This window comes from Drosophila eugracilis, unplaced genomic scaffold (genome assembly GCF_018153835.1).
Source record: "Drosophila eugracilis isolate 14026-0451.02 unplaced genomic scaffold, ASM1815383v1 contig_367, whole genome shotgun sequence".
Lineage (NCBI taxonomy): Eukaryota > Metazoa > Arthropoda > Insecta > Diptera > Drosophilidae > Drosophila > Drosophila eugracilis.
In genome coordinates this window covers 4,816,013-5,099,353 of record NW_024573224.1, presented here as the reverse complement: position 1 = coordinate 5,099,353, position 283,341 = coordinate 4,816,013, and the positions used below count along the sequence as shown (strand labels likewise).

General features: G+C 41.8%; 27 protein-coding genes across 65 annotated transcripts; 9 read left to right on the top strand and 18 right to left on the bottom strand.

Moving 5' to 3' along the window:
* The first annotated feature begins 12,438 nt into the window (after positions 1-12,438).
* Positions 12,439-49,843, top strand: LOC108113622. The gene is made up of 9 exons (XM_017224284.2): positions 12,439-13,027; positions 27,624-27,733; positions 31,028-31,126; positions 31,389-31,524; positions 31,601-31,737; positions 32,442-32,667; positions 33,053-33,248; positions 43,623-44,017; positions 45,481-49,843. Exons 1-9 carry the CDS (start codon positions 12,970-12,972, stop codon positions 45,669-45,671), a joined length of 1,548 nt encoding a protein of 515 aa, XP_017079773.2. The 5' UTR covers positions 12,439-12,969; the 3' UTR covers positions 45,672-49,843.
* Positions 37,485-38,553, bottom strand: LOC108113623 (keratin, type II cytoskeletal 1). The gene is made up of 2 exons (XM_017224285.2): positions 38,451-38,553; positions 37,485-38,389 (listed from the first exon to the last, which is right to left on the bottom strand). The coding sequence occupies exons 1-2, from the start codon at positions 38,463-38,465 to the stop codon at positions 37,577-37,579; spliced, it is 828 nt and encodes a 275-aa protein (XP_017079774.1). The 5' UTR covers positions 38,466-38,553; the 3' UTR covers positions 37,485-37,576.
* Positions 49,844-53,945: 4,102 nt separating the features above from the next.
* On the bottom strand, positions 53,946-55,021 carry LOC108113532. The gene is made up of 2 exons (XM_017224125.2): positions 54,931-55,021; positions 53,946-54,866 (listed from the first exon to the last, which is right to left on the bottom strand). Exons 1-2 carry the CDS (start codon positions 54,943-54,945, stop codon positions 54,072-54,074), a joined length of 810 nt encoding a protein of 269 aa, XP_017079614.2. The 5' UTR covers positions 54,946-55,021; the 3' UTR covers positions 53,946-54,071.
* A 3,044-nt stretch (positions 55,022-58,065) lies between these two features.
* Positions 58,066-58,817, bottom strand: LOC108113570. Its single transcript, XM_017224162.1, has 2 exons — positions 58,758-58,817; positions 58,066-58,698 (listed from the first exon to the last, which is right to left on the bottom strand). Exons 1-2 carry the CDS (start codon positions 58,806-58,808, stop codon positions 58,066-58,068), a joined length of 684 nt encoding a protein of 227 aa, XP_017079651.1. The 5' UTR covers positions 58,809-58,817.
* Positions 58,818-59,528: 711 nt separating this feature from the next.
* On the bottom strand, positions 59,529-60,662 carry LOC108113561. The gene is made up of 2 exons (XM_017224154.2): positions 60,618-60,662; positions 59,529-60,560 (listed from the first exon to the last, which is right to left on the bottom strand). The coding sequence occupies exons 1-2, from the start codon at positions 60,660-60,662 to the stop codon at positions 59,631-59,633; spliced, it is 975 nt and encodes a 324-aa protein (XP_017079643.2). The 3' UTR covers positions 59,529-59,630.
* Positions 60,663-60,846: 184 nt separating this feature from the next.
* On the bottom strand, positions 60,847-61,999 carry LOC108113647. Its single transcript, XM_017224318.2, has 2 exons — positions 61,747-61,999; positions 60,847-61,675 (listed from the first exon to the last, which is right to left on the bottom strand). Exons 1-2 carry the CDS (start codon positions 61,759-61,761, stop codon positions 60,965-60,967), a joined length of 726 nt encoding a protein of 241 aa, XP_017079807.1. The 5' UTR covers positions 61,762-61,999; the 3' UTR covers positions 60,847-60,964.
* A 608-nt stretch (positions 62,000-62,607) lies between these two features.
* On the bottom strand, positions 62,608-63,684 carry LOC108113646 (jacalin-related lectin 34). Its single transcript, XM_017224317.2, has one exon. It carries the CDS (start codon positions 63,626-63,628, stop codon positions 62,705-62,707), a length of 924 nt encoding a protein of 307 aa, XP_017079806.1. The 5' UTR covers positions 63,629-63,684; the 3' UTR covers positions 62,608-62,704.
* Positions 63,685-65,212: 1,528 nt separating this feature from the next.
* LOC108113544 lies at positions 65,213-66,063 on the bottom strand. Its single transcript, XM_017224138.2, has one exon. It carries the CDS (start codon positions 66,035-66,037, stop codon positions 65,213-65,215), a length of 825 nt encoding a protein of 274 aa, XP_017079627.1. The 5' UTR covers positions 66,038-66,063.
* A 1,291-nt stretch (positions 66,064-67,354) lies between these two features.
* Positions 67,355-68,128, top strand: LOC108113548. The gene has a single exon (XM_017224142.1). The coding sequence runs from the start codon at positions 67,368-67,370 to the stop codon at positions 68,109-68,111; it is 744 nt and encodes a 247-aa protein (XP_017079631.1). The 5' UTR covers positions 67,355-67,367; the 3' UTR covers positions 68,112-68,128.
* Positions 68,129-69,690: 1,562 nt separating this feature from the next.
* On the top strand, positions 69,691-70,499 carry LOC108113520. The gene has a single exon (XM_017224112.1). The coding sequence runs from the start codon at positions 69,733-69,735 to the stop codon at positions 70,417-70,419; it is 687 nt and encodes a 228-aa protein (XP_017079601.1). The 5' UTR covers positions 69,691-69,732; the 3' UTR covers positions 70,420-70,499.
* Positions 70,500-70,745: 246 nt separating this feature from the next.
* On the top strand, positions 70,746-71,869 carry LOC108113519 (glycine, alanine and asparagine-rich protein). The gene is made up of 2 exons (XM_017224111.1): positions 70,746-70,850; positions 70,918-71,869. The coding sequence occupies exons 1-2, from the start codon at positions 70,836-70,838 to the stop codon at positions 71,746-71,748; spliced, it is 846 nt and encodes a 281-aa protein (XP_017079600.1). The 5' UTR covers positions 70,746-70,835; the 3' UTR covers positions 71,749-71,869.
* A 907-nt stretch (positions 71,870-72,776) lies between these two features.
* Positions 72,777-73,723, top strand: LOC108113536. Its single transcript, XM_017224131.2, has one exon. The coding sequence runs from the start codon at positions 73,005-73,007 to the stop codon at positions 73,662-73,664; it is 660 nt and encodes a 219-aa protein (XP_017079620.1). The 5' UTR covers positions 72,777-73,004; the 3' UTR covers positions 73,665-73,723.
* A 546-nt stretch (positions 73,724-74,269) lies between these two features.
* On the bottom strand, positions 74,270-75,421 carry LOC108113524 (glycine, alanine and asparagine-rich protein). Of its 2 annotated transcripts, XM_017224116.2 has the most exons (3): positions 75,313-75,421; positions 75,035-75,242; positions 74,270-75,004 (listed from the first exon to the last, which is right to left on the bottom strand). In XM_017224116.2, the coding sequence occupies exons 1-3, from the start codon at positions 75,325-75,327 to the stop codon at positions 74,385-74,387; spliced, it is 843 nt and encodes a 280-aa protein (XP_017079605.1). In that variant the 5' UTR covers positions 75,328-75,421; the 3' UTR covers positions 74,270-74,384. The 2 variants fall into 2 exon arrangements, with proteins under 2 accessions (XP_017079605.1, XP_017079604.1); XM_017224115.1 differs by having other exon boundaries at positions 74,270-75,242; positions 75,313-75,420.
* A 16,057-nt stretch (positions 75,422-91,478) lies between these two features.
* Positions 91,479-153,623, bottom strand: LOC108113576 (protein lap4). Of its 34 annotated transcripts, XR_001772712.2 has the most exons (31): positions 153,367-153,623; positions 152,202-152,630; positions 144,619-144,736; positions 134,377-134,959; positions 133,611-134,029; positions 132,916-132,990; positions 129,670-129,884; positions 128,857-129,150; positions 128,714-128,793; positions 128,367-128,623; positions 121,508-122,130; positions 121,192-121,392; positions 120,935-121,121; positions 120,512-120,795; positions 119,307-119,591; positions 117,103-117,213; positions 116,654-116,833; positions 116,466-116,495; positions 116,135-116,293; positions 115,814-116,027; positions 115,654-115,742; positions 115,292-115,585; positions 114,893-115,222; positions 109,730-111,604; positions 105,737-105,878; positions 105,029-105,296; positions 97,436-97,903; positions 96,823-96,958; positions 96,259-96,444; positions 92,598-94,284; positions 91,479-91,948 (listed from the first exon to the last, which is right to left on the bottom strand). XR_001772712.2 is itself a non-coding variant. In XM_017224167.2 (30 exons), the coding sequence occupies exons 2-30, from the start codon at positions 152,361-152,363 to the stop codon at positions 92,662-92,664; spliced, it is 9,888 nt and encodes a 3,295-aa protein (XP_017079656.2). In that variant the 5' UTR covers positions 152,364-152,630; positions 153,367-153,623; the 3' UTR covers positions 91,479-92,661. The 34 variants fall into 34 exon arrangements, 33 of the variants coding, with proteins under 33 accessions (XP_017079656.2, XP_017079657.2, XP_017079658.2 ...); XM_017224167.2 differs by having other exon boundaries at positions 91,479-94,284; XM_017224168.2 differs by having other exon boundaries at positions 91,479-94,284; positions 153,388-153,623.
* Positions 153,624-154,600: 977 nt separating this feature from the next.
* Positions 154,601-216,522, top strand: LOC108113583. Of its 3 annotated transcripts, none has more exons than XM_017224225.2 (12): positions 154,601-155,212; positions 157,785-158,085; positions 208,358-208,513; positions 208,583-208,783; positions 208,948-209,098; positions 209,261-209,329; positions 209,924-210,909; positions 210,979-211,415; positions 211,513-211,813; positions 211,872-212,041; positions 212,107-213,402; positions 213,459-216,522. In XM_017224225.2, the coding sequence occupies exons 2-12, from the start codon at positions 157,974-157,976 to the stop codon at positions 213,474-213,476; spliced, it is 3,897 nt and encodes a 1,298-aa protein (XP_017079714.1). In that variant the 5' UTR covers positions 154,601-155,212; positions 157,785-157,973; the 3' UTR covers positions 213,477-216,522. The 3 variants fall into 3 exon arrangements, with proteins under 3 accessions (XP_017079714.1, XP_017079715.1, XP_017079716.1); XM_017224226.2 differs by having other exon boundaries at positions 154,680-154,723; XM_017224227.2 differs by having other exon boundaries at positions 154,686-154,713.
* Positions 216,523-216,607: 85 nt separating this feature from the next.
* Positions 216,608-225,457, bottom strand: LOC108113585. 3 transcript variants are annotated; one of them, XM_017224228.2, is made up of 7 exons: positions 225,325-225,457; positions 219,611-220,092; positions 219,338-219,552; positions 218,525-219,068; positions 217,814-218,466; positions 217,609-217,755; positions 216,608-217,357 (listed from the first exon to the last, which is right to left on the bottom strand). In XM_017224228.2, exons 2-7 carry the CDS (start codon positions 219,994-219,996, stop codon positions 217,239-217,241), a joined length of 2,064 nt encoding a protein of 687 aa, XP_017079717.2. In that variant the 5' UTR covers positions 219,997-220,092; positions 225,325-225,457; the 3' UTR covers positions 216,608-217,238. The 3 variants fall into 3 exon arrangements, with proteins under 3 accessions (XP_017079717.2, XP_017079718.2, XP_041674700.1); XM_017224229.2 differs by lacking the exon at positions 225,325-225,457 and adding an exon at positions 221,044-221,251; XM_041818766.1 differs by lacking the exon at positions 225,325-225,457 and having other exon boundaries at positions 219,611-220,418.
* Positions 225,458-226,059: 602 nt separating this feature from the next.
* On the bottom strand, positions 226,060-228,593 carry LOC108113558 (transmembrane protein 26). Its single transcript, XM_041818740.1, has 7 exons — positions 228,317-228,593; positions 227,241-227,786; positions 226,989-227,140; positions 226,734-226,932; positions 226,590-226,662; positions 226,330-226,535; positions 226,060-226,267 (listed from the first exon to the last, which is right to left on the bottom strand). Exons 1-7 carry the CDS (start codon positions 228,508-228,510, stop codon positions 226,060-226,062), a joined length of 1,578 nt encoding a protein of 525 aa, XP_041674674.1. The 5' UTR covers positions 228,511-228,593.
* A 1,222-nt stretch (positions 228,594-229,815) lies between these two features.
* On the bottom strand, positions 229,816-230,264 carry LOC108113573 (protein new-glue 3). Its single transcript, XM_017224165.2, has one exon. The coding sequence runs from the start codon at positions 230,173-230,175 to the stop codon at positions 229,816-229,818; it is 360 nt and encodes a 119-aa protein (XP_017079654.1). The 5' UTR covers positions 230,176-230,264.
* Positions 230,265-230,991: 727 nt separating this feature from the next.
* On the top strand, positions 230,992-231,850 carry LOC108113539 (protein PDF). The gene has a single exon (XM_017224134.2). The coding sequence runs from the start codon at positions 231,058-231,060 to the stop codon at positions 231,358-231,360; it is 303 nt and encodes a 100-aa protein (XP_017079623.1). The 5' UTR covers positions 230,992-231,057; the 3' UTR covers positions 231,361-231,850.
* A 246-nt stretch (positions 231,851-232,096) lies between these two features.
* LOC108113658 lies at positions 232,097-232,438 on the bottom strand. The gene has a single exon (XM_017224330.2). It carries the CDS (start codon positions 232,403-232,405, stop codon positions 232,154-232,156), a length of 252 nt encoding a protein of 83 aa, XP_017079819.1. The 5' UTR covers positions 232,406-232,438; the 3' UTR covers positions 232,097-232,153.
* Positions 232,439-232,619: 181 nt separating this feature from the next.
* LOC108113657 (golgin subfamily A member 7) lies at positions 232,620-234,579 on the bottom strand. The gene is made up of 5 exons (XM_017224329.2): positions 234,440-234,579; positions 234,077-234,245; positions 233,871-234,023; positions 233,286-233,631; positions 232,620-233,223 (listed from the first exon to the last, which is right to left on the bottom strand). Exons 2-4 carry the CDS (start codon positions 234,236-234,238, stop codon positions 233,491-233,493), a joined length of 456 nt encoding a protein of 151 aa, XP_017079818.1. The 5' UTR covers positions 234,239-234,245; positions 234,440-234,579; the 3' UTR covers positions 232,620-233,223; positions 233,286-233,490.
* Positions 234,580-234,948: 369 nt separating this feature from the next.
* On the bottom strand, positions 234,949-236,556 carry LOC108113535 (hexokinase type 2). Its single transcript, XM_017224130.2, has 2 exons — positions 235,953-236,556; positions 234,949-235,886 (listed from the first exon to the last, which is right to left on the bottom strand). Exons 1-2 carry the CDS (start codon positions 236,460-236,462, stop codon positions 235,038-235,040), a joined length of 1,359 nt encoding a protein of 452 aa, XP_017079619.1. The 5' UTR covers positions 236,463-236,556; the 3' UTR covers positions 234,949-235,037.
* Positions 236,557-236,698: 142 nt separating this feature from the next.
* LOC108113619 (hexokinase type 1) lies at positions 236,699-238,210 on the bottom strand. Its single transcript, XM_017224281.2, has one exon. It carries the CDS (start codon positions 238,144-238,146, stop codon positions 236,743-236,745), a length of 1,404 nt encoding a protein of 467 aa, XP_017079770.1. The 5' UTR covers positions 238,147-238,210; the 3' UTR covers positions 236,699-236,742.
* A 62-nt stretch (positions 238,211-238,272) lies between these two features.
* LOC108113620 (helix-loop-helix protein delilah) lies at positions 238,273-247,749 on the bottom strand. The gene is made up of 2 exons (XM_017224282.2): positions 245,995-247,749; positions 238,273-239,800 (listed from the first exon to the last, which is right to left on the bottom strand). Exon 2 carries the CDS (start codon positions 239,798-239,800, stop codon positions 238,631-238,633), a length of 1,170 nt encoding a protein of 389 aa, XP_017079771.1. The 5' UTR covers positions 245,995-247,749; the 3' UTR covers positions 238,273-238,630.
* A 14,755-nt stretch (positions 247,750-262,504) lies between these two features.
* On the top strand, positions 262,505-263,222 carry LOC108113530. Its single transcript, XM_017224124.2, has 2 exons — positions 262,505-262,555; positions 263,004-263,222. The coding sequence occupies exon 2, from the start codon at positions 263,016-263,018 to the stop codon at positions 263,199-263,201; it is 186 nt and encodes a 61-aa protein (XP_017079613.1). The 5' UTR covers positions 262,505-262,555; positions 263,004-263,015; the 3' UTR covers positions 263,202-263,222.
* A 148-nt stretch (positions 263,223-263,370) lies between these two features.
* On the top strand, positions 263,371-263,794 carry LOC108113529. The gene is made up of 2 exons (XM_017224123.2): positions 263,371-263,449; positions 263,508-263,794. The coding sequence occupies exon 2, from the start codon at positions 263,535-263,537 to the stop codon at positions 263,721-263,723; it is 189 nt and encodes a 62-aa protein (XP_017079612.2). The 5' UTR covers positions 263,371-263,449; positions 263,508-263,534; the 3' UTR covers positions 263,724-263,794.
* A 12,318-nt stretch (positions 263,795-276,112) lies between these two features.
* LOC108113538 (fructose-bisphosphate aldolase) lies at positions 276,113-277,509 on the bottom strand. The gene is made up of 3 exons (XM_017224133.2): positions 276,665-277,509; positions 276,405-276,604; positions 276,113-276,351 (listed from the first exon to the last, which is right to left on the bottom strand). Exons 1-3 carry the CDS (start codon positions 277,461-277,463, stop codon positions 276,256-276,258), a joined length of 1,095 nt encoding a protein of 364 aa, XP_017079622.1. The 5' UTR covers positions 277,464-277,509; the 3' UTR covers positions 276,113-276,255.
* Positions 277,510-283,341: the final 5,832 nt, after the last annotated feature.

Genomic DNA, 283,341 nt, shown 5'->3' with positions numbered 1-283,341 from the left:
TCGCGTTGATAAATTGAGAAAGAAAAAGAAACTGAAATGTCATTGGCAGAAACTTTAAAGGCGATTATCGTGCAAATACAATATGCAGCAAGGGGCAGAAACCAGCTGTTTCCCCCGAAGCCACTTCCTGGCCACTCAAGAGCACCATCCACCCCGCACCGAGCATTATGGCCTGAGGCCAGAGGGATCCTGTCATGTGCCTTACTTTTCCATGCCCTCCTTTCCTTTGGCGAGGACGACAACGAGACTCTGATTTCTATCTCGCATGTTTCTGTCATATTTCATATTTTAAGTGCCCTCGGGCAGATGGCAACCAGGCCCCACACTCATGAATAATTTAATAATATAATAATCATTTTGAGTATTGAAAACAATTTACAGTTTCCCATGTTAATGGGCCCCAGGGTCAAGGATTGATAAAAAAAAATATAAAATATGTGTTGTCGTTAAGGCTAATTAGGGGGAAGTCTAGCGAAAACTGGCAGGTGAAATAGGTAGAATATTTAAGGAAAATACAGAGGGATAAACTTGAATTTTAAATGCTCGTCTATTTATAGCCAAGAAATTTTCCTATTCCCTGGGCTTCCTTTTAAGCCACACAACACGGAGGCAGGGCTCTCATCCTTACACATTCTCGGGTTTCCTCCTCCGTTTATTTAGACGGATTCAATAACAATTGCCGTGGGTCTGGCATTAGCTATGTATGCGGTGGCGTAATTTCCAAGAAACGCGATATAAAAGCACACAAAAAGGAGCGGAGTGCTCGTAGAAATAAAATGTACGGGATATAAAATGAAGTGCCGACAAAATGTCTGCCATTTGGCCTGGTGGAGTGCTGGCCACTGACTATATTGTCTATATCAGATTAAAGCGTAATTCTTATTCAATTAATACAAATGACTGGAGCAGGAGGATGGTCAGCAGCTCAACGGCCATAACTTGCTACAAAAAAAGCAAGGGAATGGGAAAATTGAGAAGACCATTTTTGTTTCAGCTTGCTTTTGCAATTTAATTAAACAAACAGTTGGCGCTGCGGTTTAGACCAGCAATATTGGCCATGGGGAAATGTAATTTGCAGGGGACGACAGCAACTACAATCGAATGCTGCAAAAATTGCCAAGTGCCGACGTGTTGCCGACAGCTCTCTAATCCTTTGTGAAAAATTGTTATCGTTTTGGGGCGGCGCTCTAAATTTAATTGTTCTTCAGGGTTGAGGTTGCCTTTGCGCCTGGCGGTGTTGCATATCGATTATTTTTAATTGCTCTTTGACATATCCCTAGTCCGCCCTTGGGGACATCTACACAAGTAATTAGTTTGCCATGTGGTTATGGGGCTTTAAATACCTCCCCCATGGGTGGAAAAATCAATTCGAAAAGTGGCATTTAAGCCGAATTAAAGCCAACAAAGGACGCCAACTGGCAACGGGCAACCGTGCGTGCCGAGCAGTTGGCGTGTCCTTACTCCTTCGACTGTCAGTCGCTGCTTATGTCGTTAATGTGGCAAAAGCCGAAAGCCCTGGCAATGCAAAAGCGAAAAAAAGTGCGAAATGGAAACCGAATTGAAACGAAAGGGAAAAGCGACAGAAAACCAGAAATCGGCAGGTCGCCACATCATTCATTTCGGCCAGCGGAAAAGTAATGAAAAACTCCCATAAAACTTCAAGTGCTCGTAAAGCGCCAATAAGTTGCGGGTAAGGTAAAAATAGTGTTGCCTACTTTCTGGCCGCGTGAATGATTTGATGACGCGGCATACGTGAAGTCTTCCAGATGGCACAGTGTGTTTGTCTGTATTGGCCCTTGTGTGTGCCACATCGCAGCCAATTAATCCGGCTGAAAGGAAAGACATGACGAAGGCGTTCAAAAGAAGCGTGGCCAAAAGCCACAGCTGAGCTCCAATGCCAGTATTTGGAAAGGACAAGACGAGGAATCGAAAACATTGAACACTGAAAGAAAACATGAAGTAACTATTAATTATCAAAAAGAAAATTCGAATGAAATATCATAGTTATTTAGTTTTAAAAAGATGTTATTAAAATGATTTACTTATTTGTACATATTAAGAATTCATTTTTGTGACTGCCAACTTCCGTATTTTCCTGTTTCGTGTGTAAACATTGTGCGACGAGGCAATGGCCTAGAAAGGTTGCCTTTCTGTTGGTCAGGTATCCTGGCAGGAACAGGAGCATGCTGTGCCTATCATTATCCCTTTTGTTTTTGGGCGAGCAAATTGCTAGTGAAGGGGAAAGCTTTCCATTTCTATGTCCGGACATTTGCTACCTGATTGCCTACATGACAGTCAGCCTGGAGACAATTAGCTTTTCCCGGGAATCGGTTCGTTAATGCCTTAATTCGAAAACACAGGAATACCTCATGAAACATTTAGCAGTGAGCTGGCAATCGGGGATCACAATCGCCATTGAATTATCGACAACAATAGACACAGATTGACCGGCAAGTCAATCATAAATCGCGCCTCACTGTGGTGTGGATTTTCGTGAGCGAGGAAGTGTATGTATGGGTGTGCAGCATGGCCTAATTTGCTTGCCAACCAACCACTTGACTGCCGGCAATCGACAAGTCCCGAATCTCAATTGAACCGCAATTTCCAAATCGCACCCTTATACGTTCGTAATATACGTAATAAAAGGAGGGGACTGAGCTGGAATGAGTCTTGGCTTGGGTTTCTTAGACAGTTCCTAGCCCACAAGCCACAATGCAAATGGGTGTGTCTGGTAAGGGGGGTTGTGGGTGCTTAAAAGGGGAGTGACTCTGCCCGCCTCCCCGAAGGCCGTACTCAGCCGCAGACAGCGCCCAACCGAAAGGCAGCACAAAACGGAAATGAAACTTATTAAAAGATTTGGATCTAATCGATTTTCGTCCTTTCACGCCGAAATGAACTTTGCCGTCGCTCGGCTCGCTTTTCGCTTTTAGTTCTTAGCTTTCAGCCATTAAAGTGGGGCGGCTGCCTTTCACCCCTTAAAACTATTCTACAATTCTACATCGCCATCCCCTGCAGCGTTGACCAGCCATAAATTTAATTGAAAACCAAACTGTTCGGACTGTCCTGTCTGTGACACACTATATATACTCCTACATATACACACATATATGTGCAACTGCTGGCGCACATGTGCATCTGTGTTTATTCAGGCACTCGTGTGCTAGTGACTTTTACTAAATTTGATTTGGCAGTCCTGCTCAAATTTAACTGCAGCTCTGTGGAAAGGACGTGCCAGTAGCAGAGCGGAGCAGAGCTAGCACCTCGGCACACGCGAGACAAATGCGATTTAAAGTAATTTGAATACCGAATGGATTGTGTGCACTTATCGACACACATTCACATTCGCATTCGTTTTGCGAGGCACTTCTAATATCGACATTTGCACACACAGGGGAAAAATATGACTTATTCATAGGTGGTGTATAAATGATGTTGAATATTAATAAAAAAGCATACTTTGATTAACGAAAACCAAAAATGGGCAACGGGCAATGGGGATTAGATTGGTGATCAAATTTATACAATATTGAAAAAATAAAAAGTTTCCCAATTGTCATCGTATAACCTAAGACGTATTTTTTCGGTGTATTATTCTATGATTTATAGAACATTTTTTAAGTTTTTTTAAGTTTTTTAAGTTTAGTACTTAACTTTTTTGCTCTCTGCACAGCCGCCACCTCTAGGAAATGCAAGTTTGGCCAACTGGCAGGGTTAAACATCCATGGCAAGCCAAGCGGAGAGCATCAATTGTCTATCTGACCATGGCGAACTGTGGGCCAAATGGTTGGGGCATTTAAGGCCAAACTCGACAGGATCCCCTCCCCTCCATTCCAATTCCATTCTGCCAAGCTGCAGCATCGATGTAACGCTGCGTTATTGAAATCGCCCAAGCAGCAAAAGTGTTTGAGTGCACTCAAGCGAGCACCTGCCCTCACATTCACATTCACATTCGCATCGCATTCACATTCGCATTTACACCCACACAAGCGAAAAGCACGTGCGAGCGTAACTCAACCGTTAGGCAGTTATAACCGTGGCAGTTAGCGGCAATTGCATTTTTATTTGCATTAGCATACCTATCCGGGCAGTTAATTAACACGCGCACAGCCGCAAAAAAGTCAACGCATTTGCATTTAACAAAACAACGGATAAAAGCTTGGTAAAAATCAAGAGCCGGCCATTGAATGCTAAATTAAGTGCCAATCAGGCTGGAAACATTTCGTGCTCTCCCCTCGTGTTGTATTAATTTTTAACAGATTTTTATTGACTTGTTGCTGCAATCAGTCTGAGAACAATTGTATTTCCAAAAAGGCGTTGAATTGTAAATCGATCAGAGTCTGATCGAAGCGAATGAAAGGTATTGTCACAACATTGTATTTGCATTTTAAAGACTACAAGTAAAATTTTACCTTAATAAAATCAGTCGCTTGAATAATCCACTTAGCAACTCCTTTCACACTGCCGCAAGCATCGCAATTAAGAAGCATTACGTATACGCCCCCTGTGACAGTAGTGTGATTGAATCGATTCATGCATTCAATGTCTAACCATCCGGCTGCCTATTATAGATAGTGTGAGGCGTTGGAGCTGACAATTTGCATATATATGTATATATATATATGTGGGTAAATGTCATTGGTGTGTCGCGTTAAGATTCCCGCTTAGTCGCATTAACGTCGTTCAAGATGCGCTTCTAAGCCGCCATCGCCATGCACGATTGCATACGTTGCTCACACTTGAGCGGCGAATTGTTGCTGATTTTGGATCATGCCCCTGCCACCTTGTTTCCTTGCTACTGCTCCTTGGTTCTTGCTCAAATGGCATACAATACTGGAGCGATGGCTTTGCCGATGTCGCCGTCATTTGGCCGTGTTGAACACGTTTTCAACACATGTTCCGCACATGAAGGTGGTGGCATATTCGAATGGCACTATGACGGGGGGCTGCATCCTGAAGCGGAAGTCAGTTTGTAAAGCTCGAGCTGGAAAACTATTGGGGCGCGCTGCAAGCCCAGACAAAACCAGAAGCCAACCTTGCCTTTCAATCCACTCCCTCTAGTGGTGTACATTTATTTTGTGTTCCGAGCCCCAGTGGAAGGTTTTTTTTTGCCGTATCCTTTTGCTCCTTTTGCTGTGCAACTTGTGCTTTGTTCGATTTCAATTACTACAAATGATTTCTCCATGTGTTCGTTCGTTCTTTCGGTTTCTCTGGTTCGCTGCTTGGGGCTTCGAATCCTTCATAGTTCCAAAGCCAAAGCCTTCGGGTTGGCCATATCCTGCAGCCCCATCCCCAGCACTTGATTTTCATTGACTTTGCACCTCTGCGTTTTTCCGTTGCCTTTTTCAATTGCTCCATCTGGCCTGACTGACTGGCTACCAATTTGGATTGCACGGCCAGCAGAAGCTTAATAAATTACCTGGAAGCAACTTGTTTACTTTTATGTTGAAAATCAGAAACTTTGTCCCTTTGGCCATTAAGTTAAATTGTGTGGGTAGGGTGTGTGTGTGTGTTTTTGGTATATCCGAGCGTGGCATCAAAAGTTGCCCTAGCCCTTTGTCGCCCGCTGGCCTCGGCTTTTTAATTATGTATCACTGTACCATACACACAACGAGTCCTCGTCGATGTCCTTTCCCAGAACCCACACGATGTCAAAGTGGCCTGTCAACAGCCGTTGACCACTCGCCCGAGCAATCGAGCGGCCATCGGTACAAAGTTTTGATGAGGGTTGTCATCATCAGCGTCAAACAAATGAAAACATATGTAGCGGCAACGGCAGAGCAGCATCATCATCATCATCAACAACATCAGTGACCAGTGGCCAGCGTCTATATTAATATCAAATGAACTGTGAGCACAACGAATGTGGGTCGCTTTTGGCAGCAAAACGTGCGATACAAAACTTCATTGTGACAGTTGATATACACACATACACAGTAACAACAATAAAAGTTAATAAGATTTTACAAGACTGAACCCATCATTGGAACGGTCACAAAATCAACAAGCTAATGCCGAAGCAAGAATCAGAAGCAGGGCTTAATAACGACGAACGACTTTATTTATACCTTTAGCTTGGGTTACGGCTTATAAATAATACTCAAAGATTTGATTTAGATTGATTTCCCATTACCAAGTCCAGTTTCCCGGTTCTCCTACTAATCAATAAATTGATTCAAAAACTAATGTGGACAAATAATTTTTGCTGTTCCAATCTTACCATTCCCTAGCGATCCATTGCTACGCACAGGTAAATAATAACACGCTAAACAATAAAGCTCCCCAGCAAACAAAGAGTTCCTATCGGGTTGTATTTGAATGTCCGAATCAAGTCCCAATCGAGTTCAATTGCAGAATGTGTTAAACGACTCCCTCTTGCCCCTTCTCGCTGTGTAAAAATAATTGCGGCTGGCTGCTCAATTTGCAGCAGCTGGGTGGAGGCACCATGGTTGGCACAACCATCGCTACCACCACCTGCACCATTTTTCCTCGGGGGAGTAATGTCTGTGCCAGGCTGTTTGTTTAGTGCACATAAATAAAGCAAACACTCGGACACTCGCATCGAGTTCACGCACACTCGCAGTAAGGATCTGGTCCTTCTGGTGTGATATAATCAAAGACTATCGCAATGCGCACTCGACATTTGTAGAGCCAGCCATCGCAGGCGACCATCAATCAGGGGCGAAGGCAAAGGGGATACTGGGGTTACAAGTACCTCTCGGTACCTCTCGGTACCGCTCGGCTTTCTATGCCAAATTTTTTTTCCATAACAAAGCCAATAATGGTCCGAATATGGAATGGCATACCTCGTAGGGCTTGTGATTTGATTGCTATGATTCCCAATCGATTTGCACTCGAATCGGGAAAACTTTATTTTCGGCCATTTTTTGACAATTTTGATGATGGTACCCTTATAAAAAATGCGAAATTGAGCGGAAAATTGATTTTCTCAAAATCGAAACACGAGTGATAGGGGTGGTTAGTTTTGGTCGTTAGCAGCACAAAACTGTTGTTCTTTTGGCTGTGCGTCTTGTTTTGACCGAGCAAGAACTAAAAACCCGAACATAGTATTGCAAATTTCTATTAAAAATGTGTTTCCAGCTTTCTTAGCCATTAAGTCGGCACTCGCAGCATCGAATCAGAAGAATAACACAGAAATGCAAGTATAAGGGCCTAAAGTTTTGATTGTTAGCTGCATAAAACTGTCACTATCTAAGCCGCGCGTCTTGTTTTGACAAAGTGAGAGTTAAGAAACGGCAACAAAGCCGGTCTCTCTGCTCTCAAAAGACGTATACTTGGCTTTGGGAGCGAAAAAATCAGTTTTTTAGTCATAGCACAGCCAAAAATGGTCCAAATGAGGAATGTAATACCTCGTAGGGCTCGTAATTTGATTGTTTTGATTCCCAATCGATTTGCGGTAAAATCTGGAAAACTTAATTTTTGGCCATTTTTTGAACATTTTGATGATGGTACCCCTTATCAAAAATGCGAAATTTGGGCCAAAATTGATTTTCCCAAAATCGAAAAATTAATGATAGGGGTGGTTAGTATTGGTCGTTAGCAGCACAAAACAGTCTTTCTTTTGGCTGTACGACTTGTTTTGACCGATCTAGAGCTAAAAATCTTAAAATAATATTGCACATTTCTGTTAAAAATCGGATTCCTGATTGTTTAGCCCTTAAAACAGAGCTCGCACCAAAAAATCAGAACAATAATGATAAAAGAATATAAAGGGGTGTTAAGTTTCGGTAGTTAGCTGCGTAAAACAGTCATTGATTTAGCGATGCGGCTTGTTTTGACAAAGTTAGAGCTAAGAAACTGCAAAAAAGCCGGGCCCTCTGCTGTCAACCGACGTATACGTGATTTTGGACACAAAAAATCAGTTTTTTAGCCATAGCATAGCCAAAAATGACCCAAATGAGGAATGTAATACCTCGTAGGGCTCGTAATTTGATTGCTTTGATTCCCAATCGATTTGCGGTAAAATCTGGAAAACTTAATTTTTGGCCATTTTTTGAACATTTTGATGATGGTACCTTATCAAAAATGCGAAATTTGGGCCAAAATTAATTTTCCCAAAATCGAAAATCGAGTGATAGGGGTGGTAAGTGGTGGTCGTTTGCGGCACAAAACAGTTGTTTTTTTTGGCTGTGCGACTTGTTTTGACCGAGCTAGAGCTAAAAACCCGAAAATACTATTGCGAATATCTGTTAAAAATAGGTTTCCTGATTTTTCAGCCCTTAAACCGGAGCTAGCAAGAAAATATCAAAACACTAATGATAAAAGCAAGTATAGGGCCTTAAAGTTTTGGTTGTTAGCTGCATAAAACAGTCACTGTTTCAGCCGTGCGTCGTGTTTTGACAAAGTTAGAGCTAAGAAAGGGCAAGAATCTGGGCTCTAAACGACGTATTCTTGACTTTGGGCTCAAAAAAATCCGTTTTTTAGCCATAGCACAGCCAAAAATGGCCCAAATGAGGAATGTAATACCTCGTAGGGCTTGTAATTTGATTGCCATGATTCCCAATCGATTTGCGGTAAAATCTGGAAAACTAAATTTTTGGCCATTTTTTGAAAATTTTGATGTACCCCTTATAAAAATGCGAAATTTAGCGGAAAATTTAATTTCTCAAAATCGAAAAACGAGTGATAGGGGTGATTAGTGTTGGTCGTTGGCAGCACAAAACAGTTGTTCTTTTTGCTGTGAGTCTTGTTTTGACCGAGTTAGAGCTACAAGACCGTACACCGAATTACAAATTTCTGTTAATCAGAGCTCGCACCAAAAACTCAGAATAGTAATCACAAAAGCAAGTATAGGGGCTTAAATTTTGTTGTTAGCTGCATAAAACAGTCACTGGTTCACCCCTAATCGAAAATGCGAAAATTTTTTTCTTAGATTTTATTCTCAAAATGACAGAGTTATGTACGTAACGAAGCCAATAATGTTACGAATATGGAATGGCACATCTTGTTGAGCTTGTTCTCTAATTCCTAGTCGAACTGCACTCACAGTTTGAAATGTCAAATTTTAGCCCTTTTGTTTTCGAAGAAATAGATGATGTTACCCCTATCAAAAAGAGAAAGATTTTTTTCTAAAATTTGTCAGAATATTATTAGGATTGTTTAATGTGGATACCCGAAACACTGAGTATGATAGCTTGCAACTCTGACAAATTCATGAAGGACACCGGTTTATGTAATCAGACGGAAAGGTTACTTAAGTTGGCAAGCTTGAAAGCTTAGGGTTTCATTTTAACTTTAAACTTAAACCCCCACTAAATATTTTCTGCCCTCGCTACTGTCAGCTAGGAATCCACACCGACAAGGAGGCCTGGAGTTGTGTCCACTGGCATTGCATGTCCATCCAACCAAGCTCATTCAACTGGTGTGCAATCGCCGGCACCCATTGCTCGATGTAATGCACCTTGGCCATAAAACCGTCCCCTGCAGCAGGCTCTGTGTGTGTAGCTTCATTAGCCCGTGGCTGATACGCAGCGGGTAAATTGCTCGTGAAGTTGCCGGACAACGGCCATCGACCATCGACCATCAGGTTATATCTTGGGACCTGAATCTTTGACTCAATTACCGGGCATAGAGCATGTTGTTGATTTTGCCAGCTGCAGTTGACTTCCCTGGCCCATTTATGCATATGAATTTATTCAAATCAGAGCTCGAGTAGAAGGACAGCTGGTCGACTCCTCGACCAGAGGTATTTGTTGTGGCGCTGGCGGCGCTAAACTATTTTACATTTAGAGCAGAGCAGGCCAAAGTTGTTGGGCATTCCTACGAAACCGGAGCCGATGTGTAAGCCACGTTAGGAGCCAAAACCAGGAGCCTGGCCCAAATACGTGGCATCCACTTGGTTGGTTGCCCGGGGTGCGCGCGTGTGTGTGTCAGCCGCTTTGTTCACATGTTTTCACTTTGTGCTTAATTTGCATTTAAATGGTTTTTGCACTTAGGCTATTTCCCGTGTAAATGAGCTTTGTTGGCTGTTGTTCAGCTGGCGAAAAGGCAACGCAAAAAACATACTAAAGGCCGAGCTTTTGTTTTGGCGCCGGTTTTACTTGCATTTTGGCCAGGACGCGTGTCTTGCCATCCTAAAACCTAATGGAAAGGCATTCGACGGTCTAAAGTTCTTGTGGCTGAGTGCTGGAAATTGCCTGGGGGCATGCCCAGTGTGATGTTGTTTTTTTACAGCAGCAAATTTCTTATGACCTCAGGTAATCTAAAGTTTCTAGTTTCGCGTTTAAACTTCCATTTTTCCAACAATCAGAGTTTCCCTGAATGAGAACATGGCCTTTTGTGTTTTCTATCATTCTTCACTTGGTTGCACTTGCAATTCATAATTTTTTTGTTATTGCAATTTATTTGTAGTTCTGTTTTAATTGCAGTAGCAACAAAAATTACGTTTCCGTCAAAAACCTGACCTGCATTTACATAAACAAATACGTCCTGGAAATAGAAACAAATATTTGGCTTCTAGCATTTATTCCATTTTCCATGCAAACTGAAAACCCATATTTGTTTAGTTTGTTCATGGCGCAGGTCGAGTTCTGTCTGCCCGATATCATCTTTTTTTGGTTGCCCATAGGGGGGAAGTATTTTTCCAAGTGGGTTTGGGTATTGGTAAATGGCCAGAAGTTACCGTAAGTGAAGGCCAGCCAAATAATTTCACAAATTAGCGGCTCCCACACTTTTTATGACTTAATGCCATAGACTAGATACGAGTATATATAGTATGCCAGTCGCTCACAAGCAAACAAGTCGGTCAACCATGGCCATGTTCCCATTTAGCGCAGTGTCAACTTTTGTGTTGTGGTCACTAATGATGACAGGCTGGCAGTCAAAGCCCAAGTCCAAACACACATAGAAAACAAAATGGTGGCTCAGTGCAGGTCTGCAGTCCTTGCTGTGACAATGATGTGGCCCTGTCCCGACAATTTCCAGGATGGGGAGGAGGACGACAAAAAAAACAAACACAAACTGATTTGATTGTTTGTAATTAAAAGTGGACGGACGTGGGGAAAATTAAACGGCCATGCGCAGGAAACGCGGACAGGATACGCCTTCAGGCTCTGATCCTCGCTGGCGGACATAAAACTTTATGACCATGTGCCATGACGGTGCTCCTCACACCGTCGTTAATTTAAAAAGTAGGAACCACATAAAACTTCACCACGTGCCGTAGATGAAGATACTGTCTGTGTGTGTGTGTGTCTGTGAATGGACGTCTTAAATGGTTAATTAGCTTAAATAATTCCGTGTTCATTTATTCCATCAAAACTTAAATGCCACTCGGAACGTCTGGAGGCAATGACAGGTCTACAGCCTAAGGGCTTTGTCGGCTCTTGAAGTCGGAATAGGAACGGCACAGGATACCTGTCAACATGGATATTAGTGGGAATGAGTAATGCGCTGTCAGGGCCAAAAGAGCGGAAGGAGTTGCATGAATTAGAGCGGATTGGCCAAGAAGGCAGTGCTAACTAGGGGTGGAACCGGTCTAGGGAATTTGCTTGGTATACGTTAACCATAAATTACAATATCGTAGCTGGACACATACATGTATATCGACAGGGTGAGAAAATGTAAATTGTCATCAGTTTGATTACCTTCATACAAAATCGAACAGAAAATATTTTCATTTCATTACCTAATTGTGACAAATACACTTTAAATATATTTTCTAAACTTAATTTCATTTAAATATAACTAAAAAAAACATTTTCTTTGGCTCACTTTTCTCTGACTAACCTAACCCCTACGAAGAAGAAAAGAACAAATATTTGTCAAGACGAAATTATAAATAAAATGATTTTTTCATAAGCCAATTAAAGACAATTTGTTAATTTGTTAATTGAGTGTACAGGTCGTAATAATGTTCTAAATGTCACCGAACGACAAACTATCATTAGGTCTTAAATTGACTGTTTATGATATAACTCGATAATGGAAACTATAACACAAATTGTTTTTTTCAGAAACCAATTACAGACAATTGCTTGGGTAATTAAAAAAAACAAGACCATCGGACATCGGACGTCTGACGATGAACGACGGACGTGCCGTTGGCATAATGGCTGAATGTCCTGCGGCCTAGCCACATTTAATGCATTTAAAGTGACTGCTTTGGCCGCCCGCAAGCAAAGTGGAAGGAATGGTTCCGAATGGCAGCCTGTTGATTCAGGCGCTTGTCAGGATTCCGCACTTGGCAGGGAACTGTTGCCGTAGCGCAACAACTGGCCGGATAAGTGAGCGAACCGAAAGCTCTAACGAGCTTTGGTTCTCTCTCTCTCGCTTTTGGTTCGGAAAATTGACTGGAAAGGCTCGACTCCCACTAAAAAAGAGGGGGCCGCAGGTGTGGGAGTTGCCCGAGTCGCCGACTTTCCAGGCTGGCGGTGCGTGTGTCGCCTGCCACTTCAGTCTAGGATAAACGCTTGCGACGAGCACAACAAGTGCGCGCATGCAAAAATCAACGGAGAAAGTGGTTTAATAGCCCAAGTCAGAGTCAGAGCAACTGCCTCAGCCCCAAGAGTCCACTGTGTGTAGTGTAGTGCAATCGAATGAAAGTGAATCCCTGACGAGAGTGCCAGTGACAGTGAGAGTGAAAGGCTGGGCAGGACACCTGCCGGCGAGGTCCTTGCTCTGCGAGTGCGCGCGATCCGCAGCACTTTTTAAATAATTAGCTGCGCGCGTTCAATTAAATATGTAACAACTCCCTTTCCCCAGTTCGTAACTGCGATCGATAATTGCTTAGGTTTAGGGTTTGGTGGTGGTGCCAAAAGTAGAACCCCCAATTTCCAGGACGAGCCACCGACAAATTATTGCTATTTATTTTTGTGAAGATAATCAGATCGCTCAAGTGCTAGAGTTTTCATATTTCAAGCGCGTCGAGTGCGTATTTTGGATTTCAATCTAAGGCTAAATCAGGCTAAAACCCCATCTGCCACTGCAGCTGGAAACAACCAATTCGGAAATATGAATAGCTTTTGGATAATCGCTTTACTCTTAGGATTACAGCAAACAAAGCCAATAAGTAAGTGTACTTTTCCTGGGAATTTCATGTTTATTTTTTCCATTTCTGGTGGCATTTTCGAATGCTTTTCTGATTATTAGTTTGGGGTACACTTAAAAAACTCACTTGTGGTGGACTTTCTTAATCTATATCATAAGAACAATATTGATTGTGAAAAAAAGTAAGAATATTTCTTCATGTGAATTAAAAAGTGGACATTGAAAGTTGATTATTTTATAGATAATAATAATATCAGCAAATCTATGGATAATGAAATATTCCCAAGTTGTATTATTATGGAACATATTTTCCAAGTTCCACTCTAACTTCTGGCTAACTTACCAAATAATTTTTTTTTTATGTGAGCAGTTCAGAGAAGCCCTTCTTGTTGATAATCCCAATACACCAAGGGAACTTTATTTTTAGAAAGTAATATAGGCAGATCAATAATGTAGTTAAGGGTTAGTTTGAGTTGTTTAAGTTTGCCGAACAAAATTATTTATAAATTTTGGCATTTAACTATTTTATGCATATGCAAAAGTGCTGAAAGGAAACCTCTGGTTGGCTAATTTCAAAAAAAAAGGGCAGCCGGACACCGGATGGCACTTCTTGGCCCTCCGAAAAAGCCGAAAGTCACGCACTGGACGCGTTCTCAGCACCTGCCACCTTTCGCTGCTGGCTTTTCCATAAGGCTCATGAATAATTCATTGGGCACGCTTCGATTATTTACTTCATAAACATTCCGCCACGGTCCAGTCTGCTCCTTTAAAGGGGGGGTTGGAGTGGGCAATGTCCTGAAAGTTTACAGGCTGTGCATGCTCTTAATTTTAATAAATTGCAAATTGCAAAGTAAATGGTAAACTGTAAATTGCTGGCTTATCAGCAGCGAAGAGCACTTGCACTTGCAACATGCAATCCCTGTTGACGTGTTCAATGAATTGCAAATGTCACTGCTAATGGGAACTGCCTTTAGCAGTTTGATTTGATTAACGAACCAATAAGCGGGCGAAGTATGCCACAAAATTCAATTTCATTACAGCTTCATTTCGGGCGAAAGTTAATCAAAAACCCCAATGAGCAGCTCGTAAAACACGGAGGAGCGGTTCAAGGCTCCTCGGCTGGATCTATTACACGTTGTCGCTGGCAACGTAATTGCTGAAAAATTAATACGCCGAGGAGCTGCTGAAGTGGGAGCTGGTATAAAAAAGGGAGCAGAAGGAGCCTCCATCCAGCTCTTCGGTGATCATCCCGTCGTAAAGCACGTTTTTGCAATTTACCCCGCCTGTTGTGAGGAGTCCTCCAAGGCAGCGTCATATAAAATGCGCCGATGGCACAGTGAAATCAATTTCAAGTCATTAAATGAAATGAATCTTTATGGAGCGACTTTCTCCGCCCGCACAGATTAGCAGCTGTATGGAGTGTGTAGGGAGTGTGTGTGGGTGTGTGTATTGGACTCTTAACAATTTAAACACGTTGCCTGGTCGGAAAAGTGTAATCGAAACTGCCCTCAGATACTTGATGCGATTATTATTGATTTTCTGAGCTGAAATTGTTGTGATTGAATTATTTATGTGGGCGTTGGTGGTTAGATTTAATGGCGGAGCGAAGTGGAGTTCATTAGGAAGACCCTCGCTTGATGGCCTAATTGAGTTGCCGACTGGCTGTCGAGCACTTATTTACAGAAGCAACAAAAGGCGCACGTGACGGGCATACTTGCGCACAAAGGATTAATCCAGCCAAAGGATGCCAGCCCACAGTGTTTGCCCAGCTCTTCAAGGTGGATTTAATTTTGAAATTAAAGCAAAACATAAATCAATTTGACTAACTAAACAGCTAGGCACCCAACCCCACAGCCACCACGACACTAACATTTGAATAAATATTGTGCCAGGCCACTTGGGCGACAGGGCCATGACGACAAGAGAAGGAGCAACAGCCGCAGGTCCTGGCTGGCCTTCGCGTCGTATACTTAATGTGGCCACATGTCCATACAAATGTAATAATTGCGAGCGCCGCCAGCGTCTGTGGCTTGCTCCAACGGAGGCGAGCATGTGCACTCAGTGCAACCTCAATGGCAGGGCTCGTCCTGCCCCCAGGACAACTGAAGATGTAAATGTATGGGGACAGGCGGAGAAGGACGATTCCGAGGACGAGGATGTGTTCAGTGTACACACATCACGCCGACGACAGGCGACGACAGACGGGGAGATGGACGCCCGTAGCCTGTAGCAGACAAACTGACTGCGTGGCTGTTCCTGGCTGGTTCCGAGCTGCCTGCTGCCAGGATGCCAGAATGCCAGGATGCCAGGCTGCCAGGCTGTCTGCCATATGACATGTGAGGACTTTGACAAAGCAAGCTGCTGCTTCCGCCCCCGAAGCTACAAGTACTGACTTGTGCAAAGACGCTTTTGGCATTTCTAATGAAAGTTTTCTCGGCACTGGCATTGCACTTTAATGGACTCTCTCACCGCACACACGAAAATATAGTCATAAAAATAAAAATAAGAGACCAGGAAAGAAGGAAGGAAAAAGTTGGCCTACCAATCGAAATAAATATTGTAAACGGTCTATAAATTGTTGCTCTGCCATCGGGCAAAGTTTTGACCCGCCTGCTGCTACTGCTTCTCATCCTGCTGCTGCTGTCGAAGTTAACTTGAGTGGCAGAAATCAGATTAAGCCAAATATTATACATGGCAGCCGTAATGTATGCCGCACACAATTTGCAGGTGCGAGCAACATACAGCAACTCGGCCCACAGACTTGAGCAATTTTGCACAAATTTGGCGCAAAGACAATCAAAAAGTTATAAAACAAGCTTCGGCGAAACAAAAGCAAGGCTCGAGAGTTCCTCAAGAGTCGAATGGCCGCAGGCGGAATGTTGGATGTTCGCTGTTGGATGCTGGATCCTGGATAGGTGTCTCTGAAGGCGTGTGTGTATCGGGCTGTAAAAACTTTGGCCAACTTTCGTTTATTCCATTGTTTTTTGCCTCTGCTCCTGCCTGCCTGCCTACCAGTCAGCCTAACATTGCGCATACGCCGCGTGGTCTTATTATCAGCCGCATCAGCGGCGCCGTAAAGTAAATGCAAAGTGTGCAAAGTCTATAAACGAGCGTCAAACTTAAAAGCCCCAAGGTGGCGTCGCCTCGCCAAGGACGACAAGGACTTAAGCTTGTTTTTGGCCCGCCCGAAGGAGCAGGCGGCAGACAAACAGAGAAGAAAGAGAATATGGGAAGAATGAACAGGATAGGTAATCGGGATGGGAAGCCAGCCAGGTTTATCGGCGGGCAATACACTCCTCTGGCCTATCAAAAAGTTGCTCACACGACAAATTGTCACAAAGACAAAGAGGAAAGTAGGCACCAGCAGCCCGAACAAGGAAAAGGAATTTTATATTTCAGCGTTTTCTATTATTTGTATTATTTATGGTGCTCCTGGCAATGTCGTTAAACGGGGGCCCATTAAGAGGCCTCCAATAAATAGGTGGAGTGTGTGTGCGGTTGACAGATGCCAGCTGCTCCAAAGGGGGGAAAAGAAAATAAAAAAGCAGAACGGATCACAGCAAGCAAATAAAAAAGAAAGCTTTCGCAAAACAATTATGCCTAAGTGTAGGATCTAAAATATTTATGAAGCCAGATTTTGCACTTCCTTAAAAAGCAAAGCGAGGCGAAGCAAAGTCGATTGTCAGCTATTTTTGGCTGTTCAAATTTTGTCACAAATAAACGTCAAAGGCACTAAAGAGACTTGGAAAAACTATTAAGATGTCAGCAAATAATTATGCATGAAAGCAGTTGCATAAATCTGGTCGCCTCTTATTGCCAAATCCGCCACTAAAACGAACTGAGCTGGAAACTGCGAAGCCATCGAGGCGTTGCCTTTCGAGAATGGCCATAATGCGGCACTCGCAGCCAAGAGCTCGGAGGAGTATGTCTGACTGCCAGGACGGAAGGCACTTTATCAAAAGGGATTTGCCAACTGGCCTGGGCAAAGTTGGCAGGCGTCGGAGATATAGCTTTTGCATTTGCCTTCCACTTGGTCCGGTGCCCCTGACAGTTTTTGTAATAACAATGACCGCAAAAAAATCGGAATCGATTTGCCATTTTTCACCAAATTTATGAGTTTATGAGCTACCGGCTTCACTTTTCTCACTGACAGTACAGCGCGACCGCTCTTTTTCATTAAAGTCGAAACTGATGACATTTATATTTTATTGCCCCAACCATCTCTCCCTCGACCTTAATCCTTGATGAGTCTTAATAGGAACGCTCACAGCAGGAAACAACTGCAGCATAAATCTCGGGCTAGGCAAACCCTAATCAGAGAGACTCGACCCGAAATAAATTTCAGGAAAATCCATAAATTGGACTGGCACACGCAAGAAAAAATAGGCCACTGAAATCGAAATGTAAATTGACCAAGTTTGCCCACTCAGTGACAAGAGTCAAGACTCGAATTTGAGACCCAGCGATGCGTTAATTATTCAGGCCCACATGCCAAGAGCCACAAAGTGCTGGTCGCCACATTCATCATTATCCACAGTTTGATTTTTGCCACAAAGTTTTTGGCCGCAAAACTTTTGACAAAGGTCGAGAGCAGTTTAAAGCAGGACCAAAGTCGTCAAACGCTGCCGGCGATTCCTGCAAAATAAATGAAATGAATGATCCTGGCTGGTTGGCTCCCTTCTTCCTGGGGTTTTAAGGGATTTGAGCGGAAGGCAACCGGATTCAAAGACCAAAGTGATGGCGCATAAATTTCTGGACCCGGATTCCGAAAGAGCTTAGGCCATGAGCGGTTGGCCGTGTGGTCAAGCAAAACAAATGACAGCAAAACGCATAAATTGAACCTGTCCCAAGCCATTGAAATCACAGAAGTACAGCCACGCCAGAGTTCAATCCATAGTCATTAGGCATTGGGTTATGGCCTAAGCTTCTTTTGTTGGTTTCTGGGAAATCAGTGACTGGAGGCCACACGGAAAACAGATTCAAGACTCCTTTGTTGCTGTTGCTCAGCCATAACAATTTAATCACTGCCGAAACAGTCAGGACAATTTTAAGTCAGCCTTGTATTTTATTTTATTGCCGCTACAGACAGGCGTTAGCAAGCCGCATGGTGCACATCAAAACGATTCGCCGCCAGTAGGCAAAATTAATTAAAAAAGCCAGTCTCTCTTCTATCTGGTATCCCTCTTCAACTAAATAAAAACATGTCTAGGCACTAAAAAGTTTATTATTGTAAGCCCGAGTGAAAAAGAACTCGCATTTAATGCCCGAAAACAAAAAAAAAATGGGAATAACTCGGCGGAAGAGTGGAGCAGGCTGAATGGAAAATTAAACAGAGCCGGAAATGTCACACATACTCGTACAAGCCGCACCCACGGAGACACTGGGAAAATCATAGTGAAGAGGGTGGTCGGAAAAGCGGGGAACAAGAACAAACAAACAATAACGACGGCAAATGCCTGGAAAAAGGGCTAGCAAAGTTGGGCGACTGGCGTGGAAGAGTGGGCGTAAGGGAGTGGCAAATGTGTGAGCAAGGGACGGGAAAAAAGGAAGTAAACTACACATTTTTATTATGCAAAGGGGGCGCAAATGAAAGGCAAATGTTTTGTTTTTCATCCCCAACCAGTGGGTGTAATTTTATTTTAGTGCAGTTGTGTGAGTGTCTGTGTGTGTGTTCACTTGAAAGTATTGTTAACGGGACGCATAAAGCGGGCCAACATGCAAGGAGTATTTGTATCTGTGTGTGGGTTTGGAGGGCAACGGGATCCTTGTACGAGTGGGACGACCCAAAGTAGGCAATAAAACACTAGCTAAAATCTAGGCACGCGCTCAAACGCATGACAAACAATACGGGACAAGCGAGAAAAATGTGAAATAATACGAGTGGGGTCGAACTTTAGCTTCGGTTTTTTATGAACACCAGAAATGAGACAAATAAAGTGTGATTACTGCAAATTGAGTGAGAGCGGCCAAGCAAAATGTGATGAAGTGCAAAGAGGCTCACAGCCAAGAGGGAAAGCAAGCCCTTAATTGACTTAAGCTTCTATCTAAATAGCTGCCGAGGCTTTTAAGAGATTTTCAAATTATCTCCGCTTAAAACTAAAGTAGCTCATATGTCTCCATCTGCTTTCAATATCCACAGCTTTCGAGTAAAGGAAATGGAGCCCGAAGCAAGCCAGTCCATGTAGATTGTTTTCTCTGCTCCGACAGCAGCTGCTTAATTAATTTCACCTCCTCTTCATATACTGGCAATGTTTTCATGCCAATGATGTTTTGCCTTAGTTTATGTGTAGATGAGCAATGGCACTGGACCACAGAATCGGAACTAGGATGATGTTCTTTGGTTTTAGAGATTAAAACAGAAATAATTTTACTCATTTTTAATTTCCCTAAGCTTATATGTAGTTTTGAAGTAGAACCTGTTCATATTTTCTTATTATCAAGTTTAAGAAAAGGAGTTATCGCTCAGTGTAATTTAACCAGCCTTTATAGCTCGAGCTTACTGTAATAATATTGCTTAGTCCGACAGTATTTATGCCTGCAGTTAATATGCGGCAGGTGACTCAGCGCTCTAGCTGCTAATGAGCGCCTATGTTGATGAAGCCACGGATGAATAAAGCATTCCAAGCGTTAAATTGAATTAATAATGTTAATGGTAGGTGCTTATGAATGTGCGCTCTTGTGCCTCCTTGACTTGTGACCGGGCTCACGTGTCGTATGCTTAATGAGTGGGCGTCTTACGCACCTTATTAATTGCCACATTCGCGATATTTAAGCATATGATACAAATTAAAGCCAAGCATTTTTCGCTCCGTAAACCATTTAAAATTCCACACAAAGCTGCCAGCTAGCGAAATCCCGTATAAACGTTCCCGGCTAAGGATAAGCTGCTTATTATTCAACAAGCTGCAAGGCTCGCCGCTTGCTAAAAATGGCAATCACGGCCACGCTCAATAATTGTGTATTATATAAGAGTGAGAGCAAAGCTCAGAGCACAAAGCCAAATACGCGTCAATTGGCAGCCACATGCGCACTCAAGTAAACACAATCCTTAAGGAATTACCAGCTGAATAATGGACCAGCCGACAATGGAATGGTTTCGTAATAATGGGACAGGATCCGGAGATCCCCCAGAGCGAATAATGAAAGTGCAGGCAAGCAGCGGCCAAAAATTAAATATAAATAAATAACTTTGAAATGCGTGCAAATTAACAGAGGGACTGCAAATGATGTTGGAAACCGAAACAATTTTCCTTTCCACTTTTCCATTTGAAAACAAAGTCTGAGAACACTCAAATATATGCAGCGTTGCCTCGAGAAAAGGCGTTTGGGGATAACTTGGCCAACGGAAAAAAAGGAAAATAAAGGTCAGGAAAAAGGAAAAAAGAACGAGCACACATAAGTACACGCCTGAATGGCTGGCACTTCTGTCTTTGTAATTGCGGGCCCAACACTAATGCCTCCTTAGGGCTGCCCAAAATGAAAATGCGTAAATTATTGATTACAATCGCCAGAAATCATGCAGTCCAAACAAAGGGTCCTCTACATATAGATTTTATGATGCCCAGAGCTGATTGTTACGCCTTTTGTGCGTATAGAAATTTGCTTTCTACACTGGCTAAGCGTTTACGTTTGGACTGGAGAAACTCGGAAAATGTGCCAGACCACCGATTTTCAGGCCAAGAAAGGAGAAGGAAAGGCATGAAAATGAAAGCCGGACGGGAAGGCATCGCATTCGCATTCGGATTCGGATTCGCATAATGAAGGCACTTTGTGAGCCCGGCTTGGGCGTTGATTTTTTAATGGTGCCCGGGGCCAAGAGAAGGAATTGGAATTCGGATTGGGATCGGGAGTGGAAGTGGAATGCAAACAAAGCCCGGCTGGCATTGATTGTGCAAGGAAAGACTTTTGTGCGACGCGCATTGTTTCAACAAGTCCTGGCCAAGGTTGTTGACGAGGGTTTTGCTGTCGCCGCCGGCTCAGCTCCTTATTAGCAGCCCGCAAATATGCTGCGCCATATAGGGGATCGGACCCTCGACTAATGCGCATTTCAGTGAGGCCATGCCAACGATATCACATGTTCGACGAACGTATCCCTGTGTTCTGCGTCCTGCGTCCTGCTTCCTCCATTTCATGCCCTGGCCACAGACATTAGCCAAACAAATAGACAGGCAGACAGCAGGTGCGGCCAAGTGTCAACAAAAAAATTGGGCCCAACGTTCTGGCCAAAAAGAAACTAACAAAAAAAAGAGAGACAAGAAAAAATGTCAAACTGTGGGTCAAGCATAAATGTCAATATCATCAGCAGGCTCGAAAAGCGCTGCAGGCTCAATGCCGTCATCCCATCTGCCCATCTATACATCTGCCCCTCATCTCGGATCCCAGGCTCGTGTCACTGGGCTAATGCCTGTGTAGATTAGAGATTAGCTAACTTCAAAAGGCCGCCCGACATTGGATTGCTAGGATATTCTTTGGCCGAATTACGAATACCAAACATACATAATTGTGACGCTGACTCAACGTGATGGCGGTCAGGACCGCTTGGACGTTTGCACGTGGCTCCGACGCCCATTAATTGTCCAGTTGGGCGTGGGCTTCCCTGCCCACATCTTTTTCACGTCCACCTGCGGTTTCCAAAAACATTCGTTGCCGTTCCAGAAAAAATACTTTTTGGGTGGTGGAAATGTTTTCAATTTTCTGAAAACCGTACAACAGCTGCGCATGTCACTTCTCCCACGTCGTCACAACGAAAAAATAAATAAATAATTCTACTCATTTAATTGTTTTTGGCGACTAGAATGGTTACTGGACACCCGAAATTGAATCGAACTTGGTCATAAACAAATCGGGATATTCCACCAAAATGCGTGACCAGCCAAATGTCAAGTGCAGTCGGAAATTTCACTGGACGCTGCTGCAACTGTCATGAATGATTTAAATGTGTTTGCCAAACCGATTGTGGAATGTTTTTGTGGAATATGAATAAATGTAGCTGCCGGAAATGAGCAATGCACTCGTGTTTTTGTCATACCATCGATTAAAATTGCATTTCCTACCCCCTGCCATACATGAATTGGGAATAGCAATTTTCATTACGCATTAGCCAAATACAAAATGATTGAAACCCAAATGGTTGGCTCTTCTAATTTGGCTTAGTATCGTTTTTCCTGTTTGGCGTGGAGTTGTTGTGGTTTTCCTTGATGCTGCTTCTGTTGTTGTTTTTGTTACTGGGCAGCACATTAATAATAAATAATTCCCCTTAAAAGTAATTTAAGCATTTTTATGTGTTTACCAACGTCGCCGTCGCAGTCGCAGTCTCGGTCGTCGGCGTTTGCTTTTCATTTCTTTAATGGTCTGCATCTTTACGAGGCAGGTCCAGGTCGCGCTTACTGGAGCGGCAACTGTTGGCCATCCTCACACACTTACTGGGCTCAAAGCCCGCCCACACCAAGACAGTCGACTGTGGGTCAGAAAGGTACTAATTCGGGGAAAATCTGTTAGATATATTTCATATTTTCTGTGGTTAGATACAGTTTCTTACAGTTTCGATACAATATTATGTTCGATAATACCCATAATTAGATATGTTGAAGCTCCTTCTAACTACTTGAGAAAACTTCATTAGAAGGTATAGGAAAAAGAAGAAGCATAGTATTACTTTTTGAAAAAGTCCACGTCCTCAGACCCACAGTGCATGGCTCGGGGCGCATGTCTAACACTCGTTATGAGATTCATGGCCTACATGTGTTTGCTCCACGGCCTTGTAAATGGGCGCGGGGCGTGCTGTACAGTGTGGTATGGCCTGGTATGTACTTTACGTGCTGGGCAGCCCTGTGGGCGTGCCTGGGCAAGACCTTAGATGTTGATGTAGTTGTAGTTGGGGCTGTAGTTGTGCAGCCGCCAGCAACAGCAACGGCGTGAGGTGTCCTTGAAGCCATTTTCTTATACATATAAACGGATTCTGGTCTTTCAGTTTTTTTCTCCTTTTTTTGTTGCTTTCTTGCTGGCTGGGCTCTTTCATTTTTGTAGTCGCTGCCAGGGCCACCCAGATAAAATTTTCAACCAGGAAGTTGGCTTCCTGTGGCGCTCTGGTTGTGATTCTGGTTCTGGTTGTGCTTCTGGTTCTGACTCTGGCCATGGCCGGTCCGCAATTTCTTTCATATTTTGTTTTGGCCATTACATTGGCTACTTTTGTCGGTCATGGTGCACGGGGGCTTGTATAAGCCATGGCCGCTGTTTGTATGGTGGTTGGTGAGCGACAACATCGCGTTGGCTATTTTCATTTTCATTTTCATTTTATTTTTCTTTTGATTTTGATTCCATTCATGGCGGCATTCGGCTGTGATTTAATTTCAGAAATGTGACTAAAATGTGGGAGTGAAAATTACGGAATAAAATACAGAATGCCTTGTGTGTATGTGGGGGGCAATTCAATTTGAAATCACTCGCTTAAAGCTATTAAAGTTTGACTAGGAATAAAGAGCTCGCTCAGCTGGGGCCGCCTTTGATGCCTATATCCTTGTGACCAAGGCCAAGCAATTTGTCTCCCAGAGGAGGTTCAAGCCATTTGAAAGTCTCTTCTTTCCACGGTGGATAAGTTCTTACATGCATGCAGCTTGTGTTCAGAGGGATATGGAATTACAAGCCCAGAAACGGCTCAAGGACCCAAAAGAGGCCACAATCGACCATTTTTCTTGCTCCCTCCAATGTTGCGTGCCCTTCCGAGTTATTTGAATTTCACGCGCGCATTCACTGGCAGGGATAAACTGGATTTATATCCGCTAATGCCTGTGATTTGTTCTATAAAATTACTTTATGCCCCAAACATGCCGGCGGACCTTGTCTGCCTTTTATTTCGGCCTTTGTTTTCGCTCCCGGATCGAGGGCAGGGCGACGGACGAAGGACAGCCCAGGAACAGGTCCCGAATAAAGCCAGTGCTTACAGTTTCTGAACGAACGCCTCGGCAGCATAACGACTTATGGCCTTATCCTTTTCGTAGTCCTAGTCCGGAGTGGGTAAATGCCGGGTGTTTGCCGTTTTATTGTTTGGCTTATGTTGCTGATAGTGTTCCATGGTTACGTTGTATGTGTGGGGTTGTATGTGCTTTGGCTAGGAAAATGTTTGCTTTGTGCGGTCAACTTTAAAAACATTGTGGACTTTTCCTGCCAGTCACGACCGGTTGGCTGGCTGGCTGACTTCGTTTGTGTTACCAATCAAGCATGCATTTAAATTGGAAAGCCACGTGGCCACAAATCAATTAGAAAATGGCAAGTCCACTGCGATAAGTCATGGGACGTTGAAAATTATTGACAGTCACGCCCAGCCTTCAAATCCTCATCAGACCGGGGCAGACAAACAGTCGTAATGAGGACAGGAAATCATTTTGGAAAAGTATTGGTTGGGGGGAGATAGATGACAGGCGGCCAGGATGGAATGCCCATACCAATGGCGTCTTGGCAGCTGCCCGTGTCTAATGAACCCCATGGAATGTGAATGCCCCGAGCATTGTCTGCCACTCTGCCATAATGACTCCTAGCAATCGGGACACCGGGGAGCATTCAGCAGGCCAACTGACAGCTGAACAGGCCAAGACAGCTGACCCCTACTCGATATTATTGGATGTCTTTGGATCAGGCTACACTAGGATTAATATTTGCTACATCAGCAATGTCCATTTGAAAGAAAAGTCTTAAATAAACGAACAAGAAAATTCACAAATGTTTGCGAGTCATAAATATTCCTTTTTGAAGAATTTCAAAATGAAACATGAACAATTTTTACATTATCTAATATCCAGTCTTCATAATTTATTTAGAAATTTATTTAGAATATTAATTCAAAACACATCAAGATAAATAGCCCTTTAAAGAGAATTCATGAATTTAATTTATATTAGCATCATTTCTGAACATTTCTATCTTTAGACATACAAATATTCCACTTAATAGCACCCTATCAAATATTAATATGAAAGGCTGCGGAATCGAGATATTTATGGCCATTATTATTTTATCGTTTCATTGTTTGACTTTATTTTAATTAGCGTAAAAAATTGACCACGAACAAAGGAGACTCTTTAATTATAGTGGCGTGTCCATGTGAACCATGGTCAATCAATCATCTGTCCAGTTGAAGCTCTTAAATTATCCAGCGGCAAACAATTATTGACTTTAATAGTTCGGCCATTAATCATGGCCTTGGCAACACTATACAAATCGAATGGAGAACTACTCAAACTTCTAGCCAGTGGTCAGTGGTCCTGTGGTCAGCAGTTTAAGTTGAAGTTCTGTGGATGGGGATAAACATTTATTATGCTATCGGTTTGTGGTCAGCTGTGTGTATTTTTGAACACCTGTGTGCAAGTTTGTCTAATGACGGTGCGGTGGGCGGAGGCAAAACATTCGAATATCGAAAATGAATATGGAAGCCAATAAAGTGGCAAACCATGAATCTCTCCGCAGCACTTGAATTTTATCCACTGCCTGAATTGGGTTTGTGGCGATAAATATCAATTTCCTACGAGGCCTAATCTAGTTGTTAAAGTCAAATTGAAGGCATTGCAGAGCACCCGCACCATTCGAAAAAGTTGCCCACTTTGGCTTGTCTTGGCGCACAGAGCGTTGATTAATGTTGATTGATTGATTATTTGCGTTTTTCTGACATGATGCACGCTTTATTGTCGCTCAGCTCGTGGAAAATCATCAATTTCCGCTTGTAAAAAAGCGAACCAACACGGCGGGAACAAAGAAACGCTGTTCGTTTTTTCTCCTACCAACCGAACAACCAACCAACATCCATCCAGCCAGTGAGCGGTGGAAATGTTAAGCCTCCTGCCAACTCGTCTCGCAGCTTGTTGCTGCACACAGCCCAAAGGATCTGTGGCTCCCCTCTGCCCTTTTTTTTGTTACCAGAGTTAGTAATGAATTTTTTCTGCGCCCATCTGCCAGACAGTCAAAGTCAGCGGAGCATAATTGCGGTTGCTGAACATCTTGTCAGCGGTCGTGCAGTTCAAATTCGTTATTCCCGCGCAGATATTGGCCAGCTGCCAGGGCTGAAAAATGACGAGAAGTATTGGGACATAAATGTCGAAAAAAAGAAAGCCGACATGATTATGGAGCCAACAGCTCCTGGAAAGTCAGACAAACCATCGGTGTCTGATGACTGACAGTGGCTCATTTTGGGGCGCCTCCAGCTTTGGGCTGGCATCATCATCTCCTCCTGTTGCGGCTGTGGTTTGGCTTTCGGTTTGGTAGGACGAGCCCTGCCTTTGGTCCTGGACAGCCGACCGGGTCATGATTGAATTTTCGCAAATTTCGGCTCGTTAGCGTGCGGCACGAACACGTACGTCATGCGGGGGGCTACGATACCAGGCCGCTGAATGCTCGCCATGTTTATGCCATGTACTGCAACAAGTTGCCAACGGTTTCGGGCCTCCATTCGTCGATCCATACATATATACATTCGTATTCCCTATATACATACATATATATGTACACTTGACACGCTTCATTTCATTGGGTTTTGTCCTACTCGTTTTTCGTTATCCGATTATTTCCATATTTTTCGCGCTGTCAGACACGTTTTTTACTTACTCAGTCGTTGACATTTTGCGTGACTGACGATGGACGCGTGGTGTGAATAAATGAAAATGGAAGCGAAATAGCCGCCATTGGATAGGGCCTCCAAATGGGGGCAATGTGTTTGCCCTGGGCCACTTGGTGTCTTAATTATGATTGCGAATGGCGGAAGCGCTGCCACATTCAAAATTAATTTATCGATTTTCAAGGAGTAATATCCAAAGTGAATTGAGAAAATTGGCATACTAAAAAAAATTCCTAATTTTCAATGGTTTTTCTTCTGCCTTTGCCAAATTGTCATTTTCCTGGCACATCCTTAACATATGCAACGTTTTTATATACCCACAAAATCACCAAAAAGGACTTCATTTAAACGCCTGTTATTTGGCCTGAACACATACTGAATGTCATCAACTGCAGGGCAGTCCAGACACCGAAATTACGTATACGCAGCGTGAGCCGGGAGCGGTGGTCAGCCATGTGTGTAAACTGCGGACAAATATAAATTTTCAATTTTTTTTAAAGCTCAATTCAGTGCCAGCACCTTGGTCGTTCGTGCTGGTTGGGAAAATGTCGTTTAAATGCCACCCGGATAGCCCCCACCAGCCACATCCTTGGTGTGAAAAATGGATGGTGGGTGACTCGACCAGGGGGGAGGGCTGCAAATATTTGACACCCTGGCTGCAGGGACGAGGCACTCACACCGGTATGCAGGCGCAAAAATTTCTCATGTGCACTTTGGCAAACAAATTAAGATTTATTGAGCCAGGTCGAAGGACGATGCTTGGTAATCTGCCAGTTGAGTGGAGTATCTTTCATCCGGAGGGCAGCCGCAATTTGGAAATTCCGTAAAGGTTGCCGTTTTAAATTGCCAGCATATTTTGGAGCCGATCTGGGTTTTTACCAATGTCTCTTCATTCAACCAAGACTTTTAATGGTTTTTCAATTAAACCACAATTGGGAAAACATTGCATTGTGATTGCCCTTTTGCTTTAAGCCCTTTCTTATATTATATTTATATGTGTACCTCTCTTCCATTCCAGATGGACAATCGGATATGAAAGTGAAATTAATGGTGCCCCGGTATGTGGAACGTGGATCCAGTGCCACCTTCAAGTGCAGCCACAATGTCCAGCCGGAAAGACTTTTCAAGGTAAGTGACTGCGGATTGGATTAAGTTCATGTCATGCATGCGAATATAAATTATGGAAAGCGCATTAAAAACTTTAAATTGAAAAATAAAAATTGCCGTCCATGGCGGCCGAGCAAGGCGGGCACACAAAGAAACTTTGTTCGCCTTGTACTATTTTGTGGGCAAAAAGTTTCCGGCACTGTGACAAACACAACCACGACGACGAGCCGTATCCTCCAGGCAAGAAGAGCACGAGCTGGAGCTGGAATTTGCGCAAGTTTTCGTGCCGCAACTTTGTGGCAGTCAAAGGCATCCCGTCTCGCGGACTCAGTCTGCAAAAAGTTGCACTCAAAGTGCCATTCCGCTCCATCGAATCCGATTCCCGTAGTGCGGGGCCGTAAACCTTTTACCGCTTCCGCTTCTCAATATCGACTCAGTCTCAGACGCGGCAATTAATTTCACTTCAGTTTACTTAATTCCATCACGAAACATCAACAGACACGCACTTGCGTACACCAAAATCATTGCCAAGCCTTCGAGCCATTGAGTTTATGGCCAACATACGCGAACCGTCGAAAACTCGATCGAGGAAAGGGAATTTCACTGCTCCTATCCCCCGGAATACACTTTCAATTTAGTTGTGAACTTTTGTGGTTGGAAGCATTTTGAAGTACTATTCACACCGATGCCGATTCAAGGTCGGTCAGCTCGACGTTTTGCTCGCTCTAAGTACCATAAAAAAGCGTACAAATTTTATGGCTCACGGAGGAGGAAGGAGGCATCGTTGGCCAGCATTGGCCGCATATTGATTATTTTTTCCCTGGAACCAAGATGGATTTAGAACACAACCGAATTGACGTTGACGATGCGGAGGTCTTGAGGTGGAAGTGGGCATGTACTTATAAGCGAATGAAATCCATTGTTATGCCAAGCCGAACCCCTCTTGGAAACAGTGAGTACACGGAATAGCATGTCGTGTTTCCGGATCGTCACCCGGGGCAACTTTAAGCCGCCATTCGGTGGTGTCTCATTTGCATGGAAATTTCGGGTATATTTCTCTGCTTCCGCCGTCCGCCGTCTGCCAAAAGTGTCAACTAACAAATTTAATGCGCCGCTGAGCCGCGCCAATTTGAAGAGCTGCTCCGTAGCGGGAAACATGCACAATTAGCAGACCCACCAAATAGCCAAACAACCAAACTGGCCAACAAACATACATACCACTCAAATGTAGACATTTATTTATTTGTCCAGTCGGTTGAGCTGTGGGCAGACCAGGGCAATAGCTAATTAGTATAATTAACTATATAAGCGAGTGCGCTCGGCTCGCCGCCATTCGAATTGTTGCACGAAGCGTGGCAAATTGTGTGGAAGTGGCACTAAAAAGGCAATTAAAACGCAAATGCTAACAGTGACGGGGGCTCCGTTACACATGTAGGACATAATTTTTTTCGCTTTCCCCAAAAAAATGTGGTTATACCTACTCGTATACATTCAAATTAAATAAACTAATTACGGAGTGAGTCCGATGCCTGGCAATCGGACCCGCAATCGGTGCGACACAGGACCCAGTGCTCATTAATGAGCTTTTGATTTACCACTTTTCAGCCTTTGTGTATAGAGAAGAGAGAGAGAGAGGCAGGAGATCTCGTTCTATATGCGGGTTGTAATAAGCCCAAATATAAACAAAAACCCGAAAGTCAAAAGAAATAAAGTCAAGCCCAGGCAGACACGCCAAAGCAAACATATGCCGCTCTGACTAAGCGAACAGGCATCAGCCATCCGCCATCAGCGGGAAAGGTAAATATTGGGAGGCCCTTTGTTTTTTCATTACTTTCAGATCCATTGGCAATATTGTGGCGATAGGGAGTTGCATGTCAAGTCGAGAGAATATGTTGAAACGACCACAAGTGGTTGATAAAACTCGATGCGTGTCTGGCGGTCCTAGAGTGCGCTAATGGCCGGTCATTCGAGATCCCACAGGCCACCGCAGAGTTTGTGTTTGTGTTTGCGTTTGTGTATGTGTTTGCCCTCTCATTATGACCCCGTGTGGGTGAGTTGTTGTGTGGCCTTTATTGATTGACCCGCACAGCGCTAAACACACACGGACCACGACGAAGCTGGCTTGAGTAATGGCAACATTTGCGGCACAAATTACGCATACGCCTTGCCTGCCGCGGACACATTCAATAAGCACATTAATATTATTAAGTTGCGTGCAATCAATGCAATTTGTCCAGAGTGTGTCAATCGACCTTTCAGCAGACAGATGGGACGGGACACACGTGGAGTCTCCTTATTTGACCTGATTCAGTTTAGCAAGGAGCAATGGCCTATAATTTCAGTTTTTCATCAAGAAAAATATTAAAAATCCTTTGAACCCATTCGAAATCATAAAAGACAGCTTTTTATCATGCTCTTACAAAATTTCTAAATATATTTACCCGATTGCTGGGTACTGTCTTGTTTTTTCCACAAATGTTTAAGACCGAAGTCCTGTCGCCGCAAGAAAAATAAATTACTTTTCAACTTTAATCCGGAGCTCAAATAAAGCGCTGAAATATGATTAAAGTAAGCACACACATAAATGCGGGCGTTAAAAAATATGCATAATAAATAAATGCTGGGCGTAATTAAAAAATGGTCGACAAGAGCCGCACATCCGGCCAGAAAAGCGTTGTCAGCCGCCCTTTTTGCCTTCCGCCCAGCTAGTTTTAACTTGAATGTGGAAAACTTGCGAATGAAAATTAATTTCCATTTTCATTATTCATATTTGTCGTTGTCGTAAGCCCCTCCGTCGCCCTACATCAACCCACGAAAAAAAAACACAGTAACAACTTTTTGTGTCCCAGTGCAAGTTGCGTTTGTAGATTTTGCTTTTAATTGCAGGGGTGACATGCGCCAACACCCCGCTTGTTCTGGCACTCCCTTCGTAATTCTGGCACTGCCATTCCAATAAAAACGTTTTATTATTTACAGTTTACAGTTTAACGCGCTAACAACAACTCAGCGCAACATCATTCAGTTAGTGCAACTTGTTGCCAAGTTAAATTGCTCTGCAGTTGGCAGGGGGAATTGAGGCGTTTTTGGCTGGATTGCGCAATGCACGAAATTGCGCAATACCATTTAAGCCATTTAATAATATTCCGCTACAGCATTAAGTGATCCTGAGGCCAAGGACTGCCTGCCATCGAGGCTGACACATTCAATCAATGTCAGAAACAGCAATCCGTTGAATGAATCGCAATCTGAATTTGATTGGGGGGCCAGGCTATCATGGCTTTCTTTTAATATTGGTAAATGTTCTTTGTTTTGCAGGTGACATGGCTGAAGGTTGACAAGGGCAAGTTCTTTGAGTTCATAAATGGACGGAATCCGCCATTCTGGAACTCTACTATCGAGGGAGCTGAAATCGACGTAAGTAACCCTTTCGGGCCAACTGATGCGAATTCTGGCCACTTATTTACTCAATCATCATTATCGTTGTCAGTCTACGACCCGGTAATCATCCTTGAATTTAGCATGGGCAAATAGTTCAGTAAATTGCAGCTAATTGGTAGACACTTGCCATACATCTTGCATGTCCTCCCGATCAATTGATTTGCTAATGAGCTTTCTGTGTCCGCCGTTACTAATTCCCTGAATTTTTTCTCTACTCCACTTCCCCTGTAATTAACAGTGGGACAATTCCAACGAGCAGCAGGTGACACTGAAGGATGTCCAGTTCGATTTATCCGGCCAGTTCTACTGTGAGGTCTCCACGGATGCCCCCATATTCACCAAGGCTAGTCTCGATGAGCTTATGAGCGTTTTCTGTGCGTAACAACTATCATTATCGGCTAAAATGGGTCTCGTTTTAATTATGGTATCCCATCCCGCCTATGTTTCCAGTGCCCCAGACGGGTCCGCCCACCATTAAGTTTCGCAAAAGGACGCCCTTTGCCGTGGGCGAGAAACTTTTCGCTCTGTGCAACACCACCCGCGGACGCCCAGCTCCGCACATTACGTGGCTAATCAATGGGAAAAAGGTGCGTATGCGTGATATTTGAAGCATCGAGTTCGCAATTCGATTGTTGGCCGTAATCGGAGCCAAATTGCAATGGATTATTTACGGAGTGGAATGTCTATGTGTGAAAACAGCCGCCAGGCAGAAGGTTAATCAGTAGGATAATGCACTTGAAACGACTGCCTAGGGATGTGGATGTGGATGTGGATGCACATACTGCATACTGCAGTGCATTACGATTAACATCAGTTTAAGCCATTTTATAATTATGGCCTATACGGGCGGTCAGAAGAGCTTTCATTTTAATTGCACAAGCCCAACGGCCAGCTGCTGTCGGCGGCGAGGGGAAATGAAATTTAAATAAATTCATTATGGCTGCCTGGGCAACTCTAAAATGAAATTTATTCATAAACGCGCCGGTGGCAATGGCAATGGCAAGAACTGCAACAGCGTGTGGCCAGCAGATGAGCAGATATGGGACTGACCCGTTGGGTCCTGATCCATATTTAATTTAAGCCGGACGCTCGGGTCCAGATGTGTAGCTGGAATGGGATTTGACATTGAAGTGACTTTTGTGCCCAGCTCATTGTAATTGCTGTTATGCTGGCCTCGTCATGTGCTGTCCTGCCATCCAGCTATCCTGCTATTCTGCTTGCCCACCCACCGACCACGACCCTACTGACCCACTGACTCATCGTCCTTTCGGGCTCCTTTGTGTATTGACAGGTGGAGGACAAGTACGTGCGCACCCACCACGTATTCTCGTTCAACGGGAAACACCAGCGCCGCACGCAGCAGCAGCAGCAGACGCAGCTGAGTCAGCAGCAGCTGCAGCAGCAGTACTTCCAGCAGCAGTACTTCAACCAGTACCATCAGCAGTATCACATCCCCGTCGGCCAATTCATGGACCGTTACGACAAAAGCCTACGCTGGCCAGCTGGAGCACGAGCGGGTAAGTACCCATTGTCCACAGACGAGAAGAACCGAAAGAAAATGTTTAGGTCCTTAGGAAAGAAAATTGAAATAAAGATTAAATAAATTAAAGGATATTATTATAAGATGGATATATATTACAAGCGAGCTTCTTGATAATTTTACAAGTTTTTCTAAAACTGCATATTACCATACACAAATATATATTTTTCTCCGTGTATCTGCCATTGACAAGACAACAAGCAGTGAAGCACCAATGGCTAATGCGACATTTCTGTGCTGTTTGAGTTCCAAACGAGGAACCGTCACTGCGGCGTTTACCGTAATTAGTTTGATTGCTGACCTATGCTCCTTGTTCTCTTTTCTGCTTCTCGATTCCCAATCTTAACAACCCGGCATTGCAGATGAGTTCCCGCACTTTTTGTCGCACCACCATGAAGGGCACGGCCACCATGGAAGTCTGTACAACAATCCGTTTGGATCGCTGGCCAACTATCATGACGTGGGTGAGTTCCATGAGGTGCATCAGCGCAACTACGACAGCAACAAGAAGAAGATGGAAATGAAGAAGCAACAGCAGATGGAGATGAAGAAGCACAGGTGAGTGGAAAGCGAAAAGCATGGACATTAATCACGACTAGGTCATCTGACCTGGGTCATTACCTACGTTGCCCCAAAGAACTGTACTTATGGGCTATACAAATTAAAAAGCTGCAACTTTCCGCCACCGGCTTAGATATAAGGTAGCCAAAGGTATACACCTTGGGCATGAAAAGTTTTCCCACCGCCACAAACTTTTCATATTCTTATCAATTTCCCAGGTTGCGTGTGTGGCGTGTTTATTAAAGTTTCCTTATCTATGGTCTAAAAGGATTTTTCCCAGCTAAAGCCAACGGCTGTTGGCACATTGTTAGAGTTTGTTGCCTTGGCCGGCGTTTTTGCCTTTTGTTGTATAACGCATAAATAAATTTTTTTTGGCCCAACTCAGGAACTGGCTCCTTGTGGCTGAGACCCCTCACTTGGCTGGGTTTTCGAAATCTTTACGTAGCGCGATTGGATGTGAAACGTAAATGAATGCAATAAATTATTTACGTTCACCTGTGATATTAAAAATCAAGCAGAGAAACTTTTCCAATATAACAACTTTTGGCCCCTAACTTTGTAAGGAGTGTAAGGACGTGGTAGTGTGTACTGTATATGATCTTGATGGAGGGGTAAAAGGGGGTGTGGCTTGGAATTGGATTGGGGTGGGCGTGGGCGAGGTGTCAGCTTAATGAAAGCCACGAGTCGCTTGGCGCTTCCACGAAGTGCCTGCTCTTTGAAGTTGGCATTGCACATACGCCACGTGGCACGTCTTGGGGGGTCGGTAGAAGAAGGCCGGTAGTTAGGAGTCCATCGTTTGGGGTCGGGGGCAACTTGAAATAGAAATGGTACTGCGAACACGTTGAATGCATAGCACTGGAGTACCATGTTCATGGCCTGACAGCCGGACAGCTATTGTACCAGCAACCCATTGCGCACCTGAGCTCAACCCTTTCAATTCAACTGGCCAGATGGTTGACAGATTACGTAGTAGGGCTAAAAAAGAAAATTTATATACAGGGCCAGCTTAAATGTCACGCCCTCTGGTAATTGGCAAATGAATTTGCCATTTAAAGACGCCGGGCTTTCACATTTGCATAAGCCGAAAAGTTTCGAATTCAGCCTCCGTAGAATCCAGAGTTTATGGCCGTTAAAACTTTGCGGCGCGCATGTGTGTGCGAAATAAACCCACTTGGTTAATTTGCCATAAAGTAAAAACCATAATTTACACTCGTGCCATTTCCTCGCCGGGTAATCAGCGAATGCTAATTGCATTTGCCGCGGGTAAGAAACCAGCGCCGAATGCAAGAGCAGTCCGGAAAACTATTTTATAAATAATTTCCCACAATTCAGAGTGCTTGCTGTAAGTGGAAGTACCAGGTAGTCCTGCTGCTCATAGAGAGTGGGTGTGGATTCTGTGATGAAGGGGCTGCGACGAGGGAACTAATTTCGCTGAGAGCCCAATGGCAATATGAAATAATTTATATTCAAAGCGCACGAGGCGTTAACGCTTAACATAAGCTTCAGTCCTTCTGGCAGGCAAAAAAGAGATTGGAATAGTTCTTAAGCAAAAGGAATATGCTATCCTTTCTTAACCCATTACTTGAAGTCCCGCTGTAAAAGTTAGTGTATAACCATTTGTTTTACTAGGAAATCACCATTTATGGCGTCAAAAAGAAGGCAGTAAAAATTTTCGTTAGAAAATGGGTTAAGAGTAGTTTTGTACCTTTGAGTTAAAGTCAAGCAGCTAAAACTGAAGTTTGAACTATGCAGCGTGTCATAATAAAAAAAAGTAAACTTCTATCTTCTAAGTGAAAAAATAAAATCTGAATGTTATAAAAGTGCTAATCATTCAGATATGTAATATACCTTTTAGAGGTCGATGTTCAAATAACATCCTTGTAGACGCCGCCCACCCTATGATTACCGGATAAAACCATAAATTACATGAAATTGTAAACTTTTTTTCCACCTACAATACTTGGCTTAACCATCCCTAAACTAGCACCTGCAGACACCTGTGGATGGCTTTAGTTATGGGTTTATGTGGGCGTGATTTTAGCCCACGACCATTACTAAAACTGTGAAGCCCTTCTGCCATAAAACCATGTGATAACCGTTGCATATTCATGCACCCGCCTGGCGTAAACTAGTGGAAAGTGGAAGGTAGGAGAAGGGGGGGACTAAAAAGTGCACATGCAACAGCAGCGAAAACAAAGGCAGGACAAGGCCGAACGTTGCAACAATAACCAGTAACTGGCAGCGTTTATGTGCATGCCAATGTGCATAAATTCCTTGGGTTCGGGCTTGGGTTTGGGTTCCCAGCGTTTATGTTTATGTTTGTGTGTGCCTGCTTGGCTGGCCAGGCGTGGAATAAACTGCGCTGTTTATTAAGTTTGTACATCATGTGGCACTCACACACATGCGCGGGGGTGCTGCGAAAATATTCATGTTATTTTATGCAAATGCAATGCTAATGTCACCGCTCTGTGAACTTAGCGACCTTGCAAGATTTATGGGTCGTATAAAATATTGAGTATGGGTCACCAGAATGTATGCTAGTAGGAGTAGTAGTAGTAGTAGTCAGTTGACTGTGACATCAGCTTGGCAAAGTAATTAACCGCTTAACGTGATTAGTGACTAGTCTGCTGACAGATGGACGGACAGATAGACAGCCAGAAAAGCGGCACTCGAAAGCCGGAACATCAGAAAGCTTTCATTTAACAGTAGTCTATCATGTTTTGTTTACCTTTCACGGCTCTGTTCCTTTGTTTTCTCTGGAGCACAGCTTGAAGACTCTTTAAGATTGCAACATGAAAAGAACAAAACCGAATGGCAGCCAACGAGCTACAACGGCAGACGTTGCACGGCTGAAAAGGCCATAACACGTAGCTCTGAATGAACACTTGTCGAGGGAATGGCCAACAAAGCCAAGAATCCTGCTTTTGGAATCCGAAGTGAGCTTACCCTTTTTTGTATTTCCTTACAAAATAAGACATAGGGAAGATATTATATCAAACACTATCTTTGTGCAATAATCTCCCTTAAAATACACAAATTATAATAATTAAATTAAAAATCCGAAAGAGTAATAGTTTTGCTTCGTTATAAGCAGTTGGTTATAGTGATATTACCCTTGTCAAGGATACAAAAGGTTGTAGTGCGGTGTTCATGAGTAAGATGGCTCAGAATGGGCCAGCAAGGACATGGAAACAGGAGAGGGAATGGTGGGTTTTATGCAGTCAAAAAGTAGTTTACACGTTGTTGCACAATTTATGTTTGTGCAACACGTAAGGCCTTTTGTGGCAGGCCCATGCCAGAACAGAACCGAACAGAACTAAATGTTGGGCAGGTCTGAAGGTCCTTGTCTGCGTCTAGCTTCAACCTGGCTTTTATTCCGGCAGGTTTACTTGCCCTTTGCACACTTCCTTTGTGCCGAAATCCCCCAGAATACATAGCACACACGATATATCCGAAAAGCAATCCAAAACGCCAACGAGCGGCAACTTAAAGCGGCCACGGGATACACCTCTTTAATAGGAGCTTCTGTTTTGGGGTTCTCACCGGAATCTTGCCACTTGGCTGCAAATGGAATTGCTATTAAAACTAAATTTTTGAATTATTTGAAATAAAAAAAACTCTTTGCTTACCGCAAAGGACTTGTGTAAAACACAAAACGAAGCACTTTCTGGTTTTCTAGTTCTCTGGTTTTGCTTGGTTGCTGGAATTTCATGACGGTCAACAAAGGAGCGCGCCCCTCTAAATGCAGCTAGTAATTTTCATTTAATTCTCAGTGTGGGTTTCTTGTGCAGAAGCAGAAGCAGGACCAGGACCCAAATTGCCACCGACTTGACCCTCAAAAGAGCGGCCATTAAATGTCGCGACTGGCGGACTTGAAGCGCCAGAAATTGGCTCTGTGTGTCGGTAATTAGCTCTGCCCCGTTGGCCCAGATCGCGTGTATGGCGGTAATCCTTTAGGGCGGGTCAACGGTGGTCGTTGCTGACGTGCCATAAACCGCGGTCCTTCTGATGGCAGACGAACGAATCCAGGGTCAGAGGGCATGGGCATGGACATGGACACAGGCACGGGCAACCGATCACTTAAATTTACGGCTACTTTTAAGCCCGTCCAATGCCAATGCGCTTTTAGTTTTAATTGCAAGCCAGGTTCTGGCTAAGTGCTGACCGATAGTGGCTACAAGCCGCTGAAATGACGTCCTCCATTAATCTCGGCAGCAACAACAGTATAGAGTATACATTAAGTTAAGTTTTTATTTTATAACGTAGCACTTAAAGGTGAATGTGTGAGGCTAATTTGTAAATAAGTGAGTGGTATTGCAGGCATCCTACTTGACCTTGTTCACTGGTAGGTAGGTGGAACTGGGAGATGCGGCTGGTGGTGGGATATATCCGGCAGAAGGAGCCTCCAATTCGGCGGTTACACTTCCGGTGGATGGCCGACGCTCATCAATCAGTTGCACTTGCTGGTGTTGCTGCACTTTAGTGGCAAAGTCCAGGACGGGAGCAACGCCTCCATTGTGGGAGGTGGAGGAACCACCCAGACGCTCGTACTCCTGCTGAATGGTCCTCTGTGCATTGAGGGCATCCTCCTGAGTGCGGTACTTGACGAAGTGCACCTCTGGTTTGCTGGCGCTTACATGGTTCAGATTCTGGAGCTGGTTGGCCAGGCTGGACAGGTCTCCCTGCTTGGTCAGGACATAGATAGCAGTCTGCTGTTCGGCCGCTTGTTTGGCCAAAGCCAAAGCAGCGTTCTCCAGACCCTTGTTCTCGGGCGCCCTGATGAACACTACACGCAGGTTCTTTTTCAAAGTAGCAGCCAAATCACTGACACTCTTGTTATCCTCGAAATCAGCCTCTGGTGCGGAGTAGGTGAAGAACTCCTTGTTGAACTCGGTGTGCACAGGGGCATAGTTGCTGGAGTAAGTCTGAGAGGAGCCAAAAGATCCTCCAGAAAGAGAGCCACTAGCAATTGAGCCACCAGAGATTGAGCCACCAGAAATGGAGCCACCGGAGATTGAACCCCCGGAGATAGAGCTCCCAGAAATGGAACCACCAGAGATGGAGCCTCCTGCTCCAATGCCTGCTCCATAATTGTAACCACCCACATCGGCACGAGCCACAGCCAAAACAGCCAAAATCTGACAAATATAATCCAGCTTAATGAAAATATTTCAAATATATAATTCCAATTTAACTTACGATAAATCCACGCATATTGATTGCTCTACTCCAAGCCAATTTTCGATGAAATCTGTTAACGTGTTGGGCACGCTGGGAGGTGTAAACTGTTAATGATGCAGCCCATCTGGCAGAGGGGCGTTTTATAGCCAAGCCCCAAAAGCCAACTTTAATATAAGATGCAGATTTCCAAGATGAGACAGCGGGTGTAGCCTATGCCATTGATTCAAAAACAATAACAAAATCAATACCAATACCCGTTGCAGGTGACGCAAAAGCCTGGAACTGTATCCGCCAGCATTAGTTTGCATAAATTCGAAACGGTTTGCCAATTTTGTTGCCAACGAAATGCAAAAACAAACCACTACGGAACTGGACGTTGGTAGGCCAGACCAAAAATGATGGCCACTTAAGTGGAGCAATGCCAAGCGATTTGCATAGCTGGTTGGATTTAATTAATTGCAATAAAGCCAAAGAAAAAAGGAGCAGGCAAAACCAATCAATTACGATATCCACAGAATTCTGGAAATGATTGGCATAAATTCAAAATTAATTAATACTGTCAATATATCATACCAACAATTGCCAGCCCCGGGGCAGTGAAGTCTGGCTATGAAAGATCACAAATTAAGCGCTAATCGAACGGCTTCTCCGCCGACTGTCCACAGTATCTGGTTTATGGTCATAATTATGATTTCGTAAATACGCTGGCCAACAAAAACAGTGAACAAAAAACCTATTTATGCAAATTAACCCCATGTCGCTTGTGGCATTTTTGTGGTTTAGGGTTCCATTTTATTGTTTTTTTCTGTGTTTCCATTTGCATATTATTAGGCATTTATGATAGCATTCATTGTGGAAATTTGATATGCTTGATTCATTCATTCATTGATTGCCCAATTGAACTTCAATCTCGAGTCAATCGTTGCATACTTTTCGGCGCATTGGCAATGGCTGTCAAACTGTGTTGGCCGGTAATGAACTTAGCCCCGATACCTGATGGCCCTGTGGCGCTTTCCATCGAAATGCAATCAAGTTAATTACGGAAATATGCATTTTTCAAGCCAAACATGAACATGCAATTCCGTGATTGACGATAAATGCCCAATTAAGCCAATTACGAGCGGTTGGCCCATGGCAACTTCTACCGCCAGTCGCGTGCAACATGTGTGGCAGAGCCACCGACTACCAACTACTTTTGTAATAATTTGATTTAAACTAAATTTATCAAATTGTTTTTCCTAATTGAGTGGGTTAAATGATGAACGATGGACTCTTTTGCTCCCATAATGAACAATTTTCCGTTTGATTTGACCTCTAATTAGATGGCCAACCCAGGTGGAAATGTTTATTTGGCAGGAGAGCACGCATGCAATTAATACAAATAGTTCCAGGGGCACTTAATGAAGTTTTCCCATTTGCATAGCAATGCCAAACTTGTTCGCTGTCTATCTGTACCTCTGTGTCTCTGGCATTTTGGCCCTGTTTTTGCTGCCATGCAAGGAAACAAGGATCCCGTAGAATGGGCAGGGGTGGTGTCACTTTATAGTGCATAAATTATTCAATGAACCGCATGCCAGGACGAGTCAGCGACGACAAAAGAAGCTCTGCTGTCAGTTATAATTTCACACGCGTAACAGTTGCCGTTGTCAGTTGTGTTGGTGTTGCTTCAAAGGTTTCTAACGGTGCCAGTGGAGTTTCCTGTCTGCCTACACTGAGATATTGTAACTATACTATTTATTTTTTAAGTTCTCTATTATTAACTCAATTTATTCAAAAATCATACAATCATTAATATTTTAATTTATTAGAACTGTTTTCATTTGACTAAAGTTCTAACCGTATTATTTTCTTTATTGTGGCTGTTATGAAAGGAGCTTACCGTTCTCTCAGTGTTACGTTGTTGGCTAACCCAGTTTTAAACTTTTTTTCCTAACGCTCTTTTGTGCGCGCGCGCATTTGAGCCGTAAGTTAGACACTTGTTAGGTCGACATCGACTTGGCATCGCTACCGATGACGAAACACTTTACACCCCTGAATAGTTAATACAAATTAGCTGGCCCTGAGCAATTACGTGGCAACAAAATTTGCATGCGTTGCGCCATGTAATTTTCGGGGAACAAGCGGGAGGAGTTTCGGTCTTCGGCTGGCCGGGTTTTTTGCCTCCCGGGCCCAGGATTTGATTTCGGCCAAGAGCTCCGGCATTGCAAAGTTAACCTAGCCAAAAGTTTTGCTGGTAATCTGTATGGTTTCTTTGCCATTGCCTTTGTAGTTGTTGTTGTTTGGCTGTTGTTGCCAAGTTGCGGTTCACCCAAGTTCCGGTTTCCGATCTCAAGACCTCTTTTTGTGCATGGCGGCATAAGAAATTCATGGTTTTGCACGTAGCCCTGGCGCCCACTTAAGTTACTTTGCTTGTTCCAGCTAAGTGGGTAGATGGTGAGCCGAATGCTCTCGCTTGGATTGGAAATCTAGATGCTTTGGCCCCTTCAGTGTTGCCAGCTCAGTCGATGGGATGAATTTGAGTATAAGCTAGCCGAAAATGTTAAGTAGTTTAATCTTGTTAGTTAAATTTGTTGTAAATCCTTCTTAAGATCTTTACCACATCAAAATTCGGCTGCATCATGGAATCATAAGAGTTAAAGCTAATCTCTTTTATTATAAACTTTTCATTAAATATACAAATTTAAAATGTGATACTCCGCAACATTTTCTATACACTTTCCTTAAGTTCCCATATTTAAGTTCGGAACTTTATTTGTCGGGAACTTAGTAACTTGGCAGCACTATTATCGACACTTTTCTGGACTGTTCTATCTATCATAAATTGCTAATAGATTTTGTTGCGTTGGCGTCGACGCCTTTAGATAGTTTGCCTGCGTTGGTAAACGAAATTAAGCTGCGGTTTTTGTGGCCCAGAGACACATAAATATTCGAGAGCCAAAGAACAGAACGAAACTACATGACTTATCAATTAATTAGGCGCATTTCTCAAATTATCGCCTTGGGCCGGGCCAAAAGAAAAGCGAAGGCTGTTTAGCATGTCAGCTGCGAGTCAAGATATTTCGAATCCTTGGTTCCTTTCAAGGGTAAAGCGGAATTTAAAGTGTCATGCCAGACAGCAGTTTCATAACGTGCTCACACTATTTCAGAGTAGGATGAGAACGAAGCCAAGGAACACCGGGGTCCGCATTTCCGTCTGATTTGAATTGCTCGGCAAGTTTGTTATGTTTTGAACTTGAGCTTCCTGCCACGGGTGCTGATGCTGTTGTCCTGGCTGTTTTCCCCTGCAATTCCTTGCTCCTCGCCTTGTTTTCACTACCGGTGGCAGCGTTTCCTGCGAAAAGTGCGCTGCATAAGGAATTTTATTAAGACAACTGCAACAGCAGCAGGAGCAGCACTAGAAGTACATAGTAGTAGCTTCGCAGTAACAACAGCTTCGTTGATGATGCCCTGGCTTCAGCTACCAGCTGTCATCAGCCCGTTGGGCCAGGGCAGAAGATCTGGAGCTGTCGAAGGCTTATACGGATGTTGTGCATTTGCTCAGAGTTTTGCCCCGCATTTGTTTGTTCTGCTAGCTTAACTGGCTTACTACGAATGCTCTTGGCTGTCTGTTGCTGCCTTACTGCCACTCGATATTGGTTAAGTTCTCTATGAGCGTTTCTCTTGGCCAATTGTTTGTCCTTTCTGTGCGTGCCTAGGTTTGAAAAACATACCCTAAACATGGGTAAATTCGTATATATAGTACCAATACTCAGTATTCAAGGGTGGACAATTTTGACCTTTTCAATGGTTTCCAAGACTTTACATATTTAACCCAGATGCAAATGAAATCAGTTTTCATTCTAAAGAAGTAATGAAAATGACTTTTCAGATTTTTGTTCCCATTATGATGAGTTCCTAGCGTATTTAGATGTCGTCTTCTGTCCTTACAATTTGCATGACACTTGCCCATTTTCCCCACAGTTGCCAAGTGCTCTAGTTGCACAGAGGAAGTCTGGGTTTTCTGAAACATATATACTCGTACATATACATAAAGTCGTACACATCGGAGAAGATTGAAAGAGATGCAAACACTCCCATAGAAAATCAACTTTTTGCTGACACCTTGCTTTATCTATATACGAGTGCCTGTGGCATCCGTATCCTTAGTCCCCGACTGGGAAGACTTCTGCAGCCAGTGCACTTTAAGCAAAATAATATTTAAATAAAATTCTGCTAAAATTCTATGGCATTTACTTTCCAATTTGCATAATCAGGCATTTTGACATCAAGGACGAGAGCTATGCAAATGGAATAATTGCTTAAATGAGACGGAAGTGAGCGCTTTCAACTCGAATTTGAAGACGATGTTGCCATTCTGATTTCAATATAACATATATAATCGTATACCTATATGAGGGCCATAAACTAACACAGCTGACAATTGGTTTGCCAGCATTAAACTTTATGGCCTCGACATTATTTGCTCAAGAGTCTGCGGGATGTGTCTGTATGTGTGTGTACATGTGTTGGTATGGTAGGTAATACCAAAGGTAATTTCACTGTCATTTTGAATTTGTAATAAAGCAACATGTCGCCGTACACGAACAGAGGGAACGAACCCAGAGTAATTACAGGGGACGGGATCTGGAAGCCCCAAAAGCCACACAACCGCTTATCCGCAGAGCCGGGTTCATTTGTATGCCGTTCAGGCTTCTTATCAAATATGAAGCAAAGTCGTAAAAGCTAATTAGACTCACAATGTGCGATACGACTGAATAATGCAAACTAATCAGGCCATAATGCAGGCGAACCATTAGAAAGCCTTGCCAATCAGCAGAAAGGCAAGAAAAGTCTTGCTGAGATGCTCAATAATCTTTAGATTTTTGTTTCGAATGAGCTCTTTTCCAATCCTGAGACCTTTCAGACTTGTGAAGTTTGTTGGTCGGTTATCAATTACTCAGGGGTTTTGGTGCAAATGAAGACATTTTCCCATCGATGTATCCAGGCGGCATTGTATGGGAATCAGATGTGCGTGCCCGGCATGTTGAAGGCCCTGCTTCTCGTCCACGACACTCTCACTTTCCAGGGCTTTTATTTTGCTTTTCACGTTTACACACATCAATCATAAAATGCAAATATTTACGATTTTATTTGTGTGCAAATTGCCAGGCGCAGGCACATTAAACCCAGACTCCCCATTTTATATTGCAGGAACAGCAACCGCAAGTACCGACGCCACATAAACGAGAACGCCCTGGGCATCATCCGTAGCACCCTTAATAGCGGTGGCTTCGGTCCGCAGGCCCCCAATATGAACAAGGAGCTGGGCATTCCGTCAAACGCAGGACCCATGAATCAACTGGCAGCAGGCTACCAGCGACCACTCTCGCATCCTGGCGGAGGAAGTGGAGTGGCTGCAGCGGCGGCAGCCGTAACTGCTGCTCAGCAGGAGAAGGGCATGTTCAGCATTAGCCAGCTGAACATCGAGCTCACCGAGGAGCACGTGGGCAGCAACAGTCGCATGGAGATCACCTGCCTGTCCACGATCCCGGCGACTGTGGGTCAGGGAGAGCAGTATGCCGACTACAAGACTTACTCCGTGAAAGGTGAGTTAAATATGGGTTTTGAAGTAACCTGAGGAAAGTAGAATTATAAAACTAATATTAAAAATCATGAAATAGTTCTTTGCTTATATATTTTACTTTATTGTTTCTATAATTTTTGAAATGTATTTTTTGATCCCCTGAACACGTTTTGATTTCGTGATTTGCATATTTGTGTGGATTTTATACGTTATATGTTTTATATCGTGTAATGCTATGCAAGGCAAATATGTGTACACACACCCGCCTGAAATTACAACCAGTGAACACATCGAAAGTGTCCTTCGCGCCACGAAATTATGAAATGGAAGATGGAATCACGGATGAGTTTTCACAAAATAAATTAGTATGATAATGTGCGCATGCATTGTTACTTGCCCGACTGTCGGAAAGCGAAAACCGACGAGGAATTTTAAACAAAAGCCTTTGTCTCAACTGGCAGATTAGGTATTTCGTCCTTGGATTTGTTTGCCTAACTGGTGTTGGTACATGGGTGTGGGTACGTCATATGTTTGCCGTTTTGTCTACGTTTAATTTTCATTTACTCCACCTCTTGGCAACTGAAGAGCAGGCCAAACAAAGGTTAATTTATATATTTGTCGGCTTTGTTTGCCTACGAGCCGGCTGTTAACACTAACGTCCCAGCCAAGTCTTTGAGCCCCTGTTGTAAATTGTCCTGAATTGTACGAAATAATTTACACATTACCAGGCCCATGACTCACGATGGTCGTTGGTTGTTCGTTGTCCTCTTCACTGCTTACCACCTCCAAATCCCCTGAACCATCGCCCATGGCCGGCGGCAGCTCCGTTGTCTTTCGACCTCTTTGCTGGCCGAGTGGCTGCCAACTGTCACTTGAACCAAGGGGCGTATGCGTGTTATTTATGTTGCGTGAAGTGCGTCATTTGTTTGGGCCAATGCCACTTCGCCGGCGAGAATGCTCCACTCTGTAATTGTTTCTTATGCCGCCCTAAGGGGCTGCCATCAGTTTGCTTATGCGAAAACTTTTTAGCACTGAGGACTTCTTCCACTTTTGGCCCGATCATCGTGGCGACCATTTTTGCGGTTTCGTACCACATTCTCGGCGGTAAACCATTTTGCCTAGACAACTTGCGCGACTTATCACTGCTTTGAATTATTCATTTTATGAGCCGAACTTTGTTTTGGAAATTGATTGTTTGGCCTTGGCCTTGACCTCTCATATTTAGTTTGTATTTTAATGGCAGGCTCTCACAAGACCTGTAATTAGCTATTAAATATATATCTTATTGAATTACTTTTTAATTAAGAAGGACTTTAAATACATTTCCAATTAGCAATATTTATTTTATTAAGTCCCGGGTAATGGAAATTCCATGCTTTTGTAAAATTCCTTTGTTTCTGCTTTCCAAAATGGGCATGATTTTAACTTTTCAATGAATCTCAGCGTAGTTAATCAGTGTTTTTGTACATTTTCGTCTACTTTCAGTTGAGGTTGAGCGACAATTGGCCTCCTCCACGTCGACAGCTCCGCCGAGCATTGGAATGGCGGCACTGGGCAATGGAAATGGACATGGCAACGAGACCTCCGCTGGCCGGAGGGCACATGGCACAATGGTGACACATTTGTGGTCGCTGGCGCAGCTCCTGCTGCTTGTCCTGCTGCCCCTCAGCTACTAGATGATGTAGGAGGCTGAAAAACGGGACACGCTGGAGAGGAGAAGACCACCGACATACTCGCACAGAAGGTATAGTTAAAGCAAAACCAAGGGCAACCATATCATCACCATCCCATCAAGGACAAAAGCAGCAGAAGCAGCTGCAACATCGGAAAACACAAGTTGGAATTTTTGTATAAATTGTACACCGCATTTTTAATCTGTTTCCCAAGCCAGAGCTCGATCGAGCAGCTAAATTAGTGCGGCTCAAAGACAGCAAAATCGAGAAAAAATAACAATGGACTAAGAGAACATTTTTAGCATTTGTGCTCGCCTTGGTCGGCCAATTTAAATAGTTTACTTGTAAATAACTGCAGATGACCGAGGGAATCGGGCGTGGATTTTTCCCTTTTTATTTTTTGTGTGGCCGCAAAGCCAAAGAGAAATGTTTGTAATTAAGTTGCAGTCGGACGGGAAATTGGGAGAATGCTTTCAGTCCGGCCAGCGGCCATTTTTTGTAGTGCAAGGAGAATTTTGTATAGCTAATTGAACATAAGTTTCGGGACAGGCGACTGCAACTCAGAACAAAGAAAAACCAAAACCAAAACCAAAGTTTTTGCGCTCTGTCAAGGTCAGTGCGCCAAGGGCGTGGTGGTGGTCCGCCCACTGATTGCCTTTCGTTTCTGGCCTTGTCAGAAGTTTGGGATAAGGATATTACCCTGCCCCACCCACAAAAAAACCAGCACTCACACAGAAATTCAAATCCCAAGAAGCCAGAATTGATTGGGGCTAACGTTTTTTTAGGCGTTTCAAAGCAGTCGCTACGAAGCTTGTACCTAAAATGCATGAACTTAGTGCAGTAGCAAAACAAGAAACAAACAAAAATACGAATAACAAACACTCAAAGGAAACATATTTTTTACGGTATTGTAGCGCTTGGGCTAGTCAAGGATAGGGATAGGGATATTTGGATGTGGCTAACTGAGGGTAGGCTAAGATTAGGGCAATTGAATTTAAGAGCCAGCAGCAGCAGCAAGCTAAAAACGAGTACCGTACCCCCAAGAACCCGTACCAACGTACCCCCGGAAATAAAACGTTTAAATGTAAAATAATTAGACAGTTAAAACCAAGAAGCTTACAGAAACAATCAGTGTTGAAAACATTTTGAGAAGACAACCAAACAAAACAAAAACAAAAAGAAGGCGGAGCGAAAAATAGCACGGAGAACCCCAAAAAGAAAAGGCGCCGAAAAGGGCGCAATCTGCGGCGCGTGGTGACCCCGAAATTAGGGGTAAGGGTCATCCCCAGAGGGTTGGGCTCCTCTCCTCATGGGTCACCCCGAAACTCACTCCGCTCTACATTACGACGCTTATTTATTTATTTTCATTTTGGAACCTTAATTTTCGGTTCGTTGTGTGTAAATGGTTATCGTTGCAATGGTTCGTTTAGTGTGTAGTTAGGAAAATATTTGCCGTTGCGATTAATTGTTTTCATTACCAGTTTTTGTGTTTTTTTAGCGGCCGTTTAAGGAGCGGCCTAGTCGCAGTGCTTAACACTAAGTACGGATGCATTTCGTGTGTATTTAGGAGGATTATTTTCAAGCGCGCTTTAAGTGTCTATGGCTAAAGAACCATTTTAAACACGTAGCATAACAATGTAACTATGTAAAGCAAAATGATAGCAACCACGGACAACCCGGCAAAGTAAATATATGTAAAGCAATTAGTGGACTAGTCTATACTCTCTAAAAAATTAAAAAAAAAAAATAAATAAATATATTTAAAAATGAGCGTCTGTATTGTGTGTGTAATTAGGCTTCTATTTTTGACTTCTACTCGACGGCGAAATGCAAAACCAAACATAAATTTAGTAATAAAACTAAGCCTGCTATGTTCTCAAAAGAGTTTAAACAAGCGTTATCAGTAAAAGCAAAGAATTAACATATTACAAATAACAAAATATCATTTACAACTGCAAATTGAAAAATCTTGCCACAGTTGAAACATTTTCCAAGGGTTGTCCTCATTGTGAGTACATGTAGTTTCTTGGCCAGTGAAAGCTAATGAGTACACCAACCGGATAATGCTTGAACGAACTACGACAATTTTTTATAAAAGAAATATACTTAATTACGATAACGGTGACATCACGTATAAATAATTGAAAACAAAGTTCATATTATGTATGAAAAATATGGCTAAAATGTCTTATGCAGGTATTGACGTCTTCCTATGCTACGCTGTCTATTATTAACAGAAAAAACAAATTGATTACATTTATAAATTATACATTACGAATAGGTGTGCATGCAAATTTACTGATTGCATACACTAAGAACTAAATAAATATGAAATGAAAAACAAAAATGAACAAAATATTAACACTTATACACAAACAAATGAGGATGCTTTAAACTTAATCCATAATTTATACCAGTTTTAATTCAAATATATAGACTATCTATTTTTAGTACTGATTATGGTATGCTAATTTCAGCCATTATTCAATTTCAGATAATTTGATTTATGTGAACTTTTTTGGGAGCTATTTCCCACTTAGTTATGGGTTTGTAAATCACTCGTACTAGTAAATGTTTCCCACCAATCTATGAACAAGTGCAAACACAAACTTTTCAACACATCACACTCGCCTACATATCCGCAGCTTAGTCCCCCCGTGAATGTCATACACCCTCTCAACTTCTCTATTTGTCTGTATAAATATGCAAACTGCGTGTTGTCTACAACTCAGTCGTCTGTTGTCTCAGCATATATCAGCATGAATATGCATAATTGGCCAAAGATTTGGAGGTACTTTATCCCAGTCGTATAGCTAATTATGTGACATGCACCATGCACCCCTCTATCGAGCATATTTATGTGTATCTATGTAAAAACTCTATATAGGTGTCCAGTGCAAAAGTGAAACGCAAGAGGATGATATTTATATAGATCAAATAAGAGTACATTAAGTGTCGCAGCAATTCGCAAAACATATCATAAATGTTGTAACATTTTCGGATTCCAAAACAATGGGAGCTTCAGCCTCTCAAGTCGGAAGCCAATTAACATTTTTCATGCCTACCATATGATGGTATTTATGGGGTTTAATTATGATTGTTTGTTGAGGCCTCTCCAAAACCAACATAAATGGATATTGACTCGAATGTTTGACAATCAGGCATTCATATTCATGTTGGAGGAAAAATCACATCATAATGACAGCATAAATGAGAGCGCATGATATACAAATATGCACACAAAACACGAACATTATATTTAAATGTTGTATTTTGATAAGTCGAAAGTATTACGACAATGTCAGATTGCCAGACAAAGATATTTTGTCCGGGAATCTGCTGCGCGGCTACCTTTATCATTTCTATCACATCAAAATCTTCCAGTCACACATATCATTGCGTATTGAACAAAAAACATAAAATTATACAAAATATATATTAAAATTATGTATACAAAAAAAAAAAAAAAAAAAAATAAGAAAAACCCCGTAAAGGTGTATAAAAGATATATTTATAGAGAAAAGGCATGTTTATTAATTTTAAACACTTACACCACAAAAAGCTTTAACTTTTTGTTCCCATTGTTTGTCGAACATTATTATAATCGCATGCACATACACATGGATTTGTGTGTACAAATATTTGATATTGAATTCAACCTAATTTGAATTTCCCTGATTTGTATTGTATAAAATGTTTTAAGGTCTAAGAAAATGTCTAGATTATTAGCATTATTGAGGCTACTATTGATAACTGAATATATTGAAGAAACCCAGACAAATTGAACTCGAAAAACGTAAAATAAACATTTATTTATAGATACAGACATACCAAGAGCGAGCGATACAATTGTAAAAATTGCAACCTATGCAAATTAAATGCAAAAAAATAAGAAAATGAATGTGTGGAATATGTGTATTATTATTATATACTAAGCCACGAATATTTATATGTACACTGAGCAGAAGCAGAGAGAATTAAGTGTAAAATTTAAAGTGTAAATTACCAAACGAAGAACAACAATTACGATTACAACTCAACCCAAATTATGGCGCCTAATGCTTGGCCAATCTACTACACGGAAAGGGATATACAGCATATTAAATATACATACAGAAATACGAATATTTGTGGTAAAAAGAGAACGAACTAAAAAATAAATGTTGAAAACAAAAGGCCAAAAGCGTTTCATTCAAGGACCAGTTAAGGAGCACACGCCCCTCAAAACAGGCCGAGCAAACAAGGGACCCAAAACCGAAACAAAAAAAAGGCAAATGTAGAAAAACATAACAAAAGTGGGAGCCACATAAAAGGGGCGGAAACTGGGACAAAGATGGGGTTTTTTTGGGAAGGCGGATGAGGGACAGAGACAGGATTTTGCGGCGCCCACAAGTGCGTTAAACAAACTTGCGAAACTTTTCGTTTGACGAATATCCTTTTAATCCTTTTAAATGTGCAGGGAAATTGAAGGGGCACAAGCAAAGGACACATAAGGTCAGAAGTCTCAACCAAATTACAGAGGGGACGGGCACAAATGGCCTGCAATAATCAACGAAAGGATAAACTCCGGAGTAAATGGCGAGTCAAGGGTATCAAGGCCATAAAACTCATCCCACGAACAAAGCCCAAGACACAATGGCTGACTATTTTCTTTTTCCAGCCTGTCTTTCAACGTCCCAGGACACCATCCACCACAAAGGTGCAACGAGCCAGGTTGCCTCATTACGAAATCAAAGCCCTGTTGTACACATCACAATGGTGATAGAGGGGGGTTTACGTGGGTGTGTGTCTGGTGACAGATGCGAGCTATCGATTCCGAATTTGTGTGACAGACAGGACATCGAGATATGGAATGGCCTCGGGGCTTTTAGGGGGGAAACGACAACATTGCATGGAAATGAGCAATTAACGCCTGGGCCATCGTTAGGCCGGACCAATCTGGCTATCGACGAATCAACAGATTTTCTCCGTAACCATCAAAAGGGTTTTCCGACTCTGTCTTGATTAAGGTATAAATATTAAATTAGCAAGAGGGGGCTGTCTCCTACTCCAGCTCTACCAACTGCTCCTCCATCTGCTCCATGTCCTGTCTTTACTTTTGGCTTTGGCTGGTGTTGCCTGCCTTTGCCGTTAATGAGGCATGGCCATGGCAAGTGAAGGAGTCAGACAGGATGTGGTTTGTTAAGAGGCTGGTTCGCTGCTTAATTATACATGGCAGCGCCCAAAAGTCGACTAATTAATGTGCAGCAGTCGAGCAGCGGAGAGTGGCCCGGTTAATGAGCCAAAACTCGCAGCATGTGTGCCAAGTTTCGACAGCCAGTGAAGCGTTCCTTCGGTGTGTTTGTGTATAAACAGTCAAGGGAACTGACGCCGATGCCGCTGCCGATGTCGATGCCCACCAAATAACTCAATTTTCATAGAGTGGCCTGGCTCCAGAGCTCGCGGGAAACACCAATAAACACTTTTTGCAAACAAATCCCGAACTATTTCGCAGCAAACCACAGTAGCAGCAACTGCAACAGCAACTGCAGCAGTAACAGCAGCAGCGACAGGCGCAGTAAAAGTTTCTGACAGCGACAACATGGCGTACAACTGCCAACTGCAAGTGCACTTGGGTGTGGACCCTCCTCCCAATTTTCAGCTGGCTTTTAGTTCCGCTTCTGGCTCCCTGGCTCATTGCCACCTGCATGGACGAGTGGTGGCGGTTGCCAAATTAACAAAAGCAAACAACTTTGTTGCTCTCGCTTTGGGCCAAAAAACAATGGAGTCGGCTGAACTGTCTCAAGCACATTTCAATTTGCGCTTACCGAACAAAGTTGCTGCCTTTGCCTGCATGCGGACAAATGTCAAAATATTTAGTTGTACAACGAAACTTTCCCTCCAGAAATTGAAAAGAAATATTGGTTAACCCGTGGGACCGAAAGCAAATGCCCCGATTCTGCCAGCATTGCCAAAACTTTTCGCGCTGCGAATTATATCGGTATAAAAGTGTGTGTGTGAGTCTGTGGGTAGCTGTTGCATTGTTTGCCAGCGAATTTTCCGAGTGTTTGATGTGTTGCTGGGCCACCGCAGCTGTCAGCTGGTGAGATTGAAAGCGGACGAGGTATTTGCAAATGTTACCATAAAAACAGTGATTTATATTTTCCACTCCCAGCCCTTACTACAAATGGTTTCCCAATGTAATAGCCCTTTGAAATACTTGAATAAATACCGCCAAGCCTAAAAGCACGCTACACGTTTTCGTAACCTCGCTGATTAAAAGTCAACGGAGCGTATGAGTAAAATACAATTTGCTTTTTAAGTAGAAATAATAAGTGAATTTAATAATTATTTATTTTCATAAAACCGATATTTATTATAAAATGTTGCTACCCTCTTATAAAAACTCCATCCTGGAAGTGTGCTCCGTTTTTTCTCACAGCTCAACAAGCTAACAACGGGGTGTATTCGAAAGTTGCTAACTACTTTCGAAGCCTTGAACTTGTGACATGGAACTGCCATTAATGAATTAATATACTCTATGCAAACATTACAACTATTTTTGTCAGTTATTTAGGAGACTCGAAAGTAAAAGTGAAAAACATAAAGAGTGGTAGGGATAAATGTCCCACCTTAAGCCAACACAAATGTAATAAATATGCTTGCATTTTATAATTCCTCCTTTGTGGATCTTTTGAAGGGTGTCTTTCCTTCGTCCTGCTAAAGCCTTTTAGCTTGTGGAAAAAAATGCTGATATCTCTGGGCGTCAAAAAGGAGCTTTGCACGGGCGACACTTGAGAGTGCCGTGAATGTCGTTTTAATAATTTATTTTGTGCGCACAGCGGGCCGCTCATTAACACAGAAACACCAACACGCATACACACTAGCAAATATGTTGGCTCACACGCACAGGACACGCACTTGGCATCCTCGTCGTCGATTCGGTCGGCTGACTGCTGCATATCACCTTAATTACAGGCAGCAGTCTGGGCGCAGTCAGACGGCAAATGGCAGACAAGCTAACAGCGTTTATGGTGGCCCAAATTGCCAGGACCCCGGATCCTTGCTCCCTTCTACCCCAACACCGATTCACTGGCATATTGTCGCTGTCGTTACGCTTTAGCGATTTGCCACTGTACCACACAAGCACTCGCACACAGACGCAGAAAAGAAAAAGAGCAACGGATTCAGTTTGCACTCGACTGCTGATAAGCGTGCAATTCCTGCAGGGGCAAAGGACAGACACAGACACACATACACATCCTGATGGCCATGAATACATGCACCGTTGGTTTGCGTTTATATCGGGCTTATGTTACGTCTAAGTGAAATTTAAGGACTCCACTCAACAGCGTACCAAATCCTCAGCATAGTTCAGTTTCGGGCCATGTGTGCTTTCATTTCGCATGATGAGTTTGCCTTCCACGGAAGCAGGAAGCCATCATGACATACAGACACCCATCTGCTCACACCCCGCAACAAGGTTACACAATCATACTCAATGAGTGTCGTCAGCTGGCAGGACACAGATCAGGAATAAAGGCAGCTTCCACCTGCAAAAGGACGTTGCCACTTATACAAACCACAACTGGCAAAAGGGCCCGCAACAATAACCACCAGTGACGGGAAGTGTTAGGGACGCTGTACCTTGATATTGACTTCGACGAACCAAACTATATTTTGGTACCTTAAAGCATTTTATTGGTTTTTGTACCATTTTTTAGATCACTGGAAAAAACTAAAAACTGGAAATTTCCTTCGATTTTTTTTTTTTGTAAATGTAATGGTAATATTACCAAAAATATTTTGGGAAGTACCTCTTCTACATTTTCCATCACTGAGAAAACCCATTCTAGCATGGTCTGCAAAGAGTGGCCGGAAACTGGAGCCGGGCCCAGACCGGGCCATTGTCCAACCACTTCATTTCGATTCTAATAACTCCAATTACAAATGGCGGATGGGATAAAACCATTGTGCATATGCTGGGGATTCTATGAGTGTGCGGGTGTGGTTTCGTTTCACTTCCCATGCGGCAATGTGAGTGGGCGGCATATGTGGGTGGCTCAACTTGTTGCTGGACTTTATGACATGCCAGCCGCTTTATCCAGGCTATTATTTCAGGGATTTTATGTGAAAGGACAACGCACGAATGCGCAGGCAGACGCAGGCAAAGCCAATGCCGGGATTTGAATGGCAAAAACGAGAAACTCGCACAACGGAAAGGTTCCGTTCCGCAGTGTGCAAATGGCCGAATCCTGCAATTAGGCTGCAAATGAGTTTTCCAGTTCACATCGGGAATTTGTCAGCAAAACAAATTTTATTCCTCTACATGGATACTTAAGAGCTAGTTAACTTGGACGTGATGGGAGTGGGCAGGTGATTGTTTAGGAAACGTTACCGTTGGACTTTCACTTGAGTACACATTTACTTGACGCGGAAGCGACGCAGAGTGGGAGGCAGGTAATCCTGGCCAGCGATCACATTGGCGGGCAGATACTCCGAGCTGGGAGCAGGTGCAGCAACTGGAGCAGCACTGGCGGGGGCTGCAACGGGCTGAGCTGGGGCCGAGGAAAAGTTAAGGACAGGAGCACTACCCTCGTTGGAAATGCGGGACACTCCGGGCAACTGGTTGTACTGGTTTTGGATGGCCAACTGGGCATTGGCAGCATCCTCAGGTGTGCGGTACTTGACAAAGTGCACCTCCGGCTTGTTGGTGGAGCTGGTCTTCAGAGCGTTCAATTGCTTAGCCAGGTTGGACACATCAGATTGCTTGGTCAGCACATAGATGGCGGTTTCCTGCTGGGCAGACTGCTTGGCCAACTGGAGGGCGGCGCGTTCGAAGCCTTGGTTTTCCGGAGTGCGGATGAAGACTACGCGGAGGTTCTTCTTTAGGGAGTTGGCGATCTGCTGGTTGCTGGTACCCTCATCGAACTGCTCCTCAGGGGCGGCATAGCTGTAGAATTCCTTCTGGAACTCCTCCACCAAAGGAGCTACCTGTGGAGCAACAGGAGCCTGGATCGGCGACAAAACGGGAGCTTCAATGGGCTGGGAAAGCACAGCCTCTCCACTCAGCACGGGCTGCAACAACTGCTGGGGGAGTTCTCCAATCACTTGTCCACTTCCTGGCAAGAAGGACAAACCCTCATCGGCATGGGCCACAGGTTGGTAGTTGTAACCCAGTTTATCAGCACTGCAGCTAGCAGCAAGCAAGCAGAGGACCTACATGATTTGAAGATATAGTATATAAATGTGTTTTTCCTGGCCAAAACCACAAGAGACTTACGATAAAAGCACGCATGATGACTGGAAGGTGCGGTCAATTGAAGATGACAGAAGGAACTAATACTGAAAGCTCAGCCCAATCCGGCTTTTATAGTTGGAGACACAGCTCACAGCCTGCATCTACCCCTCCCACGAAATAAACCCAGTTTTTGGCTAAGAGAGAAAGATCCACTGTTTAGGAACGACCTTGCCTTCGTAGCGTTGTTGATTTGATTTCGATGCCATTCGATCGTCATTAAAATGCCCCATCGTTTAAATATGCAAGCATATGCCCCGACCTAGGCCTATCGCTAGTCCACGATCGTTTGTCTTGGTTTTGATTAAAATGCACTCTGCGACGGTTATAAAGTTTATAAATATGCATGGCCTATCAGGGACTGCGATTGCGAATGCTTCTGCGGCCGATGCTGCCACATTATCTAATTGATTTGTGTTGGCTGCGACAGGCCATAAAAAACAACCATCTGGATGCCGCGGAGAGAGGCCAAAAACGGCAGCCACTGTGTTGAAATGCTTGGAAAATAAACAGCTACTGGCTTTGGCGATAATATCTGGCGGTCGACGGTTGCCAGTTGGTAGTTGCCAGTTGGTACTCCGGGTTGGCCCAGCTTAATCCGGTAATTATAATTTTCATAATTTTCCACAAGCTCGCGTTTTTCTCTGGGCACGGGTCGAAAACGTCAATCTTTTTCGACGGTTCACTTAATGAAGTTCTTTAACTAATTTAAACTTTTTCGGCGTTGTTTGATGGCCAAGGCAAAATAAGAATTTAAAATGTGCAATAGCAGCTGTGTGGGTCGAGAGGTCGTCAGTAAATATGAGAAAGAAATTTATAATTATAATTTTCTTTGGAATTCCTTAGGCAGGTATTAAGATAATTTCCTTACAACGTTGTCTAAGAGATCCTCTTTAAAGTGATGAATTCTTTAATACTATTTTTTTCTATTTTTAAACCATTATTTACAAAGTTATAAAACAAACAATGTCATATTATATTAAGGGGAAAATCGGCCCAACGAGGTATAACATTCTATATTCGGACCATTATTAACTTGGTTTGAGAAAAATAGTGTCATTTTTAGGGGAAAATCGGAGATAACGGATTTTTTTAGTTTCGATAAGGGGTAACAACATCCTTTTTTTTGCAAAAAAATTAATCCAGCTCGACTAGGAATTAGAAAGCAGCCTCAACGAGGTATGCCATTCCGTATTCGGACCATTATTGTCTTAGTTATGGGCAAAATACTGATACTTAGAGGAGGAAAATGGTTGAACATTTTCTTCTCCAAACATGATTTATTGGAAATTAGAAAACAAACTTAACGAGGTATAGTATTTTTTTTGAAATATTTCCCAAAATCTATTTAATCACATATTAATTAAATTGCAATAAAGCAATTAATCAACACCTTTAAGGAAATGTTTTTTTTTTATTTGCATGCCTACACAAAGTAGGGGATTCCCATTGGCCGTATTTCCTAGGATTAGCCATGACTCCACCCAGCATTTGGCCACTCATGCTGGCTATTAGCTGGGTCCGCTGCACAACGAAACTCTTACCAAAGTTGGTGGGCCAACAAAAGCAAAGGCAGCGCCAAAAGTGCGCCTAATTTGGAAATGGCAAGCCAAACAAGCCAACAACCCACGAAAACGAAGAAAAGATTGGAAAACACGCAAACTTGGCAGCTGCTGCTGCTGCTGCTGGATGGAATCCGAGAGTTGGACCTTGGACACACCTGTCCCGAAATTGCAGCAAGTCATGAGTTGCCTCCGGCCAGGACTCAGGATTAAGGCGCTTGGCTCAGTGTTTGGAGATACCGCGAAATAAAAAAAAGGAGACCTGGTGGGTTTAGGGGCGGAATGTTGGAGCGGCAGCTTTGACGTGACTGGCAAAGTTTTTGGCAGGCACCGCTAACGAGCGAAGCTCGTCCTCCACAGCCCAGGATCTCATGTTGCTCAAAAATGCTTAAACTAAAACTTGCTCAACAGATTTGCACTGGCGGGAGCCTTTTTACGGCTGCACTTCGGCGTGTCATATGGCACTGGCATACTGGCACACAGGCACACTGGTGTAAGTGTGTGTTTGACCTTTGACACTAAAACAATTTGCAAAGCGAAATGATGTCAGCCCCAGTGTCCTGTCTATTCCGTTTCTCCTTCTTCTCCTTGTTGTCCGCGTAGTAGTGGCGTAATTTAGTTGAAACATTCTTAAAGTACCGCCTGTCGTAAAATCTAGGGTCCTGGAAGGGATAGCGCTATGCCTTGTCATGTGGGAAGGGATGAACGGCGGGGAAAACGCCCAGCGTAGCTCATTAAAAAGTTTTCCAGCGACAACGGCGACATTTGCTTAAGAAAACATTTGCTCGGCTCTGGCGGCGGGAGTCGGTTACCAACACCTTAATGATTATCTAAGAGATACTTTGAAGATAATCCATAAAGTGTGGGGCGAAAACTCAGAAGTAAAATGTAACGCTGTTATGCTGAGTAATTAATTATTCATAATAGAAAGCTATAGATAAACAGCCACCTTCGACCAGCTCTACAATCCTCGCCATAACAACTGAATGTTTTTTGATTGAAATTTAAATTAAATTTCTTTACAAGAGCTCAGCATTCCAAGTACATTGAGTAATTTATGGACATCCCACTCTTCAAATTAATAGGAAGCAAAAATATCAAAACAAAAAATTGTATCATTAAGTTCGGTTTAATGATTTTTCTTTTAACGACTTTAATCAGAGCAATTATTTTTAAATAACTTCACTGGCCATGAATAATTATGATTTAACGGCTGCTATCGATTGACTTTCTCAATTTCCAATTATGAATTTGACTTTCAATTAAATTCAGAAGTCAACTATCAAAACACAACCTCAACAACCATTTTCATAAAGGTTTTTCAACTTCTAAACTTTGAACTTAGCCCTTCAGATATCTTTGATACTTAATTATTGAAATAAGTCGTTGACGTAAAGTATCGGAATGTGTAATGAAGTAACCGAAAACTTTCCACAAACGCGTGGATATATTTATCGATTTAATCTTTAGGAACACATCAAATGGTTTTAACTAATTAACAATTAATTTAATTAACCTTTAAGCAATCTTTGGCACTAGCCTATAAGTTATTACTAAATTAACGTCTTTTTCCCGGTGGCAGATATTCCCGGAATAGCGCCTGCAATTTGGCAGTTTCCAATTCACTGGCCTGCTCATGTGTCTCGTATTCGTCGCTATCTTTTGGCCGGATCTTAAAGATCACAGGAGTTTCTGTTGGCTGTGGCTTAAGTTGGATAACATTGGCCTTTTCAATAGCATGGTTAATACTATTTCCCGGTATTCGATCATAGTCACTCCTCAACGCACTCAGAGCTCTTGTAACATCCGCAGAAGTTTTGTATTTTACAAAGTGGACAGAAGGTTTATCAGTTGCCTGCTGCTGAATAGCAGCCTGTTGTTGGGCCAGAGCATCTGCATCCGCCTGCCGGTGAAGCACAAAGATGTCCAACGGATTATTGACTGCCAGTTGCTTGGCAGTCAGTGAAAAGAGATTCGTCTCCGGAGTTCGGATAAACACCACCTGTTGCGGCGGGGAGAGCACCTGAGCCAATTGTCTGGCTGATTGCCATGGAGCCATTAGATCCTCCTCCGGTGGAGCTGCGTAGGTAAAGTATTCCGTGGCCAATTTTCCTCCAGTTGATACCTCATTTCCAGCCGGCAGGTAGACATCTCCCAAGCCATGGCTAATACCAAGAAACAGCGAAAGTACCTACAAGAAATTCAGTTGTTAATCTTGAGTTAAGGCCGGCTTTCCTGCTCTCAACTTACCAACAAGGAGTACATGGCTGTGATATTCCGCGCCGGCTGAGTTTTGGCCATTTTTACCGCTCGAAGCGCTGTTTGGTTATAATCCAGTCCCAGCAACAAAACCATCCTTATATACGACACAAACAAATAGCAGTTCGAAAGTAAGCTGACTTCTCGGCCACGGCGTCTCTCGTTATGATTTTATTTTATTTCGCTATTTTTGCATTTTTTGTTTCTATAAAAGATTTCTGCAAACGTTTGCTCTGGTTTTGTGTGTTTGTTTGCCTTTGCCTGCTCCGATTATCCATGTTAATGTCGTTCAATTTTGAAATGCAAATTTCCAGGGGGTTTGCAAGACCCGAAACAAAAGCCAACTCCATAATATTAACAGAAGTGTGGTTGTGCGTCTGACCCGTTGCCCGGCATGAACTTGAATTTAATTCGCATAAAATTTACAAATGAGCTCCCAATTTGAATTAGTTATAAAATATTTTCATATGCTATTGGGTCCCCATTGTTGTCGCCTGTCATAGACGAAGCCATTTGTTTTGTCTATCAGCATTTGCCCCTGCGGCTTACACCTCCGCAGCTCTACTTTCACTCCCCAGGTATTTTTACGGCCGACGTTTTATGGCTACTGATTTGTTAATTTACACGTCATTTTTGATGTTTTAGCAGGTCTCTTCTCTTTTTTTTAAGTCTAGGCCTAAATCTCTGATAAGCTGCTTACCGAAATTAACAACCCCAGCTCAGATCTGGCTGAGAAGAAGAAACAGAAACACAGGTGGCACATTCATTGATATATCTTCGGCTTTATTTGCTGCTATAACTAGTTACCCGTTGGGGTAGTCTTATGGCACTAATTTTATGTCTTAATTTAACAGGTGGGCCTACTTAGAGCCGCAGGCGTTTACCTGGGGTTGGAGATGGGAAGACCATGCGACTTCCCGACCTATGACGCTCATTAGCCCGGAAATCAAAGCGTCTTGATCTGGCCGAGCGGTAGTCCGCATTGGCATCATTGTAGTTAGCTGATAGATCCTGTTGAGCTTCCAGAACGGGTGGCAGATCTATCTGTCCAATGGATGAAGCTCCGGCTGAAGAACCAGCCGCTTTGTAGCCCTGCGAAATGGAGGAGTAACTGGGCAAGGGTGGCAGATAGCCCGACTGTGGTTGATATGCCGATTGTTGAGCTGAGTTAAGATAAGCAGCTTGGGAACCTGGATAGTCTCCAGGACGAGGTTCCTCGTATTGCGGCTGCTGTTCAGGATAATAGCCCAAGGATGATGCCTGCGCCTGCTGTGGAATCGAAGCTCCTCCGCCGTACTGTGCCTGAATATATTGCTGGGCCTGAGCAGCCTCTGCCTCTGTCCTGTACTTTACAAAATGAACCTGGGGCTTGTGTTTGTGCTGTGCCTTCAATGCGCTTATTTCAGTGGCCAATTCATTAGCATCCGTCTGCTTGTTGAGCACATAGATGGCAGTCTTATCCTCGGTGGTTTGTTTGGCCAAGGCGTTGAGAGCACCCACCACAGCCTTGTTTTCCGGAGCCTTGATAAACACCACCTGGAGATTCTTTTCGGACAGAGATGCCAGCTTGGTTTGTACTAAGTCTGCCTCCTCTGCGGAATCATAGGGAGCCTCGAAGGCATAGAAATGCTTATGAAAGTCCGCATTCTGCTGGTAGTGATTTCCAGGCTGAGCTGGATACCTCTCTTCAGCCAAAGTAGCTTCGTTGCCATAGCTATTGACAGCTCCTTCATAACTATTTTGCTGGTACTGGTAACCCAATTCCGCAGAACTGCCAGCCAATAACATGAGAAACTAGGACAGAGATTAGATTAAGCTTTTGTCAATTTGTTAAATTCCAGTTAAACTTACCACTATTCCAAGCATGATATAACCACGATGAAGAGCAAAAAACATTTGTCAGACAATCGCAAGCGTCCAAAGCATTTTATAATTTTTGTGCCCTCAAAAGTGGTCGAAAAAAGCTATCCAAATCGGGACAAACACCCACCATATAGGGTAAATAGTTCAATGTCGCACGAAATTTGTTACAAAATTCGCGATTCCCCCATCGATTACAACACACTTTTATATTAACAATATTTTATTGTGGAGACATCTCGAAATTCGAAAGATTTACTAACTAGGCAACATGGTTCGCAGCGAGTGCGTAGGAATCGTTGATGGGTCATGGGTCAGACTGAGGTCAGTTCAATGGCCTACTGGCGGAAACGAAGGACCGAAGCGGGGAGGTAAGAGCTACCAGGAGCAGAGGGAGCAGCCACGTGCTGGGCAGCGGGTTGAGATGCAAAGTTCAGGACGGGAGCGACGCCTCCGTTCTGGATGGTGGAGGATCCACCCAACTGATCATACTGAGATTGGATGGCCTGCTGGGCGTTGATCGCATCCTGGTTGGTGCGGTACTTCACGAAGTGAACCTCGGGCTTGTTGTTGTTGTTGTTGCGGATGGCGTTCAACTTGTTGCTGAGATCTCCAATATCGGCCTGCTTGTTCAGGACATAGATGGCGGTTTCCTGCTGTCCAGCCTGCTTGGCCAGAGCCACGGCGGCGTTCTCCAGACCAGTGTTCTCGGGTCCCTTAATGAAGATCACACGGAGAGCCTTGTTCAAGGAGCCGGAAACCTGCTCAGAGGCAGCTGGTTCATTAAAGTCCTGCTCATCAGCGGTGTAGGTGAAGAACTCCTTCTGGAGCTCGGCCTGAGGAGCCACATAGTTGCTAGCGACAGCGGAAGGAGCAGGTTCGGGAGCGGCAGCAGGAGCATAGGTCTCGGCGGGAGCATCCTGGATAGCAGCCACCGAAGGAGAGTAGCTGGAGCCGGAAGGAGCGAAGGATGTGGCAATTGGAGCAGAAGCTGCAGGCTGGTAATTGTAGCCACTCCTGGCACTGACGGCAGCTACAAGGCATAGAGCCTGAAAATTGAACAAAGGATCAGTTAGAGCTCCTTAACATAGTTCCTTGATCCTAACAATAGAATACTTACAATAAGGACGCGCATCTTGGTTTTTGGTTTGTAGGTGGATAACTCCGCTCGGATTGCTGGATCGAAGGCAAGTATGTCCAACTCCACGACGCCCACGACTTTTATGCGAAATCAATGCACTTTGGAAATCGTTGATTTTCTTTTTGCCATCATTTGGGTTTTTAATTGGTTGTCTTTAATTTTGCACCTCATTCCGAGCATCGCTCCCTCATCAGCCGATCTCCAGTTTGGCTAATTCCCATTCGTTTTTGTCAACGTGTTTTTTTTCTGCTGTTATCTATTAACTTTGGCTATATCTTTTAGCTGTAGTTTCTTTGGTGTTTTTTTCTTCTTAATCATTGGGTTGGCAAGCATAATTTTTTATGATTTTTCTAAACAAACTTCGCCGAGTTTTCTGCTTTATGCTAATAAGCCGTAGTGGGTGCTCTTGAAAAGAGCTGTCGATGACCACTTTGGCTCTTTGTTATTGGCCATTCATCCGGCCACTCTGTTATCACTCATACATTATGTATGCCGTCTTGGTTCCGTCTTGCAGTTGCCATAAATTTGAGCGCTAATAGTTTGTCTAACCTTTTACTTCACGCAGATTAACATTTTAATTATGATAAAAAATTTTAGTCGATTGTTTGGCCAGCATCCCAAAACATGTAAATTTTTATTGATTTCCACTTGTATTCCATTTGGCGCCATCGCATTGGAATTTTTATGGGCACTCCGGGCATGTAATAAACGCCGAGGTATGCAATTTCTCACTCGGTCCGAAGTGAATGGCTCAACTATCAAAAATTTCCGACATTAAATTGACAACTTTATGGTCCGTTAGCCCAGTTCCCACAGCCAGGACAGAAATAGCCAAAAAGCTAAAGTAAAAGAAGAATTGTATTTGAGGGGTTCGTTCGACAAATCAATAGATAACACAAAAGTCAACAAATGGTTCAGCTAAAAGCTATGGCACTTCTTAGTGGCGATAACGCAGGCGACGGAGCACCGACGAGGGCAGGTACGAGTTCTCGGGGATCTGGGCGGTAGCCTGACGCACTGGTCCGGCGGAGGCGAAGTTCAGGGCGTTGGCAACACCACCGTTAATGGCCTGGCTGGATCCTCCCAACTGGTCGTACTGCGACTGGATGGCACGCTGGGCATTGGCAGCATCCTCAGGAGTCCTGTACTTGACGAAGTGCACCTCAGGCTTGTTGTTCGAGTTGCTGCGGATGGCGTTCAACTTCTGGGCAAGGTCTCCGATGTCGGCCTGCTTGTTCAGGACATAGATGGCGGTCTCCTGCTGGGCAGCCTGCTTGGCCAGAGCCAGAGCAGCGTTCTCCAGACCACGGTTCTCGGGTCCCTTGATGAAGACCACACGCAGACCCTTGTTCACGGAGCTGGCAACGCGTTCCAAAGCCTGGGGCTCATCGAAGTCCTCCTCGTTGGCGGTGAAGGTGAAGAACTCCTTCTCAAGTTCAGCAGAGGGGGCGGGGGCGTTGTAGGAGACTGGGGCGCTCAGTCCAGCGGATCCCAAGCTGGATCCAAAACCAGAGGAACCAAGTCCAGAGGAGCCAAGTCCAGAGGAGCCGAGACCAGATGATCCCAGATCGATAGAGCCACCGCCAAGTCCGCTGTCCAAGCTTCCGAAGTTGCTGCCGCCTCCCAGGCCCAAGGATCCGCTGCCGCCACCCAGGCCCAAAGATCCGCTGCCGCCTCCCAGGCCCAAGGATCCGCTACCTCCGCCGAGGCCCAAGGATCCACCGCCGCCTCCCAGGCTCAGGGAACCGCTGCCAGGAGCGAAGGACAGTCCGGAGCTGGAGTGGCCGACGGGCTTGTAGTTGTAGCCGAGCTTGTCGGCGGAGGCGATGGCCACGAGGCACAGGACGATGAAGGCGCGCATCTTGCTGATTGCTATTCTAGTTGGAGCTCTGAAGTCGGAAGTCAGAATGATGTCGACCTGAGCCGCCGAGCCATTTATATTGCCTGGTCGACACGGGCGTCAATCAGAACAGGCGTATGACAGCGTGCTGGAGATCGCGATAAGGTTCGCATTGTCTGCGGGCCTAACCTGTTTTTCTGTTTTTCTTTTTCCACTTGGCGGCTTTGGTTTGAGTTTGGATTTTGGTCTAAAACCGATGGTGATGCTGACGCTGAAGCAGAAGCCGCGGCGTTGGCGGCGGCGTTGATTAAAATTTGATGAACTTGCAGCTTACGGACAAACAAAATTTTTATGCAAATCAGGCCACAAAGGGCTGGGCGGCGGCAGCTCCAAATTGTCCGACTATGCAGTAGCCGCGTTCTATTGTTCGCCCATTTTGATATGCAAATCGAGCTGGGGATGATTGAAAGTAAAGACTCTGGCCCTCTGGTTTTTGGGCTAATTTCCCAGCTTAATAATTTTAAATTGCTTGCCCCAATGGTTTTTTGACTGTTTGCCCATTGTCGTCTGCCGTCCGATGTCTCGTGCAATTTGTCAAACGTATTGCCATCTCAATTTCGAACCGCGAAGTGCGTGGGCATGGGCAGCCAAGTAGCCGATAAGCCATATGTTATACACCAGATTATACAGATTATCACGCACCGGATTATACAAAACGCTGGCAGAGAAAACATCTTAGGTTTCCGCTCATTTGCAATTTTCACAAACAGCTTAAACGGACGGACTCATAATTCAACGCTGACCGAACTCGTTTGCCAGCCGCCGAATGCGAAAATTCCAAAGCTCAAAGATCCAATTTAATCCGTTAATATGCCTACACTCAAAACAAGTATTCCCTAATTTATAGAGCTTACATTACCTAAAAAAAGTGTTTAAGAATATTCTAAACATGTTTTATGTTTTAAAATTAAATTTAAAGAATCTGCGTTCTGAAAAGTTGTCCCGTGAACTACAAAGTCAAAAATTCGAACATAAATTTAAAGTCAATGTAGGAATTAAATCTTTTTAAAAAATGTTTAATATATGCAAAGTTTATGTCAGCCCCAAATTCAATGAAGATAGGCTTGTATACTCCTAGGAAAAGTGTAGATTTAAGTGAATGAAAACAAAAATAAATAAACTAAAATATTATAGCGTTGTGTTTTCCTTTTCAGCTAACTCATAAGGAAAAGAAAATATATTAGATATGTTAATTCATGTGACGACAAATATGTTATTCACCAAATTAAGCAGATTATCACGCACCAGTTAAAAAAAGAAAAAAAAACAACAAAGAAAAACATCCTAGGTTTCCTCTAATTTGCAATTTTCACAAACAGCTTAGATGAACGGACTCATAACTCATGAGAGGCCGAACCCGTTTGCCAGCAGCAGCATGCGAAAATTCCGAAGCTCAGAAACCTAATTCAAGCCGTTAATATGTCTAGGAATGCTGGCCAAGAAGATCCGCAAGTCAATTTTTAAATTTACATTAACAAACAAATTTATTTCGTCTTAAAATCTCAACAATAACAGAGGAATTTCAAAGGGTACAATGCCTTTGACTTAGAACCGCAGGCGGCGCAGAATGTTGGCGGGCAGGTAAGAGCTTCCTGGAGTGGCAGGGGGTACATAAGAGGAGATGGGGGCAGTGGCCTCGGGCAGGGCGGCGGGCAGGAACTGGGCGGGCGCCTGACTGCTGGCAGCCTGGGCAGGAGCAGGCTGGGAGGCAAAGTTTAGGGTGGATGCAACACCACCGTTTTGGGATTGGCTGGATCCTCCGAGCTGGTCGTACTGTCCCTGGATGGCGCGCTGGGCGTTTGCAGCATCCTCCTGAGTCCTGTACTTGACGAAGTGCACCTCGGGCTTGTTGTTGTTGTTGTTGCGGATGGCGTTCAGCTTGTTGGCCAGATCTCCAATGTCGGCCTGCTTGTTCAGGACATAGATGGCGGTTTCCTGCTGGGCAGCCTGCTTGGCCAGAGCCAGAGCGGCATCCTCCAGTCCACGGTTCTCGGGTCCCTTAATGAAGACCACGCGGAGAGCCTTGTTCACAGCGTTGGCAACCTGGTCAGAGGCAGCTGGATCGTTGAAGTCACCCTCATCGGCGGTGTAGGTGAAGAATTCCTTCTCCAGTTGGGCTTGAGGAGCAGCGTAGTTGGGAGCAGCAGCAGACTGGGATCCTTCCAGAGAGTCGGCAATAGATGATGGACCGGCGGCAAAAGACCCACTGGGTCCAGCAGAGAAGGCTGGGGCATCACTGCTGGCAGATCCAGATGGCTGGAAGCTCAATCCCGAAGCGGAATGAGCCACGGGCTGGTAGTTGTAGCCTAGTTTGTCGGCTCTGGCCAAAACGGCGAGGCACAGGCAAAGGACAACGGAGAACTGACGCATGTTGAGTGGGTGAGCTGGCTGTGGGATTTGATGTCGGTGTGAGATGGTTCTTTGGCTTTTATGCAGATGGAATCCACAGCTATGCAAAGCGCTCTGCATAAAGCGGTTTAATTATGGTCTAAAACCACCTAGATCAGGCAGTACCAGTACCAGTACCACCCTGCTAAAATATGCAAGCGAAGCGGGTGGCTGCACCGTGAGGTCAACTCCGTGGGTCGGAAGGAAGGAGTTGCCATATTTGAGCTACGGCTACGGAGCCGACGCTATAAAACTCATATTAAATTCAATATGCTGCCTTAATCAATAATTCGCGTATTCTTCTACGCCGCTTTTGGCCAGTGTTGTGGGCCAACCTTGCCAATTTGGTATTTTCATGTAGCTTTATCGTTGAAATCAATAAAAATCTGGCAATAAAAAGCCGAGCGGACTGGCCCAAGCATCGTAAACCCCATTTGTGGCAATTTAGATGGATGCGTTATGTTACCGATGGATACGGATCGGAATCTGAATCTGAATCGGAATCTAAATCGGAAACCCAATCCAAATCCGGCCGGGATGAGATGTGTCGCCCAAATCGGTCGGAGAGCAAACAAAACGTTTGACAGGCCGTTTCATATGCAAATGAGGCGCGCCTAGTCGCGTTACTGCTGCCAAAAATAAATATTTTAACGATTCGCCAAATTATTATTGCCTTATTCAGCGGCTTTGTCTCGGCATCTTGGCCGTTGTGTTAGCTGCTTTATGCAAATGTAGCGGGTGGAGGCGACCTTCCATCCGCCGGAAGTGAAGAAGCGGATTCATCGCTAAATATAGCCGCCATCTTATATTTTTTGTTTTTTTTTTTTTTTTGCTATATTGATCGGCTAGGCCGGTCGCTAATTAACAACTGCACTGCTGCGCCTTGTCAGCGCCGAATCAGATAATTCGATAATTGGTCTCTTAATAAATTACTTGGCGCCATCTGATTTGGCAATCCGAAGCGCGGACTGCGAACCCCCTAAAACAAAACAAACACAATTCCAAAACTGTCCAATTCTGGCTAGCTCCTAATTTGCATGTCGCTCTTCGTCGAACCAAAAATATCACGGTTTTATGTGCAAAGCCATGCAAATATTTGCAACCGCAGCGACAGTGTGACGAATCATAAAAATATATTATAAAGAAACCGCATTTTAATCTCTTATTTATGCATTTTTAAGGCAAATTTGAACTCTTCATAATTCATATCGCTTCATAATGCAGCCGAAGAACTGAATCTTGCACCTATAAAAGCAAAGATATCGGCGAGATAAGTCAGTAACCAATCATCTTTGCAAACCAAACAATCAACATGCGTTCCTTCCTCGTCCTTTGCTTAATTGCCTTGGCCACGGCCGACAAACTGGGATACAACTACCAACCGGTGGCCCACTCTTCTTCGGGATTGAGCTTCCAGCCATCTGGATCTGCCAGCAGTGATGCTCCCGCCTTCTCTCCTGGACCCAGTGGATCTTTTGCCGCCGGTCCATCATCTATTGCTGACGCCCTTGAAGGATCCCAGTCTGCTGCTGCTCCCAACTACGCTGCTCCTCAAGCCCAACTGGAGAAGGAATTCTTCACCTACACCGCCGATGAGGGTGACTTCTACGATCCAGCTGCCTCCGACCAGGTTGCCAACGCTGTGAACAAGGCTCTCCGCGTGGTTTTCATCAAGGGACCCGAGAACCGTGGACTGGAGGATGCTGCTCTGGCTCTGGCCAAGCAGGCTGCCCAGCAGGAGACCGCCATCTATGTCCTGAACAAGCAGGCCGACATTGGAGATCTGGCCAACAAGCTGAACGCCATCCGCAACAACAACAACAACAAGCCCGAGGTGCACTTCGTCAAGTACAGGACTCAGGAGGATGCTGCCAATGCCCAGCGCGCCATCCAGGGACAGTACGATCAGCTCGGAGGATCCAGCCAGTCCCAAAACGGTGGTGTTGCATCAACCCTGAACTTCGCATCCCAGCCCGCTCCTCGCGAAAGTGCCTCTGCCAGTGCTCCAGGACCAAGCTACTTGCCCGCCAACATCTTCCGTCGCTTCCGTTTGTAAGCGCTAACTGCCAGTTGTTGATTTGTTGCCTAGTTATCATGTTGCTTTATTCTATAAATAAAACGAAAATTTATAAATAACCCTGTCTGACTCTTATTGATAATTCTGGTCTTAGCATTGCACGCTTCACTTACTGTGAACGGTGTGAGATGGCCAAATGTACTTATACCTTTGAATTTTCTAAAGGCACACATTTAAAAAAGTGAAAATCACAAAAAAAAAATAAAACAATAGGGTTACGAATTTTTATTTTATTAATTGATACGAACCATTTCCAAAAATAGTTCGGATGTCATATATTTATTTTTTGTTAAAAACAATAAAATCTATGGGCCACCACAAAATATTATAATGTAGGTATTAGGGTGGACATCTTTTAACCAGAAGGCAGACAATAATAAACAACCTTATCCTTGAAAAACTATTTCACAACATCCGATAATCGAATTGGTAATCATTTTTATACGTCTTAGGTTTCATTAAAATTTTCTTTTTAGGAAAAAAACAATTTCGTGAAAGGGATTAATTACGTTCAGGAAATAAAAATATTTAAAGGAATAATTATTTTATGGTAAAAAATAACACTTTTTGAATACTAACTTTAAAATATAAATAAATCTTGAAAACAACAAAATATTTATTTCATATTTTTCTATAGTATTTCTGAATTGCGTTAAGAAGAGGTCTCAAAATAAGCTCCACTATTCATAAAAACATGGAATATGAAAAACCTTCAGATTCATTCGCTAAGCTTCGGTGACACAGCTTATGGTTAAGTTTTTTAAAAATGAGAAATATATCATAATTTTCTATAAAACATCCTTATTTTTTAAGAGACAAAGTTTTTTGCTATTAGGGACTCATTAGTATAGTTTCGGCGCATCCATTAATGTACCATTTTATACTGACGCAATCCGAAGTGTCTGGCTCTTATATAGGGGATTCGCTTGGAATTCCCAGGCTATTTTAAACAGGTTTCTGCAGAGTTCAAAGTAAGCTTCCGACATTCTTTTTGACTTTGAACCCCAAACTAAAAAGTTGCTTGAAATTCTAGACCCACTTTCGATAGTGAAAAAGCGACAAACAGAAAACGACAAGAAATCATAAACTATCAATGGATCGGCATAATAGTATGCATAGATTAAGTTTTTATCGATTCGTAGGCGGAACTCGAAAGAATGCATCACATTGTGTTCGGCTTTAACGACCGTCAGAACATTTATAGACGGCTCTTACTTTTTGTGAAAACGGGTTTGATAGTTTTGCAGCATTTTCCCCAAAAATCGAATTCCGGGCAGTTTTGGCCCGGTCAAGAATAGATCGCGGCGCCATGAACCGGTCGAGAATTTAGCTTTTGCAATTGGTCAGAAAGTCTGGGGTCGCCGACTGGATGGATCTGGTAGAATGTTAGGATAGTTTTGCATAATCATTTCATAAGCGCACCGCTTTGCATAAAAAACTAGTTGAATTATGGAGCAACCAGACGGGAATGGTGTCGGTTATTGTTCTAAGGCGGTTCTAACTACTCCAGAATGGGTATAAAAGCTGCTTCCCTCGATCTCAGGATTCAGTCTTGGCCTTTGCCTGTTCAGCACACCTAGCACTAAAACAAATACTAAACATGCGTTTCCTTATCGCCTTCTGCCTGATTGGTGCCGCCTGTGCCCAGTACAACTATGGAGCGGGATTTTCTGGAGCCGCCTCCGATAATGTTCCCAGCTTCGCCGGAAACGGTGTGGGTGACTACAGTGGTGCCGCCAGCAGCCCGGACTACTCGGTATCCAGTGAACTGAACAAGGAGTACTACACCTTCGAAGCCGATGAGAGCCAGTTCGAGGATCCCTTGGCTGCCCAGAAGATCGCCGGTTCTGTGAACAAGGGACTGCGGGTGGTGTTCATCAAGGGACCCGAGAACCGTGGTCTGGAGAACGCTGCTCTGGCTCTGGCCAAGCAGGCTGCCGAGCAGAAGACTGCCATCTATGTCCTGAACAAACAGACCGACATTGGAGATCTGGCTCAGAAGTTCAATGCCGCCCGCCAGAATGCCAACCAGCGTCCTGAGGTGCACTTCGTCAAGTACAGGACTCCTGAGGATGCTGCCAATGCCCAGCGTGCCATCCAGTCGCAGTACGACAACCTGGGAGGATCCAGCCAGTCCATCAACGGAGGAGTGGCCAACGCCATCAACTTCGCTTCCGCTGCTCCCGCCGCCCCTGCCCGTCATGGAGCCAACTACTCTCCTCCTGCCGCCGCCACCAGCAACTCCTACCTGCCAGCCAACATCCTGCGTCGCCTGCGCATCCGTTAAGAACCAATAAACTGACAGTTGTTAAATGTGTTGTAGAAATGTAATTGACTAAAAATAAAACGAAAATCTATATAAACCAATACCTTGTACTTTGTATACCTAAGATCTAGATTTTCTAAATTTCTGGCTTTGTCAGCAGTTATTGCATTTTTATGCTCAAGTTGTTTGTGTGTTTTTTATCGATTTTCCTTATAATAACATTTATGCAAAGCTGAATTGCTCTGCGAGACCGAACAAAAGCCGAGCGCTGCCTACTTTGTAGGCGGAAAAAACATTTAGCAGCATCAGCGCTTTGTCTTCGAGAAGCTGCGCCGCCAGCTTCGAAGTTGGGTTAGTATAAATAATAAACGCCGTCGTGGTCATAGGCAGAAGCAATTTGTGCTCCGAACTAAGAGAACCTCAACAACAAACTAAAGATGCGCGCCTTCATCGTAAGTTGTTTAGCGGTCAGGACTTTCTTTCAAATAAGAACTAATGGATTACTCTTGATTCCTCTAGGTAATGTGCCTCGTGGCAGTCGCCTGCGCCGATAAGCTCGGCTACAACTACCAGCCCGTGGGCCACTCCAGCTCCGGTCTGTCCTTCGCTCCTGGAAGCGGAAGCATTGGAGGTGGTTCCATCGGCGGCGGTTCCATTGGAGGAGGAAGCATTGGAGGTGGCTCTATCGGAGGTGGCCTTATTGGAGGTGGTTCCATTGGCGGCGGTTCAATCGGCGGTGGCTCTATTGGTGGTGGCATCGATTCCGGTCTTGGCGGTCTTGGTGGACTCAGCGGTCTGGGAGGTGGCGATGCTCTGAGCGCCCCTGTCTCCTACAACGCCCCCGCTCCCTCTGCCGAACTTGAGAAAGAGTTCTTCACCTTTTCCGCCAACGAACAGGACTTCGATGAGCCACAGGAACTGGAGCGTGTTGCTGGATCCGTCAACAAGGGACTGCGTGTGGTCTTCATTAAGGGACCCGAGAACCGTGGACTGGAGAACGCTGCTCTGGCTCTGGCTAAGCAGGCTGCCCAGCAGGAGACTGCCATCTATGTCCTCAACAAGCAGGCTGACATTGGAGATCTTGCCCAGAAACTGAACGCCATTCGCAACAACAACAACAACAAGCCCGAGGTGCACTTCGTCAAGTACAGGACTCCTGAGGATGCTGCCAATGCCCAGCGCGCCATCCAGTCGCAGTACGACCAGTTGGGAGGATCCTCCCAGGCTCATGATGGTGGTGTGGCCCCCGCTCTGAACTTTGCCTCCGCCGGTCCAGTCCAGAAGGCCAACGCCCAGATCCCCGACAACGCCTACCTGCCCACTTCGGTCTTCCGTCGCCTGCGTTTCTAAGAAGGCTGCCCTTTGGACTTTAATAACTTAAGCAAATATCTACTGAAGATTTCATTCTTCCTGTTACACGTTGTTGACTAATGCATAATTACACAAATAAATTTGAAATTTAAAAACAAAATTCGAACAAAGGTCTTCTTTATGTGTTTTATAGAGTGGCATTTTTATTGCGGTTTTGTCATAGAAGCTAATGGTGCATTAAATCCGCCTTGTTCGGCAAGCTTGTTTGCGGATGGCTTAAATATAAACAGTGCCCTTCAGACTATAAATATCTCAAATAGACGACATCAAGATAAGGAAGGTAGATCGGAGCATGTGTTTCTTCATGAGTTTTATCCGGCGATTCAGATTCCGTCACTCTCCATACAAAACGCTGGACTAATTATCTGACATAGCGAGCTCGCATGCCGCCAAATTAATTGTCTACAAGATTAAAGCCACCCACTTTAACCTGGAGGGAAGACATTAATATCGATCTCCCGGCTCTACGGGGGAACTGGTTCTTCTTCCGATGACAGCTCAAGGTCGCGAAGATGCCAACAACTGTTAGATGACCTGGTTTCCGAGGCCCGTCGTGTGTCACGTACAATTAGAAAGGAATCTCAAGTGCAACCCACATACGAAGACAATGAAGATTTATGCCCAATCGAAACCTGATTAGCCATAAAAACAAAATCTAATCATTAATTTTATTAAGCTGACGATCACTTTTTTGTTGAAATCATTAACAAATAAGCGGTTCTGTATACATATTCAAGCAAATATAACAAAACAATCGGACTAGCCAGCCATCCGAAGATTGCAAGAGCCGAGAGGTTGGTTTTTTTTTGTTTTTGTGCATAAATTATAAGCCAATTATGGGTGAATCACGATAGTTCGGAAAACGACTGGACTCGCACTCGGGTTTTAAGCTCGGAATCGGAATCGAAATCGCATCTCAAAGTCGGCGGCGCTATTGAAGCTGCCTTTGCTCAAAACAATGTGTTAAATGTGTTAAGAGCGAAATTATGTTAGCAGATTAACAGCATTCCGAAAACCCGATGGCCAATAGCCACTGGCCATTCACGAATCACGATTCGAGAGCGGAGATCGATGATCGCCGTGTTCCGCCAGAGGGACCCCGATGCGACTAGACGGCTCAATTGACTAGATTTTCTAGTCTAATTTTAAACGTCCCTGCGTTGGCGGTATAAAAGGTAGATAATGAATACTATATTATTCATTCCTCTAGAACACTTCGTAGGCAACAGGTCGAAATGCGTGCCCTTATTATTCTAAGCATTGTGGCGGTGGCAAGTGCCGGAAGTTTATCCGGCTATAATTACGGCCAAGGTTCCTCCCCTAGTATTGGAGGTGGTGTATCCCAGTCCGCTGCACTGGCTGGACCAGTGAGTTACAGTGCCGCTCCCCAATCCTCGGTTCACAAGGAGTTCTACAGCTTCTATGCCAATGATGCCGACTTTGAAGATCATGGTGCTCTGCAGAAGGCTTTGTCGACCATTAAGAAGAATGTCCGTGTCATCTTTATCAAATCGCCGGAGAACCGTGGTTACGAGAACGCCGTTTTAGCTCTGGCCAAACAGGCTGCCCAACAACAGACCGCCATCTACGTGCTCCACAAACAGACTGACATCAACGAGCTGGCCCAGAAGTTCAATGCCGTGCGCCAGAATGCCAACAAGAAGCCGGAGGTACACTTCGTCAAGTATCGCACTCCCGAGGATGCTGCCAATGCCCAGCGTGCCATCCAATCCCAATACGATCAGCTCGGCGGAACCAGCCAGTCTGTCAACGGTGGCGTGGCAAATGCCATCAACTTTGCCTCCCAAGGAGCTGCTCCAGTTCGTGCAGCTCCACAGCAGGCTCCCCAGAGCAACTACTTGCCAGCCTCCATCCTAAGCCGCCTGCGTCACTAGGGAATCTCTTTGTTAAACTTTGTTTTCGAATAAAAATTATTTAATTTGGTTATCTAAAATATTGCGTGGTTTTCATTGCTGCTTATGACTACTTCTATAAGTTGTGGTTCTCTAGCTCCACAATAAACCGTAACTATTGCATTTTTGAAAATTTTTTGTAATATATGAGCGAAATGAGCTGAAAAAATATAACTAAAATAAATATTTGATATATGAATTTTATACTTGTCGGTTTTCAATGCCATATAGCTAATGCCATGTCATAGCTAGTCATATTTATAATGTAGTTAAGAGACCCCAAAAGGTATGCAACGTAATTTAATAATTTTTCTTACATATAAATTGAAGCAAAAAAGCGTAATCAAGAGCAAATACCAAATAAAGACACATATATCCATCAGCGGCCTTTAGTTTAAAGTGTAATATAGTTGAAATATTATTAAATAATGGAAGGACGAATGTACTTTTGCGCCCAACTTGATTTAACTTTCAAAGTTTGAAAGAAAAATAATTCGCGAAAATAAATCTGAACTGCAAAGTTTCTTTTCCATCGAACTAAAGGAGCAAAGTTTTTGGTTTAAAAAAAAGCAATACAAACTATTAAATTGGTTTAAAATTTAAGGATTGAATTTATTTAAGCATTAGTCAACAATAACTAGGTTTTAAAATCAGTCAAAGATCGCTGGCGTTTGCGATTCAGTGAGGAGTGAAACGAGCGACTTAGACGCGACGGAAGACCGAAGAGGGCAGGTAGGAGTTGTCGGGGCTCTGGGCGGTAGCCTGACGCACTGGTCCGGCGGAGGCGAAGTTCAGGACGGGGGCAACACCGCCGTTGTGGGCCTGGCTGGAGCCTCCCAGCTGGTCGTACTGACCCTGGATGGCGCGCTGAGCGTTGGCAGCATCCTCCTGAGTGCGGTACTTGACGAAGTGCACCTCGGGCTTGTTGTTGTTGTTGCTGCGGATGGCGTTCAGCTTGTTGGCCAGATCTCCAATATCGGCCTGCTTGTTCAGGACATAGATGGCGGTCTCCTGCTGGGCAGCCTGCTTGGCCAGAGCCAGGGCGGCGTTCTCCAGTCCACGGTTCTCGGGTCCCTTGATGAAGACAACGCGCAGGGCCTTGTTCAGAGCGGAGGAGACGCGCTCCAGCTGCTGGGGCTCATCGAAGTCCTGTTCGTTGGCGGTGAAGGTGAAGAACTCCTTCTCCAGCTCGGCAGCTGGGGCAGGGGCGCTGTAAGAGACGGGGGCACTCAGAGCCTCACCACCGCCGATGCTGCCACCACCAATGCTACCAAGACCACCCAGACCAGCACCGCTGCCAATGCTGGCTCCGATGGAACCACCTCCGATGGATCCACCTCCGATGGAGCCACCTCCGATGGAGCCACCTCCAATGCTTCCTCCGATGGAGCCACCTCCAATGCTGCCTCCGATGGAGCCACCTCCAATGCTGCCTCCGATGGAGCCACCACCAATGGATCCACTGCCAGGAGCGAAGGACAGGCCAGAGCTGGAGTGAGCCACGGGCTGATAGTTGTAGCCGAGCTTATCGGCGCAGGCGACTGCCACCAAGCACATAACCTGAAGAACAAAACGGCATTGTAATCCTTTGTATCCTCTAAACGTACTCGTCCATCGACTTAATACTTACAATGAAGGCACGCATTTTGAATTTAGTTCTTTGACTTTGACCACTTGGTTGTGTCTGACGTTTGCATCACCGAAAGGTCCAATATTTATACGAAAACCAACGATCGGTGTCACTAGACTGCGCTCAAGTTCATGCAGACTTACCACCGTTGTTTTTGTTGGCTTGAAGCATTTTTTGAGTAACTTCTTCGGCAGCTTTTGTCTCTTGAAATGCTATCCACCTTCGAAAGACGACGTTGGTGCGATAAAACAATGGCCAAGCCGTCGTGAACAAAGCGCATCGATATCTTGCCGCCCTATTCTTGCACATGCTGGCGTCGACATTATGCAAATTTCTCGATCTCTCAGTCGAAGGCGCAGTACCATCTTCAAAATTATTTAGGCAGAAGACCTAGCCGTCACTTTGTAATCCAATAGGGCAGGCTCTTAGGCAGAGGAAACGGCCAGAAAGCTGAAAACTCGTTTAGCAAAAGCCACAATAAATGGTCATGCTTTCAGTAAATGAAATGATTTTCTTCATATTTTATATGCTAAAACATTTGGCGGAGCACCATCGAAACGAGTTCGGAAACGACTTGGTTTTTCTACACTTTTTAGTTGGTCCAGCCACATATTTCTAGCTGGGAATTCCCAGCGATTATTGCGTCCCCCTTTGGTATTTGGAATATGGTATATGGTGTATGGTATTTGGGACTGATTGCTGCTCTAGGGTTTGGCCATTTGATATCTAAACAAAAATCATTGGTTTACATTGGACGCCGCTGGAGGAAACAATGGCTCTAAAAATTGATAGAAATCAATTTTCGCCAGCCTTTTTTGCGCATCCATTCATTCATCTATCCATCCATCTATCCATATATTGGTCTGTCCATCTGTCCGGAGCTCATCGCTCGGCCATTTAACCTGTGGCAAAAAAAAATGAGAAACACGGCTTTGCAAAATAGAAGCCATAAAGTTAACAACCGTTGCGACCTTGATGTTTTTTACTGTTTACCAGCACCCGAAGCTACTCGGAATTCGGCGGTAATCAGCTGGCGCCAGGCGACCATTTAATCTGATCAGCGATTATCACGTTTTTCATCATGGTTTATTGATATCATAAAAATTATTGTTTTTTATTTTGGCAAATTTCAGGCGAGAAGAGGAGCAGGGGCAGCAACAAAATCGCTGAAAACTGATTTGATTTGCATAATTAAAGAGCCCCATCTGAGAAATACCCAAGATCCATATTTAAGATAGCCGAACCGATTTGCAAATCAATATGACTAAGATATTGATTGATATCACGGATAACTATAGCGATGAGTAACCCCAAGATCTGGTCACTGAGGAAATCCGTTAAGATTCCAAGACCATTTCCATGATATCACTATGTTTCTTTCTGCCAAACACACGACTCTTTCGTTCTATATCTGATGATGGTATATGGTAAATGACTGACCCTCCCCTCTTCCCTTGGCCAGAATCTAATCAAGATTCACACTCGAGGCAATAACCTAAAGTCAAAAACAATTTGTCTTGTCTTTTTGTGTGGTGGCCCCACCTTTTGCCCACCGCCAACAGTTGCGGATCGCACCGACCAATGGCCATCTCCGCTGCCAGCAGCTCAGCCAAGTTAGTCGCTGATGGCAATGTCATATGCAAACTAAACAAATGTAAACACAATAAAACAAACCAGCTACAATTTCAAGGTCTCGGGCGCCACACGCACATAAAAGATGCACGCAGCAGCGACATAAAAAGTGGTCGAAAAGCGGGGAAGAGTTTCCAGCTCCGCTCCGAATTGAAGATAATAGCTCTCGGACGACGTTGGCGTATCAATAAATAAATAAAAAGGCGGCCCCGCCGGACCACAAAAAGATAAAAAAAAAAGAAACTCCGGGAGGGAATTTCTGGCAACGCTTTATGCAAATGGCTTTGGGGTTCAATCGATCTATTTACAAAATCTGTCACTGTTTATTATTTCTTACATTATTTTTGTCTTTCTCTGAGCTAGACAACACAAGCCTATATTATTTTATTGCCTTTGTTCTGGCACACAAAAGTCAAAACGAATAAAATTGTGCACTTAATTTATTCGACTATCACCTGGCGGCGGGTGTTAAAACCGGGCGGTGCCTTTCAGGTGCAAAAACCCAATCGAATCTGTCGCCTCACCATAAATTGGAGCATTAGTAATTTTCTTAAATCATAAGCTTTATCTTCACAATAGAATCATTTGCAAGTTAAAGCCCAGTTAAACCAGTTTGTTTGCTTCTTGCCTTTCTTTTGCAGAAATGTTTGGGGCTGTCGGCTTTTAGAACTCTTTTACGAGCAGACATCTTGTTCTATTCTATTCCTTTTCTTGATTTGTTTGTTTTTTCCAAATTCAAAATTGTTTCCGCATACCGGGCGGCAAATAAAAATATGTTTTACCAAAAAAAGCTGACTGACTAGCCGCAAAACCGTTTGGCTGTGCAAAAAAAAAAGAGGAAAAACATATGCAAATATATTAAATTTGATATGCAAATAGGCGATATCAATTATTGCAAGCTCAAAAGCCCGACCCAAAGCGAACCGAACTGAAACTAAACTAAAGCTTATGCTAAAAAAAAGCGATATTTCAAAAAAACCTGGCCGAGAGTGCTGAAAGGAATAAATCAAATCAAATTTCGCCGAGCTGGCCAATTTGTTTAGCAAATTGTGTTAGCGATAAAAACATTTTGTATTGACAATCAAACGGCAACGACGACAGATGCTGATTATTATTATTTTGCGTGTTTATATATATTTTTTGCAACCAGCTAAGTGGCCGAGATTATTTATTAAAAAGATGAGCATAAAAGAGATTTCTGTTTATGCGCGTTAATCAGCCGAAAAAGCCCCGCGAAATTGACACCACAATCAAACATCGGAAAAGCAAGTAGACAAAGCTGGCTTACTACTAGGAAAAAATATAGAGAAAAGAAAAAACCGTGGGCACAAAAAACAGGCAAATAAATTCCCAGCTTATTGTGCAATCCCTGGCGCCCCCAAGAAGGCAATAAATTATTCTCGAGCCTCCCTAGTACGCATCGTAAGCCAAAAACACAAATATTTATCTGCTTTATAGTGCATATTGTCGTCGGCTCTTGAGCTCTCCATTTTATTTTAATTGCAGGCCTGCCTTTGCGTAATGCCAGCTTAATGTCCCAGTTTTCAGGATACTAGCTCTTTACGAGCAACAGCACGGTCCCAGTGCAAATTGTCGTTTAATTTATTAAGCAGCGACTATGCCGGCTTTTAATATGAATATGTGTGCAAAACACTAATTACAGATACACCACGCCCATCCCCCAGCCCTCCTAACATGTATATATAGTAATTAGAAAATAAGAACACATAGGCGTAAATATTGCGCCAGTTCGCGTCTCGCTGGTTGACATAAATTTTGAGCAACGCTGCGTATACGTAATGAAAGCAGACTCACAATCAAGCCAACGGAATAAATCTGTTGTAGAATGAATACCGGGGGAAAATCAACTATGGAGAGCAAGGCCAGCCACGACTTTTAGTTGTCCAAAAACTGGTTGACCCAACTATCACCTGGCTGACCTGGTCTTTCCCAGTCCATTTCGTTACTCCCTCTACCTCGTCTCGAAATTTATCGGCAACTTGAACTTGAAGATGTCGCCATTCCCATTTGCATTTCTAATGAAAACGTCACCAGAACTCGAAGCTGGTGTAGCGTAGAGCTTTGTTTTTAGGTCGACAGCGAGAATTAACATATTTACATAATACCGACTAGGTGCACCCCGTAGAGTGGTTGTTGTGTGAAATATGCTGAGCCGAGAGCCCAACTCTTGCTTAATTGAGGCAAATATTTTCACAATTCATTTGGGAGAAGTGATGGTGATGGTCAGGGTGGCTTAATGTGTTCTTGTTACACTCCAAGTACATTTCGGAAAAGTGTCTAATGTTTCCACAGGACGACAGAGAATGAGTGTTTGCCTGTTGACAATAATTTGGATTTTTAGCATGCTCGCTCTCGTGTTGTTAAATATTTTTGCAAGTAATTCCATCAGCTCGTTTGGAATTTGATTTTATGACATGCTTGACTTCAACGAAGGGCTGAGTGCGTATACTTGATATGCTTTAAGAATAGCTTTAGCTTTTGCTTAGCCGGGGGCTGTTATATTGGGTATTCCTTGGCGCCAACTTGGCATCCTGCTGGTCCCGCCCCATTATGCGCCGCACATGACAATGAGAACGAATCGTGGGCCCATCCCGGGATATCGCCCATTGCCCGCACTTGTCACGTCCGAGTCAATGGGCATGGCCATCGGGATTGGGAAAGGGTCGGGGTTAGAAGTCAGCAGTCAGGAGTCATAGTTACGAGACCGGGGAGCGCGTTAAGTGATGCCGTGTTGTTCCGTTAAAAGTGACTTTAGCACGTGTGCCGTCCACGTCAGATCAGCATCAACATCAGAATCAGCATCACCATCACCATCGTCCGCATTGGCATCGGCTTCGGCTTCGGCATCAAACCAACTTGGCGAAAGTACGCCAACGGGGGAACTAGCAAACGGTCTAATAACAATTCCTGGAACGTTTTTGGACGTTTCTATGTATGTAGTCGTAGTTTCAAGACGATGTTGCGTGGTTTAATCAATCAGCAAACTAGTTGCACGTGCTCGTTGGATTTGAGTTTGACTTAAAGGAGCTGCCGGAGGGAATGGACACTTTCGGCTTAGCCGGCGTAATTTATGAACTTGGTCTGGCTTATTATTGGAAATTTCATAAATTATTAGCCGGGGTTATCATGTTTGACAAACATTGGATGGCCTTCGTTGTTCGTCGCGTACGTGAGCAGGTGACAGATCTATCAGACCCGCTGACATGCATACTATGGGTATTCGAAATAGGAATGGGAATTGGAATACATTCATATCCTGCCACACGCAGATACTTTTTGCCCTATCAATAAGCCTCGAAACAGGTCGCAGTTGTTTTGGCTTTTACCGCGCGTCACGTTTCAAATTTATTACACACAGAAATTCTTCAATTTGGGCAACGCCTGTCAACTCCCCTCAATTTCGCGCTGGGCGTTGGGTTGTTCTTTTCCTGAATGGTTTCCAGCAGGACGTAGCGGAACTATTTAATTATCCGTCCTATATTGACTGCCAGGGGATTTTTGTGAAAATTAACTTTGTTTTCGTTCCATTCGAGGGATCCCAAACTGATTCCTTCCAGCAAGTGCCTAGGCCTAATCTGGGCAGCATTAAGCCGCGTTGAACAAACAACCGCTGAATGTCACTTGGCAGTCTGATTGCGAAACAAATAAAAGTGCCAGGATGCCAGTGGCAGGGATGATGGGAAGGTGTCGGATTTTGGATACTGGATTTTGGATTTGGCCAACAGCAGGCCGTGACTGACGCTTATCAATATTTGCACAGTAACGAGGCGAGAATTTTTTTCGGTCGGCTTACTGAAAGGCAAATAAGAAATTTCAAAGTAATCAAAAACTCATTGTGCAGCCATCTCGCTCTAGGTCCACTCCAGCTGTCCCCCCACCTCTCTCTTTTTCACTCTCCCACCCTCTTTCTCTGTGTCGATTTTCGGGATGGCAACTATATTTTTATGGCCATGCTTTGGTTATTGCAAATTGCAAAAGCAAAACGCCTTCGCACACATTGCCACTTAGCCCGGCATTCAATTGCCGTTAAGCGACCCAGCAGCACTACACTGCGAAAAAATACATTAACTGAGGCAAAAATTAAAACAATCATATATTCTTATTGACATTTTGAAGCCACTTTAAAGAAAACATTATCAGTTAACCAGTTAAAGTTACTTTGAAAGTCCAAGTCGTGGATATTTTAATAACAAAAGTTGAATTTGAGCTTCTTGATAATGTTATTTTTTATAGCATACTTTTTGACCGCCAATCAATTGATTTCAAGCCTCTGGCTTATATTTTTTGTATAGTTTAATTTCCAAAGTCGAGTTTTATTAGAATTTCGCTTGAATTTTAAAACAATTTTTTTTTTTTGATTTTAGGTTGGTTTTTTTGTGTATAACCACAGTTACAACGGCGGTGGAAACAACAATAATAACAACAATGAGCAGGCTTCTAAACACGCCCCACAATTTTGCCACGGCTCGCAAAGTTTTTAAAGAAATTTTTGTGCGGCAAGACGTTTTTATGTTTATAGTGTCCGCCCCACCATTGACACTTGTTATGAGAGTGTGGCCTGGATGGCATTCTGTACTTTGTATTCGCTGTTCGCGTACTGTGTTCGCTTTGTTCGCCTTTATATTTATTTATATGAAAAGTTTGGCTAGCAATTTGCGAGTACATAAAAGAAATTTGTTTTACGCTCTGCTATTTTGTAAAATTGCCACTTAAGCTTAAAGCGCTTGGGCTCGACCTCTTCACATTCTACGTGACACAAAACGCTAGCGAGTTTAATAAGCAGTTAAAAATACAAAAAAAAAAGTGTTGCCTGCTTGTAGTCGTTTCCGCTTGTCAGCCGCCAGATAAACGCACCGAAATTTATTACCAACTGCCGCCGAATTGCAGCTGTGATTGTACCGAAATGGATGTCATTTGGATTTGATGGGCCTCTTCTGGCGGTTGCTCCGATAAGCAAAGTCTCCCAGAGATTGGCACATGGTAATGACTTTATTAATGCGCAGACAGCCGACGACCATCTAGACATGATTAATGTCGCAGTAGCTGTAGTACCTTGGGGAGATATAATGACACATTGCTGGCCGGGATTCAGACAACAATTCACTTCACTTTAACAGTCTATGTGTGGTTTTGCGCTCCTTCGTGGCGCGTTCGGCAAATATAAATTTATTGATCCAAGCAATTATCGTTAATTGGGTAAATAAACAATATTTCAACGTTCGCCTGGACACACGTAGTACTATATATGAAAGGGCGCTCAAGTGAGTGGATGTCATTGTCCTGGCCATTCAACCTAAAAGGCAAAAAGGGCGGAAACGAAAAACAAAAACACGGAAGCTATCATTAAGTTCAGCCTGACGTGAAATTCAAGTCCGTTGTGGATTAAAGTTGAGCAGCAAAAGTGAAAAAGCCAACTACGAGTACATGGTGTAAGAGGCACTAAATCAAAACTGCAAGTGGAGACTTGGTAACTGTGGAAACTGCACAGTGGGCCAGCTAAAGGACGAAGGACAGTGGAAGGACTCGAAATGTCCCGACTCCACTCGAGTTACACAGACACATTGATGTATTTTATGTGCGTGCCGGGCCGAACAAGACAAACTGAGACGTGAAGAGAAATTACAACTACAAGCCGGCGTAATTTATATGCAGACATGGCCAGCACATTGTGAGACACAGCAGCAGCAAGACTTGCTTTGCAGGACTATACTACGGACACCGCTGCTCCGGAGCAGCAGGAAAATCGAATCAAAGTGCTCTCAAAAATATTGTAGCGAAAATGAAACACAGGGAGAAAAAACCAAGACCCACAGAGCTTAAGACAACATAAAAAATTAGCATTTGACTTTTCGATTTCGTGAATATTCACGAAATGCCTCTTCTTTGGCAGTGCATAAATGTCATATTGATATTTGATCGATACACAATGGTCGTAAAAATAAAAGTAGCATTGTGATGTTAATAAAAATTTGTCATTCCAAACTTGTTTAAATTTATACCTGCAAAATTGTGCGGGTATTAAAAACGGATTTTATTTCTTAATGAAAAAATATGTGGCAAGCCAAATTTATGATTTATGATCATTTTGAAAATCATCTTCATCAGGAACTTTAAATATTTGAATTTAATTTTGTACTTTTGGTAAGAGAATACTCCATCTGCATAATATTAATATAAAATATTTTTTTATTTTACAAAATGTTTCCTCTTGAAACTTATGGCTTATTATATTCATTCCCAGATAACACAAACAAACTATGTTCTCTGTGCACAGCCATGGCGAATCTGAGTCCGAATGCGAATCCCTGGGCGAGTTCAGGCTGGGATACGTGAATGTGGCATGGGATGTGGAGTCGGATAGAGAGTATGAATGCCACTTGCTGCTCTTAATGCAATGCAAAACTTTGCGGTTGCTCAATTTAAAAAGTAAACAAAAAAGCTACGGCATGAATTTTTATGATATGCAAATGTTTTGACCCGCCCATGACCACACCCACTGTCCGCTGGCCCAGATTGAAAATGCCCCCCAGCACCGCTCCTCACCACCAATATTTACTCCCGAATATACATATGTATATATTGGTATGTGCGAGAGCATAAAAGTCGGAATTGCCGGCGAACAACAACAATTAAATGTTGATTAGACACCGAGTGAGTGACCGCAATGGAACTCGACTGGCCACGCCCCGAATGTCACATCGTGCAGTACGCCCAATATTTCATTTGCCCGCTGCGCATCATCAATTTGCGATGACAGCTACCCCGCCCCAAGGACCTGAGCTTGGTGTATATCCATCTGTGGGCCCCAGTGCAAATAAATGAAATCAGGAGTCGCAGCTCAAAAGAGGTCCTTCGGCTGACAACGTTCACATGTGGGCGGCACCCGCACAATCGCACTCCTTACTTGCGGTGCATAAAATAAAGACGCTGCGCGGCACATAAAGATTTTTACTCACCCGCCACCACCACCTTCCCTTAGTGAATTGTTTTACAACCCACATCTCCACCTCCCTTAGCAATCCGCTCGATAAAATTTACAATGTGCGTATTTACGGTGCGAAAATGCTGGCACATTCAGATATTGTATGGATTGAATTTACAATTCAGAGTGGGTCATTTAAGCATGAGATGCCTGCAGCATGCGCCTCCATTGGCCAGGATCGAGTGTCCTTGCGGAACACCAACGTAATACCCTGCTTTTGGACAGCTCCTAATTGCCAGAATTTATGAAATGCAATTTTTAGCCCCCAACCCAAAAGTGCTAAGTCAGCTCGTGTGCTGTTGCGAATATTTTGTGGTGTTTTCCAGCTCACATACCTGTGTCTGTGTGGTTATGTAGCTGGCATCCTCCCGCAGGACACGTCAGCAGCAGCTGCAGCAGCCCTGCAATTTCAAATAATTAAAAGCCAAGCTGACTCTCGTGCGAAACCCCTAGAAATATCTGGAAAGGCCTTGTGTGTAATCTGCTACCGGGTAACTGGCTATGGCCACGCAACAATCACTTCGCCTCAAACAATCTCGACAAGGAAAACAAATGAATCTCATTTCCGACAAATTTGAGCTAAAAGATTTACCAAGCACAACTACGACGACGACGAGAACTATGAAAATTGCTTAACTTAAGTCCGCTGACAACTTATTTGTTGCCGTCGCATTTGCTGGTTTACGGCAAAGCCGCAACTAATTACAACAAAATTGTCATTAGTTTCAACTTGTCGGCCGCACAACGGACAAAGTTTTTGTTCATGTTTTGCCACTTAGTCGTTCTTGGTTTTGCCGCCTTCATTTCAGTTTCAGTAAAGACCGTCGTTTCCCCTTCCCTTTCCCAACGCCCATTTTGCAGTAGTAATTTTTTTTCTGCGCGCTTCCGTTTCCGTTCGCCATTGCCATATTCCCGTTACCATTCCCATTCCATCGACGCCAACGCCATCGTTTTGGAACGTTGCCAGCGAAGCATGCACTTGACTTTTATTGGGCAGAGGGGCAGAGATGCGGAGATGCATTTATAGAGTCATTCCGGCTGCATCCTGGCCCCGTTTTTGGCCAACTGGCAAGTGGCAACTGGCAACTTGCAACGGCCACGGCAACAGTTGGCATTGACCACATTAGCGTGTCTGCGGAGAGACACAGTTGACAAACGAGCTGTATTTCAAGTGGCGAAATGCAACAAGTTGTCCATTCACCTGCCATAACGATGAAATTAATTAACAAATTTGAATGTCTTGTTTCTGAGACAGCTATCTCCAGGCGGCAATATATTTATATTTGACAACTTCAATTACCACAATTCCACTGCTCCCCGGGTAAATAAAATATCTATATAAAGTGCTTTCAAGCTGGGTGCCATTGCCAAAGGGTTTTTCTGGTAAAAATATTGAACGATTTTTCACTTCGACTCTTTTATCTGTCTGCAACAGCTGCTGCTAGTGCTCTTGCTGCTGCTACTGGTGATGGTGGTGGTGCAACGGAAATTCATCGCTTAAATTCGATTTTAAAACACTCGCTTTAATATTCGAGCGGGCACACTTGCTCGCTCGATCAAGATGATTTATTTCGTAACGCAAAATTCCCCAACTAAAGTGCACTTGAAGGCAGATTCGGATGCTCTTTATCAGCCAACAGCCCGCACAGCCCAGCTTGGCACAACCCAAATAGTTTTAGAGCGACATGCAAAATCAAAAGCAAAGTTTTTATGGCCAAAATGGAGCAAGGCCGGCGGTGCTTGGATCTTTGGGTTTTTCGGGTTAGAGAATCTCGTCTTGCGCCTGCATTGGCGACATTTGGAAACTTTTATTTGAAGAGTGAGCGCGTGTGAGCTTAAGACACTTTCAGCGCAATCCATCATTAGGATGGAGGAGCCACAGGAGGCGCAGATGAAACAACAGCTGCTCTACCCTAGATCCTGCATCCTCCATCCACCAACCCGCATCCTTCGCTTCGCAGCGACAATATTTTTCAATTTTCCGCAGCAATCGAGCGTTGATAACAAACTAATGTTGAGTGCAGTTAAAATGTTGCTGCTGTGGCTGAGACAGACAGCAAACACTGCTGAAAGCTGCTGAGTTCCTCAGCTGACTGCGATGATGAGAAATGAAAAAACAGCGGGCTATCGGACCTTTATCGCGGGTTCATTTCTCTAGCTCTGTATGCCTTCGCTCAGCAAGGACTTGCGGATGGCTTTACCGACGTAATAGCAATCAGCGAATTTCCATTTCCAGTGCACGTTGGTCCACAAAAAGACGATAACTACGTTTTTTGAGTTTAATAGGTCAACAAAATCAAGCAGGTAGAACTAATTTCATGTTAACTGGAAATTAAATTTAAGAGTCGGTATTATAAAACAAGAATTGCTGATCTTAACGGCTGGTCTTTAAACGAATTTATTAAATACGTGCTCTTAAGACTGAGATCTATTTATTAAAAAACTTATACTATTTATAGGAATTTTATGGTACTTTCATGATTAAGCAGAACGTTTAAATTAACTTAAAAATTCAGCTCTAATTTATCCCTTTGCAGGACATTAATTTTTAAAGCGGTAATGAATTATTCGATGAAACTCCATTGCAAAATAGTCCGCATAACTTAATGTTTGAAAGCGGACAATAATTGCATTGGCCCATCAGCGAAGTAAGTGCATTTCACATGCAGTACATGTGTTCGATTCACACTCGGTTAATGTTATTTTAATTAAAAAGGAATTTAAAAATATGTATGTATGTTTGTGTATATTACATATAGCCTTCATTCGGGCGATTTAAAAACAGGCTGGCCATTAACCAATGGAAAACAATGAGCCAGAAATGGTCCATCTGACCACAGACTCATCATCATCGTCGTCGACGGCGCAGGAAAGGCAGTGGACAAGCCGCGGGATTGCGTTTGACGGCGTAGTTGTTACTGTTGCCGTGGACACCGTGTTTATTAATGAGCTTGTGCAGCGGTCCATCTGCCACATGCAGCCAGTCGAGGAGGCATTGTCCTCTTTGTCCGCTTCATCGCCTGCATCCCGGCCACATCCTTATCCGTCCGTATTTAAATCAGTGGCCCGGGATAATCACAATCAAAATGTATGCAAATTGAGATGGGAGTGGCCGTAAAGCTGGAAACCATCCAATTTAACAGATTTTTCCACCAGCTCCGTTGATGAAGTGCCTGGGCCATGGCAGTCAACTTGCAAGGATGTACATCCGGCGACTATCTTATCCATATGCAGCATATGTGGAAATTAATTAACGGCAGTTGAGCGTTGGATGGAAAATTAATTGCGGAGACTTAATGTATAGTATTCCCCATTAAAACACCTTTTGTCGGATCGACTGGGTGCAATTGAAATCGATGGCGACGGCAGGACTCCTGGAGAATGAATTATGCTAAACCATGGTCACTGGCAATGCCACCGCCTTTCACCTGGCATTCTCTTCTTGGAACAGGACCTTATTACCAGGGGGTTTATACTAGGATCCCTTGCCAACTGCACAAACACGGATAAACTTTTATGGCGTGAAGAGCTCTGGGTTCGGTTGTTTTTGCAGTTGTTGCTGGCGGTGCTTTTGTTTGCCTTTCGACTGCACTTTAAGCACCGAAGTTCGTTAATGCGCGTACGTGAGCTCTGTTCAGATTCCCCGGAAAAGCGGCCCATCAACTGCCATCTCCAGTCCGGATTAGGAGCCAAAGTTTGCGGGCCAAGAATGGCAAACAAACACGTTGGTCTATGGTGTCTGTTTCCATTTGCGTTTTGGGGCCAAATGTCGGAAATCTAGTAATAGAAAATGCAGCACAAACACACGATTCAAATTTTACCTGAACACAAAAACTCGCACAGCTCATTATTAATGTGCGAGCTTCGATGTGCCGTTCAGTCACCTTGCGTAACATTCGGTAGGTAAGAATGGGAGGTGGTTGGTGCTGAAGATGGCATCATTGTTGCTTCAGCTAATGATGGGAGAAAAAAAAAAAAAAAAATTGAAACGGGGTAGCTCCTCCAGGGCAGCATTAATAAATTCCGCACGTACTGAGCCCTCCATATAAATCTGTTTCAAGCATATCCTTGAAAATTGCAATTGCAAAGCAGCCGTTGCCGCAGTGGTGCGAAAAAGAGGAACAGCACCAGGACAGGCAGAAAAAAAGAGGGAAAATGGTAAAGCCTGGGGGCGGTGGGTTTTGGTGGTTACTTTTTTTGTGTGTTAGGGGTGGCGGAGTTAGCTGGGCCAGAAGCTCCAAAGCCAGCACAAATACCTACATTCCAGTCAGCGAAGAAACAAAAAGCGAACTTTGCATAGGCTTCCAGGCGACGAAGGCGACGAGGATTCGAGCTGCCGAGCGAATGTCCCTTTGGGGACCTGCCCCACGCAAACAACTATTAAAGCCTTAGACTTCTTCTGGATAAGGCAGCGGATAAAATGGCCCTCGAAGGGGCAATGTTTTGTACTCGCAACTGCAACAGTTTGTGTCCTCTTTCCAGCGCATGCGCATTTTCTATACATTTCCCGCTTTTCCGAACAGCAACAGGCTGAAGGAGCACCACGAAAACAGCAACAACAATGTTTCCATTGCCGAGGGGCAGCGCAATCAAAATTGCAATGCGGGCTATGCATTTTTATGGGGCAGACAAAGCCTATCAACCCATCAGCTCATCAACCCATCTGCTAGCTATCCACTCATTGTCTCTGCTCCAATGGCCCTTTCATGAGATTTCTGCCCGGAGAGTAACTGACTGCTGGATTAACTTTGAACACGGACAAAAAATCATCAAAGTGTTAGTTTTACATAATCACCTTAGACTTTCTCATGTATATCCTCGGGTTAATTTAAAATATTAATATCTCCTAATATGTAAGCTCTTATTATATTTGTAACCAAATTTCAACGGATCTCATAAGAACTCCGCCTTACCATTGACTAATTCCCTCTTTGAAATGCATATTTCATATTAACTTCACCATAAAAAACTTCAAACTTGTTATTTTGTGACTAAAGTACTTCATAATATTGACTAAATTTATCTGCTTTTCTTTTTCTTCTTGCAAAATTGTTTGTATTTCTTGTGTTAACAATATAAAATGTCATTTTGTGATTTCAAGCTGAAATTCAATTGAGATTTAGTTATATTGAAAATCACTCTCCCCAGAATTCCCAAGGATTTAAGCTTAAATTTAAATTTTAAGCCTCAAATTGTATTTATGATTGTAGGAGTAAAAAGCTTCCATGATTGGAAAACTATTTAATTGATGGACCCATTGAAAATGAAGTTCGTTCTCTGTGCAATTCAAGAGGGGTAAGTGCATTATCGCCCTCTGTAGATATTTTATTGTCCGTGGGAGCCTGCATTCTTACCGATTGCTGCTGATAAAGTGCTTGATAAATGAATCAGCCAACTTAGTAGCTGGGCGTTAAGCAAACGCAACTAAACTTTCAAATAAAATGGGATATTATGCACCAGCACAGAATGTCCTCCGTCTTCGTGGCCCTGTCGTCTGCCAGTTGCTTCTCCGGATTGGCTGCTGCCCTGGGATTCCCGTGCCAGCTGCTGTGCTTATTTAAAATTTATGAAAACGCATCATCTGCACAGCACGTTCCATTATTTGCCAGATAACTCAGCTACGGGCGGCGGCAAATAGCTCGCCGAGCACGCGCCCAAGGACCAAGGAGCAAGAGCCAAGCACCAAGGACCTCTTCTCACCTGCCCACATAAGCTTACCTGCCGGCATGGCACATATGTATGTATGTTTGTAAGTATGGATGAATATATGTATGTAGGTGTAGCGTATGTGCCGGGCTGTATAAACAAACAGTGGACATTTTTCAAGAGGTTTCGACGACCATCTTTGCAGGATTTATGTGTGTAATGTGAAAAATTTCAAACAGCAAACGCTGTAAATTTATGTGGCACCCAGTTAGTGTGCGACTGTGTGTGTGCGTTTATGTGTGTGTCCAAGGATATTTGTGTTTAACCAAGCATAATCCTATTAAATGTGACAGGGGACGACAATTGGCTGGATTTTTGGCCACGACAGCGGAGCTTGTATGCTGCATTGCCGGACCACTGGAGTGTATTAAAATATGACAAACTGTTTTTGTTTTCCGTGCCTCGACGGACACGTAAACAACAACGTGAACTGGGTGGGTGTTTGTATGTGGCTGCCACCCACGAAGATGAGATTTTGATTAATGCGCATTGCTGGTGTTCCTGCTGCTGGCGGGGATGCTGCTGTTGCATCTGCATTAGCGTCGTCGACACTGCAGCAGTGGATCCTGTACTTGAAGGCTGGAGAAGCTGGCCACTGAAATGCAAATGCAAATGTGCATCCTGGCCAGGAGAGCGTGAAAAAGGCGGCGGGCGGTCAAGGGCGCCGACATGGGACCACCATTTCGCCGCATTCATTTGTCTTCTTCAGGCACAACAGCAACAGAAGCAACAGCAACATTCGAATTGCACTTTCAGTTGCAACATGCAGCATCTACGTCAGCAGGAGCATTCAGCAGCAGGGCTTAATTCAATTGGTGGGCATGAAATATTTAAGATGCTGACGCAAGTGCATACCGATGTAAGTATCCCTCTCATATGCTGCGCACTCTAAATCGTATTATGCACACTGCAGCAAACAGGGAACGTGAGAGCCTGGCGATTCCGGTGGAAAGTTCCTCTTACTGAGCGAATTCTAACGATTTTCACATTAGCAACTGCCCCTGCCTACCTACCCCTGGCCACGCCCATCGGACCTGGCAGCTGTCTATCTATTTGACTGCCTCAACAGGCGTTGTCGGAAGACGTTTGTTGTTGTGCCAACCTAGTTGTTGCAGTACCAGAACTGGAACTCTCGTCCCGTATCTCTGTCGTATCTTCCATCACGGCATGGCAGCTCCTTCCGCTCCACCACAGGAACATGTAGGCGTACTCCGTGTTCAATGAGGAGTTGTGTGCCGCATAAATAAATATAAAGCCTTTCCCTAAAAGCATCGGCTTTAACATAATTTTATAAAATGTTTTCCCCAACGCAGTCTAAATGTCAATTACTTACTATACACACTCGGAAAAAGATTTAAAAAATTTTAAAAATTTAAACTTAGTCCTTTTTAAGAAAAAGTCCTCATACAACCAAAACATAAGGTGATATTTTGATATACTTGGCCCATCGTCATAAAAATGGGGTAGAAAACTTAAGCCGAAACAATATTTATCACATTTTTAAATTTTTTTCCGACTGTCCTCGCAATAAAAGTCACTTACCTGATGTGCATATTTATAGACTAAGCATTCCAGCAGTATTTTTCCTCGATTTTAAGCCGCATAAAAATAGCATCGCCTGGGTCTGTTTATAGATATGGATTATTTGCAGCAAAGCCAGTTGACGTAATTACACGCCCTTGGCGAAAATGATGACAGAAAAATCCCCATTCAGATGCCATTCAGCCAAATCCCTCGCCCACAATGGGACTGAAATAAAAAAGCCACTCGGCGAATTAAATTAACACAAATGTTGTTGTTTTTTTTTAAATAAAAATGCATACAATTTGTTTATTTTCATTCATTTTGCGGCGTTTCTTTCGCTTTCGTTTTTCATAAAAAGACGAATTTACATACTAAATATCATATAGGTATTACATAAAATTGCTTGTAAATATTTTTACATTTGTATAAAAGTGGAAACTGAAATCGCCATAGGACATTTGTCATAGTTGTGCTTATGCCTTGTATTACATATACTACGGATTACAACTGGACGCACTTAAACACTGCTTCTAACTACATTATTTACGATTATTTGATTTATGTTCTCTGCTCTCGTTTTTTTTTCGTATCGAAATAGTTGTTTAGTTGTTTGTAGATTTTGCTTAATGGCTAAAAAACTAAGAAGAGTAAGCCCAAAAAACAAGGGCAGTCGGAATGCTTAAAGTTTATAGATGGTTCTCGTGAAGGATCATCCTGAATACTTCGTCCGGCTGCTGTGCCCGGACTTTGCGATAGCTCCTACTTTTTGTGCTAGAACATAAAACGTAAATTTAATTTGCGGAAAATAAGAAAAGCCCATTTGGTAAAAAAATGAGAGGGAGAAAAACCAGATGCTGTATGCAAATGATAGTTAAATGCAAACAAAGTGAAATTATTTAATTCAATTAAATAAGATTTTTGTTTCTTTTTTTTTTTTGTGTGTTGTTTTTGTTTTTTTGCCTGATGTTTTCGTATTAATTCAATTCGGATGGGCCCAGTGTGGCGATTTGTGTTGTTGTCGTTTCTTTGTGGTTGCTGCACAACATTAAATTTGCAGTTAAATTCTTGCAATATCTCATTCATCGATTCGATTTGATTTTAATTTGCAATGAAAATATTTTGTTTTAATGCGTACACACTTTCATGATTAGTAACAAATGGGTTTGTTTTTTGTAAATGCAAGGGACACGTTATTTGCACAATTAATTAAAATTATCAATACATATGCGAATATATCGTACATCCATAATATACATATGTATACAATTAGTGGGTATCTATAATGATGACAGCGAGTCCTTCTCCAACACGCTGATATGTCTATGTGTGAGTAGTGGGATTTTGTCTGTGTGTGTGTGTGAGTGCGGGAGGTTGTGCGTGTAAGGATTCGCTCGGATCACATACTCATACCCATACCCACCACACGGCGTATACGCAACTTCAACACTTTATCCCATTTCCTTACAGCTGCTACCGGATATCCTCTACTTCTTTTTGCCCTTTCGCTTGTTCTTGTTGCGGTTATTGTTGTTGCTACTATTGCTGCTGCGGTTGTTCTGCTTGCTGGTTTCTGGCCTTGGAATGCCGCTGGTCACAATGTTGGACACGGTCCGCGTTGTGGTCACCACACTGGTGCTTGGCTCGTTGTCCTCTGAACTCAGAGCCTCTGTGGTGGTGGTGGTGGTCGTTATGGTCTCCCCCTGCTGTCGGTCGAAAATCTGACGCTCCGACTCGCCGGCGCTTAGAAGGCGGTTGAACAGATCCTCTCCAGACTCACCCTTCTTTTTCTTTTGCTTCTTGACAACCTCGGTGACTGTGACGACGGATGAACTATCGCTGGCAACGGGCAAAGTGTAGGTCCTTTGGGTTTCCACCACAGTACCGCCATCGGCGCTAAGCAAATCCTCTACAGACTTGCGCAGCTGCTTTGAGATCTCGGCCAGAGCGCGTTGCTCAGCCTGCAATTGGGCCAGGGTGTCAGCTCCGCAGGGCTTCTCCGTAGATAGTTTCTCCTCCAGTTTCGTATCTTCCTCCTTTGGCTCCTCAGCCTCCTTGATGGTCGTGTACGTCTGTGACTTTTGCAGCTTGCTGCCTGTGGCCAATGTATTGAGATTCTCGATCACCTGGGCACCCTGCACGTAGGTGACATTCAGCTGCTCCTGAGCATTGTCCTCCTCGTCGGAGTCATCGCTATCCTCGTCCGAGGAGTCACTGCTCTCTTCTTCCTCTTCTTCGTCGTCATCCTCTTCATCATCGTCCGACAATTGGCCCGCCAATTTAGCAATGATTGTGTTGCGGTTGCTGTCCTTAATCAGCTCCTCGAGCAGCTGCTGATTACCGTTCTTGGCATCATCCTGGTCATTAGCAACGCGACTCGTGACCGTGGCGCCGCCAAAGTCAACCACATCGTCGATGGCATCGCCGTAGGCGCTCTCCTCATCGTCCCGCGCGTCGCCATAGGCACTGCCATCCTCGTCGTCCTCCTCTTCGCCTTCGAGGCTCTTTTGCAAATTCAATTTGACGCGCTCGTTCTCCAGCAGCTCCTCGAGCACGGTTTTCATTTTAGCATTTAATGACAGCTCAGACCTACCGCCGCAGGCGGCTCCTGGCAAGACGAAAGTTTCACTGCGAAGTACGGCCACGGCACCCTGCTCGAAATCGTCCTCGTCGAAGGGCAAGCTACCGCTCACGTGAATGGTGCGGGCACTGCCATCGCCTCCAATAACCGGATTCAGGACCTCCACAATGGTCGTCTCCTTGGCCATAGTTTGGTGAAGCGACAGAGGAGTGGGCTTGATTCGCACCTTTCCGGATGCAACACTTTCAATGGATGAAGGACCATAGGTATCTGAGTCGTGGCGCAGGAACAGCTTTTCATTGTTCGCCTGTACGGTCACAATGGAGGCGGTATCCTCCTCCTCATCCTCATCCTCGTAGTCATCGTCATCGTCATCTTCATCATCATCCTCTTCATCTTCATCTTCATCTTCTTGGAAGTCATCTGCCTCGAGTTCCAGCGGCGGTTGCGTATCATCTAGCCTGCCTTCGTCCTCAGGTTCAGGCACTTGCAGCTCCAAGGATATGATGCGCTCCTTGCAAGTCTCCACCTAAGTGTAGATGAGGCGGATACGTTGTGCATTCGGTTTGCCAGCACACTAACTACTAATGGAAGCAAGGCCAAAGAAAGCAGAAGGCGCAGGCACCGCAACCAGAGATGTGGGTCCCACTCAAAGCGCTTACAGCTAATTTATACAGCGAGGTGGAAAACGAACAGCTTGATGGGTGAATTGAGGTGTGTGAGGGCCAGGCCAAAAGAAGTGATGCAATGAGTACAGATGGTGAAGGCTACACAAATACATCCCTATGTACATACAGATGTTAGTTAACGTTAGTAATTATGGATGGGTGGGTGGGTGATAGTAGTAGTAGACGTGCAAAACTTTTAAAGTTCTAGTTGATCTGATCACGACCTGGGCGAATTTCGAGAAGCTAGCACGCACAGGGGCAGCCTAGTCGTATACGTGATATGAGGCAAATTGACAAACGACTAAAAAAGAAAATTGCCTGCATTTTCATCTAGTCCCCAGAGGGGCCGCCTAACACACAAGCTAGTCCCGACCAGGATGATAAGCCGAAACTAAACTGCAGCTGACAGGCAATCCGAAAATAGAGCCTGCTCCGGCGACATCCTGCGGCGAATTCAATGCAACGGGGTCAGCCTCCGGACAGAAGGCAAAGTCTCTTTCTCTCTCGGTTGGCCCTGTAGCAAAGTTTTTTGCACTCGAATTACCAGAATGAAACCACAGCCAGATTCGGATTCAGAATCAGATACTGCAAGGCATTGCTTGCAGTCCCAGAAAGATGAGATGAAACTGCAGTTCCCTGGCCAGAAGGCCTTCTTTTCTTGCTGTTGACATTCTTTCGGCTTGTTTCTGATGGCACTTCCTTCCATCCGTTGGCAAATTGAAAACCGAAAACCGGGTCTAAACACGTGCCCGCAGAATAACAATAGAGCATAAAATGCTTTGCGTGTTTGCCTGGTTTGTTTGTTTGTTTTTATTTGCATTCTTTTTATAAGTATATATTTTGAAACTCATTAAAACACTGCTGTTGTTGTTGCTGTTGCTGCTTTTGCCCCTTCTGCCTATTCAAACAAACAACCGAAAAACAAAAAACTTTTGCTTTAATTTTAATGGACTCGGCCATAAAAAGCCGCGCGTCATTATAATGCGTTTGCATACTAAAAATTGTATCCAGAATCAAGCCCCAAATGACGGTCGACTGAGTCGTTATAGCTTTATAGACACGTGACAACAACAAGCCCCTAAAAACAGACAATGAAACTCTTTCAAGGGTTCGACCTTAAAAAAAAACCGCGACAGTCAAATGGCAAACAATAACTGGAAATCATTTTTCGGATACGAAAAACGGAAGAGAAAACCTTTTCGCGTAGGTGGCTCGCAAAAGTGGCTTATTGTCCTTTTTATGCGCTGCACTTCAGCCTGCGTTGAGAGTCCGCGTGGGCGTGAAGCACCTGGTCGCGTAAGCCCTGGAAATGTCAACAAAATCCCCTTGGCAACTGAGTGCTTCGAGGATATTAAAATTTGTTTTACTTAACGGCGGCAGTCGGACAAACTTTCCACGAGACCAGGAAAGGCGACGACTAACCAAGTCCAACCAAGAAACGGACAGACATCCTTGACAGACCATAAAAATGATGAGCTCTATAAAATAATTAAGACGATGCCAGGGAGATGATTGCTTTGTACAATGGGAGACGTTCTGCAAGTGCTTAATGGGTGTGGTGCATTAAATGTTCATAATGTGCAACCGGAAATACGGACTACAAAAGGGGGGCGCAACAACTTATACAACTGATACAATATACTGGGATACAAAACACACAATACTCAAACGGCAACAGAAACCTATTTAGGTATATTTATATATGTATATATGTGTAAAGAATGTATCTAGGACGCTGTATAGACCAATAATAATGCTCAAACGAAACTCAAATTGGTGCCAATTGATATATAATACAGTAATTGCTGGTTTGAATTTGATTTGCTGGCTCTAACCTCCGTCTCGATGATTTTCTCAATGTACTCGACGGTGCGCAGTTGAGGTCGCCCCGTAATGGGGCAGGGCACCTCCTCAGTGCGGCGCACAATCTTCTCATCGAGTATTTTCTCGCGTTCGCGCACAATGACTGGACCGTCGCTCGATTTTATGGCAATTTTGGGAAAGACTATTTTCGGCTGAGCCTGATTAGTGGGTAGACAATAAATAAGAGATAGAAGTAGGTGAGAAATTTAGATAGGGTATAGGTTTTAAATTTAAGGGAAATTTCCAATTGGGGGATACACTTCTCCCGGTCCCGGTCCCGATCTCGATATCGATTTTTGATCCTTCATTAGTTACAATCGAGAGTCTGAAGGGTATATTAGTATATCTTGCGGTTAGTTAGTGAAGCAAACCATGTAGCTATGTGGGTTCTTTTGCTCATATATTTGATTATGTTCGCAGGCAAGTTGCAGGCCATTCCTCCGCATCATCGGGCGCAAGTTAATGGATATGGTTTTTGGGTTTTGGCTATGGGTTCAGTTAGTTTTCGAGGATTTAACCCCGTGTTCAAAACTTACCTCGCTGGCTCTGGACTCGTGGGTAATCAGATCGTCGGTCATCTTGCGCATATTCTTGATCACATCCTGGGCCTCTACGGCACCCTGTTCCAGTGAACGAAGACGAGCTGCCCGCCATGAGGCGCGCTTCTCAGCACTAAGAATGATAATCAAAGAGTTAGCATATACATCTTTAAAATATATTATTTTGGGCAACTGATACTCAATCTGAACTCCAGCTTAAGCAAAACTAATTACAAAATATGACTATTATATTGTATTTACAAAGAGAGAGAGAGAGAAAGAAAGTGGGTGTGACTAAGACAGACACCGCTAACTAAAAAACAAAGATGTAGGTGTTCCAATTCGACATAGAGATATACATAGATATACATATACGGAAACATTGAGAGTTGTTTGTATTGCCTCGCGTGAGTGGGTGCATTCATTGGGTGTATCGCATATATTTGGTGTGGGTGTTCTATATAGTCCAACCTAAACAAGGGGCTAGTCTCTGGCATTTCGCACGCCCACAATTGGGCGACACTTGACCTGTAACCTTTTCTGGGGGTCTGGGCCTGGACCTGGACCCTGCACGCATGTCAACTCGTTGACCGTCACGCATTCAACTTACTTAATCATGGAACGGCTTTTGCCAGTGGGCGTAGTGGGCGAAACCGGGGACTCTTTATCGTCCTGCGCCTCCAGTTGCTTCAGATACTCCTCCACACTAAGTCCGGATTGGCGGGCAGCCGAGGCCAAGGCGCGCCGTTCGGCCTTTAGGGTTCTTATTGGTATACGACTGCCTCCTGGGGCGGTGGGCGAATCTGGATCCGGCTGATGATGAAGTTCCTCCTCCGGAATTGAGGGCTCTTCAGGCTGGGATTGCTGTTGCTGCTGCTGTTGCTTAAGACGCTGTTGCAATGCTGGCGGAATGACAACCTTGACCTTTGGCTTGGGCAGCAATGAGGGCTTGGGCGGATCAACTGGCGTGGGAGTTGCCTCGATGGGTTTAACTTTCGAATCCGACTTCTGCTGATGCTTCTGTTTGGGTATTTTGCTGGGGGCATGTGGCAATGTCGGCGCCAGACTTTGTGCGGTTCTGTCATAATTTTTGAGAAATGGTTTTCGTGTTCGAATTGTGCAAAGTAAAACAATAACAACACACATATATTTATTTAATCAAATAATTTGCTTGTCAAAACCAAAAGGGAGTTTCGGTGAGATGCGGTTAGCACGTGATATGAGCAGTTACAAAACATAATGACGTTAATTTCTTTTAGTCACACTTGTGGGTACGTGCCCTGGATTCCCTGAAAACTTTTGGCATAACAAGTCGAATTTGTTGTAATTAAAAACCAAGAAACATACTGTAAAGTTAGCTGCCAGAAAGGAGCAAAGGGAAAGGACTCCCTACCGCCAAACCCTGACAAAATCACTTTTTGAAAAACTTTGCCAACAAGTGCAATAACATGGCAGCTGGAGATTAGCGTGCCGAGGAGCCCAGGACCTTGTCTGCGGAGTCGTAAAACTTGCCAAGACCCGTCTCGCACTATATAACCATGGTCGTACATGTTCATGGAGCATAGCAGCAGGAGCAGCAGCATAGTTGTATGCAAAATTAATTTTAAAATAAAGCGCCTTAGAACTATTTGCAATGGGATTTTGGCAGGGTCTCGGGATCCTTCCTCCTGTCTGAACTTTGTGGCCTATCCGTTCGTTTGACTTTTTTATATGCCCCTTGCAGCCAAACTGACTTTTGTCTTTAACAAATTGCTACACACTTTCAATTTAACTTTAATACGAAAATATTCACACAAAGCCGGTGCTACGGCTACTATTACTACTACACCTACTACATACTACTACTACTACTAAGTCGCAAGGTAGCAACTTCTGCTTGAGTGATTTATGTTTTTCAATTTGAACGCCGCCGGGCTTCCTTAGTCCTTGGTCCTTGGAGCAGCACCAGCAGCAGCGAAAAAGGAGAGAGAAACTTTTCGTTGAAACACTCTCGCTACCTACGCAAATGTCATGCCTGAGGAATCTGGAGGAGCAAACCGGAATGAAGGAGCCAACTAAGGGTACGTGGAGTACATAGTTGGTAGCTGGGGATGGGCAACTCCTGACCCAGGGAATTGCACTTATAATATTCTCCAGGATTCCTTTCTTGCTCATTTCTTTGGCTCCTTTTATTCATTCATTTGTCCTCTCGACTTTTAAATGAACTTTGCCCCGGCACTCGTCCGCGCGCCTCCTAACAATAATCCCCAGTTGGTCTCTGGGATTGGACCACCAGCACCACAGTATTCCGGCGCGTTCAACTTTTGCAATTGACAGATTTATGCAATGCCCAATGAAACTTTCTCTTTTTTTTCTACTCGAAGTTCAGCTCTAAATGATTGTTTTTCATCTTTGCATTGCTAATTGCTCGACTCGCCCGCTCATTATGATATGAAAAAGCCAGAATAATTAAAACACCCCCAATAAAGTCAAGTGGCAATGGTAGGTAGTAAAGAGGTGGGTAGGTAGGTGGATAGGTAAATGATGAAAAAACCACAACCGAAGAGTGCTCGAATGTTGGTTAAAGTTAAACAATTATGCAAACGTGATGATTGGTACGATAAATAAATGGCCATAAAGCTAATTTGAATCATTCGCCTTTATTTCTAGTATAATAAATTGTACTTCTTTTGTATGCAAAATAACAAAGTTACATAAATATGTATGGCACAAATCGATGACAAATACGTACATATGTGGATGATTAATAATAATAATAATAATAATGGTAATGATAATGCCGTGTTTCCATAACCGTAGTCAGTAATATTAATACATTGTTAAGCAGTTCTTATTTATGTGGTTCACAGACTTTTAACATATAAATATTTATAAAATATATCGAAAGTTTCAACACCGTTTTGACTACCATAAAAACTTAACTAGCTGGAGACTTTAGGAATACATTTTGCTTGATTTCGGAATACGGATATACGAATTATTGGTCAGGAACATTAAACGCTAAACCTTTTTCAATGGTTACATAAAAATAAAACACCTGGACTCCCTGTAAATTATCTCAGTTATTTGTTTTTTTTTTTTCTTTCAATTAAATTCAAGATTTTGGTATGTTTAACGAATAACAATCGCGGTAAATGCAGTGTAATCCATGGATATACAGTCGTTAAGGCGATAAGTCGACATTAACCCGACAATACCTGCGTGTCTGACTACGAAATCGTGACTTTATCTACACACATTAATCTATGGCAATTTAAAAAGTGGCAAGGGGCCAAAGGTGACAAAGGTACGAAAAGAACACAGCGAACTAATGAGACTTCTTGTCCTGCTCTAAAAATCATTATTTTTAATAACAAACATTTTCAAAAATGCAAAATGCACATAAATTATGCAAGCAACACACAAGGCACTGGAGTTCATCTGGTCTGTGTGGGTGTTTAGTATTTTTGTGTGTGTGTGTGTGTGGGTTTGGAAGGAGGTCCTAGAAGTGCTGCAGGTGTGTGAGTGTGCAGGTTGTGAACTGAAAAATTTCAAGTGTAGCCAACTCAGACAGACTAGTTGTTGTTCGGAAAGTTGGGCAATTTGAAAAGAGAGAAATAATTAGGCTAATAAAATGCAAAGGGGAGAGACAGCATGTGGCATTAACACCATGCTCTTATCCATATCAGGTGTAAGGTGTGGGCGTGCCAGTGGGCGGGGAATCGTGGTAGTTGTCACTCTATAAAGTTCACATTTCAGCGTTAACATGTTACGGGTACGTATATATATATAGTATATATGGGTATAAAAAGTTTTCGTGTCGCAGTATATAAAAATGACTTTATATTGCAGATTAGTTGGTTTACTGCTCGCTTCATTAGGTCTAGCTTAAGTTCGCAAAAAAAGTCTCGTTCGAAATTCACACTTTACATACATAGTAAGATATATGGTATATATATAGGTTACACTTAAGGCTATGGTTAATAAACGTGTCACATTCGCACAAGTCGTAGTGAGGGTGTCAGAGCTTAGTTTAGTTTAACTTCTAAATACTGCTTCGATTTCTTCGAGTGGATTCCTGCAAAAGTGGTTTGGAAAAGCAGAAACAGAAAGTTTTTGTGGTGTACAATTAAAAAGGTGCAGAGAAAGAGAGAGAGAGTGTCGAGCTAATTGTAAAATAATAAACACACAATGCTTCTTGGTTTGCCAAGGAATTTCGCGATTCTTCTTTTGGTTTGGTTCTCTTTTTTAAGGTTTTTGGTCCACAGGGATTTCACTTTGTCTTTGGCGAAATGTAGCCGGGTTTTCCACGACTTGTAATTAATATTTATGTGACCAAAAAAGCAACAATCTAAACAAAACAATCAACCAAAACGCATACAACGACCAACGAAAAAAAAATTAATAAAATAGACTGAGAAAAGGAAAACAAAAAACATCATTAACGCCCTCATTTTTAGCTTAAGGTCAAATTATGCTTTTATATCAGACACACAGACAACGGCATGCCGATTTGCATACGCCGCGGACCGATCCATTTGAGGAACGAACGAAGCGCCAACGCCATAAAATATAAATTAATTTATGCGCAATCAACAAAACATAAATATTTTCATCTGCATAAAATCACAAAAACGTCCAAGAAGCAAACGGCCGCAAACATACACATTTAAATGTAAAAAAAATTTAATATCAAAATCCGAAAGAAGAGACACAAAAATACAAAATACACAAAAAACAATTCTGCGGTCGCCGCCACCGCGCCGCCATCTCAGTTGACCACTAAAAAATCAAAAATCAAATTGGGGAAAAAAAAACTCAAAAATCCACCAATTGTCTTGTCGCTGCCAATATTTCAGGGTCAACAGCAACCGCAACCGCAAACCAATTGAAAGCGAGAGCGAGGGTGTATATTCCGGCCATCAGAGAATAGTGGAATAATCGGAATAGCCGGCAAACCGATGGACCAACTAATAATAGTTCATAAATTATCAAACAATAAATTAGACGATTAATGCACGACTAAGAATTTGATTGCGTTTTGCCGACATCGAGACAACGTCTTTTGTCGTCACGGAAGCCAATTTGATGTCGCCAAGAAAAAAAATTCATAAACACGGATCTGGCGAGCCTTTTGTGTTCCACAACTTTTATAGATTTAGACGAGTTTAATTTGAATATAAATACAAATAGTTTGGAGCACACTACTGCCTTGCCGGCTAATTTGATATGGGTTTTTCAGCAAATATATATATAAACTAATATTCCACTTCTCATTGCCTTTTTTTTACACATTTTATGCATGGAAAAAATATATAAACAAGAACAGGAAAAAGAAGAACGAAACTAGTAGAAATTCTTGCTAGAAATTTATTACAAGGTTATTAACATGTTTATCTTCTTTTCCTCGTTATGAATTCCAAGGCTAGAGCCCAAGCAACATAATAACACACATTTCAATTTATTATATTATGCATGTAAAGTTGTAAAGCCAGCTGGCAGGCGGGTTTTTTGGTTTTGGTTGTGGGGATTGGGCGGAGGTTGGGGCATGGAACGGGTCGCCATTCGTTCCCGAAGTTTTGGCAGCTGGGCCCCAGCCAATTCCACTTCAAGGTCTTCTTGGCCAAGTTGACAAACAGGCGTCTAGTGGTGAAATTGCGCCGAATTCTCAGCTCTGGGGGGACTATGAAGTCATGAGATATTTATACTCAAAATTTGTATCAAATTAATGATTAGTTCTTGCGGCTTGATTTATGCGCAAGGTTAGAAAAACAAATGCCTCCGGTGATCGGTGGAGAGATGAAGGAAGTCTTGGAATATCAAAACATATAGAAGGGTTTAGGGCCAGTCCTTTGAAATTCCATCAGAACGCCTTTGTAATGAAATGTACATAAACGCTAAAGTGAAATTAGCCATTTCTTTTGTGTACACATTTCGCGTTATTTTCATAGCTCTATTCTTGGAGTAAATTTTATTCGCCAACACAAAGGACAACGGAGTCCTTAAATGTCGGCAACTTGTCAAGCTATATGATATCTGCTGTTGTCATACGTGTCTGCTTGTTTTTCTTTCTTTTCTCTCCGTTCTCAACTATTTGGATTCAGTGAATACCCTTATGACCGGAAATGTGGTAGCAGTTTCTGATCAGTCAATGAGTTTCATTGAATATCTTCTATCATTTCAAAACTTGTTAGAAACTTTCAACTTCAGGTTGAGCTTGCTGTTGTTCATGGCAAAGGTCAAGCAACTGATTTGCGGTGTATTGACCTGAGAAGGGTATTCCGACGGCGACTTCTGCTGACGTCTAATGGTTGCGCTCTTTTTAATGTTTTCCTGCAACAGCTTTGGGGCGAAATTGTATTAAATTACTTTGTTGTTGCTCATTATATAATGTTGTTAGAGTCAGCCACTGGAACATCGCGTGGGGACGCCGAGTCCTTCAACCAAGCGGAGCACATATGTGTGAAAGTTGGCTGATAAGCGCCAGCTCTGTGTACAAAATGGCTGCCATGGTGGTCGGGTAGGTGTATTGGTGGCTGGGTGGCTTTGGATGGCTGCTGCGGTGGTTGTGCGGAGACCACCTGGCATAAGCTTTTAGTTTCTTTCATTGTTCAGTTTTTGTTTGTTCACCGACGGTGGTTGGCACCTCCTCCTACGCACACCGGAAAACTAGTTGCCTTTTGACACAATGGCCTGCTGTGGTTGCTACGTGTTGCATGCCACCGACAGCGGTTTGAGGAGCCATCAAGTGGGCATCACCCACCACCACCTACTCCCAAAGGCGCTAATTATAATTGCCTGTTTCGAGCTGGGGGTTTCAGGACATTAAAATATCATTTGAGCCAGCGAAAGCCGGCGAGTGTCTTTTTATTCGTGTTTCAGACAGACACGACTCTGATTCATTCGTGGCGCTTAATTCACTGCAACATACTTAGCATAAAATCATCGATTCCCAGCGGATACTGAATTATGCGTACGTGTTGCGTGATGTTCTCTTGGTGGCTCGTTTGCCGATCCATTGCCGGGGACCCAAAGCGAATCCGAATCCGAATCTGAATCCAAATCTGAGCTGGCCCCGCCCAGTTGAGTGAGCAAACGCACAAAACGCAATTTGCGGAATACCCAAATGAAGTTATTCAATTGTAAAAACAGCTGGCATTGTGCCGCGGGGAATTCAAGTGGAGTGGATTGGAGTGGAGTAGGACGCCCACACGGAAGGAGCAGGAACAGAAACAGAGAGCGAAGGATGAAGGGCAAGGGTGAAGGCCTGGGGGGCCAACATTGCGTATACGCAATGCTTGGCAAAAATTAAGTAAAGCTGCAGCGGAAATACTTACACTTTTAAGTTCAGCAGCTCCGACTAGATTATCATATACACGACGGGATGAGATTTGAAGCCCACAGGGCGAGGTCTATATACTAAAAAGATTTCATCGCCAGAACCATAACATGTTTTTCCGTCATTTTTACTTCACCTCCGTCTCGAGATCCTTACATTCTGTTTACTTTTTTATTTTCCTTACTTTTTTAAGTAGACTAACGGCTGAGAGTCTGGCTGCGATTTACGAGTCCATACAACGCTTAAGTGCTACATAAAACTTAAACTGCTTAGGGCTTACTCGCTTATAATCGTATGCATGTGAGTGTACGAGTGTGTATGGCGTTGGGGGGAAGTGTACTTACTATTAAAGACCTCTCAGCCATAGATCGCTATCCCTATTTAATAACATACTAAGTCTCAATGATGATTAGCAGCTCCGTCAGTTGACTGCATGGATAGTAAATAAAGTGTGTATGGTATTTTGTGGGTTTTTTGTGTTTGAGTTTGTATGAGCGATTGAAGGCGTCTAAACTTAAGAGCAACCCATATTTTAAAGCAGCTGTAAGAGAACCGGCACCAGAACCAAACCAAAAGCCAGCGAAAAAACCAATTGACCAATAAAAACTTAAGAATTTAACTTCGTTTAAAAGTATTATACTAAGCAAATGCACAAACACCGTGAAAGTAGTGTGAGTATCGTATATATGTGTGTGTGAGAGAGAGTGTATGGTTATCATAATCGCATAGGGTAAAGGGTGATTGATTGATTGATTGATTGGTTGGGCGGGTCGTGGGTGTGAATGTGTGTATGTGGGGCGTGTCTGTGCATTCAGATGTAACATAAAAAGCGCATAATGCAAGCACCAATAATCCGAAATGAGAGCTTCGCACATCCGCACTTACCTCATGTCCTCCGCATCATCCAAGTGCCCCAGAGCGGCGTTGTCAACGGAATCTCCGCGAGCTATGGCCTCCTGGTCGCTGTCATCATTATCCTCGCCACTGCTCTTGCTGTTGCCATGGCCCTTTACTCCAGCATCCTTGTCAATGTTGTCGTTGGCGGCATCCAGTAATCTGGAATTTTTATCACGGCGCAATGTTGCAATTTTCCTCTCCTCCTCCTGCCTAAGTTTTTCCACTTCATCCTTTGACAGGAATGAGAAAACTTTGTCTGCAAGCAAAAACAGAGTATATAAAATCAGTGTGAGCTAAGGACATCGCCCCGCTATTAAGTTAGGAAATTAAATAAATAGCGATCCGATGCAGCTTAGCCAGTTAGCTGCCTAAGTGGATTCCTCTTCCCTCTCCTCTCTTCACCGCTGTAGCTGCTCCAGACTTTGTCATGCAAATGGCGTTGGAAACCGTGTTTTACCCCCTTTCTAATTAAGCCAACCGCCGAACGAAAGGTGACGACCAACGTTGAGGTGGCTTGGCAACCACAGATAAGTGGTTTGATTGACAACTTGGGCCAAGAAGTGGGATTTAAGTGGCAAGACCACTAGCTGCTTGGGCAAAGTGCAAAAAGACATTCCCAAGCCAGGACAAGCCAAGCCGAGCTACCCCTTGGCACTCATTCAATCATGGAACTTTTCTGGCTAACCATTGACTCACCTGTCTTTTGTGTGGGCTTGTGTTGATCCTCCATGGCTGACTCAAAGAAGCGTTTTTTATCGGAAACCGATTTAGGCACTTTAGTCGGTGTTGGCTTAGTTGTGAACTCCTGCTCGACTCCGTCCCTGCTGGCAGGTGTTGACTGGAAAATGGCAAAACGTTTTTGTTAGCAACTCAACGAGCACAGAGAAAAGAGAGCAAGGATTTATTAAACGAAAGAAGAAAAAAATCAATAAACAGATAAAGCAGAGACGCTGGCAGCCCCAGCCATATTTTCAATTAAATGACTGGGAAAAACTGCAAATTTCAAAGCGCGCGCTGTGAAAAATCCAAAATGGCCATAAAGAAAATTGATGGCACTACACAAGTTTATTAAAAAGGCAGGCAGACAGGCAGAGAAACAGTCAGGCCTTCGGTCTGTCCCAAAAAGGGGCGTTCCGGTTTGGGTTTAGCAGGATCAGCCATATAGGCTGGCTCAATCATAAAGTGACCAAGCCGACATTTTTGGGTCTGTGCCTCTGTGTTCCGCACTCGGGGCATATAATTTACAGTGGGGTGGTGGCTGGCATCGGATTGAATTGGAGAGGGCGCAAATTACAGCTGCGTGGGTTAGAACGGAACGAACCAAACCGGAGCTGGCCATTTATCACCCAAAGTCGTGTGTACTGTCGGTTTTATGCTTTCATGCAATTCCTCGTGCTGGGCAACATGAGACACAGTAGCCAGATAAAGCCAAGCCGGGACGGTGGTGGATAGTTAGTGTGCCTGCAGAGCAACGATGACTGCGACTACGACGACAAAGTCATTAAATGGCAGCAGTCGAGAAATGGGCAAAAGGGGCAACCAGGGGACTCAGACGAAACAAAGGCAAACAGGGCAAAGGCCAGCGTTAAACTGCACAAATTGCAACCTTATACGAAGCTAGTAGGGTTCGACCCTCCAGCAAGGACCAGTCGAGAGCCAGACCAGTCCGACCATCACCCAGACCACACCAGTCCAGAGAGCTCATAAATAAACCAAGACGTAGAACCAAGGGAGCACGGGTGGAGGGCACGACAAGTGCATGGGGAAAAGTGAAAGCAGCAGGAGTGCCAGCTTAACTGAGCTGTATTTTTAGAAGAGAAATTAATTTCGTATCGGATTTTTCGATTTTCAATTAAAGTCAATGCGCAGAGGCAACAACATGGAGGAGTAGAGTAGCCGGACTGAACTGGAGCTTGGTTTATCAGCATCAGTCTGCAGCCGGAGGAGCTGGACGAGCTGGAGGAGCTAGAGGAGCTGGAGAGCTGCCTTTTGCTCTGCTCAGCAGTCCAGCTAATAGGAATTTATTGAGCCATGAAAGTGTTGAGAATGTGTGTGTTAACCGATACCAGTGTCTATGTATATATACGTGTGTGTGTGTGTGCATTTCAGCCCTGGCCAGCGCATTAAAAGCCAATAAGCCATTGAATTATTCAGACCATGCGAGCAGTGTTAGTGGGTGAAAGATTTTCGTCGTATGTGTACCGGGGTGACATCAACGATAAGGCGATGATAACTCTTATTATCGCGGGGCAATTACGAGTACTTTGTGATAAGATAAAAACAAAGAGAACAACGAGATATGGGACATTAAAAAGGGGTAACCAGTCGAGAGCGAAATCAGTGCAGGGCCAGGTGTCAAAGCGTAAGCTTGCTAACCAGTATGGTTCCACTTGTCCAATGGGGGTCACGGTCCAATTAGATAAAAGGCTAAGTAAGTCAAGGTCACTGGCCTCCCATTGGACACAGCGGGTGGGCTATCGTTCTCATTTAAGCAATCGTTTTTTCGAGTGCTCAACATTGTTTACACAATACAATAAACAAGGCCAAGAGGGGCGGTTGTGGACAACAAGACAAAATGAAAAGAGCCCACGAAACGCAAATAAGAATAATACGCAATGTTTATTTGCCTTAAGGTATGCAATTAAAAATGTTCAGCTTGCTTCTTTGTCTTGATAAAATAAATTAGCATTAAAATCAACTTAGCAGCGCTACGGCAAAATTAACTTTATAAATTGTAAAATTGTGTTTTCTGTCTGTTTTTCTGTTATTTCGTTTATACTCAGGTATTTTTCTTCGTTATACTACTTATTTATTCGTCGGTTTTTCGTGATGGTCTCTTTTTTTTTTATTATTTTCATTTTCGTTTTTTACTTTTGCAAAACAAAAGGCAATAATAAAAACGGGCGGCAGCGGCGGCATCAGCGGCAGCAGTAGCAGAAATTAATGGCCCGGTGGGCGTGGTAACTGCAGGTGGGCGACCATAAGCAGCCAACTGTTTCAATCAACGTCAAATTAAACTTGGCCCGAGACTGAGGGAGTCGGCAGGTGAGCAAGTGACAGCCAGCAGTAGGAGCAGGATCAAAGGGGCAGGAGCAGTAGCAGGAGCAGGGAGGTGGTGCCCATTAAACTTCAACCGCTTGCTGCTCAATTTCAACTGCAATTTTGTGGGCAACTAGAAGGGTAGGGTGTGGGTGCCTTGAGCTTAATGGGGGTCGAGGGCGTCTCGAAAGTCAACAAAAAGTTGCATCTAATTAGCAGGAAAGGTGTGCCACCCGGTCTGCTGCAAGTTCAGCAGTTCGGCACAGACACGACCCTCAAATCAATCAATTTAAATTGCGAGCGAGTGAAATGAAAATATTGAAAATTGCAGTCGATGCCAGGGACAGACAGAGAGAATAAGGCAAGGGGTTGGGCCATTTAATTGATGGCAAAAAGGTGTTAGAATTTAATTAAAATGTATGAGCAGTGACATGAGGCAGAGGCGAAAAAAAAGAATAACGAGGGCGGCAACAAGAAGGTTCTGCGGTCACCTTAGCAGCAATTAAAAGCATAGTCATTGTCGCACACCAACCGAAGGCAAGTGGTTTGCGGTTGGGTGTGGCGGTCTACGATTTTTAAACAAGAATAAATCTAAAATCATACGTTGCGGTATATAATGACTGGATATTTTTAGGCCATTAATTAAAATTGGGAAAACAGCACGAAGCAGAAATAATCTTTTAATACTTGTATATGCAATTTGTTTTGTCTCTTAAACAGAATTTGTACTGATTTTGCTGGATAAACTATTATTTTGGAATTTTTATATTGAAGACTCGATAAAGAATGAAATGTATAAACATTATTTAGTATTATTCATTAAAATAATGAATATTCTTAAACAAATATATTCTTTTTTAAAAAAGTGTGTTATGTTTTTATTTACTAAACTGAAAATGGGCGACGTGTCTTTGGAAGTACTTTGGCTAACTGTTTAGATTTATTCTTAGATTTAATTCCAACCCAAAGTTTACTGGTTAACAAAAATCAAAGAGCCTGAGACTACACAGTTGTCTCCTTGCCAGTGGGCGTGGTGGGTGTTCTTGGCGTAGGGGGTTGCTGCCACGCCCCCGCCAATTGCGGTTGGGACTGAGAGCGCAGTTTAAAACTGGCCATGCCTCTTAGACCATGGGGCTTTTGGGCCACCGGCGGTGGGGCGGGAGCGGTACGCAATTTGGTCGGTTTCAGCGGACGCTTGGGAGGTAAAGGTGGGGGAGTGGGCGACTTGGAGGCTCGGCAGGAAACCGAAGTGTCACTGCTACGTCGCGAATCAAAGAACGAGGTGTTGCTGTAAATGGCCTCCTCCTCGATGGTCGAGTAGATCTCCTCGGCCGTCTCGTAATAACTGGGGTGGAGACCACCTCCAACTCCACGTCCTCCTCCACCTGCCGAGGACGAACTGTTGTTCAGCAAAAGCGAAGAGCTGGAGGAGCCAATGGAAAAGGAACTAGTGCTGTGGGCCAGCGAGGAATTCGAGATGCCAACACGCGCCGTGGTCATGTTTTGGTAATTGCTATTTGCGTCGGGGCTGACCACAATTTCCGAGAAGGTCGGGAACTTCATGCCGGCATACGAAGGCGTGGGTGAGGTCACGGTAACGGGCGGAGGAGGTGGTGGTCCCCGTTTGGGTCTGCCACTCGATTCACTCACCGATAACTGCGGCGATTGCAGGTAGAGCATCGCCGGCGAAGACTTGTTGGCCACTTGGTCGCCGGGCACAAGTACCAGGTTAAAAAGGGGCTGTCTAGGGTCAGGGGTCGAAGAGGGGGAAGCGGGCTTTAGGGTGAGCGTGTTGGGCTGCTGCGGTTGCGGCAGACTTGCATACTGCACGGGCAGTATCTGGGCCGTGGGAAAGATCTGGGTGGGCGACCCGGCGACCAGCAGCTGTCGTTGCGGCGAATCCATCAAGCGGTTAGTGGCGCCACCAGCAGCAGCATTGGAAGAACAAGATGGAGACGTGGATGCGTTAGCGGTTAGTGGTGGCGGAAACTGCGGCGGCTCATGCAAATGACGTGTGTGTTGGTGGGCAGGCGGTGTGGGCGGTGGTGGCAATGGCAGGCTGTCAATGTCGGTGTCGAAAGTATCTAGGAAGGGATTCGTTACCGAATATCCGCCGCCAGCAATTGGAACAGGTGGTGCGGGTTCATAGGGTGCCCGCAACTGATTCCTCAGCTCATTTTCCCGCAACAAATACTCGCGGTGCTCCTGCGGCGAAACGAGAATATTGTCCGGTGAGTTCTCGTGCACGAACTCATGGGGGCGGAGCTGCGATGGTGTGGGTGGCAGAGCCTCCATGTAGATTGACTCCTCCGCCTCCCGCAAAGTGGGCGTACTCGGTAACTTGGGCAGGGTGGCAAAGTTCACAGGCGGCGGTGGTGGTGATTCCCTCGGGCGACTCGGTTTCGTCTTGCCCACCACCCTCACGGGAACTTTGGCCTCCACGGGATGGATCGTATTCGTGCTGGCGTCGTGCTCAAAGACCGTAAAGTCACCTTGGCCCACATCGCTGTTCTGGAAGGTTTCCAGCGCCACATTCCGCACCAGATCCGCCTTCTTTAACTGCGGCTTTGGAGCCACGGGTGGAGGTATTTTTGGTCGAGTGCCTGTTAAGTTCTCCGTGGATTTGGAGATCACGGTATTGGGTGTGCTGCGCCCACTGGACTGCGACTGGGATTGCTCGAGTAGATCCTCACTGGACCTCGAGGAGCCAAAGAAGAAGTGTTCGCGTGTTGAACGCGGAGAACGAGGTGATCTGCTAACTTCCTTGGCTATCCTCGTGTACTCATCATCCTCGGATGTTTGATACCGGAAGGGATTTTCGCGGTCTAGTTCACCAGGACGATCTGGCGAGGTGGCCCGTGAAACACGCTGCAATTGGGGGGACTCTACATCACGGATGCGAGCCACTGCGGGCACAATGGGAACTGTTTTTTCCAAAGTGGAGCACGGACTAGTGGCTCGCAGGATGCCCTTCCGCGGTAGACGACTGCGTCCCGATCGAGTATCTTGCTCCGAATCATAGGCCCTAGTATAACCATCTGGTGTGCGAGAGCGGGATCGCTCGTAATCCGATTTGGAGCGCTCATCGCCGCTGAGGTCAAAACTAACAGACTTTCGATGTCCTCCATATTCAGGGGTACTGCGTCCCGATCTTGATGGCTTATATGGTCTACAATCACTTTCTGAGTCGCTGGTATAACGACCACGTCGGCGGTCGAAGGTATCAGAATCGGTGTCGGCATAGGATGGCGGTGACTGCACCAGCGGTGGAGAGCTCTCGATGTCCTCTTCGTCCTCCTCCAGGATGGCATCTATGTCGTCAAACTTTTGGGAACCTGAAATATCTTCATCCTCCTCTTCATCGTCATCGTCCTCGTCATCTATTATATACACGGGCTCTGCCTTCTTGGGCACCGTTTGGGTGGCCTTGCCAGAAGTTCGGTTCTCCTCCTGGGACTCCAGCATCTGCTGATAGGAGTTACGTGCTCCGGGGGCCAGGCGTTCAGGGGTCTGGGTGCCACGTTGCTATTGGAGTTTGAATTGTTGGTGGATTGCTCATTTAGTTCGATATAGATTCGTTTTAGTTGGGTTGTGGTTTGGTTTTTTTTTTTCGGGTGCAACGTCACCACACACAAGCTAGGAACACAAATTGCAGTGTGCAGCGTTAATGGTGAGTGGGTGTGATGGTGTGGTGAGGGATTCTTGGTAAGACAGTGAGGATGAATCGTGGGTGTTTTTATTGTTGTTTGTTTTTGATGATGCAGTGCGAACGACACACACAAAAGTTGTACGATTCTGTTTGGTTTTGTTTTTGGGTGCTCCTTTGAAACCTGCGTCCATTAGCCAATTACCAGTGATTTTCTGCTTGATGATGAGGTGGGTGACTGCGACTGCGACTGCGACTCTTCTGGCCAATTTGCTGGATGATGATTTTGGGTTGATGAACTCGGCACACGATGGCGATAGCGAACAGCAGCAGCGATACGAAACATACAGAAATATAGCAGATACGGAGACAAAGACGATTCACACGAGGCAAAAAGGAAAATAACGAAATCAAACGAAACGAAAACTTTCTTGAATAAAACTTCTTGGCCAAAAACTAAGGAACTTCAGAAATCCAATCTTTGCTTCTCCACGAACCGAAATGCAATTAAAAGTTTGACCCATTTTTTGCGGTTTTTTACGACAAATACATTAAGATTTATTGACATCAAAAATGCACACTTCGAATTCCAATTAGCTAGCATTAAATTTAACTATCATTAGGTAACAACGAAAATGGGAAATGGAAAACGCAAACCTAACCATTCTGCCAAGAATAATCAATTATATAATAGGTGTGAATTCGGTTTCAACTATGTGGTAACAGTTTCGTAGATACTTTAACAAAATATCCCTAGTGTAGGTATAGCTTGGCTCTTTCAAAAGGTTTTAACAAGATGCCCTTTATCATCGGCTTTAGTTTTAGTTGTTGTCAGAAATTGTCTCCTCTCTTTTTTTCTTGAGTATTATTCAGTTGCATAATTGGACCTTTTGTGTGTGCTTGCCACACATTGTTACACATTTAGTAATGTATATGTATATATATTGTGGGTGTCATCTGTTTGTGTGTGTGTTATATGTAGTAAGCAGTTTTGGTTTCACATAGTATAAACATCGAAAGACTATATGTATAAGTGGAATACTTTCTGCCGCAAAATGGCGACAACTTTAGAGCTCTCCGCGTTGATAAATACATTTACACATTTTTGGTAGTGAGTTCCTTTTATCTCAACAATTGTCAGGGATGTGTGTATTTGTGAGTGTGTGTGGAGATTGGGGTGTGACTTTGTTGCTGTTAGTGTTGATAGGGCACACATTAACAATTGGAAGGGAACTGGAGACAGAGATCTAGTGAGAAGACATTGAAACCATTTGCTGAGCTGAGAGCATTAAGATTTTGATTGAATTTCGAGTGGGGGAAGTTCGGGAGGAAAGCGCTGCTATAAGTAGTAACTCTTGGCCCTTTGAACACGCTTCCTCAAATCCTAGTTTTTTTCTGTTTCCTTTTTCTCTTGTATAAATTGCAACTCTTTTAGTACAAATACAGTAGTGCCTGCTGTTGGTGCACACTCAAGCTGTTGCCTCCTGTCCTTTTACTTTGGTTGCTAGCATTTGTATTCTGTCAGTTTAAACTAAATATTCAGTCTTATGGTGATAAACATCCGCTTGTTAAGCAATGCGCTGCTCAGCAGTAAGCTGCAACGAAATCGAAGGCGGGCGAAAAAACAACAGGACATAACCAAAGGAACAGATTGCAAAATGATTGTCAAAAAAACAATAAGAAAAGTTATAAATAAAAAAGGAAAATAAACAACAATTCGTTGAAAAGCAGCGTATAGCGCACACATTATTGAAGGATATTCAGGAGAATGAGAGAAGAACAAGGACGAGAAGAAGATAAGAGAGACGTTTTAATGGAAATTTCTTTCTGCAGTTTTTGAATTATTTACATTTACATTTATTATACGTGCCATCTATATAGTAAGTATATGTTTGTATATATATAGGTGTGTAATGTATGCCTGATTTCATTCCCTTTTTTTTTTTTTTTGCTTGTTCCCTTCTGCTTTCAAATTCAAATGGGGCATGCTTTAAAGAGCCAACAACAAACAGAACAACATCAACGTTAACAATAATAACAATGCCGCCTACGCAAAGGTAACAACAACAGTAACGGCAACAGTAAAGACGCAAACTGAAATGAATATAATATGAAAGTAGCATAAATAACAACAAAAACAACAACAACAACCATAACAAGAACAATGATCTGAGTGAACCCGGCTAAAAAAGGACCTTCTCAGAAAGCCAGGAGCAACAGCAGCCAATATGCTAATAAATAATAAATTGTCTGCTGCCATATCAATAAATGTGGGGCCATTCTACTCCTCCGCCAAAGGAGCAATGGAACAGAGCTCAGAGGAGCTGAGAGCAGCTAAGCGCAAGACCGATACATGCAGAACACATAACTCATACGCCCCCTGGTACACGCGGCCCACAAAGATAGGCTATGATTTTTTATTCATTTTTAATTCAAATGCAACTGAAAAAAACACTTTAAAGCAGCAACAAAAGAACACACGAAGTGGTTATGGAAATCGATGCTGCCTGTGTTTGCTTACATGAGAGAATGAAAGTGGTGCTATACTCGTATGCAATGATTATTTTGGTTTTAGTTACAGTCAGTAGGTTTAATGGTCAGATGCTATCATGCTGTTACCTGTGAATTCAGTTGAAAATACAGATTTTGCTTTCTCTTCGTTGTTTTTTTTCTTTTTTCAACTGGCATCACATGCCAAATTTATCACAACAGTTTTGTGACCTCTGTGGTTTGTGGATATGGCTGGTGAGGTGTTTTTGATTTATCATGTTTTTTTTTTTTGTATATATTTTAAAATTTTTGACACATACACACAGTCACAGACACTCCAGGACACGCAATGTCAGTGACAGGACAACAGCATTAGTGAAGTTACACAAACACATAACAAGCTGAATACGAAACAAAAATCAAGTTAAGAGATTGGTGGGGTTTAGAGTTGGGTTTTGAGTTGAGGTTTTTTTTTTACTGGGATGGCGACTGTCGGTTCGTGTTAGCTGTTACATGGGTGTATCTGTATTAGGATGTGGATCCTGTGTACCCGAACACGCACACGGTCGGGCATTTTACACAAACGAAAAGTACACGCACAGATATTGAAAGACGTACACACACAGACAATAAAGCCAAGACAAGAGACGTGCATCCACCGCCAGGTGGCTACATACCTGTAGTTGCGACTGCTCCTCTTCATCTTTCTCCTCAGAGCTCGTTGGCGTCTGTGTCTGCACGGCCACGGCAGGAGGAACTGGCACTGAACCTGCCGAGGATGCAGGAATCGCTGGAGAAGGAGCACTGCTACCAGAGTTCGGTGACTCGGCTCCCGCAATGGGAAGAGGTGCCGCCGGCGTTGTTGGGGTGGTTGGATTCGTGTCGAGCGTGTGCTTCGATATGACAACCGTCGTCGTCTTCTGTATCTTATCCTGCTCGTGATGCTCCGATGGTGACTTGGGTGGCACGGTGGTGAAGGCGTCAGCCGCGCGTACAATTTCCAGCACCTAATTTGCAAACGAAACAACGCGGCATAAGTTTTCTCCAACTGTCCCAAGGCCAGTCGAGTCACTTACCTTCTCCTGGGTGCTCTTCTCCTGACCCAACGGAGCCAGCTGCGTCTGCTGCTGCTGTTGTTGATGGGCCTGTTGTTCTGCGTGAATGAGCGCCACGGTCTGGGTGGCTGGCGTGTCCGCCGTTGTTAAATCAGCGGTTGCCACTGGTGTGGGCGTAGGTATGGGAGTCGTGGAGGTGGCAGCAGGTGGTGTAGGCGATGAGGCGCCATGCACCATGGCAGCAGCTGCTGCCAGGACCGATTGTCCAGTTGGCTGCTGTCCATCTGGTTTCTGCGAGGCGAAAACGTCAAAGTCCTTTTGGGGAAAAAGGAAAGGAGCATTTTAAAGTCATTCCCTTGGTGCTCCTTAATTTCTTTACCCACCTGTCGCAAACGGTCATCTTCTTCGTGGTCCAGACTGGATACACTCTGACTCTGGCTCAATTCCGAGCCCGTTTCCGAGGCACGAGAGCCTGGGGAATGGAGCAAGAATAAAGTAATTTAAGCAAGACTCAACTGGGGCGTTAAGCTCACGATTACGTACCTTGGCGACTGCCACCGCTGCAGGATGCAGACGAGTTGAAGCCAGTGCTCATGCCGCCGGCCTGGCCAATGGAATGAATTAAATTGGACTTGTCGTAGCCTTTGCAGACGACCAATTGAATCTCGTTGCCAGCGTTGCGCAGCACATTGACCGCATCCTGGTGCGAGGCACCCAGCAGCGAGTGTCCATTAACCTCCAGCAAACGCATGCCCACCTGAAGGAGAAATTGAGGAGGAGGTGGAGAAAAAGTTTCAATCGAGTTTTCCCCAGACAACAAAGGTGGGTGAGGCGTCATCGCCCAAGACAGTAGCACTACGTTACCTTAAGCCTTCCGTCCCGTCTGGCAGCTCCGACCGAGTTAATTTTGGACACGAAGACACCCTCGTCGGAGGGATCGGCGGGATTACCACGCTGTCCATTCAGACCTCCCTTGATGTGCATCCCCAAACGTTCACCCTCCGCCTTGCTGAGTAGCACTTCCTGTGATTCGCAATTAACAAAGAGAAAGATGAAAATTAGCGAGGACTCGGCTTAAATGCTAACAAATAACAATCGGGAATCTCTTTTGGGTCTAAAACAAAGCAACAAGAGTAGGAAAAAGCATTTGACTAATTGCAAAAATATCCCCTCTCCAAAGTCAAGAGGAGCTTACCTCTGTTTTTACATAAACTACTTCTATGCTCTGTGCGTATTGAATTTGATTGTGAGCAGTGGCAGAGTATACAAAAATCGATTATAGAGGAGTAAGAAGTAGATTCAAAGCGTATATATATACATATTTACAATACAAAAGCAGTCTAATGTGGGTTAGTAAGGAGCTTGCTGGCCCATTAAACTTACCTGGAATCCTGGTGGCAGTGGATCGTGTTGAATGGTCAATTTGATATCATCACCTGGCTTTAGGAGCTCGAGAACAGCATCCTGATGTGTGGCCTTGGAAACATCCGCATCGTTGACTTTCAATATGCGATCGCCCATGCGCAGCTTGCCGCACTTGGAGGCAATCCCGCCGGGCACAATCTGTCGGATTCAAGAAGGGAGACCCCAAGGGCAATTGTTATACTCATAAATGGCCGAAAAAACTTGAAACTTTTGAACTGGCAGCTGGCTTAGTTGGCTGCTTATAATGAAGCCAACGTCCGAGCCACTGCATTCTGAACAATTGCGCTCGAGCAGCAGCAGCTCATTTGCATTCGCAAGTTGCGGCCACTCGAGTGTTTTAATTCGAAAACTTTTTCCAGCTGCTGCAGCAGGTAATTGTTAGTTAATACACCCTCTCTTATACTTACGTGCGATATGAAAATGCCGGGCTCTCGAGTGCCAAAGGGCACACAGGAATGATCCGTGCCGCCAATGATGCTGAATCCCAAGGAGCCCTGATTCTTGGGCAGCACAACCTCCTACAGAAACAATGGAGAAAAGTGTTAGCACATCACAAAATTAACACAAATCAATGGGCCTATCGCTAAGAATCCTATTGAGTCTGCCGTGTATTATGGTGATCCATGGATGAAGGGTGCTTATGTGCTGGCATTTAATGGTGGTGCAAAATTGTTGGTGATATTTACATTTAAATTTACACAAAAATATATTAAACATTCGGCGTAGGGAAAACCCTTTTATGGGACATAAAACCAAAGACAAGCCAAACACCAAATAACAAAGTCATGCAATTAAGTCAAGGCATTCATTAAACATCAAAACCCGAGTACCGAATACCGACAGTGTTTCAAATTCAATAAATAATGAATAACTTTTGTGCTTTTCTTATGAATAACTTAATTTTAGATTAAACAACATGCAGGTTTGGAATGAGCGCATGGAACACCCACTTTGCACTTTCACACAGATTTAAACAAAGCTTCTGTGGCTCCTGTGGTTGAGCTGCTCAAGCTAAAGTGCTGGCATATTGAGACATCAAAGCATAATATTTCTGTTTCATATTCATTGTCGGGAAACCCGAAAAACTATCTCCTGAGAGAGACCTGACAGTTGCACAGACACATCCACAGATGTTCATTCGTGTCAAGATGCTAAATAAACACATGTACCTGGCTAACTTCTACTAACTTTTGCCAATTACCTCGGAGAAATTGAATTCTTTCGAGTTCGAAGCCATCGGATAACTGTCTCTGCAGCAAATGGGAAACTCAAAGGGAGGAAAATAAATTAAAAACAATTAAATATTTTATTTAGCATTGCCCCTGGTGAGTGTTTACCCTCACAATCACACACACGGATGGAGATTGCCAAGGCAAACAGAAATATTTAAAGTTTACTTATGGCTTCAACTCGGCTGCTCACTGCTTACTGCTCACAAAAATAAACGCAGTGGCAAACTGTGAGGCATTTAGAGTATCTAAATCTTTTTTCGGCATGCGCTCACTTTATTATTTAAGGATGTTTGCATGTTGCATAGTTTGTTGGTTTACTTATTTATGCTGCAGCCAGTGGCAAGTGACAAAGCTTGCCACATGCACAGAGTTCTTAGGATTTCTTGCCGGGATTTGTATCACGTCGGCAATGACACTCGAGTGGCTCTATGGGAACTGAGTGAGTAAACCGTTCTGTCGTTCAAAATGAAGGCGCTTTGCTCGTCACTTCAATAGATTCAGTTACTGCCAAAGGACCCAAAATATTCAAGTGTTGGCCTGGCCCTCTTAAATCATACAAGTACTTACTAACCAACAAAAAAAAAAAAAAAAAAACGTTTAAAAACCCCTTGAAAACATTAAGGCCAATACCCAGTTAAGAAAGGATTATTTCAAGTTATTTGCAGAAAAAACATAAACCAGGGTTTTTGTGAGAAAGATAGAAGATATATTTAGTGTTAGGAGAAAGAAGTTAGCTTAGTATAGAGGGAAAAACCATGCAATCTTCTTTCACAACTAATTGATTAATCGTTAGCAGTTTCCAGCTCCTTGCCATAACCAACTTAATCCAATTCCATATCAACTGCTACTCAATTAGTCGGAGCAATCACAACTCTTGTAAATGTGCATGTTTTGCATAATGCTTGGCATGAAAACATATGTGAACTCGACGCCTCCAAGGCAGACCCACATCAGACTGAGGGGCCTCTGACCAATAGTTAAATCAAATCGTTTGCAAAACGCACAAATATTTATTAAGCAAATTCAATTGAATATAGGACGCGCGCGGCCAATAAGTCAAAAGTGTGCCAATTGTGGAATATCAAATTATAAATTAATTTAAATTATAAACAATTTTGGTGTATGGTGTGCATCGAGTGTGTAGGGGTGGATTGTGCGTGCTTGTGCGGTGACGAGAAAAGCTCGAATTCCGTGGTAGATACTCTACATAGAAATATATATATATATTATTTATACATATTTTCAATTCCTCTAAATATAGGGATAAAGTGTGTCCGTGTCCGGATAGCTTTGCTTGTGATTTTTACACAACGATTCTTTAACTCTTGGACTCTGGCAGCGACTGGCTTTTAGTGTATGCGGGATGTGGAGATAGTCACCTCACTGATCAGGGGTTCCGCCAACTGATTGTCGGTGATGCGCGTCATCACCGTCTCCGTGAACGTGGACTTGGTGATGGTCTCGGTGACGCGGCCAAGTTCGGTGGGTGCAGCCGGGAACATGGGCAGATCTGGCTGTGGCTTATTCACATTCACAGTGACGGCGCTCACGCCCACCTCGTTCGGCCGGGCCACATGCACCTGATGCTGACTGCCGCCGCTGAGGAAGTGTGCCGGGATCATCGCCTGAAAATCATCGCTGGTCAGCGGTCGCAACGAGGAGGGCTGCTCAAGGTCGTTGGTTCGGGTATATACGTTGGTGGTTACGTGGTTTTTGGATTTAGCAAAGTATTCGGAAACAATCGGTTTTAAGCAAGATTTTGTTTTTTTGTATTTTTTGGAGGGGGTGGTGGTTGATCAGAGAAAAAGAAACAAAAATATGTTGGTTTTTGTAAATTTTGGTATCACTTTTGATGGGCTATGATGCTATCGTTAGATCTATAACTAAGCTAACGTGCCTAACTATGATTATCATTAAATTATATACAATCCTGCCAATGCTCCCTACCATTTTGATTTTTCTTTTTAGATGGGTGCTCAGAAGCTGGGACACAAATCGGTGCAATCTTAGTGTCTAGTATCGGTCGATTTAAATATATATTTCAACTATGTATGCAGAATGAGCATATAGCATATAGAATATTGGAAGGACAAAACAAGGCGCACAGGGCACATGCAAAACAAACACAAACAATTTCGTTAAACATACGAGTAAGATGAGCAAATATATAGTTCTAGCAGCTAGTGTTATGAGTAATTGATAATCTGGCGGAGAAATGGATTAGCACATATTAGGAATCTTAAGACTATTTAGTGTGTTCATGTTTATGTTTTTGGAATTTCTTTCATTGGGAGCCAAATATCAACAACAATTTGCGTGGACGACTTGCGCTGCAGTTTATTAATAAAGAAGTTTAAATTTTGTTACTTACCTTCTTAGCTGATTAAAGAAAAGGGTAAGACACTGCAGCGCAAGCTTATAGATATTCAAATTTTATCTTATTCCTACAGTCTGATCATGAAAAACAAAAAACGCAACGTAACGAGCTTATGGGCAACATTAAAATGACGTGCAACTGGCTAAACAGAAAACTAGTCTAGAATCTATGAAACTACTGAAGGAGAAAGTTCCGACTTGGCCTTACCTGAGCCTCGCCAGAATCACCACTGGTGGTGGAGGCCGCTCCAGTGTCTCCATCTCCCAACGGAACAGAGTTGGTGCGTCGAGGAGCGGGGACTGGCTGCCCCGCAGAACTTTCTATCGTGGCAGCAGCAGCAGTTGCAAATCCATTGGTTTTGCTGCTGGGCATCGTGTTATTATTGTTGCTTATACTAGCTGGCACTGTGGACGTGGGTGTGGGCATGGTCGTAGCCAGGGTGTTGTACTTGTAGGGCTGCTCAACTTCCCCCACCGATCGACTGAAGTTAGCTGTTGGAAAACGAGGTGAGAAAACCCTAAGTTATTCAGGGAAATATCTAAAAGAGTTGACAGGTCAACCTCTTCCAGTCATTCTAATTTAAATTGAAGATCTAGTTACATTACTATTAATTCTAGAGTATATACCAACCTGGTCGGTTGGCCAGATATCCGGAGGGGCTCAAAGAGTTGAGCACGGCCGGACTGCGCGGACTCGTCGGCGGTTCCAGAGGACCTCTGTACTCGCGCTGCAATACCAAACGCACAAATCGCTGCGGTTCAGTCAAACAGGCGACGGCTGCATCATGATGGGCCTCGGTCATATCGTTGCCGTTAATCTGTACAGGGAAATGCCATTAGCTTGGGTCAGAGATTGAAACCTCCGGCTATGTAACGCCTCCCACTCACCGCCATCACTCTGTCGCCAACCATAATTTTGCCATCACGGTGCGCTAAACCGCCCTCTGTGAGGCGCGATATGAAAATGCCATCGCAGTCGTCCTTAAACGGCGGCGAACCTTTTCCGCCCGCAATGCTAAAGCCCAGTCCTTGGCCAATCTGATCGCGGATGAGCGTCGTGTGCAGCTGGATGAAGCTCAGTGGCGCCTCCTGGAAAAACCGCAAATCGAAAACCAGAAATCAATCAGAAATAGCGAAGGACGGGGTATGCGAATGAATTGTCAGAGAGGTGGATTTTGGTTAGGGGATTTCATGAATTACACACCCTGCCATTCAGCAGCAATCCATTCGGGGCAGCAACAGAAGCTGGAGCAGCAGGCTGCACTACTTGTGCGGCGGTGGGTGTGGCAAACACATTGCCCGAATAGCTATGCGTGGGGGCCACCTGCTGAATCGGCTGTTGTCGCTGAAGCTGCTGCTGCTGCTGCTGTTGGTGCACAATTTCAATGGGTGCCGGTATGTAACGCTCGTGGCTAATAGATGCAGCCGGAGGGGCAACCTCCGCCATCAGTGGTCGAGTTTCCACCGAGATTTGGGACACACTGCCATCCTCGCTGAACACGGGATGTCCAATTAATCGGGTCACCTCACGCTGCACCACCAAAACAAGCACTGCACCGCAGGCCTTCAGCACCTGGACCGCCTGATAGTGATCCGCGTCCACGACGACTATGCCATTGACCTTGATCACCTTGTCGCCTACTTTAAGGCCAGCCAGGTCAGCGGGTCCGGCTTCCGTGACTCTTGATATGAAGATGCCATCGTCATCGCCCTTGAAGGGCGTGGAACCTTTGCCACCGGCAATACTTAGGCCCAAACCGGCTGCAGTGCGTTCGATGTGGATTTCGTACTGTTCCAAACGCAGCTCCGTAACGCCATCCAAGTTGTCTGCAAGATAATGAAAATAAACTGATTAATATCTTATTTTTAAATGACATATATTATTCTTTATTCCTGAATTTTTACCATATTGCTGTCTTTGCCTTTCGTAATCCCGATCTACTGGATCATAACTGGTCACTATCCGAACCCTTTTGCCCTTTCGCTGCAGTGATCCACTGGGACTCCGATTCGAGGAGGCCAGTGAGCTGCGCAGGCTGCTCATCGCCGGACTATTTCGACCACTTCCGGCTCCGGAATAAGCAAAGTTTCCATTGGTGCGCTGACCATTTCGGGGCAGCGTATTGTTACCCTCCTTAACTTTGATTTTGACATTGAACATGGCTTGATTTGCTTTTTATCTGAGTGCACTTTTTAATATAAACAGCAGGCAGGCATCTTGTCCAGACACTCCGTGTTGTATGTTGAGAGGCAACCTATTTTTTTATTTGACTGCACTTTTTAATATGGGAAGCTAACTTTTCATGCTACTCTGAGCTGCAGAAGCGCTATCGATCTGTGTCTGCTACGGGGGGAATAGATAAAATCAGACTAAGTGGGCACCCTATATGCATCCATTCAAGTGCATTGGAATGGAAAACCTCACCAATGCGGGAGCATCAGTGAAATTACACATTTATTGCGTTGATTTAATCAAATTTTAAACACAACACCTCTCCTGCTTAACAAATATATATCTAAAAGGATTTGTATTCAGCATAAATTTTGCCTTAATGACATTCAAATTGAATGACCCAAAGTTGTCCAAAAGCATCTGGTACTTGGCCATAAACAGCAGTCAATGAACCGCTACTAAAGCAATATTTCCCTCCCCTAGATACAGACATTGAAGCAACGACCTTGGAAAAGACACCTCAAATCCCCCCAGATGAGAATACGACTTTGTATAATTATTAAATAAATAAACAGACAGTCTGCCAGAAAACTCTCAGGCAGACGTCCCTCAGGTGGAGCAAAAAAGAGGCTGAGAGGCAGATGGTGTAAAGAAGATGAGTACCAGTAACTTTTCCCTTCTCAGAAAAACACATTTATTGCTTTCATTTTCGCTATTGCTGATTTGCACTCAATAAATCCGTCGGCACTTTGGCCAAGAAAATCATTTTATTTTCCCTCTCTTACCCGCCGATGGCGGGTGGATAAAAAGAAGGCCTGGTTCTTGAGACAATTTCACTGTGTAATTGTATGCGAGTTTTCATGTTAATCAAGGCATAAATGAAAAGACAGAGGCACTCAGCTTTAGCCTCACCTCTATCGACTCCTGTCAGCCTGTCAAGTCAACATTAATATTGCTGGATTTCAGTCTCAGTCTCAGTCGCAGTCTCTGTCTCAACATTGCCATTCACTCGATGTGCCATTATTGAGTTTGGTAAGTTGAGTGGGGTATTCAGAAAATTTATACTTCTTTGCTTACAGAACCAAGTTTGTTTTTCTGTGCTTGCTTCATAATTCAACAACATTTCAATGGGGACCCAAAGAACTTTAAGTAAAGGTGTTTTGGCAGCAAATTCATTCTGTTTAAATGTTTTTAAATGCCAACAACTCATCTCGTTCATTCCCAATTTGACTCTCTCTGAATTGTCGGACAAATGTGTAACCGAAAGACATTTTTATGGTTATATTTCGCCCACACATGCATACGTTCTGTTCTTTCGGAATAAAGCCATCTTTTCATGCTTTTCACCCAGATCCAGATGAGTGGGAGAAAAACGGTCAGAGGCAACAATAACCAAAGAAAAAGCCATAAAACAAAATAAGATTTTTCCCAGGGAGGAGAACAAATGACACGTGCTGTGTGTTTTTATTCCGGTTCCTGAGGACGCCGGAATGTAGGCAATCTTTTGTGGTGCAAAGGGGGGCAAAAGGCAAGGCAAAGGAAAGTGAAGTTTTAATACGAACTGAAACCAGGAACTGCACAAGAAGGATCGCATAAAGTCATTTGTTTTCCTCATATTTCTTATCAGACTTATTTTTACTGATTGCCAGAGTGCCTGCGAACTTTTTGCGGCACCCACTTAAGCGGGCATTTAAGCATTTTACGATGACATCACGCATGCAGCTCAATGAAGTAAGTCCCCAACCATAGGACCATCTTTTTTTTTGTCCTCCCACCACGTAAAATAAATGGCATAAACATAAACATATAAAATTTAAATACAGCAAAAGACGAGAGCAACTCGTAAAATGAGAAGGTGGCAATAAGAAATGATGATTCCCGGAATGCATTAGCATTTGCACGCTGGTTGTGAATCGGAATTGGAATCGGAATCTCCTACTGGTTGACAAATGCCAAATTCCAAATCAATGGCATGGTGGATTTCTGGAGATTCTCCTGTCCGCTGCTCTCTTTTTGTTTTGTCATTTATATGTAAATGACCTGGTTGGAAGGAGATTCCTCTGTCCCTGGGAAATTAGCCAACAGCATGGACATATGCCAAAAGGCAGAAATCATATTTCATTCCCCTGCCCTTTTCCTTATGGCAATCTGTGGCCAAAATGTGGACAGCACTCCTGCAGCTTCAACTTGTCATATTCGTCATGACAAGTGAAAACAAAACCAAAAAAGAAAACTTTTTGGTCGCAACTTTTCCTCATTCATGCAAATTCCGCTTTCCACTCTGATGGAATTTGAGCCAATGACCGCATCGTATCAATCGATTTTAATTACCCCGACATTATCAATGGCAAGAGATCAAGTATTCGAATGCGCTTAAAGCGACTTAAAGCCCTCTGTCACGTGATATGCACTCTGCATTTTTCCCCTATTTTTTTGTCTGTCCAACGCTTATGAAAAATGCTAGAGTTATGGAGAACTGGCAGGCTCCATGATTAATTGCCGTCCAGGTTAAACGGCGGGTAGCTACGATGCTGCCGCTTCTGACAAATTGCGAGTGTTAAGCTTTAGAAATCAACAAAACCGACCGTGCGACGTCCGCTTAAATGTGGCGACAAAAATTAATGAACAAAGTTTTTATGGGAGCATAAAAACACCCTGAAATATCCCGACAACAATCCCGCACTAAGCTTCCTCCATCAAAACTGACGGTTCTCTTTCGATTTCTACTGCAATTTTCGGTGGAACAGAGAGGGAGAGAGAGAGACAAGTAAAGGGGTGTGCGTTCAAAACACTGCTATCTAATCAAACTTTGGAATGCCTAAGCCAATGTGATAAAGCAAAACAAGAAGGCCCAAAATAGGAGGGGAAAAAGCTACAAAACGAAACCGTAGTAGTAAAACACACACAAATGCCGATAAGGCAGCTCTGAATCATTACGAAATATTTGGACGCATACGTAGGTTACATTACAACCAGCGAATCCCCAGTACAGTAAAGTCAAGTGGTAGTTAATGACCTTGGTCCACCTGTCGTATGCGTTATTTCCTGATATCAATGGGCCACAGCTAGCCAACATGGGTTTGGGTACTGATTAATGTACTTATAACGAAACGGATGATATCATGGACGCGAAAAACGGTTTTTGGTAATGAAAACGACGCCGTGTGTTCATTTTGATTGCAATGTGTGCGAGGGGAGAGGTGGGAGAGAAGGAGGTTGAGGGCAACAATTCAGGTCGTCACATTCCCGCATCAATGTTTGTTGACAAACCAATGTTCGCTCGGTTTGGTTGCGCTGGGACAGACAGGCAGAAACCAAGCCACCTCAGCGCCTCCTCTTTTGCGACAATTACTCGAATTTTCCACATTTCCATGCTATCAACATGGCGGCGAAAATATTGGAAAATACGCAGTGAAATTCTTTGACCCGTACATGCTTCTCTTCTCCGCTGCAGCTGGCGTTTATTGCATTTTTGTTTGTTTTCTAGCGCGAAAATGGGAAGACGGGTTTCTCTTTTTTTTAAGAAGGGGGGAGACAGAGGGAGATGGGGGAAAACTGTCACAAGTGATGAGGGCAGAGGGACGGGGGCTCTGGGAAAATTCTGCCACTGGGGAGTGGCGGTTTAAGCGTTAAACTTAGCATGCAACTGTGAAATGCACAAGGCCCGAGAACGATGAGTTCAGGGCTATTCTTCGTTCTTTGCAAAACTTAAACATTTGGCAAGCCGGAATCGAAATCGTGTTTGTTTGAAAGGCCATGATAGAAAGAATGCCAACTGCAAATAGTTTAAATTGCTGTTTGCACAAGAGCTGCAAGAGAACAGCAAATAATAATGCATACTTTGTTACATCAGTGATGAAAAGGGCGCACTGAACAAACAAACCGGCAAACCGACAAACATACAAACCGACAAACAATCATATATAAATATACGAACACGCAACATACTGAGGGAAAAATTCAATAAGAATCCCGTGCAATCAACGATACAATACATAAATAATGAATGCCATTGCCTTGAGCTTATCAACGGTTTATTTATTGGTCGACTCGGACGGTGCTTTTCTGTTCAAGAAATATAAGTTTTTGGAGCTTTAAGAACCCTGCAGGAAATGTGCAGCAAATGCAGCTTATTGTTTGCCAGGATCTAACATAAAAAAAGAATGGAAAAAATTGAGGACAAGAACGCAGGAATGTCAAAGGAATTGTGCAAATGTTGATTGTATTGCCGAAGCGTTTGCAATATCTAACCAGAAAAATCTGTGCAAAGGCGAAGGAAATGCCGGGAAACCGGATATGCACACAACCGAACCGAACCGAACCGAACTGAGCACACTTCTCATGTTTGCCATCTGCAAATATCCAAGAAGAAAACCCGGCAATGCTTGCTATATAAACAAGACTAAATTTACTTTCAAGTAGCTCATTTTCGGGGATATGCACTGCAGCCGAAATGCAAATAGGGAAGGAAGGCAACTTGGCCTAGGGGGTTCCGTTTCCGCTTCAACCTTGAGTACATGGATTGACAGAGAACTGCAGCTGAAATTCAATTATGGCCTCGGGCCATCATGCGTTGCGTATGCGCAATGTGAGAAACTTTCCAGACGAATGACCCGCTGCTGCCTCCTCTACACCTCCATATAGGAATTATGACAGACAGCAGACAAAAATCGATAACAATATGCGCTCGAGACAACAAAACACGTAAGCAGAAACGAAGAAAAAACATTTCACACTCTCCTCTTGAGAAGTATTTAACAATGAAATATTTTTTTTTTCCTTTATCGTTTTATGACTAAGTCAAGGTACGGATAACTGCTTGAGAAGCTTCTCCTATTGTTATTGACCAAGATCTCACTGGGTCTTGGCTATAACTTGCTCTCTGTTTTGAATGTTAATAAAAAAAAAAGCCAAATACAAATCAGCGTATAATAAGAAGTGCAAATATACGGTGAGCTGCTGACGAATGTAGCGCGTCTCTCGCGACGTTGACAAAACGCAAGCGTAACTGAAGAATGACTAAAGCAGGCGGCGAGTGGGCCAAGCGACAAGACCCGGTCGCAAAGTCTGGCAATTGCACTCGATTTAGTCTCTCCGTAGCTCTCTTCTCACTCTCAGTTTTCCCAGGTAGTCACAGCCATAGCCATAGCCCTAGACATATATATGTACATATAATGAGGCAGGGCAACTCATTTCAGTTTCATTTGCACCATTTTTTATATCGCCTCATTCGGCGCTCTCTGCTTGTTTACCCCTTTTTGAGTGAGGTTTGCACAGTTTTTCCACTATCTGCGCTCGTTTTTTATCAGCTTTTGCAAGCTGATATCGCTTTTGCCTGATAAGCGAATGAGCATTACCTACGTGCCTTGCCTATTTATAGGCCAACTCAACTGTTGCGTGTATTTCATAAGCTCAACTCGGTTTCTACACCTGTATAACGCGCTTTTAATCGATCTTACTCTCTCGCTCTCTTTACCCTAACTTTTTTCTGTGTTTTTGTTGATATAATTATGTCGGAAGTACATACTACCTCATGGATGAGGCCTAGACCCCAAAAACACTCGAATGTATTTATGCCTAGATGGCGTGTGGAGAGTTGCAACAATTAAAAGGGGTCATGGGTGGTCTCTTTGTGGTTTTACTTTACATCCAACGGGGACTGAGAGGATGCCAATTAAGTTTCCACTTCAATGTCCGCCCTTACAGGTCAGCCAGTTGGCAAATGAGTGAAAATTACCAGTAACCCCCCCACAGTCCACTTTCATATCGATTTCCCATCAATGCATGGCATCCCAATCTGCACCCAAAGCACTTTGGCCATTTTGGAGACGCAGAGTCACAGAGATGGAGCAATATAAATGTAATTAATTGAAACAATTTTGGTATTTACCTGCTTCAGTACTGGCCTCTCCTGTTTTGCCAGCTGGAATGGGCGAGAGCGAGGAGTCGAAAGGATGTTGCTGTTGGTCCTGCTCCACTTCCAACTGCTCCTCCTCCTCAATGGGCGATGTCACTTTGCCGGAAAGCGAGTGCTGTGGTGTAGTATCATTCCGCTCCTGTGAGGCCAATGCATTGGCCAAGATCTCGCTGGCCTGCTTGTCGGTTAAATGCTGAACACGCTTGTTCTTCAGATGATGCGGGGTGTCCCTGGATAGGAAATATAAAAAGTATTCGGTTATCATATTATTTTAATTATATTGCATCTGTTGTTTTTATTAAGTTTTTGATTACCCTTACCTTCTGTGCAATTTGGGTGGCCGCTTATAAAAGTCATCATCCTCGCCCTCCACCTGAAAGCCTACACGGCGATCGGATTCCTAAGAAGAATAAAAAACAAAGTTAGTAAAAATGATTTAAAATTTAAATTTGCTTAAACTTACAAACTCATCTTCCTGCTCGTCATCCTCCTGGATATCATCGCCTCCACCAACAGTAGCTGCTAGTTCAGCGACCACAGCTGCTGTTGCCACTTTCACATTGTTGGCAGTAGAGCTAGGTCCCTCTGAGGCACCCTGTACTGATGGGTGTGCGACTGTCGTTGCGGTTGGAGTGACTACACCCACAACCACTGGATGCTGGGAATTTACACCAACGATTGGTTGCTGCACTGGCTGCTGGTGATTGTTTGCAATGCTTCGGATCTCGGTTGGTGTCTCAGCTATTTTGGTGCCGTTCTGTGTTAAAAAAAAAAAGAGGGAAATTTTTAGTTACTTTACATCTACATGCAAGTTTTACAGTTCCCAAAAGGAATTGAGTTACAACTCTACATTATCTGTAATTTACATTTAATGCGCCGCCAGAGGCGCTATTTAATTACACTTCTTATGTAAAATTTAATTTATATATTAATTTAATTTAAAAATGGATAAAAATAATAAGAGGCATGCAAAAATTGAAGATTTAACTCTACAAAGAATAATAAAATAAATTTGAAAATATAAATATAGGTAAATAAGCTCGCTTGGAACCCATAACTTTTATAACTAAGTATTTAATCTACCATTCCCTGTTAGATATTTCCAAGGCCACATAGACCTCTTTTTGGCTTAACTCTAGTGTTAGTATTGAGCCAAAGAAGCATAACAACATTTAAAGCAATCGTATATTTGCAATGGAAAGTATTTAAGCATCTCCTATCTATGGAAGCATAGCATAAGCTTAGCATTCGGATCGAATCCGGCACCAGCACTCACCTCCTCCGGCAGCGTGACCAGATTGGCATGCTCCTCATTCCGGCTGCGCTCCACCTTCAGCTTCTGCGCCTTGGCCTTGAGATCCTTGGGATGCGGCGTATTTTGGCGCACGAAGGGCGTGTCCTTCTCCTGGGTGGCCTCCTCCGAGAACTTGACCACGGTGCGAGACGGTTCTCGCTCCTCGAACGGCTCTGAATCGGATTCCAGGTCACGGGCTATTTCAGGGGCAAATCAAACGAATTCCATTAGCATATAAATCAACGGAGCAATGAGGTGTATTTGCGGGGTTCAAAATGGTCTTAGATTAGTGAACTGCATGCCCATGCACACACTTTTACTACGTATTTGGGATATATACATACATACAAATACATATATATAGAATATATATGAAATATATGTAAACAACGATATTTATTATATACAAAGAGATTTATATTCAAAACGCTTAATTGTCTACGCTCTTGGCTTTGCACAAATCAATAAATAAACTGCCCATTAAAACTACGAGGAGGCAAACCACTATTTTTGGACGCTGCGGCGTAAACATTTTGGCCAGGTCTGCCTGGTCTGAGTCCACTCACTGGCTAATCCATCAAGCGCTTATGAGAAGTGTGTTGTGTGCCGTAAATTTTTCACACCACGAACATGGGTAAACAACATAAAAGTTGCAACATGTGGGGGCAGTCAGGGGGCCCCAGAATCTCAGATTTTGTACCCCCATACCTCATAGCCCACACCTCACACCCCATCTCCCATAATCCCGCTGACCAACACCAATCAATCTATCTACGCAGCAAGTGCAGGGGATGGATGACTGTTGCGGCAATAAACAAATGCAAATCACTGTTTTTCGACGCAGGAAGTGCCTTTGGATGAGCCCAAGTAGCTGCATCCACAATTGCGGAATGTCCGGCGCAGTCGTAACTTACAATCGTTACCGTTTTTAGCATAGACAAACAAATTCAGAGTCGCCCCCAGTGGGGAGTCCGAGTTAAGTAAGCGCCAAGATGAAGATTTATGCAAATGGAAGACGACTTTTGTAATGGCAATGACAATAATAAGAGGCCATTTGGTGTGGGGTGCGTCGCTTTTCAAAATTATTTCCTCTTGTTTTTGTTTTTTTTTCTGGGTAGCCAAAGTCCCATGACTTTAATTGGATAATTTGAACATAGCTTACATGGCTCTAAGATATGCGGGCTAGAAGAAAAAATAGAAAAAAACAATAAAGCCAACGTGATCTTGAAACTATTCACACATTCGTCTAAATTGGCTGAGCTATGTGCGTTATTTGTGCTCACTTTGTGCACTTAATCCGTCATTGACCATTTGATCGGTTGCAAAGTTACCAGACAAGTTGGTTCTCCAAATATGCTGATGATATAAGCTATTTATAGGCAGCAGTCGTCGAATAGGCCAAAACTCGTTTGGAAGCCAAATAACAGTTACAATATCTACTTATACATTCATTTCGATTGGGAAGCAACTACGCCACAGAACCGAAACCACAATAGCAACATCGGTAACAACAAATACAGGTTGAATCATGGGGCACTCAATCAGTGAATGTCACAGTAAAGACTGCCGATAAACGAATTAGCCTTCGAGGCTAGCTCGTTAGCATATTTACAGATGATATTCTTTACAAAGCAAATCTACTGACATCGTAAAAAGTGTTTCAATATCTTACAAGGTAAATGCTTTTCTAGGTTTTTAACTTTAAGTTAATCTTAAAAATTGTCAGTTCAAGCAAGAAACTAGTAATAAGAAGAAACATGGAATATGGCTGATAGTTCTCAACATTAAAAATAGTTTACACATTAAAACGGGATTAATCTCTCATATGCAATATTTCATAAGGTTCAACGACATTTTTTGGGAATTTTAACTGGTTTCCTGGAAGAAAGAAGCCGACCCAGCCAGGTCCCACTGTAACCCCTGTGACAGGCCATTAATCAACAGTTAGTTTTGGTGGCATACACACACGTACCGCATCGAAACAAGCCAGGCGATTAATATTATTAACCAACGCAGCGTCATACACATAATTACACTTCTCGCCGATCTTGCCCCAGTTTTTGTTTCATTTGAACTACAACTGCCACTCCTTCCAGGCAGCCATGACGTCACAGTCGTTGACATCACTCAAGGGCCTCAAATGTTGGGATTGGATAATTTAAATGCCTGGCAAGAATATGGCATGGATGATTGAATGGTAATGGATCTCGGGATTTGCAGCCAACAACAAACAAATCGTCTTATTTGACCGCTTTGATCTGGCATGCTGCCACTGACAGGCGGCTAAAACTGCTCATTTCGGGGGCAAAATAGATCCAATCGTTTGCCATTCCGCAGCCCAAGTGTATTTTTTTTCCGCAGTTGGATTTCTGGGTGTGGGAACCAAACGCAAAAAACGGCACTGATCTCCAGATTGGACACACGCATGGGCCGTCAAATGAATGGAATATAAACACAAAATAATAACATAATCAAATCAAACAAGCCAAATCGAACACACTTTTATCATCCATCGCAATACGTTGCGTGTGTGAGTGAGAGACTCACTATATAGAAAACATATATTCATGTTATTCAGCCAACGCCCGGTCCTGAGACACCCAACTTAAAAAAATAACAACTTGTTGTCATGACGTCATTTTCTGGTGTTGGGGGGGAAAACCGGTTAGTGTTTTTATTTCAAACACTCAACACAACACATTGTGAATGCTGACTGGCTTTTCGGGCAGGCCAAGATGCGTTTCCAAAAACCAAAAGTGTTGGGGAGCTTAGATGCTATCATCTACGAAGAACCCAAGAGAACGGAGTTCAACTGGCTAAATGTCAACCAGAAAAGTAGTTTTGGTGTGGCATTCTTTCAGACTCATCATCTCTATTCTTGGTTAAAGGTTTATAATTTTCATCACTAGCTAAATTTTGAATTGTGTTTGTTTTATTTTTTAACCGAAACTCATAAGCATCTAAATATATAAACTACATTTCACATTCCAAACAAAGCGATCATGCAAATGTTGAGCTGTCATGCTTAGAGTATGAGGCTAGCCTGTACAGTAGAGTTTAAGCTCGTAACTCTTAAATTTATAAATAAATTTAACAAAAATTGTGTTAACCAGTTCATGAATCCAAGTCGAGCAACTCTACTATATAGACTTGTTAACTGTACAAGGCAGATATAGTGTAGTGTAGTTGTTATTAATACTAACAAAGAAGGTAATACTCAACGCAAACCTTTTTGCTGATAACTGAAGAATTCCGTCGAATCGAATTTTTCGCTTGATCTATAAAGCGTCATGGGTGGATAGTCTTTGGGTTGAGATTGGAGTGGATTGGATTGGATGAACATAAAATATATATATATAGGGTGAGTGGTGGGGTGGAGTGCAAATGTTGGAAAGAGCGCGTGACGTGGCGGAGAATGCAAAGAAAATAATCGAAATCAGTAGGAAACACAATTATGGAAGAAGGTGCTCTTGCCGAAGCACAGCATAGAATAGATAGATAGATTTAGTCACAAAAATAGGTGAAAAACTTGCTGGGTGGATAACATTGAAATTGAATTTAAAAGTCTTGCCAAAGTATATATATTCTTTTTGTTTCACCCAGAAAGATAGTGAAAGGTGTACAACAACGTACAGAACTTGGATAGCGCGCACTCGTTTGTTGGCGATGTTTGCTCACTTTGCGGTTTATCTTATCGCGGAAATGCGAGCATAGATTCAAGATATTGCACAACGATTGGAGGGCAACAGGGGAAAGGGGTCTTGTGGAATCTATGTCAGGTGCTGATAAAGGCACATAACTTAGCCAAATTCGGCCCACCGCGAGCAGACAGCGCCAAATGTGGAGCAACCTTTAACCAGTGGGTTAAACCAGTGGGGTAAATTCCCATACTGCTTGCTATCTGCTGACTCATACAAACTCACCTGGTGTAATTGGCTGATATTCCTGCTGGGGCAGTAGGTAACAGGACAGTACCTGTTCACCCGTCTCCGTGTCTATGTCCGGCTGAAAGGTTAGCAGTGGCTGCGACTGATTCTCCGACAGCCAGACAGCCTTCAGCTGCAGATTGACCAAAGAGTAGGGTAGATATAGCAACTGATTCCCGCTCACATCGAGCACATGCAGCACTGTGCAGTTGCCCAACTCTGGCGGGAGTTTCTTCAACTTGTTGTCCCGCAAACTGAGTACGCCCAGATTGGCACACTGGCCAATCTCCAGGGGCAGGTACTCCAGTGCATTGCGATCTACGTTCAGATTACTCAACTTGGTCATCTGGCCAATGGAGGCGGGCAGCTCGGATAGGAAGTTCTCGGTGAGTATCAGCTCCTGCATGTTCTCGCAGCTATAAAAAAGGAAGGAAATTATATAAGTTTAGGAGCAAAAAAGTTTAGGTAAGTGGTATAGATTTTGCTTGTAAGACCAATTTCGTTGTTTAACAAAGACTGTATTCCTTTTTTTCTTTCAGAAAACGCTTTCAATATAAACAAATATTTTTGTTAGGCCTGGGCAAATGTTGTGCAATTATCAAGATAAGATAAGAAATTGGTCGGAACAGGAGAACGTAGTAGAGTCCAATGCAAAAACAAAAAGAAACGTTGCATTTAAAAAGATTAAAAGTATCTAAATTTGGAAAGTATAAACTTTGTTTATATTTTTAAAGACTGTTAACAAGCTAGGAGTGATACTCACTTTCCGAGTGTATCGTTCAAACGCTGCAATCGATTCTGATCCAATTTCAAGATGGTCAGCCTGCTCAGCTTGGCAATGCCATCGGGCAGTACCTCGAGCAGATTCTGGGCCAGATCCAGATCCGTCAGACTGACCAGCCCACTGATCTCGTTGGGCAGCTCCTCCAGTCGATTCTCCGAAACATCGAGGTAGGTCAGTTTGGTCAAAAGACCCAACTCCGGTGGCAATCGCTGGAGTTGATTGTGATCCAGCCAAAGCTCGTGCAGACCAGGAAGATATCCCAGATATGGAGGCAGATCCTCGATCTCGTTGTCACCCAAATCCAGACGCTTAAGCTTTGTCAGCTGGCTTATTGTCTCGGGCAGGTGCTTGAGCAGATTCTCGCGTAGCTCCAGTGATTCCAATTGAGTCAGGCTGCCAAAATCCGCTGGCAATGTGGTGAGCGACATATCGTTGAGGCCCAGGACGGTCAGGTTTTTCAGCTGGGAGAAGCCCGAGGGCAACTTGGGTATCGGATTCGAACTGAAATCGGCCACCTGCAGGCTCTGCAGATGCTTGATATCGTCGGGAATGTCGGGTATATCTAGAAGAGAAAACATATTGTTTACGTTTACTGATTGCTGTTATGGCTTTTTCAACGAGCCCAGGCCAAGCCAAGCCAAGCTCGTTGGTTATCGGGTTACAACATTTCTATCTGCTCGGCTGATTGACTTGCTCACGCATGAATTGCTCCAAAGGGCCGCGTTAATATATTAATAAATCTGCTATAAATATTCCATGAGACCCACTGAGCGAGAGATTTCCGCATATGGCCTTGTCATTGTCTATCAATTCAGATTTTAAGTGTTTAAAGCGCACGTTTTCCTTTTGACAGTTTTCTGAATTATCGACAAGCAGACTTGGAAAAACTATTAACTTTGGCATATACTCGTATATGGAGCGGTTTCAACCCATTTTTTGGCCATGGCTTTCGTTGTTATTGTTTGCCCCGGTTTGATAGAGCGAGACGAAGCGTAAAATGACAAACGAAACTTGTTGATCGAATAAATTTCGAGTTGCCAAAGCGGAAATGCGCACGCAAAGGACCCGGAAAACGGGAAAACAGAAAACAAGAGGCGGTGTACGAGCATGTGTGTGTACGCTGTTTACCATCACGCCCACAAAAGCTTTTCCACGAGAGCCTCGTATAAAAACCGCAAAACTGCCAGCACAAGCCAAACGACAGGTGGCAAAAGGAGTGGGGGAACTGGCCAAAAGCCTTTCCAACACTGTTTAAATTGACCCAGATACATGGGGGAAAACACTTGTACATCCCCCGGAAAAACCAAATATATGAAGAGAGAGAGAGAGAGAGAAAAAAAACATAACAGAAACGAAACGTAACATCGTCATCGGTCAACGCGGCGGGGTGGCTTGCCCCATGTGTCCACATTCAATCCAACTAATACGACACGTGGGACCGACCCGCAACGCGAACTCGCCGCGACAGGCCAACAGGAGCAACATGACGGAAACCCGGGTGGAAATGTGTCCTGCAAGCAGCAGGACATGCTCGAAGTTGTGTGGGGTAGCAACAATGGTCTGCAACGAGACAGTTGTGGCCTCGTGGCAATCGGCGGATGTGGCCAGTCATAGACCCCCGTTTTGCTGGCAATGTCACCAGTTGTGGCAGCTTGCCGATAAGCTATTTATTTGCAACTGCATTGCCATTGCCACATTGCCACCGAAAGAGTAAGAACAACAAACAACAAGAGCTGCAACAGCAGCAGCCTTTAATTAAAAATTATATAAAAATATAAAACTGACATTTATTTTTATGTACGAGTATCTGCAGCCCGGCATTGTGGTGCATTGTGTGCACTGACAGGCCTCGTTCATGGCCTTGAATGTGCTGACCAATTATAGATACTCGTACTACAGTTGAACAACTTGAAACACCATTTGCGTCTTAATGAATTAGTAGATTTTTAGATAACTTAACCATTTGTTTTTAAAACTGTTTAGTGAATAAGATATATTTCCTAAATGTAAGCACTAAAATCCATATATGCTGTCTTCACTGAAAGTGGAAGTCTCGGGAAAAGTAGGAATGCAATTTTAATGCATTGTGCATTCTAGACTGGATGCAAATAATGAATTTTTCATCTTTACAAAGTCCGACCTAGAGAAGTTCAACTGTCAATGCCACATTGCATCACGATCCCTGGCTATCAGCTCGTGCTCTTTGAACTTTAGAGAGGGCCTAAAAGCTTTTGCCGCAGCAAAAACAGCAGCAGCCGCACACATCCGTCAATCCGTCAACCAAAACACTCAAAATTGGATCCCGCCAGTTGCAGACAAATGGACGCAGCAAGGCGCTTTTCCTTGCCTCACCCTTCCTTCACACGGAGGCAATTGGAAACATATGGCAGCCACACAAAAAGCAGCACAAGATGCTCAGCTGTGCGGCACAGTTGGCGGTCATTAGATGAACGGCGGTGACAAACAATTCGTTGACCTTTAACACACACTCATACACACTCCCGTGGGTAATAGAAAAAAAACACCGAAATTGGGGCAGTTTGGCCCCATTTGGAAACTCATTTGGAGACGGGAAATTAGAGGAAATGCTGGGCGTGCCGGGCACAGTTAGAAAAAGCGTCCGGAATTCTAATCAATTTGTGCAATTATGCAATAAAGGCGCGGCGCCCTTCAAAGAAACGGAAAATGCCCCAGAAATTATTTAATTTGTTTATCAAAATTGATCGTTAAGAAGTGAGAGCGATCCAAAAATAGCGCCCACAAACGGGAACAATGCGGTAGCATTTCTTTATATATATAAATGTTTATGGCTCTTATAAATTTCACCAACCAGACAAGATCGATGAAAAAAGACAAGAACTGTGCCAAAATGAAGGAAAAACCCAAAAGAAAAGCATCAAAAATAAAACAAGTCAAGCGAAACGTCAGCAAACAACGACGACATCGCAAAGAGGGCGTGGTTGGGCGGTATAGTGGGGGTAGGGAAAGGAGTCTGGCGGAAAATACACGTATGAAAATTCTTTTCAATGTCATTGAACGAACAAAAATTTTAAGAGCACGCTGCTGCTCTGACGCTCGTGTTAAATGTGAAATGTGAAATGATTTGTCAGTATATCAAGGCGACCCAGACAGCAAAAGTGGGTGGTATAGGCATACAATCGAGGTCACCATACGCCATACATCTTCCTCAATGCGAGCTGCCGATGCTGCTACTGCTGCACTTAATGAAGATGATGTCGAGGATGCATATTTCACAAGCTCGAAAGGGAAAAAAGTAGTGGAAGGACAAAACTCGAGAGGAAAAACCCCATCCAGGGCCTTTCAATTTGCCTTGCATCATTGGAAAAAAAAGAAGAAAAAAATGCGGAATCCCCGATTCAATGGCTTGGTTACGTTTTAATCCCCAGCACTCGGCATCCGTTATGAGTTGCCATGGCACGTTGCCATTTCACTTATTGCATGCATCCAAAATGATGAAAAGGTTCCAGCTCTGCGGGCTGGAAGCCAAGCTGAGTCGGGTCCTTGTTGTCACCGCCATCGCCAACGCCATCCTGACATCCCTGCAATTTTACGGCTGCCATTGTTAAGAGCAAATCCCTAAGCGTCAACAGGGAAAATGGCTTTCCGCCACCACATTTTCTCGTTCAACCTGAGCGTCTTCTTTGGTGGCAGAGACAAGGCTAAAGCCATTGCCATTCCTGTGCTGTCATTTTAGCTATTAAATGTAACTTTATAGTCCCAATTGTCTAGTTTCGGATGTCAATTTTAAATTGTTGCCTTTGAATTCAAATAAATAAGGTCCTTTTATCAGCAATCAAATAGAATATTGATTGGATTAATAAAATTGAAGGTTTGAAGGTTTTCTTTAGAAAAGAGTAACTACTTATCACAAGAAACTGTACTTGCAATCTAAATCTTTGCACTTAAATGGAAATAAATTTATCCCACGTGACAATAATAAGATTCTAGAAATTATACTTCGTTATTACTCATTATTTGGATTACCTACTACCGATTAAGTGTTTCCGTAAAGCTTTATCTAGCTAAACCTTTTCAATCTGTAGCTTGCAGCACTGATGGCAACCCGGGATGATTGCCACATCGCCTGCAGAAGCTGAACTGCACTGAGCTGGGCTCAGATGAGATGAAACGAGATGAGAGGGTTTGTGATAAGTAAATGACTCTTAATTGTGGCAAAAGATGCGACTATAATGATGATGATGACAACGATTTTAAAGCGCAACAGGTGCTGTTTTTAAATTGCATTTAAGCCGATTTAACGAGCGCATATGAAGTGTATTTGACTAAGGCTTTTAATTCAGTTTCAATTAGCAAGCAAACAAAGAGCCTCCTCAGGCACTTTAACTGTGGGTGGTTGTTGGTTGCTGGATTTAATGACTGTTTTACGCTCGTTAGGCAGGCAACAAGTTTAGGCAAAGCCCTCTGACAAGACGAGCACAGATGCGTCCGCCCCAAAAACATTCACTTTACCCAGTGTACACATCTGCAATTGACATTTTAAACCTTCGATAGGTCTCCTTCCAACCAAAACCAAGTCATTTGGTAATCAATTTTCTGGGGTTTCTCATTTAATCAAAATCCAACCATAACCTTGGCCACCTGCGTCACTCTGTAAATTCATTTCAATTAACTAATTGCAAGCTTAATCCGTGCAATTAGTTGTTAAACTACTATAGATAAGCTCTTTTTTTCCCCCAACAAACATAAGTGCACTTTAGCTATTAACTAGTTGCAATTTTAATCCGTGTAATTAGGTTATTAACACCATATTTTTTTTAAGCATATGGCTTGATCAAACATTAATGGATGTGGCAAAAAGTCAAAAGGTTATTACAATGTAAATTAAGAAATAATTAAGTTGGTTTGGGAAGCATGAATGCCTTTTTGTAAAGTCAAAAACTTATTTAAACAATTTTTGAAATCGCACACGCTAGAAATTCGTTTGCAACATCTATGTTTGTTGTTTTATTCTTTTGGCCAACTCAATTCTTTTGGCTGATCGTTGTTGCCAAGTCGAGAGGATTCACTTTTGATTTGTTGTTTGTACAAGCTCGTTGAATTGCTGCCTGCTGGCCGAGTAGTTTTTAATTGCTCATCCCACGAGTGACGTCAATCGGCTCCAGAGACCAACAAGATCGAAATAAATGAGTTGAACATATATATATATAGATATATAAAGCACAAAAATGAAATCGACAGTATTGAATAAAATTACCCAATGTGAGAAGAAATGATTTTTCAATTTGCTCTGATTTTGCTCCCCTGACATTTTGATTTAGTTTTTGTTTAATGCTATTAATTATACAATTCTTTCTTGTCCGACTGTCCATCTGTCCGTCGGTCTTCAATTTTGTTTGTTTGTTTAGAGTACATTGAAATGTTCCCATCACTTGGCGGTCGCTCTCGGTTTGCTTTGACTTTGGCCAACAATTGCCGTTTTGGTGGAGAACTTCCTACAAAGTCATGGACGCTAATGGCCTAATGGTCCAAGACCACGGCAAAGCTTTGATTTTTGCCTTTGTTCTCGATGCCCCCGATTCTTCTTCCTCCTCGTCTTCTCGAGGAAATAACTAATTCTTTCCCTTGCAGTGAAAGAAAAATTACTGATAAGTCGTTATATGCATGAGTATTCTAGATTTATCATAACACAAAATATTAAAAACGACTTACTTGTGAGAAGTATTTCATTAACTTGGCTTAATATATTTTATAAATTTCTGTATACTCAAGGAAAGTAAATGCTGGGAAACTCAAAAACTTAACAGTTCTACATTTAAAATTTAATTACAGGTTCCGGCTTTCTTTTATATTTTTCCTTCTAACATGTTATTAAAGATGAGTAGTGTTTTAAGAAACCGTTTTCCATTTTCGTTTTTTTTCCGAGTGTGCTAAGTTCTTTTGATGCCTTGTCGAGGGTCGTCTCCGGCTTATGTTTTCTCGTACTTTTGCCCATACTATGTGTGTATGTGAAAGTGACTGCACTTGGAACCTGGGGACCGGAGCTCCGGCAGTCTCCAAGAACAACAAAATGAGCACGCCACTCGAACAGAGGCGCCGCGATTTTGTTTCTTATTTTCTTTCTTTTTTTCGTGTTCATTTTTGCGCGCACTTTAACTTTGACCCAGTTGACGCCTCAATTGCAACATACAGCGAAGAAAAAAAAAACAAAAACATCAACAGCAGGAAAAGATGACATACATTTTGTCACAGAAAAGCGAGAGGAAAAAGAGGGAAACATGTGTCAAACAGGGCCTAAGGGCATGACTTTCAAATGGCATTTAATTGAGTTTGAGTTTGTGGCACTCGGCTTTCAGACATTTCTCTAATAGTTTTCAATCAGCTTTAGGCGCACACAGCAATTTCATAGATTGCTGCAAAGTTGACAGCACAAGCTGATTAAAAACGGGCATAAAGTCTGTGCTTCCACTCTAATAACTCAGTAGAAAACAAATATTGAAGTGAAAACAACATTCCAGTTGGATAAATCAGGAAAAAGTACTATCAGTAGAGCTCTATTTGAGCTCTCCCAATTATCATCCACTCTAATTTCTCGTGCAATCTTTACGCCTCGTCACCCTGAATCCAATTTGGTTGGCATTCCATTCCCAAATATTAAAGCCCAGCGACAAATTCTCACAATTCTATTGTTTGTTTTTCGATGCTAGCCAAAAATAACGCAATCGCACGAATAATAAACTCGGCTTGGCAACTGCATCGCCTTCGGGGCCATTAAAAAAACATAAATTTGTTGCTATTTAATAAACAAAACACGGCATGAAAGCAGCTCTCTATAAATGGCAGAACTGCAATGGAAGCAAAACGCGAATGGCAGATATATATAGTGTGGAAATAGAAAACGCAATAAGCAAATAAACAAACAATTAGCAGTTTGTAAAAATGAAAAAAAAAAAATGGAAATAAAGTATGTGAGCCAGAGCAGCGACGTCGACTGAGCCCTTTTGGCTTACGTTTTGTAAGCGGGTCAACTTGTCATAATGATTTACGTGCAAAACTAGCGACGACCAACAATGACACCTGTACTTCAGTGCACAGTGGCGGTCATATATATAGCATATAGACTTCAAAAGTCGATTGATTACAATGATTACGTTAATCTCTAATCAACATTATGTGATTGCAAGTAAGTTTAAGTTAGATTAGGTTTCTTGACTTCTGTAAGAGTAATGCATTCTAGGGATACAGAGTACTCGCAGTTAGGGTTTTGTAATAGGACTAGCTTATTAACCTCTAAGTACTGCCAATTAAGCTGCTTGAAAGATGCTCAAATGGAAAATGTAATATAATCGTATATAAGGTTGTGAGCTAAACTAGCAGTGGCTACCATTCCCAAGAAAGTAGTTTAAATTTAATACAAAATATTAAGATTGAAAAGAAGATGTCCAATATTATCTCCTTTTCTGGTTTGATTCTACAACTACATTTGAATTTCTATAGATATCTTCACCAAGACAAAAATTAGTTTCTGACTATGCTCTGTCATATTTCCATCGTCACTATACTGCGGATGCTATTGTTTTGATCTCAGCTGTGTCCATATAAACGCACCCACAAGCGCAAACACACGTACACCCATAACAAGCCACTAGAGCCAGGGGAATTTATGTTTTTGTTAGAATTGTTATTATAGCCGTCGCTGGCATACAAATACAAAACACAGGCGCGGGTGGCAAATGCACGACGCCAGTGTCGCGTTCAAAATTCTATTGTCAAGTGCAGTCGGTCGAGAGTGTTCGGCTGTTGTTGTTGTTGTTCTGGCAGCTGTTTTTATGTACTTGCTGTTGTTATTGCTGTTGCCGTTGCACTTGCAAAATTTGCGGTATGAACGTCTATTGTTGTGGCAAACTGCAGCTGGTAAAGCAGCCGAATCGAGCTGGCTAATTTGAGACCAACAAAATGAAAATGGAAAATGTTATATAGAAAAAAGGGAAAAATACAACTCCCACACACACCGGAGAATTATTGCGGTTAGCAATAAAAAATGTGTGTGGGAAATTACATAGAAAGGTATGCGAAGCTTTACACCACCTGTGCTAAATAGCTTTTGCCCAGTGGGTTCAATATAATATGCACTTCAGCGCTGCAGGAATCGAATGTGAAAGGCTTTCCCTGAGGGGCAAGCCACCCACCCACACCGACACACACATTAAACTCAAGCTTAGCAAATAGAAAGCATGCACTGTTAAGAGATCTTTTAATATTTCGCTGATCGACTTATCGCTCTTTAACGACCATTAATCACCGATTCCTGCCAGGCGGATAATCTCAGCTAAGGCTAACGTGGGCGGCCTTTCACCCAGAGCCAACAGCCAGGAAAATCCAGCTCAGATTTCAACAGCAATGGCAAACTTGTACCAGTTCGGTATCGGGGACCCATTCACTTGGCCATAAGCCGTATGTTTCTGGTCATTTGTGGGTCATGTGTATAAACGGCAAACTGCTAATACCAAACTGCATAATCAGCAAAACAACAAGCCAGAGTAGTAAGCCAAACACGACCCGCCAAAGTCATATTGAAATCAGCGAAAAATCTGGTAATGAGTGCAGTCAACCTGGTCAAAATGCACAGAAAGCAAAAGGTATAAATTACACAAAATAATTATGGAATTCGATATTTACTAGGGAACCAAAATATATTATATTTTGGATAACAAAAGTGTTTGTTTTTTGGTATTGTTAAAAAATTAATTAATACTTTTTTAATTTCCTTGATTTTAATGTATATACTATTAAATAATTAATTTAAAATAGTTTTTCTGCTGTGCATTAATGCGATAGCCTCGAAAAGTTGCTGAATTTCGTTTTGCCAGCAAGTGAAACTGAAACCTTTGGACGGAAATGGGAAGCGCCATATCGACGTCATTGTCGATGATATAGCAGGGGCTGGCTGTGAATGAATGAGCGATTCGGTATTCGGTAAGCCGTTGTTGCCATGGATACTATCAAGTAGAGAAGGTGGGTTTGGTTTTTTAAAACAACAGAGGGGGGAGTATATACCCGTGCTGTTCAAGTTATTTTCTGTATATATTTTGTTTCCATTTATTTATTATTATGTTGTATGCGTCGGAGTCGCTTGAAGAGATGCACTTGACTCCAATTACGGGTTTCTGTTTACGGATTTATGCTCGCTTGAGCGGAAAATGCATATATGTGTATGCCGTGGATTGAGTCGGTGGTTGTGCGGGTGGTATGCGTATCTGTATATGGATGGATGTGCGGCAGAAGTTTTGCTCGGGGAAAAGTTATTAAAAACCCAGATGCATCTTCTTTGTTTGAGCAACAACTTGTTGGAAGACATGAAAAGAGCAGCGGCAATACGGATGTTGCATGCGCCAACAGAGATAAGACAATGCAATTGTTTGCGCTTAAATTGAGTTTAAAGTCGTTAAAAGTCTGTAATACAGAGCAATTTAACAAGATAAAAGAGCAGGAAGAGCACTTTTAAAGGGGAAAATAGAACAAAGTCAGTGAAGGAAAGGAAATGGATGACTATGGAAGGTATTAGATGGTATAAGTTTGGGGATTTTTTGAAATTAATGGGCAAACATTACTGCTTGTGACCTATAAACGTTTTAAACTTCAATTTAATTTCGAACTATTTAATGCTATAGAGTAAATATTTTATTTTAAACTGCTTCATTCACTGGAAACCGTAAATGGAAACCCAACCTTGCTTGCTTTTCTGTTTAGAAGATTTAATCTGGCATTTAATTAGCACAGATTATAAACGAAATGGTTAGCAAGAAATGCAATTAGTAAAACTTAATAACCACGTAGGTTGACAGCTCGACATTTTTCATAATTAGGTTGATCAGCCCACAACGTGGGAGAAAGCTGAATGCGTCATTTGATATGCTGATTCAGTTCCAGGCTCATCAGTCCCAACCGCAGATACATATAGATGTATAGTATATGCAAAAAGCCATTCCAATCAATGACACAGATGCAATTATCATATGCAGTTGTTGCCACATTGCGTGTGGCATTCATTGGTTATATACCCTCCTTATTCTGTCATTCAATCATTCAATCACTGCAATCAACGGACACGTGCTGTCCATCTAACCAAAAACATAAATCGAAAAAAAAAAAAATCCATACTCCATCAATGTCATTTAGAGCATTATGAGCACTTGTTGCATGTTTATGGAGATAGTTTTGTGGGCGGAGACTTTAACTTACCATTGCGTGAAACATCGAGCTCGACGAGATTTTCAAAGTTTTGTATATCCGGCGGCAGGCGTCCAATTTCATTGTCACTCAGTCCCAGCTTTCTCAGGCGATGCAATCTGAAGAAATTCTGCAAGCACGGAAAACAGAGAGAGAGAGAGAGAAAATATAAGATTTAGACCTCAGAGCACGACTCGGGAGCCTTTCGAAACAAAAGCCATTTGGGATTGCAACTCAGTTAGTTCGTTTTCGTGGCCATAAATCTCCAAGGGGTTGTCATTTGTTAGTGCCGTGACCCGTCCAAACAGTCAGTTTACCATTAGAATCCTCCATTTTCGTCCAGCTATCCAGCTATACAGCTTTCAGACCCAGGCCCAGACAGACAGAAGACATGTCGCCAACAATTCATTTATGAAAATCACGACTTCGATTCGAATTTCGAAATAAATTATGTTGGCACTCCAATGTTGGACTTTCCAAAGTGAAGGGAAGCCCAAGCTCAATGCCCAGTAACAAATACCCATACCCTGACCTTCCTGCAATGTGGAGTAGTACTCATCTTTTGGAAAGAAAGTTGCGCCCCCTACTGACTCACTGAGTCATAGACCTCAAGGTTAACAGCCGCTGCTTTTGTTCTGCCAGCGCGATTTTTATCGGCCATTGTTGCCTGAGTTCTTGACTTGGGGTTTGGGGCTGGGGTCTTGTGGCGAACCCAAAAGAGCAGTCGCCACCAGAATAATGTAAATAATTCGTAGTTCTGGCCGTAAAGTTTATTAAATTCTTTCTCTATTTTTTCTTTCTTTTTTTTTTTTTTTTGATTTTTTGTTATGTTCTTTGTTTGCCCCACATGACAATAGAAGTGCTGGTGGTGCCTGGCCAAGTGCCGGAGTTGTTGACCCAGTTTTTTGGGGCACTGAACAAGCGAATTCCGCAACGCGGCCAAGACACACTCTGGCTTTGGGCATTTATGGTCATACAAATCGAAAGGAATTTTGGGAACGGCAACCCATAAATCCATTTTGAGTCAGACACAACACAATATCACAAATATTATTTATAGAACTCTGTTAGGTTAATTTGCTACAGAACTTTTGACATGAGTCTTAAATCCTTCATTAATTGAAATAACTAAACTGATAAAGTTGGGTAACAATGCTTAATTTTATCACCGTCTAGTCTATTTTCATTCTAGTCGACCAAAAAATGTTCTTTAGTACTCTTAAACACTACTTTTTATTAACAGTAAAAGTCATAGTAAATTACAGAATCTAATTTTATTATACCATAAACAATCTGGACATTTAAAAGCGTGTACCTCATCATAAGTTTGTGGAAAAGTCAATGTCAGAAAAAACACTGCCCATTGCAACAATGAACAAGGGGCTTTTATTTTAAAGACAAAGCGGCTTAGGCTCCATCAGTGTCAGCTGCATTGCTTTTGGCCACCTACAATGGCCAGATTCCGTTTGCTATTTATGCACAGAAAAAGCGAAAAGCCTTTCAACAAATCATGCGTCAAAAAGTTGCAACTGTCAGCGACAAAGGGGCAAAAAAATGCAGGAAGACAGGCAGTCCGGGCCAAAAAAGAAAGACAGAGAAAAAAACGTAACTTGCATATGAAAATGGCCCACAAAAAGGGGGGAAAAAGGGGGGTGGTGGGTGGTATGAAATGGCCGAGAGACAAAAACGAGGACAAGGCATGACGACAATAAAAATGAATGCGAATTGTAAACTTTTCGCCAAGTGCTGGGTACAAAGGAGGCCCTCCCCCTTCATCTTTTTTTTTTTTTGCCACCCAACGAAGCAAGCAACAAACCAGCTAACCAACAAAAGCCCACGCTGCAACACGGGCTTGTTGTATGTGTGTGTCTTGGCCATAAATTACCGGCCGGTCTGCCGGCCGGCATATATAGCCATGAGTACGACGAGTACTGAGTACCAACCACGGAGTACTACCAGTTTGTCTGCCACTCAAGAGCGCACATATAACCATAGCTACAGATATCGTAGACTCACTCACTCGGCAGCACACTTTTACTATTGTATCTAGTCGGAGCAGGCGCACAGCAAGTGGCAGTAGCTGGCTTTTGGCCAGGCCAAAAACACAGAGCCAGCAGTTCGAGGTTGCATCACAACAGAAAACAACAGACAACAGACAAGTTGCTGGCTGTTTGAGCTGCATCATCATGTGCATAATTCGATTTCTGGCCGGGCACTTTATCTCGGACGCGAACAGACGAACTGGCTATAACAAAAACAATTCAATTTGCCATTGTTAAAAGCCTGGTCGAAAAACCAATTTGCGCTGCCTAAAAGCAAACCTAATAGACCCTGATGGCTGCTGCTCCGGTATCCAGGTCCCCGGGAAATGGAAATGGAGTCTAGAATCCACCCAGCAAATCCAGTGCAACTGCACTGAACCATGACCCCTGTATGTTGAGGGCTAGTATGGTAATGTGCGCTTCGCTGCCCGCCAGCAATTTTTTAATGTGCCCCAGTGTATCTGCAAGTGTAATCTGAAAGCCAAATGTATCTGGCCCACTCACACAGCTCACACACAACGGGGCGTACGCACGTACAGAGATATATAGCCATATATCCATATTGCCATATAGCCACATAGCCGCAGTTGGCGAGTGGTGTGTGCATGTTGCAAATGACTAGGCGCCCAGAAAGCACAGCACTATTGCCGAGGAAACGGGTTCTAGATACATTTTTCGGCACGGATATGTATCTCAACGGACTCATCGCATCTACAGCCACCGAAACCAGCTGAGCTAGAACAGCCAACAACACAGAAAAACGGACAGAAAAGACAGACAGACGGCGGCAATTATGTGCAGAGCTGGAACTGAAGACTGCGACTACGTTTAGTATTTCACGCCGCACTGGAGATACAAATTACACAGAGAGAAAAAAAGAAGCTAAATATATTTGGATATTAATGTTGTTTTTACTTTCTGTTCGAAAAGGTAAAAGTTTTGAAGAATATTTACTTCTAAAAGGAAATACTAACCCGTAAGAGATTTAGTTTTTTCAAGGAATATTATTTAAAACTCTTCTAAAAACCCCAAAATTCTCTCTCTGTAAATGGATACAAATGGCTGCCGGTGCCTTTGCCACTGCAACCGAGCAACAGAGGAGTCGAAAAATATACAAATATGTGTAATCGTCGAACAAACAAGACACGAGCTTGCGAGCTTCTCCAGTGGCATCCGCAGAAGGAATCGGAATCGGATTTTCAATAGCAGTAGTGTCTGGCTTCGTGTATCTGGGCGCCTGTTCCAATCTGTACATCTTCATTTTTCTATCCAACTTTTGCAGCCCCAAGAACTATTGTTTAGTGAGTGAGTGTGTGTGTTTGAGTGCTCCTCAGTGCATTTGTCATGCCAATGCCAACGAGCCAGCAAACCAACGAACCAACCAGGCAACGACTTTCTTTATGGACGCCTGCAGACGATGCAGCCACCGGATAAAAATTCAGAAGAAGAAAAACATAAGCCAACTGCTAGTCAGCGGAAAAGCACTTAACCGCTTCTCGTTTCCCAAACAGCTGCTTGGGAAATTTAGTATCTTTTTTAGATGCAAATACAGAAACTGCAACGCAATATAGCCATATCAAGCGCCATAAATCTCAGCTGCATCTTAGCCGAATCCCGACCACAATCGCCCCACAAAAAATGCATTTTTGACTAAATAACTTTTTTAAACAGCTGCAAACATGAAACAATCTCTCAGTTATTACGTCTGTCGGCCAGACGCAATGTTTGATACAAAAGCCTTCAGAAACAATTAAGTGGAAAACATTTATTTATTTATAGGCAAACCGGTTTGCACAAGCTCACTGAATAGTGGCTAGAATAAAAGTGGTAAGCGATGGGGAATTCGAGAGACGAGCGGTTGGCTTAGTGTAACGAAAACGAAATGAAAAACTCAAAACAAACCGAATGAAAAATTCCACAAGTTGAAGTACAGTTCGTCTTGAGGCTATAAGATAGCTACAGTTAAATTCAAATATAACTTAATCAAAGAAAGGTGTTAAAATTATTTTATACAATACTTAAAGGAATTCAACTCACGTTTATTTATTTGATTTCCTGTGTTTTAGTATTGATCTACAAATCACAGCTAATTGAAATAGGATTTAAAGAAATAGACCACATAATTTTTAAAGCTTGAAAGCTTAATGCAAATTTAAGAAGCAGCTAAGACTTATCCTCTGTGTTAGAACTTTGTACAAAAAACAATAAATTGATGAAGAAATTTCTGCCTGATTTTTCCCATGTAGAAATTAACTGCTTATACATTTTGTTTCGGTACAAAAGTTGATAAAGTTCTGAGATATTATTTTCTGTGGCTAATATGAATCGGAAAATATGTCAGTTTTCTTTATATTACTTAATATTGATTCATTGCAAAATATCTGAGTAATTAGGCCTTTTAGAACCCAGTAAATAATGGCTAGTCTGAAAGTCTCTTAAGATATATTGATGACCAAAAAGTTGCCAAATCAGTGTTTTGGCGTCTGTTTTTGTATATTTTTCTTTTTTGGGGGGTAACCAGCAGGTGTTGAGCCAGGTTGAGTAGCTAGCAGTGAGTAGTGTTCACTTAGCCAAACTCACTAAAACCAGACCGCCATTTTAGATTCTTGCTGGCTGTTTTCGTAGCTGTTGTCGAGTTCGCTGTGTCAGGTACGCGCGATTACTACCAAATGATGTCATTGCCGCTTGCTCTGGCTCTTTTTCTTTGTGTGTGTTCAATAGCCAGACTGCCGGTTAAGTTTTCACAAGAGCCCCTTCTGAATAACCCCTCCTCTGACCCCACCCCAAAATATATAGCCACCTGCTCCGCTTCAGGTTTCGAAAGCCAGTAATGCGAACAAAAGGGGGAGGTGTAGGTGGTCGGTCTTACTAAGCAGGTTGAACCTCAGGCCCATTGGGGCAATGCCAGGCGATAAGGTGATTACTCGGTATCTTATCTCCGAGCGTGACTAATTGGCCCAAATGAATGGGGCCAGCGGTTGTGACTGTGTGAATGGGTGCGGGTTTTCGGGTGGTTAGTATGCATTGAAGAAGCCAATTTCTTGCCCGTTGTTGTGCCCACAACGTTTCCTTGGGGTAGGTTCTTCGACATAGTATTATCTCTGAGTTGGAGAGCCCTAAATCGAGAGTTGCATAATGCAAATTACCAATTACATGGCAAGCATAGAACGAACGACGAGCAGGCCGAGAACCATTAAATGATTGCGGAAAAGACTGAATTTAAAACAGCTTTTTCCCATTCAATTGCTGCCAACCCAACTCCATCTGTGGAAGGCAAATGAATGGCCGTAGATTGCGGCAGATTGTCGTCGAGTTAGCAACAATTCAATTGAGCAAGACAGTTTTCTGCCACACTAAAAAAAGAATGTTTTACGGGAATAACTTTAATTTTAGTTACAGAGCGGAAAAACTAATAAGGAAATAGCTATAGATAACATTTAGAAGTTTCCACTATCTAAAACTCATATTATAAGTGCGTAGATTCCAGTTTTAATAAATTATTAGCCATTCAATCATAATTTAATATCCCTTTTCTGGCCGTGTACTCTCCCCACTCGTCAATGCTATGACAACGCGGAAATTGTGTACCGCTCTCAACAATCCAGAAAGGGTTGAGTCTAGCGATTCCATCAGCAGAAGCTAAACTGAAGCAACAATCACATCCGTTGCTGTCATTCGGTTTGGCATTCAAACGAACTCGCCAGCAGAACATCATCATTATATGGGAGACTTGTCTATTGTAGTTGCTGCTGAGCTGGGGCTGTGATGTTGTTCTTGCTCTTACTGTTGCTGCCCCAAAGCAACATGTAGTTGCTGCTGCTGCTGCTGCTGCTGTGGTTGCAACATGTGGCTGCTCCAATAACCAGAAGGTAAAGCGATCTGAATTTGCATTAGAAGTTCATTAGTGAGTGCGGCTAAGCGGGAAGGAAGCTCGATGAAAACCCAGAGGGAAAACTCTAGGAAAACTTCGAAGAAGGCCTCCTAATGAAACCAGCACAAGACTCGGAAAGCTGACCGCAAATGAATTGAAACTGCAACCCGAGATGTATCTTTACCTCCGCCCACAACTTGTTGCTATGTCAACGGGCCAGTACAAATGTTTATGTCCGACTACCGACTGCTGTTTACTTGTTTATTTACCAGCTGCAATCGTGGCGGAAGACCGCTGGCAAAACCAAATAAACAACAGCGACAGAATTATTCACACAGCCCAGCCGAAAAAAAAATAAAAAAGAAAACGGGAAAATATATTTTGAATGGCGACCACACCCAATTTATGTGGCTATTATCAGGGCACTTGGCTGCCACTAATTAGAATGCTGCACTTGGCGGAGCTTTGATCATCAGTTGCGTAATTGCAGATTCAATTATGCAGCTACTCACCATTATGACCGACTGCACTGTCAAAGAAGAAAAGGCTATTCAGCCCACTTGGCGATTTTCTCCCCTCATTTCCCCGCATTAATTAAAGACTTCCGCTCTCGCGACTAAGGGGGAACTTCTTTTGTCGTAATTGTTGTCTTGGTAAATGCCGATATGCTCCAACAGATAGCAGATAGCTGACCAAAGGAGAAGAATGGGCTTTTCACGAGGAAAATGAGATGGCAGATTGGCAGAGGAGGCGGCATGGAATGGCCCTGGGCGGGGTCAACGCACCCGGGGATGCAAATTACGTGCCTAGCCATCAACCCCTTGAGCTTAGGGGCATTCGGTGGGACAAGTTTGCCAAAGTAAAGCCATCGCCATCGTTGCCAGACAAGGCCGTTGTTCAAAGTTGTTAAACAGATAAAATCGGAGGGTTCTGAACAGATCAAACAATCCTTATCAGAATGTCCAAGCTTCTATTGGCATTTATCTACATCTTTTCTAGGTGCCTCTTACGTTTTCTGAGAAATTAATCTGGTTTCTAGGGTTGTTTGCTGAATGTTTTCATAAATTTTGCACCATTTTCTTTTCTTTTTCTTAGAAAATTAAAATAAATATGAATATATTTTTATTCCAGTGGTTTTTCCCTGTAAAAAGGCCCCTGTATCTCCATGTCTTAAGACAAACACTGCATCTATTAATATTTAATTTTCATTTACCACCCACTATCTTATGTAGGTCCCACACTCAAACTAAACCTGACTTGTCGGAATTTATTCAATTTCCCACGCACTTTGAACTATGACATTTGCTGGCTTACAGCAGCCTAAAGTTGAGATTCAGGTTGGTTTTCCCGGGACCACGGAATACATCCGAACTTCATTTTCTCCTTGTTTTTTAGCAAAAGAAAATTCAAACAAGATAATAAATATTTAAAAGTTGTTGGTATTGTTAAAAATTTTTTGTTTTGCTTTTTTAGGATGAGTTGGAATTTATTGTTCTTTTTTTATTGCTTTGCTATGAATCATTTTTTATGTTTTAAAGAATATAAGTACGAAATTATTCATCCCCAAAGTCCCCAAGAAAGTTATTAATAGTTAAAGCTAATACTTGTACTGCAAGTCAATGTCCTTGGAGATAGGTTTTCCCATTAGTTTCAATGTTTTTTTTTTTTAATTTTTAGTATACCTTAGGCAAATCCCGGATGTGGTTGGCGTCCAGAAAGAGCTCCTCTAGAGTCCGGGAATACCGAAGGATCTCTTCGGGCACCTGCGGCAGAGAACAGTGGCGCTTGTCCACGAACTCCACCTGCCGGTTGCAGCCCTTGAAGATGGGAATGCACTTAAACATGCTGCTCGTCTTCGGCCGCGTCGGCTGAGTTTGCTTCTTCTTGGACGTCGTCTTGCCGGCTTTTCGGTTAATTGGGGGGAAGGGGATTTAGGTTGCAGTTAAGTTTAGGTCGTTTTGATCGTAGGTTGTCTCTTCTTGACTTGGCTAACTGGCGGACATTGACCGCGTCTGTTTTTCTGCAGACACGGACTTGCGTTGCACACTTTATATTTCTATATTTCTATCGGGCCTTTTCTTTATCGCACACGTTTCGCCCACATTTTTTCACTGCAATTAAATTTAACATTTTATTTGTACTTCGCAGATTTTGCACATTACGTTAAGCGTGGCGTTACGTCAAAAGGCAAAGGAAAACACGTAAGAAAGGGAGAATTTTGTGTGTTTTTTTTTTTGCCTGGCCTTGCCATTTTTGTTGTTGCGGCTCACTGGAGTTTTGTTTGAGTGAGAGAGGGAGCAAGCGAAAAGAGCGAGCCAAAAGAGAGCCGCTTAAACACAAACGCACAAATAAACGCGCCTGTGTGTGTGTAATAAGCGAAATAATGAATAATAATCAATTCTAATTGGCACTTGGTTGGAATGCCATAAAACGCATTGCATCACGTAGTTCAGAAAAACGCAACGCATTTGTTGCTTCCTCTTGACAACGAATTTGAATGGAATGGAGGAATGGTGGAAAACTTGAGCGGAAAATTAACATTAATGCGACACACCCAAACGGACACACGCACACAGGCAAGGCGAGAAAGCCGGGAATCCAAATTGGAATTACTTTACGTGGTTTTAACTCATTTTTATGCCACTGTGCAGCGGCGTATGTTTTGGAATTTACACACACATACAGGCGCACGCACGCTCGCAGGACTAACACATACACACGGACGAAGGCTGCGCAACAACAAAATGCTGGTCTTAGGCGGCGAAAAATCAGCGAAAAAGGGAAAGAGATAGACAGCGAGTTGGCGTTTTTCTTTGCGTTTTTCGCACGCTTTAACACGTTATTTACACGGGTATCTACTGTAGTTACAGGGGCCACACTAAACAACAGAAATGGAGAAGCGCGTCTATACGAACACGTACACGCGCACACCGTCACACACACACTTGCACGCACATGCAGTTAAAAATCAGGCGGGTTTTTTCTTCACTCAAAAGCGGTCGAAAATCACGAGCGTTGGGTGAAAATCAACCGTTGTTTTCATCCGCGTTTCCAATTTTTTCTCGTCGTCCGCCCGCGCGCAACAACAACTATCTGCAGTATAACCTTTTAGATAAGCTGTAAAAACGTAGTTACGGAATTAGTATTTTTATGGTATTTTTGTAAGTAGGACTTTTATTTACTCTACGGTATTTTGCCCAGCGTATACTTGGTCACACTCTTGGGGGATAGTAAGTACACCTTCCACTTTAGCCAGTACACTAACTATTGACTTAGTTATTTCAAGAACCGATAACAATCGACAGTTTGTTGGCCTTTTTAAATATTAAATATCTTTATATATATGTTTGGGTAATTATTTTGTTATAAAGTATGTATTTCATGATATCATGATTTAATCTATCATTACATTGTGTTTTTTATTTGATTTAATTTACAATCGATAATGACTGAAATTATTTTATCTTTTTCGCTCTTTTCTTTTCCTTTATTCGCCAACAAGACTTTTTGTTTGCTTTGCGCCGCTCAAAAAGCTTTCTCTGCCGACGTCGGCGTCGACATTGAAATTTTTGGCGTCGCAAACAAAAACAAAAGTTGCCGGCTCTTGCTCTCCCAAGCTTAACCGGTTACTGTAAAGCACGCACAATGTTAACCGATTTAACCCAAGGAGTATTAGTATCTTTGTATCTCTATGTTAAGATACACATGTTAAGATAGACTACATCTTTCATAAGTTTGGTTTTTGTTTTTACATTTGAAAGTTACTATATAAAAAAATAATATTTTAATTAGGGTTTTAATCTAATATTTTCCCATAAGTTATATAGTTTAAATTTCTATTTCTAGGCTTATAACATAATCTATAAAATTACATTTCCGCGATTTGTAAAAATATAAATAAACAATAAAATAATCATTATTTTTTATTTATGTGTTTAAATTCAAAAGGGATTTTCCCCTCTGATCGCATTTGTATCTTGTGTTTTGTTCGCGGATATCTGAACCGGGTAAGAGTGCTTTCCTGAGAGAGAAATCGGGGGAGTATTCTCTCAGCGCGAGAGAGTCGGGTTTTCTCGCCGAACAAGCTGCTTCTCGAGGCCGTCCATTCATAAGTGAAGCGGTGCGCCAAAGCTCAGTGTATTCAGTTCTCAGATGGAGAACAAATTGTTTGGACGTGTTTGCGGATTGCGGGCGGTATTCTCGAGTAATTTTTGCCGGCGCTTGTAAATTCGCGATTTTTGTGATTCTGATCGAGTCTCAGTGTGCGTGTGTGCGTGTGTTATGGTGTGTGTGACAAACAAAAGTTAAACAAGCTGAAAACAACAACAATAATTGCAGCTCCGATATTAAATAGTGTTTGTGTGTGTTTGCGTGTGTTTGAGTGCGTGAGTGCGAGCGAAACACAAACGTAAAACGGAAATGCAAAAAAGACAACAAAGGTAGCTGAAAAAGAAATACAAAAAGAAAATAAAAAGAGAGGGAGGAGGCAACAGGAGCCGGTGCAGCCAGAATGAGCGAGACAGCAAGAACATCATGGGGCTAATGAAAACGAAATGTGATTCATTGGCTTTATCAATTGTGCAAAATTCCGGCATTGTTTAGTCCTGGGCGACAGATAAATTATGACATAATACAACAAAGGCGAAAAACAACAAGAAACTGAAGGAGAAGCAAAGAACCAAAGAAGCGTAAAGTGCGTAGATGTGTGTGCGTTTGTGTGGGTGGCTTGAGTATTTGAAAATTGAGAAATTCCAAACAAACAAAGCGGCAAAAAAAGGATATGTGTAGTAAAGGAAAAACACCAAGTACAGTAGTTGCTGCTTCTTATCCCGCAAAAGGCAAAAGCAACAGAAAAACATCTAAAAGTAAAAAGAAACCAAAAAAAAGCAAAAGCAAAGGCAAAGGCAAAGGCAAAGCGAAAGCGTAGCAAAAACAAGGAGCAAAACGGCGGCAGCGAAAAAGCTTAGTAAGCTGCGCTGCTTCTGTTGCTTCTTCTTCTCTGTGTTTTTTCTCTTTATTTTATTTTTTTTTATGATTTTTTTGCAAACAAAATGTATATGATGCCCAAATAAGAAGAACAAGAAGACGAAGCCGGGAGAGAAACGAGCATAATAGAAGGTAGAAATTTCGAGGAAATCGAAATTTGCGTCGTTGCTGAAATTCGTTTGTTCTCCTCTTCGTCCTCTCCCTGGCCCACTCTTCATCTTCTCTTTCGCTCTCTGTTTTCCTGAGCGCCTGATTCTGTGCCTGTGTGTGTATGATGTACGTGTGTGTGAGCTGCGCGCTGTGCCGCGTATCTGTGTGTGTTTTTGTGCAAAAATTCGCATACAATTTGTTTTATATAACAACAACTACCCCAATATGATTTCCTTTATTCAGCCGGCTTTTTTGCTTATCTCCCGAAATTCGGTTTTATCTTACCAAAAACTCAAATTCATACATATTCCAAAAAGTTGTAAACAAAACAAACTTTTTTAGCGCTTGACTGTAAACAAATGAACGCTTTTAAGCAGAGAGAAAAAATATGGATTACCTAATATATATTTTAACTATGTATTAATCTTGCTTAATACCACAAAGCTACTATAATGGTATATTATATATATAATATAAAATCTGTCAAATAAAGAGTTTGTCCTACTTTCTCTGTGTGTATGCAAAACAAAAAAGCGAAGCTCAAATTCGCACAAGCTCTTTTTTGCATTTTTCTTTTTGATTTATTGAATTCTTTTTTTCAATTGTCATACGTATAAAAGTTTGTCTGCGATTTGCTATACTTTTTGTAAAGCCTTTCATAGTTGAAATAGCAAAGGCAAAAACAACAACAACAACGCAGACATATAATAGTAATGGCAAAGACGCCGAAAATACATTTTAGCATTCATTTATGCCGATTTTTGTTGTGTTCTTTGGCTTGGTTTGCCGCGCGAATTTGCGCACTCGAGATATAGAAATGTATCTTGGAGATACACGCGCCTTTTGTGGAATTGAAATTGAAATGGGCCCCGCCGCCTTTTATGTGGCATCATCACCGGCATCATCATCATTATTCTTGCTATTATTATTATTACTATTATTACTACTATCATTATTATGGTGATGCGTGCGTAATGGCAGAGGAAGAATCTGAGCCGAAGAATCTGTGAATTTATCGCAGCTTAAATGCGAAAACACACAAAAAGCCAGTACAAATTTAAGGCCGATAAAAGGATGATGATGAAGGATGTTGAGTGGAGGGAGAACAGGATGGGTTTTCAGCAGGATATAAAGGCTCTTCCTATAATCCTTGAAATTATTATACAAGCTATTAAAGGCTGGAATTTTTATGATACTGAAAATTATTACTTCAGCCAACCAGGAAACTATAAGGGTCATTTTTAATTGCGATTTTTATTTCTCTATCCTGCAGAGAAGAATTATATTTTAGTTCTGAATTAAAACTTCATTAACATTACCATTAATGGGTTTTATAAGGGAACTATGGTATAATTTGATCGTTATATGGACATGGTCGTTAATTAAATAAATATGCAGACAAGTTAAATTTATAGTTAAATACCTTAAGTCTTTATCATTACCCTTTATTATTTATAGGGTAAATATACACATATCTGCAGAAACTAAAATTCAATTTTGACTCTGTTGGCCAATAAAATAAAGTTTAGAAAAAAAACATGAACGCAAATGATTGAACTTTGCGAAACAACAGAAACCAAAGGTGCAAAAACTTTGGTTGGCTTTTGGAAAAACTTTCTGAAAACTTTATGGCTTGAAAAGTGTAATCAAGTAAATCCAGGAATATTAAAAATAACTTCAAGCCCTAACTTTTCCTTCTAAAGCTATATGAAATTTGATAACAAAATTGCTTAGAAAAAAGAACTAAATTTGTAATTTACAATATTGCTTTTTAAAATATAAGTACAATTTTCGTGTGGTTCCCAGGGGGCTTTGATCCACCAGAACCCAGGCCTTACTGTCCTCCCACTTCATCAATTTCCCGATTTGAGCGCTGACAAACAAATGACTTTGGCGCCGGGCCATCGTGTTGGCGGCATGTTTGTGCGGACTATTAAACAAATTGAGTATACGCACTGTTGCTCGCCTAAAATATTTATGCGTATGCCCAGATATATTAGCATACTTTTCTGTGTATCTATGTGTGTGTGTGTGGGAGGGTGTATGTGGGTGCATGGGTGTGTGTATTAGATTAGTGAATATAATTCGGTGATTTGATTTCTCCCTCGATTTCCGTCCATTTCCCCAAGCCAAACATCGCAGTGAGAGGAGCAACGAGAAAATGCTTTTGGAAATCAAATTGACTGGCAGCGCGAAGAGTTCGTTAACTTTCCAATAATCGCGTCAGATAAAAGGATATATATAATAGTTACAATCGCGGTTGGGCCACAAAAAAGGAGCCCCAGCCGGAAAGCGGTGACAACAAACGTGGGATTGCAATGTGTTTGTTTTACAATCGACGCCTCTTTGTTATTCAACTGATTGAGATCCTGCTGCTCCTGCTAACCGACCACAATGGACGACTGACACTAACCAAGGAGTCGACAACAGGTGAGTGTTGTTACCTTTTGCCATATTTTACACACTGAATTCATGTTAGTGTTGATACTTTAGCTTTTATTTGTCACAAAACGGTGAATTTCCTGGGATTTGGCTAGAAGAAATATTCGAATTGCTTAGATGGGTGAGGATTTAGGACCCAGGTTATATATAACTCATTTAATTTAGATTATCTTTGCAACTAAACTTTTAATTTATGAATGAAAACACCTTATTTATTTACCATAATCTGGTTACTTTTATACCCCGACATGGCTAATTTTGATTTTAAAATAGTTGACAACACTGATCCAAAGTGCCAAATGCTGAAACTCCACTGGGGACCCACAAAACTTCAGGCAATAATCATAAACTAATGGCGTAACATGGCAGGCGTGTCCGCATTCCACTCGAAAGGTCTTTCAAGACTCTCAGCGGAGAGCATGAAGAAAAAAAAAACTTGTTGAGTTTCAAGGGGTTGAGATTGGTTAGGTGTGGGCGCCTCCTTGGTTGGCGAACGTTCGGGTGTTTGTCGTCCCCGGGATTTCCACGGCCAAATCCCATAAAGAAAATCAGCAACATGAAATATTAAAGTTGGTAAAACACGCGAGAAAAGTTTTTCGGTCTTCCGCGGCACGATTCCGCTGAGGATTGTGGCGTCAGGCAGGATAACTACCCCTTACCATGGGTTTTTTGTGAATGTTTTATTTTCGGCAACTGCTCTACGCCGCTTTGGGGGTTGCTCTTTGGGGGTTAGCACTCCCCAACAGGATTCTGGAATCGTCCCCTTGCATGTACTCCGGCTATTGCGAGGTTATTGCGTCGTTGATTTGGCTAAGCGAGGTTATAATTCTAATTTATTATAAGCGAACAAGTCAAAAGCATGACGTTCTCATATCTTATTGTTGGGGTTATGGAATCAAGTCGGCCAATTAGATGACAAATTGTGGAATCACCTGTGCTTTTCTAGGCTGAATTATGGAACCGCCACCCCCAATTTGCCAGTCATCTGCAGCATTCCCACGTTTTTAATGTTAACATTTCAAAGCCCCAAAGAAATTTCAAGTTTTTCCTTTTGATGTTGGCCATGTGTGCTGGCCATCAAAAAAGTTTACAGCTATCGCTCGTCAACATAGGCTATTTTCAAAAGGTATTTAAATTTGTGTATGAACTTCGTTCGACTTGTATTTAATATTGAAAAATTTAAAACAAGAACTTCAGCTTTACATATTTACTTCAGTATTTTAAAATTGAAAAGCAACTTCATGAAACTAAATAAGATAAAGGCAGCGCCTGCCATTTCGTATATTCATTCGATTCCTTCTCTCAAATTTAAATGAAATTTAAAACCTAAAGTTTGCCAAGGCAGTGAGATTCATTTTCCTTTTGAATAAATACAAACAGATTCCAGTTACCGAATTTATTTTGGGAAAAATTGTCAAGCGGTTGGAAATAATAAAAGCGCCTTTGGCTAGGCAATATCCTTGCAAATGGTGAGCTATTACTGTAATTCCTGAACCACCCGCATGAATCGATTCAAATGCCGTCCTGCAACATATTGGATTGCAAGAGACAATCAATCAATCCGAGACACATCAAGCGGTCATCCCTCATTCATCAGTACCGCCTGATTTTTTCCCTGTCTCCTTGCCAACCTCCCAACCCCCCGAGTTCCCATCCTCCATCCTCCGAAGACCACACACAATCATCAACTATTTATCCCCAATTGCTTGGAAGAATCAGTCAGAGTGCAGGGCATGGGCAAGTTCATGAAACCCAACCAAAGCAAACCGAATGCGAAAACTTTGCACACATGACGGAGCAGCTAGGATGGGGTCGGTAGAAGGAGGAGTCCCAGGAAATGGCGAATTTGTGGGTGGGTGGCTGCCTCGAAGGCAAAGGCAAAAGTCCAAGTCAAACGACTAAGCGGCATGTCGTCAATAAATTTTCCATTAAATTCAAAGTAACCCAAAACAAGCAAAAACGGGGGAAAATACAAAAAAAAAGGAAGGAAAACCTACGGAGGAAGGTATCCGAAGGAACATGGCGCAGAACACTACATAACTTTTCCTTGTTACGTGCCAGTATGTGTGTGTGTGTGTGTATAGCCGCGTTTATGCGACGATTTTCATAAAGTTTTCAATTTGCGAAAGAGCTAGGGAAAACCAGAAGCTGTGTCACATAAATAATTTGATATTTATTCCATCTTTTCTAACAGACAGCATTTTAAAAAATCAATGAAAATGTTTAGGCTTTAAATTAGATTAAAGAGTACTAACAGTATAAATAATTACTTAAAATATAGTTAATATTGTCATCTTTCATTAGTTTGGAAATACTATTAGAATAATGCCAGGATCTAAAGTTATATCAAAATTCACAATATTTCAAGCACTTTTCCTATGATATTTCCATGAAACGTGCCCCGCATAAACTTCGCATGTGTGTGGGAGTCTCTTCCTTTAGTTTTGCAGTATGTGTATGTGTTTGTTATTGGTATAGCTTCCTGCTTTCCGCTTGCCTGCCTACTTCGGCAATTGCCTTCAACTCGAGCCTCTTATTCAATTTTCGCTGGCGTGTGGCGCCATCTAGCGCCCACCGCCGGCAATCCCAACAACAGCAACAGCAACAACAAAAGCAACAAGCGTTGAGCGTTATTGTTGCCGCCGGCAATACACTGCAGGCTCACCATAAGCTATGGGGGCAACCCACAACATCCCAAACATCAACAACCAAGAAGTGGTGGGAGAGATCGGGGCACTATCATAGAAAAATTGAAAAGTTATATACTCTTCCGGATGAAATTAATGTGTTTTTGAATGATAGAACTCGTAATATATAGAACTCGGTTCTCTGATGAAGTCCAATATTATCTTTTCTTGATATTGTCCCATAAGAAAAGAAAGACTTTAGAAAAGTTGTTTCTTTCTTACAACGCTTAGAAAACTATTACAGATTTTACTCATAGGGGATCCATGGATTTTCTTATATTCCCTTGAGAAAGCATTCCTCTTCTTAAAATTCAAAGAAAAACGATTCCCAATCTATTTATATTTATAACCGAAAACCTTTTGCAGCCCAAAGTGGGGTCGCCCTTTTTCCGGGTGAGGGTATAACAACAGCATCAGCAATAAGTTTTCTTTGCGGATCTTTGTTGTTGTTGCTGGTTTATTCATATGCCAAACAGCAAATCGTTTGTGGTTGTTGTACTGTATGTTGTTCTTATTGTTGCCTTGTTGGAAGCAACAACCCAAAAGCTGCCTCCAAGTGCTCCATATTCATATGCAAATAGGAAGAGGCGAGGACCTTTGTTCTTCGCTGAGATGTTGCTGCCACTTTTCTTGTTTTTTGTTATTTGTTGTTTTTTGCTGTTTTTTGCTTCTGCTGCTGCTGCGTTGGCGTATCAGTTGACGTCGACGGCGACTGAGAAAAGTGGCGCCCCAATGCTTGATTTCAATTTTCAAGTGCTTCCTGCTGCGGTTGTTGGTGTTGTTATTGTTGCTGTTGTTGCAAGACCGCTCAGCTATTTGACATCTCAAGCAGCGCTACAACAAATGGCAATAACAACACCCTCGGTCGGCAAAGAGGGGCTTCTGCAAAAACAGTTGAAATAACAACTTGAGGAGTCAACGTTTTGCTGGCCCCGGCAATAGAAAACAGAAAATCGGCTCATCCAGACCACAAATGCAAGCCGTTTCCCCGCTCTTGACTGGATGAGTGCCCCACTATGGCCATGATGGCGTTGTGGATGATGATAGGGATGAGGATGCGGATGACTACGACGTCGACTACGATGAGCCTAAAAATGCTCCAGGCGCCGGTTTACATTGGCTATAGAAGAGAGGGTATATGGAGTATAGAAGGGAGTTCTGGGGACCCAAACTAACAGACTTCTACTCCAGCTACGCTTTTTAAGCCCCAAAATGCGCTACCAAAAACAAGCTACGAAGCTCTACACTATCACAAAAGTGTAGAACAAATAATAACATGAAATATGCTTTCAAAAACTTAAGAAACTTAAAGAAACTATGATTAAAGAAACTTATGATTAATTATCCCATTTCTACCTGATATCTCTTATTTTTTTCTACATTTTTGGATGTGGAGTATCACGACTCGATACTAGATATACCAAAAAAATAGTAACTTAAAGAAGTTTATTGGAATATTTTTCTCTTTGATGCCATTAAAACAAGTTCGACAATAGATGCTTTCAGCTAGAATAGTTTAAGCTAAGAAAGTTCTACGCTACGTGATATGCGAAAGCACAAAAGTTTTTTCATGACTTTATAAAGAAGAATAACTCTAATGTGAAGATTACAGGGCAGTGCTTATAAAACTTAAGAATAAATTTAATATAAGAAATAGTTGAAAATATGAAATTTTGATATTCCACCTTTACCTTTTCTTTTCTTGTTTTTATTGGTTGTTTTCATATCAAAAGGAAAGTTCCAAAGCTTACAGGTTTTACAACTTGTAGCAGCACTTTCCTTTATGGATGTTTCAAACTATCTTTTTATTTTTTTGGATGTAACTACAGAAGTGTGTGCTCTTCGAGCGCATTCGCTCTGATTAAAGTATCCGCACACGAGCACTGGCAATGGCCACATGACGATGTTTCTGCCGGGAGGATCCTGCGTCGCATTACTCGCAGCAGTTTCCGGTTTATAGCCTCATTGAAAATCCTTGCCGCTGCCCTGACAGCTTTAAACTGATTGCTCCACACAAACACACACTCACAGATCCAGATACATATACACGGACACCCTCCTGTGCAGCTGTGTTTGTGTGAAAATTCTCGGAAATCAGTTAAGTACATCGCGGACCTTTCCCCCGACGGCAGTTAGCACTTGGCAGGAGAGCAAAGATTTTTTTGCCTTTTCGTGGCGAGAAAAATCTTTGGGAAAATATTTTATAAATTTCATAATCTTCTAATGGAAAAGCGAGGGACGAGGTGGAAGCATATTTCCCTTTCTTGCTTTTTCATTTCTCCACTGACAATTATACTGAAATCATCCCCCTCCGGATTCACGGGGAATCTTATCTTGTGACGCGTGCTGTGGGGTATAAAAAATATAACGAATTCTATTAGTTCAATTAGAAAGTTAGCGTAGACGAGTTCCTTCATTTCACTAGAATACTAATGAGGGGAAAATTCAACTCAAAAAGGTGTGAAAATGCGTAATGGAATGGGTAAAATATTTTAGGGATTAATTAAAACTTAAAGAATATGAGAAGGTCTTTTTTGTGATAGTTTCACAGTTCATAAATCATTTACACTATTTTTAGCTTTCTGTTCTTTATTTTGCGTTAGGTTTACTTAGCAACAACTCTAATATTTAATGTCTTTAAATAGAAATGTCTTAGCTTCATTTACTCTAAATTAAGCGCCTTGTCATGCGAAATACCCATTTCATGTTTCCTTATTTATTCAGGTTGTTTATGCTTGTATTATTTTCAAATCATCGCAGATAACATTTTCACCACCCCTCAAAATGTCAAACTAAGAAATATGGTCAGGTCCAAGTGTTTTCTAATAAAATCGTCTAGAGTCTAGACGTTGATGACGAAAGTTTTTGTTTACCCCATTTGTCGTGTTGACAATGTGGAAATGAAGTTGCTTGGAAAACCTTTTCTAGGACGGCAGTGGTTAATTAATTTGAAATAAAATTAAATACCATTCATAACAGGTGAGAAGTCATGGGGTAGGCTTGACTTCAATATGGGAACACGGGCATGTGTGATGTGTGATTTTTGCTCTTGGTACTTTTCCGCTTGGCAGGCATATAAGCATATTAATGCTTCTCGGCACCCCAGTTCCCTCCTAAGCTCAGACATTCATAGAAAGTTCTGAAGAGAAAAAAAATATATATAAAATTGAAATAAAACGGAAAAATTGTAAAAATATCCCCCTTAGTCAGCTTGACATTTCAAATTTCATTCGCAACCCCCCTCTTGCAACATGTGCCATGCGTCAACTTCTTCGAAATGTTTATATAAAATATAGAAAAAGAGAGAGGAAAAAATTATTAAAAAATAAAAAATGTAAGGCAAATGGAAGGCGACTACTGGCCCACTCCGCCATAATGGCCAGAGTGCTGCCGTTTGGCAATTAAAATTATTATTAGAAGTTAGTTGGCATGAATTTGCGTAGCCGTGGCGCCGCATTAGAAAACTTTTCCCCATTTGGGGGATGCGGCCGTTCCTTGAAGTTTTTGCCAAAGTGTGGAGAGGGCGTGGATAGCCCCAGCTATAAATGGTAGAAAATTAGATGCTTTAATGGCGCACCGAAATGCGCCTTAAAATTAAACTGGGTCTGAAGTTTAAACATTGTCAAACGTGGCCTAGATGACGTAGCGTTTTTTTAGTTTATTTACTTTTTAGCTCTCAGTTGCCAGGCGTGTGCGACCCAAATGGCAAGAGCCTTAATGTCATATTAATACTTTGGCAATTAGATATGTTTAGTGTTAATAAGCGAGAGGTTCAAATGTTTATGGCCAAAAGCGGCGTATGGCGCAGATGCCGCTTAAAGTTGTTAAAGCAATTAAGTTTAAGAATTATTATTAAAGATTTTATAGACATTAATTCATGGACATGCTGTTATTAGTATGGAAAAGTTGTTAGATAAGAAGCTATCCAGTTTTTACATAATTTATTGGAAAATGTAAAAGATATCCAAAGGCTCCTTAAATATACGAAATTATTTAAATGCGAAGATGTTTTACCTTTCTCTTTTCGATAAGTCACTTTAAAGAAAGGTCTTGATTTTGAATAATAGATTTTTATTTAGCTCTGACATCCTATTAAATTAACCAGAGTTCAACTGATTGTTGGCCTATCACTCGTTCACTTCATGACCGGCTGACTAGATTTATAAGCCTCCTCGTGCTTTACGAGCCCAATTGTTTGGCCATTCTTCTATATATATCTAGTGCTCCCATATCCAACCAATTTGAAGGTGGTGCTCTATTCCTATGTCGAAATCCATGGCTCTCCGCCCTCGAACAATATTGTTTGTCATTGTCCGTTTGACTGCTTTACGCATAGTACCACCGACAACGGCAACACTTTGCGAACAACAATGGAAATAGCACTTACAACTTGAACCAGCCTCGACCACCACCGCCACCCACCCCTTGGGCGGCAACTTTGGCCGGCAGTGGCAAGTACAAATAAAATCCATTAAAAGTAGTACCACGTGTAAGCCGAGTTTTTTTCCAACCTTTTTTTTCCACCGTGTTATTTATATACTTCTTGTTTTTTTTTTTTTTTTTTTTGTTCTATTAGAATGACGCATATTATTGACAAACAACAGAGGAAAATCGAGGGGTACAGGTGTAGAGAAGCGGTAATTGACGCTTTTGCCGCGTTGTTGCAACTCCAAAAACAACAATACTGAAACCCAAAAGAAGCAAACAGAAAAAAAATTGCCAATGGCAAAGAACTTTGTGTACGATCATGTCGATAGGCGGCGAGTTGCCTGCTCCGCTCTCCCCTGGAATACATATAGAGGTATAGAAGTACCCTCACCCCCCGTAACACTTACCTGTGTATGTCGGCATTTCGAACGAAATATGTTCAGCCAGTTCGAGCATAAAAGCAGATTTCATCGTCGATTCGGGAGGTGGAGGTGTCCAAACTTTTATTTTTTTCGCCTAGTCACTGTGTGGCCAAGAAAACAAAACAATTTGTGGGAGCCTGTGTGTGTATGTTTGGGACTTCTAACTATGCTGTGTATGTAGCTATGTCTGTTGTTTCACCCATTAAAAATAAACGCGACTCTCAAGTAGTTTGTTATTGTTGTTAGGTGAACTGAATGCTTGTGGATATGAAAATATTATGAATGCACAGAAATTAAAAGGTGAAACTTTAAATTATATGTTTTGAATTTGCCAAAAAAAGATCTTAAAAGCCAACCATTTGAATAATTTGAATAAATAAAAGTAAGATTATTATCTAAACTTAGATGTTAAAATTTCTCCTCTAAATATTAGAAAAAACCTTCGATTTTCTAATAGCTAATATATTTATTGTTGTGTAGTATTCAGACTCGTGTGTAAAATGGCCAGGAGTGGCAGGAGAAATAGGAGAACTTGTTCAACTTTGAGTGACAACGCCATTCCCGGCGCCTCCACTCGGTCTTTTTTCCTTTTTTTTTATTTTGTCCGCCCGTGTCTGTGCTGTCATTTGAAAACAACATTATTACTACTATTATTGTTATTATTGCGAGTATTATCAGCAAGTTTCGAGTTCATTGAATTTGACTAGGGACCTGTAAGGGTGGGAGGGGGCGGAGGAGTACACACGAGTTTCGCCAGGAAAGAAAGAGAAGGAGCCTTGGCAGGCGAAGTGGGTCACTGTAATCAACACAATCAGTGCCCAGGAATATATCTCCCTGCCCTGCCCTACTCTGCCAGGTTTTCCTCCTGGTCAGCAGCTCATCCAACCACCTCTGAGAAATTTCACCGTCTAAGTTTCGTGTTTGCGTTGGCTTTTCTCGCCATGACAACAACAATAACAACAACAGGAACAACCATGTTGATGATTGCAATAAATGAAATTAATGCGTATTTGAAAGAGCCAGACAGGCGAATCAATTGACGAAAATGGAGTGTCCCATTTTGGGTGATAGCGATATAAAAAGAGAGCAAGAAGAAAACACCCCCAACAAAATAAAAGATACAAATATTTTGGCTTTTAGTTTCATGTCTGTGGAATGTTCTGCGTAAATATGCCTGTCTTTTTATTTCTTTTCATTTCTTTGCCAAATCTGTAAAGTTTTAAGCGTGGGCTGCTGGCTAAATTTAGACCATAAATTGTGATAATAGCTACGAATGGCAAAAATAAATGTTTGGTTATTCAAACTTGATTACTCACATTAAATGGCAATATATATATATATATATATATTGGATTTTGTTCATGTCAAATTGAATTTAAGCATATGTACATATGTCAGTTACAAAATAAATAAAAACAATTCTGAAAGCTAAATATGCAGAACGTGTTCCGTTATTTTCAATTTTCAGAAATCAACCTTACCATTTAATAAATTTAATTATATGCATAATAAATTGAGCTCCAATGAACTGGAAAATGGAATTTTCCACATTATTCGATTAAAGCATTTTATTATAATTGAATGTTTGCGTGCAAAAAAATCAGATGGTGATTAATTTGATTTGAAACTTCGCACAAGCTCATAAATCTCAAAATTTCAGCTGACACATAATTAGTGTTTGGTTTAATGTAGAAATTAAAGAGTTAATATTATTTTGTGATAAAAATACAGCGTTAAAAGATAGTTCAAGCTTATTAAACCGCAATTAATAGTCATTATTTTGTTAGACAACATTGTCGAGTAAAGCTTGATTCGATTGAAAGCCCAAAAGTATTATTTATGAGCTTCTCACCTCCTGAGAACGAAAGACTTCTTGCCAAAAAACGAAAAAATGCAAGACAGTTTAAGCATAAATTACAAAAAATGGCTAAGAAAGAAACAATGTAAAGTGCTTGGTGTATAATTTATTAATTTGTATTCCACGCTTACCAATCAACACTAGAGGCCAATGCCGATCCCAAAGTGTCCGTCAGTCTGCCGCCAGTCTTGGCGGAATCTTTGTCCCGATTCCAGTCACAAAGACCACAGATCAAAAACCCAATCCCGGGAAAAGCAAATCCAAATCCCATGAATGAAGGCGGATTGAAGTGGCCGACAGCAAAGGCTTGGGCGGTGGTGCAGTAAACTAAATAATAAAATGCATTTAGCATAATTTCATAAATATATAATTATATTTAGCCATGGCCATTATCGTCCATCTAGTAGATGTTGCATGTGTCTCAGGCATTTTTTAGAAACCTAGCCAAGCGCAGAGGAACCACCAAAAAAGTCGGTGAAAAAAACACACAATGAATGCAGGAGACAAGAAGCTCGAGTTGAGGTGTGTGCAAAAGGTGTGCCCGCCTGCAATTAAATTGCGCCGAATAACGAAAAAAAAAAAAACAAAAAACAAAAAAGTCAAGACGAAAACCAAAACTCAACTAAAAAAGCATTAAATAAATGCTGGAGCTGGGCAAAGGAATAAATAAAAAAGAAGTCAGCTTGCAAATTGACACGAGATATGAACACGGACACGGCCAGGCCAAGCAAAAACTTGGCTCGGGTTTAACACTTCTTGGCTGGCTCTGACTTTTTTCTTTCCTTCTTTTTTTCTCATCTTTTTTTGCCTTTTTGGTTTTCAATCTTTTTTTTTTTTTGCTCCTTTTCGGTGTGCTTTTTGGCAAAACCCCACTTACCTGCTGCTCTGGGTCCGGGGATCAAATGTTCGTGCAAGCTCGTTAAAAAGAATTTGGTTCACTTGTTGTTGTAGCTAGTGCTACACAATGAAAAATGGTATAGAAATATGTAATCAATGTGGCAAGGCATTTGAGTAATATCTCATAAAAAAAGCTATTAGGAATTCCATTGGTAAAATAAAATAATAATAAATAATAAATCAGAAAAAGACATTGCTTGCTACTTTGATATAAAGTTAATTGATATTTCTTCTTTCTCTAAGCTGCTTTATAATCTTCTTTAACTATGTTAGGGATTTAAATTTACATAAGATTTTCTAAAGGTATGTTTAAGACAAGAACTAAAGCTTTATTCTCTGTGTATTAGGGCAGCTACCGCGCGCTTCTGTGGTTTTTTATATTGGTGGCCTTTTTGTTTGCTTTTCATCTGGTATTTATACCCGTTACTCGTAGAGTAAAAGGGTATACTAGATTCGTTGAAAAGTATGTAACAGATAGAAGGAAGCTTTTGCGACCCTATAAAGTATATATATTCTTGATCAGGATCAATAGCGAAGTCGATGAGCCAGTCCGTCGTCGTCCGTCCGTCCGTCCGTCCGTCCGTCCGTCCGTCCGTCCGTCCGTCCGTCCGTCCGTCCGTCCGTCCGTCCGTATGAACGCTGAGATCTCAGGAACTATAGCAGATACAAGGTTGAGATTAAGCATGAAAATTCTTGAGGTCCCGGGACAGCGCAAGTTTATTACAGCATCCTGCCACGCCCACTCTAACGCCCACAAATCGCAAAAAACTAAAATTGCGAAATCTCAGGAACTATTGCAGTTAGAAAGTTGAAATTCAGAAAGATAATCTTTAGATGACAGCGCATCTTATAGTAGACACTATCCGGCCACACCCACCCATACGCCCACAAGGCTCAAAAGACGGTTTTCCGATTTTCTAGAAAAGCTGATATCTCGGTAACTATAAGAGATAGAAAGTTCGGATCAAGCATGTATGTTTCTATGACGCTCCCAATGCGAATTGTTTTTTTCCGATCACGCCACGCCCAATCTAACGCCCACAAAACCTGAAAAATCAAAAATGCAAAAATCTCGAAAACTATAAGAGCTACACAATTTTGCTTAGGAACACGTATTTAGGAGATGCTTCTGCAACTTGCCACGAAGTTGCATCCGGCCACGCCCACTCTAACGCCCACAAACCGCGGAAAACTGTGGACCTTGTGTAACTTATTTCTCTTAATATCTATTGATTTACAAAATATTTTTCAAATCGGAACATTATTTCGCTATTTATAAAGAAATTAAGGTTATAAGGCCTCACATGGGCAGTGACGTCACTATAAGCATACTCAACATACTTCCTCTGACAATAGGTGGCGCCTTGTGAATTTCCACTAGCAAAATTAATATTTTAAAATTGTGTAAAACAGTAACGGGTATCTTATAGTCGCGGCACTCGACTATAGCGTTTCCTCTTGTTTTTCGGTGTATATAGTGGCTCTGCACGCTGGAGATCGAGAAGTCCACAGGCTGTACGCTAAACTGGTTTTCGGACTGCATTCTTTTGGGCCACGTTTATTGGCGCTGCTCGGTGCTGGCTGCCAGTTTGGAGCAGGCTCAGCGCAAGTTGCCTGGCTGAAAGGCGAAATTGAATCATATGCGGTGCAATTTCTATGAATTTCAGACAAGCTCGTGTGCTACAGTTCTCCTTTGTCTCTCCATCGACATTGTGAGAATAGGTTCCCTAGATATATATATATATATATATACTATATATATCATCCTTCTTGCGAGTCTGTGGCATAACTAAATTTAGTTTGTTGTTCTTTTCGAATTTTGCGCACGTTTCGCGCTTTGCATGATTAATTGTTTATGCAAATTACTGACTAGCTTATAAGGGTATCTATCTAGTATCTCTATGGTAGTAGATACACACTAGTCTTCTCGGAGATTGTTAGGCTTCAACGGGCATAATTGATTTGATTCCATTTCTCGGCTATTGATTCTTGACAAAGCATAATCCCACTCAGCGTACATGTATTACGAGAGGCTTAGGCACTCTCTACTGCTATTTAATTAATACTCAATTAGCTCACTCGCAGCTCATTTGCATAAATATGCGATATGCAGAAGTATTTAGAATTCATTGCGGCTTATATTGGATATCAATGCGAGGAACGTGATTAACTTTGTTTGCAAATTAGTTTCGCAAAGAGTCAGCAGAAAGAGGGGCAGTGGGGTTAAGATAAAGTTTTAATTAACATTACAGCTAATCCGCTTAGCTGGATCTTGTCTAATAATCTGGCACAGTGAGCTTAATTGCCTAAGAATGGTGGCGATACCAAAAGTTGGCCCAAAACGAAGTCCACCAAGTCTATGGAAATATTTTTTTAATGTTTCTCTCGGAATTAGTGTGGGTTTTTTTTCATTTTTCTGTTTTTTTTTGCCTTTGCTCTTTGCCAAGAACATTTAATGGCCCTCAAAAAAAGAAGAGAAGTTCATTTTTTTCGGGGGTTCCTCCAACTCTTCGAAACGATATATATTTAATGAGGACGTTTATCTTAGCGGTACATAGGTTTCTTTTTGAACAACTTACTTATAACAAGTTATTTAAAGTTTTTCGGACTAGACTAGACTAGGCAATTTATCAGGCCTAAAAAGTTTCGGACCCACTGTAGCGCCAACCGTTTGACATTTGGAGCCACGACAAACTATCACACGAATTAACATAGTTTGAGCCAAGTGCACGACTTGACTTGGCAAAGTTCATTTACACGCAATTCCAAGTGCACTCGTTCTCGCTGACAGGTAATTGTAATAAATATCTCAACTAATTACTTTCGAGCACCGTGCAACTTATCTTAATTATGCAGAGCTCCGAGAGCTTCAGTGGGATGTTTAAAGTCAAAACAAACTGTAGGATTTAAAAGCTGAAAAGACGAAGGCGGTGCAGAAATCATTAAAACTGAATTTTGTGAACGGCAAAAGAAAAAAAAAATGAAATGAGAAAAATTGATGAATTAGTTGACAGGGATTCCGTGCTGTCGTGGCAACGTGGAGGTGGCAGACACGTGGTTGCAAGCACGTACCAGGCGTATACGGCGTATACGTATTTTCTAATTAAATGGTTGCCGTTGTGCGCTGTGAAAAATCAACTAAATGTATCGCTCGACTTTTCACTCCGTGCTTCTGTTGCTGGTGCCATTGAGTGTCCTCTGGTGCCATCAAAATGGCTGCCATGCGGCCATGTTGTGCGGTGTGTGTCCTCCATGTCCTCCTACGAATCCAGTCTTCCTGTACTGCTATCCTTATATATATACCACCAACACCCCCATAGAAATGTTAGCCTGCCCTGCTCTCCTGTGTATTCTGCTGTCATTTGTAGGTATTTCTGTTGTTGCTTTGGTAACTAATTGTCATATTGCCCTCGGGGAGGACTGACAACAACACAGCAGGGCCTTGGGGCCTGTAAAGCATTGTGATAAACACGGAGAAAAAAATATATCAAACAAATTGGTAATTAAATCTTCAAATTATTAGTTTTAAACTGAAATATAATACCTAGACCAGTAGTTCTCAATCTGCATCTGCATTAACCTAATAATTTATGAATAACATTACTGTTGAAGAAAATCCTCATTCGTAGCCGCCAATAAAAGTTTGATTTCACTTTTAATCAATCGTCTCGAAGTTTATCAGTTAAAAAACTTCTCATAATGAGCATATTTAATAAGGAAATGAACGCATTTCTCTCCGTGTAATGAGGAGGTGCCGTGGCTTGCTTTGTATTGAGTCGGGAAGTGCGTATATGATTCAATTTTATTTTCTGATTTCATTTTTTTGTGTTATTTTTGCTTTTAAATGGAAATGCCAACATCAATTGAATTATGCGAGAAATGAAAAACATTCCATATTTGTTTCATATACATATCGGGCATAGCCAGCGATGGCAGCGATATGAATGGAGCGAGAGCAGGAAGACATTTCGGATGCAGGCTCTCGAGTCCTTTGTAGCAGTTTTTCCAATAATTAATCACCGCCAGGGCCCCAAGGCAGTGTCCGTTGCCAGGCAAGTGATTTATGCAAGTAGTTTAATGCCCGCTTACATAATAAGTGGAGCCGAAGCTGGAGCTGGAGCTGAAGTCAATGGCACTTAGAAAAAAGTGATATTCACTATTTGGCTTAAGCTGATTGACAATACTTGATTTAAAATCTATAAAAAGTGTTTTAATTTGTTGAAAATCTAAATAGATTTTTATGCTTTGAGGGCAGAATATTCAACCTGCGGTAAAATGAAAACAAAAGAAAATATTTAATTGAATTTGTTATTATTTTTTTGAGGCTATTAAATACCATCACAATCATATAAATGGCTGTTAATATTGATTGATCTGATTGTGATGATGGGAATAATTAAAATTACAAAATGCCACTGGCATTTCCACATATATTTTTTTCCCTGTACCGCTGTACCGTCACATAGTGCGTATGCGTAACGTAAATTACCGAGACAGCCATTATGGAATGATTCTCTTGGCTCGGCCGTTGTGGCCTGTGCCTCGCTTCAATTCATTGTGTTTACATTGTATTTGGCTTAATTAATTGGTTTTTATTTTGCGCCGGCATTATCCAGCTGGGGGAAATTGCCAACTACAACAAATATGAGAGCAATAACAACAATAACAAAGGCAACTACATTGAATATTTCATTCAAGATGGGGAAAAGTCAAAATCAGAGCTTTCCGACACAAACACACTTGTTGATTTGCGAGCCTAATTAATTTCGCTCCGGGCAAACTAATAGAATTTGCGGTCATCTAATAACGAAACCCACTTAGGTACGTTTCATTTGCGACACATTGCGTATACGCAACGAACCAGTCTGAGGGCAGCACGTGTCATCGCTGGCCAGATTAGATCGCTATAGCCAGTGCCCACTCAATTTGGCTGTTATAGGAACTAGAAACACTTGATAGAGAACACCATCCATATCTCTACTCCTCTCTAGTCAATATGTGTCCTAGCAACGTTGCCGGGCGAATAAATGACAAGGCTATTTGTTTTGTTCTGATGGCCTGAGATGGTAAGCACAGGTGAGGCACTGAAGGCTCTTCAGGGCAGGATTTTCGTAGCGGAAAATTTATATTTCCCCGTGAAGAGAGCTCTCCAGATGAGTTATGAGGCAAACAGGTTGAGCGTGTCTCTCCTTTAGCTTGAGTGTGGAAAACACTAAAAGACTGATTTGATTTTCAGTTTGCATAGCTGCACTTAAAAAAATATGAATCCAAGAAATTTATTATTAAAAACAAGACAATGTTCTATAATTAAAACGAGTTAAGAAGCTTAAACGAAACCTGCTCAACATGATTTATTAGTTTTACAAGCCGAATGGTCTTTAAATTTAATAATCCAAAGTCCCTTGACCTTTAGCCTCTTTTTGTGAGAGTGCTGGACCTGAAAAACATAAGAAGATTAGCATTACAGTTTCTTGTAGTTTGTTTCTGAAAGGTATTCCTAGGGATTAATTAAGAGGTTGTTTACATCTTTAAAAGCCTAATGTCTTCTTTGTTATTTGATTCGATCCATCCATCATAAATCACACGAAAGCTACATTTATGTGTGAAAATAATTGGTTTTGTTCTCCAACAACTGGTTTCTAAGTCCAACAGCTGTGCATAGCTTTATGTTTATTAACCGGCATTAAAAGCTCTTGAAATTCCCCAATCCCCTTTTTCATTATACATAATTAAAGGCCATTATATTGATCTCTTTTGGCATTAAAAATCCCCTCAAGCTCTGTGAAATTTCGCCAAAAAAAAAAAAAAAAAAAACATTTAAACAAACAAATAAACGTTGAAAGCAAACAAGGCAAAAGTCTAGAAGTAATTTACCTTCGGAAAGCGAAGATTAGCTAACTACAGCACGTGTGGAGCTTAAATGTCTTAAGATGCTGTTCTAGCAATTAATCAATGACATGAATTGTAACCACTTACCAGGGGAACCGACAAAAAAAAGAGAAAAAGTGAGTAGCATATGGAATCAAGACATTTCATTGCCTAATGAAGCATTCGATTTACATTCGGCGTTTGCAGATTCAATTTGTTAATTAAATTCTGTTACAGGTGGCGGCAACTGCAAAACTTTTTCATATGTGGAGCAAAATGGCTGGCAAACATTTGGCCCCACAGTCGTGATTTATTGTTGTTTGTCGAACGTGAGCCCCGGTGTGCCGAACTTTTCTAAAGTAATTTGCGACAAATCATAAAGGCATTTGTTTTTTTCTCTTCTGCTCCATTCTGACATGCGGCACAAAATTTATGCGCTCTCACATGTGCGCCAGGTAGTCAAGAATATAGATATATATATATCCACATAGATATAGATGGATATTAAGGAGGCATCTGTTTCTGGCAGTAAATGAAATGGCCAACGGCGTGGTTCGGCGCTGGCTAGGTCTTAGCTTTAGAAAACATAATTAACACTTTGATATAATTTTACAGTTTTACAAAGTCGCAAAGTTCGGGCGCCAGGCAAATCCATCCATTAGCATAATTACGTAAAAACATAAAATTATCATGTAAAGCAGTCTGGTAGTGAAGGCATCCTGTCCTTAGCACTGCACTGCATTCCTGGTGCCCGTCTTCCTGGTGGATTTTAATTTGTTTTGAACAGAACCGAGCTGAGCAAAGAGCAAAAACCAACACGTCCTGCAGTACATCATCGTCATCATTAGCGCGAACAGCGTTTCCTTCCACAATGATAGCGAAAGAGCACAAAGGGAAGCGGCTGAGGATATTGTCAGGAGGTAGGAGTTTCTAGGCCAGGGGGAAAGAGGACTACCTACCAGAAGGCAAAGGCAGCTTCCCCTTGGACTGGTTACTCTGCCTTTGCATAAACTGGCTGGCTCTGCGGCTCGGGTCCCGCTCGGTTGGCTCAGCTTATGCTTCCTTATGCCAGTACTCAACGCCACTTCCTTCAGCCCATTCATCTCGCAGCACGAAAACACTGAGAAAAAAGAAATCTATAGAATAGCAGGGGACATATTAGGAAATACTTAACTTAAAAATCTTTAAGGTTTTGTAATCACTTATAAAGGTGTCTAATAGTAAGCTTTAAAAAAAAGTAACCAAGTTCATTGTCCTCATTAATTTGTTGCATACTTTTAAGTGATTTCGATTTGGTTAGTAACGTTTTTTAAATTACCAACAAAAGTTGATTTACATTAAATTAAGAAAACTTTTCTTTTTTTACCACCTATTTCTCCCAGTGCACACGCACACCCTCATAGGGACATTGGCAGACAGGGCGCACATAATTCAAGTTGAGCTCGTGGCACACGGAACTGGGACTGAGTCCGGGCTTGGGATCTTGGTCTGGGATCTGTGAACTGGGATCTGGATCTGGGGCTCAGCTGTCGCGGCTGGCAGTTTCACTTCACGCCATCAACTCTCGCTGCTGGCGGGTTGTCTTCTGGGCCTGTCGTTTCGAGCCTTTGAAGGGTCGGCCAGCTCCTGTTCCTGCCAGCGTAGCTCCTTTTCATATTCCTTGTTCCCCTTATTTATTCTGGTTTGGGTTTGGGTTTTTTCTGGTCTCGTTTTTTGGTTCACCCTTGCCACAGCAGGAGGCAGGCAATTTTTCAGGCCCTTGGCTCACTTTTTCATGTACTGTGCTAAGTGTTACCTAAATTGTAATTATACTTTTGCGTTTTTAGGCTATTTTGGGCTTATTTGTACAGACAACAGTCCTGTTGCGGTGTCAGTATTTCTGTATATCAGTATTTCTGTGCTTCGGTGGTGTCATTTTCTCCTTAATTCGAGTCAAATTGAAATTGATATGATAAAGTGCGAGCGCGTGCTGAATGCCAAGTTGCCGGCATGCCCGTAATTTGCCAATTGCATTTTAAGCGGACCACTCAGGGGCTGCACTCGGTGCATGGTGTCACAGTCGATTGTGAAATATTCATCCGATGAGGGGCAGCAGGACGTATGCGTGATGGCTCAACTCGGGTCTCCTCTTCTGTGGCTGAGAATACAGAATCTGGAATCGGAATCACAAGCTGAAACTGAAACAGAAACTGGAAGCTGAAACTGAAACAGAAACAGAAAAGAACTGTATAAATCATTTCAATTACATTTTGCTGCTCGAGCTGTGACAGGAAGATGAACTGAACTAAACTGGCTATGGCTTTGGCTTGAGATTTGGCTTGGGGCAAGAAAACTTTAGCCATTCGACGGGGGCAAAAACTTTGTGGGATCTTGGCCGAGAAAGTTTTGCCAGTTTCGTTCGCCACTTGACATGTTTGGAGTGTTGATGGCTCTGGCACACACAATTGCTGGATTAACAATTGAAATATGCCAAGTTGAACGCATCAACTTGGAACACTGCCACATAATGTGGCAATTAAGTTTGAAAGGTTTCACAAAAGCGGGTCCACTTGGCAAAAACGGTTTCAAAAGTGTTTCTAAACTGAACAGAAATATCTAACACCTGATAGTTTAAAAGTTAAATACAGGAAAAAGTTTAGTTTTGACAACTTTTTTAAACTATAGACTGTTTAAAAATATTTGTATGACAATTTGCCAACTTATATACTAATTGAATAATATATTTTTTCTATCTTTACAGGTAACATAAATGCATTTAGTCTGCGATTAGCGATAAGGGTGAATACAGATGTTCACCAATTTGGTAAAATCTTAGAATAAGTCATTAAACAGTTTTTTATCTACCAATATATTCGCTGAAAACTTTTTCGCAACGTTTTTGTGTCTGAAAATTGTAATCTAAATTTTTCCAAGTGCCATTTTTTCCATGAAAATGCCACATCATTTCATCAGAGAATCCTGGACCCTGCTTTGCCTGGCCCTGTCAAAGTCATTGATATTGTGGACGGACACTGACATCCTCCTGCGATTCTGACTGCCATAAAGCAGAGTTCACATTTCACTGAACCGGGCTGGTTATCTCTGACAAAGTTGCCTGGCTGGGCCAACTGGCAATCTAGCCAACTGCGCAAATGCTCCTGGTAATGGTGATGGTGCTCCTGCTGACCAGTGCACCGGCCATTACTTTATCTCTAGTCCATTATGTCTCCGCTAATATGCCAGGCATCTCCTATGGCCCAAGCAACATTGGCCACCTTTTTTCCGCCCAGCTGCCTCGACTTCCCCCCATTTCCAAACACCCCCATACCTTCTCTCTCCCTTTGGCTTCATGTGCTCTACATAATCAGATATGGCATTTTATTCCTCTGGCAGCGATGGCCAAGTTGCCTTCTGGTTTACTTTCCGCTACCCCTACTTTACTTTTCGGCGCACGTTATGTGAATGTGTGGAGGGGGATAAAAGTAAAATTAAATGCAGATAAATATCAAATAGAAGGTTCATTGTTTGGTGCACTTAAAGAAAATTTACAACATTTGAAGAAATTTTGAAGTCAATTCTTCTTTACTATCTTAAAATAATACAAAAAGCTAATAATCCTTTTTTTTAACTTAAATATTGACTGAGAAAGCCATAAAAAAAAGCCATGTTAGTGCCATAAAAACATTAATTGATCACTGATCTATATCTTAATTTAATGTTTAATATTTTTCCAAGTGTGGGGGTTGGCATGAACATATTCGGCGGGCAGCATTGTTTGCTGCACAACTCGCTCCTATCTCTTATGATATATTTCGCAACATTTATCACAAGTTAATTTGATTTTAATGAAATAAATTCAGCACATACGGATACGGACGGACTCACGGCAGCGAGCCAGACAAACTGGAAACTTGGCAGATCCCGGAGGGTAGATAATGTTAATGAGTAAATGTGAGGGAATACTCCATATATATATATATATACAAACGAATATACCTCGTGGGGTCATCGGTAACACCGGTTAGCTGTCTCAATGAATTTTCGACAATATTAAGCTATTCTGCAAACTGCAATTAAAAGGGCAACAACGAGGCTCAAATTTGTGTAGCTTTTTGGCGGGTTTGCAGCTGCTGCCATTGCCTTTCAACGCGGCAACGTGACATGCATTCTCTGTACAAAATTTTTTCTTATGGTATATACTTATTTCTTTTTTTTTATACAGAATTTTATGGTTACATTTTTATTTGCCGCTTTTTTCTTAAGTTGGTTTTTTGTTTTTTCGGTTGGCTTTCGTATGGTGGAAAAAATTAACATAAACGTCAGCGGCGCATATTTTAACTCGGTCAAATTGCCGGCGTCCGGTCGGCAGTTTTCAGTTTTCATTTCTGAGTTTTCAGCTCTCAGTTCTGAGTTCCCAGTTTCTACTTCCCACTTCCCCAACCCGCGACTCGTTTGCATAAACAAATTTGCAGCGCCATTTGCCGGCCGGTTTCAGTTTGCCTGCTGTTTTTTTTTTCTGCTTTTCATTTTTTTGGCTTGTATTTTCGTGTTTGTCGTCGTTATGCAGTTGGTTAATGAAAGTTCCCACCATTAGAAACAGGTTCGGTGCGTTTTCGGTTCGCTTTGGTTTGGTTTGTTTTTTTTCTGGCCAGAGGCCGGAAGGAGTCGCATTGATGCTGATTACGCAAAAAATATGTTTTCTTTTTGGCAATTTTGAGCTGTGCTTATGCAAATTAGGAACGGCGCCTGCTGCCTGAGTCATTAAAAGATCAACGCTAGGGATGGCAGCGTGAATGTCGTGTTTTTCTCTTTGAGCCTAGCGTGTGCTAATTGATATTCGTATTAACTATAATTTTTTATAAAATTTTTCATAATTAATAATATGACATTAAGAGTGTTATATCTAAATGAATAGGTTTATATGTGAATTTTATCTGGACCCAAGATAAACCTTTTATATAGCATTATAAATTTATACATTGAAATCTCCCTCACGCGCTCTCACCTTCCTGCATATTATATTAAGAATAAATGGATGGGCGATTTATTTCTGCAATTTCATCATCGTTTTTAGCGTCATGCGGAATAAGAAATGAATACAAACAATAACTGAAATTGATGCTAAACAAACTGAAATTTTTTTTCCAGCGAAGTTCAATGCACTCGTTCTACGTTGAAATTTCATTTTTATTCGCTGGCTGCGCGGAGACGTGCCAAACTTTAAGGGTTGCTTCATTAAGCGTGGCAGCCAACGCCGAAACCCTTTTAGAATGAACCCCAAACCAAAAAGACACCATGACCAAGCAATCCAAATTCGACCCAAAAACACAAAGGAACCAAGAAAAAAAAAACAGACAGCCAAAAACATTTTGAGGCAAATGGATGCGATAACAAGAGGCTACTAAGCACTATAAGCTCAAAATAAATGTTCCAATTTTTTGGACAGCGAAAAATACAATTTTAATAAATAAGTTGTCATTGTTTTTTAAGTTAAAGAGATGAGAAAAAAGAACATTACGAACTCTTAACTTAAGGATGAAGTTGGTATTTTTAGGATAATAAAAGACCGTAAACTCTATTAAAGTATTTAAGAAGTTGATATACAACCTTTAGCAAAAAATGCGTACTTTGGCAGTAAATGACAAACACAATCGAAACTTCAGGCCTACTAAGTTAAGCCTTTTTGTGGACTTTTCCGATAACTGAATGTGCACTTCTTTTTGTGGGCAGAATAAGACATCTCAAGTCTATAATACTTCAAGTTCGATTCCCTTTTGATTGCTTTTGTCGAAGAGTTGAAGAGGAGCAACTACATTAGTTTCGCTTACACTAGCGCCCCAATCCGGCCACGCCCCCCGGGGCCCAACTCAATAAAGCCATAAAACTCGATAAGGCAATCAAATAACCGTTTCCCACCACCCCCTCTCTGATGGCTCCTTCTTGCCAAGGAGTCGGAAGCCATAATAAAGAACTGCCAAAAAGCAAACGCTCTGTGGAAGACGCTTTGTCAGCGCTCTCTCTATGCCCCTCTCTCTTTCTCCCTGCTGCCATCTCACTTCCACTCCCCTGTCACTCCGTAATGGCGGCTATTGTAAAACGTTGCTCACTCTGTCAATACAAGAACTCCCACACACCAACACAAACGCACTCGCACGCACACATACACACTCGTGCAGTGCATATAAAGTAAGAGTTGCTCTCAGCTTTTTTATACCCGTCATTCGAGGAGTTTGTATAAGTCGGGCGATAACCCTATAGAATAAACCCAGAAAGGGTCCTAAATTTAAGCATATACTGAAACTACAGCTCGTTTTATAGTGATCTTTATCATTATTATCTTAGAGAGTGCTGTAAAGACCATAGTTGATCCGTTGGTATCAGATAGTTTATGGCGTTCTCAAAGATAAAATCTAATTCTATGGATAATATATAATCCTATGAAATTATAAAGTGTATGATTTATTTAGGTATTTGCTATGGACTTGGGAAATATAAATAACTTAGTTTACCTTTTTTTTTTGATATCTTTAAAAGTATCAAGTTCTTAAAATATTTTTTAAGTAGCCTAAATCTTAAAGTTACACTTTTAGAGATCAAACACTGGTTATCCAAATGTCGAATCACTTTTCTCTTAATCGCTCTATCTTGACTTTCTGTTGCTTTTCTTGGGTTATTTGTTAAGTATTTTTTCACGAAACTGCGCTGCTATATACAATTTGACGTCATGCTTGAAAGCGACGTAAATCACCAAGAGAAAAGGCTAACGCTGAAAGAAGAGAGGGAATCGCTTGTGTATAGGGCATAATGGAGTTGCAACGGAGATGGGTACTGCCGGCTTGATGATGATGGTGGTTAAGGCGATGATGAGGATGACGATGACGTCGAGGCCAGCAGACATTAAATTGACACACGACCACACCGACCGTCATATATATATATAATATATATATTTATATCTGTATTCACATGCAGACGTAGGCATAACGAAACTCACTAAAAATCACGTTGTCGTAGGCCATGGTCGAGACATCGTCATATCGTCATCGTCACAACATCCTCAGCGTGTCATTCATTTTGCTTTTGTTTAAAGTCTTTTATGGCATTTTGCTTGCCGGCACTTCAGCCTGGTCGCATTGTTGTTGCTTTACTGTGTTGCTGCCTTGCTGCCTTGATATCTGTTATGCTTCAAGCCCTCAGCCTTGGCCACTTATACCAGTTTTTCCCTCCCCAGAGTCAGACTTCAAGAACTGCAACTGAAATTCTATTTGCATACTGAGAAAAAAACGAGCTTGACAGACATTTCAGTCTCGCATTATTCAGTCAATTGCTTTTTAAATTCTTTCTAGTGTCTAAATAAATTATTTAAAAAACTTTTAGTCTACTATATGTTTATAATATACAATTATCTATATTTTAAGAGGAATGCGAATCATTTTCAAGATTTTTCTCTCTGTGAATTGTAACGTAATATTTCCTTAAAGTTTATCCAACTCCCTTGTATTTGCTTTCATTGTCTGTCTATCTGTCTATTTTTCCTTTCCATAATACAACCCCCAACCCAACCCAAGCCAACCGCTTTCCCTTCACCCAAAGTCTCAGAGATTTTGCGTGCGCTTCAGTTGACAGCATTATAATAATGAAGTTTGATTGGATTACATTGCAACGGACATGAATGCAAAAACATTAACACAGTTCCATCGCTTCCTCAAAAGAAATTGGAAGCGAAACTTTTCATAATTTCCAAGCAGTTAGTAAAGTTTCTCTCCGTTTTGGGTTTTTGTGTGACACTGACAGGACGACAGGACGGCAGGACTTGGAGAAGGACTCTAGAGGGTGAGAGAGCGGAAAATGCGGTCCAGACGTCGGGCATCAGGAGTTTGACGCCGGAAAAGGGAAGTTACCATGGCCAAAAAGTTTTTCGCCTGTATCAAGCTCTATGAAGCGCTTAAAAATTGTATATACATTGACTTCCTTGGCTTTTGTGCGAGATGCTTCCTTCCGCCTTCGGTTGCACTCGCTTGGAACTGCAAAGTTGAAGTTGAAGGAGAAAGGACATCAAATGTCAATAGTTGGCAAGAGTTGAAAGTTGAGCAAAATAAATGACACTTGAGCGATGCAACGGCAACCGGCAGGCATGCGGCTCTCTCTTATAATCAAAATGTTTTCAGAGTATAAAATATATGTGTGTGTCTGAAATTCGATGTTTAAATTCGTTTTGACAATGGAAAAGATGGGGTTTATGTATGGCAGCTTGAAGATTTTCCACTCGCTTTTCTTCTTCAACTTGTCTGACAGCTAAATAAAATGCAAAGCTTGTCTGAATTGCTTTTCAAAATATGATTGACATTTGTCATTGATAGCGCCTGACTGTCACAGCTTTAGATGTACCACTTTTTGCACTCACTCCCCCTTCGCTCTGAAAAATTCAGATCCCGGCTAAGTGAAATTTCCCGTTTTCCTCCGCAGGCAACTTTTTGATAGCTTGCTCATAGTTCTGCTCCTGTTCCCGGTATCGTTTACCCATCGCGTCACTCTGACTCTGATTCTGACTGTTGCTTTTCCTCTGGATGCTGGCAACTTCTCATCTTGCTGCTATTTTTATTTGCATATTTACTTAAAAGCTGCAAAAGCAAAATCAAACCACAATCTTTTGCTATTGCTACTGCTACTGCTACTGCCATTGCCATTGCCTTGGACCGTTCTGCTCATTTCGCTCGCTTCTTTTCATTTTATCAAAAACGATTTTTGCTATGCTATTTTAGCTACGGTCGGGTTTTTGTGGTTCCATCAGCTGCCACCAGCGACAGCTTTGTTTCTGTTGTGGTTTTTCTTGCCGTTTGTAGCTGTTTGTTGCTTTTGCTGTTTATGTTGCTTTTGTTGTTGTTGCTGCTGCTGTTTGTTGGCCATGTTGTTGCAGTTGTCGAAGTTGAAGTGCAATTTTAATGCAAACAATTGAAGCTGAAGCGTGCAGAGCGCACGCAAGTGGAAGTGGAAGCCCTGGCTTTGGCCTCCGTCGACGTCGTCTCGGGATCCCCATCACATGCCCCAGCCCTTGACAAATGCTTACCTACATATAGAGAAATATAAATATATGGAATTTTGAATTTATTTATTCAAATTCGATTATATTCTATCATTTGGTATTCTAAAACCCATCCATCATTTTTCATTTTTAGAGCAATAAGGGTGATTTCTTTTGTTTTCTAAGCTTTATAGACAGCTCTTCGTTTTAAGGTATTACAAGGCAAATGATAAAACTCTTTATCGGCTATATAATTTAAAAATTTATAGCGTTGAAAAGCTAATATTAAATCTTAAACCATTTTAAAGTTAAAGATACTTTTTTATCTAACCTACCTATAAGAAAATTTCTAATCACCTATTTAGCTTAAATTTTTCTTTCACTGTAAGTACCTGCCCCACCCAGATTCTGATGCTGGGCTGTTGCTATTGCTGCAGTTGTTGTTTGTGGTTGGCGGTTTTTGTCGATGACGGCAACGTCTCTGGTCGCTATTGCTGTTGTTGTTGTTGCTGCCGCCGCTGATGTTGGCTTATTGAAATGCATTTGTTCAATATGTTGTTCGACATGTTGCGCGCTGGCTGGCTGGCAGTTGGTCCAAATGTTGTTATTGTTGTGTTCTCCTATAGTTAGCTGGCTGAAGTTGCCGCTACCAATGCCGTTGCCGCTGCCACTGCGGCCACCGAAGCAAAAGTGGAGTAGCATTCGTGGCAAATATTGACAATGGCAATGTGAGTGCTAGTGTGGGCATTGTGGGTGTAAGTTTGTAGCACTATTAGCTATTGTTTGCCTTGAAATGGAGCTGCGGATGGAAGTGCTGCCTCACATTACGTATACGCCGCTTGGGTCCTTCGGCGTTCTCTGTATGTAAGCATAGGAGTGAGTGAGTGAGTGTAACTAAAGTGACGTTAATGCGTCAAAAGTGGTTCGGTTTGCCTCGACTTTGGTTTGGTTTGGTTTCATTTCGTTACGTTTGGCCTGGCTTGACTTGTCGTCTGGCAGTCAATGCATTTGTATTTGCATTTTGTATTATTTACAAGTTGAATGCAAATAGTCAGGTAGGAAAACAAATGCCAAAAGGATGAGAGACGGAATGACGTCTCTCCATTGTTGGCAACAAGCGGCAACATTATCGCTGCTGGTGGTCGTCGTCCTTAACAGTAGGAACAACTATGGCAAAATACAAAATACGAAGAAAAAAAAAGGAAAGAAAAGGAAAAAATCAATATTAACTGACAGTATCTATGACAGATGGTTCGGCTTTAGATTGCCACATTCGCTCTGTCTGCGATGGGTATGTTTATTAAGTTAAACAACGCAGAAGGCACAAAAACTGTGTGTGCGTGTGTATGCAAAAGGATTCATAAGGATTCCAGAGGTACGCACCAATACACTCGATACACACACACCCGTGCGTACATACAGACACTGAGGGAAAAGGCGGCTTAAAAGATCAACGATGAAACTCAATGATTTATTAAGGTCTTTGACTTGAAATGTGAATATTATAATATGATTTAGGTGATAAGTTATGGGATTACTTGAAATAATAAATTATAGCTTCTTGAAATCATAAATTAATCTTTTTATCTGAAACAGTTTCATCTTGCTAGTAAATGGTCAAGCAATAGGTCTAAGGGAATATATCCGAATTTAAAATCAACAACAAAAAGCTTCGAACAAATTATTTTTTTGATGTCATCCCTAACTTGTATTCTTTAAATTCAAAGCTCATTTCTTTCTGTGGATGGCTTATATACACCCCCCTTGTTATATAATACATAAGGACCATTGTTATTTGCCCGCTGACGCAGCGCCCGCCGCCGGATCTCAGGCGAGTGCAGTGGGAATTTTGCAACCCTCCGAATCCGCAGAAACTGGAATCCTGGCGGCGGGCAGCGACCGCAGCAGAGGCGGAGGCCGAGGCAGAGGCAGAGGCAGAGGCCGAGGCAGCAGACCTCAGACATTGAGTGTTGAAGCTCAAATGTCGCAATGCAATAAACTTTAGCTGACATTCGTATCTGTGTGCGAGCGAGCAGGGTGTTTGGGTGTGTGTGTGTACGTCATTATTATGCCTGTCAGGATATGGAGGATATAAGGATGTGAGGGTAGGCCAGAGACCAGGGAGTCAGGTAACATCATGAAAACGCATCAAGCTCAAACATATTAGGATAGGTTTCGGTTAACGCTTGCATTTTGATGTCCTCACACAACTCAGGGTGTGTATGTGTGAGTTTGTGAGGCTATTGAACTTTTGTTGCCATGTGGCAGTGTGTGAGTGCATGGAGAGAGTGTCTGTGTGTGCCAAAATTGAGGAGAGTCTACCGCATAACAAATTCGAAGGGGATTCCGTTGAAAAAGTAACCCTTGAACCCAAAAAACCGGACTGCATTGCAGCCCAATCCCAATTCCAAGCATTTGCAGTTCAATTCAATTTTTAGTGCACACAACAAACAGCTGAAACGGCTTTGCACACATGAGCACTATTTGCCTTTGGCAAAGTTTTCATCAAGGGGTTATCGAGGGGTTAAAACACCTGCACCACAGTTGCCAGAAATCATCATCGAAACGGTAAATTTCCTTGGGAATCAGGTTCACAAGGGGCCCTGGTAAGACAGACTATATATGGACGATATATCTATATACGTATGTAGTTTCCAAAAAGCCAAACTATCAAAATTGCAGCACTGGAAAAAGAAAATAACAATTTTGGCCAAAACAGACCTAATTAGCTTTTATCAATTTATTTTAAGCTATCAAAATAAATTTGAAAATTTTGGGCCCAGCATTTGTTTGCATCTATCAAACTATCAAATTAGAAAATATTGGCATGTGGCTATCGCAATTTATTTACCTCAAATTGCTATTATCAAGTTGATATAAATCCAATTAAAAATATCAAATATTTTCAGGAAACTCTCATTTTACAGCTTTTTCAATAGAAAATGTCAAAAAAAAGATTTATAAAAGGGATTGCTTTTAATTTATTTTCTGTAAAATATGAAATTAGTTAGTAGTCCATTTCTATGAAATAAAACTTAGCAAAATTTGTATATGAAATTTCACCAAATTCTTGATTAAGATACTAACTTTTCTCTGCGTGGCTCAACTGACAATCCCACCGTATGCCACCTGGCAAAGGATCATGGCCCGGAGCCGAAGGCCAATTAGAGCATACGTATTTGCCAGGACCGAGGCAAGCAAAACTAAAACTAAGACAGACCAAGCCAAGCCAAGCAAATGCTTGTTATGCAGATTGCGGACTTACCCCGAACGGACTCCTAATTAAGATGCTGTCGAGATGCCGTTGATGATGATGTCCATGGAAGGGGGTGATATGGCCAGGAACTAATATGCACTTATATGTCCTGGCACTGATTTACAATGGTCAATGGTCGTGGTCTTGAGGGGATTTTCGAGTTGTGTTATTTCGATAAATTAACCCGATACCAAGTGACTTGAAATGCAGTACTTAGACCGGAGTTTATTATCTATATTTAAAGGGATCTTTTGGCAGAACATCAGTCTTAACCTTACGACCGCAAATCTTCTTTTATGCAGCTTAGAAATTATGCAGATGAGTTGGAATTATTTTGGGCACAAAAGTAGCTCTAAGCCGAGGCCATGTAATAATCATAAATATGATAATATTCCGTTTGCAATGTGTCTGATTTAAATGGGTTTTCTTTTCTGGTTGCAAGTCGTTGGCAGAGCACAATTTCTAATTTACTCTCTCTGTGTCTGGAAATGGAGTTTTTAGTTGGATGGAGCTGAAGTCTGTGAGCATCCTTTTTTGGCTTGCTTATCAGTGCTCTGCACTCGACATAACCAACAAAATTTTTAATAATGAAATTGTTCACAGAAAAAACTTTTAGATGGGTAAAGGATGAGGCGGAGAGGGCTTGGGAAATTCTTGCAAAATGTTTTCTGGCTCCCATGCTAAGACCTCCAACCCTTCGCCATTTATTCTCCTTTCTCCTCCTCTCATCAAAATGCTCCTTTTTCGGATGGGAGTGAACGCATATTTTAGCATAATGCTTCAAATTATGTGCTTTCTATGCTATGCAAAAATTTAATGCCGGCAAAATGAGCAAAGGCACAAAATTGCCTGAAACCCTTTTTTGTTGTCGTCGTCCTTGTCCTTGCCTTTGCTGATGCTGTTGTTGTTGTTGCTTTTGCCTGCAGTGTTAGAAGTAAGCTTGGAAATTATTTAAGCCTTGCTGGTATTTTTCTGGTATTTTTTTGTGTGTGTGCCCTGTGGGTGTTGGGTTGTGGGTGGTTGTTTGCCTGCTCAATTTATGCAAATTAAATTGTAATACTTTATGTTCTTGTTTTTTTTTTTCGGCTTGGCATGCTTGTCTGTGTCACCGAAACGGCCCACATAGCAATGTCTCTTTTTACTCTCTGCAAAATTATAAAACTTAACTTTGATAAATTATGCTCATAAAAAATGCTTAAACGGCAATTTAAGCACGCCCATAGTTAGTTTTATTTTTCTTCTGGCTTGGGCCACCTCGATTTATTGGCCATAGACCCATTTGGCCAAACACTCATTTGGCGAACATGAGCCGCAGCTACCAAAATACGCGGGTTACTAATGGAGCAGCTAACACACAGTCAGGCAGGCACAGTCACGCTCATAACCATAGTCGCTTTTCGAGCTTGGCAATGGGGCGTGGGCGGGGCTTTACGGCCGTGTGTGCATTGCGTTAGATTAATAACTGAAACTGCAACTGAGACTGATGATGCAGATGCACTGGGAAAAATTATTAAGTGTTAATATTAAAAGTAACTTTTCTTTAGTAAGAAATAAAAGGTATAGGAAACTATTAGAATCCCCAACTAGTACTAATTAATACCCATACTTTGCATAGCCAAATTTCAGATTTTTCTAGACTTTTTTCTCAGTCCATCTACTGCTACTGAACGCGTTGGCTGGGCCTCAAACTGTGCCGGTTAACGACTCCAGTTGAGAGAGCCCCACATGTGTGCGCCTTGGATGTCCTGTGTGGGAGTTGCTATTGCTGATGCTGGTGATGTTGTTGCTGCTGCGGTGATGTTGCTGTTGCTGTTGGGGCTGCCGTTGGTTAGCACCTTGGCAACCGGCAACTGGCGGACTGGCGCTGACGGAGTCTGGCGCGGCGATGACGAATGTGAATGACTTGCCTCGAGACATGCAGTCAACTTGACGCGCATTTGTCTGGCAGTGCGTCTAACCATATATGCAGACGACTTTTGCATATGTGGTGTACCCATATCGTGTCTCAGGGCCTGGTTATTGTTGTTGGCTCTGTCAAGATGGCGTCATTTGCAACCCAGGAGCAAATCCAGTCTGGCGGGAGGTTCACAAAAAGGGTGGCATCGAGCAGGAGGCAAGGGGTCTAACAAGCTGTTGAGATAGCAATGACGTTGCCATAATTTGTTTTATTTTATGAAGTTTGCGGTGTAAAAAGTTTTAGATCAAGTCAACTTTTGCTGCCTTCTGCTGCTTCTGTTTTGTTCTTATAATTTGTTGTTGTTTTCCCGAATCGAGTTAAAGTTTTCTTTAAATTAATCAGAAATTGAATTATGGATGGTAGCACAAAATAATTATTAAAATTGCATTGTGCTCAAGTATTTTTACATGGTTTGTAGAAAGTTTCCCCAGACGAAAATTACAAAGGCAACAAGTAAAGTTTTCCTTGAAGAGAACTTGAACTCATTTGCATTTAAATCTCTACTTGCCAAAAAAAAAAAAAAAAAAGAAAGAAAGGGAAAAACGAAGAAGCACTCCACATTAACCCATTGTTGAAAGAGTTTTTCTGCAGAGAACAAGAGACTTGAAGTGCATATCGTACTGCCATGATCCGATTCAAATTTACATTTACAACTTTTAAATCTTATAAAACTTTACAATCCGTGCAGTTTATGCTGGGATTTCATTAAACAAAAGGGGAAGCAAACAAAATATGAAAACTCTCCGCAGGACTACTTCTTTTTCGTTCCATTTTTCTCTGTCTGCGTTGAACAAAAGTTTTCTGTTTTTGCTGCCATCGCTTAATTCAATTAATTTTTATTTAGTTTTTCGTATAATATTTGCTCGCTCTGCACATTTTTAAGCAAATACCCCCGCCAACTAAATGAAATGTTATTTGCATAAAATTTCCCATTTCGCTTTTCTTTTTCTCTTCCATATTTCGTGTTTTTCCTTTTGTTAGAAGCATCCAACAACGGCCAGCCAGCCAGCCATTCTCTCAGTTGGCCATTCTATCTCCCTGGCCATTAACACGCAGTTTACTCTTGCCCGGAAAACCCCAGAAATTTTTTACCCCATTTTTTTTGTTTTTTTTTTTTTTTTTTTTTTTTGGTATTTTGCGTAACCAAAAGACTAAGCGTATTTTACACATTTAACAGGCAATGCTATCGCTTTTGTTTTCAGTTTTAGTTTTGTTTTATTTTTACGAGTAAAATTCTCATTTTGCGAGAGAGAAAGGACTGCGTAGGTGGACCTTGTTTTTGTAAGCCGCGAAAGAAATTACTTTATTTTAATAGGACTTCATTTAATCCGAGCGCATTATGAGACAGGCGGCTTGAAAGGAGAGCAGAAACAAGAAGAAAAAACTGAAGAAAAGCGGAAAAACAGGCCAAGCTGGCGGGGTGTCTCGACTGAGGCAATTTGGTGGCGCACGCTGCGTATACGCAATCTGCGATGTTTTATATTATAAACAGTGCGTGGTGGCAGTTGAAAGGCTTGGTGGTGCACGAGGGGCAGACACGCAAATAAACAACAAACACGCCTACACACACATTGCCCGGAGAAAGTATGAGAGGCGATGGGGAGCTTGTTTAATACAAAAGTTTCATTTCCGCTTTTCATTAGCCTCAACGGTGTGACACAAGTCAGGAAAATGGGGTGGGCAGAACAGGGGCGACAGGGAAAATGCGTAAATACCGCACACAGGGACATGCATACATGTATCTCCACTCAAAACCACACACACACAAAAACACTGAGCAACATATGAAATATTTAAGTCAAAAGATGAAATTACAAGTTAAGGAATGCTTTGTTTAAGGAATGCAGAAAATCCTTTACTAAGCCAAGTAATAATATGATGGCTTTCTAATTTATTTCAACTGGCATTAGAAAATCTTTTACATTCAATGCCAAATTTTCTTTTGATGATGATTAGGACTCCAACTTTTTTCTTTTTGTGTACTTGGACAGAGCAAGTCGCACATTTAAGGCCATAATGAGATATATACAAAAGCTGAGCCAGCTCAGCGTCAAATCGGGCAGAGAGCGTAAACCTCTAACCACGTGTTAATTTTACTCCTTTTCCTTTGGCTCCCTGGAAACACCCCTTAGACCCGGACCCGGGCAGGCCCCCTTGTTTTGGTGACCCCCATCCACATACTCATCTACGGCCACCTCCATATCCACCCAACAGCTACCCAATTTCTGCTGTTGATGTTCTTGTCGTCCTCATTGCTGTTGCTGCTTCACTGAAGTGAACTAAAAAGCTTGAATGGCGCTTATGTTGGTCGGGTTCTATTTGTCGGGCTGTGGATATGTTGATGTTGTTGCCACTCCGACGTCGTTGTTTTTTTTTTTCATTCTGGTTCTCTCCGTTGGCCAAACTGGCAGCCAACTAGCTGCTATATTAACTGACTTACTGGAAACGCCCCCGCAGCCGTGGGTACACTACGTACAGTACGTATGAGTATATGTGAGTGCAAACACGCAGCGTAATGAAGTAGCCCGAGCAAACCGTAATGGCTGACTGAGCGTCATAATAATCTCATAGTGTGAGTGTGAGTGCGTGAGCTTTGTAGGTGTGTGTGTGTGTGTGTGTGTGTAGGTGGATCCTAGAGGGGGAGACAGAGAGATACAGACGATGGCACCGCCGACATCAGAGGTTATTCAACTGCCACGCACACCCCGAGGAACCCGAACCTCAACTCCCAAGCCCAAACCCAAACCCTTGCCCGGAAAACGGAGCTCTGGACTGGACTCCGGCATGTGTGAAGGCTTCGCCCATATGCCAGAGATAGGTGGATAGATACCATATATATACGAACGGATAGGAATAGTGGATAGGGAACGGGAATGCAATACGAATGGAATGTGCTTGCATTTGAACCTAAACATTTCCCTAAACGTTCCGCATCCGATTCACTTTGCACGCCATTTCCGCTGCAAGCATATCCACAGGCGACTGGGAATCTTGGCTGTCGGATGGAGGTCCTGGTTTTGGCTTATCTCCGATGGGGATGCGATTTGGAATATTCCAAATATTTCCTGCCCAAGGCATCAGCAGAATCATTTGGAAGCGACCAATATTTCATTTGTAATGAAATTATTTTCAAAAATTCTTCGTTGAATGTTTTTAGTACTTGGAAATATTAGTTTGTAAAGATGAAGCCGTAAGTTTTCCTAACCTAAAAATGCTTTAAAAATGAACTTGTTAATACATTTTGTTTTTCTTTTAGACTGGCTTAGATGGAGTCTAAAAAAATAGCTCAACAATTTGTATAATCAAAATTTTATCTCCTTTGTAATTCAATATACATTCGATTTATATAAAAATTATTTATATAAAAATTTCTCCTTCTGTAACTTGATAGCAAATCGAACTAAAGAATTTTTAATTGCTCCTTATCCACTCACAGTTGCGGGGTTTCATTTCAGCACTCATCACTAGATATAGAGTCAATTTTATTGATTTTTGCTTTTTTACATGGGAATTTAATAATCTGTATCTGTGGGGGAGTGTGTGGATTGCGGGCTGGCGCCGATGGATGGGCGAGGGAATTGAGTTGGTCCACTCCCGATGTTGGCGCGTGTTCAATTATGTGTGTACATTAAGCTCCTCGAACCAAGAACCCGGACCAGGACCAGCTCCTCCTGGCCAGGCAGACCCCGAACCCTTTCATTATAATTATTATTGAATTATTTGTATTATTGCATTATTCGTTGTTGAGCGTGGGGGAGTGGGGCGATGGACGTTGGGCGTTGGGCGCCAGTAATATGAAACATGCATGGCGGATGATGTGCCTGGCTGCAATTTTGTCGGCGACCTGCTGTCCGATAATATTTAATTTTAATTTGTTTATGCACGGGGCTTTTTGGCTCTTTTTCTTTTGTGTGTGCCAGCGCAGCAAGTCCAATTACCAGGTCTATTTGGGCAGGCGGTTAATGAATGCTATTAAACGCGAAAAAGTTTGTTTGATTTTCTGTATTTTTTTTGTTTTTTTTTGTTTTTGCCGCTGCTGCACTTGTTTGTTTTGTTGACTATCGAATTTCCGAGCAAAACCAGGCAATATGTTGGCTGTCATAAAATTGGTTTTTAGTGTGTGCGAGCTGCAATTTGCCAACAGCTGTAGAACAAATTGCATATTACGCATACGCCGCGTTGTGCTCGTTTGGTTATATATGTGTGAGTGTGTGAGTTTGTGCGACTGCTGCCTATGCCACTTAGGCAAACACAAATACAAACACCACCTAACAACTGTAAAGGCTTGTTTGCCTGTGTCTGAACGTGCCTGAATGTTTTTGTTTGTTGTTTGTCTAAATTTAAAGCACTCTCCAGCCGAACTGACTCACTGGCTGGCACACTAATAAAAAATGTATTTGTTTGACAAACAAATGTGTTGGTTTTCTTTTCAAGATTTTAATAAATCAAACTGTAAAAGCTCTGCATTAAAATTCACTGGTAATTAATATTAATTGATAGAAAATATCAATATATAGGAGTAAAATGTGACAGATTTTGATGGCTGTCACCATGCTTTTGTTTTTTTGAGAACAAATATTTGTTTTAATATTTTTTTGTTAGCTATCTGACTATAGATTTTAGTTAATTTAATTAAAGGAGGAAAAAAGCTAAGCCTTTTAAATTAAATATATTTTTATTGCTAAAATCTCTCCACTTTAATGAAGAAGACTTTTTTTTTACAATACTTTTACTGGTCTTTGGAGTTTATTATTTAAGAAGATATAATCCTCTTACCTATAAAGTACATTTTATATTTTTTTAAGTGCATTTCCATACCCCATTCATATCGTACAAGTGCACAATGCGTATGTGTATAATGCCTGCAAATCCTCGCACACGCACTGCGTTCGTTGAACTTGAAGGAGGCTCATACGTACTTACGTCGAAGCGATTTGTTGACTGCCTTTGGCTAGCCAAATGATGAACAAACAATTTCGGCCATAATTAAGTTAGAATTCTTACGAAATTGTGTGCTATGTGCCAGCTAGCCTGCGGCCATGATTAGCCAAGCAAATATTTAGTATAATAATTGAAATATTTTAAATCAAATATTTCATCAGTAATGTGCCAAAAATATACACATATTATGTTTTACTAGAGATATGCGAGTATATCTTCCTAGCAGTTTAATCCCATTGAAATTAGGAAGACAAATATATTTGCTGCTAATGAATCATTTGCCTCTCGTTTCGCATTCCAGCATTTCAGTTGGCTCAGCAGAGCTTTTGGTCCCTGGCTTAGCTACCATGGCAACATGGAATAATCACTCTGCCATTTTTCCAGGAATCGTTTATAATCTTTTAAGACCACTGACGCTGAATGCTGATGCTGATGCTGATGCTTGCCATTGGGGATCTTTCTTCGCCCGAATCCGCATCAGCATTTGCCACAAAGAGGGGGAAGTAGTCTATATAGTATATAGTATAGAATAAGAGCAGCCCTGCCAAAATAATCGCAACACTCAAACAGGGACACCACCCTCATAAGAGGCGAATTAATAATATGAAATTTGATAAATGAATGTGTTTAACAGCATTTAAACTTTGACCTCCGTCATCATCAGCTCTCTCCAGTGTATAGTTGGTTTTCCAAAATATCGCCATGACCAGCTGAAAGCGCTTTTCAACGCCTCACAAAATCTCATTTCAAAGGAAATAAAATTTTATTATACGTTTCTTTAAAGGAAATAAATGAAAGGGCGGCGGTGGTGGGGTGGTAAAATAGAAATTAGAAGCGTTTCCAGCTGCCTTTGCCGGCTTCTTTCATTAGCCAACGTCTACGTGGTGTAATTTTAAGTGTTACTTTTAATTTGTTTTCCCCTGCGCCCCGGTTTGTGCTTGTGTGAGCTTTTATTGCTTATTAAGCGTTTTTAGTTCAATTAAATCGCATAATCGATTAAGTCCCTTTGCCCCTCAGCCAGTAGACTGCCCGATGTTGCCATCGTGTTGCCGTCATCATGGTATTAATACCCTTGCAGGGGGTATCTTGTGATATCTGAATTGGGTGACATTTTTTATTTATAATGTACTTAAAGTTTTATTGATTGAAAATTATAGTATTATTCTTTATTTTTTTATGGTATTATAAATCTATTTAGCTATTGGTTGCCTTACGTATATAATTATCAGTAAAATGAATAAATATTTAAAGTTTTAGAAAGGGTTATAAATAGCTTAAAACTTCGATTGCATCAGGTAGCATATCCACACAAGCTTTCTATGTTAATATTTTACCTCTTTAAAAACTAAGAAGCTAGTGTATTCCGATCTTCGTTGTCCGGGTATTCCAATTGTTCCGTTGTTATTGCCGTTGCCTGTGCACTCAGACGTGCGACGTAATGTCTGGCACGGCTGGCAGCGTCATCTGACACCGTATTGGGGTCCGGTTCTCTGGCTGGAGTCCGGATCACCCACTGCCACCCGTAATCCAGCCCAACCCCATCCACTTACGGTTGATTACTGCTGATTGCCGACAGCCAAAACACAGCGCCAAATAGCAACAATCATCCATGTCCCTTTTGACTCCAGTACCCCTCCGAGGGCAGCTACCTCTCTGCCTCTCCTCTCTCCCAGTCAGCTATTAATTGATTTGTTACAATGAAATTTCCACACTCAATAAAATAAGTCTGATGAAGATTTTCCTTAATGCCTGGGCTTTGTTCGAACGCCAGACGGCGCACTCTATTTCCCAAGACCGCGGCTCAATCATTGGATTTGAGGCAAACAACAAACAAACAAACAAACAGCCGGCACATAAGTATAAATAAATGTTATTCCCCAGCAAAGTTGCTCTAGAAAGAATCGCTTTAGGCCCGTTTTCGTGCTGGTCAGTTGCCAAAGTTGGTCAAAAGAGTGCCATAAAATCATCATAAATTTGCACATTTTTTACGCCACAATTAAATTTTGCAAATTTGGCAAATGCACAAAAATGGCTGCCACATTTTATTTGACATTTTTACGAGCATGTCGCCGACGTTTATTCGCATTTCTCAAAACCTTATAACCCATACCGCAACCCCCAACCCCGAAACCATTACCATACCAATTCCAATTTCAATTCCAATTTCATAACCATAGTGCCCGTCCAGGAGGTTGCTTGATTTATGAAGTTGATTGGCCGACTTGGCCAACTGGGATGGCTAGCAAAACTAACAAACTGACTGGACTAGAGCAACAAATACTTTTTGCAGTGTATTTGCGTGAGCACGCTTTATCGTTTATTCCACATTACTCAAGTCATAATTAAGATCTTGGCAGGCGGTGGTTGCCGCAGCATCGCAGCGGTCATAAATTGTGGAAGTGGCTCATTGACAACTTCATTTCCGCACTTGGCGTGTGCAGCAACAATGAGAGCAAAAGGCATGTGATCCACAGCTGCACAGCGAGAAAAAAACATAAAAAGTAGATCCAGTAATTAACCAGAAAAGAGACTACAGAGACTTGTGTAATATTCGGAATATTATTTAAGATAGGGTTGTTCACTAGCAGTCAAACCATCAATTCTTCTCTTAAAAATGAAATTTCTTTGCGATTTTCATAATTACTTTTCTCAGTGCCAGCATATGGCAAGCGGCATCTTGGTTGCGCGTTTCACAGCTCACGCAACGTGCCGCTAAATGACATAATGAACTGCATTATTTATGCGACACACTGTGCGAATGCCCCCAACAAGAACGGCAACGGCAACTGCAACCACAGCTGAAGGCAAAGGCGCGGCTGCTGTTGCAACTCTTACTTCCTCTGTTCTCGGGGAGAGTTAAGTTATGCGTGTGTGCCTCTGATAATAAAACTGCTGACATTTTGCCTTATGATGTCACGACAGCCACAACAACAAACAGTTGCAACTTGCAACTTGCCCCACGACATCGTCCAGCCGGCACTTTGCGGCTGCCTTCTGCCAGCGACTTTGCGGCCAGAGTGCCAAGTGAAACAGATGCGGTCAGAATAATAGCAAAATCATCAGGGTCTATGAAAAGTGTAGGGAAAAATCTAAAAATTTAATAAAAAAAAAAGATGAGGACAGTTGGGCTTTAATATGTCGATTTTTTAGAGGATTTATATTTTTAAATGTTAGTATTGTGTCTTCTTCGCTTCTTAAAAGTCAAAGAAAGAAAAGTCTTCGAACAAGAATGCTTCTAATAAATGTTGAGTCTAATAATATTTATTATTTCTTCCTTATTATCCAATCCCCTGTTGTATTACCGAAATGCATAAAGGTGATTCTGCAGCTCATCCTGATGTATTAATTTGACATTCAGCGGGCAGGCAGGTCATGTCGATTGATAGATGAGTTGGCCAGATGATCGATGATGAGCTTCCAGCCCCATAACTGTCATTTACCAGGAGATCGAATGAGATATGCTTCATTACAACCAACTAGATGCCAAACAGAGATTAAGATTAATCGATTATCCAGAATTTGAGCAACGAGGAAAAGAGGGACTGCGCCGGAGAATTGACAACTGAAATTTGACTAACAAGTGACTAGCAAACGCTTCATGTTCGACTCCATTTAGCCGACTGGATATCTATCGGCATATGTAGCTATCCATCACACATCCAATTAAGGTTTCCTCATGCATCTTTTATCAGTCAACGCTCAGCTGCCATCTAATTAGTCTCGGCAAACATTGACAAACAGTTGCATTATTGCATTCCCGCAACAACGTTGTTGCTTTTTTCCCATTCGATTCGGTTTGGTTTTAGTTTTAGTTTTTCAGTCTGGCTCTGGGTCTGGATACATTCTGGTCTGTCTGGATTTGTTTGCTGGCAATTTGCAAGTTTATGCATTTGCCTATAAACTATTTACAGTGTCAGCCATTTACCGCTTTTTGATTACGCCGCATTTGTTTGTTTCCTGTGGCCTTAATTTACAACAGTCCCTGTCAGTCAGTCATCTTCCTATCTCTTTCGAACCCACATCTCCCCTTCTCTTCTTACCCGCACAAATACACACACACACACAAATATACATATACAGATGCAGGTGGCGCAGTCGTTTCACGCGCTTTTAATTGAGTGCTTCCGCTGCAATTAACAAGTACAACGAACGCGTCCAGTGTCCAACCGCTTGGTCCGGTCCGGTTGACTTGTTGGCCATTCCGGCCGTCAAAGGCCAGAAGTCCAGGAGGCCAGAAGTTACCCGAGAAGACCACAGGTCCACATTGCCCGCCAGCTGGCTCCCCTTCTCATTGTAGATTACAGCATACTTACGCACTAATGCCTCTTTAAGTTAATGCAAAACCATTAAACGTGTTGACTGCAACACTTTGTGGCAGCCTCAAGCCCCGAAAGGGGGGACACTAATAGCCACTCTGCGTAAGCGAATTGCCATGAATTTGATTAAAACCATCGATTTTAATTAAGATAAGAGTGAGTTTCTTAAAAACACATATATTGTGTTAACATTTGTATAAGGCTTAACATTGACTTTAAGGGGTAGTAATTTTTATTCTTGAGATCTGTTTTAGTATACTTGTGATAATGATATGGTAGACCATATTATTACTGAAGATAAAAATTTAACAAGAAGGAGAACTAAGTGTTATCACCATTTTGTCTTGCTCACTTATTACAAAAATTATAGTTGAAAGTAAAATGGTTACTTTACAGCTGTGTTTATTATTTAATTGGTTTCAGAACTTCTTTAAAAGTTTAAAAATGAAAAAAACTCAACCGGTTTCTTTTACTTTAATGTATTCCTAGAACTTAATGAAGGGCTTAACAATGTTTTGAGTAAATTAATTACCAACCACATGCAATTAAGAATCGAATGTTTCATTATCTCATCGGGCTTATCCCCTCCATTGACGTTTTGGCCAACTTCCAATCCGCTCCTGTTTGCCTGTCTGTCTGCTCCTTTTTAATTTCCGCTGCGCGTGTTCTGCTCCTTGTGGTGGAAAATTTATTTACAACACAAAAAGTCATGTTGCCGCTAATTTGGCGAATCGATCCTGGTTTCCCAGGGAGGGATAAACGGCTCCGGTTTCATACGATTTTATTTTCAAATCGAGTGCCTGTCCGCTGCACGCAACAGCGTCACATTAAACGCATTTTCGAGGGAAATCACGAATTTTCCCAGCTTCCTTTGGTTCCTTTGGTTAGTGTGTGTGTGTCTGTAGTAGTAGTAGTATGCCATCCAGTTGGCAGTTTACAGTTTGCAGTTTGCAGTTTAGTTTTGCAATTTTCCGGCTCAACGATAAATGCAAATAGATTTCACCTGCAGACGATGTTTGTCCAATATTGAGAGAATCTTTAAATAAATTATGCGCATGGAATTTCAGCGACTGGGTTCTGGGTTCTGGATTCTCAGCTCTGGGATGTGGCCTCCAGCTTCTGCTCCTTCTGCCCAAGTTGCATGTTGCTCTTGCTGTAGATGTTGCTCTTACTGCTGTAGCTATTGCTGTTGCTGCTGTTGTTTTTGTTGCCGTTGATGTTCGCTTTTGGCTTTGGCATGTTGGGAATCATGTATGTATGACTTTGACATTGACAGCGTTTGGATGGAGGGGAAGGAAGGAGATCGGGGACCTGCCGAATGGAGAATGCCGCCCGTTGGAAAATCCATTGGTGGAGCACCTCGGGGGCAAGTGGCCACTCACATACACACGGTGATTACACATACCATAATGGCTATGGCTCCGGCACTAAAGAAATGCAAATTTTTCGCATTCTACGTTTATTTACTTTGTACAGTTAGTTTGGCATGCACTGAACGAAATTTGACTTGGCTTGTCAACACCCTGACAAGGGTTTGTTTGTGTTTATTGTATTGATTCCCCAGATATGCGAATGCACAGCTGTCAATATTTGACAGTTTACTTTTGTTTCCGACTGCCAATGAATATTTCAAAATGATTTTAACGATGAAGTTGACATGGGGATAAGCGATGGTCCTTCTTTGGTTTTATTTTTACAAAAATTTAAGAGTTGAACCTGAACGGGGGAAGATGTAGTAGGAAATTAAAATTGATTAATCTTTAAAGGGCTTTAACTTGGCATTAGGCCGTAAAGTCTTTAAACTCAGGCTTTTACAGTTTTTGACTTAAACGATGTTGCACTTTATATTTTCCATTCAAAAACATTGTAGCTTCATACATTGTATATTTGGAATTTGTTTTGTTTTTTTTTTTTTTTGGCTACTTCATTGGAAATTGGAGTGCATTTTGAAAAGGGCCTGATAAGCTTTTTATCCAATTACCAGACAATCGGGTGTTTTTATGAAGTAAACAAAAATATCAAAGGCTGGCAGACAGATTACATAACTTGAATATCAAATTATATTTTGTTTTGCTTTTCAAGGTTCATGGGAATGTGAAAACATTCCCAACGAATAACACATAATATTTTTTGTGTGAAATCAAAATAAATATATTTACGGTGGCAAAAACTAAACAACAGTGTAAGCCGACTAAGTGTCACCACGCCCCCTTCATTTCTCTTGGGGTGGCCACCGCATCAACTCCATTCAATTAGCAACTCATAATAACAATAATTTTTCTTGCAATTCGCATTCGGTAAAACATTTTGTGGCACGTTCGACGCCAGCGATGTTCGTGACGTTGCCTCCTCAAAGCCATCAGCGGTAGTAAAGGCACCGAAAGACCCCGAAAAAACCCCCCTCCCTTAACCGATGAAGCCCTCTAGGCATTGACTGCAACAATGTTTCCTGTTAAATGATGCATAATAATCGGGAGCGGGTGAGCTTTGGTAGCTTCAGTGAGGTGAAAGGCGGTAAGAGGAGAGAGTGGGTTGGATGGGCTGGAAACGCGACTCTATGCTCTGGGACTCTATGGGATGTGGGACAGCATTCCACATTGGGCGGTAATGGCGGCACGAAAGAAATCATAGTAAAAGCACACACATGTACCACAACTGCGGTCATAACAATAAACCTGAAAATGAGTCAAGGTTTTTGGGAAATTTTAGAAAGCAATAGGTTAGAAACCCTTATACTGAAAATGTATTCAAGTCAAACTAAGTTTGTATTAACTTTGTATCACATTTTCTCTTAAAACTGTTGCTTAAAGTGGCGGTACTGCAATATTCCATTAAAAATTAACTTCACTGACTTTTAAAAGGCGTTTAGCTTCATTTGCTCCAACGTAGATCGTCTGATAAAAAAAGATAGCACCTCTGATTTGCGGCCCTATTATCCCGACCTCTGCTGTACGTGCCACTTGCAATCACGAGAATGACGATGAGGATGAGAATGACGAGTGAACGACGACGTTGATGGGCTTGTGATTGTGGATATGGATGTGGATGTGTGCCGGTAGATGGTTCATGGTAGTCGGTAGTCGGTAGTTGGTAGTTGGTAGAAGGTTGCCGCTCGCCGGACACAGACCGCAATAACACACAGAGAGACAGACACACACTCATTGCATACACACAATGTAGCCTGCCACCGCCCACGCCCTCGGATGCCACGCCCACCCATGACAGAAATTGCTGACTGCGGCTTGTGGTTGCACTTTGCTGCGTAGCTTACGAAAGTTCCCTTGGCTTCCGTTGGCCACCGAAAAAAAACTTGGGTCCCTCTACACCCGCCTGCCACTCGATCTGTCTCGTTTTCTTGCTTGAAATCTTGGTAATTTTTTACACAATGGAAAAATGTAATAAATTTAGCTTTTCCATAAGGATAATATCCTTATAAATCATAAGATGATTTTTACAAATATTTATTGGACTGGGTACCATTGAAAGTTATTTAGATTTTATCAAGTGCAAGTAAAGAACAAGTCTGAATTTGGGCAATTAAAACTAAATTGTGCAAATCAAGAGTGCATTCGTTTTCATTTAACCCAAATCCAGGTTTATTTTATAATATTGCCAGCTATAAATACGCAAAAGCTCAGTTCAAGTATCAATTTTTTTCAATGTTTCCTGCAAGTGCCATACAAGAGCTATATTATTTACCCGCTTGAACTGAAACATTTTTATAATTTCCTTCTTTTATTTCTTTTTTTGTTGGCTTTCCTTGGCTTGGCTTGACCATTGGTTTGTGGTCTTCGTTTGCTTGTTTTTATTATTTTATTGATGTTTTTGTTGCTGTTGGCGTTGCTGTTGTCCGGTTCGTTGGCCATTGGCAACATTGTTATTTTCTGCTATTTGGTCATTGACTATTGACCAGCCATCCTTCATCCTCCGTCCATGGTCTTTCCTCCTCCTTTATTTTTTAGTTTTCCTTCTTTCTTTTGACTGCTTTTATTTTTTTGAACATCAACACAGCATCGGCAGCTTATTTATTTATTTGGTTTTAATGCATGTGGGTATGGGTATGGGTATGGGTCTGTCGGTTTTCCAGGAAGCTGTATTGAGTCATTGGTAAATGGTTTACGTTTAACCCATTTAAAAATGCAAGCGAGCTAAGGGGGCGGATCGGAAAAAGAGTGCAACTCATGCCCATCATCATCAGCAGCAGCATCCTCCTTTCATCCGCTGCGGCACTGGGTAAACGCACATTCCACATTTCGCATTTCGCCATTTAGCATACAATGTGGCCAAACAAAACTTCCATCGATAACTTCAGTTACACAGAAAGGAATGTGGAACATTATAATTTATTTTGGGGATTTCAAAACATAGCAATAATATAATGTTTATTAGGAATATTTTGGAGGACTCAAGCAGGAAGGTCTTGCTTTTTATGACACTAAGAGTATTATCTGTAACGTAACATAAAAATATGATTAAGCAGGTTAGCATATGCTGATTTCTCCTTGATCCCCTTGTTCTCCTTGTTTTGTCTCTGTGTAACAACTCTTTTCCTTTCGCACACACCCACTCCTCACTCGCTCCTTTTCTGTTTCAATTTGTTGTTGCCGCTGCTCGTTGTTTGTTTACGTAGCCGGCGAAAAATATTGAACGGAAATTTTACAATATGATTTATTGAGGGGGAAATGTTTGCACTGCGGCACTGCACTGCGAACTGCAAACTGCTATGCACAGCAAGGCAAAAGCTGGTGCCAAATTTCAGCGGAAATGAGTTCGCTTATGGGCAGCAGCATATTGTATTTTGGTTATCCGCTTTTGTGACAGCCATTGAGTTGGCAAGTTGGCTATATTGGCCATTGCTATGACCAGTTGTCCAGTTGTCCAATTGTCCAATTGGCCAGTTCAGTCGTTCAGTTGGATCCAGGAAGGTATTTACTATTTACCAGCTGGTTGGAATCGAGTGGAACAGGAATTGATGTGTGTTCTGCTAGTTGCGAAGTGGCCAATTAGGTTCTGTTTACGAAGAAAGAAAGGCAGCTGGGGCTTTTGGGTGGGACAATTGAATTGGCAGCAGATACTCTGGATTTTAATCGAAACTCGTTTGGCATTTCCATTAAATTCCCATTCAGCATTTGCAATCCACAAATTTCCATTCGAATCCCCCATAATCCTTTAATAATCCCCCGGAAAACTTTCGAGGCTAACATATTTGCCCCGACTCGAAGTAAATTCGAACAAAGCCGCTTCCTATTGTTCTTGACTCGTTTATATCGAGGGCGATTCAACTGACTTTGCACAAACACAACTTTCACAATGGTGGGTCTGCCAATACGCCCCGAACAACATTTAGATAAAATTCCATTCCACTTTCATTTCATGCCAAGGCATCCTTCTAGGTTTTGGCACTTAGAAAAACTTAGAAGATTTAATAGATTTTTAAACTATTTCTTTATCTAATAAGAGTTGGTAGTCTATGTAAGAAAGCCACCTCTTCCGATACTCATTAAAGAAACTTAAGATAATACCGCTCCTACCTAATTTTCTTCAGTGCAAGCTCAAACTTCGACCCCATGTCTTGTCCCCTGTGCGTGCAATGCAAATTGCCAAAGAAAATTTATTCCAACTACTGAATGCGAATTTTCTAGAGCGCCAAAAGTTAACCAAATATGTCAATTGAATGCTTTGTGTGGCAGTGATAAAGGGGATCATAGAGGGGGAAATGGTGGAGTTGGGGAAAGGACATGGTATGTGGCAAACAAACAAAGCGCAGGACCAACTAACCAAGAACGGAGCTTGTAGGTTAAAAAGCAATTTATCTTTGACTTTTGCCAAGTAAATTCCCGCCATTGTCTAAAGTGGTTCGAAATGCCCTCAGACCAGTGCCGTTCTGTTACTGCTGCCACATAAGTATTTTAGTGTTAGAGGATGCCTTGGAAGTTGTGGGCGGTTAGTTATGTGCATGTGGCAAAGGCACATTTAACTTAACTAGTTGCCATTTCGAGTATTTTCAACCACTCAATTACACCGAACCACAGACATTCAATTGAGCAGGCAGAGCCATATGTAGCTTAAGCAAAAGGCAAACAATGCTCCTACGAATGGAGAAATTATAGCAGTTGGTTGCTGCAGTCGTTGTTGCAGTTGCAAGTCGCCCCTTTTTGCCTGCGGAACTTTTCAATAAATTCTATGTTGGCATTTGGAAATTTGATCAAAACAGCACGTAAAACTATTTGAACTGCTAACCCAAATAAGCTGGTGCATTCAGGCATCCAGCCATCCAGCCACACCGAACATCATCTCCTTCACCCTCCGTCCCGTTTGGCAATCCTTTCTCCAAGTCGCGCCAATGAACTGTGTGCAATCAATAGATGCGATTCAAGTTGCTGTTGCAGTTGTTGCAGTTGCTGCTGTAGCAGCCACACGAGCTACAAGATACTTTCTGTGCAACCATAGAACTTCCCACATGCCGCAGCGGAATGCCATGGAATGTGCACACGCATCTTCGACTGCCATCCGATCTCCCAGCTTTTCTCCCATCTTTTCCGCAGACTTGTGGTGGGTGTCCCCGTTCCCCGTTTTCCTTCCCCTCTCCCTTTCGAATTTCCAACCCCGCACTTTCTACCCATCTCTGCTGGCATGGCAGGAGCTTACATTTATGCGCGAAATTGTCGTATGCATTTGCACATTCATAAATTCTCGTTGAGCGCCCCCAAAGCGACAGCAGACCGGAGCCCAAGGAATGCTCTGTAGACACAGAAAGGAATTTCCTAAAAATCTCTGAAGTTAAAGGTAATCAAAATGTTGAAAGATAAAAGGAAGTTTGAAAATTTACAATTTTTTTCTCTCGTACAATTAAATAAATAAAATAAAATTGCTTGAATAGATTTCTCCTTCCTTTCTGATTACCAATTTATTTCGGATTTTTGATTCAAATTTAATGTTTTGTAAAAAAGAAAGATGCTGCAAGTCACTTGAGCTGATTTTTTTCCCAGTGCATGCCATTAGAGTGAGGGGTAAGAGATCTTCTGGTGCACAGATAGTTGGCAACCCGTTCCAGTGTCTCTCAGCTGATGCTGCTCGCTCGTGCGGCATTTAAATTTCATTTTTAATTTTCTTTCTTTTTTTGAGTAGATTTTTTCCCCCTTTTTCATACTTTGCATCTTCCTGCTGCAGGCACATTTTATTATTGCATTTTACAACAACGCGGGCAACCTTAGAACAGCACGTCATTAGGCGATAAATTATCTCGTGCGCGTTGCATTTTGCATAAAATGTTGCCGCTGCCTTTGGATTTGGAGCGGTAAAAGTGTGCCAACGTTGCAGCTGTGTGCCAGCAGCGGCATTAAAGGATGCCAGGCAATTTGAATTTGCGAAATTCCATGGGGGCCCAGACCCGTTAGTCGGAGGCCGAGTTAGTTGGTTGGCGGCCGATGGCGAGGCCAGGCAGCCAGGCAGGCCGGCTTATCTATGCACAAGATGTTGCCGTTTTGATAAGCTCGGCGCAGCAGCCGGCAATTTATGTGCCGCTGCTGCAGCAGCAGCAATTGCAGTTGCAGTTGCAGTTGCATTCATCATCAACTGCAGCAGCGGCAGCAACAGTTGCTCCCAGGAATGCAACGCAGCGAAGGCGAACAGTGGGAGATTTGATCAGTTTACCTCGTTAAAATGTACTTAAATAGCTATCGCTATCGCGAAACTGTATTTTCCTTTATTAGCATTAGTTTTATCTATTAATGAAAAATTTATAGCTAAAACTAGTTGTATTAAAAATAATCTCTTAAGTCAATTTAATACAAAAACATAAAATGCCTTTCAAGTGGGAATTTAAATTTAGAATTTTTTCATCCAAAATCTGTCCAACTCCCCATTGTGCGGCGACGTGCGTTCAACTATGCAAATTTGTGCAGCAGCGCCCAGTTCCCCCGCCTTCTTGACGTTATCCTCAGGAACGGAACCCATCTCCACTGCAATCTGCCCCCCACACTATTGACTTGCAACTTGCTACAACTTAGTAAGTGGAGATGGGAGTATAGTATATACTATACTATACGTATACATATACTTGTCAAACAGCATTCAAGCACGATTCTGGGAAGCATTCCTCCGGCGCTGAGTTGACTGGGAAGACTTATGCATTGCTTTGACTACGACAGATTTTAATACAAATGAGCTGAAATTATATAGGGTTACACGGTTTATAGGGGAAAGGAATTGAAGAAGTGAAGGCAGATAGATAACGTGTTCTCTGGACGAAAGCTGGATGTCATGACAGTTCAATCACCGAGATTGCCGATCTTGTTTGCAACAGCGCTGAGTTATGGCCAGCGATGATGGTTTCTGGAAGCGATCTAACAGAATTGATAGCTCTTTGGCCAAGTGGTTTTTTTTTTTAGAAAGCTGTAGAATAGTTTCAATTGGAAGTGAATGTCAAATGCATTAAATAGATGGTTCTATGCGAGCATTGACTCGTTGAGCGACGAAGCAATTAATCTGCAAGTTTAACGATTTCGCTAACGACTCCACAGCAGCACACGAGCAGAAAGGTTTTAGGGATAATGCTGCTGCTGCTGACATGTCCCTCCAACCATTTAACCAACCAAGCAGCCAACCAACGTACTAACCAACCAACCAAGTATCCAACCCTCCAACCGGCGATGACAAATGGCAAATTGCACCACGGCAAGGTGTGCACACTGGATGACAAAAAAATCGCTGAACTTTGACTCTCGAAAACCGAGCGTCGTTAGCGGCGTAGTAGTTGCCAAAGCGCAATTAAACGCCCCGCCATTGAAACAATTACGCTATAACAATTACGCCCTGGTTGCACATGCAACTGCTACTGGAAGTGCACTGGAAAATCTGTCACCTAAATATTTGAACTTTTAACTTAAAAACATTTAAATTTGCTAAAGATATACAAGAATAGTTGAAGATTGAGAGATCTTAAAACGATTATTTCGCTAGAAGCCTAATAAAATGGTAATACCTATAGCTTAGTTTCAAAACATTTCTCTCAGTGCACATGCGGTTACCCTTTTGTCCGATCTTCCTGCTACCCCTCAACCTTTAACAGCGTTCTGTGTTTGCAAATGTGCCGCACTTAGCGGGACGCAGTAGTTCCATTGCTGACGTGGCCGTCGAAGGCATTTCCATGCGTCAAATTGCCGCCGGGGCATTGCGTGTAATTACAGCAATAAAAATTGCAACACATTGCGTACAAACATGCAACATAAGCGAGAGTGCGGCGCGAATTCCAGAGTCGAGAACCCGAGCTTTAAGATACATCCCTCGCAGCATGTTCAGCAATTATCTAATTTATAGGAGTCCATTTATCAAAACCGAAACAAATATTCTATTTCCGAGGGCAGCAAAAAAAGAACCACCAGACTTGCCACAATTTGTGACTGACTAACGAGCAGTCAGCAGCACATTCAGCACATTTGGCCAACAACCGACTGCACTTGGCCACTTGGGTGGCAGGCAGTCTGATTGGAGCTGTATGGTTGGGGATAAATGAGAGGATGGGGGGTGGGGACGTCCGTCGAGCGGAACGCAAGTTGATTGCATTTTTAGCATAAATTTCAACGCATTTGACTAATGTCCCGACATTTGTAAGGGGGGGATTTCCACTGCCGCATTTGGCCATTTTTCACCCGACAAAGTGCTCAACCTGGCATTGGCCATTATCATTTCCACTTCCTTGGAAGAGCTCCTACAGCTAATAGATAATGTGATGCCTGATGGACGACTTTCGACAAAGTTGTATGCAAATCAACACTGCAGCCCGCTGGCCATGTAATTGTTTCAACTGCTTAATATCACGTATACGCACTGCCGGACCGACTGCAGACGAAAAATACAACGACAACGACAACGCCAACGACGGTCGACGGTCCGACCATGGTCGCGTCAACAGCAGAACAGCAGCAGAAAAATTAATTAACACGCCAAGTCTGCCTGGACACGCCTGCAGCACGTAGCGGAGACTCCAACTCGGACTCGGACCCAGACAGAGACCCACAACCGGAGCCGGGGACTTACCCAGAATCAGAGTCAGAGCCATTACCCAAAAGCGCACTGAAAGAAATTGATGAAGGTGAACTTCTTCATCTTACATTTTCCTTCTCAGTGTTTAAAGGAAATTCTTATCTTATTATCCAATAATCAGATATTTACCGTACCTATTCCACATTTTATGTTATTTTATACTTTAAAAAAACATGTTTTATAAGTCGCATAAGAATACATATACCTAATATATTTTTTTAAAATTCACAAAGTAATATTACTGATTTTCTCTGAGTGCATAGGAAAACCCTGAGCCCAGCACGGCTCCGTTGTTTGGCAGTTTCTATTTCTCAGATTTTTTCTGTGTGCTCTGGGTATTTATGGGCATTGCAGTAAAAACCTCGATGCAGTTGTGGGTGGCAGGGTGGACTGGGAGGGCGGTGTTAAGTGAAAAGCGTGAAATTTATAACAGCCAATAGATTAAGCTAGAATATAAATAACATTTTTAGTTTTTTTTTGCCGTGGCTCAGTTTTTTCTTTTTAGCCGCTTTGTTGTCCGCCTTTTGTCTATTGTGTGGAGCAAAAGCAGAGATTCTTAATCAATTGTTTTTTGCTCTTTTGCAGTTGCTGCCGCCGTCAACCAACGGAAAAACTCAACCGCACTCCTGCCGTATCTGCAGATCCAGAGGCTCGCCATCACAAGACTGACCATCAGCAAGCCCCACACCCCGTACTATCTGCCATGTATACCTATCCTAACGCCCTACAACTACGATCAGGGTGAGTACTTCCAGGTTTGGGTTCTATTTGACCCCAAGATGTGCTAATATGCTCAAGTTATTTCCCCAGACAACCAGCCCATCTACTGCAGCTGGTATCGAAATGACGTGGTCGTCGAGCAAACGTCCTATCGCAAAAATGACTTCTTCATCTATGAAAATGGCACACTGCGTCTGCCCACGAATGAGAAGGCCAGCGGCGTATACCACTGCAAGATCGAGTGGGATGAGTCAGCGGTAATATCGGACAGAATCACCGTCGAGTATCCAGGTGAGTTGGCCATTTAAGCTCAGAAAACTTAACAGTTTAGATTTTAGAAATGCAAACATATAAACTTACTATTCATAAAGTACAATAAATGATCAAAGTGAATAAAGTTTGGAATTGCTTTAAAAAAGAAACTTTATCTTTAAAGCCCATAATTTTTTTTTCAGTGCTCAAGCGTCTTTTTCCGGGTCAGCAGCAGACGGCCAACATCACTGCCGTGGAAAACAAGCCGCTCGTGCTGAGCTGTCCTTTCCTGAGCGTTCCACCTGCCCGTTTTAGCTGGTATTTTGGCAACGATTCCCTGACAAATGACAACAGGCGAGTAAAGATCAGTGTTGAAGCATCGAGCAGCGGGCCAAGACAAGTATATCAACGTATATTCTTTGAGAGCTTTCCAGCTGGATGGGTTGACCCAAACTTGAAACTATTTACCTTTTAAAAGTTGTTAGGAAATAACTAAATTTTTTTATATTTTTACAGTGCGCTCACCCTGTCAAATGGTACTTTGATTTTGCGGCAATTACGCCCGGAACAGGCTGGCAAATACAAGTGAGTAAAAATATAATGTATTGAGGATATAAAAGTATTATTAACATATAACATTTTATTTATTACTAAGTCCCTGAAGTGCGTTTGCTTTCATTTTTAAACGGATAGTTAAAATTTAATAGCACTCTGCGGAAAAACAAATAATCCTCTTGTACGATGTTAAATTGCCATTAAATACTCAGTTAAAGTTAACTGCTAATTTTAAGATTGCAGTTTTAAACACTTGCACATTCAACTTGATGTATAGTTTCCCTCTAAAGCAACTGCTTTCCGGATCTGCCTAGTTTAACTAAATTAAGACCGAGGGCAATTTTCCATTTGGCTGCTGCCGCTGTACCTGCTGCTGCTGCACTCCACCTTCCCTGTTGTAGCAAAATCAACACCTTTAGCGGCACTCTATCAGAATACCCACTCCCATGGCACACTCATATGAACATTCACGCACCACTCGCACCGCCGGCGTGCCCTTAAACAATGCATTAATTAACACTTAGTGGCGGCCGAGTGGTGGCTGTAATTGTGGCCATTGTCCATGTCAATTATCGCGCGAGACCACCACTAACCATTATCCATTATCCACTATCCCCGTTGCAGATGCGTGGCCCAGAACGTATTTGCTGGCAAGCCCCATCGCCAGTTCACTTGGCAATTGCGAGTGGAATCCAAGGATAACCCATATTATCCTAAAAACGAGGCGGGAATTCCGGAGACACCCGTTTCGGAGGCACAACTACTGCCGGCCTTTCAGAATGCCACCGTTTTTGTACCCACAGGCGGATCCGTATTGCTGCAGTGCCACGCTGTGGCAGACTTTGTGCCAATTGACTGGTATCTGCAGACTCCCAACAACAAGTTGATCCGTCTGAGCAACAATAGTGTGGCCTATTCCATCACAAATGCTAGTGTATCCCGCCACGAAGGGCGCTACAGTTGTATCACACTATTGGAATCGCAGAATTTCCAAGTAATTGTAACCACACCACCGAGGATCGTCAGCCGCCTGCCCGTCGAGGTGGTGTATATTGGTCTCTCGAGGACACTAACTTGCCGCGCAGAGGGTCATCCGGAACCGAGTATCTCCTGGTATCATAATGGAGTACAGCTGAACAGCTCCTATACACGCTACATAAACGGCAATGAGTTGCATGTCCACTCATTTGATTCCAAGGAGGAGGGCATCTACCAGTGTGTGGCCAAGAATGTGGCTGGTGAGGACTCGGCTACGGGTGAACTGCGATTCAATCGCCAGCTGGAGGAGGTCAACCCTCTACAAAATATCCGCTGCTATCCACACAGCTTTCATTCGATCAACGTAACATTTGATAGCCGCACCTTAACGTCAATGTTTGTCGTTTATATTGTGAGGAGTAATCCACATAGTTGGACCTCATTCTCACCCATGAAACTGAATCAGACCTCGTACGTGGTGATATCCACCAGTCTGCCGGTCTATGAGCCTTTTGCGCTGATCACTCGGGTTCTTTTGCCCACTACAGAGGTAAGATCAGCAAATGCGGTTCCCCAGCAGATGATCCTAAGCTCGTTGAGAAGTACGCCAGTCATTTGCTGTACCCAGGGATGTGAGTATAATATAATATTGACCAACATCGATAATCTTATATCTTGAAATATGATTTTCTCTTCCGCAGTGATGCTCCGACCGATTGCCGTGGGCAATGACACCTTTGTAAAGTGGTCGCAGGGTCAGTTGGACAACAAGAAGTACTTCATCCTGCAGTTCTCCATCAATCACACTCATCCACATCCCTCCCAGCTGTTAAACGACTCTCTATTGGGCACAGTGACTTCCGTGGAGGAAAAAGCAGATGAAGTGCGTAGCCATCTGACCAAAATTCAACCACTGAATCAATCTGCAGCAGCCACTGTGCTGAGAAATGTGGAGCATGAGGATAACGTTGTGGACGATGTTTTGGAGCTGGAAGAGGACATCTTTAGTCTGGTGGTGGATGCTAGTGTTACAGGCATGCTCCTGCAGCGTTTTACAAGAATTAAGATGAGAGTGCTGGTCATCACCACAGAGAATGAGTTCCTCGGTCAGGACTTTCGCTACGTCCAGTGGAAGATTGTGAGTAGACTGTACTGTAGGGGATATTTTTTCATCTCTCAATGAAAACTTTGGAGTGCCTATTATAATACGGTTGGAATTATATTTTCCTTTTCAGATTGAAAATGGCACTTCAGAGCAGGCGAATATGCCCTTTCGTCTAGTTTCCATAGAATCTCGGGCTCTGGCGTTTAAGTTTCTGGATAGTCTGAATGCGACCTGTGTGTCGGCGTGCCACAATGTGATACCAGTACAAATGTCATTTCCCAGAGTGGAAACAGATTGTAATGACCACAACATTTCCAACTCCATGCTGTGGGTCACAAAACTCAAAGCTGATGTTCGATACAATCTGCGTTTTTACAACTGCAAGACGCAGATTTTCTATGGCGAAATAGATGTGAAAACTGAACAAGATCGTAAGTTATTAACGTATTTATATTTGAATTTCCAATTTTAAGTCTTTATTATTTGCAGCTCCTGGCACCATTAGCAATTCAAAGTTGATTAAACAGAATGGCCTGAAGTTAACGTGGGAGCCACCTGTAAATCCCAATGGTTGTATCCACCACTATGATATCCGCTGGTCCTTGGACAATGTCACGCACGAAGCTATCGTGAAGGATTGCGTGTCCTGTTCTTATAAAGTAAGTAATCTTAAGAAATACTTATCTTTATACACTTCTACAATATATATTATTATACTTTTAAGTTTCCAAATGTCTCGGAGACGGACAAAATCCATGTGGCAGTTCGTGTGGTGGGTGATACTGGAGCTGGAGCTCCCATGTACTTTGACATGATAAATAACAACCATACTTGGTTGGAAAAGGATCCCCTGTCGCACTCGGAGGTTTACAGTGGCATTGCCATAGGCTCATTGCTGTCCATTGCCTGTGTCTTTCTCTTCGGGCTGTTTATAATATTTCAGCAGCGCAACTTCAAGGCACGCGCCCAAGGACCCACCCACCTGACCACACCCACGGACATTAATTTCGGTAATCTGAGCAGTGCCTCGGGGATGCCGGGAGATAGTGCTGGCGGTCTGAGTGGCGGCACATTGCAACAGGATTGCCACGAGATGCAGACACTCATACCGCGTTCACGTTATCACATCGAATTGCTGCCGGAGCACACTCTGGAATACCAGACTAGTTCGGCAGCCGTGGCAGTCGTCCATCTGGCCAATGGCAATGGGAATGTTCAAGTGGCAAGGCGTTCAGATCAGGATGGAACTGCTCAAGGGGATTTGGGCATAGCCGGAGTGCACAACCTATCGCAGTTGCCATTGTGCGGCGGTGGTGGAACCTCGCCGGAGCGAAAAACCGTACAGGATGCCATGTTGCAGGAGGCTAAGGCATTCTTTATACCCTACAGGCATACGCCACCCAATGCAGTAGCTTTGGGAAGCTCCAAACAGTGCGGCGTGGCTGGTGGCTCCGAACTGGAGGTAATTGTGCCGCCCAATTCGCTGCCTTTGGTCAACACCATGCCGGGATTGGGTGTAACCAGTGGTGGTGGCGGCAGCGGAGGAGGTGGTGGTGGCTCCTCCAGCCGGAGAAGTGGTAGCCTGAGCAGCAGTAGTGCCAGCAGCAGCAGCAATGGCAGCAGTAAAAAACAATTTCACACCAACTTTGTGCGCCACTCGAATTCCAATGATGGGATTTGCCTGCTGGCCGAGGAGGAGGCGGCTGCCACATTAACACCCACATCAGAACGTGAATATGCGGCCGTGTGCCTCACCAATGGTTTCAATCTGCCCGCCGATGTGGCCAAATCGGGGGGCGGAAGTCAATATACCACCACTAATAATAACAATAGCAACAGCACTAGCCAGAAATCAACAACTGCCAAGGAGCGTCAGCCGCGAGGCAATGGCAATCCGATCTCGTTCAGCCACAATGCATTTAAAGTTCCTGCCAACGGACCATCGTCCGTTAACGTTAATCATTCGTCGGCGGTCAAGCAATCTTGGCCAGCGGCGACGGTGGTCCATCGACGGGCCCAGGTAATGTACTAAGATAAATGGATTTTTGAACTTATCTAATGGGTTTTCCTCACCAGGTGGATCCCAATGGGTGAAGCAAGCAGTATTTTTATGAAGCTACCACATAGAAGCAAACAAAACAAAGTAAAACAAAAGGAAAGGAAAATTACATAAGAGAAAAAGCCACATTCACAGCTCGAAACATTCCAAAAGAATATTGATATATATATATATATATGGAGATGATGATGAGATCACTATGCGTATATGGTGATGTTTAGCATTTATAAAGAGTACATTTTATAAATGTAAATATTTAGTAACTGAAACTATGGAACTATGGGAGAAATGATTAATTAAGATGATATTTATACACATGTATATCTACATACACTTGTATACAAAAACATGTACGCTAAGTTGTATGCTATAGTTTTGTCGCGTTTCAACGTTTTTACCATACTTTTGTATTTGTTTAGTTTTTGTTTGTTTTTCTTTCGTTAATTGAGGCTAATTTTTACTTGTAACTTCTATTACATATAAACATAATTTATTGTTGCTTTCGATGCAAAAACACACACAAAGCAAACACATACAGAATTACATACATACATACATAGCAATAGACCGCGCAGCCCGCAAGTATGCATTACAATATTTGTCGCTGATAATTACTACGTTTAACAATTGCTCCGTAATTGCCGCAAAAAATTCAATTACACTCACATAGTATAAATATACATATATACGCAAACAGAACAGCCAAAAAACCACAAACACTGCAATAGCCCACAATCAAGCACCCAACTATCAAACTATCAAACCACTCTCAACCACAATAGTCACAAGTGTTCACATCGATTCCGATTTAAAACGTAATCTATTCAATAATATTTGTAGTTTTATTTTATTTATATATTTGTAGACTTGTTTAAGCGAAATGTTTAATGTTTAATTTCCGCATATTTACTGCTGCATTTTGTTTTGTTTACACAACCGATATATCAAATGTACCTGATTATATTCATTTTGCATTCTTGTTTTTGTGCTCTCGCTCTCTCTCTCACACACACAAACACTATTAACACACACACACACACACAAACACTCCTCTGACAACAGAAAACAATTCCAATTTGTGCACACATCCATATTACATAACTCTATAATAAGCCACAAAATCCATCGTATTGTAACATATATATTAAATTCACCAACCGTACCTCGACAGAATACGAAAATGTAGCTACGCCAAAAGGAGAAAATAAACCCAAAATACCCGAGAGCTCCTGCTCCTTTCCACAGATATTATTATTATTATTTTTGATAGGAATAGTAGTAGGGAAAGTTGAAGTAGTAGCACCACACACACACACACACAACGAGTATTTGTCGAGTTTGAAGATGTATTTTGTGAATTGTTGTTCAGTGTGAAACGAGATGCGAAAATTGTTACGAGATTCAGACACAGAAACAGAAACACAACCATACACACACCATACCCCCTCAAAGAATAAAAACAAAACCTAACTATAGATACATTCCACAGGCGTATGCAAGTCACAGATACACCAATACACATAAACATATGACACCAATTGGAGATACGTTTTAAAATACAAAAAAGTATATATAGATATATATATGTATATTCAATGTGAACGAAATGTGTTTGAAAACTGTAACTGTAACTGTATACGTATTTAGAGTCTAAGTGCAATACCAACAAATAATTAAATAGCAAAAGATAACCTTTAAGATCCCTGAGGCAGAACAAAACCAACAACTATAAACAATAGTACCTTTCCACTCAAGCAGATGCAACGTTCAAAGTAGACTCACATCGAACCCAGTTAGCTGCGAATTTCCATACCAACAACTTAGACCATCCTTAAAATAAACAATCTGAATTGTGTTCAAGCTGAATGAAGCCGCAGACTCTGAACTTCCGAGTCAACGAAAGGAGTTATCAATTTGTATAGCCGAATCATATTACAATCTACAAAACAAATGTGCATGCAAGACACAAAAGCCACAAAATGAACTTTAACCTACGAAATGCATTTAAATACACACACAAACACAAAATATATTCCGAAAGAACAACTCAAAATTCCTATACAAAAGTAAAAAATAAAAAAACAAATAGAATGATGGAAAATCAATTTTAAACGTTACGAAAATTAAGAAAACAAAAATGAACTAAAACTATTATATGCAGCAAAAGGCAACAAGAAAATTTATGTACTAAAGTTATATAATTAGGCGTAAGAAATCCATATGAATGTACGTGTTCGGAAAAGAAAAGAAAAACATGAAAATTGAAGGATAAGAAAGGGGAAAATTAAGTAAAATAGCTGCGATTGTGATCGCCGTGTAAGTGGATGTGATAAATGTTTAAATTATTTAAGCGCAAAAACAATAAAGAGATAAAGAAATTAAATATTAGGAAGACAGGAACAGAAACAGAAACAGAAGATAGAAAAGCGTTTTGCGACTTTTGCAACGGTTTTTGGCCAACGGAAACCACTCAAATAACTAAGAGTCCACTAAAATTGTAAGCAAGCGATTATTATGTTCTTATCTTTGGCAAAACTGCTGCTCCTAGCACACTCTCTACTAAGTCTACGCATAAAGAACGTAAAATAAATTCAAATTATGAGTATATTTTATAATTTTTGTAATTTTAATTTGCATTTAAGTCCACATTTTGTATACCTCATTATTAGAGTGGCAAAGAAAACTAAATTTTGTAAACATATTTAGGCTTGGTTTATTCGTTTAACAATTAGAGCGGCATATTTGAACTATCCATAACTGAACAAACGATACGAAAACTAATGTATTTTTTATGCAATTTATATGCATTGTACATGCAGGCGAAATTATTAATTTGAAGCTATTAAGCTGCCAGCGATTCGTGTTAAAGATTTCGATGCAAGTAAATTGGCGGTTACCAACAAACCAGGCCAGAAAAAAAAATAAAGGACAAGCTTAATTGGCATGGCTAAAGAGTCTAAGAGAAAAAATGTAAGAAAGATCGGTGTTTGTTTAGAGAAAACAGAAGATATGGCAAAGAAGAAATGAATGCAACCTTAACTATTGGAAAATATACTAAAAATAAGTTATGATGAAAATACAGCCGAAATGTGTTTGATTTATTTAGATAAGAGTTGGGTCTTTTCAGCTTTGACTGTACCATTAAAAAGTGTTCAAAGTTGTTTATAAAATATAATTTTTTTATTGGTTTTAGTAATTAAATCCTTATAACGTAAGTATAAAACATCGATTGATTAAATTTCTGGAAATTCATATATGCATAAATTTTGTCTTCGTTGGTAACATTTTACAGCGGTGTAGAGTTCGGTTTATAGATAAAGATATTTATAGTACTAGCGGATTCTAAATACATAGGTATGGTACAATATCAATAACGTATTCACGGGTGTTTAAGGGATCATCACAACGAAGTGCTAAAAAAAAATGATCACAATCGATCACAAAAATTGCAAAATTATCATTTGACGCCCGATGGCATGTTTAAGCATATTCATTCTGCTCTTTCTTTCTCTTTAAGCTTAAACTAGAGGCAACATAATGCGTTTTTATAACTAACTTGAGCTATGGATAGGCGAATTAAAGTTAATGAAACAACTATGCTATGCACTATTAAATCAACAAGCGTCGCTTTAACATTAAGCATGCCCCCATTGGTTGCTGGGGCATCACATTTAGGTACGCGTAATTATTATGACACCTCTGAGTTGTCGGTTCTATTCACATTTCGGTTTCAAATAGATCAGGTCCTAAATGCATTATGGTTTTCTCACATAATGCACTTCAGTTTCACCGAATGCTCAGCACACCTTCTCAATCATTTTCACCAGTTCTTTGTACAATATACAATCTCGTCCACGAGGTTTGCAGATCTCTCGATGATCAAGGCGAATCCCGCAGACGTCACCAATTCCAGGATCTGTAGTTAAAGCATCAAAATATTATTATACAGTCAGTTCATAACATAGGATTACTTTTCTCAATGACAATGAAAGGTGATTTAATTATTAATATTATTTTTTAAGATTATAAAATGCGATTTCATTATCAATACTTTTTTCAGTGATAAGAAATTGATATTTGAGGAATTCTAATTCATTATCATTATTCTTTTCATGAAAACTGAAAACTATGATGATCCATATAGGTAAAACTCTGATAAGCACTAACCCGCTGAGTCCACGCCCACAATCCGTAGATACAGCACTGACATGAGCGTCAAGGCGGTCTCCACAAAGCTAAACACTTCAATCTTTAAGTGACCCAGATGATATAGTCCCGCAAATCTCCGATGAAGGTCCAACAGGTACTTGTTGTCTGTGCGAAAATATTGGAATAATAAAAATCGTAAGATATCGTTATCATATAAACTCACTTTTCTCAATCTCCAACAACTCCACGGATCGCGAGAGTAACGGCGCCTTGATGCTGGCCAAGTGGGATCCTCTATGAGGAACGGAGTAAAAGAAGCAACCACGGGCGGATCTCCAAAGAGGAGTCATCGCCGGACGACCACTTTCCCAGGCATCCACCATCAATTGCTTAATGAAGAGGCCACCCTTCGAGTGTCCCACATAGATAATGGGATGACCATGACCCACTCGATGCTGAATAAGCAATTCGGCCATTTCCCTGGAGCGTTGTATCAAGCTAGAGCGTTGCTCTTTTCTTTTCCAAAGCGGCCTCCAGAGGTACGGATCCGTGGTGTAGTTGACTGCTATAACCCGCACACCAGGACAATCCAGAGGAAGCCAATCCCCAGGCCAACACTTGGAGTAGTTGGGATCATTGGGCGAGGGCTTGCTCTTGCGAGCGGACTTTCGCGGCGTGGCTGGCGAGGCAGGACGTGGGCGGTCATCCTTCCCTACGCCTGCTGTTTCCTCATTTCCATTCGCCTCTAGCATAGACTCCAACTCAGCTTGTAGAAGGCGGCTATTGTCCTGCATTCTCAGCCGGAAAGTGGGAAAGCTGTACTCGATACCCTCGCAGATCTGAATGTCTTCTGGCTCTCCGCAGACATAAGCATAACTTTAAAACGGAAATTTATTAAATAAACTGTGAAAAATATAAATTAACAAAAACTTACTCGCTATCATCGCTATCGGAAGCATTGAACTGGAAGTTCTCTGGCTGCATAGCCACGGATCTCTGCAGCCGTGTCCTCTGTCTTACTGGAGCATCATCTGGGGTGTCCATATAGCGGTTAAGAGAAGTAAACTTGGCCCTTTTCTCCCGCGGAGCTGGATGAATAGCCGCACTGCGGGAGTGACGAGGTCTCTTTGGCGGACGCACTGGAGGACGTGGTGGTCTTTCAAATTCCACCGGCTGGCGATCATTCTGCCAGAGACCTTGCTTCCACGTATTAACTAAGGATCCATGTAGACCATGGATGAGCACAATATCTGCTCGAATAGGCTGGCCCGGTGGTGGTTCGGCTAGGATATTGATGGTACAACAGCTGGGCGCATCCGAGCGAACGCTGTAAAAGGGCGGACCCTGCATCGGATTGCTGGTCGGACAGGGTGTGCAGGGCGTGGAGGGAGTACTCATAGTGTCTGGAAGACTCTCCAAGCCATCCTGCGATTTGCGCATTTTGAGAAGCTTGAGTAATGGCCCCATGCGATTGGAAACTGTTCGGGAGAAAAATTAATTTCATTAGAAATATTTCAAAAGTAATGACAGCTAAAAAGTATTATCAAGTTCAGGGTTGGTTTGATGATAAAAAGTAATTTCCCTCAAAGAATTATATATTTTAATTGGCATTATAAAAAAATATATAAAAATATTTCCTTAAATATCTAAGAATGTATAAATAACAATTAAGGCCACATATCTTAAGACATTTTTCTTATTCCATCGAACTTTGGCACACTTTTTTCTATTAATTAACTAGACTCACCCTGAACCGAGGACAGATTCAGTGATATTGTGTTGGCGGCAAAGGCCACCAAGTTAGTAAGGGCCTGCCGGCTGGAGGCCAGATTCTGGAGAACCCTCAGAACTCGTACATCGCGAATGCCCTTGATGCCTCTGGCCACGCCATTGGCCAATGGAAGAACAAGTCTCACCAAGATGCCGAAGACCACTCGCATGCTGCCACCATTTTTGCTGTCTCTGGAGAGGATTCATATGTATAGCCATGGGTACTTATTTTATTTATATTATAACTTACGCCTCCATAAGGGCACCGGCACTGCTCGATCGTACCAGATCGCTGACCGCCTGCTCTTCCTCCTGGCGATCGATCTCCACCTCGTTCTCATTGTTTGTACTTTCATTGTGGACCAGCAAATGTGAGTCATCGACTGGCGCATTGTGTGTCACCGGGACGCTCTCCTCCCCGCCGATTCGCATCATGGCAATGTCGCAGACGTAATGTTCATCGATTTCCTGCAGCGGTGAGCCGCTTTCTTGTCCTCCGCCACCAACGCGTTGGTTTCGGTTTTCCCTTTGGTTATTGTTCTTCAGGTGCTTGATGTCAGAGGGATCGTCTTCCACGGAGGGATTGCCATTGCAGGCATAAGTATCTTGAGCTGGCTCAGAACCTCTGGCAATCATTGCCCAACTTTCTGTTCTTGTATTCCTGCTGCTTCTTTTCAAAGGACTGGCTGTGAGCCAATTAATTCGTACCCAACATGTTGCTGGCAGGTCTATCTGCAAATGCATTGAAATCGTTCAATTTAATAGTGACCATAGGCTAGATACCACTAGAGTCCACTGGCTGCAATGCATCAATGTCAATGGTGGTCACTGGGCTAAAAACAATTCGGTCAAGTGCAGTGCTCTCCCTCGGTTTCCTGCTCTCTGTTCGCACCACTTCAAGGAAAACAAACTTGCTAAAAATACCACATTCACTTGTCGCTGCTCTGCAGTAAATAACTAATACGACACGTGGGCATGCTGTAATAATAGTCACGGTACGAAGGACAAACAAAGATTGCTTGAAAAATACAAATCCTTTTGTAAAAGAAGGAAAATGTGAGATTGAAAGAAAATATTAATCCGGTGCATCCCATTTTTTTAAACTGAACTAAGTTATATATGGTAGCTTAACAGGTATATGTTATAGACCGCCATGTGTTACCTAAAAGGTATAACAAATTTCCCTATTTTCTGGGTTAATTGTTTTTTGACCCTAATAACATCGTTGGGCGGTTCAATTTAGCTTACAGAATGTTACTGCCAGCCGTAAAAACAAAGGTATTTATAAAGAACGCTCCCCGGCCGTTGCAATCCAATTAGATGCGAAAGCAACAAATGTCAGATATATATTGTACTGCCGCATAATGACAGTGACGTGCGCCGTGGCAAATGCCCTTAGGTTATGAAAAACCCAGCAAAAGGTTCAAGTTGAGGGTCGCGGTGTAGAAAGAACGCTTCTCTACAAGGAAAATATTCTCATCGCGTTGTATTCGCGGCTATTTATAGCGAAAAAATGCCGCAATATGCTGTGCTGCATGCGCCTGCCACACTCAATATATGCAAAACCGACAACTCAGTGGTTGTCTGTCCATCAAAAAACCAACTTTGTAATATATATTATGAAACTCAACAAGTTAGAATGCCAGTTATGTACAATGACAACCGCACACCCACTCAACTTACACTTGATGTGAAGATTGTAGATTGTAGAGAAATGCAAACCGCTCGCAATGAGAATCTCAGACCGACTGGAACGGCACCTTGGCTATACCAAATGGCGAGGCCTGTGTTTTCTGCGGTTATACCAGCCCCTAAAGTACTATGGCACTTGCAATAGTGAAATTGAGGCAAATACTTTGGCCTGAAGTGGTCGGGCAGCAACGGAAAATGGACAACGGAAAGTTCAATTCATTTGGCATACATCGTTCCTTATCGTTCATTGTTTCATTAAGTGCCACCACCAACAATCGACAATTCCGATGAAATGAAAGTGTTTGTGTCCCTCTAACTAATTGCAGGGACCAGGGGGAAGTTTTTCCAATCTAAACAGACAGAAATGCCGATTGGCATCGCCTTATGGATTAGCCAGCCAAATTGATTTTATGGAAATTTTCGTAAATTAATTGGATCGGCCAGAAGGCATTCTTATCTTATGCGAATTTATTTATTTACCGTATCCAATTGACGGGGGTTGCGAACTCTTTTGACAGACAGCACTTAGTATGCTTTATGGTGCCCACAAAATGCTAATGCCCAGATAAACTCAATCAAGTGCCAGTCTATTGTTATACGAGCCCTGGAGGTGCACTATTTTATGGGTACGTATAGTATATGCTTAGTATGCAGTGCACGATATCAGATCTTTTGGTCAAGATAAAAAAGTCAATATGGAAAATGCGTTTTAAATGCACTCTTTTGTGTTTATACCATAACAAAAGGTTGAAAATTCAATAAAAATTAAAAGCTTTGCTGGAACACAAAAAACAGAAATACAAATATTTCACCAAATCGGTAATATATACAGAGAAACACTTTCATAAGGAAAGAAAGCCTTCTAAATCTTTATTCTGATGCCTGCAAAACAGACTTCTTATCTAATGGCAATCGCCAAGAATTGCAAATGCTATTGTGTAATATACATATATTGAACTCGGGAGAGGTGGTCATGCTTGTGCGCCGAGCAGTGCTTCTCTCGATCAGTTTTTCCGCCAACTGGGCGTATGCTTGATTCGAACTCTGGCTGCCGCCAAGCTTGTTACTCATTCGCCGCTTGGACTTTGGCCAGCAGCTTTTATCGTGTCTGTGAACCAAATGCAGTTGCAGTCGCTTTGTTTGCTTCTCTTTATCGATGCACACAAGAGTTCCGAGTTTGTTAACAAAGGGGAAAAGGGCTTTTGTAATGCGAGACCCAAATCAGTGATTATCGCTTATTATTGTGGATGCGATGGCTCCAATGGTTCCAATGCAATATATAATGCATAATTGCTGGCCAACAAGCTGCTAAACGTGTGCACATTTGTCCACTGGAAATTGGCTGTTATTATGCATAATAATCGGTTTGGATTTGGCTTGGGGCCCGCAATGTTGGGGCCAGAATATGGGAATGCCCAGCATGGCACGCAAGGCGTTTGGCATGCTAATTAATTTGTCGCATGTTGCATCCACGTGAACTGGCGAATTTAGTGACGGAGATTGCATGCTCGAATGGTCCAGTAATTCACCTGTTTGTCTCCTTTATTATTGTGTAAAGTGTGCAATAAACTGGAACAGACACAATACATATGTATCTGTATTGTTTAACGATGACATAAGGTCGTTATATAAGGTTACATTTAAATACGCATGGATAACTATCAGCCTTTCACCCGTGAAATTAACCAAAACAATTGATTTGCAGCGTTAATCATAAAAAAAACACTTTTCAGGTTCAAGAATTATACACGGCGATAAGATAGGCATTTAGATTTGTTTCAACTTCAACTGGGCGTACTTGGGCAAAGAAACATCAACGCTAAAAGCTCAATAAACTGGCTTGAGAACAGCTGTCAGCGCTAAAAAAGGTCAGTAGCGAGGAAAGAGCAGCGATAAATATTTTTAACCCATTAATGGGTCACTGACAGATAAGCAGTGAACTGCGGAAGGCCATTTCTTAACTGGGTCAGCTGACAACGGGAAATTATGACCAGTTTATCCTTTTGTCTTCCGCAAAAGAACGAATATATTATTGAGATATACTCATATAAGCAATATAAATGAATAAAGACTAAAGACTCATTTGATACTCGCGCTCAGCCGAAAACGAATTTGTTTTACATTTCTTATCAGTCACTTTCATTATCCACTGCTCTTGTTTGTAATAACTAATCGGAGTGTCAACTTATTTTGGTAAACAATTGAATTGATAAACATTTCCCCAGACAGCCAAACAAAAGAATTCTCGGCACCAGCTGCACATCATTTTCACATTTGGAAATATATATATATACAATTTCCATAAAAGTGGCCTGACAACCAGCTCGAAAACAAGTTATGCAAAGCCACTGGCAATTCATTAAGATTATGTATATCTGTATCTGGCAGATACTGTCTGCATGGATGGATCAGGCCATACAGAAAAGGTTCTGTCAGATGATGCTGTTGCTAATGACGATGAGGAACTATACCGCCGGTAACCCTGACCCCAAATAACCTTGAGTGGGTGGCTATGGGCATGTTTTGCGGCATTTGACAAGCCTTTCTCTTTGCTAATTAGTATGTTTTCCCAAATGGCTTAAGCAACAACTCGCTGGTGATTAATAACAATCCTGCAATGGACAGTTTCGATTAAGCCTTGGCAACTGTCTTTGGCTTGCCTTGGACTTTGGACAACAACATGAAAGGCAGGCAGTCAGAAACATAAATTATTACACGGCGGAAAAATGTATATCTGGAAAATGTCTCACACAATCATACGTTTCTTTTTTATTAAAACAGGTTCTTTGTGGCCTGGCAACAATATTATTAATTGTGTAAAGAAAATTTCAGGCAGGTGTGACAAAAATAGAAGCCTTACACATAGACGGTTTTTATACGATTTTGAATAATAAAAATGTATCATGGAATATATTGCAGGCCTATGTAGGAACACAAAGGAGCCAAAAAAGGTGTTCTTTTTAAAATGATAAAGTATCATATTTTAGTTGTCGGATGGGTTTCTTATTTAAAATATTTTTTTAAGACCTAAAGATATATTTACAATGAGAAGAAAATACATATTAACATCTGCGTAATAAGGAAAAATTAACTCAGCTGTCAAAAAATAAACAAATAAAGAAAGCCCTTGAAAACTACCATACACTTGACTTTGATACTATATTCGCTTTAAAGTTCTTGAACTATTTGGTAACTTGAAAAAACAAAAACAAAAATATCTCTTAGGCCGCATGGAAAGCCAATAAGCCATATGCAAATGAGTTTTCCATGTTTTTCTCTCTGTAATTTAGCTTCTCTCTCTGGGGGTTTTTCCCAGTTTGCTCATTTACTGACTCTCTCAGTTGAAAACCGGCAAAATGAGAGCAGAGCGGAGAGCACCACAGCATTTTCTCAAAGATTCCGTCGAAAGAGCGGGATAATTCTCGCACAAAAGCTGCTGTGGCTCGCGGTGGTGTTACATGAGTGGTTAAGGTGGCTAAAACGCAAAACAACAATAAGCGAAAACAAAACAACACGTGGTGGGCGGGGTCAAAAGGAGGCTTAGTGGCTGAGGAGCTGAAGGGGGCGTGGGAGTTGTAACTCGAAGCCTTAAAAACCTTAACCTTCAGCACGCGTGCCCAGGTAGAAATGCCTCCAAAGAAGTAATGAAATGAAAATGAAAACGAAATGAAACGGACAAGAAGCAATAATTTCTGAACTTTAAGGCCGTGAACGTGTTTTGATTTCGTGATACTCCAGACCAGTCCAGTCCACCCTCAATATATATATATATATATATACTATAGACCATATATGGTTCGTGAGTGGGGTGTACGATTCCACGATGGGCCAATTTGTCGAGGGAATTCGCAGTGTATCTGTGATGAATCCATTAAGCCAACATTTGTCAGCATCGTAACAAGTATTAATTGAATTATTCACAGAGCAAAAAAGACCAGAATTCACACCTGCTCCATTATCATCGTTTAATTTTTAATCGGCTTGGCAACTGTTTTTATTCGTTTGTCTTGTTAATAGTTAATAGAGTTTTTTTCGGTGAGAATTATTTGTTGTTGTTTTGGTAGTTTTGCATTGTATATGTGTATCAAGAGGGTAATTTGGGGACATAAAAGGAAGGAGAGACAGCACTTGAAGATATATTCAAGAGTTCTTTTAAGAACTTTTCTTAATAGGCATTTATCGTACGTATATATATATATCAAAGTATATATGTGGTGGATCCGACAAAGCACGCTCACACTCACACATTCACATTCTCACTCTTGAACTTACACACTCGACAACAACAAAGCTCTCGGCGCTTAGCGATTTTATTTTATTTCTTTAAAGCGTAACGAATCCGAAAAAAAACGAAGCGAAAAACGCGTCCGCAGCGTTTGGACGCTCGGCAGCAACTATTGTGCTATTACAAAAATACAAGCTCACGTAAAATCTCCAACAGACAGTATAGAAGGCCTCTCCCCCTGCTCCATCATCTCTCATCCTCTCACACACTCACACCATCTCCATCTGTGTGTCAACAAAAGTTTAGCAGCTGTTCGCGTTGCTAAGCTTTTCATTGGAGGGAAGAGAGATTTTTATTGTGTATAAAGAGAGTAGCCCCCAGGCGAATTACAGACAAGAGTACTAAGAGAACGCCAAAAGAGCTCCAATATATTCAAGGCGGAGCTGCCAACTTATTGGATGAACAGCGCGCGCTTTTATTATCCATTCAAATATATTATAGTTTGGTTTATACAAATATATCAAAATATATCGAGCTTCAATCATGAAAATTACATAAGCTAACTCATTTGGAAGCATTCTTTTATATTCTAAGCTTAAACCATAATCTTTTGATATTTTCATGTTTAAGGCTCGATGTGTTAGTGATAAAATTTTCGACCTGCCCATTAAGGTCTTACAAATGATCAGCCCTCCAGGAGCAGGGTGGCTCAGTCACTGGAGTGACAGCCCAAAAAAACAGATGCCCTAACGTCTGGCGTTAGTTCCAAAAAAGTGCTTTCTTCACGACGAGTCCGAGCTGGAAGATGAGGACTTAGAGGAGCTGCTGTCTTCGGAACTGGAGTCGCTACTACTTGCACGGTGCTTCCTGCGACGGGCTTTCTTTTCGTCAATAACCTCGTAACTTGGCAAAGTGGAGTTGCTGGAGTCGGAACTGCTGCTACTCGAACTGCTAGACTCTTCGACAACTGCATCAATTTTGCGGGATTTTCTGCAGGAAATTCAGGAATTTAATTAAAGGATAACCACTAATAACCCCAAGGTATTACCTACTTCTTATCGTTTTTATCCGCGTTCTTGCCGCGCTTCTGCTTTTTGGCCAAATCGCAATCACTCGGGGAACTGCTGCAGGTGCGCTTCGACTTCTTGCCCTTCTTGTCCTTACGACGGGACTCCTTGTCTGTTCCACTCGCCTTGGTGGAGTACAGGTTCTGCGAACTGGCCGTGGAGTAGCCAGTGTCCTTGCGCTTTCTTTTTTTCTGGAATTCGAAAGATAATCAAAGTAGGATTTTAGGTAACATATGTTATTATACCCACTTGTCCTTCTTATCTTTTTTCTTTTTACTGTAAACCGCCTCCTGCTCGGCGTAGTCCTTGTCCTTGGCTCTAAGAAATAGCACGTAAAATATTGGATATCTATATTTATACCGCATATTCATCATTCGTTGATCACTCACTTTCTGATCTTCTTTTTAACATCGCCACCTCGTTCATTGGAAATCATATAGATGCTATTCTGATCTGCATCCTGAACTTTCCTTCGTGATTGGAACTGACGGGCCTTGGCCATACGACTCTCACGGCGATTCTTCCAGAACTCGGCGTTGACGACGTAGAGACGATAAAGCTGAAGAATTATCACCAAAGAGTTTTTACCTAAAATATTTTTAAATAATTAATATAATAAACAAATGTTTCCAACCGTAACATACAAGTAAAAAAGACATTCATGTAGTTAATGATTTTGTACTGGAAGATAATCAGCAAACGGAAGGTGAGGAAGGGAGCATCCTGGAGTATCACATTGAGTACGATGCCCCACACATCAATGCCACAGCAGCAGTTTTGGCAACAGTCTGTATGTCTGAAAGGTAAAAGGAAAAACATTTATAAAAAACTCTTAAAAAACAACTTAATGAAACATTTTAACGTCTTTACAATCAAAAACTGTTTAATTTACTCACTCTTCCTTCTGATGCGACCCACTGCCTCGTGGTCGTCTTCCTCGAGTGGCGGATAGGACAATCGTAAACTGCATGAGGCTCCAAGACCAAATTCCAAGGGTAAGGAACACCAAAAAGCCAATCTTTGCTATAGAATCATCCTTATAGGAATCGAAGAACTCAATGATATCCGCCGCCGTACCAATGTAGACCAAAAGCAGTTGACTGAGCTGATCCCGGGTAAGATCTCCTTTGGGCAGTAGCCAGCGACCCACGATCAGGATGAGCATGAGAAACTGCTCGATGAGGGTTGTCCAAGTATCCGGGGTCACCGAAATGGTGACCCCGGCCTGGCCCAGTAATGTTGCCACCGGAGGAACACTACTGTTGGTAGAACTGGCTATGAAGCTAGTACCATTGACCATAGGAATGGTGTAGTTGCTCGGATTGTAGACAGTGGAGTTGGTCGTAGTCATGTTGCCCACTCTCCGAGCCACCTTGTCCAGCTCCAGGAGCCATATCGCCGGCACAATGCTGCTCAGGTAGAGGAACACCGAGGGGCAGAACCTGGGGAGGCAGAGGACACAAATGAGGGTGAACAGCCAAAACAAACAACAAGTCTGAGTGATGCGACGAAAGACAAACAAGATTCAAAAGACCACTCCTCCTCCAAAAACCGCCCGCTCCATAAGAAATTCCATAAAAGTTCTTACTATTACGACGCTTGAGGTTGTGGTCGTCGTACACTTTAAATAAAATTTGACATAAATGTAAAAAACTTAGTTTAACTTTATAAACAATTTCCAGTCATTTTGTTAAGCTTACTTTAAGAAGTTGAAGTAAAACTTAATTCTTAAAAACCCGATTTTAATGTTGTATTTCTATATTTTTTCTCAGTGTGCAGGAGTGGCCTTAGGGTTGGTGGTTTTTATAGAAGTGGGTGGTAAGGTTAGCCACACATTAAACACATGATTTCACTTTTAATTGAAAATCAAAGCCCGCGACATGACGTCAGCCGTCGGCCGATTGTTGTTTACATTTCGAGTTGAGGGAGAGAGATAAATCATATCTCTATTTCCAGAATCCCTAGTCCTTACCAGCGCCACTCTTGTGTCTTCTTGATCATGATGGTGAAGATGCCCTCGAGCAGCAGCAATAAAAGTGGTCCACATAGTGTCCAGTATATTATATCACCCTTTAAGGCCACTACTTGCCAAATGGCCAACAAACTATGTGCACTAAAGATGATCCTCGTAAGGGTGGCTTTGATCGTCGAGATTATCTTGGCCATGGCTGCAATGACATAATCTTATAAAGGTGGTTCCCTGAAGCTAGTCAGCCCAGGACCAAAACAAAACCGAACCGCACTCGGCGAAAAGGCAAACGCAACTGATTCCAGCGACAGCAAAAATCGCTGGGCCCCAAATGCTTTCATTAGATGTTTAAACGCTTTTTAAGAAATTAAGGACACCGCGGCGAATGGCGCGTAATTGGTGAATGGCCACGGACCGATGTGTGTGTGTTCAGGACGAATCATCTTCGGTTTGTCCAGGGACGAACTGGAGGGAAGAAAAGTTAAGGTTTAAGCTATTAGAAAAGTGTCATATGAAAATACTGAAATACTTCAATCTCATTATGAAGAAAAATGTAGGAGTTTCAATTATATCCATTTAAGAAGCTTTTCTATTCCGTCAATATTTAATTGTTATTTGTTAATTATTTTATTTCATAATTTTAATATTACCATCTTGAGATTGTATTACATAAAATATGTACTTTTGATTTATGTTTTTCATAAGAAATGTCAATAAATACCTTTACTAGCGATAATCTTTCTCCCAAAACGCTCCTGGTAATGACATCCCAAACGAAATCGAAGCCATGCGTGTTATTCTTATGTGTACCTAGAAATCACACGACCATTAAATGCTTCAGCTGACTTTTAAGACAGCCAACGGTGGACGATAAAGTTCGTAGAGGTTCCACCCACCGGATTTTGGGTCCGGTCACAAATGCAGTGCAAACAAATCGCCGGAGTGAACGACGCCGAGCCTTGGCCATCAAAATGATGGTAATGTAGCTGCATGGAAAGTTATAGTCATCGTAAAACCACCCCGCCAAGATATATAACCGATGTTTACGTTTATGTGGTCAAAGTTGGGTCAATGTTTTGACCGCACGTGAAGTCATTGAGCAGGAAAAAAGTATGATGGTAGTGGACTGTCGCTGCCCACAGCCATGCTAGACGGGCAACCTGTTGATTGAAACAAAGGAATTTTCAGGGTTTATATTATCAGTTTAAGGTTATAATAAGTGTTTTACTTTTAGATGGAACTTAAGTCAAATAACTTTAGTTTGAAATCAACGAAGGGAAGTCCATTAAAGGTAAAAAACTGCATGAACTAGTGAATTTTTAGAGCTAGTTGCTTTAACAGAAAAATCTCATATTATATATATACCCGTTGGTTATCCTTATGCCACTTAATTTTTTTAGGTTTTTTATAGAATTTTTGATTCTAAAATACTTTAGTTATATTACATTTTTTTATTTTAGATTTATTGCTTTCACAGATATGTTTTATTTAGAATTGAAAACTTATCCTTGAATGCGGCGTTTAAGCAGATTGCGGATTCGACGGGCATTAAGCCGCTTGGACTTGGACTTCTTAGACTTGCTCTTGGAACTGGAAGTGCTGTTCTTGTTGACACGGACCTTGCGCTTGATGGAGTACTTGAGGTTCGAAATCCTAATCCGTTTGCGATGGACCTTCGAGGACGAAGACGATGACGCAGTGGTGGTTGTAGTTGCATCCGTCGTGGTGGTGGTATCACTTGCTGAGGTGGTCGTAGTCGTTGTTGTGGCATCCGTGGTTGTTGATGTAGTTGTGGATGCGCTAGCTGCCCAAATGCACAGGCTTATGGCCAGGATTCTGAGTACCAATTGTCCTGCCTTCATCTTGTGCTGTGTGATGCTGTTGATCTGTTAAGTGCCATTCCATCGCCTGGGAGTTTTATATCTTGCCAAGACAATAACTTCGCAAATATATATTTATATAATGCTCTCCCCAATTACGTCTGCGCAATATTTTTTGGCCATATTTACACAGTTTGCTGATCAAACAATGGAACACTCTGGAATTTCGCAAGAATAAGCCAATAGCCGTTTCTAGCTATTAAATTATATATTAAACACCGGCTGTTATTTTTACGACCCTCGTTCTAAAATAATCATACGGTGCACTAAGAGAAATAGATTAGATTAGATATAAATTTGATCCATTTATATAGAAATATGACAAATACATCTTAGCTTGGTTATCAATAAATTTCGATAATTTGGTTTTAAAAATAATATAAAAAAAACTTTAATTTAGTATTTATTAAAGTAGTCACATTTGGTCCTAATCAGGAAATTTTCATATAAATTATTTCAATATGAATCACTAATTTCGCTTTTTTTCTAACTGCATAAAAGTGTCGCCAATAAACTTCCTTCCCGAACAAATATCGTCAGATCCGGAATGGGATTAGGTATCTGCCTGACTGCATGTTGTGGCACATAAAACACTGCATAATCAAATATTTGCTTGGATCCAACTTGACTCCGTATTTGCTCGAACTGAGGGACCATCGAGGACTGTGGATGACATATATTGGTCCTGCAGATGACATCGATACTGACGCTTTTGGGTTGCGTGGTTACGCGGTCTCCCGCTGAGGCTTATCCAGTCAGAGGTCCTATATAAGTTGAGGAATTTCCAACCGTCGTTCATTCGCTAGTCTCCTGCAGCAGGTGTCCCGTGTTCTGTTCCTGTTCCTAGTCCAGCTCCTCAGGCAAATGGCTCGCTATATGTACATCGTTGCCCTAATGCTCCTGGCCATCTCCTCGCGATGTGGATTCACTGGAGCCATGGCCATGCCGGATGAGGAGCGTTATGTGCGAAAGGAGTACAACCGCGATTTGCTGGACTGGTTCAACAATATGGGACAATTCACTCCTGGCCAGGTGGCCACTCTCTGCCGGTATCCCTTGATCCTGGAGAACTCTTTGGGCCCACCCATGCCCATCAGAAAACGGAACTCGGAGCTTATTAATTCGCTTCTCAGCTTGCCTAAGAACATGAACGATGCCGGAAAGTAAATTGGGATAAAATACGGATTTGTTGACGGAAAAGAGCGCCTGCACTTTTGAACCACGGAACTTGGACAAGAACCTATTATTTAATGTTATACTTTTTGATTTTTGGTGCGCCGAAGGAGAGTGAAAGTCCGCATGATCGAGATAGGGTAGTTATCAAAAAGAGAGGAAAGACCGTATGAATTTCGTTGCTTTAAAAAATAAATATATAGAAAATTATACAACTAGCAAATCTAAGAAAATGCGTATCTTATTAGCTATATTGCGAGATTAGACGTTCCTGGAATGTTTTCTAACTTAATATGCGATTTTCATTCTATACGTTTTAGCCCGGCTAATCTTTAATCTATCTTATTTATAGACACCTTAATGGTATTAAATATAGTTTATTAAATTGGTCAAAGAGCTGTAAAGATCTAACCAATATTAACCAAAGGTGTTCGCCGAGTAGAATATGTTCATTACAAATATTAAAATAAAAATATAATTTTAATTTAAGTGTAGTCTGGTAAAAACTGCGTCACTCTGAGGGGTCTCACAGAAATTATGCTAACTCAAAAGCTGGCATAAAAAGGCTTTTAATATAACAAAGGCGAACCCACCTTGGAGTTGAACTTGACAAAAGAAATTATTTTTAGTCGTTCAAAAATAGACAAAGGCCAGAAAACATCTGTATGTAGAGGACCTTCAAAAATTGTATTAGGTCTACTTTTTACAAATTTCCCGAAAAGTTTCCTCATTTTTTTTAGTTGCATTTATTTATCATTGTCAAAAGTTTCCTAAATCTGCGAGTATGTTAACCGGATTTCTTCTTGTTAACATGAATCCTTCGAACATTTGTATATTTAAGGTTGTGGATGGTAAAATGTTTCCTGTGGACAGTTTTGGCAGCAGCAGTTGTGGCGGTCGTGGTAGTAGTTGCCTCTGTGGTTGCGTCTGTTGTTGTGCTGTTAGTGGTGGTGGTGGAGTTCGTCTGGGCAGAAGAAGGTTGGAGCAGGAAGAATCCGGCGAACAGGACTACGGCTAAGAGATAGGTTGCTAACTTCATTGTTTGGCTTTAAAACAATAGTGACTGTCTTCCAGAGATCTTTAGAGGCTTTATATATCCGTAAATCCCCAAATTCAGACAACACAAAACAGCCACAGATGAAGAGTAAATAGCGGAATACAATGAAAAATCTGCAAACCCAAAATTTGCACAGCACTTTTGGATGTCAACACATCTATTTGATGTTTACCCAGCGTAGCAAAACAGTTGTAGGCATGTTTATATGACGGCAATATATATTTTTCCTTATAAGATATATAACTATGTTAATCAATGTTTCAGATTTATATTAAAAATCGAACAATTCTTTACTTGTCTATGTGTAAGTTCATTTGGCGCTGTTTGAAATCGGTAAGAGTTTTGTATAGAAAACATTATGCGTATGCAATGTCTGATTAAGCATGAACTATGTATTTTAAGATGTATGTTAATGCCATTAAAATTATAACTTTAGACAATCGAATTGTTAGTAACTAGTACAAACAATATGTATACAATTTCTTTATGTTTTTTGTTTAAATTACAAAACAATCAATTCTCGCTGGCCTTTCGGTCTGACAATTAGAACAATGGTAACATATGCGAATGTCTGTATATGTTGATGCTTGCTTCGGCTCAAAATGCATTTTCGGTAGCTTTTCACTTACATCACTATGCCTGCTAATGCATAAATACTAACTAACTGGCCGTACTCTGCCTTGGCTAATCATTAACGGCTAATCTTGCATATCGTATGTGGCTGCAGCGGAGGCCGTCTCTCAGCACACTCGTGACTAAGTCGCATGCCCCAAAAACGATCTGGCCGCTGCTCTGCCAAGCTGTAAGGTAATACAAGTTCATTGATTACTTGAAATAATGCAGGATATCTTGAGTTACTCACACATATGGTTATAGGTTATAAAGCTTTAGCTGATTCCACAGCTTTGTATCGATTTTTATATATTTTTTGGAAACACACTCAATGGCGTTGACTTTTGCTTGATAATTGATGAAACGGACTCTCTTCCTTCACCTTCCTGTTGATGCGACTGTGGCTGTGGCGGATTTCACATGAAAAACTCGTTGGCTGAATGGGAAAGCGGAAGTCACGTTCGCCCCGGACGATCGAATATTGTAATCTCTATGACGCGGAGGCCCCGATAAGTCGGATCGATCAGCTGCAGTCCCTTGGCGTTGTAAATGCGTTCGTTTTGGGAAGCCACAAATTTGGATATCTTGCGAAGGGTCTATGGGGGTGATAGAATATTAGTTTGGGGATGATATATACAGGTTGTGGTGAAATCAATAGCACTGGAAATTCCCTTGCTTGCTGATTTATGACACCCATAATCCTAATAAGAAGTGACTGAATATGGGTATGTAAAACAAAGGCAATTATACTATGACATATCAGCACTTTAGGGTAGCTATTTCCAGGGCTATTACTTTGACCCAGTTGTTTGTAATCCAAACCCGAATGACGCACCTTTTCATAGTGCGTTTCGGAGCACATGTAGATCAAGTAGGCTGTGATGCAGCCAATGCAACCTTCGCAATAGGTTCCACAGGATCCCTCCTCGGCTTCGGCATAGAATTCGTTTAGCCTATTGATAGTGGCCTCGAAGACGTGTCTTTCAATCTAAAATTAAGAAATATAAGTATCTTAATTATAATAACTTACGACATACTCACCATGCCCTCTAGTTCTGTGGGCAGTCGTGTGTGGAACTTGACGGAGGTGCCTTCGCTGTAATCCCTTTGGATGAAGACTTTGCTGAAGACCACGCCCCCTCCCGTTGCTTGGAGCGTTGTGGGATTTCCGCCCGCTGGAGTAGTGCCACCGCCTTGGGACATTTTGTCGCTGAAAAGGCCAAGTAACGTATTAATGGCCTCGCTCTGGAGCACCCGATGCATTTGGTTAAGAGCAATCATCTTGACAATCTAGTAAGGAGTTCCAATCTCAAATGGACAGCTGGCCTTGCCTTTTCCAGCAGCCCCCCAACAGGGGATTCTATCTAAACTGGGCCATAAGCCAAGGCCTGCTTGGTGACCTACCTGTTTATCTGGGCTTCAAGTAACCTCAGTTGGCTTTGAAATAATCGTAGGAATCCTCTGATTGCCTTAAATTTCTTAAATTGGTTAAAAGATAAATGTTTGCAAACCCCAAGTGTTACCAGATGTGGAAACGGCTGTAAAACCAAATTAGTGTTACCATTCATTCGATAACATTCGCTGGTTAGTTGGCAACATCGATTACTATTAATCATTCATCGAATGTTTCATTACTCAAAACAAACTAATTATAATATGAAAAACCCTCATATTACCTATAACATATTTATAAAATTATTAAAAATATTGATGTCTATATAAATGCACTAAAAGTTATTTGTGTATCGAATTTATATAGATTGTGTCGTGTTGCCACATGGTCGGAATAATAATAACAGAAGTTGGCGCTAAATTTAAAAATGGATTTTTTGGTTTTCAGTTAAAATAAGAAAATTTATATAAATGGTAGCTAGTGCAGTTTCTATATAATTTTCCTGATTATCTTGATGTAGTTTGTTTTAAAAGTTAAACTTTATTATTAATTTTGGAAATATTATCGAAAATTAAAAAAATTTCAAATAAATAAGTTACGTAGAACTTTCTATTTGGGTTTATTTTGGGCAGCCGTGGCTGCCACCAGAGCTGCTCCTCTGCCGGATCCGTCCTCGGAAACAACCAGTTCAAACTTGAGGCCCGGTTTGAGGAGTTTCTTCATATGGAACTGGAGCAACTCATGGTACTTGGGATGGTAGCGATAGACACTGCCGTCGATGCCGATGATCACTTCATTGATGTTCATCTTGTTGATAAGCGTGACTAAGCCGCAGGCACAGAGCTTTGCCGATCTCGAGGATACCGCTTCGCAAATAAATCTGAGAGCCTCCTTGTCCGTCTCTTGAGTGCCCATCATTCCCAGGTCGTGGAGGACTCTACTGCAGTGACGATATTCCCCCGGTGCATCGCTTTCGATATCCGAAATATATGAGGTCTTAAAGCTCCATCGCTGCTGCAACTTTTCGGAATTATCGCCGACGAACATCAAGTTCTTGCTTATCATTTCTATGACGACCAGGCGCACCAGTTCACCCATATACATCCCGGAGATGCACTTCTCGAAGGTCTGCTTGCCGGGATTGGGTGTTATTTTGTCAACCACTCTGTCGTACGATGTTCGCACGAACTCGAGGACACCATTGTCTCCAAAGGCTCCCCACTCGCAGTTGATGACCATGGAAGGCTTAGGGCTAGTCTGATAGCCCTCGAAACACTCGGCATTCACTGTTTTCTCCACATAGCAAGCATTGGAGCCAGTTCCCACGATCAATCCTATTCGGCAGTTGGGGTGATTGTAGGCGCAGGACATCAGGGTACCCACGGTATCGTTTATTACCACTATATTGGTGATCTTTAAGTTTCCCCTCCGGTCGATGGCTTCTTGGAGTAGACTTACCTATGTACGGTTTTAAGAAAATTATAATTAATCAACCGAAACCAGGTTTATCCTTTCGATACTAACCACGTTTTTGCCTACCACGCCTTCGCAACTGAAACCCTTTGTCCAGGTCACCAGTATGGCCTTCGATAGACCCTGCTGTTGGCAGGGAAACGAGAAGGTAAATCCAAGAGACAAGGGGGTATCTTCCAGACCTTGTTCTTTGCAGAACTCTTCTAGGCTTTCGGCCAGGAAGTCAAAAAGCGCTTTTCCCGGTCCCGTCATTAGGGCCGGTGGGAAATTATAGCTCTTCGAGATGATTTGCACATCACTAGAGCTTACCAGGTTAACTATGAGAACCCGGAAATTCGTGCCACCTAAATCTAAGGCCAAAAACTTTCCCCGCTCCTTGCCTGTGGGTAGATCCTGGACATAGCTAACGAAGCACTTGATCACTGCCCGCGGATGTGTGTCCTTAGCCAGACCCATCTTCAACTCCTTGCCCATTCGTTCCACCACCTCAACCATCTTTTCTTGGTCGATTAAGAAGCCCTTAACCGCCAGTTCCACTTCTGAGTTGACAAGGCTCGGCATTTTCTTCCCAGGATAGCCGAAATGGCCCAATTACAATTTTAAATAATTTTGACTAATGTGCCGAATTGAGACTTAATGGAATAGTCTTGCCAACTGTTATTTCAAGGCTTACTTATTTTTAAAGAAACATCATTTTTTCTACAATACTATTTTTCAGATTTTTTGTAGATGATCGAATACAAACTGTAATATGTAATAATAAAGTTTCTTTTTATCAGTTTTATTTATAAAAATGTAACGAATTTTTCATTTAATAACATTTTATTTAATAATTTAATTTTCAGTAATCCATGGTGAACATTTTGGCGTCTGTTTTGTACTTGTCGGCATGTGCCATCCCAGCCATAATGGCCGCTCCCACTCCGCAACTGTCCTGAGTGATGACGAATTCAAAACCGAACCTGGGATCTGTCAGAAGGTTGGTGTACTTTTTCAAAACGGTGGCAAAGGTTGGATGTAGGCGATATATGCCGCCATCTACGGCTATAGAGATCTTTGGCAAGCGCATGCGATTTATGAGGCAGGCAACACCACTTGCCACCAACATTGCCGCCCGATTTGTGATCGAATCGCATATATATTTTAACGCAGCCAGATCTTTTTCCTTGCAATGACGGATGCGGAACTTATCCATTACCTCCTGGGCTTTGGTATAGACTCCAGGAGGATCAGATACGATTTCGATTAGCGAAATCATATCTAACTTCCACTGAATCCCTATATAGTCACGTCTATCGTCAGCGAAAATGGCACCCGATTTCATTAGGCGTAAAATTATGATGCGAACCAATTCCCCCATGCAGAGAGCACCACTGATCTTCTCGTACAATCGCTGACCGGGGGTTATGGACTCACTGTCCAGCTGGCGATCAAACTCGTTGCGTATAAAGTCCAGTACTCCATTATCCCCAAAATGAGCCCAATCCGAGTTAATAACCATTATCTTTTTACCCTCCTCACCCTCGTACAGTTCACACTTTTCAGTCCGTTCCACATAACACGAATTGGCAATACTGCCCATTATCAAGCCCATTCTGGTATCCGGCTGGGCCCAACATAAGGCCAATAGAGAACCGGCTCCCACATTGATGATACCCATGACTTCTACAGAAATTTCGGGGAACTTGGCTAGAGCATCGCGCAGCAACTGGACCACGTCCTTGCCAATAGCACCCTGGGCTCCGAACTCCTTGGTCCACGACACTAAGATACCCACATCCAAAGCATGTTTAACAAGGCTAAAAGCAAAGGCTATGCCCATGGGCAGATTGTCCTTTTCCACTTTCTTTTCCTTTACAAAATTGGCAATGCTGGTGGCCAGGAAGTTGAAGAGTTCTGTTCCTTTTCCTGCCGCTACTGTATGCGGCATTATGACGCACTTGGAGCTTGTATAGATATCCTTCTCGCTACTGAATTTCACTAGCATTATCCGGCAGTTGGTGGGCATTATCTCAAGGGCTAGGAACTGGCCACGCTCTCTTCCAGATGGAAGCTCCTGTACATAGCTCAGGTGACACGGAACCGTGGAACGATCGTGTTGATCGCGACTCAGTCCCATCTTAATCTCACGGTCCAACAGGTTCATGATCTTTTCAAGATCATCTTCGGTCGGCTTGAAAAGCTTGCAGATCTTGAAAACCTCCGGAAAGTCCACCTCCGGATTATATGTGTTGTCGTTTGCCATTGGGATTTCGATTTATAAAGATAAAATAGTAATGAGTAAGATGTAATAATATACTTCAGAATCACTGTCTTGGAACAATATTCCAAAAGACTACTACTTATAATCTTCAATTATTACTACAAATTATTTATATTATATAGGTATAGAAACCCATCTTTTATTCAAAATCAGATTGCTTACGAGTCATGAAACAACATTGGGTGCCTTATTTACAGGATAACGAGAAATGCGTCACAAAGAAATGCTTAGATCACTAGTTGAGTTGAGAGTTATCATGTGGATGTGGCGGTGAGCAGCTTTTCACTTCGCAGGATATATGGATATATACCAAAAGCTGCTTGCTATGACACAATGAATTCCGCCACACAGGGGCGCATCGCATGTAATGGCTAATTGTGAAAGTTGGGTTAAAACTCGCACTCTAACTTAAATCGAGGGGTTAGGCTTAAGAGGACAATAGTGAAGGTTACTAAATAAATACGCGTCACGTAAGAAACATATCCGGAAAATCGCTGTGCAGCGGAAGGTCGAAGGAATAACCATCCAATGTGGAGAGTGAACTAATACAGGCCGAAGGTTGCTGATCGCTGGCAAAGTCGAAGGAATCCGTCGACATCTGATCCAATAATCGCAGACTGAGTTCCACGTCCGGTTTTTCCAATCCAGACATAGGTAAGTCCCCACGACAACCGGGTAATAGGGTTTCACCACTGCCAGTGAGCAGACTTCCATAGCCGGGACTCAAGCAGGACAGGGAATCCCCATCGGAGGCATCCAATAGCAGGGAGTCTAGGGCACTGATCCCGTGCAGTCCCACCAAAGTGTCCATCTCCAATCCCGGACTGCTACTGCTGCTGTGGCTATTGTATGACGAGGAGAGGGAGGCGTAGGCGGAAGAGGCAGGCGATCCTATCGAGGAGGTGGCATAGCATGACTCTCCGGAACTTATTGGTGGAACTTGAGGCACTTGGCTCTTGGCCTGCTTTTGGTTCTGTCTTTTGCTGGCCGTCGAGTTCTTTTTACCACTTCCCTTGGCCTTGGTTGGTTTTTTCACAACGGGAACGGGTAGCTCCACTTCCACCTCAGCTTCCTCGGCCACATCGAAGTCCACTCTCGCCTCCCTATTGGCACTTTCCTCCAGACACTCTTCAATGAACTCACTTTCATAGCTCGGATCTTTGATTGAATCATTTAACATGGTGATATACTTCATTGCCAATCTCAGAGTGGTAATCTTGGTCAACTTCTCATTGGTATTGGCCGCATCTTCCCCTGTTATCGCTTGGGGAACACAATGTCTGAGGGTTTCGAAGGCTGTGTTGATCTCCCGCATCCTGGTTCGCTCCCTGGCATTTGCAGTTTTCCGCCGATACTTGCTCAATGGCGGTGCTTTCGTCTTGGACTTCGTGGGCGTATTTTTCCTTGATTTACTAGCCACCGGTTCCACTAAGGAATCCAACTCCAGTTGAAAGTCAGGCGGGTTGGCGGGTTCCACCTCCTCGGTGGGATTCCTTTTCTGGCGCTTCTGTCGCAGTGAGTACTTTTCACCACGAACACTGGTCGTCTTCCGTTTTCGGGATTCCTTGGTGTCCGCCATGTCGTCCATGTCATTCAGATCGGCGTAGTTGTGCAGCTCGTACGTGTTGGACTTCATCTGAAAGTGGAGTGCAGAGGCAGACTTTAGTCGAGGTTCTTCTTCTAGGCTTACGATATGTACGACTATTTCGAACCCATCCCATACCGGGGCAATTAACAATTTTGTACAATTTTTTTATATTTTATTTCAAACTAAAAGACATCGGGGAGCATATGGGGTCTGGGCAATCAAGCGAAACGGTTTTTTTTTCGGACCAACCCCGCCAAAAACTTCCGTAAACGGCTCTCGAATTGGCTTCAATGAACTGAAGTCGATTCTTGAGTAGTGCTTCCGTCATAAAACCCACTGAAGCCGAAAAACCGAGACCAAACGAAACGCATCAAACCAAAAAACTCATAAATACAATTTAGAAGCGGGTGCGGGGGCAAGAACAAAATTGGTCTTCGAAATGAAATTTCTCATTGCTCATTGCTCGTTGCGCAATCTACACAAAATTCCTAGTATCTTCTTGATCTTCTTCTGACTCATATTCCCGCACACAAATCCGAGTCATTTTTGCCAGCGAATAACTCTATGAGCTGGCTTTGCAAATCCTAAAAATGGTTTAGTCAAGTTGTTAAATTTTCTAGTCACTCAACAAGTCCATATTCGGTTTATTGTATTTCTCATCGTATGAGTAATGTAAAAAGTAAACAAATGATAAATGTTTTAGAATGTTATCTTCAGAAATGAAGTTGTAAATAGATTAGTTTGAACTTTTTATTGCAAATAAACATAGAACTAAGGCCACCGAAAGCGTATGAAAATATTTTTAAATTGAAATTTAACAGTTTGCAAGAAGATTCTGTTGTAGCTTAGAAAATAAATAAAAATGTCAATAAAAATTCCATCAGCTGCAATAAAATCTTAAACACGAAAGCTAATAAAAATAACTCGTTAAAATGCTTGCTTCAAATTCAAATTCATTGAGATATGGAAGAAATTATATATAAAAGTTAGATAAATTTTGTAATTTATTTAATATTCAAGATTTGTTCCTTACTTTTTTCTTGCTGACAAGCTAGGTTAACTATTTTTAAAAATTAATAAAATATTTACGGACCATTGCGATCAACACTAAAAATACAAATGAAGCAAGTAATAATTGCTTTAAGGGGTTCTTATCGCACATAAGTATTTAGTTCTAAGAATAAATTTGGGTTTTTAGTTTCCACAAAAACTTCTAATCTTTGTTTAATTGTGTAATTAGTCACACCCCATGCTTAGAGATTGTGATTACTGTAACGATTGAGATAAAAACATATTTGGAAATAATATTTATCCACAAATAAAATTTATAAACACTTTAATGTAGATAAGTTTGTTTTTGGTACGCTATACCATAGGGAACCGTAGAGCCAGAGAGGGGAATTGGCAAGTTTTAAATTCCCATCATTGCCAAGGGCACTATCTACTCCATTTGATATTGGGAAAGTTTTGCATTTGTGTGGTAAATGAAATTGTTTATTATTTTCTTTTGTTTGCGGTAGGTCAGCTATACCAAATATTTTCCACATAGCTTTTCACTCGCTTTTCCCCCTGCTATTAAACTGAATGCGCGTACGGATACTTTTTGCGGTGTCTGTTTGGCGGTTGGAAATGCAACAAAAAAAGAAACAAATATAAAGCAACAGTTAATGAATGCATTTTAATGCAAGAATTAAGTTACATGAAAATGTAACATGAAGCCAACGCAGCGGCGTCATTTCCACCTCCCAAACATACACACACACTCGTATGGAGATGGAGATTGAAATGTTTCTGCATCGATGCTAACGCCCTTGCAATTGTGCCTTGGCCTCATAAATCGCAAGTTAGCCAAGTTGCCAGTTTGCCAGTTTACCAGTCTGAATGCAGAGGTGTAAATGCGACCAGATTGATTGCAGTCAGTTGATCTAAGGGGAGCAGCTCACTTCGAGTTAGTCAGTTTAGAGTCGGCCTCACTTAAATGGACAATTTAGTGCAGATTGTCCGAAATTGGCTCTAGACGATTCTGGCCACCTTGCCCGATCCGGCTTGGATTGGCTTGGCTTGGATTGTTGGCTTGTTGGCCTGCTTGACACTTGTTGCATAGCTTTGACCATTCCCAGAGCTCGCTCTTGGCTTGGCCTAAACGAGTTAGGAGGCGTTTTTCCTTAAGCCATTGCCAGTGGGCACTTTTCTTCGATTACCGTTAATGCTTTTCTGTTTGTCTGGTCCGCAGAGAAAAGGAGAGAACGAATTCCAAGAGATTTCGCGTACCTCATCTTAAAATCCCATTCAAATCACCTTTCCCTGCCACAACTTTCAACACGTGGCTATGTTTTTTTAGTTTCGTGCCGGCATTTTCTTCAACGTTTCGCCTCTGATTTGAGGTATAATTAATTTTTGCCACGCAATCCTAAGAAATGCTTAAAGACCCTGCAGACAGAAGTTTCCAAGTTACACAATGTGCCCACGGATTGCATGCTCTTTCAGAAAGTTTTAAGTGGTTTTGTGGAATGAATTCAGTGTCTATTTAAATTCTTTTTTTTTCTTTTAAGTATCAAAAGATATTTCCTAAAAGATATTTGAATTATTTTGAATGTCTCTCAGTTTTAATCTATATACACATTATCAACTTTAATATACTAATAAATCTATCATTTTACAATGCCTTATTTTCAATATGTAAACTTTTATTATCAGATGTGTTTTATAAGTAGAAAAATCAAAATCTGAGAACTATTTATAACCTTATTATTTGAAACATATTCCGAAAAAGAAAATATTCTTCAGAAGTCCCTCCCCAAGGCAATGGAATGTACCCACTTGAGTTGTAAGGGCATCGTTAAAGTTTGCGACATGCAACAAACAAGCTGCAATTAAGCGCACAACACAGAAAAATTTGTGCACCGTCTTCAAAAGAGGGGCGGCAACCGTTGTTCACCTGCTCACACCACATTTTCATTACCGACCGCCCTGCGCTCCAAAACGACGTGAAAATTACCTAGTTCCGTGTGCTTAAGGTGGGGTGTTTGCTGTTGGGTGGAAAAGCGTGGAAAGTGCAGCGACTGGCCGCAATCAACAAATTGCATGCGATTAAAAGTATTCGCGGCTAATAAACGTTTGTTGAACAAACAGCAACAAGCGGCATACTGATTTTCGGGGGAAGAGTTGGTTGAGGCGTAACCGGAGGGATACAGGATATGCTGCAAGGAAGTGGATCAGGAAATGAGCGGGGCTCGTCGTGGGTGGCAGTGTACTAGTATACTATGCTATACTTTGTATAGGCCACTGTTTTCGTTCTCTGTTGATTGGAAAATTTGTTGCGCGTTTTTCGTTGGCAAAGTGCGGTGAGGGGTGCTTCTGCTTAAGTTTTCAATTACACGCCGGCACAATGCAGAAAGCGCCCAATTGAAATGCACAGACAACAAACATAGAACAGTTCCTCTTACACAAAAACACAGCCATTTCATTTCTACACTGGGAAAAATATTTGTAAAAAGTCAATCTAACATAAACCATAAAATCTGTTCAAAAGAATGAAAGGTGAATTGCTTAAACTTAAATTTAAAAATTCTTTTGTCCAGGAAATTAAAATTCTTTTTTACATAATTTTTTATATTTAATACATTAATTTAATTTTTAATTAAAAATGTTAAAAGTTATTTACTTTTCTTAAGATATTTTTTAGGAGCTATAAAAAGTTTATTTTATTCTCTCAGTGCAGCCCTTTCCCCTTCTCCCTTTCTCTTTCACCAACAACGAGGTAGACAAAAGGCGAGCCATGCGTGCGACGAGGCGTGAAGGGGTCTAGGGGCGGGGCAGGGGCGTGTGGGTGGGTCGGTCCGTTTCACAGATATATAGTTTTTTTTTTGGGAAAAATCGGATGTAGTGGATAGTGTGGTGAGAGGGAAGGGGCGGAAAGGAAAGGGGAAGTTAGCCAGGCCTAGCCGGAGTGCACTTGAAACTACCGGCGAGCGACTCCCCCCTCCAGTCTGCCCTTCACTTTTGGTTCGGTTGCAGTCGCTGCATTTTTAGGTGTAGCCATTAAATTTAGAACTTTTTCTGCACGCTTGTCTGCCCATGGCTTTTCCAAGGGTGGAAGGGGGTGTATAAGGGGAGGAGGAATTGTTGAATTCAAGGATTCGGGTAGTCGGGTGCGGTTAAATGGAAAATGAAGCGTCTGCTGCTTGGGCACAAAAAAAAAACACACTGAACCACATGAGGCAATGATAGAACGAGGGTGGATCAGGTAGTTGGGATTTAGATTTCATTTTATAAGGTAAATTAAATAAAGTAAAGTGATCTAAAAGAGCAATGAAGTGTAAAATGACTAACAATTAGTTAATGAATATCTGTTTTAAGTTATTTTTTGAAATATTTTGTTTATTATTATTATTTAAGATCTCTGCAATATATTCATTAACTCTTCAATCTCCCCTCTTGGTCGATCTGCTATATAATCTCCGACTGATTCAGATTGTCTCTGTGCCTGGCATGAGTTTGATTCGGTTGTTGTTGTTGTTGCCTTTGCCATAGCTCTAAAATTAGTTTTTATTGTATGCAACTTGAATTTTCTTTCACTATTTTTGTTTTTCTTATTTTCGTAGCGTTCTGTCTATTTTTTATCTCATTCGATTTGTGATTCTTAATTTGCTTTTTGTGGAAAGCGTCAAAATCTTTCATTTGGATACGACTTTGTTGCTTTTACTATACGCCTGGATATATAGCTTGTTATTGTTGCTGTTGCCTCGTGCTGTTGGCTGTTTTCTGTTTGCCAGTTGCACGTTGCACGTCCCATTGTGTTGTTGTGGTTGTTGTTGTTGTCTCGTGTGTGCTACCGTTGGCAGCTATTATTTTTAGCCAGCCTGCGGCAAGTTCTTATTTGTTATTTTTCTCTTCAATTTTTTCTGTTTTTGCCTTTTTGCCATCTTTTAGTTTTTTTTTTTCTTCGCTGTTTTCCTTTGTGTGTTTCATTTTTCCTTTTTTATCTTCTATGCTGTTGATTTGTTGCCTTTGCTTTGGCCAAATGATTTTGTTTGATTTTCCATTTACGTTGAGTTTGTTTATTAAAATTGGCACACACTGCGTATGTGTGATGTGGCCGTGTTTACATTCTCTGTCTCCCTTTATCACTGTGTGGGTAAATATATATATATATATATATATATATATAAAAGAGTAGATATACGTGTGCCTACATTTGAGTTATATTTTGATAGCTTTCTGTGCGGTTTTGTATTACCCATCGGCTTTTGATTTGCTTGATTTTTTGACAGGTCTCTGGCATTTGCCTTTTGGCTAATTTATATTTTTCTTGATTTTTTCCATGTTATTGTTTTTGTCGCCTATCAAGGGGAGGGACGAGTGCGGGTGAGCGGACAGATGTTCCCACGTAGGACAGAGATTTGGGTCAGGGGGACAGCAAACAATGAGGTAGGCAGTATATATAGAGAGGCGGAAGAGTGAGTCCATAATCTAATTTTAATTTTAGATTTATTCTTTAAAGGGATTAAAACCATGAAATTTTGATTTGATTAACAAATTGTGTGATACTTCATGGAAATTGTTGACTCAAAAATATGTTAGAAATAAAATTATTTTTATATGCTAAATACATTTTATGATTGTTAATGTTTTTTTATACTTTAAATCTGGACTCAGCATTAAGGAATTTGGAGTGAAGCAACAACGACAGTTAGTATTATTTTTGATAAAAAAGAAACTTGATTAAGTATCTAAAAAATACTTATATTTTCTTAGGACAAACATTGCATTCCAGAAATATAAATAAATAAATAAACGATGCCGTTGATTAGCACATCTCCATACTAAAGTGAGTGGCTGGCAAACTGAATTCATTGATAATGAATTCACAGCTTTTGTTTGCACATTAATTAAACTGTTTCCCCTTATTTTAGCCGCAGGCAAACAAAAGCCAAGTGGCTGCTTCCCTTCGGTAACCTTTGAAAATCAGTTGACAACCGGCTGTCGTCGCCGTTTTCCCTTGCTGAACATCTCAAGAACATTCTCTTCCCTGCCAGCCATACATCTGGCTTTTCAACACCTTGGACAAATAAATGTTTCAGAAGTTGCTCAAAAAGTTCCGCCTGCCACCCACTAACGTGATTCGGCCAAAGAAATGCCTTTTTGTCTATTTTTATTGGGTCGGCAACAAGAGATCGAGGAAGTCTCCTCTATATCTTCTATATAAAAATATCTGATATATATGGCTGAGGTATATTTACCTTTTTGATTTCATAAATCCAACTGTATTAAGCTGAGGGGTTTCTTCGGGATGACTTGAATTCGATTGTGCACTCCGATTAAGATTTGTTGATGTTTTTATTATAATTTTTGGTTCATTAAAGTGGCTCCAAAGTATGCAAATTGAAATTCCGACTAATTAGTCACCCAACTAATTTTGATAGGCGATCTTTTCTTGAATTTTGTTTTGCTTGGTTTTGGTTTTTTATTTTTTCAGAATTAAAGTTATTAGCTCATGCATAAATTTGGCATATTAACACAACAAAAAAGGTTTGTTTTCAGTTTTTATTTCCTCGAAACTCGAGAACTTGTTTTGGGTTTTGAATTGATTTTGATACTGATTCCGACTGATTCCGAATCGGTTTCAGTTTCAGTTTTAGTTTCGGCGATTTAATTAGTGATAAGAACTTTTGTTTTGTTTTTCGCGTTTTCTTTTGGTTTTGTTTTTTTTTGTTGCTGCTGGTAGGAAAAGCCTCGAAGAATGGATTTTCCGTTGAAAACGTGCAAGCCGCGTGTGTCAGTGCGGCGGGACGAATAAATGCGGCGGTATGCGTGAGGCCGGTTGCTAAAAATATCTATGAGTACGCGTCGCTCGGCGATATATATATAAATATATCTTTGTATCTCTGTATCTCTATATGAATCTATATCTGTATCCAATATCCCGAGTTGGCATACGAAAATACACGGAGAAAATGCTGCGCCGCGTCCGCCTGCTGCGCTTGTCGCTTGTGCACTGAAAAGATATATCTCGCGGATCGTCAATGTTGATGTGGCTGTGCTTGTGGATTGGCTTCGAATAGGAATGGGATGCAGCTAGATCAGCTGACTTCGCACACACAGTTGGCTTTGACTCCGTTAGCCAGGTTAAGTGGGCGGTGGTAGTGTAAGTTGGACTTTTAGCTCACTTGTCCGCTGCGCTGAGCGTGCGGCGCGCTATTGGAACGATCAATGAATGAAATGCCGCATTAAAAGGCAGCAAAGTCTCGTTTTCTCAATACGACGACCAATAAACCGAGAAACCCACTGGCGCTCGCCAACGCCAACACAAAAAACAACAAACATCACCAAGTCATTGAAGAGAAACCAGTTCTCTCTTTCCCCAAATATCCACCGACACGATGTGTGGGTGCTTTTTGCGTTGGCCGAATCGGATCGGATGGGATCGTATCGGATCGTATCGTATGCTATATGGTATAGTATCGTTTAGAGGTCTCAGCTGGGTCTTCAGCGTACTCTCTTGAGTGCTTTTCCAGATTCAGTTAGTTAGATTTTCGGTTTCGTTTCGAGTGCTTTTTTGTGGACTCTTTGCAAACAGTCCCCCTGAGATTTTTCGTATGATCTAATATCGTCAGGCAGTTATTTATTTAAATTTATTGCTAATTTTATTTGCTGCTGCAGCAGCAGCGTTTGACATTCATTTGTACAAGTCAGACATTGTTTGAGCTCACTTGAAAATAGTTAAAAATGTTTATTCGTTTTTGATTGAGATGGTATCAGCTACCAAGCTTGACTTGTGTCGGATCTCCATTTTTAAGGTTGAACTTTTGATGCCAGACCATAAATGATGATCATTCTTGATATTTATTTGGATTAACGTTGGATTGGTGGCATGGAATTATGATGCATGTCGAAATAAAGTTCAAGGAAATGTACTCATTTGGGAAGGAGTTATATAGGCATTATGAAATCAACTTCTTGAGTTGTTTCTTAGTTCCTCCATTCAAAATGTTTGTTAAAGATAAGAAAAATTTGAAATTATAAAAAGATTATTTATGTAAATAAATGTTAATGTTTTATCAGAAATTTTTTATTTTAGGAAAGAAGCATACTTTGATATTTCTTAAAGCTCCATTTTCAGTGGTAAAACTTTTGATAACAAACCATAAATGAATCTTGCTGGGAATATGTTTAAATGTTAAAATAAAATTCTGGAAATAAAAGTATACTTTGCAATCACTTTGGATAATAATTACCATATTTCACTACTCAAGAACTGGGCAATACAAAGTGATTAAAATTTTTTGTGATTTTATGATTTATTCTAATTCGTTTCGATCAGTTTCAGTTGATTTATTGGGTGTGTGCACTTCTCAAGTTGTTTTCACATTGCTTCTAATTTCAAATTGCTAAGCTTATTTCAAAGTCACAATTCATTCGTTGTTGCTCTTTCTTAACAAACAATATTGTTTATGGTCATTTTTTTCAGAGCATTTTGTTGCTTCACAAATAATTATAATTAACCGACAACGTTCAAATAATTGCAAAATGGATTTGCTCCTGCAGGCGAAACAAGTTGTTTTCATATTATTGTTGCCATGACGACATACTCTAGCTTAAGATCTCGAGTCTGCCCCGATATACTCATATAGAGTCATATATATATATGGACACTTGTAAATAAATGGCTGCGGGCATTAGACCGATCGACTCTCTGACTGACGGACGATTAATTTATCTTTGTGCTTCTGTCTGACGGCGAGTTCGTCATCGTTTGTCGTGTTTTGTTCTTAAGTAAATAAATCATGATGACAACAGTTAAATTTGATTATCATTTGTATATTGCTTTTTTTTTTTTTTTTTGTCCAGAAAGCATACATTTTTCACGGCACAAGGTCGTCACGCGTTTCAAGAGAGCGCAAAAGTAACGCATGCAACATTAATTTGATTTGCGTGCGAAGTGAGCTAAAAATTATATATATATATATGAATATTTTTGATTAACTGAGCATATTTAAAAAAAACATACAAATTGGTCAACAGTCTTGTGTTTTTTTGTCGCTGACAGCTTAATCTGCTGGACGACTGAGTCTCTGAAGACAAGAACATGAATAAGCGAGCCATAATTAAAAAAACAAACGTCATTTTTGAATGTTGGTTTTGTGATCAATTTATGGATGTTCCGAAAATACATAGGTATGGCAGTGGGGGGCTAAGTTCAAAGAAAATCATAATTTGAAAAAGAAATTCAAACTATTTTAAAGATTTCTATATTTTAAAGTAAAAAAATAAAGAAAACTAGCAATTTTACAGAGATAACATCTCAACGAACATTATTTTCAGATTTAACTAATAATGATATTCATAATAATCATATAATAGTTAATATATTACAATATTTATAATTATTAAAATGAATTAATACTATACCATAACAAATTTATTTAATTATAGTGCCTTATAGTTCCTAATCCGATCTAACAGAGGCACAGCCCCCTACATCACCTGCCATGTCTCACCATTGCTTATGCAAATGTTCTAAGTTTCCACTTTGGCTTTGGCTTTTAATTGCCAGCTTCGGAAATCGAATTTGCCTTAATATGGTCACAAAGCTGAGCGCGATGCCCGGCCAATTCCGATCCGGAGACCATAAGCTTTAAGGCTCCCCTCTTGGCCAAGTTAGATGGCCGGAGATCCCGCTTAGGAAGTCTGTGAGACGTGTCTGCGACCATTTATGGCCGCCACATGGGAAAGCGACGAGAAAGCTGAGAAAAAAATATAAAACTCTCTCAACTGGCTAATTGTGAGCATCGTGTGGCTTCGGGCCAAGCTTCTGAGCCGAGTTTCTGCCTTGTTTTTTTTCCATTATTTTTTTTCTTGCTACCTTGCCGGTTGTTAACTTTGTCTGCAGCCTCAAAAAAAAAGCGTTGGTGTCGCAGCTGAGTGGGCGGTGACTTGGGGCGACTTGAGTCAACGTTGATTTTGTTTTATATTTTACGTAAATTTATTATTACAAATATCATTATTGCCGCTTTCAAGCGGAAATACACTCGAGTTGGCCAGCCCACGCGCCCTCATGGTCATAACCACCTGCACAGGTTCTCTCTTTTTATCTTACCTGTGTTTCTTTTTGGCTTTTGGGAAGTGGAAGTTGGCTTTTTTTTTGAGTGGAATTGGACGAGCGGAAATGCCAAACGATTAAGTTGTTGTTTCTCAGCTCAGCTATCCATCTCGTTTTTAGTGATAATTAATTTTTTTAAGCACTGTGATATATATCTAATTTGCATAAGTGAGGGCCGCGTGGGTGAGGGGCATATGAATCAGTTGGTAAATTTATGAATGGCATAGTAAAGCCACTTTCGAGGGGGTTGACAATAGGCAATTAATGCATTGCAATTTACATTCCTACATTTAATTAATGTTTTGAGTGCTTTTTTATTTGTTGATGTTGCACAACCATTTGCCAGGCATTTGGATTTAATTAGTATAAAAATACTTTGTAAACTTAAAGTTTCTTGATAAAAAACAATGCTTAAATATTTAATTTGCTTATGCATTGTATTGGAAATATATTTTGATGTTTACTATTCAAACTGATATATTTATCAAGATTTCAGTACTTGTACCATTAATATCACATTGAACGATTTTATGCTTGAAGGTTGCCCAAAGATATTTTGAATCCTAATTATATCTATTATATAAGTTCATCCTTGACAACTTCACTAATTGTATGGGAAAAAAGCTTAGCTTAATTGAGATCATGGATATGCAAATCCAACTTTGATTTTAATAGCCATTGACATTAACATGGATCACTTTCGGTAAAATAGTTTGGCCTGCTCATATCAATCAACGCTTATTAGCCATGAAAAGCGTTCGCAACTGAAGCCAACAACTGAGCATCGAAAACTAATCGTGTGTGAAGAATAATGGATATGTCCGGGCATTGACAAGGCTTAACAAATCACACAAGGAGGCGAAAAGTGAAACTGCAGAAAAGTCAAAGCAATCTGAACCCACTGCCGAAGCCAAATGGCAGCCACCAAAGATCGTGGCTAATCGTGAGCGATGGTTGAATGGTGGTACTGCCTGCTCCCTGCTGTTGTCCCAAGGAACGTGATTTTGTATTTTAGCTTGGCCCCCGTCATTCAAGCATTTAAGTCATTTAACATTATGTATCACTCGTCGCTGTCAATTGTAATCCCCTTGCCCCAGCAACAAACACAACGCAACAATAACCACATCGACATCGGACCAACACCAAATAACAAACAAACAACAAAAGCTGTGCTCTGTCGTCATCGTCTGTCTGCCTGTCCGTTTATTGTTGTTTTTATTAATTTTGGTTCAATTAATTACGCTACAAATTGTCAACAAAATCGAAACCGCAGACAACGCACACAGGAACTCACACGCAAATGGAAGGTCCCGACGAGCAGCTGAGCTAATAACCAATGCAAATCTCAATGGACAGTAACACGAGTACTGAGAGAAAAGGGCTTTAAGTTGCCATTTGTATTTTTTAAATATATTTTGTTTATAGTCAGTCTAAATGTTCAGAACTTAAATATTTATAAAGACTTCATGAGATCTTTACAGTTTTAGTACAGTAACAAAACCTATTTAAATTTCTTTCTGTGCATCATCATCAGGCCTTTGAAATGACAGGGAGACATGCTGAGTGTAAATGTGTGAAAAGGGGCCTATGTGGGGATTGGAGTGTCCACTGGTCCATCTAATGGCTGACTGTTGGCGGCATTAACTCATCATGATTGGCCGGGGGAATTGGATGGGGCATGGGATCAGAGGGCGTATAAATATTGATTTTAAGCCCCGGTGCTTTCGAGATGCGAGGATTTCGATTTGGTGTCGCATCTTGGCAGCACACAAAACCACCGTACACCACCCATTGAACTCCCGTCCGAGTGCCAATTATAAAAGGCCACTCGAAATGCGCCGTCGAGTGAATAAATGTGGATGCCATCTGACAGTCGGGGTAATAATTTCAACAACATGTCAATGCCGATGCTCATCAAAGTGATTTCTGCAGCAGAATATGTTTCAGGTTCCCAAATATCCCCTTTCCCTTCCCTTTCCGTATAGATGTTGACAAAACGCCAACGCATTCGAGACGTTTCACATCAGCGATTGGTTTTGGTCGACATTATGTACACGACTGCACATATATATATATCCATCCGAGTGATATATATGGGTGCGTGTCTGTTTTTATAAATAAGTGGGCTCAAATAAAGAGGTAAGTGTGCTCGAGGGTGGCAGGTGAGTTGATTATTTTCTTTATTTCCCTTCTTTTTTTTGTTTTTGGTTGTTATTGGTGTCTGGGCATAGACTATAAATTTTGATATATTTAGCGGTCCAACATTGAGGCCATATGTCAACATCTATATATCTTATACAAATCGTGTTGGACTGCAGTTGACTGTTCATAAATATATATATGGAAAAATTTAACACTGCTGGTGATTTTTAGGCTACTGTGAAGACGCCTTGATTTATTATAGTTAATTTAATTTACCAGTAAACAAGCCCTTTGGTCTAATCGCAAGAAAGTCCAACAAAAATCTAATAATTATAAAGATAAACAGTTTTGTTTTCACTTAATTAAGTAATTACTTCCTCATCATAAACAGATTTAATTAAGCAGCAAATTCAAAACTTATTACCCAAAACTAAATAAGCCAATTAAAAGTATTTAACTGTATAATTTAATAAGTCAATTAAATGTATTTAAATGTATACCAAAATATGTCAATTAACAGCATTATATGCTGTTTGGTTTAGTTAAGTTGGTTTAAAAATCTAGTTTCTTATAGACCTAAGAAATATTTTAATTTACGATTCAAGGTGGGAGGGTGTCCGTTAAATGCTGATTTTATGATTATCAGATAAATTTTGATTTTAATGAATTTTCGTCATAGAAGGTGTTATCCCATTTTTGGCAATCATACCATTTTTTGAGAGATTTATAAAATTTAAAATAAATTTCTAGCCTTTTTAAGCGTGTCAAAAGCTTAGTGAAAATCCAAGGTTCTTATTAGGAAACTGCCATTTCGCTTGATCGATTGCCGGCGATACGCCTCAATATGCTAAGCATAAAATGAGAATCATTCTATTTAGCACTCGACGTGTTGATTAATGGCCAAGTCTTTGATGTTTGCATGCATTTGGCAGTTACGCACATTAAAATTCAATCAAAACAAATATAAATAAACTCTCAAATTTATGACAGAGTTTTATTTTTAGCGGCAAAAGAGCAGCATTGCCGTTAAACCAGCCTTTAATTGCAAATAATAAGCCTCAATTGTTGATGAACAAAAAAAGTCACAGTTTTTTATGCCAAACTTTTGGGGACTCCAATCCTACGCTTGGCCATTATATTGGGTATAGGAAAATACCAACCCACCTACCGCAATAAAAGCCCGTTTCAATTTCAAATTGATTGCCAGTCGACTGTTATTATTATCTGCTTTTATTGTTATTTTGTTTGGCCTTTTTTTGTTGCTGTGCTGGCCAGCTTGTTAATGTCATTGTTGTTGGTGTCATTTGGCTCTTGGTGTTAAATACTCGTGCGAATTTCTGTGCCTCTGGAGGCCACCGCAGTTTTTTGGGATTCCAGTTTGAGTTTGAGTCTCAGGTCTTTGGCTTGGCGCCACCCCCACAAAAGTACAACGAAAATAAATATAAAATTTTATATTTGCTTTTCATGCTTTCTCGTTGGCATTGCCATTGGCGAGGTGAGACTTAGCCACAGTCTCAGTCTCAGTCAGAAACTCAATCTCAGGCGTTGGCCCACTCGTAAGATAAATAAAATATTTTTACTGATTTTGCGGGGGAAAATATGTTGTGCTTTGTTGCTTTTGCTGACCGATCCAAAAGAGTTGCCAAAGGCAATTAAAATCAAATATTATTTTTGTTTTTTTGTAACATGAGTGCCGGATACTTGATTGTAATAATATTGTTGAAATGAAAAATTCAAATTTATTTATGGATTTTTTGGTTTAGCTTGAGCTACGAATAAAAATAGAAGTGAGTTTTTGGTTCTTTATTTTAAAGTAATATTTTAACTTAAATAATAATATTGCTATCATCAAGGATTTTTCCATCACTCTCTGTGATGTAGGAAACCATTGTCATTGCATAAAATTGATGAGTTCGACGGACAAGACACTTTCCCACCGCCACCGAACGAATCGAATGAATCAAAGCTGCTGATTTTGGAGTGCGGTTCTTATTGCCTTGTCGACGTAGTCTAGTCATAGTTGCTATGTCCGATATGTAGTTGAATGTTGGTTTGTTTTTGTTTGCTGGTTGGCTAGTTCGTTGGTTGGTTGTACCCTTCCTAATATGGCCAAAAGCGGCGGCACACACTCGTACACTTGTTTCGTGTTGGCCAGATATTGTGTGCGCCTGTGTCGCTTGTGCAACATATCCAATTGGAAATGAAAAACTCTGACCTACTAATCACCGAGCCAAAAAGCCAATAAGAGTCAGTAACGAAAGACAACGGCAACAGGCAAGTGCCACCAACCAGAGACAGCAAAACCAACGACATTGTCGTTGTACGACAGCAACACCAAACACACAACACACAACAGCAACAGCAAAACACCGACGAGACAGCCCAACAAATATCAAAAGATGGACAATAACTTTAAACCAGTTCCAAATGGCGCAGCCTTGTTGCCAATTTTCGCATGTTTGCCAGTACAAACTCGCTAAAGAGTTCTGTTCGCACAAATTTGTTTTGAATTTGATTAGAGTGCAGCTATATGGCTATAATGCTATAAGGCTATATGGGTATATGGGTATTTGGGCCCGCAGGTTGCCAGCCCAATTGACATTTCATGCCGTATTAAGTTAGACACACGGACAGACAGTCCGACAGCTCTCGGCAGACAGTCGGCAATTTGCGCCATTTGCTTTGTCGCATTTGTTTTACTTCACTTTTCACTATAAAATTATTATGTTCGAGTTGAAAAGAGCGCTAAAGAAAAAAAAAAACAACTGAAAATAGCGCACAAGGACATTCGCGCATGCGCCCCCAGACGGCGCCAAATCGTCGTTGGCAAAAACCAAAACGAAACGAAAAAGCCAGGCCAAGTACATTGGTCTAAGCATTGAGGTCTTTAAAGAGATTGCCTCAAAAACTAGTGAAGATCGAAGATTTAAGCCATATCAACTTTGATATATTTTATCTGCTTTATTTTTTGATTCACAAAACACCATGTTGCTATATTTTCTAAAGGAGTTTGGTTTTTTTTAATACGTATTAGTATATAAGTTAATCTTACTTTATCTGCTGAATTCAAACCAATGTGCAACCGGCGGCGTCAACGATTTCTGGCTAAATTGATGATGATGACGATGGTGATGATGGTGGCCGGGAGGCTGTGGCTGTGGCAAGGCTTTGTCGTTGCAGATTATCACGGTTTTTGTTTTGTTTTTCTTTGACTGGCGTTGTGCTGTATGTTTTGTATTTTGTTGGCATAAATTTCAATTGCTCGCATTTAACAACAATTTAAAGCAAATTAAATTTGCCGTTCGGCTCGATTATTGCCTGCTGATAGGCAAGGCTTGGCCTGGTCGCCAATGAAATCGTAGCGCCATCTATCGGCAGCTCTGCCATGTGCATATAAAGTAATTTTCTGCTACATTAGGTTTCGCCTTCCATTTGGACCCTGTGGGCTGAAATAAAAGGGGGGATGGGAGCCTCCGATAAGTTGGAAAAATTGAGGAAATCTTGGACGGCTTTTTCTGTGAGTGCCACATTGCACTCGAAGTCGAATTGGAATTGATCTTAAATCTATAAGTTTTCAGTGTTTTCTACTCAAGTTAGACGGCATCTATGTAAAACGAATATTAGGGACTGCCAGTAACAAATCTAATTACTCAGATTACAGATTACTTTCAATGCATCTGGTTTAAGAGAAGTTCAATTTGAAAAAACAAGATTTATTTAGTCTACTTTCCTTTTCGCCTAATTTAGTTTGAAATAATTGACCGCATAATCCCTCACCCATTTCCAGTTGTCTAAATAACTTATTGCAATAAGCTCATTAAGGCAGCAGCTCGATCAATCTGGCAATAAGCTCTGGCAGTAAAAGAGCAACAATTAAAAGAAATTATTATAGATTTGTTTTGAGCACTTACTGCTTGTGCTTCTGTTTGTGCTGTTCGTTGGCCTTTTACCATTGCCATCGACTGGTTTTTCTGCCAAGAAAACTGGCGCCCACCACCGCCCACATCAAATGCTCCACTTAGACGCGCTCCATTGTTTCCGCATTCGATTAAAAATGATAAATGCCTCGCTGCGCTCAAGTGAAAACACAACACGAAAAAGAAAATACTCCAGAATACTCTATATATATATTTTTATCCAGTGGTTTTCTTTTTGGTTCGATTTCCCTGACCACTTTTAATGTCTCGTTTATGGAACGCTGATAAGTCAAATGTTCCTGGGCGCTCTGGCCCGGAGGCTTTGGGTAATTATTTGATTAATTTTATTGCCTGCTCGGTTGTGTGAGACTGTCGGAGATGGCGGTTAAATATATCGTTTATGCTTTTATTAAATTGCACGCATTAATTAACTCGGGAGCGGGGGCAGCACTGCGAAAGCCAAGTCAAAGCCAAGGAGGCAAAGTCAAAGAAAATGCCTGAAACAGACATCATCTGGGTTCCCTTTCCTAGTATATTTTTCCTCCATTTCCTCACCCCTAAGAAAATTTCGCCCTATGGCTCTTTTTCATTTCAATTAATTGCCCCGACGTGGAAATTAGCGTTTTCACATGATTGTTGGTAATTATTGATTATATGGAGGGCATAAATCTATGTCAATTGAATGGCCGCCAGGTGAATAGCATACTTACTTAAATCTCAATGCTCCTTCTGATTATGTCATTATCCTGGTCTTAAATTGGCCATTCCCTCTCTGATAAGACTCAATGGACACCACCCACTCACTTAGTTTCTGGCATGACAACATTTCCATCTTACAAATATTTGCGGGTAGCGCCTTTGTTCCTGCTTGGAAAACCTCAGCCCAACTATCTGAGAACTCGCCAAGGCAACCACAAATGGCCCAAAGTAGCTCTATAAAACGGGGACATCGGTGTGAGGCTAAGTTGGGTTCACAATGTGGTGTGGCAAGTGGCTGGTTGGCTGGTCGGATGGTTTCCCTTTGAAACGTCAACCTAGTGGTCAAGGTGGAGATTGTGAGAAATTATTGAAGGAGAATTCGAGCAAAATTGATGATAGATTTCACGTCGATTAAACGTGGCTAACAAAGGGAAATCTGAGAAATTTATTGTGATTTAAATTTGCTTTAAGGGACTTAACAAGCTTGTAATCTAAGCGTAAATATCTTGCTACTATTTTGTATATAACATTTATCCTTTAAGTAGGTTTAAGTTAAGCTACAGGTTTAGGGCATAACATAAAAATAATGTAAAGTTAAAGATTTCATCACATTTTATAGGATACATTCTATGTTTTATTCTAAATAAATTCGCTTTAAGAGATAAACATGAAATCTTATAATCCCTTTTATTGTGCCTTTTTCCTCAACACACCCACTTATTTGCCACACGTTCTCTTATACAATGAATTGAAAAATGACTTAATTTCACTTGAAAAAACCTCTGAAGCTGACCAATAACCTGCTTCATTGTGGGTTTTTTCACAGTCACAGATGATGGAGGAGAAGGTGCTGAAAAGGCAGTCACTCGGTCAGTAGGCGTTCGAACTGAAACTGCAGTGCAGTGGACTTGGACTAATAAACATAAGGAGTAAACAAGTCCATATACGGTCAAATCGGTCAGCAGTATCTTTTTCTGCGGCATTTTGAGTTCCATTGTTGGTTTTTTCAGATTTTGTTTTTTTGTCACTTATGCATTTTTCATGGGACGATCCTGAGACTGCGATCCCAAAATCCTGAGGAGCTGAATTGGAGTGACAGGCGGCGCAGGCGCATTGCAAATTGTCAAACCGTTATGCGAGGCCAACTTGGAGATGGAGAAAGTTCCGAGCGTTGGCGGCGTTGCGATTTATTGTGAAATATTGAAATTACACAAGTTCCAGCCGCTAGAGTTTTGCCAGTGAGAAAATGATCTGTGCGCCAGTTGCATCTGCATTTTATGCAGGCAAAAACCCATCGAATTGGCAGAGGTTAAAAAAAAAAAGGAGACCAGAAACAAGTCCCACTGCGGTTATCGCCATGACAGCTGTCAATCAGCCAGAAAAAATGCAGTGAACGAGAAAGTCTTTTTTCCCCGAGATTTTCCCCATCCGCATCCAGACGATGAGTTTAATTGTGCCGGGCTTTCAATTAGCAGAACAAGTGATTTTATAGCGCCCTCGACTTCGGCGGTCGACTTAAATTACTCTTCGATTTTGGCCAGGTAAAAGTCTTACTTGTCTCCGGGTGCTGGCCCAGAAATTAACCAGCCTTAAACGGCAAGAGGGACAATTACTTTATTTGCGCACTCAATTTATGCTGATTTATGGAACTTACAATGCCCAATGATGCTGTGCCCCATGCCATCCTACCCATTGCATCCGTCCCATCCCAAATGTTAATTGCACTAAAATGCAGATTTTACATGCACTCGGAAAATAAATTAAAGAAAGTTATTTCATGGAATAAGTCTTGGGGACTTTAGGAAGTTGTTTTCTGAGGCATGTATCTCTAAAATTTAAATAAGGTGACTTTATCTTTAAGTCCTTAGAGTCAGCTCAATAACAGAATAGGTATTTTTCTGAATTTAAAAGTAATTTTTATTCCCAGTGCTGATCCACATTTATTTACATACATATACACATGCATCTGAGGTCCAGTTCGGGGCAGACCTTGGCTGCATTTTGACTGCCAGCCGGCAAAAGATAAACAGCGACAGTTTTTCTACCCGATAAAGGGAAAGGCCATGGAGATGGAGAGGGTGCCAATGGGGTGTTGGGTTGATGGGCTGGGAAACCTTGTTGCCTTGTCTGCCAAACTCATTAAAACGAATCTTTTTTAATGGCCAAAAGTTTGCCTGGTTGCTGCCATAATCAGTAAAATTAAGGCCATGGCAGCTGAAAACTGTTTGCTGCCTGCCAATGTCGTTAGCGTTGGTCCAAAAAAAAATTCTGGCAGACATAAAGAGTGCGATGAAAAAGTTTTTAAAACTATACCACTGATTTTATTTGTATCTATTGATTGCTTAAAAATAAAAAAAACATAAATAGGATAATAGATGGCTTGTTTGCCTTATGGTCATCTTAATTAGTTGGGATGGGTGTTCAGTTTAAAAAGTATTGTATAAAGATATTTTTTTTGAGTTAACTGGTCTTAAAGTACCTGTATCTTCTTTAACTCTTAACTTTTGTAAATTATCCTATCTCCCACAGAATAACCATCTTAAATAAACAATTGTTAATTACTGAAAGCCATTTTCTTACCGAACTTTCCTTCCTTTATTTCGTTATCCCTTTATACTTTAGTCCCAAAGAAAACAAGAAAATCTCATTGGGAATTCAATATTCGCTGGCAGTGGCTTAAAGGCGACAACTTGTGTGTCAAACGCGCAAAGGCAACGCGACCAGCGACTAACAACTTACTTAAGCCAACTGCAGAAGAAACACTCCTCGCACAAGGAGGCGATAGATGACGCAGACATTGCCATTGCCATGTCACACTCTAAAAGGCCGAAAAGGCAGCTCAACTCCAGCAGTCCCACATAAACGTGCTACGGCGGCTGGAGAGTGTTTTGGGTCCTCCAATCCCCCGGTATACCCCTTGAATACCCACCTATATACACCCCGAATACCCCTGGAAATCCCTGCACGTGGCCATCGGGCTGCACTCTTGTGCACTAATTACGAAAACTCAGCACGTTTTGCCATCGCATGGCTCAGCTTTTGGCCTGGTTGTCTGGCAGTTTGGCTGCTGCTGCTGCTGCCTGTTGGCTCTTGGCTGTTTTGGCCTGGCCGCCTTGTTGCCCGAGTGGTTAAATGCTGTGCGGAGCTGTGCTGCAGTAATAGCAGCAACATGCAACGCGACAGTTGCCTACACCCAAGGGAACTTCTCACAACACGGCGAAAAAAAACACATGGAAAATACACAGAACACTTTAAGGGGTGTTATCTTTGATTTAAACTTAAATTCTGATTTTTATGTATGATTTAGTAGAATATTTGACAAAATTGGTATTAATTTATAAGTTTTTGATGTTATTTTATTAAAATAAAGAAAATGTGACTACAACCAATAGATAGAAAAATGCCTTACTACCTAGATTTATAATAATTATAATTTTAATTTCATTTCTCATTGTGTAATACCAGTAGCAACAGTGGTGGCGGTGGTGGCATTGCTCCTGCAAAAGTTAAAAACATTGCGGCAAGCAATAAAATCAACATTGGTTTCGGTTTTGGCTTTGACTCTGCCCCAGCGGAGTCCTCCACTTACCGTACCACCCCAACCCCTTCGGCGGACCGTTGTGTAACTGTATTACTGATGAGCTTCAAAATGAGCTTGGCGTGCCACAATTTTACCAAAGTCAATGTCTGAGGTTCCAACCAGACCAGCTGGGCGTATAAAGCCGCCCGGCATAAGCAGCGGGCTAGAAGCTGAAAACCAAATTTAGTTCCTCGTGGCTGCAATAATGAGAATTGCAGCGCAGTTTAGCCTGGCCATCAAAAGCTGTCTGCATTAATTATTGCCACGATTTTAGACTGGCATAAACTTACTTTAAGTTTTCAATTTGAATTTATTTATTTATTTAATTTTCTGTGTATTTTAAATGCTAAATTGGTCGATAGTATTCTTACCGAGGGAGATTTTTCAATCTTTAAGGATTTTTTATTCCGATTTAAATTGTAATCCAACATTTTAGTACTCATTGTGGTACCCCAAAATACGAGAAATCTTAACACCCTTATATAGTGATACCTTTAGCGCTAAATCGAAACCAAGGTTTGGTCAACTACATATTTGCAATCTTTACGTCGGCAGCATGGCAATAAAAATAAATTACACACAGCTTAAAAGTTATGTGAGGTAGAAAGAAAAATGGCTTATAGACGCGCAATGCAACCAAAAAAGCAGCTCACCGAATTGAGAGGTCTAACAAAATGACCAATCGACCTCAGGCCCCAAAAAGGAGGAAATATCCCGGGAAGTTAGAGTGATGAACGTTATTGCTCTTTTGCTTTGCTGTGCTTGCTGTTCAATCGAACTGATTCGCCCACACACTCACACACGTACAGAATAGCACACACACATCAATACACCACAATCAGGGGGGTGGAGATGGGTGACTAACGGTAAAGGTAAAGCTTCAAGCCGACAATGAAGACATTAACATGACCAACGACAACAGGCAACGACAAAACTCTCCGTGCCCCATAGCTCATCACATTAATCTTCTTAATACGCCCATCAATAATTCAAAGCCAAAGGCATGACCAACTGGACAAAACCGACCATCTAAAGCCTCAGAAAAACCCCCTTAAAACCGACAACTTGGCCAAGTGAAGAAGTCGTCGTCGACACGCAACCATATACACATACCATATATCGAACATATCCAAGTGCTGAGTGAATTATGAGCCACTATATTCGATTCTTTTCGCCTGAAGTGGCCACCTTCGAAAACAGTTTGTCGTCCATCACATGCAAACTATAACGTAAAAATATTGAACTCTTGCCTCGCCTGACACTGGAACTTTATGGCTCGTTTGCATTTGATTTACGCCCCAGAGTGTCTACATTGGGAAAACCCAGTTTCTATATTTAATTTGGTTTCAAGAGCTGATAATCTCAGCTTAGCTTTGGCTATTGCTGTGACATAAGACTAACACATGGAAAAAACATAAATAAAACACTGATTATAGATTCAGGAATCAGCTAGTATAGACTTGAATGGCTTAAATTAAACTTTTTACGCACAAAAATATTTTGGGAAATCACCATAATCTATATATAAGACCGCGTCTCTTAAATTTATGAACTAATAATCTGAATTCAATTTACCTTATCAACAATTTTGATACTAATCTTCTATTTATTAAAAAAAAATTTATAGTCCACTTTTTCCAAAACATATTTTTTAAGAACATTTTACAGCCGAATTCTGATCTTTAAAAATATTCATTGTCATGAAACAATTTTCTTGCCCTGCACTTTTTGCACCCACATTTCGCATCTTTCGACCAGCTATCGAAAATTGCGACCGTAATTGTATATGAATGACATATGCTGGACGCACAAAAGCGCTGGAGAACTGCCGTGCTACCCATTGTGCTCCTGTAACTGACAGGCGCACCCAATCCCAATCCTCTGGTCCATTGTTGGACCTGGACAATGCCAAAAGTGCCACTGGCTCCTCTGTTTCTGTTTCTGGGTCTGGTCGTGGCTCTGGCTTTGGTTCCTCTGCCTCACCTGTTCCATCGACAATTTGATGTCAGTTGCTTCATGCGGAATTTTTCTGTTGCCATTCGACAGTGCCACCTGGCCATTGCCGTTGCAGGTTTTTCACGCCTACTTCTGGGCCCAGTCGACGCAAATGGCCTTTGTTCTGCCAGGGCTCTCCGGTGAATTGTTGCCCGCTTCCTTTTACTGATGAAGATAGGCATCCAGCGGGCCACATGTGTCAAGCCTTCGCTGCTCCTTATCGGCGCCAGCTTAAACGCCACTAATTGTGTCAAAGGTTCGTCATGGACGTGATAAAGGCACCGAAATGTATTTTCCGGCGGGTATAAAAGCACCATCCCGGCTGCCGAAATATTTAGTTTGCTCATCTACAAAGTGAAGACTATAATGTAAGTCATTGATTTGATTTATTTCGAGCAGCAAGATTTTAATTTGCATATTTAAAATATTAATGAGAAAGAAAATAGTTTTGTGTATAAAAAAAGAAAAGATACTGTGTAAATGCTGAACTAGAGTATTGAAATTTAAGGCTTAAATCAGTTAAAAATCTGTCTTTCTCACAAACTTATTTCACACGAAAAAGAAAGAATAAAAAATACTTTTTAAAAGTGCAACAATTAATTTAGTTATTATTTTTACATAATATTTCCTTGAAATATATGAGGAATAAATATAACAATAAACTTTTGGAATGAAATGAAAAACAAAGTTAATCATTGATCTGTTATCTGTTCCTATAAAACAACAGTGTCTATTAATTTGGTTTGAGATTGTCTCTCGACAGGGATATACTCCTTAAAATCGATGTATAATATAAAAATTACAATTATTTTTCAGCCTGCAACCAACATGAACTTCTCGTGGCTTACCATCTTCATCTTCGCCATCATCGCCGTGGCTGTTTCAGCCAAGAGCTGCCCAGCTGGATTCCAGAAGACTGGCCAGCAGTGCACCGTACAGCGCACCATTCGTGGAGAGTGCCCACCTGGATCCCAATACAAACCTAATGTGAACCTCTGTGTCTACCAGCACTAAATAAATCCAAATAAAACCTAATCAAACAAAAGTGATTGAATAAATTTAAAACAATTTCAAAACAGAACTGTTTTGCTCAGCTGCTTATCAGCGAGGTGTTATCAAAATTGATCGCATTTTCCCAGTTCAGATCAGTAGAACTAGATTGAGGTCGAGCTGATGGAATCATCGCCTTGGCACATCTGCTGGTATATAAGATCCGTTTCAGTTGCATCTCTTAAAATAGTTGCATATTGCATTTGCCCACGGTGAGTTGAGGCTGCTCAGTTTTCCATTTCCGAACTTAAGTGTTTGTTTTGAGTGCAGGAAAAGAAAAGGATTCACATTTCAGTCATGTATTTGAAATGCACTTGGCTTTTGCTTTTGATTCTGTCTTTCATGGCAGGAGCCTTAGCCAGCAGCTTATGCCCTGCTGGATATAACCCGGAGAGCAATCGGTGCACTATTGAACGACCTATCCATGGATCATGTCCCCCCGGATCCTCCTATAGCCTGAACATCAACAAGTGCGTCCACTCGTAAGGATCTCAACTAAATGAATACCAAATTTCAATGTTTAAGCCATGTGCAAGCAATAAATTGATCAATCTGCAGATTCTGTGTGAATTTTAACTTTTAGAAAAGTGTGTGAAAAAATATTAAGCAGCTAAAGTAATATAAAAGGTTATGGGATGGCAATGCAGATTCAGAAGCATTAAACGAGTTTATTCTTCTCTGGGATATATATTCTGCCAATTAACATCTCAGGTTTTATGGAAGTTTCAACTTTCGCCTTTAGGCCAGTGCCATTTTCGAATGAGCCTCACTTTGGGCCAATTATAGTTGGCTTAATGTACTGGCATGGGAAGATCAACAAGTGTTGAAGCTAAACGGGCCTGAGTGAGAACCAAAACTGATGAGGCTGGTGATGATGATGATGGTCATGGTGAGTGACGTCGTCGCCGGGTGAGCACGTTGCCCATTAGTTTATTACCATGTAATTGACTCAACGCTTGTCAGCCGTCAGCGGCGATGGCTCCTGCGGCTTTAATGTGCTGCATTTAATGCCCAGGCCAACACCAGCGACAGCACATCAAAGTCAAAGCGGTGTGTCTGTCTGTTTGTCTGTAGTTCGGATCGTCGTACTATATGTATTGTACTGGTATATATATATATATACGTCTGTCTATCTCAGCCCGTCCGCGATTAGCTTGATTGGCCTGCCCGCCTGCACCTTTGGCCTCCCCCTTATCGGCAAAACTCTGTGTTTCGTAAGACTTGCCTTCGGATTGAATCGTCTCACAATCGCCTAACGCCGCCTGCTATAAAATTCATTAAAAACTTTGCCTGCCCCACCAAAACTCTGCTTTAAAAACGCCCAAAAAACGTTGGCGAAGACATAAAAACGTAGAAAACATTTAACAGTGGCAAAAACTTTGGCAAGTCCAAGCTGTCGACAGGATGTGCAGCAAACCCAATTGCATATGCCAATGTAACAAAGTTTTCAACAGCAAAATGTCCCACGACGGAACAGTGATGCCACTATTAAAGCCTCGGGTTTATTTTTTTGAGAATAAACCTGATATTGTGAAAATAACAAACATTTTAATAGATAGATAGAAAAAGGTAATGATAAAGAAAGCGGATATTATTGGTAAAAATAAGAGTTGAAAAGACCTAAAATATATTTTAAAATATACATAAAAAATCTGAAACTAATCCCTTGGACAAACTGTCATCACTGAAGCCGCCACGCGTCCATAAACTAAACGTCCTTGTCACTGGGGCTTGTAAATTTCTATGACTTGCATAAAAAAGGGCCCTACCCAGAATGCCTTCCGCTGCTCTGGGTTTCCTTTTGGTCTAAAAGTTTCCTGTAGCAAAAGTCGGCCAGCCGGACAGCGGACAACGACAGGAAATAAGGAAATGTCCTCAGTCGTATTTGCAGCCTTGGCAGCGACATTTATCAGTCAGTTGTTGCAATGTCCTTTGGGCCGATGGCCTGGAGTTTTCAGTTTGAGGTGCAGGTTGCTTTTGGTTTTCTTGTTGGACAATTTTCAAAAGAAGTCTCAAGTGCCTGCCGCCCAGAGCACTTGCAGCTGACAGCAATCGCTGCAGTTTGTTGCAGTGGCCGCATGCTTTTACATTCGCTTCTATATAGCATACATATATAGTATCTGGTATCTGGTATCTCTAGACTCTTCTGGGTTGGAAAAGTTGCCTAGGCAAACTCTCGCGCAAATATGATGAACGTAAGCAGTAAAGTTCTGGCCAACTGATAGCCGAACGCCGCTGCTTGCTACTTGGCCATCTTATAAACACAAGCTGGCCCTAAAAAACTTTCGCAGCCCAGCAAGAGGGACTCTCCTCTTTTCCTCTGGTGACGGCTCAACTTTATGGACGGCCACATAGTTGCGGCTTGGCTGCATTTCAAGAATGCTGCAGCTCGGACACAGGAAAAAAATAAAAAAACCTTTCCAAGAAGTCTTTTAGATCGAAATGATTTTGTTTCCAAAAGAAAAAAACTGTATATTTAAAACAAATCTGACCGGTTTTCTGTAAATAATTTGTAATTTGTAAATATAATCTCTTAAAGAAAAAGTTTCTTTCAGTGCAATTTTCCTCTACAATTTTCTTATCTCACTGGGGCATTGTCCACCCGCCTGCCGCCGTCCATTGGTAAAAACGAAAGTGTGGCCATAATTTTTGGGCTGGTCCTGCCTGGATGTGTTGCTGTTGTGGTCGGTGCTCCTTGGTTTCTGGCTAAAACTTTCCCGTTATTGATGCTGCTGCCCAAAAAAGAAGTGCTGACGAGGCGCACCAAAGGCGCCCCGAGAAATGGGAGCTACTTTCGAAATAGTTTAAATGCACTTTTACAGGCTTTTTATGACATCAACCCGTCGTAATTGTTCGTCGTATGAAGTGATAATGGATGTGGCACAGACCTCGATAATTACTGCAACACTATGCTAATGAGTGGCCAACAGCAAAATGCACAGGATGTCAGTTTTCAAATTTAATAATCCACTAAATAGCCTAATTCGCTACGCAATTCCATTCAATTGGCTTGTTTACTATTACTTTTAATCAGTTATTAAATTTGCTTGCTTATCAAAATGTTTGCAACATCGCTGTTTACAAGGCCTAATTCGTGTGTAACACAATATGTGTGGTAAACAAAAATGTGCTGTGAATTAGGAAATTACTTCTGATTTATAATTTGTTGCTAATGAAAAGCTTTTTGTCTTCTGGCATTTATTGATCTAAAAATCAAAAACACTTTTCAAAATAAATCTTTTAATTTTTTGATTAATATGTTGTAATTCTACAGTAAATAAACCTGCATATTCTTAGGAATTTGTTAGTTAATCCCATAATTTGTAGCACAGTGCTATACCCAGTTAGAGCCAAGTCTTTCTGTAACCCTTTCGGCCATGTTTGTCTGCTAGTCTTGTGCGTGCCTGCAACTTTTATCCAAAAACTAAAAACAAGATGGCGGTTTCCGGTCTGTCCTTGTCCCAGTGTGCCTGTATGTGTGTGCCCCATAGGCATAAAAACTTTAATTTGAGTTATTTGCATGAGTAGTACTCATAGTTGAAATTATAATATAATTCTAGGAGCAGAGCAAAAACAAAAACTTTATCAGTGACAGCATAGACTTTCGAGGGAGGTCGGGAGTCATCTTCCGTCCTCCTCTTGCTCTCTGTTCCTCTCACACTCCCTCATGCTCTATTTATCTGGCTGAAATGCTTTTAATGTGAAACTTCAAACCGTAAAACGAAAACTAAATCGGGAGTTGGAACATATGCTCCATGAATGCAAAAGCGATGTCTATGCATGAGGCTCAGTGTTTTTGTGCATGTATACGAATGTGCGGTTTTGTCGGCCAAAGTTTTGTTAGCCAACAAGAACAACGAGTCCAATAAGGACAGCGGTAAAATTTCGCCAACTACGCGACGCAAATATTCGCCAGATGAATATTGAAGCGCTGCACTTTCCGGCACCTGAACGAAGTTGGCGGAAAATATCGAGTTGGCTGTCAACAACTTGGCCAATGACATAAGCATAATCGCCAAACCAAAATGTGTTCACTTTTCACTTTAAATTAAAGGGAAGCATATAAGGATATTTTCAGGTTATAAAAGAGTACATAACCTTAAAAGTTAAAGGTAAGGGGAAAATTTTGACATTTTTTAAAACACATTTAAAATGCAATAAATCAGACAAATACTGCTATGTTATCTACCAAAAACGGAACAATTCTTAATAATTTATAAATAAATTAAGGTTACAAGGCTTTACGTAAGGAAGTCACGTAACGCAAGTCAGAAATATGACTTAGTTACATGGTTTTGCCAACAGAGGGCTGTATAAAAAATTACAAAAGTTGTTTTCAAATGAACAGAGTATGTAAACAACCAGAGTAACTGTTATCAGATAGCCGCTGCCATCAACTATTCCTTTCCTTCTTGCTCTTACTTAAATTGAATTGAATTTAAATGCATTGACAAAGAAGGAAGGTAAAAATGAGAAAGGGGAATCAAAACAAAGATCTTTGGAAAGCTTATCTTCTCTTTCCAGTCTGTCCCAAAAATTCTCTACCTCGGTTTTTTGTTTTCCAGGTTTTAGTCGCAAATCGTTGCACTCGCAAGCAACATACTCGGAATTAATTTGTTCGTGCTTATAAAAAGTGTTATAAAGAGTGATCGGTAAAATTAGCTGTTCTTAATGATTAAATGCAAAAGGTGCTCCTCTGATTATTTAAAAATGTTTTTTTTCTTTTTTTATTTTTGTGAAAATAAAAGTGTGCGCGCACATATCGAATAATGATAATGATGATGATGATAATGATAATTTATATTAATTAATTGTATTTTAAATGCTTTGTGAAAAAAGGGAGCGTAAACAAGAGTGGACAAGGGAAGATCTTTGGACAGCGTTTTGAGCCGCAGTTCTCTCTTTCGCGCCTTCGAGATTAATTCTATTGCAGCGAAAGTGGAAATGGAACTAGATAATTCGTTTTGTGAGGAAAGTCACGGTTAAGTGACACAAAATTGATTTTATCCCAATAAGGACCTTGCGTTATACAGAGAATCCAGGTAAGTGGTTCTAAATATGTATAAAAATAATAAAATAATATAATATAATATATTTATTTAAATTATAAAATCAAAGAAGTACATAATAATTTTGTTAAGGGAATCGTATATAAATATTTGTTACATTTTTGCTTATATAACATTGACTTTGATTAGGATTTCATTTTAGTTATCCTATATCATTGTTTTTAAAGAAATTTTTAATTACGTAAACTAACTAATTTATTATCCCAATAAGGAACTTTATTACTTTAGAAAATCTAGGTAATATACCAAACGTTATTGTAAAACTGTTTCGCTGAGTAAAGGGTATTCCATAGTCGAGGCCCTCGACTTTGCGTTCCTTCTTGTTATCACCTTAAACCCCCTGAAGCTGCAACCAAACCAAGCCATTTGCAGACATTGTCCGGGCAATTACATAATTCTGTAATTGTCCAACGTTGAGCTGGGCCATTTGGTCGTGTTAAAATTTTATATATCATCTTGTGCCCTCCAACCCTTCCTCAAGGTTATCTCGGCGTTCAGCGAGACAATGTCGCCTGTGCCCTTGGTCAAGCTGGCCCCTAATCCTCCAAATCACCAACAGCTGGCTTTTAATTGCTTTTCTGTTATTTTATTATTGTTGCAGTTTGCTGCACTTCAAATTTCTTCATCGCTGGCTTTTTGGCTTTCTTCTTCCTCGTCGCCTTCCACATCTTTTTTTTGTCGCGCACTTTTATAGAAACTTATTTTAGCTTAAGTTTTTATCTTTATTTCTTGCTCGGCGGATTAAAAAACAAATACGCCAAGCAAAAAACTAAAAGAACGACCACCAAGGCGAAAAGCAAAACTTTTTATTTGCTGTGACAAATTCTTTTTTGTCAGATAAAGCTCCGGGAAACTCCAGAGCACGGGGTTTTGTCCAAAAATAAATTCGACATGCAGGAGTACCCCAACCTGCTTGCTTTTACCACCCACCTTTCGTTCCACCTTCGAGAAAATGTTTGGAGCAGCGTTAACGCTAAATTAAGAAATTTTTGGCAGAACTAATGTCCCGCATTAGTCAAATGTCAAAATTGCTTGCCACGGACCAGGAAGTTTGGTTTTGGTCGGCATTCGGTTGGAGTCTTGAAAACCATTTTCAAAAGTAGTTAAACACAGGGAATATATACACTAGAAAATTTCCACGTGCATAGTAAACTATTTTAAGATTTATTTGTAAGCGAGAATCAGAATTTTTAAGTGGGAATAATATTTTAGTCCTTAAAATATATTATTTAATTAAACATGTTAAGAACATCATTTAAGGGAATGTTGACATCTTCAAGTTCCTTCTCATATATTTTTCTAAGTGGTTTTGCCTGAAGAGGTAAAATAATTCTTTTTTATTGTAGCCTTATGAGCCTTCTTGGCCATTGCGCATACGCCCAAACCGGAAGTTTCCAAGGAAGCGAATTTATTGTTACCATCAAATAGAGAGGGGGTTAGGGGTATGAAGAAGTGCTGGGTAATTGTAATTGTAGCCATCAACTGACAATTGAAAAACCACAGCGACGGGCAGCAACCGCAAAATGTCATGAGTTATGAGCCAGAGCAATCGTGTCGGCTTTGTCATTTGGCTAATTGTGGCTCTGGGCCACTATTAATGCTATATTTTCTATTTCTGTATTTTTTGCTTTTGATGGTTTGCCCACCCCCCTTTGGCTAACATGTCAGACATAAAATTTGTTGCAATTAATTAAGACCACAACTATCAGTTTACAGAAGATGGAAACATCACCACAGCGCCCTCTAGCGGGCTTTTGGTGTTTTGTGTTTTCCGTTTGTCACTTGATTTATCTTACACTAATTGATTTATTGACAGATTCTTTTGGCCACGTCTGCAGTTTGTCGGCCATTTAAGGCGCCACCTTTTGTACATGGCTCTCCGCTCCTTATTTGATTAACGTTCGATTTTCACAATTTATGAAACTTCATTAAAGAGCGCGAAATACGCGTCGCGACGGTTCCTGCCACAAAATGCTGCACGTGCAGCATGCGAAAAATGTTAATAAAGTTTATTCCTTCCCCCCAGACTTTTCCTTCCCTTACCATTTTCTTATTTTTCCACCCACTTTTCACACAGGCACGCGTTTTGCGATGCCGTCGACGTCGCCATCTTCATCACTGCCGCCATTTTTCATTCGAAATTGAATTCATTTGCTTTGCCCCAATGTGTATATATACATGAGTATATATACAGGTATCTGGCAGCGATTGCGTACGTGTTCCCTTGTATTTTATTTATGTTTTAATTTTGATAATTTTTATGAATTTGCCGGCGGTTATTTGGGTTTTATTGAGAAGTTCGTTTTGCAGGAAAATATAAATTTCTAACAAGTGGATTAGATGTGAATGTTATATTAAATCATATGGAAAATACAGATTTAGGAATTCGATTTGTTAGTTATTAAATTATGCTAATACAATCATTGGAAAATAAGTGTTTGATTTTTTCACTTTATTAAACAAAATACACTTCATATATTCATATGTTATAATAAACTAATTTTAAGTTCTTCTGTGTACATGCACTGTTTATATTAACTAACATAAAGTCGAATTTTGGCCATAAAACGTCTGGACACGCCCAAATTGTAGTTTTTCAATAGGCCAACTAAATGATGCAACAACTGTCCAAGATGGTTTTCTGTATAGGCCACATTTCAAAATGCCAGTTAACATTATTTAAATTGCAGATTTTTCTCATTGAATTTGTCGAAATAGCTTGGGTGTATAATTTATTTTTGTTTCTTTCAACCACCGAACCACACACAGTACCTCTGAAAAATTGCATAAAATTTGCAACAAAAAGATTTACTCTTTGTTTTTTAAGTATTATTTTTATTTTTGGACTGTTGGCCTGTCAACATGCTTTGCCTATGCAAGTCTGAGAGCCTGTCCGTCAGCGTAAGGAAAAAAAAGAGTTTTGTGTCGGCAGTATTTGTCAGAAATGTCGTACGATTGTCAGGCAGACGACACAAGTTGTGAGCCATCTTGTGGGGCATTGACAGAACCCCACGAAAAAAATATATAAGACCTCAATGAAGAAAAAAGGCAACTCACTAACCTAGCTTTAACTTTATGCAATACAAGCCGGAGTCAGAAGCGAAAATTCACCCGCATTTGCATAAAGGAAAGGTAAGCAAATGTAACGAGTGACAGACAAACGAGCCTACACCTGACCAACTCTTGAGCGACTGCCAACGACACGCCTCCGTATATATATATATATGTATAATATATATATATATATACGTATATATCAAAGCTGGCGAGCTGACCGTCCATTCAATAGCCAAAAAGTTTACTTAGCCAACATTTGGCAGCGCCGCTGCGTTTCCCTCTTAATTCACTTTTTATACCCGTTACTCGTAGAGTAAAAGGGTATACTAGATTCGTTGAAAAGTATGTAACAGATAGAAGGAAGCTTTTGCGACCCTATAAAGTATATATATTCTTGATCAGGATCAATAGCGAAGTCGATTGAGCCATGTCCGTCTGTCCGTCCGTCCGTCCGTCCGTCCGTCCGTCCGTCCGTCCGTCCGTCCGTCCGTCCGTCCGTCCGTATGAACGCTGAGATCTCAGGAACTACAACAGATACAAAGTTGAGATTAACCATGAAGATTCTTGAGGTCCCGGGACAGCGCAAGTTTATTACAGCATCCTGCCACGCCCACTCTAACGCCCACAAATCGCAAAAAACTAAAATTGCTGAAATCTCAGGAACTATTGTAGATAGAAAGTTGAAATTCAGAAAGTATAATCTTTAGATGACAGCGCATTTTATAGTGCTACTACTATCCGGCCACACCCACCCATACGCCCACAAGGCTCAAAAGACGGTTTTCGGATTTTCTAGAAAAGCTGATATCTCGGTAACTATAAGAGATAGAAAGTTCGGATCAAGCATGTATGTTTCTATGATGCTCCCAATGCGAATTGTTTTTTCCGATCACGCCACGCCCACTCTAACGCCCACAAAACCCGAAAAACCAAAAATGCAAAAATCTCGAAAACTATAAAAGCTACATAATTTTGCTTAGGAACACGTATTTAGGAGATGCCTCTGCAACTTGCCACGAAGTTGCATCCGGCCACGCCCACTCTAACGCCCACAAACCGCGGAAAACTGTGGAGTCTATAATATTATTATGAATGCCTTCGTTTGACCTTGTGTAACTTATTTCTGTTAATATCTATCGATTTACAAAAGATTTTTCAAATCGGAACATTATTTCGCAATTTATGAAGAAATTAAGGTTATAAGGCTCCACATGGGCAGTGACGTCACTATAAGCATACTCAACATACTTCCTCTGACAATAGGTGGCGCCTTGTGAATTTCCACTAGCAAAATTAATATTTTAAAGTTGTGTAAAACAGTAACGGGTATCTTATAGTCGCGGCACTCGACTATAGCGTTTCCTCTTGTTTTCTTCTTTTTTTCTGCTAAACGTTTTCGAATTGACATTTTGACATTTTGGCATAGCAAATTTCGATTCAGTACCCGGGGGCGGCGACGTCAGTAGCGTTTCGGCCTGTCCTGGCCAGGAAGCTGCATATGGTGACAGCTGAACAAGCGCGTTGATGGGCGACAGCCTCGAGCAGGAAGGGAGCTGGTCATGGAGGACAAGACTAAATGATTTGCATACGACGATGCCAGTGGGTCACTTTAAAGTTGATCCCGGGCTTTATTATAATGATTGTAGTGAAAGCTATTGGTCACATGGTTAAATAAGCGAAAGGAGAAGGATCCTTGGCTAACTGTTCAAGGATTTTCGGTAATTTCAAAGTAAATAGAGTTTCTTTCGAAAAAGAAGTATAAATTCCTCTTATAGTTTGCAGACGACTATAAATTTGGAGTTTTAAGGTTGTAATTGATATTACAACATCTTAATTGCTTTCCGATGAAATTGGGTTAAATAACCTTTCATTTGACTTATTAAAACTCTATTAAAATGTTAAAAGTGAATTGGTTGCTACTCACATTTATAATTTAATTAAAGGAATTCTAAGTTTCTCACAAATTGTTTAACCTTTCTTGTATTTCCACGAACTGTGTTTCCCTGCAGGCCTAACAATTTCAAAAATTAACGCCCGATCAACGGCGTTTTGGCCATTCAACTAGGCAATCTGAACTTTTGGCCAGGCCAAAATGTGGCGTCATTAAGTCATGTGAGAAATGGAGACAACTGTACGTGATTCAGTTGGTGGCATTGCCCAAATTAGCATTTTAAACACCTCTTACTTTTGGCCTGATGATGTGGCACACATGGAAAGCGAAACCAAAAGCGAAACTGTCCCGCTTTTGTGGCTTTTTTTTGGCTTTTTAGCTGGACCGCCATCATCACTACCGCCACCCCCGCCGGCGATTCTTGCCATTCGTCCTGCCATCTGCCAAGACGACGCGTGTGCCACCATTTATGGCCGGGTGAGTTGGCAACTTTTTGGCTATCAGTAGACAACCAAATCGAAATCGAAGTCGGACGAGACAGACTTTTGGCTTCCCCACTTTATATGGCCAGGCCGAAACTTTCAATTAACACAAGTCGCATCCTCCTCGGTGGAAGCGTTCGTTTTTCACGCTCCATGACCAAGTTTGGCTTTGGGTTTTGCTTTTGGCCTGGCCAGCAGGCCAGCAGACCAAAGACCACAAAGACCAGGCCACATTAATTGCCGAACGAACGGTACAGGATTTGTGCGGTCTACGTTATTAACACCAAATTAATCAAAACAAGCGTTTGACAGCTGAGTGATTTGTGCCCGGTCCGTCCGGAGTTGTGAATTAAACTTTGGCGCCACAGCCCCGTCGGTTTCGTTTGGCTTGGATTTTTCTAATTATGCCGCCGCCAGGTTGGTAAAGGCCCGGGCTAAGGCTGGGGCCCACTCCCACTTCTCGCATACTCGTTTATGGCCAACAGCTGGCAACAGTTGGCAAGTGGAAATCTCGTTAAAGACCAACTGAAATCGGGTTCGATGCTTGTCGGCTATTTGGCTTTGATCTTTGGCGACTGTGGAAGTCTCTTACAAACGCGTGCCGCCGGCAATGAGCAACATTTTGTAGTTGCGATCATGGCAGTTTTGTATTTAAGTCTACAGTAGAACTTCCATAATGTTTATAAACACATAAAAAAAAAAAAAAATTAAACAACTTCGACATTTTTTTGGACAAATTTGCATATAAAGAAGAGCTTTTAGTTCTAAGTATTTATACCATTAGATGTCAAAAAAAAAGCATCAGAAAATTCTGTTTATTTTTATAATAAATATTTTGCATTTTTAATAGTTGTAGAGTTCCATATCTTCAGTTTTGTATCAACGCTAAATCCTTTTATAATCAACAATACAAAGATTAAGTCTATTCCTATTATAAAAAAGTTCACAACTTTCTGAGTTGTTTTTTCCCCTGCCATATTAGCGCCTGGCACGCCCATAAATCTTCAGCGGCAAATTGAAACCGCTGATTGAGTGAATGAGCGAGTGAATGAATGAGTGATTGAATAGGCGGGCGACTGAGTAAATGATTGTGAGTAACTGAGCGGCGAAGAGCGATGCATGTGATTAAAAAAGCGCTGCCATAATTTGGCTTTAATTGGCTTGACGCCTCGCGTGCTGCCGTCGTATGGTTATAGCTATAGCCACCGATATATAGCCTGGAATCGAGCGGAACTCGGTGGGTGTTGTGTGTGCCACATATTAAGCAAACATGAGCATAATGGCAATTTACACACATCCACGCCCGGCGAACACATTCGCGACTGTATATGTATATGTATACTGGGAGCCCAATTAACATGACATGTCGTACGCGTTGGCCTGATTGGGACTGAGAATTAAATTCAAGTGCGCGCAAGGGAGAGGTGTGGTGACGGATCACGGGGACTCAAACCCACAGACCCGGGATACACGGCGATTGCATTAACCACAATCCTCCAATCCTCCGGTCGAAGTTGCAGGTGAAAAGACATCAATTTGAAGGGGAGCTTCCCGGAAACATACCCTGGGCTTAAATATTACCTTCAAATCTTTAATAAAAATTACTTCAACTTACGTTAATAAATGTACAAAAATGACATATGAAACTGAACTTTAAATATATTATTATTCTTCAAATAAATTTTGAGTTTTCTTGGGTACACTAAAGTCCTTTCTCTTGACGTAAGTTATAGCCGCTTGGCTGTTTAAAAATTCTGTGCGTGACAACTGGGAGGAGTTTGTGTTGCAGCGAGAGGCGAGGCTATAAGTTAGTGACTGCTTTAATTTTAATTATTGCGATTTGTGTGCAAGACACCCTTTGCACCTTCCCTGATTCCTGTTGGCAGCCTGACTAATTTGCCAACAACATGACACCGACTTGAGCGGCTCTGAACCGCCTGATTAAGTCGAAACACTCAACCCGGGGTTGCTGCTGTTGGTGTTGCCGCTGTTAGTGTTGCCGCTGTTGATGTTGCTGTTGCACATGGCCGTCGTTTTGGTTTTTGGCATGCGCCTGCGTTAATTAAGCTGCAGCGGAGCTGGAGCTCTGAACGCAGCTGCGTGTCGCGCGGTCGTCTGGTAATCTCCGCGGATTAAGCCGACACTTCGCTCCAAGAGTCATGTTGCTCTTTGCAGGCTTGTTAACAATATTTCGACTTGTTCGGCCCGACTGGTTGGCATCAAACACGCGGCCTGCGGTCAAGTGTTGGCCAGAAGTCACCAAGGAACAGTTAAACACGGTTAAGCAAGGAAAACACTCAGATATATAATATATATTTATTGATTTAAAAACAAATTGGTATAATAATATTGACAATAAATAGGTAAAGGGATATCCTCTTAAAAAATCGGTCAATAAATTATCAATATCTTTAAATTTAATCAGAAAATTTTATTTTTAACATATTTGGTCCAAAGGTGTTTTTTCCTCGTGCCAAGAGTTTTATATCCTAACCACTCCCAAGGATGATCGATGATCTTTAGAATTCGACTGCTTCCTGGATAAGTCTTTCTGTGCCTGCTGAGCTTTCTACGGAACCAATTACATACTTTCCAATGCTGGCCAGTCCATTAGCCTAAATATTATTTTTGATAAAAAATCTGTTTAAAGAACAAATAATTTACAAACCTTGCAACGTTTGATAAGCTCATTCTGAGCATGGCTGATCTGCTCCTTCTTGCCACCCCAAGTTCTCAAGATAGAGGTCTGTAAAGCCCGATCGAAGGCGAAAGTCATGGCCCAGGGCTTGCAGAGCGGTACGTTGTTGATGGCATTCAAATTTATCGACGCCTCTTCCTCTGATTGGGCTCCACTACAAAATAGTACTCCTGTCATAAGTATAATTATTAAAACGGAAAAAATCAATTAAGGTATATAGAAATCCCTACCCATAACGGCTGGGGGAACAGTTCGCCTGATGGAAAGAACTGTGGCCAATCCGATGTCCGAAGGCGGATGGTTCTTGTTACTCTGCAGGCCAGGCGTTACCATACTAGGCTGCAGGAGGGTTCCCTCGAGGAAGACGTGGTGATCACTAAGAGCCTTGTAGACACCAGCCAGCAGGATTTCGTTGACCTTCTGACATCGATCCAAGTCATGGTCGCCCGTAGACAAAACCTCGGGATTGATAATCGGTACCAGACGCTGTGATTGACAGATGGCCGCATATCGGGCCATGACATTTGCATTTTCCAAAATAGCCTGCGGCGAAGGCGTATTCTTGGTGACCTTCAGGATACACCGCCACTTGGCAAAGCTGCAACCCTCCTTCTTGTACTGGGCACACCGACTGGCCAGATCATCCAGTCCCTGGGTGGTGAACTCATCCTCGGAGCCAAAGAGTGGCGAAAAGTGTTTGTCCACCTTGATACCAGTCAGGATGCCCTTTTTCTTGAGGGTCTCTACAAATGGCTGTCCATCATCCGTGCGCTGGTGCAACGTTTCATGGTAGAATATCACTCCAGATATATTTTCCGATATCTTTGGATCTGTGGTGAAGAGCATTTGCCGATATATTCGGCGATTCTCCTCCGTGTTCTCTACTCCGATTAATTGAAAGCGCTTGCCCATTACTGCACTGGATTCATCGGCCGCCAAGATTCCTTTTCCAGGTGCCACCAATGACTTCGATATGCAGATCAGCTCCTCCTGCAGCTCCTTATTTGGATAGTAAAAATGCGTCGTCATCCTGGTGAACCTTAAATTTAAACTTTCCGAAAATGTTCCAAAAGAGCTGCCAAAGGGGAATTTTCAAGAATTTGATAGAAAAATCATGGGAAGTCAGTAAACATGATAATGTTTATATACCTCTTTTGCTTGTAATTCCATTTAATTGACCAATTATTTAGATATTTTCAAATCAAGATGGAACATTTTGATTTATTGTGATACTTGACTACTACCTGACCATTTAGCACTTGCAGCCATCTAATGACATTCTAATTAGACTTTTAATTGCTTTGGGAGGAGTTTGTGGGGGCAGGCGGTCGCAAACTTCTACGGCCCGAGATTAGAGGCGAAGATTAACCACGAGAAGAATAAACTTGCCCCACATTAATTATATCTGACCGCACCGACAATTTTGCGTTTTATGAGTTTCACTTTGGACATTTTATGGCAAAAGTTTTGTTAACACAAATTATAAGCGGAAAGCCGCGCTGTGTCATAAAAGAGGCGATACAGAGTGAAATAAAAGGTGATGTTAAATTTTCGGACAATTTGGCCGAGCGACTAAATTGAATTTTCCAATTTTCTCTTGCAATTATCTGACAGACCTCGATGTCGCCTCAAAATTCAATTGAACTCGGTCTCGATCCGGCGACTAATTCTAATTGGCGTGGGAAACGCATCGGAGTGCTCCAATAGCTTTAAAAGGTTCGATGGCTAGACAGTTGCCTAATTTTGTGTAAATTATCGCACGAATTATGAGTCTCGTACGTGAAATTCTCCAAAAATAGCCAAGACAGCAAAACACATCGAAAAATTAAGTACGATAAATATCAAACAACACGGCCAGCAGCCAACAATTGCATCGCATTTTGGATTGTGTGTTGTTTTTTGTTGTTTTTTTTTTTTATATTTTTCGATCCGATCCGACACCGTCATCAATATTCAAGTTTAGATCCCCCAATTAGGCCAGAGGCAAGACGCCGGATCAAGTCCGCCGAGCCTAATCGCAAAGCCAATAAATATGATCAACTGCGAAAATCCTCAACTTCTGCTTCGAGCTCAGCCAGCCGAGATGTCTTTGCACCTAATTGAGCGTGGAGCGGCTGAGTCTGTGTCTGAGTCAGCCGTAAAGTAGCCACCAGTTAGTCGAAAAGTGGCTTGAAAATTATTAATTGATTATCTATAAACGTTTTAATTGAAAACTGCAAGAAAACCTAATTGATATAGCGAAAATTTGATGCTCTATCGATGGGGAATATTTTATGACAGCGCATCCTATTTTTCTAAAAAGTAAAAGTTGATACTATAAATAAGAGCGATTATTATTCAATTTTAAAATAATATTCATTTTTCTGAAAATATTTTAAATTCCCTTAATTACTTCCTGATCTATCGGTATAAGCCCATACAAAAAATCCTGTAAAACTTCCGTTTCCTCCGAGTTTCTGAGTTTTATCCAATTATAAAGTTTGTGTAATTGGCTTTTCACTGTCTTTGGCTCATTCTCCTTAGCAATGATCATTACCAGTTGGTAATACCCACGAATTCGTTAGGGAATTCAATGGACAGGCACTTGGCTCCTGTCTTTTCAATATTAAATTGGCCGCTGGTCAGCGTTTAGTCAGTCAGGCGTAATTATTGTTATTACCAAATTAAGTAGCCAATTTTTTCTACGTTTTTTCCGTCTCTTTATCAGACTAAAGCCACTGAACTGACGACTATAATCCGCCAACTACTTGGAGTGGTAGTTTTTCTTTTATTATTTTTGATTTTCCTATTGATTTTGTGTGTGCGTGGTGGCAAGTAAGAAGTGGGCGGGGGACTTACTCACGCTCTTGGTGCAATTTTTTTACGATTTTGGTTTTTCAATTTTGAACACAAAGTCGTTGTGACCAAAACCATACGCAGACATCATTTTCAAGGAAAATCTCTTCATTTTTAATGTGCCTGACTCGCATATGTTGCACATACACACACACACTCGAGCACACTCTTGGCAGAAAATCAATAATATAAAGAGAAGGAGGCAAGTTGGCCAGCGCTAAATCGACTGAGATTAAATCGAGCGCACATAATCATATTTAGCTTTTTGGCCACTACGTTCGTGGATGTCAACTGCAGGCCACATCTGGCTATTGTCGTGGATCGTGCTTCTATATCCCCGATATGCCCGTTTCAAGCTAGCGAACTGCAGTGGTGGCCAAAAACAATGGCCACAGGCGCCACCATCTATGAATTAATCACGTTCATAATTTCGCTATCGTGTTGCGTTCGCTTGTTGTTCATAATTTCTTGTGCATTTTTTTTTGTTTCGTATTTTGGCCAAGCTGTTGTGCTTAATTTGCCTAAAAAAGGACAAAGGCGAGAGAGAGAGTCATCTTTTGTGGGCATATTGTTACATAATTAGGCACACGGCCCGGGGTGTTTGCTTTGGCATTTCTTGGCGCGAAAAGGCTTGTGTGTGGTCATGTTGTAACAAACCATTGTGTTGCACATTTGCCACTGCATCTGCATTGTTCGATATGGAAATGAGTGTTGGTCTTTGGGCTTGGACAGCGATTTATGATTGGGGCCAGCATGATATGGTGCCTTGTAAGTGGCTAACCACTTTCTGCATAAATCCGATTGCTGGCATCCTTGTTGCGGAAACTGAAATGTAGTTATAGGAAAGTCTCAATATTTATCTGATTTATCTTAAATGGAAACTGCATGCTTAGATTTCACTTTATTGCTTATAATACTGACTTAATTGACAGTGTAAAATCCTGAAAACTATTTCGTATCATTATTATTTTGTTCACCAGTTTGGCTTATCTAATTTATTCCTCCATAACTCACAGTTTAGTGGTTCCTTCAAAATGTGTGTTCATAAAGACCCCGAATTGAAATTCCAGCCACATGATCTGCCAGAAAGGACACGTGCCAAACACATATACTTCAATATCTAAATCTCAATAATAATAATATACCATATACACTTGTCTACAAAATGTCAGACAGTGATGGCTGAAGGCCTATTTTGTGAAATCTTCATTAAATCAACTTCCAGTCGATTTCACAGAGGACCAAAGTTCATCGCCTTTGCTTCGCCTGAGTTTACGACCCGAAAAAAAAGTGTGTGTGTTTTTGTTTTTCGTATTTTCAGTTTTCATTAAAATTTACGCTTTATCGCATAAGCACTTGGGCTGCGGGGAGACATGGGGCTTTTTCCCAATTTTTACCAATTAACGGCCGCCCAATCTCACGTACATCGGCCATGCGTTTGTCGCGTTTACCGTCTGTGGGCCAAAAATTGGTTGGCTGGCATGTAAAATGGGCAACTTGGGCGGCAGTTTCAATTTCGCCGTCGGATTTTTTTATGGGCCCACAGCCTGTGCAGTGTGTTTGCCATATCGCGCCCGGCGCATATCAGTCGTTAAAAATGCCTCACATAATTTCGCTTATGTGCGTGCGACATTTAGCACCGGCAATGGCTGCAGGAGAAGCAGCCGGAGGAGCTGGAATTTGCAGCAGGATACGCGGGGCACGGTCTCGTTACGGAGGTGGACTCAAGAGGCGTTGGACCTGGCCCAATAACAATTATTTTTAAACTGTGTGCTGAGCAAACAGGCGAAGGGGCATCGCCACCAGAACAGTGGCCAAAACTCGAGGAAAATAAAAAGAAAATATATTCAAAATGCCAGAAAAAAGAATTCAATAAAATATTTCACAGAAATGTTAGCTGGCTCTTCTGCTTGATAAAAATGTATGTGAGAAGCTGCAAACATTTTTTAAATAACTTACTACGTATACAGTATATTTCGGTGATCCTAGGGTAGGAAACAAGGTCTCCTGGATTTTTGAGTTTTCATTCATTTAATAACCATTGTACCTGCCAACGCAGTCCGTTCTGAAATGTTAAATGCTTCACACTCAATAATTTAAAAGTGCTGTTCCCGGTAATGCGCTCAGAAATAAAAATTAAAAACCTTTTTGGCTTGGCATGCAGTGCGTATGCGTAATGCCTGAAGGTATTTGTGTGCGCGGTATGCCAAACATTTGCGCGGCGTTTCTGTGAGAGCCATAACCTTGCCAGTTAGCAGTCATCTGGTAATTGCTATCGGCGTTGGCGTTCAACTTGCTGTTGATTTCGAACTTGAAGAAAAATGCACAGGGTAGAAAAATAAGATATTAAACATAGTTCAAAAAAGAAAATTTAATTTTTACAAAAGATAACAATACAATAATCATTAATGGTGATTTGTAAACTTACTTTTTTATATAATCCTAGAATTATGTATTTTGTAATTTTTTTTTCACTGTGCATAAAAGTGGATGTGAACGATATCGTTGGCGTTGGCGTGGCGCACGTTTTGATTTGCAGTCAATGAATGTGCTCGTAAAGTCGTGTAACACTTTTGCCGCTGCTGTTGTTGTTGTCGTTACCCACTGCAGTTTTGGTCTTTTTGTGCATTTGCATTTTGGCCTTTTGCCGGGGGCGAAGGACCACCCACGCTATTCCGGCCAGTGACTCAAGTTTTTCATTCATAAAAAGCGAAAAGCAACTCGGGCAGCGGAACGCAGGTGTCAGTCTGCACCGCATTTGGCATTCAAAGTGCAGCTTCTCGTTTGGCAAAAGTTCAGGCCAAAGACGTGCCACCGAATCAATCGGCAATTCGCCAGGAACATTTTATTCAATAGGGCGTTGCGAAATCTTTGTGTTAATTGCACTTCCGATTTCGTACCCTCTGCCCCTTCCCTTCCGTTCTGCGTTGGCCTGTTAACATTTGTCAACTTGGCAACTGACTGCATGCTTTTATTGCTTGTTAATTGCCCAGCCGAAACACAAACAATAATACGCCCATACGCTATGCCATGCACCTGCCATGCTCTGTTCATCCACCCAAACTGGGCCAAATGTAATCAGGCTGGGAGCCATTGGTGGTCGACTCGGTCCTCGATGTTCCCTTTTGTTTCATCTAATCCGGAAATAGCCGCTGGCTGCGTGACACGATTAGGGATCCAGCATCCTTAGCCTAGATTATCCTTTTTCGATTGGGGTTCCTACATAATGAAATAAAAAATTATCCAAAAAAAATGTTCAATTATTTTAGTTTACAGATTTCTACATTCATATTGTAACTAAGTCATATAATTTAAATTTTGTAGGGGTTAGAAAAGTGTATGTCTAAAAATTAATAATAAATAACTAACTTTCCCTCAAAACAACCATCTTATTTTTTATGTTATTCCACATTTTTCCTTTCTGTAAGAAAATCACGAGGCCAACTCAAATATAAATGTTTGTAGCTGTTGGGCAGTGTTATTACCTGTCCGGCTGCATTTTGGTAGGGGATCTTGGTCAAGGGGGCGTGGTTGGGAGGTGGCTAAGCCGTGGGCGTGGCAAATTTCGTTGTAAGTACAACACATTGCACATTTGTTTGGGGAAAGCCATTGGGGAGGTGGCCCCATTGGGCGTTGGGCGGTGGGCATTGGGGGAAATGGTGACAAATAACTTGGATGGTCCGTGAATCGAGCTCCATGTGGCCATGTTTTGTGTCTGTGCATCCGTGTCTGCATTCTGCATTCTGCATTCTGAACCCAAGCCAAAGGCAAGCCACATGTGTGGGTGGGTGCATTATGAGATTTATGCGCAGTGACAGGAAGGCTGTTGATTAATTGAACTTTAATGAAAAGATTTATGTGGTTTCATTATTAAAAGCCAACAGGGAGCATCAGGCAGACAGGTTATGGCCACTGGGGCTAATTGCTCTGTATTGGTTTTAATTGCACTCATGTCCTGATAGCCCAAGCTTACCAAGGTTTAGATAGTCCCTAGAATATAACTGAATGGATATTCTCACTCGACTTACTATATTATGAACTCTCTGTTTCCACCAGCAGCAGCTTTTATTTG

What these genes read in the sequence shown, in the direction of transcription:
- LOC108113622 (XM_017224284.2), top strand. Translation starts at nt 12,970, where the DNA reads ATGAATAGCTTTTGGATAATCGCTTTACTCTTAGGATTACAGCAAACA. An exon ending in TGAGCTTATGAGCGTTTTCT is followed by an intron (nt 31,525 to 31,600) that starts GTGCGTAACAAC and finishes CTATGTTTCCAG; the next exon opens with TGCCCCAGACGGGTCCGCCC. An exon ending in ATGGAGATGAAGAAGCACAG is followed by an intron (nt 33,249 to 43,622) that starts GTGAGTGGAAAG and finishes TTTATATTGCAG; the next exon opens with GAACAGCAACCGCAAGTACC.
- LOC108113570 (XM_017224162.1), bottom strand. Translation starts at nt 58,808, where the DNA reads ATGGCCAAAACTCAGCCGGCGCGGAATATCACAGCCATGTACTCCTTG. An exon ending in CAGCCATGTACTCCTTGTTG is followed by an intron (nt 58,699 to 58,757) that starts GTAAGTTGAGAG and finishes AATTTCTTGTAG; the next exon opens with GTACTTTCGCTGTTTCTTGG.
- LOC108113561 (XM_017224154.2), bottom strand. Translation starts at nt 60,662, where the DNA reads ATGTTTTTTGCTCTTCATCGTGGTTATATCATGCTTGGAATAGTG. An exon ending in ATATCATGCTTGGAATAGTG is followed by an intron (nt 60,561 to 60,617) that starts GTAAGTTTAACT and finishes TCTCTGTCCTAG; the next exon opens with TTTCTCATGTTATTGGCTGG.
- LOC108113646 (XM_017224317.2), bottom strand. Translation starts at nt 63,628, where the DNA reads ATGCGCGCCTTCATCGTCCTGTGCCTCGTGGCCATCGCCTCCGCCGAC.
- LOC108113544 (XM_017224138.2), bottom strand. Translation starts at nt 66,037, where the DNA reads ATGCGTCAGTTCTCCGTTGTCCTTTGCCTGTGCCTCGCCGTTTTGGCC.
- LOC108113548 (XM_017224142.1), top strand. Translation starts at nt 67,368, where the DNA reads ATGCGTTCCTTCCTCGTCCTTTGCTTAATTGCCTTGGCCACGGCCGAC.
- LOC108113520 (XM_017224112.1), top strand. Translation starts at nt 69,733, where the DNA reads ATGCGTTTCCTTATCGCCTTCTGCCTGATTGGTGCCGCCTGTGCCCAG.
- LOC108113536 (XM_017224131.2), top strand. Translation starts at nt 73,005, where the DNA reads ATGCGTGCCCTTATTATTCTAAGCATTGTGGCGGTGGCAAGTGCCGGA.
- LOC108113576 (XM_017224167.2), bottom strand. Translation starts at nt 152,363, where the DNA reads ATGTTTAAGTGCATTCCCATCTTCAAGGGCTGCAACCGGCAGGTGGAG. An exon ending in GATTGCTGCTGAATGGCAGG is followed by an intron (nt 121,393 to 121,507) that starts GTGTGTAATTCA and finishes CGGTTTTTCCAG; the next exon opens with GAGGCGCCACTGAGCTTCAT. An exon ending in ACGAGTCCAGAGCCAGCGAG is followed by an intron (nt 96,445 to 96,822) that starts GTAAGTTTTGAA and finishes CCCACTAATCAG; the next exon opens with GCTCAGCCGAAAATAGTCTT.
- LOC108113583 (XM_017224225.2), top strand. Translation starts at nt 157,974, where the DNA reads ATGTGTTTGTTTTACAATCGACGCCTCTTTGTTATTCAACTGATTGAG. An exon ending in TCCCTGACAAATGACAACAG is followed by an intron (nt 209,099 to 209,260) that starts GCGAGTAAAGAT and finishes ATATTTTTACAG; the next exon opens with TGCGCTCACCCTGTCAAATG. An exon ending in GCTACGTCCAGTGGAAGATT is followed by an intron (nt 211,416 to 211,512) that starts GTGAGTAGACTG and finishes TTTCCTTTTCAG; the next exon opens with ATTGAAAATGGCACTTCAGA.
- LOC108113585 (XM_041818766.1), bottom strand. Translation starts at nt 220,104, where the DNA reads ATGCATTTGCAGATAGACCTGCCAGCAACATGTTGGGTACGAATTAAT. An exon ending in GAATCTGTCCTCGGTTCAGG is followed by an intron (nt 219,069 to 219,337) that starts GTGAGTCTAGTT and finishes TCTCCCGAACAG; the next exon opens with TTTCCAATCGCATGGGGCCA. An exon ending in TCCGATAGCGATGATAGCGA is followed by an intron (nt 218,467 to 218,524) that starts GTAAGTTTTTGT and finishes TCCGTTTTAAAG; the next exon opens with TTATGCTTATGTCTGCGGAG.
- LOC108113558 (XM_041818740.1), bottom strand. Translation starts at nt 228,510, where the DNA reads ATGGCCAAGATAATCTCGACGATCAAAGCCACCCTTACGAGGATCATC. An exon ending in GGGTCGCATCAGAAGGAAGA is followed by an intron (nt 227,141 to 227,240) that starts GTGAGTAAATTA and finishes TTTACCTTTCAG; the next exon opens with ACATACAGACTGTTGCCAAA. An exon ending in CATGAATGTCTTTTTTACTT is followed by an intron (nt 226,933 to 226,988) that starts GTATGTTACGGT and finishes AAAATATTTTAG; the next exon opens with GTAAAAACTCTTTGGTGATA.
- LOC108113573 (XM_017224165.2), bottom strand. Translation starts at nt 230,175, where the DNA reads ATGAAGGCAGGACAATTGGTACTCAGAATCCTGGCCATAAGCCTGTGC.
- LOC108113539 (XM_017224134.2), top strand. Translation starts at nt 231,058, where the DNA reads ATGGCTCGCTATATGTACATCGTTGCCCTAATGCTCCTGGCCATCTCC.
- LOC108113658 (XM_017224330.2), bottom strand. Translation starts at nt 232,405, where the DNA reads ATGAAGTTAGCAACCTATCTCTTAGCCGTAGTCCTGTTCGCCGGATTC.
- LOC108113657 (XM_017224329.2), bottom strand. Translation starts at nt 234,238, where the DNA reads ATGTCCCAAGGCGGTGGCACTACTCCAGCGGGCGGAAATCCCACAACG. An exon ending in CCACAGAACTAGAGGGCATG is followed by an intron (nt 234,024 to 234,076) that starts GTGAGTATGTCG and finishes TCTTAATTTTAG; the next exon opens with ATTGAAAGACACGTCTTCGA. An exon ending in CCGAAACGCACTATGAAAAG is followed by an intron (nt 233,632 to 233,870) that starts GTGCGTCATTCG and finishes TCACCCCCATAG; the next exon opens with ACCCTTCGCAAGATATCCAA.
- LOC108113535 (XM_017224130.2), bottom strand. Translation starts at nt 236,462, where the DNA reads ATGCCGAGCCTTGTCAACTCAGAAGTGGAACTGGCGGTTAAGGGCTTC. An exon ending in GCGTGGTAGGCAAAAACGTG is followed by an intron (nt 235,887 to 235,952) that starts GTTAGTATCGAA and finishes AACCGTACATAG; the next exon opens with GTAAGTCTACTCCAAGAAGC.
- LOC108113619 (XM_017224281.2), bottom strand. Translation starts at nt 238,146, where the DNA reads ATGGCAAACGACAACACATATAATCCGGAGGTGGACTTTCCGGAGGTT.
- LOC108113620 (XM_017224282.2), bottom strand. Translation starts at nt 239,800, where the DNA reads ATGAAGTCCAACACGTACGAGCTGCACAACTACGCCGATCTGAATGAC.
- LOC108113530 (XM_017224124.2), top strand. Translation starts at nt 263,016, where the DNA reads ATGAACTTCTCGTGGCTTACCATCTTCATCTTCGCCATCATCGCCGTG.
- LOC108113529 (XM_017224123.2), top strand. Translation starts at nt 263,535, where the DNA reads ATGTATTTGAAATGCACTTGGCTTTTGCTTTTGATTCTGTCTTTCATG.
- LOC108113538 (XM_017224133.2), bottom strand. Translation starts at nt 277,463, where the DNA reads ATGACGACGCATTTTTACTATCCAAATAAGGAGCTGCAGGAGGAGCTG. An exon ending in TGTTCCCCCAGCCGTTATGG is followed by an intron (nt 276,605 to 276,664) that starts GTAGGGATTTCT and finishes TACTTATGACAG; the next exon opens with GAGTACTATTTTGTAGTGGA. An exon ending in AGCTTATCAAACGTTGCAAG is followed by an intron (nt 276,352 to 276,404) that starts GTTTGTAAATTA and finishes AATAATATTTAG; the next exon opens with GCTAATGGACTGGCCAGCAT.